The sequence below is a fragment of the Brassica napus genome, chromosome C3 (genome assembly GCF_020379485.1).
Source record: "Brassica napus cultivar Da-Ae chromosome C3, Da-Ae, whole genome shotgun sequence".
Lineage (NCBI taxonomy): Eukaryota > Viridiplantae > Streptophyta > Magnoliopsida > Brassicales > Brassicaceae > Brassica > Brassica napus.
The window spans coordinates 7,204,529-7,476,207 of NC_063446.1; the positions used below are offsets into that span (position 1 = coordinate 7,204,529).

The following is a 271,679-nucleotide window of genomic DNA, read 5'->3' on the forward strand; positions in this document are numbered from 1 at the left end:
GTTATCCGAACTCGAATCGAACCCGCAAAAATCCGAAGCGAATCCAGACTGAAATTTAGAAATATTAGAATGAGGCTGAAATCTTTGATCCCGGAAACCTGAAACCCAAAACCCAAACAGACTTGAACCGAACCCGATTAGGTACCAGATAGATAGGTTATCACAATATAATGGACTTTCAAATTTTCTTAAAAATATAAGTCCATTACTTTTTTTCTCTTAATATACTGCAATCCATGATATGCGGATATGAATTTTCAATTTTTAGTTATTTATTTTATTAAATGATGTATTTGTAAAATTCATTCATATTATATTCATTAAGTAAATATTTTTTTTTGCATCTTAAACTATCTATTTTTTTACGAATGTGTGATATCATATAAAAGAATATAAAAAATGAGTATACATAGTTAATTAGATAATTGTAAAAACATAATTTTTTCTTTCGTTTGCGATATCATATAAATAATGATCCGTCCATTTAACAAAAATCATGATTTTTTTTATGTGTAATTTTTTTATTTTGACCATTTCATTAAAACTATATTAAATTTTACATATTTTAATTAGAATATTTTTAATATCTTTACCTTTTTATTTGAAATGCAACTCAAAATTTTTTTAATAACTATAACAAAATATTTAAAAAATATTTTTAGAATTTGTTTGAAAAATATGAAAATTACATTTTAAATTTAAATTATCCTAAAATATGATAAGTTTTGATGTAAACGAAAACTCAAATTATGTCAAAAATAATGATATTCAATGATAATAACAATTTTATTTGATTATTTTTTAAAAAATACATTTACAAAAATATTGTTTGAAAGAAAATTCATTTCTCTTTCAAATATAAAATGAAAATATTATAATTAAATAATAAAAAAATATAAATAAAAACCATAAATTTAGCAAATGACAATTGAGTTATATTATGCTAAAATTTTCTTTCTAACAATGTATCAAATGACAAATGAGTTATGAGCAAATAATACCATAAAAATTTTAAAAACATAGCTATTCTTAAATATTTTTTTGAATAAATAATTATTTTTAAATTTAATCAACTAAAAATAAAACTAGAATTTGACTCACACAATTGTACGGATATTATTTTCAGTTGATTAAATTTAAAAATAATTATTTATTCAAAAAATATTTAAGGAGTTAAATTCTAGTTTTATTAATGCATGTTATATATTAGTGCTGCATGTTTTAGGTAACATTTTAATGATGCACATTTTTAAAAATCTCCACTATTAAAATTATGCACGTAAGGATAACCCATTAGTTTTTTGGTTGATTAAATGACATTATGTCCAAATTTATTTAAGGATATTTCATTAAGGTAACTGAAAAAGACAAACAATAAAATATGAAGTTTAAATTCATTTAAGCATATTTCATTAATGTAACTGAAAAGATAAGTAATAAATTAGACAGTTTTATTCGTTTTAGTATATTTCATAAATGCAACTGAAAAAGACAAGAAAAAAAGAGTTTAATTAATGAAGTAAGAACATTTTCAAATAGGTACTTCTTTTTTAATAATATAGATTGGTTGACCCAAGTGACTTGTTCTGACCGTCGGATGAGCGAACCAAAAGTCAACAACTTGAAAAAGGTAAATGACCCGACCCGACGTAAAAGACCCGCACCGACAAGTTCACGATAGGAGCCCAAGTGGCTGTAGTGGCACAACTTTCTATGAGGATTTTCAGTGCGTTGGATAGCCTGACACGAGGAAGCTGATCTTACCCGTTGCTTGTGTATGCATCGCCGTTTAAGAATCACTCATCCGTAGTAGAAAGTCCAAAACTTTAGAAGCTCTTCTCTGTCTATCTCTTTGGTAATTTTTCTTTCTTCTTCTTCCTTCGCTTGTATAGTTTTGTTGAAACCATGTTATGATTTGTTTTTTCTTTTTGAAGAACTTGAAGTGTTTGGTGTTTTTCTCTCGAGAAACGAGTCTTGTGTGCTACTCTGTTTTCTAGGAAGGATTGTTCGGAACTAGCTGTTGTGTAGTGAAATTTAGTTATATTTCCGCGGTACGAGTGTACTTGGAGCTTTCCCGCCGTATAACCACGGAGCAGTGTTCTTTGGACAAAAATAGAAATAGTTCATGTTAGTATATATTACTCAAATTAATAGCTTTCTACTGTAACCAAAAGAATTTGACTTTTGAGATTTCATTGTTTTCTTGTTTTAATATATAGTCCTTGAAGATAATCTTTTTGTTTGTTGTTGTTAATAGCCTCTTGCTCAATCCTCATAAACAATCCGCAAGGCATTTGTATTTAACATATAGTAGTATTAGACGTAAGAGTCTAACAAACAGTCATCAATTCATCTGCATGTAATGCAATTGATTATAGAAGTGTCAGTTGTTAGGAATCGTATACAGGATTGCATTTAGTAAGTTGTTTGCAGTTTGAGTCTTGCTTTATTTTCTTGAACCTGAGAATTTGATCTAAATCTTAACTACTTCCATGTCTGGTTTTAACACCATATTATATACAAAGAGTTTAACAAGAATCTTGTTTATAAACAATATATTTTGATTTTGTCTTGTTCGCTGCTGTGGCGCATTTATCTTGAACTCACAGATAAGTCTTTATGGTTAATATTGTCATCTGCTTTTTAAGTGCGTTTATCTAGTGTTAGTAATATTTTTTCTGGTAAAAAATGATACATCCTTTGAATCATTCGAGTTCATGTTAAAGAAGAAACGTCCCTTGTCTAGGCTTTCTTTGTTATACTATTGTCATCGTTCTTTCAGCTACTTACTCTAACCCCTTGTGGTTCCAATGCAGAACACACGAAACAATCTCACATGGCTGCATTTGCAACCGCAGAAGCGTGTGACAGTAACGCAGAACTAATATCAAACGGAGACCTACGAGCTCTCCACCCAGTCTTCAAGATCTATGGCCAAAGAAGATGCTTCTCCGGACCAATCGTGACACTCAAGGTCTTTGAAGACAACGTCCTGGTCAGAAACCAACTAGAGACAAAAGGAGAAGGCGCAGTCTTAGTAATAGACGGTGGTGGAAGCATGAGATGCGCGCTTGTTGGAGGAAACCTCGGACAGTTAGCTCAGAACAACGGGTGGGTGGGGATTGTGGTGAATGGATGCGTTAGAGATGTGGATGAGATCAATGACTGCGATGTTGGGGTTAGGGCATTGGGTTCTAACCCGTTGAAGTCTAGTAAGAAAGGTCATGGTGAGAAGAATGTGCCGGTTAATATTGGAGGGACTTTGATCAGGGATGGGGAATGGCTTTATGCTGATAGCGATGGTATCTTGATCTCCAAGACCGAACTCTCCGTCTGAGTCAGAGTGTTCATCTGCTAAAGTGCTAAGAGACTACTGCTGGTTTATTTAGAACTTATTTGTAATAATCGGTTTGATATTCTAAAAAAAGAAAACCATTTTTGTGAGATTTGTGAACTATATAACAATAATAACAAAATTATTATTAGTTCTTTTTCCGAAATGAGCTACAATTTTTATTTATTTTGCTACTTCTCTGCTTTATTTCATTTTAAAAAGATGTGAATCATGTAACTGAAAGGGACAAATAGTTAAGGAAAAGTTGGTATAACCGTATAGGTAATACTATTAGTTTAAATAAACACTTGGCTACTATCGATTATACCTAAAGTCCCATCTCCACTGTACCTCTCTGTGTTCGAGCCACTAGACGGACCCTGCCTTGCCGTCTCCGAGCCATTAACATCTCCACAAGCTTCTTCAGTGTTGTCCATTAGTCCAGATTCTTGAAGCTGGAGCACATGTTCGAAGTTCCACAGAACATCACCTATCGTTGGTCTATCCACACCGTAATCCGCACAGCACTTCTCCGCAGTTTCCGCAAACTTCTTCAACGAGCACGGTTTGATCTGATCAGCGATATTCGGATCAACGATTTGATCTAGCATTCCCTTCTTTTGCCACTCAACAGCCCACTCTGCTAAGTTCACTTGCTCTCTTACAAGCAACGGATCAACAGCTGGTCTAGCGCAGAGAACTTCCAATTAAACAACTCCAAACGAGTAAACATCGGACTTATCAGTGAGTTGTTAAAAAAAATAAAATAAAGACTTGAATGTAGTATACAAGTAAAACATTCTAAAATAGGTTAGTTACTATAGTCCATAATACTAACTAGAGGTTGATCCATGCGACCACACGGGTAATTTGTTTCGCTTTTGTAAATAATTTTTGTTTTATATAAATAATATAATATAAATTTATTGTTTACATATATTATATAACTATTTAATATAACATTTTGAACATAATAATTCTATTTATTACATTGAGTAAGTATATTTTATTTTTTTAAAGTCAATTGTATCACACATACTTTCTATCATATAAATTTATTGTATTTGGCTTCAGTGAACTCTTTTATTTATATGAAAATATGCTACCAATAATATATTAACGGAATAATTCATATTTTATTTATATATTATATAAATAATGAGAAATATAACTATATAGTTTTAAAATAATATTGTGTTCTAAATTTATTAAATGAATACCTAAATCAGTTTAGGTGGCTTTTAAAAGTTATTTTACGTTTATGTAAATTAATTATTGTTTTATATTTAACATTATATCATATTGTATTATTTAATGACACACTAGTTTCTATTCTAAATCAATTATACATAAATGCATGTTGGACTTTCTATAAATCTATTTGACTAAATCCGATGACACACATAACTAAATCAAAATGTCAGACATATCCATCAGTATAACAATATGAAAATTAATTTTCAGTATCAATCTAAAGATTCTATTTAAATTATGATGCGTCTGATTTATAAAAACACACGCATGACTATAATAATTCATATATATATATTTGTTAGAAATATATTTTTCTAAGAAAAAACTGAAACAAAATAAACTTTGGGAAAGTAATGATTGTAGAATATATTTGTTACTATATCTGTTAAAATTAAAATTTGGAACTTACCAAATAAGGAGATCCTAAATATATGGATCTTGAATTGTGGTATATTAATTAAATTTTAAATTTATCATGAATTTGTTATGAATTCAGTTTAGGTAACTGTCTATTAAATTAGAAAAATATAGTTAATGATAAAATTAAGTTAGTTATTACTTTAGTAGCATTAAGGTGTAAATAAATTAAAGTGTTAAGGATCAATTTATAAGTGTACTTATGTTTTAATAATATACTAGATTAAGACCCGCGCAATTGCGCGAGATGAATGTTATATATAAAAATATTTTTATATATTATTATTTATTTGTGTTCATTTACGTATTATATATATAATTAAATTAGAATAAGCACATAATTCAAAGCAATATATCTCGTTTATTTACGATACTTTTTGGTAAATAAATTAAAACAATTATTATATATATTTTATATAGTATATAACTAAATTCCATTGACATGGACATATATAGTATATTTTAATATAAATATTTATTATTGAGAATTCGTACTCATATGATAAACACAAAATTTCTAATGTTCGATTTTTTCAATGCAAATTTCAAAATTAAAATATTAAGTTTTGAATACTTTTTAAAAGAAATTTAGAAATTAACCTATTTATGTATTTTTATATGTTATATAGTTTAATTTTAAACTATATTAATATATAATATGAATGTCTATTAAATGAGACTTCATATTCATACAATTTTATGATCATTTGTATCTTGCTATTACAAAAACAATTTAAACCATTGATCACAAAATTTTAGTGTGAGACATTTAACATTTTTAGTAATATATAGTCGTTTAAAAATTCAAAATATAACATATAAGAAAAAATCTAATTATTTAATTATAATATAAAATTAAACAAAAAAAGGTAAGATACAAAAATTGTTATCAAATATTTATTATTCATAATCATTACTTGTCATATATATGTTAATCATATTATGTAATTCCGTAGCTTTTATTTAAGGGAATGCGAGAATATTCTTTTGTATACTACTTATCAATTTGATAGCTAGTTTAATAAAAAGTATAATATATGTTAAGATAGATCAACCTATTTTTTAAGAATTCTGAATTTTATTGTCATAATGACACATGACTACAAAAAAAGTTGTAATGTTTCTCGATTAATATATAAGGGATACTAGACTTTGACATGTGCGTCCGCACGGGTTTGTTTTCATTTTATATATTAATATTAGTTTTATATGATTAACGGTAAATAATGTAACATTAACCATATTATAAATTTAAAACTCAGTCATTTTCAAATACAATAATTGTATACTTTGCATTATAAATATAATATATTATTTTAAGTTGTCATTTTGTGTTTCGTCTCATAAACATAATTTCCAGTATATTTATGTATACTAATAAAAAAATCTAAAATTTATATGCTATGATTTCTCATTTTTTATGTGAGTAAAATGTTGTTTCATTTGTAAATAGCTAAATCTAGCATATATAACCAAATCTAGTATGGATCATATTTGTTTTATATGATTGTAGTATATATTGTTAGCACGTTAACTATTTGAAATAATTAAATAAATGAATATTTTCAGAAACATAAGTTGAATAGTTTTCATTCAATTATATCTATTGTAAATATTATAAGAAATAGTTTACTGAATATTGAATATTTTGTAGTATTTAGTAAATATTACCAAAACATTGTAATGTTTTCCTATGACGGTGATGGATTTTTAAATGTATACCATGCAAAATAATTAATTTTACAAATATGAATATTTGGGACAATCTCTAGAAAAGTATTATAAAAATGTTTGATGCCATTATCAATGGTTCAGACAAAAGTTTTCAATGTTATTAGATAATACTTTCTTTTAACAATTTATGATAAAATAAAATAAAATTAACTAATAAAATAATAAATTATGTCGTCATTTTACCACAAATATATTCCATATTTTAATTTTCTATTATCAATATAAATTACATAACTAAATGTATATGATATATGGTTTGTAAATAATTCTGAATCTAATTAAAAAGATTGATATGTTACAGGTTTATGTTTTGGCATTTAGTATATGAATTTTCAGACTTTTGCTTTTAGATTTTAGATTTTTTTTAAGAAATGAAAGATTGCAATCTTTTAAGTTTATTTAGCAGCTAAATATTAGCCAATTTCGTAATACACATACGATTTTTATGGGAACTGGTATTTATTTTGTCTTTTGTAAATTTATTTATTAACATATATTATGGTTAATAGTAAAAAATAGAGTGCCATTAGACGTAATAAAAATATATTTAAGGGTAAATTCATATTTGTCCTTCGCTTTTCATAGATTAGATTTGTAGCAAAAAATTCTTATCAATTTTTTTCTTATAAAGATCTGTTATAGATATCTTAGACAATAATGGATCTTAATATATTAATTTAACGTAGTATATAAATATTTTAATTGTTAAGATAGTTGTTTTAAAAACTGCATTGTCACGTATTTTTATTTTAAAAGTTTCGAATTACATGTTCTTAATTAATTTTATTAAATTGTTTTTTATGAAATTGTGTTTAATTAATGTTATAATATGTTCAAATTTACTAGAGATATGCTGAAGCTAAATTGGAAATATAAACGATTTATTAAATCTAAATACTGAAAGTAAAAATATATATTGTTGTTGACAAAGTTAATTAAACTTATTATTTATAAGTTAGCTAGTTAGTTAGTTATGAAATTGATTTAAGTGATATGTTTCAAATTTGGAAATAACATTAAATGCTTAAAGTTATGATTAGTTAGTTTTGCAGTGGTATAAGATGTAATTAAACAGTAAGTTTAAGGTAAATTTATATTTGTACATTTAATATTATAGATAGATAGATGAGAAATTGCCACAAATATCACATTCATAGTACCACTTTTCATATTTACACTAATCACTTTAACCCTCACTTTTAATGAAAAGTAAAAGATACTTATACGGCGAAATTTTTATGTTTACCACTTTCATGGTACCACTTTTCATTTTTACCACTACTAAAGAGACATTTTCAAAAATACTTTCTTCACTCAGTGGCAAAGACTCTTATACTCTTGTTTTATATATATATATATAATAAATTATTATATAAATAAATAAAAAATGATTTTTTTTAATGTTTTCGAATTATTTTTTTCCAAATTCGAACTTTTTTATAATTTTTTTAAGATTCTAATAAATATATAAATAAATACTTAAAAAATATAATTTTTAAAAAATAGTTTCAAACATAATTTTCGATTTTCAAAAAAGAATTTTGAAAAAAAATAAAAAAAAAGTTTCAAAAAAAATTCAAAAAAAAAAATTATAAAAAAGTTCGAATTTGGAAAATTATAATCGAAAACATAAAAAAAATATTTTTTATTTATTTAAATAATAATTTATTATATATATAGGTAACAAGAGTATAAGAGTCTTTTACCGTTTAATTAAGATATTTTTGAAAATGTTTTAGATATAGATTATCTTCCATTTTTAGTAATCTGTATAATTCTTTTTAACGAATAACCGTGGCAATACACTTACGCGGTTTGCCACGGTTACAAAATGTCCACTTTAACACTTTGTGAAACACTAAAAAAACACTCTTTTTTTTGTCAGCGTGAAACACTAATACATATACAAAAAATACGTGTTTAATCGAGTCCAAGTGAAATAACATTTCATTTTAACTTCTCTTTTCAATTCTTCGATTTTGAAAAGATGTGTGAATATGCAGTAAGAGAAAAGTTGCACTAAACATTAAATAATCTTATTAGGTTTCATTGAATTTAAAGAGATCAATAAGTCAAAACACATGCGTATAAGCAAGAAATTTTTTCTTTTCTTTTCTACATGATTACCTTCTTGCATAATTGCATTAACAATATCATTATGCCAATTTCGGGTACATTTTCATATTACTTGTGTAAATCACTACAGTGATTTATGGTTATTCTGAATTAAATAGACAAGCATGAATGAGACCGTACCATATACATGAATTTGAATTTATGAAACATGGAAATTTGAAAGGGTGCATATCGTGGTGGACCAACCACCTTAATGGAATTTGAACAGTTCAATGAATTTCATCTCAAAATTAAATTATTTTCATACCTAACCAAAATAGGATCAGATTTATTTGTCACGTTAATCTCGGTTCACTCATTTTTTCGACCCACATACATCGTACGGAATATCGGTGCTCCCCCGTTAATAAAAATAAAATTCGGTGTTTCCCAAAAGAGCGGTGTAAAGAATACTTCACTATAAGAAAACAGTATATTCTCGATAACAAAATATTTTGAAATTGTGTATTCATGTTCACAATAAATAAAAGCTTCATATAAAGTTATACAGACTACACCATCCCCAATCACCATACCAATTTCATAACTTAACGTATGTGGACATTTCGTATTTTCTCTTAGCGCATGACACTATTTTTTTCTCTATATTTTACACTAAATATAAATATGAAAAAATAGTGTTCCATTAGAGATGGCCTTATAATTGTTTGTTTTCTTCCTTACATGGTATATATAATAGTCGGCCCTCATTTAAAATAATACTTTTATTTATAATATGTATCTATGGAATCTTTTAAGTTTTAAATCAAACATTATACAGTAGAACCTCTACAAATTAATAATGTTGAGACTTTAAAATTTTATTAATTTATAGAGATATTAATTTACAAAAGTTTCTTTTTTAGATTTTTTTTCTATTTTTGAATATTTTTTATTGATAAAATAAGAAAATATTTTATTTTACCGTATATAAATTATTTAAATTTTAGAAATTTGACTTTCATATTATTTTATTACCTTATTTGGTGTATATTTTTATGTTTCATAGAATTGTTACGTGGTTTTCGATATAATTTTACTAAATATTATCAAAATATATTTAAATATTAAGAAAAATAGAAGTATTTTCATTGTGAATAAAAAATCAACAATATAATGTTTAGTTTGTACTTATTTAAAATATATATAGAGATAGATTATTAATTTATGATTTTAATGGGACTATATATTTACATGGAGATTTTAAAATTATTATTATCTTATTATTTTATCGTTTTGTGTCATATTTTACACCGGTTCGAGTTGGAACCGACGAAAATTATTAATTTATAGAAATTATTAATTTATCGAGTATTAATTTATAGAGGTTCTACTGTATATGTTATCAGTATTTACACGGTCAATACCTTTTAATCACAGTACAGTACAACACATACATATTGATATTTTATCAAATGCAATTATCGAGTTTCTATATTTTGGAAGGTACTCTAAACAAAACTAAATAAATTCTATACACCATATATGTTCATTTTGTTTTGATTTTTTTGCTTAACTTCATTTTGTTTTGTTGATTACTTAAATCCATTTACTTGTCAATTTAGCATTCATGAAATGGCGTGTAGCGAATAGAACGTATGGGACCTCCCCTAATAAGTCCATAGGGCATGTGGAATGTGGACTTATGAGGAAAATGATGTTTGACTAAAATCCTCATTTGCTTCGCCCTTTACGTTTCCACAAAATGACACCCTCAAACCTATTTTAGTTTTGTTGATTTTACTTAATTTCTTTAATAATGTTGATGATAAGTTGATAACGATAACTCTGGGTGCTAATTAGTGCATCCCATAACAAAGAACAACTTATGAGGTGTATATCTCATAGTTTATACCTTATGGATCATGTAAAAGTTCTACTTGTTTTCAAATTAAGAGCTTGTGTGTTTTTGGTTTTTATAAAACAATATTTTGTTAGAATCAACACATAAATTTATATGGCTATAAAAAACATTATGACATTTGACTTGGGTATGTAAACGTGACAAAAAAATGTGACAATTGTCGTCATGATTCACTTACTCAAAGATCCAGCTATTCGGGTCACCAGGCATCACGAGTCACAAGCCAAGATCATGTAATCTCTATACTGAAAATATGATGAACATTCGTTTGTTCTACATGTAATTATAGGACCGGTTTATACCTCAAATTGTAATTGTTTCAAATTTCATGAATCTTAAACCGGCTCTTCCTGTTATGTTCTCACCTTGGTATACTTTCGACTATATATCATTTGCTGGTAATACCAAGAAAAACATAGTCTGAATGTCATGTGGAGCCATCGCCTAATGATGCATGTTCAAGAATCATCATTTGTTCATGAATTGTTTCGTCAATTTAAGTTAAATTTGATAAATATTGATATTCATATTTCGTAAGTTAAATTTGAAGAAAACATTTACATTTTGTATATAAAAAATGGTAGAGAAACCAGTTACTAAAACACACAATAAATTAAATATTGGCCTCTAGTGTTTCGTTCAGTTCAAGTTCAGAAGTGGACAATTTAAAACATATAAAAAAATAGTCAGGACCAATGCTTAAAACGATTATAAAATTCAAAACGGTTTAGGAATTTACACAGCTCATTTACAGACAGACCAAAGGAAAAGAGACGAGGAAACAAACAAAAATTATTTTCATTTTTCTACTTTAACGTTTTCATTTTCTAACTTTAGATTATTTTATTAAATACTGTGTATATTTATTACTTATTAGGGAACCTGATACCACTTTGATGTGTTAGTGCGTGGTTCTTGTTCATCTCTTTCTCTCTCTCTACGAAAATATTTTCTTCTGCCAAGAAAACCATTTTTGAAATAATCAATCCTTTAAATTCTAAAGGTTCGTGTGTATTTAGTGTTTTTAAAATCTCTGAACAACTCTTTCTTCTTCAACCTCTATGTTTTGTTATTGTGCCACTGATTTACTGTTTCTTGTTCTCACTCTTTTGAATCTTTGTTGATTTTATTTCAAAGATCCAAACTTATATTCTTGGAAACATGTATGCATGTGTATGTATATATAGATCTCTATAGGTTTTGGTATTGCATGATTAACATTACTTTCTTGACAGTCTATAAAGGGTTTGGTTTTGTTTTGTTTCTTGATTTTTTTCCCCAGATTTCTTTTTAAATCTCATGTTTCTGTGTTTTCGTCTTCTTCTTTTATCCACAGGTAGTGTTCATTCTCTGGAACTGTGTTTTTAATGGTTTGATTATCTTCTTTCTGTCAACAGTTTCTAAGAAGAAAAAAATTCAATGATCTTTGGTCTATAAGATCACCCAGATGCTTGTTTAAATTCATTCTTGGGGTTATCTACAGTCTGAATCTGTTCATCTGTTGTTGCGATGTCTTGAGTTTCATGTGATTCATTGCATAAAATAACACATTCCAATCAAACTGGAAACTGATTGTTTTAGGGAAATTGAAAATTTCTAGATTAAAAATTCATTCTTTTAACTGTTCATGTTTCTTTAGACCCCCTCTAGATATTTCAAAATCTCGCCCACTAATCTTAATTTTATTCTCTGTTTTCTCTTCTTCACATGAAATAATAATAGTATTTTTTTCTTTCTAGAAATATCTTCTTAACTTTCCTCTTATGAGGTTTTCTTCAAACTCAAAGAATATATATTAAAAAAAAAAACATTCCTTTCAACACTTGCAGGTTTTATACCCCCTCAGAAATTTGACATTATAAGTGATCTGATGTTATGAGGAATAGCAGAGAGGTGAATAGTAACAGTGGAAGGATCAAATGTTCTTCTTATCCATCATTATCTACTGATGAAGGACCTCCAAATAATCCATCATCTTCTTCCCATTTCTTGCATCTCAGCAAGCCTAGTGATGAGTTAGGTCAATCACATCTTTCCACTTTCTCCATCAGGTAATCTTAAAAAGTTTTCTCTTTTTTTCTTTGATTTGTTTTATGAAGAAGAAGTCAACAGTTTCCTTCTTCACCATTGTTTTAGTTTTAGGCAAAGTCAAGTTTTCTTGATGAGTCTGATCATACTAGATAGATCTTTTCTTCCCATCCATTCAATATTCTTAATGGGTCAGATTCAATGCAAAGAAAAGAAAAAAAAATAACTTAATTTCTCTTTCACCTTCTGGGTGTTTGTGGAACTTAAATGATATTATCGAGTGTTGACTATTTCTTTTACTTTTCTTTGATCCATTGGTCCATACCATGTGAACTTTTGTTATGTCTTGTCTCTCAGAAGCTTTTCTGAACCTTTGTTTTTTCTGGTTGTTATGTACTCTACTAATTGAGACTTTGGTTTTCATGATGATTTTGCAGAGGTTATGCATTTAGTAACCGGACCAAAAACATTCAGAAAAGCTGGCCTTTCTCCTCAACAAGTCTGCAACTTTGTTTAAAACATGGCTTGAGTGATCCATTGCCACCTATTCAGCCTCTTGTTCCTATGATAAGCCATCCTCCTGAAGCTTCATCATCCAAGAAGCCAACCTTAACTCATGTTGAAGCGACAAGCTGCAAGAGAAAGTTAAAAAGACTTGCCTCCAATGATCATGCATCAGCAGAGACTAAACAAGGCTTAGAGAATGGTTCAAAATCCAAAACACAAGTCACTATCCTCAACAAGACTCCTAGAAAGAAATGTGGATTAGTAGTGAAACCTCGAGCTTGTGTGGAAAAAGAAGATCAGGGTTGTCTCTTTTCAGCTTCTGATCAATCTATGGCTTTGAGAACTTGTCCCATCTGCAAAACCTTCTCGTCTGCTTCTAACACCACCTTGAATGCGCATATCGATCAGTGCCTGTTTGTTGACTTGGGAGAGCAGCCAGTTAGTAAGCCAAACAAGCCTAGGAGTAAGCCGCGGTTAAAGGTTAAAACGATGGTTGATATCTACGCTTCTGCAAAAGGATGCACACTAGAAGATCTTGATAGAAGAAATGGAACTAAGTGGGCTGTGATCTCTAGCTACTCTAACCGTGTCATTGTCTGTGATAATAATAAGTCTGAAGTTTCCAACAAAGAGAAGAAGCTTGATGAAGATGGTGATGCTGGCATTGGACCTGTTTACATTGATGCTAAGGGCCAAAAACTGAGGATTATATCTGAGGTTAAGGAGAAAGCTGCTGATCCATCAAGAGAGCATGAGAAGAAAACTGTTAGTGAAGGTAAACGGAGTTACAAAAGCTGTAAGAAAAGACTTGAAGGCAATGCTTCAGAGGTAACTTAATAGTAATTTATGCATACATTCTTGATTCTTGAAGTAAGATAAAGATTGTTTTAAAAAGTCACTTGTGTAACAGATACAGGAGTATAGAAGAGAGTGTTCTGAAGAATGTAGAGGCATGGAGACTCCAGGGACAAGTCAGCGTAGGAGGATGCTAAGAAAACATAGTCTTTCAAGGAATGAAAGTAAGAAAGGGAGGAGCATGTGTGATCAGCCATCTGAGAATGTGCATTCATTGTCAGAAGATCCTCTTGTGTTAAGAGGTCCAAGTCATGTGAGTACTGATTTATCCGAGGCAGTTAACAGTCAAAGCTGTGGGGATAGCCAAGTCTCTGGAAAGAGTACTAACTTTGCAGCTCCTAAACCAGTGGACAAAGGAGTTATGAAGTTAAAGAAAGCATGGAGGTTTGATGTTTCAGAGAATGAAGATGAAGATTCAGGGAGATGGGAGTCTGAGATGACTCAAGAACGTGAACTGGCTGATTGGGATGAGGATGAAGAAACAGATAAGGTGTTTCTGAGCTTGAGTCCTTCAACTAGTGGTGAAGACAATGATTATGAAAGCTGGAAAGAGACTGGTAATAATAAAGGAGACTGTGATATGTTGGAGAAAACAGATGACGTGGAGGTTGAATTTGAAAGCATGGTTTTAGAGAAAAGTGGTTTTGAAACTGAAGAAAGAGGAAGCTCATTCATGGAGGTTGATCCCATTCCTATTCCAGGACCTCCTGGATCATTTCTAGAGAGTCCTTGGGACATGGAAGCTGATGCAACTGCAGCTGAAAATCATGGAAACTTTTTCCAGGTCCAAACATCCTTTGATCAGCTTGATCTCGCCGACAGAAACTTGTCTGAATCACCTGTTTCAGCAGTTTCTAACTTTGCAGCTCCTGAAACACAGACGTTTAGTCTTCATAACATCATCACAACTGACAAGAGACCTTCTGGATTCAGTGCAAATGATCAGTCATGTTTTTGCCAGAGAAAGGAGAATGCTGGTGAAGATACAACATTTAGCCAACCACCACCACACATGATCCATCAAGATCTTTTGAGTAAGTCTGTTCCTTCAAACTCCGGTCCAGTGTTGCGGCTAATGGGAAAAGATTTGATGGTTATGAATCAAAGAGAAGAGACCTCACGTGGAGATTCAAGTCTAAAACCAACCTCTCAGTTTCAAGATGTCTCAAAGACACAACAAGTGTCTCCTCATGCCCATCATCATCGTCCTTTTGGTGGAAACGGTTTGTATTTAGACGCCAGTACAAGCTTTTACATTCCATGACAATACTGATCAACTCCAGCAAACTCATATTCTTGAAAGATCTTAAAGAAGTTATCTCTTCAACCATTCAACCTCAAGATTCCCTGATTCTCTAATAAAGAGGTTGAGAAGAATCTCAAGAGGCTGCTTTGAAGAAATGGTGAGATAACCTATAGAATATTGAGAAACTCCACCAAGGTAAATGTAAGTTATTATAATGTTATGGAACCGCATTTTGAATAAAAAGTATACATAACTTAAACATCATGATTCTTTCTTTCTATATAGATATTTATATATGTGGTTGAAATCATGTGAGGTAGTCAAGATCATGGTCACTGTCATGACATGCATTATGTGTACGCAATTCATTTTCTTTCGTCTCACTAATTCCTAATTATTTTAGATATAACCTGTTGAGTGTAATTAATGTCACATAAATTAGATGGGGAAATATTTGATGTATAGTATAACAACTATTATGAGAGTTGCATTTCGTGATGATGAGCTGTTTTCTTGTTACAATCAATTTTATATAAAATAAGGAGAATATATTACTGAATAATGGATCTATAAATGTATAAAGTACAACCACAACGGCTATATATATTGCATGCGCATTTCCAAAATCATTTGTTCATTATCATATGCACTCCATGTCTTTCTTTTGTTTTAAATGTTAGTTTAGTTGATGTCCACATTTACCACATGTATGTATAATTTATGTACACATTTACGAATACGGAATATACATAATATTGCATATAGTGGCCGACCTAATATTGGAGATATGCTGAAGGCCTCAAAGAGTTTTAAAACTAACTTCTAGACGATTTTTGTCGACTCTTTACATTAACAAACTAGATATGAGATGAGATGGGCACTATTTTCTAATCTTGTTTGAAATCGGAACAACTACCTAATTGGTGACTTACAGATTTATTGCGAAGTATGAGCACTCTCTTGTGTATTCTAATGGTTACAAACAAATTAAAATTTTGCAGTTTATTTAAGTTTTTTTTTCTGAGAGATTTTCTGAGAGATCAGACTCTCACATCAAAAGAGGTATATATGTCCACTCGTACTGAAATGCAATGTTGGAAAAGCCACTAACTCCTAAATTGTTATAACATGTTTTGTGAAAACATTTGACCGTTTTGGAAAAAGTTATTATCATGATTTTTTTAAAATAGAAAGACTAGTTGAAAGTAATTTCTCTTCAAGTTCACCCTAGGTAAAACCTCTCAGGCCCATTTCCCTATGCACGCCGCTTTGATGGATCTCATCCGCTTCAACTCCGCCGTTCAGCCTTCCTCCTCCTGAAGCAGATCTTCTCTTCCGCCATGCTCCTGATGATGACTGCTCCTGCCCCGTCGCGTTTCAGGCCTCCTCCCGATCCACCACCGTGTAAGTTTCTTTGGTTTGAATCTCTCTCTCTCCCACCATTCCGCCGGACCCACCGGACCCTCCCGACGCTTCCTCTGTTCTCGCTCTGTTTCGTTTCCTCAACGCCGCCGCCAGCCTTTCATCCCATGTGTTTCCCAAAATCCAAGATCTGAAGTCGCATTCGCCAATTTTGACGAGTAAGATGAGAGGCGGAGACACTCATCACTTGTCTGTTGGTGTCTCATCTTTCGTCTCCGGGCGTCTATGTACTGCTGGATGCAGTTTGTTATACCACCGGCGCACGGTGTGGTCTCCTTTTCGATCATGTCCTGATGTTCTCTTCCAGGTTTGCCTCTGCGCTTCACTCTCGGTTCATTATTCTGTTGAATGGTATGAAACACGGGTTGTATGGGAGGCACTGGATATGTGGATCCTGGTCTTAATTTGTGATGTTCCGATGGAGTCTTTCTCCTTAGGTTCTACTCTTGTGCTCGTTAGTAGCATCTATATGGCCTCAGTGCCAATCTCTACTGCAGTATGCAGTTTGTTTCTTGTGTTCAATCTGGCTCTTTGTGCTATGTTGGTGTGTGTTTCTTCTTGGTGGCAGATTGAAGAAATACTATCTATGATATTCCTTCTGTTGAAGCCGGTTGAGACGAGTACTTTTCTCTTGGGTGTCTCCTGTCTGGAGCAGTCTATTTTCCCAATATTTCCTCATGTATGGAGCGAATTGGATGAACAATCATTGCTGGTATTGCAAGGATTTTCCTCCCAGCTAGTGCATTTCTCTGCCTTTGAGGCAGTGATTGTGACCCTTTGGGTTACACTGGATGCAATTTGTCAAAAAGCCTATGAAATTGTTGTTATGCAGTTTTTATGGTTTTCTTTTGTAAGTTGTTTTCTTAAGCTATCTCTCTATTATTCAATCAGTTTGTTTGTCTGTTTGGCTTGCTATGGCCTTGTTGTATACTCTTGTAATGAAGTTTAAACTCGTTTCAGTATAATGGAAGTATGGTTTGATCAAAAAAAAAAAGAAAGACTAGTTGAAAGTTTACTCAACATGTAAAAGCATTTATATTTGACGGAAGAAAATAACCCGTCTCTTTGTTTGATAGATTTTAATTTTTGTAGCAAGTCCAAATATAACGTCATATTAGTGCATGCCTAAACTTGACAAATTGCACATTAGTGCATGCCTTAGGCTGATTTTAGATTAGGCGCCGACAGATATTAATGAATATTAAGTTGTTATCTAACTGAGAGAAATTCGATCGACATGAGCGATAGTATGTAATAGACTATATTTTTGAACAAATGTAACAATACATTTCTAAAACGTGGTCATTTAATTAAACAAAAATAACAACTAACGAAGTAGACAGACAGCATCTAACTGTGTCAACTGTCAAGGGATTAATTAGACAATAATACGCTAAAAATTGGATTAATTGTACACAAATTGATCCTTTTCGTAATAATGGATGACTAACTATTATAGGAAATAGTTAATCACTAGTCTTACGAAATCAAAATATACAAATACAAACAATCAAATCCATAAAGTGCAAGGTTTTGAATTTTGATATTTATCTAGCTTATTTTGATAATCATCTAGCTTATTGTAATAAATTATATGCGTCTCAATATGTTTTAAAGAAAAAATAAAAAATTAATTTGTGCATAGTTAATTATAAAACCATCTACTTTTTTGTATAAACAGAAAATTCCGATATCTCTATATAATACATATATTTAAACATATCTTTTAGTTAAAGTACATTAAACATATCTATAAAAATAAATTAAGAACTAACAATCTTGTACGAATGCATCAGTCGTATAAAAAAATAATATTTCATAGTTAATACTCAATGTTACAATTGCTATAAAGAAAAGATTGCTTTATTTTTGACAAAACGGAAGGCGAGAGATATCACGGCGTATTATTTTATTTTCATTTATGTGGATGTTATTTAAAGCGGGCCTACTTAGCCAGATATTTTATTTTGGCGTGAAGATCGTAAATTAAACAACGAAATGTTGGCTTTGGTCCTTCATTAGTATCTTTACACGATTAGAAATAATTATTGTTCTAAGCATATTTAAAAGCACCACTTAATAATTAGTACAGGACTTTAGTATAATATTTGGTGCGCAATTCGTTGCCATTAAGTTAAACTTATATATTCGCATGGCCTTGTGTTAGTACTTATGTTAAGCCATTATGTTAGTAATTGACCGATTAATTAAATTGTGATAAACTTATATATTCGAATAAAAAAAAACAATAGATGAAATATAATAATACTCCTGAGGTGTCCGGAAATGCCTAAATCAAACATTGAGGTGCGACGGGGAGCTGTTACCATGTGTGGTACGGAGGTCTTAAATCCTGGCATGATGATGTTTACATATAGGTTTTGATTCATATATATGAAGTTTTGCGATCTTTTCTTTCTAGATTTCTTACACCGATGCTTGCTTAATTACTTTGTCACATGTGCATGAGACCGGATGGACTTGTTCCAAACAAAAACGGAAAATGTAATTGGTCTTCTTCGTCGCAATGGAAATAAGTTTTTTTTTTTAAACATATTTACATCGATGGCACTACAGAAGGCCATATTCTGAGATGTTATAATGCGTTTTCGTCCATGAATGAATGTGATTATCAATTCAGTAAAAAAAGAAAAGAATGTGATTATCATCATGTTCATACAATATGAAGGTACCATATGAGCTAGATACTCCTACATATATTGATTAGAACTGAATTTAAGAGCAACGTCTTCTCGCACACAACGCAGTTCTTTTATCCAACATGAACTTCAGCATAGCTAAAGAAGTATATATATTGAGATCACGCCAAGCATAGATATGGATATAGATATTGATCATACATATATATGGATTTTGGATATATGTACTGTGACAAGTCAGTCGTATACGGTATGGATGAAATAATTTGAAAGATTATGCACATGCATGCATGCATGACACTACGAATTGGTCTAATTAATCTCCTTCTGTCCACATCGTATCGACATATCAACTATTTTGTATACACCACTTTTGCATTATTCATTCTTTTAGTATATTATGCGTTTTCCCCATGTCTGCTTTAATTTTCGAATTTATCAAAATTCAAAGTTTATATTTCAGATCCGTTGAAGATGATGTATATAAATAACTAAATTAATTTGCATATCCTCCAAAAGTTTATTCGAGTTTGAAAATATAAATAGGGTTAAACAATAGAAAAACTTTGGAGGTGAAAAATAAGGGAATCAATCCCATACAAAAAAGGAATAAAGTTTTTTTTCTGTCTTGGAGTAACGTTTATTTAATAAGATCGTATATTAATGTACACGCGTGTAGAAGTGTGTCTATAAGGTTAAGTGAGGTATCTAAGCGCGCGTGTGGGCGGGCGTTTGTACATCTTTCGGAATAAGATTTCATCGACGTACAAATGAATTCGTTTTTGGTTAAAAGTAAAAATATTGAAAATAAATAAAACTAATAATTTAAAGAGAGTGGAGGAACAATAGCCCCAAGATTTTTTTTTTAAGATTGACGTGATTGCGACGTGTCGCTTGCTTGTCTGCTTGGTGGGTCCACATCCATTGTTCCTTGTAAAATTCATCTGAACCTCACATGTTTATTTACGTTATTTCTCTTTTTGATATTTTTAGTTGGATCTGTAATTTAAATTTATTTACGTAATAGCTCACATGTTTTTAACAATTTAAAGAATGTATTATGAATTTTATCTATTTACTGAAATTCCTCTCTATAAAACTATAGACTTTGGTTATCGGTATTAGAAAATCACATCAAATATTTTAATTCATAAACACAAAAGAAAAACAGAAAATTACCACAAATACAACATTCATATACCATTTTTTAAGTTTACACTAACCAATTTTACCTTAACTTTTAATGAAAGATAAAAGAAATTTATATTAATCTAGACTTAGAATTTAGAATTGAAGGGTGAGTATGGTTTTTGGAATGTGAAATTTAAGAGTCTAGTAAAAATATAAATAAATACTCTAAAAAAAACTAAAATAATTTAAAAATAGTTTCAAACATAATTTTCGATTTTCAAAAAGAAAATTTGAAGAAAAAAATTTGAAAAAAAGTTCGTAAAAAAATTCGAATTTGAAAAAGTATAATTCGAAAACATAAAAAATAAATTTTAATAATTTTATTTATTTATTTAAATAATTATTTATTAGGTTACAAGATTCTTTTGCCACTTAATGAAGAATGTATTTTTGAAAATATTTTTAATGGTACCATGAAAATAGTAAATATGAAATTCCCAAAAAAAAAATCATGTAGCAAAAGATTTGTTGTATTTCTAGTTTTCTACTAATCATCGTCTAAACAAATGAATAATTTTGGAATATATTGATTTAAGTTTATAAGACAATACATCTAATAACCAGAAACTGTAACTTCAAATACAGTCAAATTAGATAATAGAAGAAAACAAAAATATTTCCAAATTCATAACAAATAACCTTACTTTCTATTAAGGATTACCTTACTTTCTATTAAGGATTTCAAATATCAGATTTCTTATTGCATATATGATATCTATCTTTGTTTTAGTTTTTCTCTGCCTCAGATCTTAATTACAGTTTTAGGAATGTGGAGACGAGGTTATAATTTAGATGAAGTGCCTTGGTAATGCTTCTTTCACATGGAAAGCCAACACACTAAATATTTTAAAATTACATTTCTCAGAAAAAGAGAATGCATGGTTTTTTTTTAAAAATGTATAGTAATTTAATAACTTAAAATTTAGCTATACCAAATCTATACAACAGAAAATAATAAAATAAGATGGTGGAGTGTGATAATAATTGAAGTTACTGTGGACACTTTTATTTATTTATCTCCTCTTGCCCTCATTTTTTTAATAAAAAAATCCGTTTTTCAAATCTAGTGATTTTTTTTATTAAAAAAACGGATTAGTTAGACATATGTGGACTTTATATGGAACACCAAAAAAATCATTTTAGTGCTTGGTTCTTCTCTCTTTCTCCATCTCTTTCATCGATGCTATCATTCTCTCTCTAAAAAACCATTTTCTTCCTTTTGCCAAGAAAACCCATCCAAGGTTTGTAAATCGTTTCTCCAAAAATTTCATCCTTGTTCTTGGTCTAAAGTTTGTGAATCTGGTGTGTCCTTCTTTTTTTCCTTTTGATCTTCTGTTCTTCTATCCAACTTTAAGATCCCAAATCTTGAAATGTTTTAAGATGTATATGTATGTATAGATTTATGAGTAAAGATTAGATTTGTTCCTTTTACTTCAACTAGATCTATTTGTAGTCATCCTTTTTGTTTAGCTGATCAAGATACTTCCCCATGTCTTGATTTTCCTTTGATTTAATGCTCTCATAAACTTTTGTTTCATGAAAAGACCATATGAGTTCTTAACTTTGATCTAATCTATAAATTTTGGTAACTTCTTTTTTATTTGTAAAAACTTCTTCATACTATGGATGTGTTACTTCACTTTATCTTCTTATGATCGCTTCAACATACAATAAGCTCAGGAATTAGATTGGTAACTGAAACTTTTTTTCTGAGAAATAAAGAAATCAGGGTCTTTTTGCGTGCGAATAATTGTTTTTTTTTTTTGTGATTACACTTCATCAAATCGTTACATATATACACTTCAAAATATACCAACTAATCCTAACATATGTTTCACATGAAATAACGTTCACTTTTTTCCTCTTCTGGGTTTCTTGGAATCACAAATCTCAAGAACAGTACAGTTTCATAATCTTAATTTACGTGTTGTGTGTAGATCGGACATAACTGGAGATGATAAAAGAAGATCTAGTGTTATGCTGAACTATCTGGGAAGCGAAGAGGCAGATAGTAACAGTGGAAGAATCAAATGTTCTTGTCCACTGAGAACCCACCACATGACCCACTTTCATCTTCTTCTCCTCCTTCCAGTTTCTTACATCTCACCACTTCTTCACATGAGTTAGGTCAAACCCATCTCCAAAACTTCTCCATCAGGTAAATTAAAAACTTAATACTTTTTTTTTTATTCTCTGAAAGTCTATTTTGTTTTCTGGGTTTCTTCGCCAATATGGTTTTCCCCCAGACAAAAAAAAAAGTCTCTTGATTTCGTGATGGGTCAGTTTCAAATGATCAAAAGTGTAGACCTTTCTTCCTTCTTCCTTATGGTAACTAATGGGTCAGTTTCAAATGATCATAAGCTAGAGCTCATCCTCATACCTAGATCAAAAGTTTTGACTTTTCTTCCTTCTTCCTTAGCTTTTGAGACTTTGGAAGTAACTAACGTCGTTATATATATGCTTTGATGCATGCAGAGATTACGCGTATAGCAACAGGAAGAACAACATCAAGAACAACTGGCCATTTTCTCCTAAAAGTCTCCAACTTTGTTCAACTCATGGCGTAACTGATCCTTTGCCACCGTTTGAGACAACGGCTAGTTTATCGTCAGGGAAGCAGATCGTATCTCATGTCCATATAGGAAGTGGTTCGGCTAAACTTGGGCTAAAAGGAGGTTGTAGCCAATCAAGGGTCATCAAGAATGGTTATGGTACGAGCACAAGTGTTTTGAAGTCTAAGGTAGAGACGATAGTAGTAGCTGGTACAAGTAATAACAACAAGAACAGTAAAAAGTGTGGACGAGGAGGAGGAATGGTGAAATCCAAAGAAGATACTTGTGGTGGTGGCCTTGTGATGACGACAACGTGTCCTATTTGCAAAACCTTCTCGTCAGCTTCCAACACTACTTTGAATGCTCACATCGATCAGTGTCTGTCTCTTGATTCAGAACTGCCACCGGTTAGTAGTAGTAAGCCAAACAAGCCTAGAGTTGATTCAGCCGTGCCACCTGTTAGTACTAAGCAAAACAAGCTTAGAGCTAAGCCACAGATGAAAGTTAAAACGATGGTTGATATTTATGCGTCTGCTAAAAGATGCACATTAGAAGATCTTGACAAGAGAAATGGAACTACGTGGGCGTCGGTTTTGAGTCATTCGAATCAAGTTGTTGCTGATAAGAGTGAAGTGTCCAAGAAGCGGAAAGTTCCACCTGTGGGCGTTGGTCCGGTTTATATCGATGCCAAGGGTCAAAAACTGCGGATTCTAACAGAGTTCAGCGAGAAGAAGACTTGTATTACTACTCCGTTGAGAGAGCAGCATGAGGGTGGTAGTAGTGAAAAGAAGAGTTCAAGCCAAGGTAGTAAAGAAAACAGTAAAAGCTTGAGGAAGAGACGACTGGGAAAGAAACATTACAAGTATCTTAAACTAACCAATCTCAAAGCCAATAATACATCAGAGGTAATAATAACATTAGTTTCTGTATCTTTTGTTTTTGTAGTGTGGTTCATGAAATAACAGTACACTACTTTGTACAGCAGGTACCAGAGTATCAAAGAGTGTTTTGTGGAGAAGGTAACAGCAAGGGTCATCGTAGAATCTATAACCAGCGGATGTTATCAAAACGTGGTCTGGTTTCAAAGAGGCTAAATGAGAAAGGACATAAACTTTATGATTTGCGGGATCAGCCATCTGAGGATGAGGATGATGATTCATGGTCAGGAGGAGAGCGTCTTGTGTTGAGAGGTACTGATTCATCCCCTTTCAAGAAACAGAAGGAAGTATCTGGAAGGAATAAGGCTATGTTTGGGAGTAAAGGAGCTCAAAGTCGTTCATTTAGAGTTCAGATGAGTGAAAAGGAGGAGACATCACTTGCAGTAGCTCGTTTAGACACTCTCCAGTTGAAGAAGAGACTTGCTTCGATTCAAAAAGACAAGTATCCACTTGGAAAGAATGTCAGCGAGGTTTCTCATCGTGCAACTAGCATGAGAAAGGTGTCCCCACCATTCGTAGCAAATGGCTGGAGACGACTATCTCTGCCTGTGGAGCTAAAGAAAGCTCGGCAGGAAGAAGAAGAAGCTGGAAAATGGGAATCTGAAATGACAAAAGAACGTGAACTCTCAGATGACGACGAAGAAAGTAGTGATGAGGAGGATGAAGATAATAGCAACAACAACAACAGTAGAGCCAATGTGTTGGACAAAAGCAATGATGCTACACCTAGCGAGAGAGCAATGTATTATTACTCTGAAGAAGTTGAGGAAATGATTTACGAGCAAACCACTTGTGATGAAGATGTGAGGTTTGAATCTGAGGTGAGAGGAAAAGGAAGCTTGTTTGTAGAGGTTGATACCATTCCGATTCCGGGACCTCCTGGCTCATTTCTACCTAGTCCCAGGGACATGTGCTTTGATGAGAATCTTGGAAACTCGTCGGTTATCACAAGCCAGTTCCATTCTTTCGACAGAAACTCATCTGAATCACCTGTTTCAAACTTCGCAGCTGGTAAGTTGAGTTTTTGTGTTCCATCTCATCCTGAGACAAGTACTATTGACAAGACAGAACCACCTCCAAGACTTGGAAGCAACGATCACGAGTCTTGTTGTTGTTGCCAGAGAAAAGATAGAATCTCTGAGGGGATGGCTTTGAATCACCAAACATCTGATCTACTGCAGAGAAGAGGTGCTGCTTATTCGTCACGTTTGGATACAACAAATCATCCGTTTGAGGAGTCACCATACATGATCCAGCAAGACTTAGATCTTCAGAGTAAATTCTCCAGCAGAGCTGTTGTTGTGCCTCCAAGTCCTAACCCGGTTTTGCGGTTGATGGGAAAAGATTTGATGGTCATGAACCAAGGAGAAGCAGACACGGTTCGGGATAGCTTAAAACCAACCACGCAGTTTCTTGATTCTCATCCTTGCGCTGGAACCGGCTTATACTTCAACACAGGTCTCTATTTAAGAAACGGTTTCGAACCAACACATCATCAACCACAGACACCACAATCACAATCACAGACACAAACACAAGCTTCACCATTCAGAAACAGTTTTGATGATCATGTAAGGTACTTTTCTCCGAGCTAGTCAATGTAAGAGTTTCGGCCTTTGTGTAGTTATGGACCTTACGGTTTACATAAAGAAAAGCAGACACTTGAAAAGCACAAACACTCACTCTGTAGAAGATAAAAGTAACTTTAAGCTTTGAGAAGCTCAACAAATAAACTTGTAACTTTATATTTAAGGTTTGGCCATTGTGGTAAGAACAACATGATTCTTCCACAAACTTTGACTGTGAATTCAGATTTTTTTTTCAAATATAGAGGGGAAATGTCAAAGATAAAACTAATTTAAATATAAATTAAGTAAAGGCTCCTTGAGCAAAAAAAAAAAACAATACAAAGTATTCACTTTAGTTTCGGGTTTAGATAAGTATCGAGCAAAAACACTATCAAGATCCAAAAAATTCAGTTTGTCTTTCCATGTGCAGTTTTCGGACCTCGTTTGCAATCTGAATACAGTACTAGTGAGCATCTTGAGAGTCTCTGGGAGTAATAACATCTGTGATCACTCCACAGGAAGAGAAATCGTGTCTCTTGAGATCACTTTCACTCTGCATTATCTTATAGCGCATAATGCCAATGCCATACCAGCTGCAAACAAAAATAATAATTGCATATTAGTATATATCATCAACACAAGCAACAACAACAACAACATATATATATATATCTTTTGAGGAAGAAAAGTCAACTTACAATGTTTTGTCATACTTAAGTTTCTTCTATAAGAGCCAATTGCTTGGGAGTAAGCTCTGTGGATGGTCTTGTAGTTGAAACCACCTTAACAGCAAGATTCCATCCACTCAATTCACTTCCATTAAGTTGCAACGCCTTGTCTTCACCTCCATCTCCGACAATACAGATAAAAACACGGCTTGAGGTTTTTTGAATCGCAAGAGACGAGATTACGCCACATGATTTGAAGTGATCATATTGGTGTATATAGGTTTAAATAGATACCGGTTATCTCGGTTTAGTGGTTTGGTTAGATTAGTTGGTTTATTCTCAACTGTAAAGCTAACTATATTCACAAAGGGCATCGCAGATTTCAATGTCAGGAAGCCAAGTGTCGTATCCGGTAACACATATCTTAACCCTAACAGAAAGAAAGAAAGAAGACCAAATATTAAAATCAACAAAAACAATCAACAACACATCTTAAATTACAGAGAGAGAGAGAGAGCATCTGACTAACTTACCAGAGATTTTTCTTAGCATCATCCTCCGAGGCCTTCGCAGATTCCGCATGAGGCTCGCCCTGACCCTGAAATTACAAACAGATCAGATCCGATTTCAGTTTCAATTTTCAATTTCAAATTCATTCAGAAACAAGATCAAAGCTCAAACACAAGGTAGGGAGAATGAAGAAGAAGATTGCTACGTACATCTTTTTTCCATTTTTTAATTTTTTTTAGCAATATACGAAAACAAATTACATTTGTATAAAACATACTCCAAAGTATATCAGTTTTTACCGTTTTATGGGAAAGAAACATCAGCAAGTCTCCTCTATGGCATTGATACGTACACCATTACCATTATGCTCTACATTATAATTCAAACAATTGTGAGAAAAACATTTAAAAAAACATTTACTAAATACTAATGTTTTTCGAATGCTCTCTGGTCAATGCTTTCATATGAAACTTTTAAAAGAGCATTTGCATTTATAATTTATAAAATTAAGAAAAATATATAATTAAGTAATTTATTTTATTTAATAATATCATAAAATTATTTTTATATCTAGAAAATAAAATTTTGATTTCCAAAATTAATTTACAATAAAAATATTTTTTCAAAAATAGTATTTCACATTTAAAATATAATTTAATATATTTTAAATGTGACAATTTATTTTTAGAATAGATATTTTAATTATAAAATTTATTTTAAAATAATTTTGATATAAACATAATTTTTAAATTATTAAATAAAATAAATTAGTTATATATCTTTTTAGTTTTATATGTTAATATATTTATATATATATATATATATAGTAGAAATATATTCATTAAAATAAATATATTATATATTATATACTAATTTTTATTATAATTTAAAATAATATATTCATACTGCTCTACCAATCATCCTATTAAACAGTTTATACTGTTGCTGCTAATGCTAATGCTAATGCTAATGCTCTGCCAATAAAGGTTGTCAAACAAATTTGTTGGTCTTAGTGTTTAACTTGTATCAATAGCTGTAAAAAAAGATCTTCCATTGGTTATCTGAAGAAGCAAAAACCAAAGCTGAGAAATGATATACAAAACCATTGTGTAGAGATCACAGAGATCCAAGAAGTGAAAGGTTTCTAGTAGAGAGTGCTTAAAACCACTTCATGTCTTCTTCTACAGTTAGGCTTGATGTTTATGCTGTTCAATTTTCAGTTAATTTCCAGTGGAAGAGATTGTTGTACCCACATGAATTTTGTTCTTTAGTTTGATATTGCAATTACACGCAATGAGTTATACGGTTAATCATCCATTATTCACAAAATAAAAGAAACATCTGATTACACACTATTTATGGAGAGACTATCTGTTTGAAAAGAAGAAAAATAAGAAAGATGAGTAACATAGTTTACTTCATGGAACTTTGGTCAAAAAGACTCTACCAAATTACATTGAAAACCAAACACCAAGAAACTAAAATTAGAACCAAAAATTTCCCTCTATACCATTACCATATATATACGTTTCTTAGAATCCTTACTCTTCGTTAGGTGGCAGCTCATTCAAGTCAAACTCAAATTTCTTCACCTCTTGCACTGTCTCTGTTACTTGATGAGAAGAACCTGCTGCTGGAGCGGTTGGATCAGCGGTTGCAGCTTCACTAGAAACTGGTCCAGTCCAATGGCGTCTCTTATGACCTCCAAGAGCTTGACCTGTTGGGAAACTTTTGTGACAAATGTCACAAACGTGATCTCCATTATTGCTACGGCTTAAAGATGTGTTTGATGCTTGAGCACTAGCTAAACCGGTTATCATTGCTTCGGTTCCAAGTAATGAAGCTTCCCTGTTTGCCCTAGCGTGATGATTCTCCAAAATTTTGGCCTTGTTGTGACTTGCTCTATGACCTCCTAAAGCTTGATAAGAAGTAAACGACTTGTTGCAAGTCACACACACGTGCTTCTCACGTGCACCACCACCTTCCTCAGCTGCAGCAGCAACATCCCCAAGCTGATGATGATGATCATGAGTAGATGATGATGATACTTTCTCTATCTCAGGTAACCTTCTCTTCTTCTTCTTCATATCTTCGGCAGAGTGTGAATCACAAGTCTCAACAACATCGAGATTAACAGCTTCCGCAGTAGTAGCTAAGAGCATTAGATCCTTAGCATCAATATTATCTGATTCATCAATCTGATCCTTTGCATCAATGTTATCATAACCATCATCATCATCATCATGATCCGAGCTTGTAAACTCACCAACATGATGATCATCAGTAGAGAGTGTAGAAGAGGATGAATTACCAAGTGGATGAGGAGGAGAAGGAGGCAAAACTCCTTTCCATGCTCTGTCTGGATGAAACCTCATGTGTCCATATAAAGCCTTCCTTGATGTAAACTTCTTATGGCAAACACTACAATCAATTTCGGATTCACCAGACTTGTTCTGATTTTCGAGCACATGAATTCTTTTATGACCTCCTAAAGCCTTACCAGACATAAACTGTTTACCACATTCAGAACACATATGCTTCTTCTCTTCTTCTTCTTCCACATCTCCTTCTAGATCTATACTGTTAGCTCTATCATCATTATCTTCTTCTTCTTCTTCCCTTAGACTGATACTTTTAGGTTCTTTCTCATCATCTTCAGCTTGATCTTTTTCTATGTCTTTTCTCTTTTCAACTATGAATCCAAGTGAGGATCCACAGTCGTCTTTGTAACACTGTTCCATTGCTTTCGAAGCTTGAACCCACCCAAAAAAGCTAAGCTCAGAATCTCTCACAGCTCTCTTAAACTCCACAAGTCGGATGTGATTGCAAAAACGCTTGGGACCAATAAAGTTAATATTTAACCCTAATATTTGAAGACGAGTGTGTACTAATTAGAATTTAAAGATAAGTAGTGAAATACTGAAAACTTTTTTTATGTATTTTCTTATCTCTTGATAAAAACCCTTTGAATCACAGTCAAAGATTTTCTTTTGATGCAAGGATATCTCAAATTAAAAATAAAACCAAATAAATGAAAATCCAAATACAGACTTGATATAGGGTTGTTATTGCCTTATTGGTTTGTGTATTTTAATAGATTTGTAAATTCAAACCAAATTTAATGTTATTGGTTCCATAATTTTAAATATATATGTAAATTCGGTGTTAGTGATTCTATGATTTTAAAATAAATTTAAAATACAAACTAAATCTAGTGTTATTGGTTCTATAATTTTTAAAATATAATTTAAAATCATGTGTTATTCAATAATAATGATTTGTTTAAGGATTTGATTTGAAATGAGATTTTAATGGATTTATAAGATCAAAATACAAATATTGAGTTAAACCTTTTTATTCGGTTTGATTTGTATTATTAGTTCCATTCCATAATCACCATCCACATTCACCCAAACCAACTTCGATATTCTTGATTTCTATAATCACCAGTTTATATCATATGTTTCCACGTCAAAAAAAAATATTTTTCTATTTTTCCCTATTTTATAAAGAATTTCCCCAGGAATTTTTTTTATGATGAAAAAGATTTTGAAGAAAATAATAATGATAAAAACATTATTATAGCCCAAAATAAGCAAAGAGAGCATGACAATCAATTGAGAAACGACGACAACAAACATGTGGAGAGATTCTAGATGTTATGAGAATAACATATGACATATGAAAATGAAAGATAAAAATGAAAACACATGTTTTTTATATTTCTTAATTTTATTATAAACTAAAATTATTATTAATCCACTTCGTTGATTTACAATAATCCATTGATTTGATTTTGAAGTGCATCTGATTTATTTTAAAATTGACTTGTCTGATTTTAGAATCTTTGGATTTACCAAAAATTATCAAATCCAAACCAGATTTCTAAATTTTCTAAATCCAAAACCAATATCCCCACTTAATTGACATAAATTGCAATTTTTACAACAAAACGAAACTAATCAGCTATTAATATTTTCTAATTCATAAGTTCAGACAAATATGATGTTTTTGTTCCAAATAGTGAACTTAGTTTTATTGTCAAAACACTTTTTCATTTGTAAATTAGGATAACTCAATCAATCATAAATGTAACAGCCAAAAATAGGTAATATTACTGAATCAAAGTATGTAAACTTAATATGTGTTTAGTGTATTTTCACAATTAAATATGGGGTCGTGAGATTTGTTTCAGATTTGATCCTACTTGTTGAGTTTGAACAATTTCTGCATTTTTGAATAAGTGGGTCTTTTATTCACTTATATCATTACTCTTAAAGATAAGTGTTATTTAGTTTTACATTCTTTAACCGACTTAATAATTGATTTAGTGTTTCTGAAAATATATGAAAAGTTCAAATGATTTATGAAAAATAATTGTTTATTAAAAAGATGCTAAATTCACATTCGTTACTCTTAAAGATTGTTTATGAAAAATTCAAATGATTTAGTATGTATTTGTTAAATAATTTTCTTTTGCATAATTTATTTTGGTAGTTATCTAACTATCCAACTTTTATGAAAATCATAAATACTAATGAAGTTGAGAATTAGCTAACAAGAGATTAGTAAAAGTATCACTCTTACTAGTCATTCAATTTAAACTTAAAATAACTAGAACGATAAAATAAAATTGGAAGTTCTATGTCATGAAAAAATCTTCCTTACAATCAATGTTTAACAACTTGTTAAATCCATTTAAATTGCACTAGAAAAAAGGAAAAATGAAAAAAAATTGAATCTAAACAAAACACATCAAATTTAGACCTAGAGCAATCCCTAAGTGTGGATTCTCTGGAAAATGTACATTTTAAAAAGCATAACACATCAAACTAAACAAAAGAACAACTTCTAAATCGTATTGAATCTCTATTTGTCGATATGAGATTATGAAACCTAACATGTTGATATCTTGCATATTTACATTGTTTTAATTATCTTTTCTTGTGCACATTGGTCTTTTGGAATAGCATTTACACATGTTTAGGTTGCATTTCCATGCATAAGTCCTTATCAGGTGTTGGAGAGAGTTTCATGATGAACTCTGTGCCCCAAGGAGTGTTTTGATGCCCAAAGAATGTAGATGAGTCGTTGAAGGATCCTAGCGGCCAGGCGTAGCAGCAAATGCTGGTCGCTACAGAAGATATAGCAGAAAACCTGAGGCACCCAAGTACCATAGCGGGAGTGTGTAGCGGGCTAGAGAGACCGCTAGTATTGAAGCGCTTTCTACAGCGGCCAGCCATAGCGACTTCGCGAGGTCGCTATGCGTTCAAGACTTCTAAAATCTCCCAAGTATCCTAGTGGCCACACGTAGCGGGCTGGAGAGACCGCTAGAATTGAAGTGCCTTCTACAGCGGCCAGCCATAGCGACTTCACGAGGTCGTTATGCGTTCAAGAATTCTAGCGGCCACACGTAGCGGGCAAGACAAGTCGCTACAGGCGTAGCAACCTCCGGTAGCGACCTTTTCTAGTCACTACGGAGAAAAATATCTATGTTTTTGTGGGTCAAACCAGGTTTGTTGGGTTGGCCCAGCTCGAGTTTTAGTCTTCTATAAATACTTTTTAGACCAAAATTTGAGATTATCTTGTTTTCTATCTAATCAAAAGCCACTTTTGGGTGAAAGATCTAATCTTGATCATAATTTCTTATCTTTGCTTGATTATCTTGCTCTCTAATCATGTTTAACCTTGAATCATCCATGGTTTTGGGGTTATTCATGTCTATTAGTGAGTAGACTAATCTTGGATTCATGGGCTAGGGTGATTAAGGGTGATTAGAGAAGATCTAGGGTGTTTAGTGTTATATTTACTTGTTTTCTTGTTTGTTGAGGGTTCTCAATGTTATTTTAGTCTTGATCATACTAAAATAGATCTCTAGGCATTTCCTGCCCACAAGGTGTATGATGAAATGCATGAACCAACTCTTCAATGCTTTTAACTTGCTTTACCTAAGAGATTAGTTGCTAAAGGAGTTAAGATTGCTATTGGACTTGTTCTCCATGTTTGCTTTAGTAACATTCAACCTAAGAGATTAGATGCTTGAGTTGTTTTACCAAAAGAACATTCATCTAGAGATAGAGCTTGTTTAGCTTAGTCTCTAGGCATAAGGAAAGTGTTTGATTGATACCTTGCCACCCTTAGATTGGATCTACATCACCCGAGATCAAATGCCTAGCCCCATGAGTCCTCTTGCTTCATATTGAGAAAGAAAGATCATTACTTTATTGCATTAACTTATTAGTTCTTAGTTCATACCATCTTTAAAACCGGATTGCACTTAGCTTAAGCATGAACTTGCATTCCCTTTGCTTTAGAATCACATAGGATTGGTTCGACAATCTTTTATACTACATTGATTTGATCTTGGACCCTTGAAAAGTTCTGCATCAAATTGGCGCCGTTGCCAAGTTCTAGGTTGATTGTGACATTGAGATTTAGTCACTTGCTTGAGACTAAGTCACTTTTTCTTTTATTTTGTTAATGGTTCTCCTTCTTCCTCTCCCTTTGCATTTCAGGTGTATGAACTTGAGGAACAGAGGTTCATCAAGCCTAGTTTCAAGAGTTGAGAACATCAGGCTCACTTTCAAAGGTTGGAGTTTGATATGGAGAATCTGTCTCAAGATGGTGATGCCCTAGGGGGCATTGATCCAAGAGCTGATCATCTTAGACCACAGCGCCAGCCACAACATCCACCACGCCAAGCTCGTGCCATTGGAGCCTATGATGAACCTCACATTAATGGTCATAGGTTAGGAATCAGAGCACCAGCTGTGGAGAACAACAACTTTGAGATCAAGTCAGGGCTTCTTAACACCATAGAGAACAACAAGTATCATGACCTTGCTGCTGAAGATCCTTTTGATCACTTGTACAAGTTTGATAAATATTGTGGCTTGTCCAAGACCAATGGTGTTTCTGAAGATGCATTCAAGTTGAAGTTGTTCCCTTTTTCTTTGGGAGACAAAGCACATCAATGGGAGAAAGCTCTTCCAAGTGACTCTATCACAACTTGGAATGAGTGCAAGAGGGCATTCCTAGAGAAATTCTTCTCTACCTCAAGGACATCCAAGATCAGGAATGAGATCTCTAGCTTTCAGCAGAAGAACGTATAGGGATTTAGTGAAGCATGGGAGAGGTTCAAGGTCTATTGGTCTCAATGCCCACATCATGGCTTCACCAAGGAGAGTTTGCTTAGCATCTTCTATAGAGGAGCTCTACCACAGTGCAAAAACAGGCTTGATACTGCCAGCAATGGTTTCTTTTTGGGAAGAACTGAGGAAGAGGCAGAAGAACTGGTTGAGAACACGGCCAAGAGTGACTCAGTCTACAGTGAGGAGCATGATAGGGTCAACAAAAGTGATGATCAGCAGACAAAGAAAGAGATCAAGTCCTTACAAGACAAGATGGATTTGCTTCTTTCCAACCAAGCTAAACAGGAGCAGATGAACTTTGTGGGTGTTCCTAGTCAAGAGGTTCTTCCTAAGGTCAATGAGGTTGATCGTTTAGAAGGCCAATAGGAGTTGTGCTTCATCAATGCTAATGACACATGGTACAGGAAAGAGCCTAATTTTCAGTACCAAAACAACTATCAGCAAAGACCTTACTACAACAATCAAGAAGGAGGTTACCAAGCCAAGCAAAACTATCCTCAAGCCAACCAGTCTCCTCAGACTCAAGGAAGCTCTTCTAAAGCTCAAGCTCCAGATTCAAGTGTGGATTATATGTTCAAGCAACTCTTAGAATTTCAGGCCAGAAATGAGAAGACCATGATTTATGAGTTCAAGAACATCCATGCAAAGATTGATGGGAACTATTCTGACCTCAACAACAAGTACATGCAACTTGCCTCTCATCTCAAGGCTTTGGAGAGTCAAGTTGCTTATATGCCTTCATCCTCCAAGCAGCCAATGAGGTCTCTACCAGGGAAACCAAAAGAGAACCCCAAGGAGTCTTGCAATGTTGTCTTCTCCACTACTTCTCCAGAGATTGAGCTGAGTGATCGTGAGAAAGAGGAGGATGAGATTGAAAGACTGGTATTTGGAACTGAGTTTGGGGAAGTTGAGAGATTTGTTGTGGCCACAGCTGAAGCACAGATTGTGAAGGATGCTGCCAGGAAGGTTGAAGCAACAAATCTGCAAAGAGCTGAGCACAAGGCTGAGAATCAAGTTGAGAAGAGAGCTGACAACAAGCTGAAAGAGGTTAAGCTAGAGGAAGCCACTGAAGTTGAGCTATCACCCTATGATAAGCTCCTTTTCCCCCAAAGAGTTTTCACCAAAGCTCAGAAGAAGGTGCTCTCCAAGTTCAGGAAAGATCTTAGTGATGTTGGGGTCAGGCTTCCAGAAATCTCGGGTATGCGTGAAACTCATGTCCAGATGATGCTCATCAAGGACATTCTAGACCACCAAGCTGAAGTGGTCGAGCTTTTGGACATCTCCATTTTGAAGATTGATCCACCAATCCCTCCAAAATCCCTCCCTAAGCTTGAGTTTCAAGGGATGTTCACCTTGCCTTGCTACCTTGGTAAGCTCACTTTTGATGATGCTCTTGTTGATTCTGGTGCAAGTGTGAATATGATCTCAATGGAGATGATGAAGAGTCTAGGGATTCAGAGCATGGAGCCAAACACATCTTCCCTACAGTTTGGAGATTCCTCTTCTACAACCCCTATTGGTCTCATAAAGGACTTCCCTTTGAAGATTGGAGCATGCATCATTCCTATAGACCTCACTGTTCTGAAGATGTCTACTGAGAAGAGAGTCTCATTGATCCTTGGCACTCCATTCCTCACGACAGTGGGAGCTTGCATAGACTTTGCCAACAAGAAGGTCACACTCCTAAATGTGAACAAAGCTGTCTCCTATCCACTTCAATCCCCAAAGATGAAAGCTGAGTATTGTGGAACAATCATTTGTGGATCATCCTCCATTGAGAAGACCAAGGCTGAAGGGGTTGGTATTGAGAAAGAAGGTCTTGTTGGAAAGTCCTCTAAAGAGCTGTATGATGAGCACTTGGAAAGTGCTAAAAGGGAGGAGGTGAGTAGAGCGACAAAGGCTGCTCATGACAAGAAGAAGATTGTGAAAGAACCTCATCCTCCACCTCTTGATAAGACTCCTCACACTCTCACTCTCCACCCAATGAAGCTTAAGGATGGGGCCATTGAGTACAAAATCAAGTGCAAGGGAAGGTCTAAGCCATTTTCAAGTGCAAGGGCCATCATCACTCCTCAGCTCCAGAATGATCCAATCAAGCTTCAAGAGTTTCTCTCTCATATCATCACCATCACTCTTGAAAGCGGGAAAGATCCTCCTCCTCCACTCTCCGCTTGAGGTACCACTCAAACCTTTCCATTGTATATACCAGTTTATCTTTGCATATTGCTTTCCTTTGGGTATCTCTCCCTTACTCACACAGAGACTGTGTGATTTAAGTATGGGGGAGGTACCAAGTATTTGATCATGTTTGCTTTGATGAATTTGAGTCTCATGCATTGTGAATACATATATGCATAGAAAAACCAAAAAAAAAAATTGAAATTTTTGAATCATGTAGTTGCATCACTTGCATTCTTAGGATTGAGTTTAGAGCATATAGGATGTATTCACTTGCATATGGAGCAGCTGATTGATATTGCTTTGTATAGAACACTGGTTTTCACTGAATTTGACACCCTAGTTAAACATATCAAGTAGCTTAAGCATCTTTTGAAAGGCTTGCATGCTTCGAGCCTTGAAAACTCTTCTTGAAACTTGTTTGCTTGCTTGATATTGACATTGTTCTTAAGATCAGCTCCAATCTGAACTTGGCTTGAATGAACTTAATCTCTCTTGCATATGGGCATTTGCATACTTGATCATGGATCTCATACACATTTGGGTTATCTTATTCCTTTATATACCAATCTTTGTTAACCCAAATGGCACTTCATACCCTACAACCCTAGCCATTTCTTTGAGACCAAACATTGAATTGCATGAGTGAGGCTTCTTTTGATAGCTTGTTATGTGCAAAATATTGAGAGTATTGGAGGCGACATAGATTTATTCTCATCTCTTGCTAGCATAATGAGCTAGCATTTGGGGATAGTGAGAGGAGTTTATGTGTTCTAAATGTCAATATCTTGGGTTTGGAGAATGAGAAAGATGAGAGAGATGAGCAAAAGGGTATCAATAGTAAAGGAAACTCTAGGGACAAAAAGAAAGTATGAAGGTCTAGATTATGCAACAAAGAACCTTCCCCCTTATAAAAAAAAAAGAGAAAGAAACGGAAAAGAATCAAAGAAAAGTTGCGGAAGGAAATGAAAAAGAGTTAGAGCTTGTAAAAAGTGAATAAAAGTCCCTAGTTAGTTGAGTCCAAAGAAAAAGTGAGTTGTCCATTGGGTGAGTGATGTGAGGAGTTTACTTTGCTTTTGAGATGATGATAAAAGGGTGGAACTTGTTGTCACTTATAAAAGGGGTATAATGATGAGGATGGATCTATGTATGCATGAGTTGCTTCTAATCTTAGATAAATTTTGCATAATGATCAAGCTCCTTGTTTTGAGTGATAACCACCTTTAAATGAAAACATTTGAACCCTTCTCTTCATTCATATTAGACCATGCTTACCTAGCCAAATGATTGAGATCATGTGTCCATTTGTGAGAATTCACCTTGTGTGTGTGTGTGAATCAATGTGAGAGCTGGTTGAAGGAACTTGTTGGTGATAAGTATTGCAACTTGAGTAGAGGCAAAAGAGTATGGATAGGCCTAGAGAAGTTAGAGTATAATAAGGAAGATGCTCATGCTATTCGCTATGTTTCTTTAGGATGTTAAGTCGAGTGCTAGGAAGTGTTACTTTTGGCTATGAGTTCTCACCTTCAAACCTCTTTTCCTTATGAGTTCTTGCAAAGTGATTTGAGGACAAGTAAAGAACACATGTACAACACATAAAGTGAATTAAACCACTAAGACGGTCACACTCTTTATGGACCACTATGATGCATCACGACTTACTAGTGAGTAGTGATGATAGCTGGCTCAAAATTGTTATATTGGCTTAGAGGTATTGCATGTTTGCCAGGACTAGTAGGTACAGTGTGTAGTGTCCATTTTTTGTTGTCCTCCTTTTTTTAACATTAAAAGGTTATATTAATTTAAATGTCCAACGGGATAAGATGATTACAAACGGAAATATATTCGACGATAATACGATAAGCGATGAAAACTAAACCATAATGAAAACTTAAGATAGGAGTGGCCAATCCGTAGAGAAGCTTCATTTGTAATCCTAAAGCCCGCGTTCGAAGGAACGCAAACAAGTCAGATTCAAAACCGAAGTTGAAGAATCTATCCAATGGGTTTTACAGCAGTTGGAAACCGTCTCTAAAGATATCTAGATCGCTAGAGAGAGAGGAGTTGAATGATCTTCCATTAAAATTATTTGGTGTAAAAAAGTAAAGCCGATAATGCCGGTTCTAAAGAACTCACTGGAGGGGACAATAGAAAACCACTTTGAATAAGTAAGTCTTAATCTTTACGTCTACATATTGTATTTGCAATAGCTTGCTGAGACCCGTTGGTGATATATATATATATATTAATCTTTTCACTATCTCTCCAACCAGTATTTACTTCATTGGTCGATTTATATAGAAGAAGATATAATGAGACACACAAAAGTCATATGAATTATCAATTAGAAGGTTTTGAAGTTTCCTAAGATCAAAAGAATGATACAAATAAAACAAATCGTGGGCACACAAACACTCCCTTCCCGCAGGTTGTTACTGGTACATTGCATATATCTGGCTTTTTTTGGCCTCATAACAATTTAACAAAAACCAATAAAGCTGCAAAAATGGTCAGCCAAAGGGGAGAAGAAGCGGTGTTGATGGCTGCGTTTACATCTGCTGCTGAAGCAGGAGACATAGCGGGGCACTCGAGACCTTCTTTACCTCCTTTGCACTGGTTAGCGAAAAGTCCAGGCGGGTATTTACCATAGAGATTGATGTAACTGAACATAGTGGTAGCACAATCGTTACTCAGGTCGTTGAGCTGTTCAGTGTAAGGACACGCAAAGTCCAAAAAGGCGGAACAGCATTCCTTTACTGGGAATTTGGGACCTTTGCACTGGCTTGTTATGATTGTATAGTTCATAAACTTGAAGTTCACTGGACATGCTGTTACCATGAGAAAAGAGAAACCATGTCAAAAAAAACAGAACATTCTTCTAAAAAATCAGTTGCATCTCCCCAAAGCAAGAGCGTAAAGGAGTCAATAAAGAATTGTGATTAGCTGTTTGTATGTAAATGGTTTTAGACTATTGCCATGATCCAGAGGCAAACAAAGTTTTGAAGATCAATACAAAAATTTGTAGAGGTTTGAAGATCATTTATTAAGCCAAACTATACAGATATGACCAATAAGCAAATAATTTGGGTTTGACAAAAAAAAAGCAAATAATTTGAGTCAGAGAACCACGGTCACAAATTTTTACACCAACCGAAACACCCATGTCCACTCGGCTCATTGGCCTTAGACTAATTACCAAAAGTGTAATCTTCAAAGAGTTAAGTACCTCAGGGTAATAACTACAATCTACTTTAGCAATAGAGGACAGGAGATTTGCCGCTGCAGGACTAAAGTTCTTCATACCCTGAGAGTTACCACAAGAGAGATGTTAATAAATCAAGAAAAAAAAAACATTTCATGACACTTTTTAAGAGAATCTATATAGGAGTTTACATACCAGGCCATCAGCATCAAGTATTGTAGTCGTAGTAGTGACACGTCGCTTTGCTGCAATGGAACAGGCAGGGAGCTTCTGTTGAAGAGCCTTTTCGAATTCTTGGACATGGTACTTCAAGTACCGGTCAATGGTTGTAACATCCATAAGCTTACCGGGATGAGCTTTTCCTTGTCTCTCGATATAGATGGGTCTACCATTTTTATCAACTCCATGGTACCCTTGAGGATAGTACATTGTGACTTGGTCCAACTCATTGAAATTGAAATCCTGTTTTGAGCAAGCAAGAAAGCCAAAAACTTTTATTAACTTTCTTTAACAATGTAGGACCATATAATATCCCTTTACTTTACCTGTATAATTTGATCTGCTCCAAATTCATTCCTCCATTTGAGCATTTCTTCCCATGCAGTGACGGTTTTGTCGATGTTGAAATCCATTGTTTTCAGAAACAAGAAGGATCTCCTAACCCTTAGGGGATTAGATAACTACAATACATAGTTATCTTTATCTACAAGTTATGTCCTTATCTCTATACTGATACCTCTACCCTTCAAAATAAGAAGTGAAAAAAATAGACGAAGAAGGAACGGTTATACCACTAATTATAACCAACAGATCTGACTAAGAATAGAACAAAATAAAAACTCACAACACTATGAGGGACATTGAAGGGAGACATAGAGCCAGGGAGAGTTGTGGTGGGCATGGCCATGATGGAGCAGATGTCGTCGTCGGGACTAGACCACCGAGATGAAGATGGAGCAGTGAGGCAAAACCGGAAGGAAGAGTGATTTAGACAAGGAGGGAGGTAATGGTAATGAAGTAGGTTAATAGACGAAGAATGGGACATATTGAGGTATAGATTGGCTTAGGCTTCAAGATGAAGAAGAGAGAGACTGATTGTGAGGGTTTGGTGAAGGAAGACGAGAAGCAGTTTTCGTAGCTGATGCTCTTAACCGTCCTTGAGAGAGAGTGGTGGGTAGTGGGTTTTTAATTTTTAATAATAATTTCATTATTATAAAATATTTCATATTTGGGTTTCTGCTATGATTTGTTGTTTGAGTACAAGGGAGATTATGATTTTGGCTCACTAATCATTACGTAACAATTTTCATATCTAGTTGTAGGATTAATGTGTAAGCAAAAATAATATTTTAAATGGATAATCATTTAACCTTTACATACTTTTTTTTTGTTATAAACAAAAAACAATCAATACATTCTGATCTACCTTGTTCTTAAATAAATGCTTCTCCACACTGTATAGTACCAGACTAATAATGATAATTTGTATCAAATGATATCATCTCATTTGGAAATATGAAATGCTATGTGATGAAAGGAAACAAAATGTGGACAAAAAAAAGGAAAACAAATTACCATTGTTATTAACTTTTAAGCCAAGAAAGTAATGGAAGTTCTTGAAGGTTTTTCATTGGTTCTTCTATGTACTTCTACATTTTTACTGGGTGTATAAAACAGAATTGATAGCAACCCGATGATGATCTACGTTAAATCTATAAAACAAAAGAAAGATGTACAACATGAAGAATTACAGGTAAGAAAATCTTGAACTCTGGTGATGGAACTACCTATGAACAGTGTACCGTGTTATGATCTTCTGCAATAATTGTGTATTGTTTTTTCTTGTAAAACCTTTGTGGCTTCTCTATGTTCACTATTGATCCGTCCAATATAGTTTTGCATGCATAGAAGGAGCTTAAAGCTACTTCTTTTGGAAAGTTACCATACAAAAGAACGCTGCACAGCGGCTCAAGATGCCGGTTAATGTCAGGAAGATGAGGCAACGAGGGAAGTGCTTGATGTTGTAGCCATTCTCCATCAGTGATCCACAGCGAGTGATAAGCCAGACTCCTTTATATCTGAAATATTATATGGAATAGTAAACAACATGCAGAGATGTAATAGGGAGAGATTAAGTTTGCAAACCTTTGAGCGTTTGATACCACAAATGCTTCAAGAGCCCATCTCGTGTAGCACAACTCTGAGATTGACTCTACAATTTTGTTATCGTTTGTACTGGTGGCTATTAGAGTCAGAACCACAGGAAGCAACACTGACCACTGCACAAAGACTAATAATGTGAAACAAAGCTTTCTAGATTTGAGTCTTTAGTATTAGTCACTTACCAGTTGAGCAGGACCAGGTTCAAAAAGTATGGCCAGGGCATAAGCTATGCCAGTTACACAGTAGACAAGACAGATTAGGACAATGTAGTTGTCTCCAACGGACGATCTTGGATTGTTGAAGAAGTAGAACATGGAGAGATAAACGAGAGGCTTGACAATGGTATTGAAGTGATCAACTGTGTCTTTTGCTAGGAAGTAAGCTAGGCTGCTCATTCCTGCTCGGCTTTCTCTCCAGTAGTGTAGTTTATCAAGAGAGAAAGATCTCAATGCAGTAATCTTACATAAGAGAGCTGAAGAGAAAAAAAAATGATAACAAGGGTTAGAAAAAATAAGCAATGTTTGTGGTCAGAAGAGCTTGTAAAGTTTCTACTTACAGACAGCAATGACTGTATATGTATACCCCATGGCACCAAAAGTTTCATCACTCACTTTAGCAAGTGTTCCTAAGCAGATACCCGCAAGCAAAAGTATTAGGTAATCTACAGCTAGTGTCCTTGCTTCTCGCAGTCTCTGTTTACCTAACCTGCAATGCAAGGAAACTGGGTTTAAGAAAGGATTCTATGTCAACTGATTGATATTAATTTTAGTATCTGTACCCCTGCGGAATTGAACCGAACTGAACCAACCCAACCGACATTTTTCGGTTTTCGAATCATTTCTGGTTTTGAGATCGGTTCTGTTTGAAAAACTTTTGAAAGTGATTTTCAGTTCGGTTTGGTTCTCGGTTAGTTCAGTTTTCCAAAAAAAAAAACAAATTAACCAAATTATCTGAATATAACCGAATTAACTGAATTGAACTAACCGAAATAACTGAAGTTAACCAAATATACCTGAATTAGCCAACATTATCTGAGGTGTTAAGAAGTTTAAACCGGAATCTAACCGAAATAAAATTTGATTATTCTTGGTAAAATTTTGAAAACCAAAATTAAGCAAAAAACAAACCGAACCGAATTTTCCGGTAAGATTGTGCCTGAACAGAACTAATCGAAACTGAAAATACCCGACTCGAATAAACCGAAAAAAAAACGAGGTTGCAGGGCTAAGTATTTGAGGGGTTTACCTTCCTAAGAAGTATCTGAACTGCTGATACACACCAGGAACTTGTCTTTGAGACAAGTCACCAGAATTACTGAAGTTGTTCTGCAAGGTATCTTTCTTGATTTCAACATTTGCCTTGACATCTTGCCAGAACTCTCCAGCGAAAGATGTTCCATCATCTCCCACAACGCTCCCGTGAGCACTTCCACCATGAGCAGAGTTCTCAGCAGAAGCCATCCCTTCAATGCTTTTGAGCATGTCCGAAGGAACTGGATACCCATTATGAAGCATCCATCTAACCGGAAGCTGCTTATAGGTAACCCCTGAGCTTGTGCTTGGCTTCAGTATCCCTTCCAATATATCAATGTAGTAATCAGGAGGATTCACACGCTCAGGGACAACTATCCCAAGGCTTGAGAAGTATTCTTCAACTTTCTTGACTGATCCTTGGTAACATATTAATCCACCTTTTGCCAAAAGTATTAGATCATCAAACATCCTAAAGAGAGTGTAGCTGCAGAGAAAACAAAAGATAAAATAAGAACAAGATCTAATCTTCTAAGTAACCAATGGGATGAGTGTATTATGTTGAACCTTGGCTGGTGAACAACCATACAGATATTCACTCCTTCAAGAGCTTCACGGCGCAAAGCTCTAAGAAGTAACTGAGAAGATGAACTGTCAAGACCTGAAGTTGGTTCATCTAATATCAGAAGTGATGGTTCCATCACCATTTCAAGACCAACATTGACTCTTTTCCTCTGACCTCCAGAGATTCCTCTCTTTTCCACAGTACCAACCATAGAGTCTCTGACATGTTGCAGACCTAGTGACTCTATGACTCTTTCCACAACTAAAACCTTTTCAGGCTTAGGGAGATCCGCAGGGAGCCTGTATATATAGTTTCATAAGCTATGTCTAGAAGATGAACTTCATCAATGAAAATGTGGCTTACCTGCATCTTGCACTGAACCAGAGATTCTCCTCCACTGTCAAGTTCCCATGGACTATGTCATCTTGAGGCACAAAGCCAATGATTCTCTTGTAAGATTGAATTGATTCAACTTTGCCGTTTACTAGAATCATCCCAGTCATGGTGCAACCTGCTGCTTTGCCTGTCAAAGCTGTTAGGAAAGTGGTCTTCCCGGCTCCTGAAGGACCCATCACAGCTGAAACACGTCCAGGTGATAGCTTCCCAGTCACACATCTCATGAGATGTTTGTTTTTACCTTTCAGAGTAATAGTAAGATCTTTGAATGCAACTTCAATGGTTGGTCTCTTTCTTATCTCAATGTCATTAGCCATAGAGATGACTCCAGAGAATGTCAAGTTCTTGTTCTGCTCCTGCATAGCCTTCTCCTTTTCAATCTGTCCATAAGCATACCTAAACATCTGGCTCTGCGTATGCAGTGACTTGCCTTTCGGAGCATGTTTTTTAATGTTTTTATCACCAATCTCGAGTTTAAAACCTTCAGTGTCTCCAGGGTTTTGTTCAATGTCTTGTAACATCTCAGTTAGTTTGTTCTTATCCTTCTTCTTTCCCTTTTTGGTTGTGTCTGAGCTTCCTCCTGCCATTGGTGGTAAAGCAGCATCTGATCCAGGCTTTGCTTGGCTTAGACCTCTCATCAGATCAGGCTGTTTCATTGATTTTCTCCTAGAAAATGTCCTTGAAAATGATTGTTGCAGCTCGGTGGCATGCTTCTTTGCAATATCTTTGGCTGATTTCCATTTCTCTTGCGTTTGCGTCTCACGCACGCTTTGTACTGCTTTCTCCCTGGACTTTGCTTGCCTTCTTTCTCTTGTAGCAAGCACTTGATCAGAGCAGTTGTATAATATTATGAGCAAGAAACCTAGCCCAGCCTACATATATAGACATAAGCCAAAGACTCAAAACTGTTTGGAAATAAACTAAGAGGTAAATGAGGAAGATCTGTTATGTATGGCTCACAAAAAGCATGATTCCATATGCTGTGATGTTCTGATTTGTTGATCTTGGATTGCATGTTGCCAGCTTAAAACAATCTGCAAATGCATCAGAGAAAAGAAACCTTTAAGTTTTCCTATACTTCCAACTTAAAATCAATTGGCGATAAGTGGATTCATTCAAGTCCTCATGTCTCATCGAAACTCCCGTTGTAATAGTAACAAAGAGGATCACTCACTTTTTTCAGCAGTAGAACCTGTCCTGCAGAAATGTCTGGAGCAAACAGAAGATTAGTTTTATCTGATGAATCTCAAAGCAAGGTTATCAAAATAATTCTTACCCTCTAGTACAAGGAAGCTTGTCAATAGTTGAAGGACAAAAAGATCCAGCTGAACAGAAAACTTCACTGCTACTAACAATATCAGCCCATATATCAGCACCACCACAAGTATGATTTGGCTGTCCTGAAGGAAGCTGGTAATGATATCTGCAAACACAACAATCATGATTCTAGTCTTTACATACAAAACAAAACGTAGAGACATAAAAGTGAAAGAACAAGACATACGGGTCGCATAGTCCTGTTGTTCTGTTCAGCTTAGCTTCTGGACAATAAGCTCCCAAAGGACAAGCTTCATAACATTGGGAGGTAAAAACAACATTATAAAAAAAGGAAAAGATTCTTGAGAGTTTTGAATGTTCTGTAACTTACGTATCATGCAAGTAATCCCACGAGGGCAGAAGAAACCTGCGCAGCAAGGCGCACATTGCTGAGTTCTCACAGGAACGTTTTTATCGTCTTTAAGGTCAACTTTAACGTCTTTGGCAGTACGACAAGCCCATCCAGGTTCACATCCAGACATCCATGAAGATAGATTGCAGTTTTTGTTCGGTTTTAAGTAATTAGTAGCTCTCTTTGCACCTCCTAATAATCCATTGAAGTATATCCTCACTTCTGCAGCTGTACATATCCTCTGCATCATGTCACCTATTCCCATACCATAAAAAACATCAACAAAAATGTATATATTTAAATTTCTTTTATTTGTTGTACCAATGACACAGAGGACATGTACCTTTTGTGGTTTTACCACATTTATTTAAGAAGCCTGGCTTGGAAGAGAAGTTAAACGCTTCATTATAATCTTCTTTTCTGCAACACACAGGATTTTTTTTTTTTTTCATTGGTTTGTTAGTTTTTTTTTTTTTTGACAAGGAAAACAATAAGGACAAGATGTTAACTAACACATTGGTGATGCAGAAACCGAGTTCTCGTTTGATGTCATCCTCAAAAACTTCTGTGAGATTGGATATTTTGTCGAAGACGAATTGGTTATAGAGGCGATTGGCTGCTGGATTATCCAAGCTACTATCATCTTGACATATTACTCCTCGATGAAATATAAAGACAAGAGAAACGAAGAACGAAACAAATGTTTCTTGAAAACATAACTTTCTCCTTCCCATTCCAGAGTTTTCTTGAAATACAGTGATACAGATTTGAGATCAGGACGGATCAAGGGAACATTTAGATTATTGATCTGTTCTTGAGATTCGATAGAGAATTAGGGTTTGTTTTGTTTATTTTTTTTCTTTTGAGGGGAAGATTGTGTTGTTTTCTTGTGAGTCAAGAAATATGGTGGAGAGGAAGACATGGCGATAAATGAGGAAGAGGGAGAAAGACAGAGAATCGTTGGACTTTCTCTAACTCGTGTTTTGGTAATGTCAAGTTTTATCACAACTCAAAATAGCTTTGGAATGGCTTTGTGTTCATGGGAACTGATCCGATGTTTTTTCTCAACTTTGATAATATTAAATAATACCATAATCGTCAACATCTCAGTCTTTTAATAATTAAAAACAAAATTTTTTAATTGATAAGTTCAAACAAATATGATGTGTTTGGTTTCAAATCTATTCTATTAAAACACAAGTGTGACCTATTGATGTTAGTTGAGTCCAACAAATATTTTAGTTATCATATCAAAAGGTAGGTATCATGAAAAATATTTGTTGGACTCAACTAACATCAATATGTCACACTTGTGTTTTAATAGAATAGATTTTTTTTAAATTACGCAAATACGTTTGTTGATAAAAACACAAGTATGATTACAAAAAATACATATATATTACAAGGAAAGAAACAAATATATAAATTTAATTTTAAATAATATATACAAAAAAATAATATACCCGCCCTCCGAAGACGAGTCACTCTCTAGTGATTAGTAAAGTATTTGTATAATTGTATTGAATTTATTATATCGTTAAATTATACATTTGTGTCATAGCCTTTAACACGTTAATATGGTACTTTATTTTCAAACTGTTATTTTATTAAAAAATAACAAAATATTGTTACAGTTTTGTTTAGTAAAAAAATAGTAATTAAATAGATAGATTAAATAAATAAAATAAAAATAAAAATTAAACATGATTTAATTTCGTATATAATTATAATTACATTATTATTACACATAATAATTTGTATACCAATTATAAATGAATTATGTAAATCAAACTTCATGGCCCAATTTTAATGGGTTTTGTAAATTAAATGTTTATGGCCCAAATATATTGATGAAGTTAGGCTAACTGATGCGGTGGTTATCGTATAAAGTTTGTATTTTTCTTATATACAGTTATCATATCAAAAGGTAGGTATCATGGAAAATATTTGTTGGACTCAACTAACATCAATAGGTCACACTTGTGTTTTAATAGAATAGATAGACTTTGATTTACATAATTCATTTATAATTGGTATACAAATTATTATGTGTAATAATAATGTAATTATAATTATATACGAAATTAAATAATGTTTAATTTTAATTTTTATTTTATTTATTTAATCTATCTATTTAATTACTATTTTTTTACTAAACAAAACTGTAACAATATTTTGTTATTTTTTAACAAAATTTACTAAACAAAACTGTAACAATATTTTGTTATTTTTTAACAAAATAACAGTTTGAAAATAAAGTACCATATTAACGTGTTAAAGGCTATGGCACAAATGTATAATTTAACAATATAATAAATTCAATACAATTATACAAATACTTTACTAATCACTATATTATTTATTTTGTATATATTATTTAAAATTAAATTTATATATTTGTTTCTTTCCTTGTAATATATATGTATTTTTTGTAATCATACTTGTGTTTTTATCAACAAACGTATTTGCGTAATTTAAAAAAATTATTAGTAAAGTATTTGTATAATTGTATTGAATTTATTATATTGTTAAATTATACATTTGTGCCATAGCCTTTAACACGTTAATATGGTACTTTATTTTCAAACTATTATTTTTTTTTAAAATAACAAAATATTGTTACAGTTTTGTTTAGTAAAAAAATAGTAATTAAATAGATATATTAAATAAATAAAATAAAAATAAAAATTAAACATGATTTAATTTCATATATAATTATAATTACATTATTATTACACATAATAATTTGTATACCAATTATAAATGAATTATGTAAATCAAAGTCCATGGTCCAATTTTAATGGGTTTTGTAAATTAAATATTTATGGCCAAAGTATATTGATGCAGTTAGGCTAACTGATGCGGTGGTTATCGTATAAAGTTTGTATTTTTCTTATATACAATTATCATATCAAAAGGTAGGTATCATGGAAAATATTTGTTGGACTCAACTAACATCAATAGGTCACACTTGTGTTTTAATATAATAGATTTTTAAAAAATTACGCAAATACGTTTGTTGATAAAAACACAAGTATGATTACAAAAATACATATATATTACAAGGAAAAAAACACATATATAAATTTAATTTTAAATAATATAAAAAAAACAAATAATATATCCACCCTCCGCCCTCTGAGTGCGGGTCACTCTCTAGTAATGAACTTAATTTTATAGCCAAAACACTTCTTCATCTGTTAGAGTAGGATTGGTCAAGCAATCATAAATGTAACAGCCAAAAAAGTAATATTATTGAAACAAAGTATGTAAACTTAACATGTGTTTATTGTGTTTTCACAATTAAATATGGGGTGGTGAGATTTGTTTCAGATTCGATCCTACTTGTTGAGTTTGAACAATTTCTGCTTTTTTGAATAAGTGAGTCTTTTATTCACTTATATCATTACTCTTAAAGATAAGTGTTTATTTAGTTTTACATTTGTTCACCGACTTAATAATCGATTTATTTTTTATGAAAATATAAGAAAAATTTCATTTGATTTATGAAAAATAATCGCTTATGAAAAAGATGCTAAATTCAGATTCGTTACGGTAAAAGATAAGTATTTATGAAAAATTCAAATGATTTAGTATCTATTTGTTAAATAATTTTCTTTTGCATAATTCATTTTTTTAGTTATCTAATAATACAACTTTATGAAAAACATAAATACTATTGAAGTTCAGAATTAGCTAACAAGAGATTAATAGAAGGATCACTCTTACTAGTCGTTCAATTTAAACTTAAAATAACTAGAACAATAAAATAAAATTGGAAGTTCTATAAATCATGAAAAAAATCTTCCATACAATCACTGTTTAACAACTTGTTAAATCCATTTAAATTGCACTGGAAAAAGGAGAAATATAACAAACTGAATCTAAGCAAAACATATCAAATTTTGACCTAAAGCAATTCCCAAGTGTGGATTCTCTGGAAAATGTACAATTTAAAAAGCACAACACATAAAACTAAACAAAAGAACAACTTCTAAATCGTATGGAATCTCTATTTCTCGATATGAGATTATGAAATCTAATGTACAACACATAAAGTGAATCAAACCACTAAGACGGTCACACTCTTTATGGACCACTATGGTGCATCACGACTTACTAGTGATGATAGTTCGCTCAAAACTGTTGTATTGGCTAAGAGGTATTTGCATGTTTGTGAGGACTTGTAGGTATAATGAGTAGTGCTCATTATTGATTGTACTCCTCTTTTGAACATTAAAAGTTTATAGCGATGACAACTAAATCATAATGAAAATAGAAAAGCTTCACTTGTAATCTTAAAACGTGCATTCTAAAGAATGCAAAGAAGTAAAGAATGCAAAGAAGTCAGACTTAAAACCGACGTTGAAGAATCCATCCAATGAGTTTTAGAGCAGTTGAAAACCGTCTCTAAAAATGTTTAGATCACTGGAGAGATGAATGATCTTCTATTAAAATTCTTTGGTGTACAAAAGTAAAGCCGAGAATTCGGATTATAAAGAACTCACTGGAAGGGACAATAGAAAACCATTATGAATAAGTAAGTCTTAATCTTTACGTCTACATATTGTATTTGCAATAGCTTGTTGAGACCCCGTGGTGATTTACATATACTAATCCTTTCACTATCTCTCTAACCAGTATTCACTTCATTGGTCGATTTATATAGAAGAAGATACAATGAGACACACAAAAGTCGTATGAATTATCAATTAGAAGGTTTTGAAGTTTCCTAAGATCAAAAGAATGATACAAATAAAACAAATAGTGGGCACACAAACACTCCCTTCCCTCAGGTTGTTACTGGTACATTGCATATATCTGGCTTTTTTGGCCTCATAACAATTTAACAGAAACCAATAAAGCTGCAAAAATGGTCAGCCAAAGAGGAGAAGACGCGGTGTTGATGGCTGCGTTTACGTCTGCTGCTGAAGCAGGAGACATAGCGGGGCACTCGAGACCTTCTTTACCTCCTTTGCACTGGTTAGCGAAAAGTCCAGGCGGGTATTTACCATAGAGATTGATGTAACTGAACATAGTGGTAGCACAATCGTTACTCAGGTCGTTGAGCTGTTCAGTGTAAGGACACGCAAAGTCCAAAAAGGCGGAACAGCATTCCTTTACTGGGAATTTGGGACCTTTGCACTGGCTTGTTATGATTGTATAGTTCATAAACTCGAAGTTCACTGGACATGCTGTTACCATGAGAAAAGAGAAACCATGTCAAAAAAAACAGAACATTCTTCTAAAAAATCAGTTGCATCTCCCCAAAGCAAGAGCGTAAAGGAGTCAATAAAGAATTGTGATTAGCTGTTTGTATGTAAATGGTTTTAGACTATTGCCATGATCCAGAGGCAAACAAACAAAGTTTTGAAGATCAATGCAAAAATTTGTAGAGGTTTGAAGATCATTTATTAAGCCAAACTATACAGATATGACCAAAAAGCAAATAATTTGGTAAGCACCAAGAAATCAAGATTGTAACTCAAAGATTTGGGCAATGAAACTGTATAGTTTATGGATCCATATAGATGCAGGAAACGTTACTAGATACAGCAGGATTCGTTTGTATATTATTGTAATATGGAAGTTTTACTAAGATCTTATCATACTTCAAATAGAATCAATTTGAAGGATCAAAACAGAAATAAATTGAGGAAAGAGAGATTTAAAAGAGAACTTACTTTTCTTGGTCTGAAGTAGGTTTCTTCCCGTAACCAAAGCCTGAGATCCGAACACACCATCTGCAATAAAAAGACAAGAAAGTTACCAAATTAAATATTTTCATCCTAAAGATTTGAATATTCGAACAGAGATTGAAGAAATAAATCTTTTAAAAAAAAAATAAAAAAAATGTACCTGAGATGAAACTGGCGGATGAGAAAGATGGGAATATTGAGAGTAGAAGACAGAAGAAAAGAGCTCCAGAGACGAACTTGAGAGACATGATTCTTTGTAGTTACACAAGTAACGAAGAGATCTGATAAGAATCAGAAAGACGACTTGGTGGAAGACGAGATATGCCGCACCACGAAGATAGAGAGGCTGAAAACTAAAACGTATTAAAATAAATAAATATAAAAAGAGAGAGCGGTGGATGAGATATTAAATTATTTATTTTGTTGACATTAGATTACAGGCTTTACTTTACAGCCTAGAAGAACGCTGAAACTATTTGAGTGTCGGTCTCATTCTTCAAAGTCACGTTCCTAACCGGTGACGTTAAGCGTATGTATATATATACGTTTTCTCATTAATTCGTAAAACTCTAAGAGCATCTTTAACCCTAAGGTTCTGAAATTTTTTTTTTCTGATTTAAAAAAAATAAAAATTAAAACCTAACCAATTGTGGACCGTCACGTGTCAGTGGAACCCGCGAACAGTGAGCTCTTAGAGAAATGATTTAAGAACCAACTCTTAAATTTTTTGTGGATCCCACCTCTTAAGAACCCACCTAGGAACCAAGCTCTTAGAAAAGAGGTGGGCTCTTAAGAGCTGGGGATAATCATGCTCTGACAGATTGGGGTGGGAAGCTATGCAAGTAAGATTATTTGTAAATGCGCAATTAGGTGAGCAAGTTGGCCGCTTACTCAACAGTGTTTGAGCTAATGTATTCACTCTTTATCCATCCACATCTTTCACATACATGCAATGCAACGCATGCAATAATATATTTGTACATAGTCATCATAAACTGAGGTTTTTCAGCTACAAACTTAAATGTTTATATTACTTCCCGCACACACGGAATGTTTTAAAGAATTGTTTACAAGAAGAAAAAATTCCCAAATATCTGTGTATAGAATTTTTTCATTCTCTCAGTTCTGTAAATAAATATATAGTAACAATATGTATCCATAAGGTTATGTCCCAAAGCTTCAGATGCAGCATCGCTTTCTTTGCTGCAAGACATAAAAGAACAGAGTCTCAACTACCAATGAACTTGAACATGAAAAAAAAAAACAATTCAGTAATTATATCAGATTTTAACTCCTGTAACCAAAAACACAAGAACATACAATCACACAAATATGATCAGATGTTGGATATCTTTTTTAAAAAGATCAAATATGATCAGATGTTGCAAAATTTTATGCTTAAAAAGGAGAGAAAAAGAAACATTGAGTGAGCTTACTTCTTCGTAATGAGAGTCAAGCTGTTCTGTGATCTGAAGTTGTTTTGCTAACGTTAAATGTAATACCTGAAACACATACAACGTAGATATGTGTTTATATGATGATAAAAGCATTAAACCTTAATAATAGTTACAAGGTCAATATCAAGAAGTGTACGTACTGATTGGGTTTTGTCGAGATCAAGTTCTAGAGACTTGATCCTCTCGAGAGTTCCAGTTAATAGCTTCTCATTTTCGTCCGGGGTCTTTACAGGGATTCTACTAATCTCTGTGCATTCTTTCTCCAGCTTCTTAAGACGATCCAAACACTGAAGAACAATCTCTTTGTTTATGGATGAATCTGAGACATGGACACGGTTATGTCTTTGCCAGTATCCGAACAATAAGAAACTAAAGAGATCAAAATATAGCTTTAGTGGAAAGGCTATTAGTATTGTCACCAAGTGAACGATGTTCACGCCTTTGGTTTTCTCTCTAAGAACACCAAACCGTGATATCTGACCACCATAAAATGTGACAATGATACATTTGAACATGTAGTTGCGTAACACAACACTAACGAAACAAAATATGAGTGAAAAAGAAACACACCTTCTCTTCTTGATGTATTTGTTGAACAAGAGTTTTCAGAGCTCGTGTTAAGTAATTGGGGTTGAGACCATTCTCCTTGAGCCGGTTCCTGTGAATCATGATCTCTTACATGAAGAGGAGCTTTTGTAGTTTGTGGTATGGGATTCACTTCCATGTGATGTACTAGCTGCAAAACAAGACAAGATAATATTATAGCTCAACTTATTATGACAACTTCATGAATCTAATAAACAAAAAAACAGACAAACAAGAATTAGATGCCTCGGCTATTTCAGGATCATTCCATGGTCCTTTGTTAGACCTCAAGCACCCTCCTTCGTTAGCACATGTGCATACGCCTCCCAAGAAATCTGGAAGTTGACTGCACTCCAGAGTATATAAAAGCAGTAAATGATAATGTTAGTGTACTCACCAAAACTTGAATGACATTTATCTATTGGGACAACACTTAAGAAGCGACCTGAAAAAAAAAAGAATTAACCTGGAATCAATTGTTTCAAGTAACTTTGACAAGGACTTTGGCTCCAAAACCTGAGTAACACAAGCAATAAATTAGTAGCTGTTGACAATAAATAGAAGAATAAACGATAATACATTACTTGTATCTTTGCAATAGTCACAGGATCAAGAAACTTCTGTGCGGCAGGCCAAATCAAACTCCTGAATCCAAATCCTGCATTGACAATGAACATTCTATGCAAAGTCTGCAAAGAGTCAGAGACCACAATTACAAACTTTTACACAAACCGAAAACACCCATGTCCACTCGGCTTATTGGCCTTAGACTAGTTACCAAAAGTGTAATCTTCAAAGAGTTAAGTACCTCAGGGTAATAACTACAATCTACTTTAGCAATAGAGGACAGGAGATTTGCCGCTGCAGGACTAAAGTTCTTCATACCCTGAGAGTTACCACAAGAGAGATGTTAATAAATCAAGAAAAAAAAAACATTTCATGACACTTTTTAAGAGAATCTATATAGGAGTCTACCATACCAGGCCATCAGCATCAAGTATTGTAGTCGTAGTAGTGACACGTCGCTTTGCAGCGATGGAACAGGCAGGGAGCTTCTGTTGAAGAGCCTTTTCGAATTCTTGGACATGGTACTTCAAGTACCGGTCAATGGTTGTAACATCCATAAGCTTACCGGGATGAGCTTTTCCTAGTCTCTCGATATAGATGGGTCTACCATTTTTATCAACTCCATGGTACCCTTGAGGATAGTACATTGTGACTTGGTCCAACTCATTGAAATTGAAATCCTGTTTTGAGCAAGCAAGAAAGCCAAAAACTTTTATTAACTTTCTTTAACAATGTAGGACCATATAATATCCCTTTACTTTACCTGTATAATTTGATCTGCTCCAAATTCATTCCTCCATTTGAGCATTTCTTCCCATGCACTGACGGTTTTGTCGATGTTGAAATCCATTGTTTTCAGAAACCTAGCTAGTGTAAACAAAAATATTAGAGACACAGCATCAAAGACAAAAAAAAAAAAAATTCACTACTAGTTTACCTCAAAAGCATATGATAGTCATCATGCCTTGGAGGCAAAGAATGTTTGTTAAGAAGCTCTTGGCGCAATTTAAGAACAATCTTCTCATCATTCTCGTCCCTAACATCTTCAATGGAACAGCTTATGAGTTTCTTTGCCGGACTCCCAATTCTCGATCGTTCATCCTCTGAATCTGATAACTTGTCTGTTGTATGTCCACAACCTCCTGCAATATTATATGTACATAGTGCAAAAATGGTGACCATAAAGTTTCTGATGATCATATTATTTTCATTAAAAGCTCAAATGAATACCTGACATGTTTAGAATCCGTCAAAAACGTCTTGATACGCTATTGAATTCGGCTGTGCCACCGAACTAAAAAGCAAAGAAACAAATAATCCTCCGTCTCCGAGAAATGTAAATTCCTCGGAAAGGAGCAACGGAGTCCAAGTCGATCGTAAAATGAATCCCTACAAAACCCTAAACCGTTCCTTTTTAATTCAGTGTTAACCCTAAATAGTCGAACTATCGACACATTTTTATTTTAAAATTAGTAACAAAATGTGTAACATAGAACATTGCTGATACCTCTACCCTTCAAAATAAGAAGTGAAAAAAATAGACGAACAAGGAACGGTTATACCACTTTTACTATACAAAGAGCAAGAACCGGTCTTGAAAAATTTAAAGACTATTGATTAGCGCTACACTAATGAAAACTTTATGGTAATTTGTGGCCAAAAATAAAAGACCGGAAGCATGTGCTTCCTTTGCTTCGTCCAAGGACTAGGACGGGCAACCCTCGTCGTTGTGCAAATCAAATACTTGTCCTTGTATATCAAGAGCCATAATAATACTAGTATTCTATAATTTATCAGTTCTTGCAAATCGTCTCACCCACAATAACAAATTTCTTTTAATTCCTCAACCCAACCTATAGATTTAGTTCAGTTTCTTTCTAAATTTGCTTGGTATAAAAATTAAAAACTAAGCTAATAGGGTCATCAAACCATAAAAATAGGAGTACGTTTTTAAGATTTCTTTTTTGGTTAAAGTTGCAAAACTCACCGGACCGAGCTCATTTGAATGGTGGCTTAACATCGAACTCAATGTTTTCTGTTTCCATTTTTCACTTTGAAAATGAACAAATAAGCATCCTACTTCTTGAATACAAAAGTACCTAAATCATATAGAGAATTTTTTCAGAGAAAGCCGTACTTATCGCCAATATCGAAGAACAAGCTGTCTTTCACTTTACTCGGTTGTTCTACTCTCACGACTTTTCTAGCTGGACAAAAACCATAAAAGCCAATAAGAATCACACACCGTACTAAACCCTGTCAAGACTTGTATTCTTCATTCAACACTATCAAAGAAAGAGCGACTCATCATAATCATAACAGCCCTTTATTGGCTTTAAAGCAGTGCAAGCTCTCAAAATGTCTCAATATAAAAGCTCATGTACACAAACCAACACACGTCTTAAGATGATGATAAAACTAATAAAGCAACCAAGTAAACGCCACACTCTGTTTTTTTTTCAATCTTATTTCTCATATTCTTAGACAATGCGCAATGTATTGGTGCGGATTATTATTGCCAATCATCATCATCCCATTGCATACTTCTGGGTCCAGGATCGGGCAGTGCTCTCGTACTTGACTCGGTCTGTCTTGTAGGTGTGAGCTATTTCTGGAACCAGAGGATCATCAGGGTTTGGATCTGTCAGCAGTGAGCATATCGAAAGAAGGACCTGTGGAAAAGCCAACACCAACCTCTTTTAACACTTAAGCATATGCAAATTGAAGAATCTATTAGTCTATCCACGAAAATATCTTCAAGCAAGTCGCCAATGCATGATTATAAAATGGAAATCGGATGTCATGTCATCAATATATTGATTATAAAAGCCTTAACCATAAGTAACTCCTAATAAAAGAGATGGCACCTACAGAATTACTGAACTAGTACGTATCATGACTACTTAGACCATGCTCAATCATTGGTTCAAATAATCACAACAGAGGAAGTGGGCAAAGGCGTGATGGTAACTAACAGACACACGAACATAAGAGTGGAAAACAGAATGACGAGATTGAACAATCATGGAAATGAAACACAATGAAGATCACCTTGGATATGGTAAGCGCAGGGCTCCACTGCTCTTTCAGAATGTCAAGACAGATGCTGCCATTGCTGTTGATATTCGGGTGGTAAACCTTGGTGCGGAAAGAAACCTGCATCATAAACAATCATAGATGATTGAACACTACTCGCTCTAAGCAAAAGGGTGGGTGATAAACTAATTGAATGAGCTCCAGGAATAAACATAACAAGCAACTACAGGACATTTTTGGTACCTTTGGTGGCTTGAAGGGGTAATCTGGTGGGAAGTGAATGGAAACAAGAAACACACCTCCGGAGAATGGGCTATCAGTTGGACCCATGATAGTCGCTTGCCAGTGGAACATATCATCACCCACAGGACCTAAAACAACACCATCAATTTCATTATAACCTAAATAACTCATACTGTAACTTTTGAGTTTGATAAATTTAGCTACTGAATCTCTCTAGAATACAAGATCCGAACTTTAGAATCCAAAAAAAAGAAAGCTCAAAGATTACAATAAACGGTGAAAAACAACATGATACTGACCGGCACTGCATGAGACTGGAGGATCCCTTTGGAGGTCCCTAAGCTCCTTGTTGATTCTTTTTGAAGCCATCTTGAACTGTACTCGCTGCTTCCAGCTACAAAACAATCCAAACTCTCATCAAGATTTAGAATTTCAATAATATATTACATTTATAAAACCACAAACACTACACAACAGATATTCATATAAACTACTAAGGAAAATACTATTAAATAAAAATAAAAAAAAAAGACTCATGCAAGTTAGTTAATCTGGCGATGATAAACCACCTGAAGAAATCTATCGAAATCAAGTGGATGATAATGCAATCAGAATCTAAGTGAAGATGTTGTTATTAACTAAAGCCAAGCAAACAAGCAGATCAGATATGCTATTGATCAAACAGAGGTAAATCATCTAACGATTCAGGAATCTTAAACAGAAACTGCCGCATCTGCGACATGGATCGACGCAAAAGATTCCGAAAGAAAACAAATCGAGAGAGGAGAGATCTACGAAGATGATCGGTGAGCTGGGAAACGATGATCAGATCGAATCGAGATTTTTCGTTGAGAACTAAATTGTGACCTTTACCTACCTAACCTTTCGTAGGGTTTTGATTTGATCTTGGGAAATCTCAAGAGGTTGTTGATTCGAAGCATTCTTTTCGCTTTAAATAGATTCCTCTTCCGAGCGCTCAAGCTTTGCCACGTAGCGCGAGCTAGATTCCGTTACGAGCCCATTATGAGGCCCAATCTAATTGTGTAATTATTTGGATAGTTGCCTTTATTCCAGTGTCTATCATCATCATTCACATTTGTGCAGCTAAGTAGTACACACTTTATGCCAGTGCTATCATCATCATTCATCCTTTGGATACCATTTGAGGGTTCACAGTATATAATATCTTATTAGTTTTACTAACTTTTAAGAATGTTCCAGATATCTCAATAAATTGACTTTTTGAGTTTGTGAATAAATTTGGTAAACTGAAAAAGCTATCTTGCATTACAAGAAACTGATCTTGGTGTGTTTATCAATCATCAATTAGCTCCTAAAGTTTGTTGGCAATGATCTTTAAAGAAAACCAACGGTTCATCACTAAACCGGATGATTAATTTGATTGATCAACCGATTTAAGGATCCATTTAAAACCGATTGTTGACTAATCAACCCAACTAATGGACTAGTCTATCAAATTTTGAAAATAGAGTTGATATGTAACGTATAAAATGTTATTGCAGTAATAAAAGGTGAAAAATACTCGAGAACACAGAACATGATAATGAAACAAACTTCACTTTCACGTTTATGTATCCCAAAACATATTATCATTACCAGACAGACAGGCAGACAAAACTTATAAAATTCTCTTGTAAATTGGAACCCAACTTTTCTAAAGAGTAAAAACAACAAAATAAGTTGACAAAAAAAAACATTATTTTTAAAAAACAAGCACAAAGACTAGGAGAGAGATAGAGACTCATCATGCCTAGTGTTTCCTTGAAATGTTTTCATCTGATCTCTCTCCAGAACAATGATAAATAGACCCAAAAAAAAACACATTATAATCATATATACAGCAACACTATTCCAGGGAGAATGAGAACAGTACTGCGGAGTCGATAGAGGTTTGGCCTTTCTGCGTCAAACTGGATCGGTTTCATATTCCTTGAGATGTGGGAGAGATCACAACAACAAAACTGTGTTTTGAGGCATTTGTTTTCTACACTTCTCTTGTTTTGGCTCTCTTCATACAGAGGCTATTGTAAGGAGAAACAGAACCGGACATTGGAGATCCTTCTTCACGAAGAGTTCCATTGAGCAATGCTAGCTCTCTCAGCTGCTGTTTCTTGTAAAAGTCATGTGTCTCCTCCTGAAAACATAAACCAAAGTGTCAAAACTTAAATGATACTAGTATCATTAGCCGGTTTGAGACTAAAAGGTGAAGAAATAGATGAGAAAACAAACCATAGGAGTAAGAAGTTCATCTAGTACTTCACGAGCTTGCATGAGACGTGCATCGACTATTTCAATAGGTAACTCAGCTTCGACTAAGATATGCAGTGGCTCACTTAAGTGCTCAAATCCAGGCTTTCCTCTCATCATTTCCTCCTACAAGAAGACACATATTTAACGAACTGAACAAAACATTGGACTGTAAATACAAAGGAAGATGTCAAGGAAAATAACAAAAACCTTATATTGATCTTTGATACTGCCTCTTCCTCTTATAAGAAAACGGCAACCAGTACTTGCTTCAACTCTCTTTAGGGAGTTTCCTCTAGGTCCCAGGAGGCGACCAACGAAATTGAACTGTCATAACGAAACATGTAGAGTTATATTCCACCAAACAATATATATATATTTAAGTATATTCTGAGTGTAGACATGAGTGTTCATACATTTGGATATTCGTCGACTGGAATATCGATCCTGATTGTTCGCTTGGCGATCAGACCAGACGGACTACCAGGTGAGTTATGCCAGTTTGGTCCGGGAGACGATGGAACAGATTTCTGCATATGATCAACCAGCACTATTTAGAAGCCACATCAACCTTAAAGCAGAAGCACATATTAATCAACAAATAGTAGCAACATTAATATTAAAAAAACAATATCTTTGCTTCCTCTCCATAGAAAGGAGAGTCAATGCAACCTGTAGCTGCTATATCCTAATAAAATGCATAGACAGTGATCATGAAAATATTTATAGTAAGCACATCATCATTTCCACTCTGCTGGCTATCTATTATGGCTCGCGAGGATAGTGGAGTTTCTAGTTAGTGTTAATCTAAGGATATACGGTGTTAGCCCATGATACCTGTCATTATAAACTAGGACTAAAAGCAGAGTCAAATATGTCATGTCAGCAAAAATTAAGTCAACAAAACTTGTATTGAAGAGGTATGAATTAGATGTAAGAAAGTTATGTTAATGGTTAGTAGTCATACTTCTGATGGAAACTGCGAGGCCCATCCGCTCATGTCAGCTCTTGCATTCTGATATATCCCTCCAGGGTTAGTGTGGTCAAGGCCACTCTGGCTTAAAAATGTGGCATTCTCCAACAGTGTGGTTACACGCAAAATCTCTGTTCCAAAAAATGTCAATTTCCAAGAGCAAGACGCACCAGTTAGAGATTAGTCAACAAATCAGTCATCAGTACACCAATGAACGGTGTACATCACTGTTAATTGAGTTAGCAAAGAACAGTATTTTTTTCACTCTAGTTAAAAAGAATGACAGAAGTCACTCTAGTCAAATGTTAACATGTTTTAAATCTAAATTGTAGTCTCCCTGTGACTAGTAAGATATTTACAGTCTAGGATTATTCAAACATTTTGTTATATAGTTTCCAACCGCTAGCAATAATAGCAGCAGGAGTTAAGTGTTTATCAATAGTATGAGAGCTTCATAGTTATAAAGTAAGCAATGACAATGTAAGAAACAGAAATGCTCACCATGGTTCAGTAGGCGACATACATGCGGAAGCACAGGCAAGAATGGAGTAAGATTACGACGCTCTGCGAGTAACTCTGAAAGATACCTGCCAAAACAGAAGATATCCAAAATCAGTCAAGCCTCAAAGACACATCAAACTTAAGGGAAAATCCACTTTAAAAAAGTTCATCATGATCAAGAAACCAAATACACTTGTTAAATCTGAGATTCAAGTTCACACTCCTTCAGTGAGGTGGATCTAGTCATTCTTCTTACAAAAAACTGTGACTTTAATAGTTTCATAAGTCAACAACACAACTCAACAGTAAGAATAGTCAATGATCTATAAATCTATCATACCACCTGATGCGTACACGACACTAACACAAAAAAAGTCAGATTTGAGATTAACTAATGAGATCTACGGATTGACATCGGCAAAACAAAGATTAAACCATACGTCATCAGATTCATCAACCACCATAAGATTCACAAAGTAAAGAGGAAACAAACAAACAAAAGAAGAAGTGAGATTCAATTACTTCTCCGGCTCAACGAATACAGAAGACTGTGATCGGATCCCACCGGAGTAGTTAGGCGACTGAGGAACAGAAGGCGGAACCGCGAGAGACGACGAATACGTCATAAACCTCCCTCCTCCGCCGCCACCGCCACCTCCGAGCGACGACATCATCATCATCTCTAAGGCAATAACGTTCACAAGGGATCAGAGCAGAGCAGAAGGAGATCAGAAGGTGAGGCGGCGGAGTTAGAAAGATGAGAAGAAGAAGAGATGTTGTGTCTGTAACGTCGGTGGTCGTTTAATATAGACAGTGTTGGTACTGTTGAAATGATTACTTGCTTAGCTGTTTTTTCATCCTTTTTAAAAAAAATCACGTCACTTCCGCAAATTTTACCGCTCTGGTTAGTTTCTTTCAGAAGACTCTTTATCATCTAGAAGGCTTCAGTATCCGGTTTACTAAAATTCGGTTACCGAATCACTAAACGCTGCGTTTAAGAAAGCGAAGCCCTGATCGACCGTGAATCTTAAAAAGTTTACGTCCCTTGTGTACTACTAAAACGCTGCATTTAAGTGTGTGTTAACAGTACTAGTTGGGATGTTACTGTATCTAGCTGGAATGTTACAGTATCACTATTTGTATGGAAAGTTCGCCTTTCTCTTTGATCTGAATATTAGGCATGGACATTTGGGTCCTCGGATCAGGTTCGGACCGGGTCGTTGCGGGTCCGGTTCTTTCAGGTTTAAGAGTTTAGGATCCGATAGGTTAATTTGAAATTCTCGGTTCAGGGTCGGTTCGGATCTTCTCGGGTCCAGGTCGGATCGAGTCTTAGATAGTTAGACCCAATAGGGTAATTAAAGTTTGTCGATTCAGATTCAGTTCAGTTACGGATCGGGTTCGGTTCGGGTCCAACCCAAAAATACCTAAAACACACAAAAAATACCTGAATATATTTAAATACTCAAAAAATATGAGAAATTTATCTAAAATCTGATCCAAGAATATGAAAAATATCCAAAATTTTATCTGATTAAATTTTCGAAAATCTAAATTTTTATGCGAAACCCAAAACCATACCCAAAAACGAAAATTTGAAACAAAAATCATAGTAAAAATATTAAATTTGTTATGAAAATAACTGAAATTTTATTATATCGCGGGAATTTAAATAAGGGCAAAATTTTATACCCGTAAAAATTATAACACTGAAAGAAAGTGTTTATCTGAGAGAGAAGGGAAGAGTGAAGTGTGTTCTTGAAACGATCGAACTTGATCGTATATATAAAGAAAAAATCTACTGTGCAAATAGTGCAGCGGGCCCCACATCATTTATAATTTCAACTTATGCGGCGCTGTGTTCTCTGACTTTCATAACACTCCCCCTTGGGGGCCGGTGACACTATCCGCCCCCGCTTAACGTCTTTGTTGCCTCGTTAAAAACCTTTCCAGGAAAACCCAATGGGAAAAACCATAGTAAGGTAAAAAGAGTACAACCACGTAAGCTCCCCCTCGAATAAGCAGTCATAGATCCTTTTGATGACGCATTCCAATGTTATGGATGTGTTTTCTGAATACCGAGGTAGGGAGTGATTTTGTGAAGAGGTCGGCTGCATTGTCGCATGATCGAACATATCTTATTTCAATCTCTTTATTCTTCTCGAGCTATTGAGTGTATGAGAAGAACTTCGGGGGTATATGTTTGGTTCTATCGCTTTTGATATATCCTTCCTTCGTTTGAGCAACACATGCCGCGTTATCTTCATATAGAATAGTTGGCTCTGTATTTTCGTCAATCCCACTGCTTGAACAGATGTGTCGGCTTATTGATCTTAGCCATACACATTCTCTACTTGCTTCATGGAGTGCAATGATCTCAGCGTGATTTGAAGAAGTAGCAACAAGTGTCTGCTTCTGAGAACGCCAAGATATGGCGGTGCCTCCAATTGTAAAAACATATCCTGTCTGGGATCGAGCTTTGTGTGGATCTGACAAATAACCTGCATCTGCAAAACCAATCATTTGACCTTTTGAACTTTTAGGATAAAACAAGCCTAAATCAGTTGTTCCTTGAAGGTAACGAAAGACATGTTTAATTCCATTCCAATGTCTTCGTGTAGGAGACGAACTGAATCTCGCTAAAAGATTAACAGCAAAGGATATGTCAGGTCGAGTACAATTTGCAAGATACATAAGAGCTCCAATTGCACTTAAGTATGGAGTTTCAGGACCAAGTATTTCTTCATTTTCCTCAGATGGTCGAAACGGATCATTTTCAACATTAAGTGATCTAACGACCATCGGGGTGCTAAGAGGAGTTGCTTTATCCATGTTAAAGCGTTTCAATACTCGTTTGGTATATGTAGACTGGTGTACAAATATACCCTTTTGAGAATGCTCAATTTGTAATCCTAGACAATATTTTGTCTGGCCGAGATCTTTCATCTCAAATTCTCCTTTCAGATAGTTTGATGCCTTTTGGATTTCGTTTTGAGTTCCAATAATATTAAGATCATCAACGTACACCGCGATTATCACAAATCCGGATGTTGTTTTCTTTATGAAAACACAAGGACATATAGGATCATTCGTGTATCCTTCTTTTGTTAAGTGTTCGCTGAGACGATTATACCACATTCGTCCAGATTGTTTTAACCCATATAATGATCTTTGCAATTTTATTGCACATAACTCTTTAGGTTTGGAACTTAACATTTCTGGCATTTTAAATCCATCTGGGATTCTCATATAGATATCAGTATCTAATGATCCATATAAATATGCCGTAACGACATCCATGAGACGCATTTCTAAATTTTCATTGGCCGCTAGGCTCATCAGGAATCTAAATGTGATTGCGTCCATAACAGGAGAATAAGTTTCCTCATAATCAATTCCTGGCCTTTGAGAGAAACCTTGGGCTACGAGACGAGCTTTGTATCTTGTAATCTCGTTTTTCTCATTTCTTTTTCGGACAAACACCCATTTGTACCCAACTGGTTTTACATCTTTGGGTGTGAGCACAATAGGTCCGAATACATTTCGTTTGTTAAGCGAATCTAATTCGACTTGAATTGCATCTTTCCATTTTATCCAGTCATGTCTCTTTTGACATTCATATACAGACTTTGGTTCTGGATCTTCGTTTTCTTCATTTATTTCCTTTGCTAAAAGGTATGAGAAAACGTCATCAATATCATCCATCTCATTTCGTTTCCATATCTTTCCATTATGGATGTAATTGATAGAAATCTCATGATTTCCTTCAGATTCAAGATGCTTTATATTGTCATTAGATTCACAATTTTCTTCGTCCAAAATATTTTCTGTTATTTTGGGAGTATCATGCTTTTCACATTCCTTACGTTTTCTAGGAAGTTTATCCTTTGAACCAATAGGTCTACCGCGCTTTAAACGTGTTCCTGATTCACGTGTATCAACTGCCGTTCCACCATTTTGTGGTATTTCAATACGAGCAGGAGTATTTGCAGCGGGTATATGTGATTTAGTTACCATTTTGGTATCAGCAAATGCATCAGGTAGCTGATTTGCTATATTTTGTAAATGCATGATACGTCGAACTTCTAGTTCTGACTGTTTCGTAGGAGGATCAAGGTGTAATAACGATGGTACACTCCATTTGATCTCTTTTCCTACTTGTTTATTGTCTCCCCCTAGAGTTGGGAATTCTTTCTCATTGAAATGACAATCGGCAAATCGTGCCGTAAACACATCACCAGTTTGTGGTTCTAGGTATCTTATTATTGATGGAGAATCATAGCCAATATATATTCCCAACCGTCTTTGCGGTCCCATCTTTGTACGTTGTGGTGGTGCTATTGGAATATAAACCGCACAACCAAAGATTTTTAGATGAGAGATATTTGGTTCTTTTCCAAATGCTAACTGTAATGGGGAATATCTATGGTATGCACTTGGTCTTATCCGAATTAGTGCTTCTGCATGCAAAATAGCATGTCCCCATACAGAGGTTGGGAGTTTTGATCTCATGATCAATGGCCTTGCAATTAGTTGCAGCCGTTTAATTAATGATTCTGCCAAACCATTTTGTGTATGAACATGAGCAACAGAATGCTCTACTTCAATCCCTGATACCATACAATAATCATTAAAAGCTTGGGATGTGAATTCACCAGCGTTATCTAATCTAACTCTTTTAATTGGATAATCTGAGAACTGTGCTCTTAATTTGATTATCTGAGTTAGAAATCTCGCAAATGCCATATTTCGAGATGATAACAAACAAACATGTGACCATCTACTCGATGCATCGATTAATACCATAAAGTAGTAGAATGGTCCACACGGTGGATGTATTGGTCCACAAATATCACCTTGGATTCTTTCCAAAAACTTTGGTGATTCTTTGTCAACTTTGGTTGGTGATGGTCTTATGATTAATTTCCCAAGAGCACACGCATCACATGTCATTTTATTACTTTGGTATATATCTTGGGTTTTTATTGAATGACCATGTGAGCTTTCAATGATTTTTCGCATCATTGTAGTGCCTGGATGACCAAGGCGATCATGCCATAATGTAACATCTTCTGGATTTCTTTTTATCACAAGATGTGATTCTATAGCATCAATATAAGTGTGATGCAATCCAGAAGGAAGTTCTGGAAATTTTTCCAGTACAAGGCCTTTGCCTGATTTTTCAGAAGTTATATACAAATACTTCTTTCCATTCTCAGTTGCAGACTGAGTGTTATACCCTTGACGGTATATATCTTTGAAACTCAACAAATTTCTCTTAGAATTTGGAGAATATAAGGCATTATCTATGGAAAACTTTGTTCCATTAGGCAACATAAAGTTCGCCTTGCCAATTCCTTCGATCAGGTCTGTAGGACCTGATATTGTGTTTATAGTCATTTTTACTGACTTTAAAGTAGAGAAATATCTCTTATCCTTCAGTATAGTGTGCGTTGTGCCACTATCTGGTATGCAAACTTCTCTACCAATTTGTTTAGTTGTTGTTCCATTTGCTTTCTTATCCATTTCTGTAACACACAGTTAATATCAATAAAGAAAATAAACTTTCATAAGTAAACATATTATGCATCAATAACAAGTACACAATAATTATACATTAGATATTTTGAAATACAACATTATTCTGAAAGTGAAATACATAATATTTTATGGCATCACTAGGCATTATTAAGCTTGATCAGTACAAGCACTTCAAATATTTTGATGAGTGGCCTCGTCGAAATCTCCCATAAAGTCAGAGGATTCGAGGTATGTCGATGTTGTACCCACAAGGTGTTCATTGAGATTTACTTCCTTTGCCTTGCCTTTAATAGATTCTTGGTACAATTGGCATAGATGCCGAGGAGTTCGACATACTTGAGACCAGTGTCCCTTCGATCCACATCTGTAACAGACGTTCTCATTTTTATGAGTAGGGTTTTCTTGGGTTTCTTTTCCTTTTACCCGATCAGATCGATTCCATGTGTTGGATCCCCTTCCTCTTGGGTTGTTACTCCTTTCATGGTTGCGGTTAAATCGATAACCACGACCACGACCAAAACCACGATTGTGACCACGGCCACGACCACGCCCACGATAGGAATAATTTCCTTTTTCCGGATTTTTTATATCCGTTGCATTTACCTCAGGAAATGCTTTGGTTCCCGTGGGTCGGGCATTGTGGTTTTTAATGAGGAGTTCATTATTTCTCTCCGCTATTATAAGCGCCACAGCGAGTTCAGAGAACCTCGTATACCCACAATTTCTATATTGTTCTTGTAGAACATAATGATTTTTGTGGAACGTTTGGTAAGTTTTCTCGAGCATTTCTGCTTCCGAGACAGGCTTACCGCAATAATCTAATTGCGCCGCTATTCTCAATATAGCGGAATTGTACGTTTCCACTTTTTCAAAATCTTGAAATCGTAGATTTTTCCACTCATCGAGTGCATGGGGGAGAGTAATTTTCTTTTGGTTATCAAACCTCTCCTTCAGAGCTTTCCAAAGATCTAAGGGATCTTTGGTTCTCGCATAATCATGCGTAAGATTTTCATCTAGATGCCTTCTCAGAAATATCACGGCCTTAGCCTTTTCATGAGAGGTTGATATATTGCCTTCTTTTATTGTTTCGAGTATTTTCTCGGAATCTAGATGAAGCTCCATGTTTGTAACCCATGCCGTGTAGTTTGTCCCAGTTACTTCCAATGCCGGAAACTGAAGTTTCTCGATTTTTGCCATTTGTATTTCTAAAGAACATAAATAAAAATTATTAGAATATTATTCATATTAAAAGAAACCGTTTACATTAATCATGCAAGCAATTACAAGGAGAAGCGATGTAAAGAAAAGTAAACCGATATTCATCTTAAATTCTCTTGGAGTAAATTCTCCAACGAATAAACCATAAATAGAAACACAAATAAAAATGGCACATAAAAACAAAAGTGCGCGAATCATCTTTCTTGAAAAAAAAATCGGAAGAGAGCGATTTGAAATTTTTGAGAGAAGATGAAATATTTTGGATGATGAAATGGAGTGAAAATGAGTTGTATTTATAGATGAAAAACACTGTTCATAACCGTTGGAGAAAGGGGAAATTTTGAAAAAATTTCTTTGTGACCGTTGGGGTTAAATCGAGTGCACTAAAAATCAGTCTGAGAATATCGTATTAAACAGTCAATCAAATCTATAAAATTTCATAAAAGTAAAAATTATGGCAATGAAATATTTATGTTATGACAACAAATCATGCGACGGCTCAGCCGATCAATGCAGAGTAATAAATAAATTATACGGCGGCTCGGCCGACCAATTAATAATAAACAGAATATAAGGCGGCTCGGCCGACCAATAAATAATAAACAGAATATAAGGCGGCTCGGCCGACCATTAATAAATTAAATTATTAGTAAATAATATAGGCGGTATTCCGGCCATTATAACATAATATAAATAATAGTAGAGGCGGTATACCGACCATTATAACAGGGTATAAATGATACAAATAAATTTTACCGAATCGCAGAGTGATCGTGCTGATAACGTGTTATGAAAATAACTGAAATTTTATTATATCGCGGGAATTTAAATAAGGGCAAAATTTTATACCCGTAAAAATTATAACACTGAAAGAAAGTGTTTATCTGAGAGAGAAGGGAAGAGTGAAGTGTGTTCTTGAAACGATCGAACTTGATCGTATATATAAAGAAAAAATCTACTGTGCAAATAGTGCAGCGGGCCCCACATCATTTATAATTTCAACTTATGCGGCGCTGTGTTCTCTGACTTTCGTAACAAAATTATGTTATTTGTTTTAACACAAAAAAGTAGAAAATTATAAAGAAGAAGAAAATAACACATTGACCAAAAAGAAGTAAATTAGTTACACCCCAAGATTATTGGGCCCAACTTGTCTCAAACTAACAAGTTAAGCATAATGGATCTCAGAAGGATCTAGAAACCCTATAACGTTTGTGTATATATACGTAACTTGTCTCTTCACTACCTCGCATCTGCTCTCTCTATTATCGTACCTCCTTGATAAACCCTAGATCTCCCCGATTCTCAGCAACGATGGCCGACGCCGAGACTTTTGCTTTCCAGGCGGAGATCAACCAGTTGCTCTCGCTCATCATCAACACCTTTTACAGCAACAAGGAGATCTTCCTTCGTGAGCTCATCAGCAATTCCTCCGATGTACGTCTCTCTATTGCTTTCGCCTGGATCGATCTGTAGATTAGGTTTGATTAGTGTTGTTGTTGTTGTATCCGATCGAAATAGGGAACTCTTAGCTATACTGTTGCTAGAGCTGAATTGATTTTGGATAGATTCTTGCGAGATAGATTGAATTTTGTGTGCGTTCTATGCGTAATCTATACGTTGTTTTTCGTTTGTTACTTATTGGTTCTGATCTGATTTTGGTTAAACAGGCCTTGGACAAGATTAGGTTCGAGTCCTTGACCGACAAGAGCAAGCTCGATGGCCAGCCTGAGCTCTTCATTCACATCATCCCTGACAAGGCTAACAACACCTTGACTATCATCGATAGTGGTATCGGTATGACCAAGGCTGATTTGGTCAACAATCTTGGAACCATTGCGAGGTCTGGTACCAAGGAGTTCATGGAGGCGTTGGCTGCTGGAGCTGATGTTAGCATGATTGGTCAGTTTGGTGTTGGTTTCTACTCTGCTTACTTGGTTGCTGACAAGGTCATTGTAACCACCAAACACAATGATGACGAGCAGTACGTGTGGGAGTCTCAGGCTGGTGGGTCTTTCACTGTGACAAGAGACACTTCTGGGGAGAGTCTTGGTAGGGGTACCAAGATGGTCCTTCACCTTAAGGAGGACCAGTTGGAGTACCTTGAGGAGAGGAGGCTTAAGGATTTGGTCAAGAAGCACTCTGAGTTCATCAGCTACCCAATCTCTCTGTGGATCGAGAAGACTATTGAGAAGGAGATTTCTGATGACGAGGATGAGGAAGAGAAGAAGGACGAGGAAGGCAAGGTCGAGGAGGTAGATGAGGAGAAGGAAAAGGAGGAGAAGAAAAAGAAGAAGATTAAGGAGGTTTCTCACGAGTGGGACTTGGTTAACAAGCAGAAGCCTATCTGGATGAGGAAGCCTGAGGAGATCAACAAGGAGGAGTACGCTGCCTTCTACAAGAGTCTCAGCAACGATTGGGAAGAGCACTTGGCCGTGAAGCACTTCTCGGTTGAAGGACAGCTCGAGTTCAAGGCTGTTCTCTTTGTTCCCAAGAGAGCACCTTTTGATCTTTTTGACACCAAGAAGAAGCCCAACAACATCAAGCTATACGTTCGTCGTGTCTTCATCATGGACAACTGTGAGGACATCATCCCAGAGTACCTTGGCTTTGTGAAGGGTATTGTTGACTCCGAAGATCTTCCTCTCAACATCTCGAGAGAGACGTTGCAACAAAACAAGATCCTTAAGGTCATCCGCAAGAACCTCGTGAAGAAGTGCATGGAGCTCTTCTTTGAGATTGCTGAGAACAAGGAGGACTACAACAAGTTCTACGAAGCATTCTCTAAGAATTTGAAGCTCGGTATCCACGAGGACTCTCAGAACAGAACCAAGATCGCTGAGTTGCTCCGTTACCACTCGACCAAGAGCGGTGATGAGTTGACCAGCCTCAAGGATTACGTGACAAGGATGAAGGAAGGTCAGGAGGATATCTTCTACATCACTGGTGAGAGCAAGAAGGCTGTGGAGAACTCTCCATTCCTCGAGAAGCTCAAGAAGAAAGGGTATGAAGTTCTGTACATGGTTGATGCAATTGATGAGTATGCCATTGGCCAGCTCAAGGAATTTGAGGGAAAGAAGCTGGTCTCTGCAACCAAGGAGGGTCTGAAACTGGAAGAGTCAGAGGACGAGAAGAAGAAAAAGGAAGAGCTCAAGGAAAAGTTTGAGGGACTCTGCAAAGTGATCAAGGACGTTCTTGGAGACAAGGTCGAGAAGGTCATTGTCTCTGACCGTGTTGTGGACTCGCCTTGCTGTCTGGTAACAGGTGAGTACGGCTGGACTGCGAACATGGAGAGAATCATGAAAGCGCAGGCTTTGAGAGACAGCAGCATGGGTGGTTACATGTCGAGCAAGAAGACGATGGAAATCAATCCAGAGAATGCTATTATGGACGAGCTTAGGAAGAGAGCTGAAGCAGACAAGAATGACAAGTCGGTGAAAGATCTTGTTCTTCTCCTCTTTGAGACTGCCCTTCTCACTTCAGGTTTCAGCTTAGACGAGCCCAACACCTTCGGAAGCAGAATCCACAGGATGTTGAAGCTGGGATTGAGCATTGATGATGATGATGCCGTGGAAGCTGATGCAGAGATGCCTCCACTTGAGGATGATGCCGATGCTGAAGGCAGCAAGATGGAGGAGGTCGACTAAAAGCCTGCCCTGTTGCTGCAGTGAATGATTTTTCTCTTCTTATCTGCTCTTTCTTTGGCTAAAACTTTTATTTTTGGTGTTTTTTCTTTCTCAAGTACTATTAGTGGTGTAGTTTTTTTATCTGAACTATAACTATTGCTGTTAAGAGACTTCGTTTCTTCCAAGTCCAGAAATTGTTATTGCACGGTTGATGAGTATCCCACTGATATATTTTGTATCTTTATCTTTGCTTAAGACAACACAGTTAAAGTATGTTCAAGTACCTGGACTGAAGAGTGGAAAAAATGTAGTTGCTTGTTCTGTCGTTTGGAGCATCACTCTTTTCCTTTAAGAGAACATTAGTCTTCTGTGATCTGACAGACAAGTTTGAAGACATTAAAAAACTTACAGATCTCTTTTTGTCGCAACAGTTTCAAGATTCTTTGCATTGCTGCTCTACATAGTAGATTCACTGGCCATTGTTACAGTTCTGAGTGAGTTTTTGTTGGGGAAAACACACAGGTTGAAGCAAACCACTTGGGTAAAAGATCGATCAACTTCAAAACTTTACATATCATATGGACCAGTTGTATCTACAAATAGGCCTGGTCAAGATGCAAAATCGAAAAGAATTTTGCCTCGCAACAAAGCTCAGCAAGAGAAAAATAAATGAGTTCAGAGAAACAAATGAACTTCACAAGAAAGCTCAACCAGACTGTTGTGACGGACCAGATGTACTCCTGGGCCAGATGCTCTACTAGAACCAGGCCAGACGCTCAACTAGAGCAGATGTCCGTCACCAGATGTCCAATCCCTCGCACGAATTTGTTTTTGGGTCGTTACTCCCAAAAGGCCTTATACTAAAGTGGAATTGGACCAGCTATATATATTAGACTTTATTCTGTCTAATATCCGAATCGGGATTTGGATTGCCTTTTTATTTATTCTGACACAGACAAATGAACAAAAAACCCTAAAGTCTTTGCAGATTGCTCTTTTATCTTCAGGTATCTTCAACCTGAGAATGGAACACAAAGCTTGGAAACGTAGTCGTGATATCCCTGCAAGCACAGACACAACAAGGTCACCACCTTTATTGAGAAGCAATTCTGTTGTATAGATTTCAATAAGTACCGGTTACAAAAACATAAACTCACTTGAGATATTGAAGAGTCATGTTCTTGAGAAGGCTAGGATGTCTAAGAACAAGGCTTCTCCACTCTTCCTTATCAATCTTTCCATCGTGTTTCGTGTCTGCTTCTTCAAACGTCTAAAACAAATCAAAACTCAGGGGAAGTTACTCTCAACTAAAGATATTGTGCGAAGATGAGAAAAGCAACCTACCTTGTCAATTATATCCTCAATGACAGTATCCTTCAGGTTCATTCCAGATTCAGCAAGCGTAGCCACAACCATTTGTTTCACCTGGACAAAACCTCAAGGTGAGGATGATGATAAAGTGCAGTTTAATATGGTTGTTTACGAAGCTATTTGAATATACCTCTTGCCGTTCTATGAAACCTTGCTGTTTAAGATCATATAGCTGAAATGAAACTGCAACAACAACATATATAAACACCATGAGTCTGAAACCATATTAATGGGGATCTTATTTTTTCTAAGCTATAAAAACGTACAGTGGATTTTGTCATTTATAGGTGCATTTGGATGGAATACAGAGAGAGCTCGAGCAAACTCCTCAAACCCAAGTATTCCATTGTGCTTTGTGTCGAACAAATCAAAAACCTACAAACCAAATGACATATGCTTCTTAAGACTTGATCTTTTGGGAAAAAAAAAAAACACTTGTAGTAAAGAAAGAAATATTACTCGATCAGCAAACAAGCTCTCTTTCTCATTCGTCTTAAACAAAGCCAACTGAAACTCCTCCTGAACCAAAGTTTTAACAAGAGATGAGTAAACTAGACTGAGATTGTGTCAACAAAAAATGAATTGACCAAAAATATTACACAAGCTCTTTACCTTGTTTATAAGCCCATCATCAATCACAGCACTGCTGGTTTTTTTAAACAGCTCATAAAGAGCTTCTATCTCACTCACACTAACTGCACCAAAAACCAAGTTCCTTAGAATCATATAAACCGAACTACATAAAAAGAAAGAATAGAGAAGCTGATAGGCATACAAACTGTGTCTCTAGAAAGTAATTCAGGATCTCCAAGGCCACCACCAGATTGTTTAAATAAATTGAGATCAAAACACCCTAAAACAGAGGTGCATAAATGCTTAACACCGTCTATGCACTGCGTCATGATTGATACCTTATGCAAATCATAACTCTCCATGCCTGCAAAATAAAACAAAACAGTGAGAAGAAGAAGAAGAAGTAAAGCCTAAGCGAAAACTCTACAGAAACAAAACACTGCGATGGTCTGTAATGTAAAAGCAGATGAGATGTAAATATGTAATCACTTAATAATCTTTTCGCTGACAGAGTAGGCATAAGATTGAATGTAACACACACAACTTTGGAAAAGTTAAAGATAGGATTAGACAAAGATTCATAATAACAAAATAAAGGCAACAAAACATTGCTTACACACTAGAAACTGAAGTCTTGTCATTATTACCAGATGTTACTTATGTCCACATAATCAGAAACGAAAGGCTTGAATGACATCATTGCCAAATTATTTTAAAGATAAAAGAGAATAACGATGCAAAAGCCTAAAAAATTTTAATTCCCATTACAAACCAAATTTATATATCTACTTTTCTTAAACATTACAATAATGGAACATTGCTCTCTAAATCACCCCGATTCAACATTACAGTAAAACGGATTCGTGATGGAATCACACGTTATGCAACTCTTATACTATTCAGTAGTTGTGAACTGAATTGGTTTTACAGATTAAACCGAAATCAACCGAATAAAAAGTTACCGATGCTTCGACTGTATTCCTCAATCTCAAGGCGGCTCTTGGCGGTTGGAAGGTGGTGGAGATTGGTACTAAGGTGAGAGCCGATTCTGGTGTAAGCAGAATGGTTTAGAAGAACAAATATATTTTACAAAACCTGAGAAAATCTTTTAAACTATTTATATAAATAAAATAAATAAATAATCTTTTTAGCATTAACTAACTTTTGTCTACAACTTTTAAATCAATTAATTATATTGTTGATACAGCTGTTAAGCCGCGAATGAGTGAAGCTCCAACAACTACTTGTCACACGTCGCATTTTGTGGAGCCTGTGTTAACTAATGCGCTGTATTTAATTATACGACCACGTTTTACTCGGGCCTTAATTTGCACTTTATTACGGAACCGTTTAACGTTTGGTTTTGTTTTTTTTTATTTCCGGTTAATTTACGTTATAGACGGTCTGAATGGAACCTGTACCACCGGTCTCATCAGTTGTCTTTTAACGTTTTCATTTCACAATACATCAAAATAGACTTTCATCCGCACGGCGTGCGGGTGTTTATTTTTCTTTTTGTTTCGAAATAATTATTTACTTTTATAATTAGTAAATATTTATTTTAATATTTACCATATAACTAATTATATATTATTATATTTTTAAAAATTGTATTGTGAGAAGGTTTGTTGGTCAATATTGACCAAATGCTTGTGATATAGAAAATGTTTGTTGGTTGATATTGATCAAATGGTTTAATATATAATAATAATTGAAGTTATCCATGGAAAAGGTATTCAAATGATAAAAAAAAAAAATTCTTAGTTTTTATGCTCACTTTGTAATCCGGAGAGTAATGAACTAATTATATGTTCTTTGTTGAATTTTTATTGACTATATAATAATTATATGGTTTATGTTTGCCATGATTATTATTTTATAGTGGATCAGTGTAGGATAAGAAGATGCCATTGTATTTTTGGTATGATTCCAAATTTATAAGAGTTTGGATTGGTTATAGGAAGATGTGATAAATGGTTAAGATTTTTAATTAATTCTGGTTTTAGTAATGTTATTGAATTGACGTTTGTCTATGTACAGTTTGGTTAGTTATTTATATTAGATCTAAATGGTTTTATTTAAGTGTTAAATATGGTTTAAGCTAGTGGCATAGACTTGTAATATTAAAAAAAAACGGAGGGTTAATTTCAATTTGCACTCCAATTTTAATAGATTAGATACGCGTTGTAAGGATATATATATGAACATTTTTTAAAATATTCAACTCGATTCTGAAAATGAATATTTCGTGTGTTTTGAGGCATTTTGATGATTGTGAAAATGGAATTTAATTGATTAAGCGTATAATTGTACAAGAAATCAATTTTGTAAAATCTGTGATGAACAACAAAAAGTCGTCTTCAATCGGTTTAGGCCGAATTCAAACGGTTTGGTATACATTTTCAACACAAAACCGACACTTATTATACCGAATAGGGGCGAATACATACGATCAAAAGCGGTTTACTAAGCCTTGATAGAGTCACTAAACCGGCTCGACTTGGACGACAAAAGCACAGCGAGGTTCGACCCTATTGACCCGGTACATGTCATGAAATCTCAGGGCCGGCCCTGGGCTAAAGCCCGTAAAGCCAGGGCTTTAGGCGACAAAATGATAAATACTTTAGGGGCGCCAGTATTTACAAAGTTCATTGTAGTCCAGTGGTTGTATTCCCTTGAAGCCTAGAGGTATTAGGTTCGACGCTTACTTTAGTTTTTGTTTGTGATATAATTATAACTTTTTTTTTTCCTTTTCCGGGAATAATAACAAAAGAGTTTACTCATTAAAAATATACATAGGATTTCGTTACCTTTTCTAGCAACCCTTTAATTTCTTTTTCTTTCTTTTTCATCACCATTTAGTTTCTTTAATAAACATATTATATTAAATGATATATTACTAGATGAATAATGTAATTAACCAAAACCTAATTGTTTCTCCTCAGTTTCTTCCTTTTTATTTCTTTCAACGATCCTTTTTATTTTGAATGATCAATTGCTCATTATCCACTGTTTTATTGTGATTGATCTTTTAGGAATAGCTTTTTTGTAACTTTGTGTAAATTTGTTAGAAACTTTTGAAATTCAAAAGCATTAAACTATAATAGGGTTCTAATATTTTTTAAAACTTTATAAACACAGTAAAATTGGTGAATTTGATGTTAGCGTGATTTTATTATATGTTGTGCTCTACCTATAAATTATATATTTTGTTCGTGCGTTTCTTTGAATTTGTAGAAAATGCTATAAAAATAAATTAAAAATAGACTGAGTGAAACTGCAAATAAAATGAAAAAAATATGACAAGATGAACCGTAAATAATGTTTTGATGTTTTGTTTTTTATTTCTTTAGAAACAACTTAGTTTTTAATAATATTTGGTTCTTATTGATTATGCAGTTAAAATATACTACATCTATTTCTAAATGTAGGATGTTTTAAAGAATTTTGATGTTTCAATATATAAGATGCTTTCATTTTTCTAGGCAACTTTTTACTTTATTAAAAAATATGCAACCAATTATATTGATAATCTATTTTGTAATTGGTTGTATAATATTAATTTATAGTTTTAATGATATTTTATAGACAAAACAATGATTTTTTTAATATGAGTGTTTTTACCACAACATATTATATTTAGGAACAGAAAAAGTATAATTTAATTATAATTAAAGAAAAATAATTTTTTTTCAGAAAGAGGGGCAATATTTTTTTAAACCGCTTTAGTCGCCGGACAATTCCGGACCAGCACTGTGGAATCTGCACGATGGTGCCTGCACCTGAAAGAACCGGCGTGTGTCGTCGGAGCCCCAACGGCGTAAACTCGGTGAGTTTTGGTCTTGGTTCTGCTTCTTGATCGGTTCGACGGCAGAGCCTTCGAAAGGTTGGGATTTGATCTTGCCTAAATTAATGGAATACTTCTCCTCCGCCATATATTTCCTGACAACTATAATTTGAGGGTTTTCTCTCGCCGTGGTTTTGATGAAAAAAAGAACGATTTGTGTTGTTTTTGTTGTTTCATAGACATGTCTGTGGGTATTATATATGAGGACTTGTGAGACAAGGCAACTAAATTAGTCGTTGTAAGGTTGTTGACAAACTGCATTTTTAAGATTCGGGTGGTTTAGTATTCTAGAAAAGAATAAATAAGAATTAGAGGGAAATCTTTGACTTAGTGGTTATATTCTTCTTTTCCTAGTTACACATTTACACATTTGTGACTAGGACTGGACAAAATATCCGAATCCGAATAACCGAACCGAACCCGACCCGAAAAAATAGTACCGAACCCGAACCGAAATTGATCAAATATCCAAACGGGTTCAAAATTTTGATATCTAAAGAACCGGAGCCGAACCCAACCCGAACCGAAGTATTCTGGGTACCCAAATGTATCCAAAATATATTTCTATACCCCCTTATATAAATATATTTTAGATTTAATATTTATTAAAAACATCCAAAATATATAAGATATTTAAAACTTTCCAAAATACTTGAAAATATATACAAATAGTCGAAAGTAAATGTCTAAAATAACTAAAATATACTCAAAACACCAAATATATGTTTGAAATATCTATTGATTATCTATCCAAATATTCAAACCAAATCAAATTATATGTTAAGTTTAGGTATTTTGACATATGTTATTCAAATTTGTATGTAATATAATACTTTGTTTATAGATTTTGAGAAATTTAAAGTATATAATAAATTTCAAATTTTTAAAAATAATTTTATTGGGTTATCCGAACCTGAACGGAACCCGGAAAGATCCGGACTGAACCCGAACCGAAACTTAGAAATATCCAAATGAGACTGAAATCTTTGACTCCGGAAACCCGAAACCCGAATATATCCGAACCGAACCCGAATGGGCATCCGAACGCCCACCCTATTTGTGATCGTCAAATAGTTAGAGAAATACATGGATAAAACCAAAATATAATTACTGAAAATATATTGGAAAAAAAAATGTGTCTAAGCGCCAAACAAAACCCTAAAACTATTTAATTAATTTGGCGATGTTATAATAAGTTGTAACTAAACAAAAAAAAACATCCAAAAATGTTGTCTCCTATTTGTAGTATGGGGATGACCTTGAATTCAAATCTAAATTAAAGCACCTTATTGTTGAAGTCAAACTCATTAAGATGCCTTGTGAACCGAACTTTATGTCCAACATGAAAATCAGGTATTCTAACTGATCGTACACCAGTTGAATGTATATATTATTATATATACCATGAAGTTGGTAACTACAAAATTAGTTTGGAAGCTTATGTAGTTACCTCGTTTAGGTTAAATCACTGAGGGGGTAAATATGCTTTTATTAGCAAATTGAACTGAAAATACAAGGCATGATGAGAAATAACCATATGAAGTGTAAACACTATTACTATTACTTATCAAAAAAAAAAAAGTGTAAACACTATATCAAGATTTTTATAAACGTTGTGGCATTGTGATTTGTATCTCCTCACAATGTACTTTACGGTTACTGGTGAGCTCTTTCTGTACAAAACTTTTGACACTCACACAAGTAACCTACTTGCTTCAAACCAAAAATAAAAATAAAAACCTTTGAGAGAAGAAACCAAACAAACCAAAAACTATAGAACTAAAATCAGAGTCTCTTATGAGCTCTTGTCTGCTTTAGGGTTTTGTGGTTTTTCATCCGGAAAGATCTTGTTTGCAGAGAGGACAACAGGAGATGATACGAAGCCACTGATCTACACACTTAAGGTGAAACTTATGTGAACATGGAAGTTTCCTTACTTCTTCCTTGTCTTTATACTTTGCCAAACATATACAACACTCCTGCATATCAAGAATAAAGAAAATCAAAACCTACTTTTTTCTATCATATATCTAAGATTAGTAATATACAGCATTTGATGTCGGAATACTTAGTGCATCAGACAGAGTAATTACAAATGAACAAGTTCCGGTATAGCATTATTGAATATCTGATTGATTAACCATATATTCAATTTTTGCTAAACCAGGAATGGTTTACTCTGTGATGACTTTGTCTTAAGAAAAACCCTTATGGGTCTGCTTTGATATGTGAGTCAAATGATTATAACTTACAGGATCATCAGTTTTAGGAGCTGAATCAGAAGCATTGTCGTCGGCTCGTTTGTGTTTCCAGCTAGGGAGACTAGAGATTTGGTCATCAGATGCACCTCTGTCTGAAGATCCCATGTTCATGTTGTATCCAAGGAGACTACTAACGAGAGGCACAAGGCAACAGAGGAATAGGAAGAGAAGAAAGGGAAAAGAGTAGCAGAGAGCGTTCCAAGAAAGAAGAGAGACGCAGAGAACGTGAAGATTGGGAGCATGGTTGAAAGAACCGAATCTAGAATCAAACACCCAAACATTCCCAACCACAAACCAAATCGCAAAGAACAGCTCTAGAGACGTTCTGCACTTGTTCATCAAATGGGAGCTCCTGAAAGTTGCAAGATTCAAAATGTTAATACAACTTCAGGATCTTGCAAAGGTTATAAGGTTCAAAATCAAGAAAATATAATTTACCTAGTTTCATCTCTGCCTCTATGTTGCTGCTCAATATCGACAAACCAGTTTCCTTGGTTTAGTTGGCGAAACCGACCATATAATAGCATGAGACTTAGGAGACATCCCACGTCATAACCTGTGATCCATAACCTCACTGGCCAAACAGGTCTCTCTTCTTTTGAGATAGCTAGTGTGAGTGTTATCACTGTAAGCTGAACAAGCAGAGCTATAAGCTCAGACATCATCCACGTGCTGGAGTTAAAAGGATTGGAGCCGAGATCTGATCTTGATCCGTTTTGATAGTGAAACACTCTTCTCAAGAAGATAAACCATCTAGCTCTAGATACCCTCATAGCAAACCTTAAGTAGAAGGATCTCTCTTGAACAGAGGCAGGCGCATGAGTGTTGTCACCTCGTGGTGGTGTGGTACTCAAGGAAGAAGATGATGAAATAGTTATGGAGATAATATTGGAAGATGATTCATCCATTGGAAGTTTTCCAAAGCCTTCAGTATATATTTAAACCTTCAAAGAAAAAAAAGATTGAACATTAAAAGAAAAAATTCAAAACTTCTGAAAGTTTATAAGTTGTGAACACACACATGAAACTTGGAAGTATATAAACGAAAAGATCATGGGAAAAAAACACACAAGAAAAAACACAGAAACTAAAGAAAAGGAATCATGAAATTCACATGACCTAACAATAATAAAAACACATGAAAAATCTATATACCTTATTTGCAACCACCAAAAAGGCAAAACTCGGCTCCGTACACGAACTCCACGACTTCCCGAAAAGGAGGAATCTATTTCACAAAAGGAAAGTACCTCCAGTAGCCTAAGCTTTGAGTACAGAGATAAGCTTTTGTCTGAAATGAAATAGGTTTTATAGGGAGAAATTGTTTCTAATATAGGAGAAAAGATTGAGAAGACAGGAACAAGAGAAAAAGATGATTACTAAGAAAGATTAGGAAGGTGTTGTGTTTATGTCAGGGAAGGTGAAGTTGGGCGAGAGATGGCGACCAAGAATCACACCATAACAAAAGGATTGTTTATATATTAATTATAAGAGACAAACTCTTTGAAGTTTGTGGTTTGTTTTGTTTGCTTACGTTTGAAGAGAAACAAAGAAAGGGAGATGAAGAGAGGAAGAGAACCGCTGGCCTAATCTAACACCTGAGGTTTTGTTTATGAAGCAATGTTTAGATAATTAGATAGCAACTGCTTATTCCAACCGCCAAGGCAGACCCTTCTCTCTCTACTACCCTTCTCTCTCTACTCTGTTTCTCTCTCTCCAGGATCGAGAGGAAAGGGAAAGATATTTTATTTGATTTCTTTTTGTTTTGTTTTTATTTGTAGAATTTTCGTTTTAGAAAAGAAATGGATAAGAATTAAGAATATATAGATTTTTTTTTAAACCGAGTGTCATGGTCCCACCGTGGTGGTCCAGACTAGAGACCAAATTTTTAGCAGCGCGGACGCTCAACCAAGGGTGGGTCATGGCCAGGCAACGGTCTTCGGTCTCGGACGCCAAAGCAAGTCCGCATGTAAATTCCCTGGTGGCCAGTGCGAATCGAACTCGGGGCCGTATTTGCAGCTGCAAGCCGTTTAACACCGGACTAACTCGTCTTGGTTAATAATATATAGATGAAGTCATCAATTCAAAACTCACCGTATGACAAATGTTTTTGTTATAACAGAAAAATCTTTCTCGCTTTTTATTATGTTGATCATTTCCCAACTATAGTGATATTGAATTTTAATAAAAAAATATATATAATATATAAAATTACAAAATATTTTTCCTCTGCGTCCATAACTTAACCTTGTAGCAGTATGGTTCTTATTCAATTCAGTGATTTTACATATGTAATTATATTAAATCATATATATATATATACTTTTATTTGGAAATTAAATAAATAAATGATGCTTAAGATTACTAATTTTGACAAGAAGATTGTATAACTTGGCGGGAGGAAATGGGAAGGAGTGGGGGATGGTTGGCTAACTAATCTCAACCAGAAGAGTTTCTATCAATTATCATTTACGTTGTGGAGTGGAGCCCAATTCCTCGCTTTCTTTCAGTTTCCACGTTGTCTTTTGTCCCATTATTATTTTTATTTTTTGAAAAGGGCTTTTGCCCCATTATTGAGTTTTATTGGTCAGATGATAGTTGTGAAAAAGTATATGATTAAAAAGGAATAAAAGCGAATAAATTTTGAATGAAAAAACGAATTAATATTCTAGAACTTTCGCAAAGTTTTAAAGTCAATTATGTGAATACTATATACGTATATGTTGAAACCTAAAGTATTCAAAACAGAATTTAGTTATGCATCTGTGAAAATTATAAGCGCTTTAGACCACCATTATCGCATGTGCTTAGGCCATTGCTTAGAGTTAATTTTAATTAAAAAAAAAAAAAAATAGAAAACACGGCGCTTAATTAAGCCCGTGAAACAACGCCGCTTAGTGTGCACGTGTCAAGACAGGGGAGGGGGGAGCCTCGGTTACGCGTGAAACAAATCAAACTTGGTTCTCTCTCTCTCTCTCTCTCTCTCTCTCTCTCTCTCTCTCTCTCTCTCTCTCTCTCTCTCTCTCTCTCTCTCTCTCTCTCTCTCTCTCTCTCTCTCTCTCTCTCTCTCTCTCTCTCTCGAATTCTCTCTCGAATCCTCTCTCCCGAAAGGCGAATCGTAATCGTCTCGGTGGCTCTGCTATCGTCGTCTCCCTCGGTGGCTCGGCGTCGACGATCTCGATGGTGGTTCTCCTCGACGGGGACGAAACTCTCGCGACGCTGGCTCTCCTCAAATAGAAAGGTAAGCGTCTCTTGTGTTCTTCGATTTTGCATGTGTTTAGATTTTGAATCTTATTGTTCTGATAGGCTATTTTGTGTTTGTTATATGTTGGTTAGGTGTATTGCTGGTGATGGAGCCCTCTCTCGGTGGAGACGAAGCCTTTGTTCTGTCTCGTCGATTTGGTGTATCGGTGGCGACAGAGCTCTCCTCGACGGCGACAGAGCTCTCCTCGACGGCGACGTAGGTGGCGTTCGGCGAAGGTAAAGCTTCCTTCTTTCTCGTTTATTTGTTTGATGCGGTTTGTCCTGAAACGGGTGATGGTTTCATCGAACATGATTGGGTTGCAAGCTTGTTTCAATCAATATGGATGGATTAAAATAGATTTGTTTGTAAGTTTGTTTCAACTTGGATTAGTTTCAATTAAGATGGTAGGATCAAATTTGATGTTCTCTCTTCGATAAAGTCGTTTAGATATGTTTTGACTCTGTCTGTTTAGATATGTTTTGGTTGCAAGTTTGTTTCAATTAAGATGGGTGGATCAAAATCCTTTTTGATTATGTCTGTTTCAGATATGAAGCAAAGTTTATTTTTAAGAGTTTTCCCTAATTTTATTTTTGATTACTTTATGTGTGTTGTGTCTTAACATGCGGAGTACATTTGGTCGAGGGTAGAAGACGAAGGAAGCTCAAAGCATAGGAGTACATTTGGTCTTCGCAATACAGGTAAATGTTTACTTCTAATGAATTGATTGCAAGCTTTACGGTTGAGTTAGATAGTTAATGTTTTTATTTAGTGAACTAGGTTATGGTTGTGTGATAAATAGAAGTGATGGTTAGCTAGGATATTGGTTGTGTGAGTGATGAATGCGTTTATCTTTATATTCTCTATTTTAATGAATGCGTTTAACTTCATCTCTTCCATCTATCTATCTCTCTTATCTTCCATCTCTCTTATCTTCCATCTCTCTTTTCTAATACGTAAGACATATTCAAAAATGGATTCTAATCCATTTTTGAATTTAAATTTTGTTGATCTTCTCCAAAGTCAACAAGATAGTGGCATAGGTTTAGAATCTTCTCCCATTCCTTTATTCGGCACGCAATCCACAGAAGATTCAAACTTCGAGCAAGACAGTCCACTGCAGCGTAAAGAACGCAGGTCTTGGTCGCAAACAGATGATGAGGTCCTCATCAGCGCTTGGCTTAACACCAGCAAAGATGCGGTTGTTGGGACCGAGCAAAAGTCTGGGGCCTTCTGGAAGAGAGTAGCCGATTACTTTGCTGCTAGTCCGAAGCTTGCAGGCCTGGAAAAAAGAGAGCCATTGCACTGCAAGAATAGGTGGCACAAGATCAATGATCTTGTGTCCAAGTTATGCGGATCTTATGAAGCCGCAGCAAGACAGAAAACCTCAGGCCAAAATGAGAATGATATTCTCAAACAAGCTCACCTTATCTTCTTGAACAACTATAAAAAAAATTCACTCTGGAACATGCGTGGAAGGAGCTTCGCCATGACCAGAAGTGGTGTGATCTATCTACACAGAGAACCTCAAAAAAGAGAAAAGGAGAGGACAAGGCTCAATCCTCAACATCTCGCGCAACTGAGGGGGTGGCTGGTGAAACGGTTGATCGGCCCCCTGGTGTTAAGGCTGCCAAGCGTAGTGGTAAGAAGCCAATGGAAGAGGGGAAGGGGCGAGAGGAGTTTGAGCGGGTTTGGTCGTATAAGCAAGAGGATTTGTCTAGGAGAGAAAAACTCTCCAAGATAGGTCTACTTGACCGTCTACTTGCTAGAACAGAGCCACTCCCTGACTATGAAGAAACGCTAAAGAAGAAACTCATCAATGAGTTGTTCTCCAGTTAGTGTAAAGAAGAAGCTCTTCTCTGCTAGTGTCATATGTTTGTTATCTGTTTCATGCTGGTGTCATGTGTTTGTTATCTGTTTCATGTACTTGTTTTGTTTAAGTAATGAGAATGTTCTTGTTTGTGTGTTCATGTACTTGTTCTATTCTTGTGTTTCTTGTTAATGTTCTTATGTTTCATATTCTTGTTACTTTCAGGAGCAATGGGAGTGGAATAATCAGAGACGAAGAAGCTCTATTATGCTTGTGTCACGGGCGAAGAAGCTTTGGGATACTTGTGCCTAGTCGAATGAACAAGCCGTTGTTCATGCACATTGTTGATCGACTCTCCACCGAAGTTGACTTCTTTCGCCAAAAGACAGATGGTATCGGAAGGTTGGGGCTATCAGCACTCCAAAAGTGTACGGCAACCATTCGCATATTGTCATATGGTACTGCGGCGGATACGATAGACGAATACCTCCGGCTCGGTGAAACTACAAGTCGGTCATGTTTGGAGAATTTTGTGGAAGGAATTATACAATTATTTGGCGATGAGTACCTAAGAAGACCAACTCCGGCTGACCTTCAACGTCTACTTGATATTGGAGAGTACCGTGGATTTTCCGGGATGATAGGAAGCATCGATTGTATGCACTGGGAGTAGAAGAATTGTCCCACCGCTTGGAAAGGGCAATATTCTCGTGGTTCGGGTAAACCAACAATTGTTTTAGAGGCGGTTGCTTCATATGATCTCTGGATTTGGCATGCGTTTTTTGGACCTCCAGGTACCTTAAATGATATAAATGTTCTTGATCGCTCACCTATTTTTGATGACATAATAAATGGTCAAGCTCCGCAAGTCACTTACTTTGTCAATGGAAGAGAGTATCACTTGGCTTACTATCTCACCGATGGTATTTATCCGAAATGGGCAACTTTTATCCAATCTATTTCGCTACTACAAGGGCCGAAAGCAGTTTTATTTGCTCAACACCAGGAAGCTGTCCGAAAAGATGTCGAGCGTGCTTTTTGTGAGAGACAAGGTTTCACTTCTTAGATTTAGGTTAGGTCAAGAGAGATGAATGAGAATCGTGGGCTGAATCCCGTAAATAAACTTAAAGAATGAATATGATTTTATTGATGAGTTGAAAGATGATGAATACAAAGGGATGTATCTTGAGATGATTACTAAAGAATACTTAATGCTTTTAATCTAGTACAAAAGTTGATATATGGAAAAGAGATGGCTTGTCTTTTATCTTCTCCGTCTTTATATAGTCTAGGTTTCGTTGGCAACCCTTCAACTGTTCTCCGAGATATTCGGCTTCAATTACGGAACTCGCTTTAGGCTCCTCTTGACCGAGTCTCTTAAGGTGTTAGCTCACTTTCTGTCGTGACCTCTGCTATGATGTCTCCCAGGTCCAGTCGTCAGCTCGGCTTTCAGCTCCCTTTGTTATGATGGGCTTATCGCAACCCACATGCTAGCTCACGCTTATCGGTACCTCACCTGAGGGTCATATTCGGGTCCAACAGTTGCCCCCAGCTTCCGAATAAAATCCTTTGTCTCGGAAGCTAGAATCTAGCTATCGATCTTATCTTTTCGTTAAGATAATGATTAGTTCTTATCCTATTTAGATTCAGCTTACTCGATCTAACGGTCTTTATTACGTTTGGCAGAATCTACGGTTCAGATGGAGAGGGTTTGAAATGACTTTTCCGAATCTCGAGAGGTGATGGGATATAAAGCGGTGAACATTAACTGCTAGCCTCCCACTTTCTCCACGCCTCCGTTCGGTTTTCAAGGTAACTTCTCTCCTCTCTCTTTATTTTACTGCGATTTTTTTATCTTCCTCGTTACTTTTCTCTGCAAATTCTCTCCCAAACCTTGCAATCGATTTTCTCCTTAACCTTCCCATACTATGGATCATCCGAAAGAAGGTTCCGGGGAATCCGGGATGCCTCCCTCTGCTTCTGGAGCTAAACTACTGAAAGTTAAGCAAGAAGTCGGAGCCAAGATGAGGAAGGGGAAAAAGACAGCCAGGGAGGCAATCGCGACCAGAGTTTCTAAACGGAAGAAGAAAGACGATTCTAGTGGGAGCAGTCCTCACTCGCCTTCGTTGCTGAAAAATCAAGACGTGGTTAACCTCATGGTTCAAGCTCTCGGCCAAAAGGAGCTTGGCCGTGCCTGTAATTCCGACGAAACCCCCGAGACCGCTCCGGAGGGTTGGTTCTGTTGCCATGAGAAGTACATCTCCAAGTCTCACTTGAGATTTCCTCTTCCGACCCTACTGCTTGATCTACTAGATCATTATCAGTTAGCCCTTTCCCAACTCTGTCCCTCGGTTATCCGGGTGATAAACGGCTTTATCACTAGGTCCAAAGAGGAGGGGGTTAGCGTCGGTCTTACCGAACTTATGAGCCTCTTTTCCCTGAAGGAAAGCGCCTCTAAGGAGGGTGGTACCGGGACCTACTACCTCCCTAGTCGTCCCAATCATGTTATCTTCAGATTCTCTAGTAGTGATGATGACTGGAGGAAGAAGTATTTTTACGTTAAAGTTGATCCTTCGACGGTTCCTGTGGGTCGGAACCTTAGGGTCACTTGGACTAATCCATCTGGTTAGGAATTCTAGGGATATGCTTTTTCCGTTTTATTCATTTATGGCCGAGTAACCTTTTTGCTCTGATTTACTTGCAGAAATCGAAGATCCTCCGAAGCTCTCTACCAAGCTCACCAGGGCTCTATTCCGCAAGTTGCAGCAGAGTCCCTGTACCTGGGTAGCCTACACCACTTCTCGAATAAGTGCAGCCAGATTCCCAGATACCTACAACGCCTCTTTCCAAGATCCCATTCCTGCTGAGAACCTTGAGAGTAGGTTCTTGTTCGAACATTTTTAATGATTTTATCGCTTTGAAGTTTTTTAAACTTAAGGATTTCCATCGTTCCAGTTTCGGCAGGCGATTCAGTTGTATCGATCTCAACTGGTGCTAGTGCTTCGGGAACTGAAAAGTCTCAGCCAGGTGACATGACTCTGCGACCATCATTCCGTTCTAGGGGTAACCCCTCTAAAGCTGCCAGTGCTTCTCGTGGAAGCGACAGGAACCAAGGAGGATCGTTCCTTATCTCAATGAAGGAAGTTTTGGACGACGGAGGATCCAAACCTGTTGTCGAGACTACTCCAACTGAGGTTGTAGCTCAGGATGCTGCTCCTCTCCCTGAGGTCCAGGTGCCGGAGGCTGACTACCAGGCTCCGAAGGGTACCTCTGAGGTCGAGCCGTCGAGACACAAGAGGCCCAGGACCGATCAGGGCGGAGCTCCCACCCGTTCTTCTTCCTCGTCCTCTAGAGGAGGGACTGTTGGGTGGAGCTTTACCCATTCGAAGCCTGGGTCGATCCTGGACGACTCTTGGGGCCTAGCTGCGATAATGAGGCACCTGAAGAGCGTGGGATGTCCCCTTCCAGCGCTCAAGGACCTGACTAACCGAGATGAGTATCTCGATATTGCTCACTGTATGGGTCAGGTACGTGATCTCTATCTGTTCTTTGTTTACATTCTTTGGAGACGATGATATATATTTTTTTTGATTTATTGCAGTTGGCTGGGGCTGTTAACAGGGCCCAGCTCAGGTTTGAGAATGCTCTGTGTGCTGCCCCCAATGCTGGTGAACTTGCTGAGGTTACCGAGATGGTTAAGGCAGCCAAAGCCGATCTTGACCAAGCCCGGGTTCGAATTTCTGAACTCGAAGCCGAAGTGACGAGGCTAGGCTCGAAGGCCGATGCTCAGCAAGGAGAGATCGAGAGTCAAAAGCTCGATATCCAGGTGAAGAGCAGGAGGATCAATGATTTGGAGGCTGCTCGAAAGATAGCTGAGCATCAAGTACGTGAGCTCATTGCCTCATCCCAGGATAGCCAGAAGAACAAGGAAGCTGAAGTCAAGCTGGCTGTCAGGGAAGGGAAGAAAGAAGTCGCCGAAGCTTACGGCAAGATCCTGGTCTGTGTTAAGGAGAAGTTTGCTAGGAAGAAAGATGAGGTCAACGCCTTGGTGTACGCTCAGGAGCTCCAAGCTAATGCCGACCTCTTGAAGGATATGCTGAACAACAAGATCCAAAGCGTTGAAGAGGAGTACAACCAATTGGTGGCCTTATTACCAGAAGCGACAACTGCGTATGAGAAGGCTCAAGTCTCTGACTTCTCGGTCAGCAAGCTTCCTCTTCCCCAGATCTCGGAGAGTTCAGGTACTTTCGAGATTAACATGTTTAATCCATCCTTTTCTGGGGAGTATGGCTCTAATTTGGGTTTGATGGCTCCTGACTTAGCTCCAGTCGAGGCAGCAATAGGAGGTGATGGCAATGTGGTCGATGAGGGAGTTCCTGCCGGTGCTGGTGATCCGATTCAGGAAGAGAAGGAAGATTGAGAGCTACGGCTCTTTTAGCTTTATGTTTTGTGTTTTTAAGACTTCGGCCTAAGGGCTTTGTTTCGTTATGCATTATGACTTAGTGCCTGAGGAGGCCTTTAAACCTTAACACTTGCTGGATTTCAATAGCCTGGGGAGGCTTTTAAACCCTTTCTTATGTTTAAATCGTGGCTATTATTTCTGTTTTAAGTTTTTGAACTTAACCTCGTTTCATTTAATCATAGTGATTGCGAATCTCAGATGAGTTGTGTGCTGTCATCGTTGAGTCGGATTAGGACCTTTAGTCTTAATTTATGATAAGCATTTAGCTTAATGGATATTCGGTCGTGATAACCTTAAAGAGAAGTTCTTGATTTTAGCTCGGGGACCTGAGTCCGATTCGAAAGGTTCTGGGACCTGGTTGTTCAGGTTCGTAGGAACCTGGATTTAGATTCATAGGGACCTGAGTTAATTCGAAGGACTTCGAGGCCTTTGAAGTTTAACGGATGGAATTGAGGAATTTCGGGATTTTCCTGATTCTTTAGGATTTTAAGACCTTTCGATTTTGATAAGGGTTTCAAGACCTTTTGGTTTTGATTAGGATTTTAGGACCTGGTTGATTGTTAAGGATTTTAGGACCTTGCTGATTGTTAAGGATTTTAAGACCTTAGTTTATGTTAAGGATTTTAAGACCTTTGGGTGTATTAAGGATTTTAAGACCTTAGGTTCAGGTTTTCAGGGACCTGAATGTATTCGAGATTGTTGAGCTTAGGTCCCGATTTAGGGGGACCTAAATTTTCTTGGAGGGTTTTAAGACCTTTGATGTTTATGAAACTGAATCAATCGTTTTATTAATATCAGATATCAGAGAATACATGATTCAGATTATTTACACAGTAACTATTTTTAGGCTAAGTGTTCTTGGTAACACCTGCCCCTTTGGCTTAGGTGAGGAGGTTGGTGAGAAGAGGTTGGGGCTGCACTCATGACGGAGTTGCCTACGTACCCAGTCAAGGGATCAAGCCAAACGTAGTTCAGGGGTTTTAGGTACCTAATGATAGTATCTTTTGAGGTTCGTGGCATTCCACGATCGGATTTCAGGTACCCCGGTTCGTACCTTCTGGAGTTTGTAAACTCCGGGTCGTACTATGTGGATAATTCGGTAGGGTCCTTCCCAGTTGGTTCCTAACTTTCCAGCTCCCGGTTCCTTTGTTCCTTCGAACACTTTCCTAAGCACTAGGTCCCCTACGGCGAACTGTCGGGGCCTTACTTTGGAATTGTAGTGTCGTGCCATTGCTTGCTGATAATTTTGAATGCGAAGCAAGGCTTGGTCTCGTCTTTCCTCGATCAAGTCGAGGCTATCCATCAGGAGCTGGTTATTAGCTGCGGGATTTGAGGTGCAGAGCTCCCGTCTGAGGCTACCTGCGGTGGTTTCTGCTGGGACGACAGCTTCCATCCCATAAGCTAAGGAGAAGGGAGTTTCCTCTGTAGCTTTTCGTGGGGTGGTTCGGCAGGCCCATAGTACTTCGGGTAGTTTTTCCGACCAAAGCTCCTTTTGGGCTCCTAGGCGTTTCTTGAGGTTTGCTAAAACTGATTTGTTGGCAGCCTCCGCCTGTCCGTTCCCTTGAGGTCGCCGAGGTGATGAGAAGGTGAGGCGGATGTTCCATTTATCGCAGAAACTTTTGAAGTCGTGGGATATGAACTGTCCTCCATTGTCGGTTACGATTTCGTATGGGACGCCATGCCTGCATACGATGTTTTTCCAAACAAATCCTTCGACCTCGAATCTGTTTATTTGTTGGAAAGCTTCAGCTTCAATCCATTTCGTGAAGTAGTCGGTTAGGACCAGGAGGTTTAGTAACTTCTTTCCTTTCCCTGAAGGTACTAATGGACCTATAATGTCCATAGACCACCTCATGAATGGGTAGGGAGCTGATATGTTAGACAGCTTTTCCGCTGGTTGGTGTATGATCGGTGCATGCCTTTGGCATTTGTCGCACGATGAGGAGTAGACCTCACAATCTGCGATAATGGTAGGCCAGAAGTAGCCTTGTCTTTTTATTCGGATGGCTAAGGCTCTGCCTCCGGAATGGTTTCCACAGGAACCGTCGTGCATTTCCTTCATGAGTTTCATAGCTACTAGGCCGTGAACGCATTTTAGGTAAGGTCCGGAGACACTTCGTTTGTGGAGGGCTGACTCGATTATACAGTATCTTGCTGCTAAAGCTTTGAGTTTTCGAGCCTCCCACTTGTTGGGTGGAATTTTTCCCTCTAGGATGTAATCCATGATCGGTATTCTCCAGTCTTCTCTCCCTACAACTTTGTTGTGAAGAGAGGAGGGAGATTCCTGTTCGGGACCTGGTGCCGTGGTGCCCCCGGAGATATTCGTTGGAGTAGGTTCTGGGTTCTGAGGAATATCTCCAATTTCCTCGTTATCCCCTGTGGTTTGTGTAGCGTTCCTAGATGCGTTTTTAAGAGCGGTGCGGCTTCTTGTTTGGACTTTATAGACAAGTGGCTCCGAGGTCTGGATGGTGCCCCCGGAGGTACTCGTAGAGTTAGGCTCTAGGGAGTCTGAACTTCGGTGAGTACCTTCACTTTTGTCGTTGTTTTCCGGGTTCTGGGTTGCTTTCCTGGAGGTGTGCTTTCTAAAGCTGCGTGTTCTAGTTTTCGGGAACCAGAATGTCGTGAAAACTTGGGTAGCTACCGTCGGGAGGCTGTTATCCTCTATTTTTTCCTTTGGTTTGCTATCCATCTCAGCCTTGGTAGCTATGTCGATACTTGGCTTCTCGATTCCTTCCACGGGTATAATTCGTTTTACGAGAGGGTCGGATGTGGAAGCTAATGCGGCGAGCGCGTCTGCTGAGGAGTTCTCCCCTCGTGGGATCCTCGTTAGCTCGAACTTGTCAAACTGCTTTGTGAGGTTTAGGACGACCTCGAGGTATGCCCCCATTCTTTCGTCCCTTGTTTCGTATTCCCCGTGAAACTGGCTAGCTACCAGCTGCGAGTCGCTGTAGGCGTTTAGCTCCCGAATTCCGAGGCTCAGGGCGAGCTTTAATCCAGCGATTAGTGCTTCGTACTCGGCCTCGTTGTTGGAAGCGTTAAATCCAAGTCTATAGGATTGTTCGATGGTTTCTCCGGCTGAGGAGGTTAGTCTTAAACCGACACCGGAGCCTTGCCTTGACGAGGCTCCGTCCACGTATAGGCTCCATTTCGGAACCTCTGTTTCCTGGTCTAGATGTTCGGATGCTAGCTCAATAACGAAATCGGCGAGGACCTGAGCTTTTGCTGCTGCTCGGGGTCTGTACTCGATGTCGTACTCGCTGAGCTCTATAGCCCATTTGGCTAATCGTCCGGATTGGCTAGGGCTATGCAGAATCGTCCGTAATGGTTGTGAGGTCATTACGATGATCGAGTGCGATTGGAAATAAGGTCGCAGCTTCCTGGCAGCTGTCACGACTGCTAGGGCTAGTTTTTCCATGGTGGGATATCTCGTCTCGGCGTCTATTAAGCTTTTGCTAGTATAATAGACAGGTCTCTGTTCGTTTTGTTCCTCTCGTACTAGCACTCCGCTGACTGCAGCTGCCGACACGGCGAGGTACAGGTACAGTGGTTCTCCTACTACAGGTTTGGATAGTATCGGAGGTTCCGAGAGGTAAGCCTTCAGCTGTTTGAAGGCTTCTTCGCACTTTTCATCCCATAAGAACTTCTTATTATTTTTCAGAAGTTTATAGAATGGAAGGCATTTATCGGTGGACCTGGAGATGAATCGATTTAGTGCTGCGATCCGTCCGGTCAATCTTTGTACCTCTCTGGTCGTTTTAGGTGATGGCATTTCCAGGAATGTCGCTATTTGTTTCGGGTTGGCTTCGATGCCTCTTTCGGTTACGAGGTAACCTAGGAATTCGCCGGAAGGTACTCCGAAGGTACACTTAGCTGGGTTTAGCTTCATGTCGTATTTGTTGAGGATTTCGAAACATTCTCTTAGATGGGAGATGTGGTCCTCCCCCTTTGAGGATTTGACTAACATGTCGTCGATGTAGACTTCCATGGTTTTTCCGAGTTGTCCAGCGAACATTTTATTTACTAACCTTTGATAGGTAGCTCCCGCGTTTTTCAAACCAAACGGCATGACCTTGTAACAATAGGTTCCTCGTTCAGTTATGAATGCGGTTTTCTCTTGATCCTCAGGATCCATCATAATCTGGTTATATCCTGAAAAGGCATCCATAAAGGACAAGAGCTGGTGTCCAGCCGTTGCTTCGACCAAACGATCGATATGAGGTAACGGGAAGCTGTCCTTAGGACAGGCTTTGTTTAAATCGGTGAAGTCTACACAGATTCTCCATTTCCCATTCTTCTTTTTTACTACCACTGGGTTAGCTAGCCAATCGGGGTATTGTACCTCTCGGATGGACCCGGCCTTTGTTAGTCGATCGACCTCGTCGTTGACAGCTTGGGCTTTTTCTAGACCTAGCTTACGACGTTTCTGTTTGATCGGTTTAAAAGTAGGGTCTACATTGAGCTTATGAGTGGTGACATTTGCATCTATGCCTTTCATGTCGCTGGTGGTCCATGCAAAGGTTTTGATATTCTGTTTTAGGAATTCGACGAGCTCCTTTTTGGTTTCGAGAGGTAGCTCGGATCCGATGCTCACCTGTTTCTCAGGATTTGAGTCGTCGATGCTAACTTTTTCGGTGAGGTTCTTAGGGGGACCTCGGATATTTCGTTGCATTTCGCGACTCTCCTGGATCTGTAATTGCTATTGGGGGGATTCTTTTATGATCTCGAATCCTCCCAGGTAACAGATCCTTGAAATCTTTTGGCTACCGTGTATGGTAGCTATTCCGTTGGTTGTTGGAAATTTCACGCATTGGTGATAAGTTGAAGCTACTGCTTTCATCTTATGAATCCAAGGCCTTCCGAGGATTGCGTGGAAAGGGGATGGTTTGTCGACAACTATGAAGTTGGTCATTTTCATGACTCCGCCAGCTATAATTGGGAGCTTAATTGTTCCCAATGAGGTGGCTGTTTCACCTGAGAAACCTACGAGGTTGGATTTCTGGTCGACAATTTCGTAGTCGTCTATTTCCATTCCCTTTAGTGCGTTGTAGAAAATAAGATCGACGGAGCTTCCGGTGTCGATCATGAGCTTAGGTACCTCGTACCCTGCTATATTTAATGTTATGACAAGGGCATCGTCATGAGGTCTATCGAGGTCTAATGTCTCACTCTCCCAGAAAGAGATCTTAGTGTTAGACTCAGGCTTGGTCGGTTTGGACTGAGTGTTTGACACAGCTTTCCGTACGTGACTTTTAATAGAGTTAACGGAGTCTTGACACACATCGGACCCTCCAAGGATGTAATCGATCCTTGAGCCAGGGCTCGATTGGGGAGGTGGTTTACTCAAGAGGGCCTCGATTTGTAGGCTTTTTCCTTGTGGAAACTTTCCAAGGATCATATCGACTCTCTTTTTGGGAGCTGGGGGTGGTGAGTCTGTTTCTTTTTCAGGTGACCTCTCGCGTTTTGGAGAGCTATCTCTGGGACCTCTCTTCTGATAAGGTTGTGGCTTTTTGAGGTCCACATCTTTTATTTCTCCGGCTGCGAATTTAGCAGCCAGTTGTCGTTGGAGGTCCCAACATTCTTCGGTTGAATGTCCCTTTCGATCGTGGTAAGAGCAATGTTTGCTCTCGTCATAACCTTTGGACCAGGGGGCTTTAGCTGTCGCGGCGACAGGTTTTTCTTCCTTGTCTTCCTCGACTACGTAAGAATGTTCTCCCTGGGTCTGATTATTTCGGGAGCTACCTCTTTTGTGAGGTCCCTTTCCATCGGAGGCTTCGCCTTTCGGGTGACTCTGGGGTTTTCTGTGGAGCTTATCTAATGCTGCCATTTCCTCCTCCAAGGTAATGTATCTAGAGGCCTTATGGAGGGCGTCGTCGATAGTTGGAGGGGGATTTAGCGTTAGCTCCGAGAAGAAACCTGATTTATACCAGAGACCTCTCCTAAGAGCCTCAATGGCTACCTGATCGTTGGGATTCGAGAGTTTAGTTCTTACTGCTCTGAACTTTTCGATGTAGACTCGCAGTGAGTCTCCCAGTCCTTGTCTGATCTTCCAGAGGTCAGCCTCAGACGCTTGTTTCAGGATGTGAGTTGAATATTGCTTCATAAAGGCGTTAGCCAATTGATCGAAACTGTCTATAGAGTTCGGCTCGAGGCTGGAGAACCATTCGAGAGCTGTTCCGATCAGGTTTTCGGCAAATGTTCTGCAATATCCTGCATCACACTCTTCCTTTGTGAAGTGAGCTTTAACGATAGCTAATCGGAAGGTTCTTAAATAGGCCTTTGGGTCTGCGTTCCCATCGTATTCAGGAATCTTAATTTTTCGAGTATCTCTTATGTAAGAGTTGGCAATTCTATCGGTGAACGGAGTTCCACGAGTCTCCTCAATTAAGCTCTCGATTTCGGGAGCTGAGCTCGTTACCTTGTGAGCTTGAGCTCCATGTACCTGCGAATTGCGTCAGGTCCCTCGAAGGGAAGGACATTTGGGTCATTATCAGATACTCGGCGAGCAGGTTCCTGGTGAGACCGAGCTCGGTCGTCTTCCCAGCTAGCTGGTGAAATAGGTCGCTCATTGGTCCTTAGGCTCCGAGCGAGATTAGTGCGGAGAGCTGCAGGATCAGCATCCGTCCTTTGGTATTCGTCTGTGCTTGGGGTTGAAACCCTAGCTTGAAACACTGAAGCTGATGTTCTGGCCCCGGACGGTATGTTGGTTCCTGCTCCAGACCCGGAAGGAGGTGGCGGTGGAGGCAAACGGGTGCTCCCACCGGTGTTTCGATCAGGCATGGAGCTAGTTGTAGCTACATTGCTCCCCATGGTGCTGGTGATAGGAGGGGTAAACGCAGGAGCTGTCCTAGCGCGAGGCGTTTGGAAAGCAGGTTCCTGCCCTTCTGCACCTGGGCTATCAGGGGAGAAGTTCAGGCGCTCTCTAGGGAAGGAAGGGTCAGCTAACCGTTCATGGAAAGTGACTCCTCTTCCCTGGTGGACGGACGGTTGGGTCGTTGCGGATTGAGATCTGGTTATCTCTTCGAACTGTTGCTGCCGTTCGGCTAACTGTTGCACCGTTCGCTCGGTCTCTTGAGCTTTGTCCACTAACTGGAGCATCATCCGACGGATCTCAGAAAGCTGATCTTCCGTTTGGTTCGGAGCGGATTGATGCGATGGGTTATTGAGGGCTGAGGACCCAGAGTTGGTCCCTCCGGAGGCTCTCGGGTTATTTGCCCCCGGAGCAGTGCGATTCGGTGAGCTATTGCTCTGGTTCGATTGATCGGGGTTAGATGGATTCGTTCCGTCTAATGGATTCATCCTTTAAGCTTTAGAGAAAGGGATTCGATTATTTGTCCCCACAGACGGCGCCAATTGTGAGAGACAAGGTTTCACTTCTTAGATTTAGGTTAGGTCAAGAGAGATGAATGAGAATCGTGGGCTGAATCCCGTAAATAAACTTGAAGAATGAATATGATTTTATTGATGAGTTGAAAGATGATGAATACAAAGGGATGTATCTTGAGATGATTACTAAAGAATACGTAATGCTTTTAATCTAGTACAAAAGTTGATATATGGAAAAGAGATGGCTTGTCTTTTATCTTCTCCGTCTTTATATAGTCTAGGTTTCGTTGGCAACCCTTCAACTGTTCTCCGAGATATTTGGCTTCAATTACGGAACTCGCTTTAGGCTCCTTTTGATCGAGTCTCTTAAGGTGTTAGCTCACTTTCTGTCGTGACCTCTGCTATGATGTCTCCCAGGTCCAGTCGTCAGCTCGGCTTTCAGCTCCCTTTGTTATGATGGGCTAATCGCAACCCACATGCTAGTTCACGCTTATCGGTACCTCACCTGAGGGTCATATTCGGGTCCAACACTTTTGGAGTCTTGCAAGCTCGGATTGCCATCGTTAAAAATCCAGCATTTTTTTGGGATAAAGTCAAAATTGGAAAGATTATGAGATCATGTATCATACTCCATAATATGATAGTTGAAGACGAACGAGATGGATACACGCAATTTAATCTTTCCGAGTTCCAACAAGCAGAAGACAACGGAAGTTCACATGTGGATCTCAACTATTCAACATATATCCCTTCAAATATCGCCAATATGATGGGTGTTCGAACTAGAATTCGTGATAGACAAATGCATGAACAACTGAAAGTTGATTTGGTTGAACATTTGTGGAGTAAATTTGGACGTGATGAGGACAACAATTGAGCTCAGATGTTTCTTTCAAATTATTGTCGATTATTGTACTAATCTTTGTTTTTATGTTTTAATTTTAAAATGAATTTTCTAAATGTTATGATTAAATATGTTTTATATAATAAATAGATTTAATCTTATATAAAATAATGTTTAATAATTTTTTTTAAGCACCCCAAAATAAGCAACTTCCATTAGAGGTCAAAATATTAAAAATTGCTTAAAAAAATATTTAACATCTATTTAATACTAAAAAAATGTTTAAGCATCCAACAGAGTTGTTATGGTTAAAGATGGTCTTAGAACTGGTATTCTGGTTCCGCTGGTCAATCATTCTAATATGCTGACTTTTTTTCTATTGTATTTTGACACCATTCACATACAAGTTGAAATTTCCGAGATCGGAAATAGTGTATAAGCTAAATGACTATGCATGGTATATCTCTAAAAATAGTAAGTACTAACAGTTGACACTGACAACACAAGATCCAAATGAATTTTAACTTTATCTAAACGACAAAAACCATTTTAATTGTTATCTTATAACCTTACGATTCTAGATCCGTCTTATCGACTCATTACACTTTATAATTTAAAACTAAACTAGATTTTGACTCGTATTTTCAAAAAAATATTTTCTTTTGTGTTTTTTTTTTTTTAAAAATATTTTTATATTTGTGCTTTTTGTAATTATATGTGTGTTTAATAGTAATCTAATATAATTTTTGACAACTTTATTGAACAATGTCAAAATTGAACAAATATATAAGTTGTAATTAGAACTGGGTTTATGTGAAAAAACAGTTAAATGAAATAGATATGTTTTTTGTTCGTCAGAAGCAATAGACATATCATTATATGATTTGTTTTATATATATTGTTATATAAGGATACATAGATTTTGTAAAAAGAAAATGGACATATGCAAAAATATAAGATACATACAGTTTTTGATGTATAGGTCGTTCAAAAAAAAGCCGTAGAAAATAGTGGGCCTGATTATTTTGGAACTGAAGAATGATTACAAAATATATATTGAAACATACATAGTTAGTTATGTATAATAGTTTAGATGAAGTTATAAAAATAGTTGGACTTAACCTATATCAATAAGTCATGTTTCTAATTTAATAGTATTGATATTGATACTTCTAAACTCTTTGATTTACACGTCGAATGAGGATAGTTTAATTTAGTCTTCATTTCTTAAGGTTTAATCAAATTTAAAATCTTGGAACACAAAACATGTTTTTCCTCCGTTCATCGTCGACCATGTATAGATGTCGGTCTCGTCGACAATTCGGGAACCAATGGAGAAAATTAACTTAAAGAACATGATTACTTTAGCATGAGAATAGTTCATAAACATTGACCAATTATTATTTTGTTTTTGTAAGGAACAAAGGAAACTCCAAGACAGCATCAAAGCCTAACACGTGGCTTCACACGAGGATAATATCGTTAGCTAGCTTGAAAGCCCATTCATCCAGTTATCAGCTAGCACACGGCTCTTTTGTTTTTTGTGGTGATTGTAATCCCGAAATCTTTCACACATATCACCGTCCGTCAGTATAGGGTTTGACTGAGCTTTGAGTTTAAGGTTGGTGCGGATAACACAACAAACTTAAGGGCTTATCACACCAAAATCACTAGGCCTGGGCGTATGGATACCCATTCGGATTCGGATCGGGTTTTCGGATTTAAGTTTCTAGGTCTCATACTAAAATTGTATTAGTACGGATCGGGGTCGGATAATAAAACTTCAGATTCAGTTCAAAATTGTATTGCATCTTAAAATCCATAAAATAACCATATATCATTCAGATTCGGGTTATATCGGTTTGGTTCGGATATAACCGAAGTAAATTTGTTTTTTTTTAAAGCAAAGCATAAATAAAAATACCTAAATTAAATAAAAATTAATCTATCATACATGAAATTGATAAATTAACAATAAAATGTTAAATCAAACATGAAAACAAACATTATTTGTAAACAATATGCATTAACTTACAGAGAATACACTTGTTATTTCAATAAGCAAATTATAAAGTACTTATTTATAACTAATTGTGTACTTAAAGCATTTATTAAAATTTTAATATTTATTTTTATATATCATATTACCACAAATATTGAATTAATAATTGAAATACTTATATATATTTCAAAATATTTATATTGACTAGTAACTTCGGATTTTCCGGGTTACCCATTCGAGTTCCGTTAATAACACTTTGGGTTCGGATATTTTTTGTACCACCATACAAGACCCATGTAAGCATTTTTTACATTTCAGATCGGATAATAGATCGGGTTTTTCGGTTCGGGTCCGGTTCAAATTTCAGATTCTGAATTTTATGTCCAGGCCTAACTAGGACTATGCAAAATACCCGAATTCAAAGTGTAGAACCGGACTCGACCCGAAGAATTGTACAAAACTTGAAATGAAACTGAGAAAATATTCAAAAGGATTCAAAACTTTAATATCCAAAGAATCAGAACCATTATCAGACAAAGTATTCTGGATACTGAAAATATATTAATTAATTTTAGATTTAATATCTAAAATATTTTGAATTATCAAATATTTGGAAAATTATATGAAATTTGAAGAAGAAAAACTGTCAATTTACCCAAAAAGAAGTGAACTACACCTAAATATGATGACCCATGATTATTGGGCCCAAACCATTTTTGGTCAAACTGGGCCCAAATTGTTTAAAATTAACATATTAGCGTAATGGATCTCACTTAAAAGAAGGATCTAGAAATTCGGTATTATGTGGGTGTATATATATACACAACTACTCCCCACATTACCTTATACCTTCAATAACTTGGCTGCTCTCTCTTTCCCTGATAAACCCTAGATCTCCCCGATAAGCAGCAACAATGGCCGACGCCGAGACTTTTGCCTTCCAGGCCGAGATCAACCAGTTGCTCTCCCTCATCATCAACACCTTCTACAGCAACAAGGAGATCTTCCTTCGTGAGCTCATCAGCAACTCCTCCGATGTAAGTCTCTTTTGCTTTCTCCTTGATCGATCTGTAGATTAGGTTTGATTACTGTTGTTGTTGTATCCGATTTGAAAATTGAAGTAGGGAGCTCTATGATATTCAAATCGGTCTTCTTAGATTTAGTTTTGCTACCATGGTTAAGCATTAGGTGTTAAGCTTCGATTAATTTGATTCTTGTCTTTTACGAGATAAACGGATCTTCAATCTATATGCATTCGGTTTGTTTGTATAGTTGGATCTTACTCTGGTGACTTAGTTTTTGAATGAAATAAGTAACTCGGATTAATAGTTTTGGATTGATTCTACGAGATAGGTTGAGTTTCTTTCTATGCGTTTGTATACGTTCTTGCGTTTGTTACTTAATGGTTTTGAACTTGTGAAACAGGCCTTGGACAAGATTAGGTTCGAGTCCTTGACCGATAAGAGCAAGCTCGATGGCCAGCCTGAGCTCTTCATCCACATCATTCCCGACAAGACTAACAACACCTTGACCATCATCGATAGTGGTATCGGTATGACCAAGGCTGATTTGGTCAACAACCTTGGAACCATTGCGAGGTCTGGTACCAAGGAGTTCATGGAGGCGTTGGCTGCTGGAGCTGATGTTAGCATGATTGGTCAGTTTGGTGTTGGTTTCTACTCTGCTTACTTGGTTGCTGACAAGGTCATTGTAACCACCAAACACAATGATGACGAGCAGTACGTGTGGGAGTCTCAGGCTGGTGGGTCTTTCACTGTGACGAGAGACACCTCTGGCGAGAGTCTTGGTAGGGGTACGAAGATGGTCCTTCACCTCAAGGAGGACCAGTTGGAGTACCTTGAGGAGAGGAGGCTTAAGGATTTGGTCAAGAAGCACTCTGAGTTCATCAGCTACCCAATCTCCCTGTGGATTGAGAAGACTATTGAGAAGGAGATTTCTGATGACGAGGATGAGGATGAGAAGAAGGACGAGGAAGGCAAGGTCGAGGAGGTAGATGAGGAGAAGGAAAAGGAGGAGAAGAAAAAGAAGAAGATTAAGGAGGTTTCTCACGAGTGGGACTTGGTGAACAAGCAGAAGCCAATCTGGATGAGGAAGCCTGAGGAGATCAACAAGGAGGAGTACGCTGCCTTCTACAAGAGTCTCAGCAACGATTGGGAAGAGCATTTGGCCGTGAAACACTTTTCTGTTGAAGGCCAGCTCGAGTTCAAGGCTGTTCTCTTCGTCCCCAAGAGAGCTCCTTTTGATCTCTTTGACACTAAGAAGAAGCCCAACAACATCAAGCTCTACGTCCGTCGTGTCTTCATCATGGACAACTGTGAGGACATCATCCCAGAGTACCTTGGCTTTGTCAAAGGTATTGTCGACTCCGAAGATCTCCCCCTCAACATCTCGAGAGAGACGTTGCAGCAGAACAAGATCCTTAAGGTCATCCGCAAGAACCTCGTGAAGAAGTGCATGGAGCTCTTCTTTGAGATTGCTGAGAACAAGGAGGACTACAACAAGTTCTACGAAGCTTTCTCTAAGAATTTGAAGCTTGGTATCCATGAGGACTCTCAAAACAGAACCAAGATCGCTGAGTTGCTCCGTTACCACTCGACCAAGAGCGGTGATGAGTTGACCAGCCTCAAGGATTACGTGACGAGGATGAAGGAAGGTCAGGAGGATATCTTCTACATCACCGGTGAGAGCAAGAAGGCTGTGGAGAATTCTCCATTCCTTGAGAGGCTCAAGAAGAAAGGGTATGAAGTCCTTTACATGGTTGATGCCATCGATGAGTATGCCATTGGCCAGCTCAAGGAATTCGAGGGAAAGAAGCTGGTCTCTGCAACCAAGGAGGGTCTGAAACTGGAAGAGTCAGAGGACGAGAAGAAGAAAAAGGAGGAGCTGAAGGAAAAGTTTGAGGGACTCTGCAAAGTGATCAAGGACGTTCTTGGAGACAAGGTCGAGAAGGTCATTGTCTCTGACCGTGTTGTGGACTCGCCTTGCTGTCTGGTAACAGGTGAGTACGGCTGGACTGCGAACATGGAGAGAATCATGAAAGCGCAGGCCTTGAGAGACAGTAGCATGGGAGGTTACATGTCTTCCAAGAAGACAATGGAGATCAATCCGGAGAATGCGATCATGGACGAGCTGAGGAAGAGAGCTGAGGCTGACAAGAATGACAAGTCGGTGAAAGATCTTGTTCTCCTTCTCTTTGAGACTGCCCTTCTCACTTCAGGTTTCAGCTTAGACGAGCCCAACACCTTCGGAAGCAGAATCCACAGGATGTTGAAGCTGGGATTGAGCATTGATGATGATGATGCCGTGGAAGCCGATGCAGAGATGCCACCGCTTGAGGATGATGCTGATGCTGAAGGTAGCAAGATGGAGGAGGTCGACTAAAAGCCTGCCCAGTTGCTGCAGTTGATGGCTTTTCTGGACTTCTTTGATCCTTTTTATCGTTTGAACCTTTTATTTCAGTATTTTTTTCCTTCTCTTCTAGAGTATTATTTGCTTTTTATGTACGAACTATGATCTTTTGCTTTTGAGTAAGAAGAGGGGTTTTGCAGTTGATGGTTTGTTTCTAGCAAATCCAAAGTTTTTTGCGGGGTTGATAGTATCCCCACTATCCTGATCTTTGATTATTTTGTGAACTAGAAGCAATGATAGTGTTTCTGCTAGCGAAGATACTTTGTATAAGGAGTATTACTATTTTGCTTAACATTAGTCTCCTGTGATTAGGCAAGTAAGTCAGAAGACTTGAATAGATTACTATTTTGACAGACGAGTTCTTTTTGCTGCTCTCTGCTCAATAGATTAACTGCCCAATGTTCTTGCCTTGTGTGAGTTGTAGAAATGTTTGTTATCTAGGAAAGGCGACTTTGGTCTCCGGAATATCTTGATCGAGTTGTGTTATGCTATATTTAAGCTCAGTAGTGGTGCCACCTTTTTTCATTATGATGATCTGGTCCTGTTACAGCTTCTAGCATCTATTGTCTATTGTTTTGTAAAACTGATTCATGTTTTGAGCTTTGTGTTTATGCTTCAGTAAAAATGTGAACTGAGAACGTGTAAATGACAATTGATGTTTCTCGTTTATTTCTAAGTGAAGTATTAACCGTGACAGTTGTTAAAAGAAGAGTATTGCATGACTTGATATAATCAACTTTTTAGGCTCAGTATTAGCATCTAACAGTTCCTCAAATAACAAAAACACACAGGTTGAAGTAAACCCCTCTACTTGGTTTAGATCAATGAACTTAAAAACCTACCATACATTAAGATGTAAAAGTTATATCTACAAACATCTGGGTCAACCGTCGAAGTCACAACCCAGTCGACTTTTAAAATGCGACTTGGATTTGATGAGCTTATTTTTAAAATACATGGTGCGACTTGAAACTTTGATAACTTAGGGATATTGTTTGCAATTTCAGAAAATGCAACGTACTATATTGGAAATTTAAGGGAATCCGGGTATAAACTCGGGCCGAACCGGAGCCGGTTATATGGGGATCCAGCTCCACTGTCGTTAACAAACAAAAAAAAAAAGAAGCTGATCTCAGATTGCTTTGCGGCTTCATAATTTCAAGGACGGAGTCAGTGAGTCTCCGATCGAGTCAGAGATGGGAGGCAACGGCGAACTGAAGTATGAGATCTCACAGAACGCGTACATCAAGCTCGTTCTCCACTCTCTGCGTCACAAAACGGCGGCGGTCAACGGAGTCCTCGTCGGTCGAATCAGTCCCAAGGACGAAGGAGTCGTGGAGATCTCCGATTCCGTGCCCCTCTTCCACTCCAACCTAGCTCTCCTTCCTCCTCTCGAGATCTCGCTCATCATGGTCACTCTCTCGTCTCCTTCTCCTGTTGATTTTTACATATAGTCTTTGAAATTGAATAGGATCTGATTGCATTGGTCTTCGATGTTTTGAGGTGTTTAGATAGAGGAGCATTACGTGGCTCAGGGTCTGAGTATTGTTGGCTACTTTCATGCCAACGAGAGGTTCGACGATGTGGAGCTCTCTGGTGTGGCTAAGAACATTGGTGATCACATCTCTCGCTACTTCCCTCAGGCGCCTATTCTCTTGGTGTGAATCTCTTAATCCTCTGCTTTCAGTCACAGCAGTTTATTGAATCACTAGTTCTAACTACTTGTGATGTATTCTGTTTTGTAGTTGAACAACAAAAAGCTTGAAGCCTTATCAAAGGGTAAAGATCGAAGCCCTGTGATGCAGGTTTGTATTTCTTATCTTAACAAAAGTTTTGGAAGGCCATTGATATGAGACTTGAAATGTAGTCAATTAAGTAGGGAATATATATATATATATATATATATATGTGTGAAAGCCATTCTACACACATATATATATATATATGTTAGAAAATAAATATACTAACTGATTACGTTAGAAAATAACTATACTAACTGATTACGTTACCAGACAATCTACTTGAATTGTGCGAGCAACTTGTATTGTACTTTGATCAACGCTTTTCTCTCCCTTTTCGTTTGGTATTTTTTACTTTGATGCGAGTTTCTTTTGCTGCAGTTAATAGGTCAAGTTTTTTGATTTTTTTTTTTTTCCGTTTAGTAACACTTTATGTTTATTTTATATGTTAGCTTTGTGTGAAAGATGCTTCCAAGAACTGGAGAGTAGTTGGAACAGACGGAGGAAGCAAGCTACTCTTGAAAGAGCCATCGGCCAATGTAGTTTTGTCAGATTACATTTCATCTGAGAAATGGAAGGACGTCACAGATTTTGATGATCATCTTGATGATGTCACCAAGTAAGCTAGATACACACAAAGCTAACACCTCTATTGCACACGATGGTAATATCTCACTTGTTATATTCATTGTGATTGCAGGGACTGGCTAAACCCTGGACTTTTCAACTGAAGACGGGTATGTGATATAGCTAATTAGAGTTTTGCTTTCTTCATCTTCACTCGAAAACAAAACATTTCGCAGAGACCCTTGTTTACAGTTTCCCTTGAATCTTTTTGTTCAAGTATTATCTTAAACCCTAGTTTTATCATTTTAATGATATCTGTTGGGGCCTTTTCTAGTGATTCAATTTGTTTAAATCTCTTTGGTTGCACTTTGATTATATAGTTGGAATGAAAGCTTTGCTTTATTTGGTTGTTCTTTTTAGAATTTTCAGAAGTACATAGTTAAATCCTAAAGGCATGAAACCCTTTCGGGCAGCACTCTGTCTGCATCAACCTTAAAACACAGGACAACCTTTAACGACAACACCTTTGGCTGTCGGGCAATGCGCTAGATTGCAATGGTCTGAATTCTCAAGCCCCCACCAATCAGGCAAGCTTACGTCATTGTTCTGAAACACAAAGAATATCAACACTCCCATAATCGCGGTCCCTGCATCAAGCGCTGCAGAGAGGATGTAGTTGTGCCTCGCCCACCAACTCTTAAACCTCCTGAAGATGTAGTAGTTGAACACAACCCCAACGATGGTCCAGGACCAATAGTGCACAGCCTTGGCTTGTGGCATTGAGCTTACTGCAGAGAAGATCAATGGAATATGGATGTGTTTTAGCCATTTCTTCTCCGGGAACTTCTTCGATGAGTACCAGAAGGGAACTGGAGCAAAGATGCCGACGAGGAAGAACCAGTTCATCCCGGGGTAGATACCTTCTTTGGTAAACATCCTCCTTGGACCGATCACTCCCCATTTGATCGATGCATTGTAAAACACTTCGTATCCGGGACAAGTCCATGGACTACCCACTGGGAGAAAATCCGTGTTACATACGTTCTCGACGGATGTAATGAGCCACCAGGTTGTTCCGAAGCAGACGGTCGATGAAACCACAGTCGCAACAAGCTGGACGATGAACATAGACCTTGGAGGAATCTTCATGTAGTGACCAAGCTTGAAGTCTCCCACAAAGCACAAGGCTTGAGACATGCTGATGTATCCGTAGGTCTTGAAAGCCACATTGGCTAGTGGTTTCCCCGGGTATAAGTACCCGATGATCAGTTCTGTTATAACATTAAGACCCACCTGGTGGTTCGTAGTTGCTTGGATGACTCCGATAGGTAATGTGAAGAACATGGCAATGGCGCATGCGAGTATAAGTCCCCACCATGGAAGCTGAAGCTGCTTGTCAAAGCCCTCACAAGTGTAGAGTGCAAAAGCAAAGGAAGCAACTAGAACTGCGATGAACCACCACTGAGGTACTGCTTGATAGTTCTTCTTCATCAATGTTGAATGCACATCTCCGAACTTGTCCTTTGTTGCTGTCGTTGTCTTCTTCCAAATTCCCCATATAAACCTTGAGATACAACAACAAACACAAAAGAGAGTGAGACGAGATCAAATCATGTATTCAAAAAGATGTTGAAAGTTGGCTCCTTACTTTCCATCATAGAGGGCGACATGAGAGATGGTAGCAAAAAGAGAAGCAAAGCTAAGTCCGTAGAGCAAAGCAAACATCACACTCAAATAGAGCTTGCTGTAATCGTTGTAAGCATCTAGATTGATATCAAAGTCCTTCTCGTTTAGTATACGGGTAATGTTATAGGAATGTCCAGTCTGTTCAAAGGTTTGCGAAGTATAGAAAGGAAACTTCTGTGCATCATAAGCATTACTCCAGTAAAAGATAGGTAGAAGAATGTACAAGAAGATGAAGAATCCTGCAAAGAAGTTAGCTATGGCGAAAAACGGTACAGCTAGTGGACTGCCTAAGAAACCAGCAACCGTGGACCAGTCAAGACCAAACGAACCAATGCCTAAATCCTTGAGCCCTGAGCCGACTATCTGAGCGGTCACTGAGCTTTTCCAAATCAGCAAACGAATGAGATTGCGGAGATGGAAGGGAAGAGGTAGCCAGGGACTATGTAGTAAGCAAAGCTCACACCGAAGACAATGAGGAAGAATCTTAGTCTTGTTTGTTGCCCTTTTTGTAAGTCCTCCTTCTCATGCACAGCTCTGTTACACAAGTCAAAATGAAAATCAAAATGAGTGAGAGACGTAGAGATAGAACATGTAAGAGAGTTGAGAGTCATTAAACCAGTCGATAGAAACAAACCTAAAGAGTGAGACTTGAACAAGATTCCACGAGGAACTTCCTGAAGATCCCAGCCCATCCATATCCCAACAACTGCAAGAAAATGATATGTCATAGATGAGGCGGAGGTGCTCTTTTGAGAAACGTCTCTATGGATAGCAGACAAAAAAAACTGATCATGTATATATTACATGCAAAATAATTAAAATATTTATATTTTAAAATGCATGCATACGTGCGAGAAAGAAAAACATATTGCCTTTCTCCCATAAAAACAAAATCTAAGACTTAAAAGTGAAAAAAATAATGTCAAGAAATAAAAACAATCTTACAAAAAAATATTAAACTTGTAAATGTTAGCAAAATAATCAAGAATCATTAAAAAAATACTTTTTAAAACCTGAGTGGTTTGTGTGAGCAACATGGCGGCGGCGACATTGAGTTGACGGTGGTAAAAAGCTTTAACAATGGTAATAATACTGGTGGCATAAGCTCCCCCAGCTCCAGTATTAGCAAATATTGAGATAAGAACATGTTCCTTGACATTGAACGGACCAGGATTGAACGACCACGACCATTTCGTCCCTGGAAACACAAACTTCTTTGTCGGAAGCGTCGCCGCCATGAATTTCCCCAGCGGAAGAGTCAGGACCTGAGCCGCAACGGAAGACACCCAAAGCTGGTTGGACCGGAAACTAAAGAACTGGTTCACGAACGCAAGCAGTATGCAAGAGACAAGTCCGAGAAACCATGTTCGGAAAGTAAGAACCGGTAGTGATGGATCGTCAGTTGTGGGAACAGTTAACCGGACTTCTTCAACAGGACTATCATTCTCCTCCTCCTCCTCTTCTCCTACACGTCAAATTCAATTCAAAATATGTTAAAACCAAATATAACGACTAGAAAATTATTAATATACAAACTGAACCGAAACATAACGGGTATAACCCTTTCCCTTTCATTTATGGTTAGCTAGGTGGTAATGATAAGAACTGTTATTGCCTCAACGGTCAGGGCCTGATCTCAGATTTAAGGAGTTAAATATTATGTTATATTCTCACTAATGTTTTCCCCGAAATTCTATAAAATTGAAAGACAAGGGTAAATGTTTTATCCGACTGTGCCTAGAACCGCACTGCTCGCAGTTTATCATATTAATAAAGAGTTAAACTGTGAGACCAAAGAGATACATTACCGTTTATAACGATCTTGGACTCGTGAGGATTGTCGTCTGAGGGTTTGGGTTCGTCGAAAACGCTCGTCATTATTTTATCTTCAAGCTCCTTTCGCAGTGGTTTATCTCTTGTTGACCACCGTCGGAATTTAACTTATCGTGTGCTTGGAGTTCGATTTCTACTTAGCTGTATCGTGTCATTGGAGTTTAACTTGTACTTGGGATCGACTTGTATGATATACTGTATGGAGCTATCAACTTATCGTGTGCGTGGAGTTTGACTTGTAGTCACTTTATAATTTATTTCAAAATAGAATTTAATCTATAATAAAGTGAACATAAATTTATTTCATAAATAGAGTGATCTTTTTTTTATATATTATTACTACATTTTTCATTCAAAAAATGAAGAATAAAATATAATTGTAGTTACTCAACTACATTACAGAGTTACTCCGTTTTAAAAGAAATAATGAGTTTTATATTAGAAATACCATTAAGACATATCTAATCGAGATAATCAACATATTTCATGAGTTATGCTACACATGTTTTTACAACGGGAGAATCTCAAACTAAAGTGTAGACCAATATAATCATTGCAGTATGTGAAAAAAGAGAATTTGTTTTTCAGTATATAAGACTAACTAACCATAGTTGAAAATGCGATTCAAATATTTGATATTTATCGCAAACTTTTCCAATTATTAGACCATACACAAGTTCGATTTTAAGAGACAAAATTAGTTACAAATGTACGACATTTTATAGTCATAGCTTTCTCTTGAGTCCTGACAAGCGGATCTAAAAAAACTACAAGATGTTCTGATATTTGGATGTTTATCTTAAGAGTAACAAATCTTAGATAAGTTACACACTTTTTTTTTAATTACAGATATAAATGCAACGTGATAATATACAGATAATGGGAAAACCCGGATTTGTTTGATTATAATCTCTAAAATATCAGATAAGTCATGCTAACTATAAAAGTAAAAAAAGCCTACTAAAGTAAAAAAAAACTATACAAGTAATTATGACTTTTGAACTCGGAATTGTGCTAAACCCATTAAATCACTCGGAAAGTTTGTTAAAACTAAATGAAAAAACTATAAAATAAAACAAATTTCAATATTTTCTAACATATTCTTATGTACTAGAGTTGGATTATTAAAGTTTACATTATTATGAGTGTTATATCAGTACACATATATTAAATAGCTCAATAACATATCATATTCACTAATTCTACAAACCAACTATAATAGTTAATAAAGAAACGATAAAAATGAAGTGGCATATAGTCACATATACTTTTTATAATCTAACTGGTATATAGAGCTACAGATGAACAACCAAAACCCTTACCAATTATACAATTGTAAATAAAATAAAAAATTTAGAATGGTGCGTATCAGCGGACGCACTTAGTCTGGTGGTTAACTAGAATATTACTGTTTTTATATTAGGTTTGAGTCGACGTTTAGTTCGGTATGGTTTTTAAGTTATAGTCCAATACTTTTAGAGTTTCTAATATGCTGATATGCATGCAGATCACGGTTTAGATTATGCATTTACAGTAAGCATGATTAAAGATAATGTAATAGATGAAATCATGAAAGGTAAGGTATCAAATGATTGTAGTCTAGTCTTCGGATCCCATTGATAGAGTTAAACAATCAAATTTTCTCTTTAGTTATACAGGCGGTCTATAATATCCCCTATAAATTAATCGAAAAACATTACATCTTATTTTTGTAGCCACATGTCATCACTAGGTTGATTCTTAAAATCATTAGAAAAGTAGGTTGGTCCATCTAATTATATATTAAGTTTTTTATTAAACTAACTATAAATTCATTATTAATGTTCTTTATTATTTTCTTAAATAAAAATTACGAAATTTCCTAATGTGACTAAAGTATATATGACAATTAATGATTTTGAATAATAAAAGATTTGATAAAAAAATAGTGTATCTTCTATCATATTAGTTTAATTTTAAACTATTAAAATAAATTAAACAATCACAATAACCATATAATAAAAAAAATTAAATTTTCTGTATATGTTATATTTTGAATTTTTAAAAACAACTATAAATTATTAAAACTGTTAAAAGTCTCACATTCAAATTTTGTGATCCATGGTTTAAATTTTTTGTTATGATAAAATATAAATGATTACAAAATCATATAAGTAAAAAATCTAATTTAATTAATTATTAAGATTAATATATATATATAGATATATCGTTTTAAATTAAACTATAAACCCTATAAAATACATAAATATTTTAGTTTCAAAATTTATTTTGAACATTTTTTTTTTTGAAAGAATGTTAAATTTATTCAAACAAAAAAACTGTTTTACACTTTGTGTTACTTTGGGATAGAAATTTTTATAAACTCAGAAAAAACTTCGATGAACTATCTCGTTGCAAACCATAGAACTAAACCTCCCGTGTGCGCTCGAGCGCGGATGGAAGACAGCCTATTACGAACGTTTTTGTCCACCATTTTTGAATTATTTTTTTGATAAAAGCTTTGAACGAAAACTGACAATTTTTTAAAAATTATAAATTACTAAGACTATTAATCTCACAATGAAAATTTTGTTATCAGTAATTTAAAGTTTTAGCTATTTAAGATACAAATTATCAAAAACACCATATGAGTAGAAAATATCATTTAATAGACATTAATATTAAAAATATATTATGTATGTTAATATCATTTAAATTTAATTACATATCCTATCATATGAAAAAAATGTTTGGATTAATAAAATTGATTTATATGTTCGTATCAATTTAATTGTATATGTAATAGTTACTGACTTTTGATTATTCAATATATATTTATTATTTCGTAATATGTAAAAATATATAATACATTAAATATTTTTTATATATAATGTTCATTCTGCGCTAGGCACGGGTCTTAACCTAGTGGATTATGATTTATGACGAACATTAATCTCGATAGATAAACATTACATCTCGTAAGATGAATATGAGAAATTAGATAAAATATATACATTAGCCATCAACTGTCCTTAATTCACATACGTTATCATTGACTAGTATGATTGCATAGACATCGATATCAACTTAGCTTGTAATGCTGCTCTTGTCTTTCTCTCTTTTTGATTGAGCAGTCTCAATCAAAGAGATACGAACTTTAGAGAATTGTGTTTTCTCTGAATCTTTTGTGTTTTTCCTTTTAAGCTTATTCTGACTTTTTTTTAGTATAAGAGAACTTAAAGAATATATTTGAGCTATCCACGCTAGTTTGAAGGTTTCTTTATTACAGCAAATTCCATGGGAAGTTTTTCACCATCAAGTTCTCAACCCAAGTATTAGTATATGATACTATATGTAAATATGATAATTATTATTTTATTCTGTGTATTTCAAAATTATGAAAACTCTTAACTTAAAATATTTCAAATGAGATTGGATTTCCAATAATTTTGAAATACCAAATCCATTAATTTATAATATATCTTCTAATATTGTAAGAATTTTTGGTTAGATACCCCCAATAAAGAAAGATATTCTTAATTAGCAGCATATATTAGGCAAAATCCATTTTTATAATAGATTTTTCTCATATAATTTACTAACATAACTAAATACAAAATAATTGAATAATAAATGATTACAGTTCGGTGAAAAAAATAACTTAATTTGTGTTTGTTAACTTTTCCCAAAATTTGTGGTGGATAAACAAATGCTGTTCATTCGTTTATCCACCACAAATTTTGGGAAAAGTTAACACACACAAATTAAGTTATTTTTTTCACCTGGTTTTTCACAAATTTTGGGAAAAGTTAACAAACACAAATTAAACACAAATGGTACCTAGTGGTTTCTTTTAATGTCATTGATGTGTTACCACCTGCATTAAGACCCATATACATTGCATATGATAATGTTCCAAAATGTTACAGCTAACAAAAAAAGAAGTGAGAAGCAATCTAAGGTTTCTAAAAATTCTAAATACCTTCTTGACAAACTGAAAAACATGGACTCACATTTAACCCTTAACTAGATTTGAACCCGCCCAGTCGGGCGGATATTTATTAATTATTTTGATTTGTATTTTCAAATGTAAAATTATTTTTATCAACTAAATTGATAAATTTTGTTTAAATATATAAAAATTGATTTGAACAAATTTATTAAATTGATTTGTACACACAGAATTCATAAGTTTTATACTATAAGGTTTTCATAAATTTGTGTAAATTATTTACTTTACTTGTTTTTATTTTTGTTCAATACATTTTTTGGTGGTATAATTTTTTTTTTAACTGTGCAACAAATAATGCAATTATATTATAAGCTTTGCATAAAAGTTTTGTAATAATTTTTAGATTAATTATATATTTATATATTTATATATTTTGAATTTTCATATGTTTAATACCAACATATATAATGTACATATAATTATGTAATATAGTCAATATTTGATGTGTATAATTTTTAGTCTAAAATATAGAGTTTAAAATGATTATAGTTGTGCCAAATAATTTAGGATGTTAATTTTCAATTTCCTTGTGCACCTTTTTGTTGCTCTATTTAAAGTCAAAAATATAATATGCATAATTACCTATCTCTCTAATTAAAACAAAAAAAAAACATAAAATAATTTCGAAATGTTGAATTAAGGCCCATGATTTCATAAAATTATGCCAGTTTGAATTCTCTGTATTTATGAACTTCAAAGTATATACTGAAAATCACATCTTCCTAAATAGGTTTGGGTGTTCGGGTCTTTGGATCGCGTTCGGACCAGTTTCTTTTGGTTTCGGACCGGTTCTTTTCGGGTTCGAGTTCTTCATGTCTTAATCTTTTGAGTTGTCTTAATCTTTTGAGTCCTATACCCTTGGTCCCAATATATACTTGTAAAATTTCGGTCAATTATTTTCGGTCTGTATTTATTTGGATCGGTTCTTTTTGGATCCGAATCTATTCGAGTCGATTCTTTTCGTTCCGATTAGAAGAATTTTTGTACCCTATAATATGAAACATATATATGTATTAAATACATATGAATTTTTTTATCGAGTAACTTTATAATTAAATACTTTTCAAATTCATTTTACATTCTGCAACCAAACACATAAGTATTTTTTATCGTTACATTCAGTATATTTTCAGAATGATGTATAAAATATATGATGTGGGTAAGAGAAAGGTATAAATCAACTTAGAACAAAGTTTCATCTATGGTAAAAGAGGTCCAAATAAGAGTTATTGTATTACTAATATAATTGTATATACAATCGGTCTATTTTAATTTTAGTGGAACATAATTCGTTTGGTTTACTTAAAATAGAGTAGATTATTGGTTTAATCTAAGTTGTCCGATTTTAATGTAGCAGTAGCGTTTAATATAAATATATTGTAAGTAACTTGATATGATCCATAAATTAAGTATTATACTAACAAACTTGAAAGTGTCCAAAACATAAATAACAACTTCAATAGTAGATAAATTTAGGATTCTATTTTAATAGAGTAGATATAAAAATGAGGCCAAACTATTAAAGTAGGCTTTTCTATTATATGAATCAAGGCCCATTAATATATGCTCTATTCAAGCTGATTTGTACTAATGCTTATAATTATTATTTTGGTTTTAAGTATAATTATGATATAATGATGCTATCACCAGGCTTAATATATGCGAATGAGATCAAAGTACCTAGGCTCAAGTCGCTAACTGCCAATCTGCATCCATGGGGGTTTGCAATTTTAATGGAGGAGAGGTTAGCTTCTTGAAAATTCCGTATTTCATTAATTATATAGAAAGTTGAGATCGTTGAATCTGCGATACCTCTTCATAAAACCCATAATATCTACATTACTGGCATGACTGAAATTGTTAAAATTTTATCTGCTTAAGTTTGTTCAGTATGCATTAACGTAGTTTTTGTTTTTTCCTTGCACTTTGTTTATTTTTCCTTGCATTAGAGTATTGTTGGATATGCACCTTGCAGTGGGACTGGGGTCAGTAACTTCGAACTTAATTTCTGTTAAACCATAGTTAAGCTCAGGGGCAAAGCTAGAAATTTTATACTATGGGTGCATTATTTATAAAAAGAAGCATAAAGGAGAACTGAACTTGGGAAACTATGAGTGCATAACTTTTTAGCTAACAAATTTTAAATGTCTTAGCCTAAATTTTTGAATCTTACTATTTGTATGGGGGAACTTGCACCCTTTACCATCGTGCCTTCGCCCTGCCCCTGGTTAAGCCCTGGGTCTTTATAACTACATTTTTTTTTTTTTGTAAATGGTTTATAACTAAATGTTCTGTGCTCCGAACGGGTTATATCAAAAGATAAATTAGTTAAAGTTTCCAAAATTCTTGAGGAAATAAAGAACTTTGCTCAGCCTGTACCTTCTTAGAAAAGTCAAATATATCTGAGCAAACAAAATTAACATTCGCAGTCAGATAAGAGCGATTATAACACTTTGTTATAAATATGCAGCAACTTTTACTTGCCGCTATTGATATGGAGGATGCCACTTCCAAAACTGGTAGATATATTGTTTACTCAAGATGTCCACTTATGGTTGCGGAGGTTAATTTAACTGATATGTCCCTCCCCCATATTTCTCACCCTTGTTCTTTATATATGCATCCTTAATTTTTCCTTTTGTATGAAAAAATTGCGCAGAACAAAGCTGTCATTTTGTTTGGTAAAAAGAAATGGTTTCTCCTCTTTTTCGGGAATCCAAACAATATAAATAGGTAATCCCAACGAGAATTGAATCCAAGTGGCGGAGTGCCTACCAGAAACTTCTTTACCATGGACCAACAGCTCGTTGGTGAATCTGTCATTGATTATGTTCAACTTGTTAAAACTGGACTCGATTTTGGCCAAGACGGGTAATGTACACAGTTCTATCTGTTGGGATATGTAAATGAACATCACAATGATACTGTCTTTAACGTCTCCAAATCTTTGTCTTGGTTTTATCAGATTTACAAAGTTTAGAGAACACCGATTCCATCTATCTTTAAAGAAGACTAAACGTTTTTACCCTCATGTACACAACATGGAAACGGATTCTTTGTGGTTACTCTAGTAGCTGTATAACCGAAATACATTAACCTACAGGAAACTGTAGAGGAAGATGATGATGATGAAGCTGAGGGCCTGATGCTATTGAAGAGATGGAGAAGCCTCCTGTTCCAATAAGAAACCAAAGGAAACTAAAGAAAACAAGGAGAGACTTGCAAAATCAAAGGAGGATAAAAGAGGCATTAAAGATAAGAAATCAAAATCTGGAAATGCTGAGGATCCATCTAAGGAAAGGAAGAGCAAAAGAAGAAGAGATCTGAATGGAAGATGGAAATTGCTCAAGCTAGGTAAGAAAATTTCTCACCTCATCAAAAACCATGAACTGAAAGAAGGAAATCCTTTGGGCTGTCTTATATTTTTTTGACTTGACAATGCTTTGAATGAACACATATGCAGGGAAGAGGAAAGAAGAGCCATTAGAGAGAAGTCGAAGGAGAAGCAATGATTGAGTGATTTTTGCATCAGACACTCTCTCATCTATGCTCATGGGGAAGTTGAATGTGCCATACATTGGCTTCTTGTTTTAATTATTCAATCACGAACTATTTGTGTAACATTAAAAATATCTTTTAAGAATGTGATGTTGAGTAGGGTTCTTGACCCAGTCACTAATAAGCCCTTGTCATCTTTCACATACAAACTGTATTGTTTAGTTTTAATATCTGTAAGACCAAACTAAAATCAAATGTATAATCGTCGACAACAATGTGTGTATATTGAAAGTTGAAAGGCTATGAATTTTTTCAGCTTTTCTTTTGGAAATGATGATTAAAAGTTAGGGAATTGTCAGTGAGCTGTTGATTGGTTGTAAGTAGTTAGTTAGAGACTAGAGATCTCTCTCAGAAGTGGGACTTGTGTTGGTGAACATGACAACCCATTCTTCATCTATCTCTGTCAGATCTTGTTTTGCGACCTCTCAATATTTAATTATTTGATTATTATTTATCCTTTTTTGTAACTGAATTATTTATCCTTTTTGTGCCTTTTAAAAACAATTTGCATTATTTAGAATTTATTTTCTTATATAAAAATATTTCAAATATTCTAAAATCATTAAAGAGATCCAACCGGTCGATTATATGAGTCAATCAATCAATTCCTGTATTATGATGGTATGAATAATTCAATACAATTTGTTTACTTTTCCGTGATTTTATAATTATTCGAAAGAACATTTATATGTCTTTTTTTTGTAAACTAAGAACATTTATATGTCTGTTCTTCAAAAGAACATTTTTTCTAGCAAAAAAGATTATCTCGTAGCAAAAGAAGATGTAATTAAATCAGGTGGGCTATCATTTTTATTTTATACGTCAGACAAAATCATGTGGACTGTGTTCTGACATTTGGGTTGTACGTACTAAAGTTTAAAGCGGAGTGGATATAAACTATAATTAAACAGTGATTAATTCACCATAAGTTTACACTACCTACCACATAAGTAAATCAGAAAATGGAAAAAAGAATTTACATGTAACTTTATAAAAGCATGCCCATCATCAAGAATTATTTTGATCGACTCTAGAGAAAAACAAAGTTAAAGAAAACTAGAGAGTTAGCAGCTGTATTAATAAGGTGTTGATCATTTGAAGACATTAATATTTTCGTTTTAATAACGAAATTTTGCTTCAAAATGCTAAACCGAAACTCAAGCTAACTAATGAAATGTATTGAAAATTTAGTATCTTAATTTATAAATCTTTTAACAATTAGGTAGTGGAAACAAATTAATAATAATTTGTTATAATTGGATTATTATTTTATTCTACAAATGGAATTGTCACGCTCGTTTCACGTCCCAAGCGGATCGTGTAGCAGTGGTCGTTATTGGATTTAAGAGCATGATGTTAAAGTGAATTATTGAGATAACTAAACGGACAAACTATACCTACTTGTGTTTTTAATGCTCAACAATCTTGTGTTTTGTTTAAAAAAAAAAACAATCTTGTGTGTTTGTCAACTTCCATTTGAACCTTTTCTACAGAAAAAAAAACATTATTTCTGCTCGATTCAATGGGAAAACAATAGGAAATGTTATCTTACAATATAAGGAAACTTAATATATATTGAAACAAATCAGAAATTGCTTTAACCCTTTGTAGACATCTTTGGAACTCCAAAGTTTCCAACTTTATAAAGCTACGATGGTGAAATTTAATAACAACTAGACACCTGGTCTGCATGTTTCTTTATGTATTTAAATAATACATTTAAAAATACCTCAACTAAATTACGTTAACATTTTTAATACCCAAACTTGTTTGCTACTTAGTTTAATACCTAAACAAATTAATTTACTTATTTGCTACTTAGTTTAATACCTAAACAAATTAATTTACTTATTTTAATATACTTACTTTTAAAATTATGCTCATTTTAATACCCAAAATATGCTAATTTTAATAATTTCAAACAAAATTTGGAAAATCTCCAAAACTCAAAAATAAATCTTAAAACTCAAAAATAAGTTTCAAACACAATAATCCCTATATATTTCCTTAATAATACACAATAATCTTTATCAAAAAAAAATTATTTTCTAATTTTAATTTTTATCTTTAAAAAAGCCTAAACTGTTACAGCTCAAGCTCAAGACGGCATCCTTGATGTAAACCTTTGTCTTCCATTTTGGAGAAAGCGAAAATACATTGAAATAATTGAATCCCTCAAAAAAATAAAAAAATATTAAACTTTTTATTTGACCCAACTCTCTCTCTTACTTCCCTCTTTTCATGGTGTAGACCCAACTCTCTCTCTCTCTCTCTCTCCATTTCCATGGTAGAAGCAAGGGGATGTGTTCATTTCTCTACAGCCTTACATGAACAGTGAAGCTTCTCTCTCCTCTCCTTTATCTTTTCTTCTTCCCTTTGCTTAATCCTTCTCTGAGCAAAGCGGGTAGCTCGTGATCTTCATCGGTCAAAAATCTCGACTTTAAGGTAACGATTAAATGGCTTCTCTCTCCTCCCTCTCTCTCTCCCTCTGTAAAGCTCTGCTCTTTTTCTTCTTTCCTGGGTTCTATTCTCTGATTCTTGTTAGATCCAAAAGCTTACTTTATGGAGATCTGTGTAACCCCCCATAGAGATAAATAGAAAAAATAAAAAACTCCATCTTTTTGCATTGTAAAAGTTTCGATTCTGTTTTTGCTTATTTTGATTCAATTGATTGGTGCATCATTAGTAAGATCCATTTTAATTGGATCTCTCGATTTTCAATCTTCTCATAGTTACTGATGCTATTCTTTTTGTTTTGATGACTAGATCAAGTCACTAGATGATGGAATCTGTGGCAATATAGTCTCAGGGAAGAAAGAATAATCACAAATCAAGCTTTGCTCTGATTAGTGTTTTTTAGTTACTCCATGGCCTCTAAAACTCCAGAAGGATCACTCACCAGTTCCAGTAACACTATCTCAGTCAACACTTTAGCAGATCAAGTGTCTTCCACTCTGTCTCTAGCCGATCCAACTAACAAAAAGACCAGCGAGCAAGGCGAGAGCGGGAAGAGCAGCACCTGCAGACCGAGCACAAGCAGCGACATAAGCGACGAGAGCACTTGCAGCAGCTTCAGCAGCAGCGTCAACAAGCCTCACAAGGCCAACGACGTGAGGTGGGAAGCCATCCAAGCCGTTAGAACCAAGCACGGCGGTTTGGGGTTGAACCATTTCAGGCTCTTGAAGAGGTTAGGATGTGGGGATATAGGAACGGTTCATCTCGCCGAGTTGAACGGGACGAGGTGTTATTTCGCGATGAAGGTTATGGATAAGACAGCTTTGGCTAGCAGGAAGAAGCTTCTTAGAGCTCAGACGGAGAGGGAGATACTGCAGTGTCTTGATCACCCGTTTCTCCCGACGTTGTATAGTCATTTTGAGACGGAGAAGTTCTCTTGTTTGGTTATGGAGTTTTGTCCTGGTGGTGACTTGCATACGCTGAGACAGAGACAGCCTGGGAAACGCTTCACCGAGCAAGCAGCAAAGTAAGAACTAAGTTTCAAACTTTCTTTATTCTTAGTAGGCCTGGGCGCTCGGGGGCCGTCGGATTTTTCGATTCGGATTTTCGGTATTATGTTCATAAGTTCAGTCGGGTTTTACTAATTTTCGGGTTGGGTTCCTTCCCGGTTCAGTTGAGGTTTATAAAAAAAACTAAAAATTTGAAAAAAAAAATACTCAGAATATATAAATTATTCAGAAATTTAATTATAACTAGTTAAACTACCTAAACTAACAAAAAAATATCAAAATAATAATTAAAACAAACTACAATTTAAAAAAAAACTTTAAAACATCTAAATTAGTTACATATATAAAAACATTAACATATTTAACTAATTTTGGATATTCTCGTATCCTAATTCAGTTTTCGGTTCAGTTTGGGTTGTACACAAACCCCAAAGTACCAAACTCTTAACTCTCATTCGGATATTTTTGTATAACGGTTCGGATAGAATTTCCGTTTTCCGTTCGGGTTTAGGTAGGTTTGGGGTAAAAACGCTCAGGCCTAATTCTAGGAAACCGCTTTTGTGTATTGACTTATGTTACTGTTGTCAGGTTCTATGTAGCGGAAGTGCTTCTTGCAATGGAGTATCTACACATGCTTGGGATCATCTACCGTGATCTGAAGCCAGAGAACGTTCTTGTGAGAGATGACGGACACGTGATGCTTTCGGATTTCGATCTCTCCTTGAGATGCACCGTTAGCCTCTCTATAGTCAGATCATCAACCAATCTTTCAGGTTCCGAAGGTTTGTCAAAGAGTTCAGTTTCTTGCTCGCAACAACCAGCTTGCATCCAGCAACCATCTTGCATCTCAATGGCTCCAACATCCTGCTTCGGTCCACGGTTCTTCTCCAAATCCAAGAAAGACAAGAAACCGAAAACAGACAACGGCAACCACCAAGTGACTCCTTTGCCAGAGCTCGTTGCAGAGCCAACAAGCGCACGTTCGATGTCCTTTGTGGGGACGCACGAGTACTTAGCTCCGGAGATCATCAAAGGTGAAGGACATGGAAGCGCGGTTGATTGGTGGACTTTTGGGATCTTTCTTTATGAGCTGTTGTTTGGTAAAACACCGTTTAAAGGGTCTGGGAATAGAGCTACGCTCTTCAATGTGGTTGGTCAGCCTTTGAGGTTCCCTGACTCTCCGGTTGTTAGCTTTGCAGCTAGAGACTTGATAAGGAGTTTGCTTGTGAAGGAGCCGCAGCATAGGTTAGCTTATAAGCGTGGAGCAACGGAGATTAAGCAGCATCCTTTCTTTGAAGGAGTGAACTGGGCTTTGGTTCGGTGTGCTAGTCCACCTGAGATTCCTAAACCGGTTGAGATTGAACCGGTGAATTGTACTCCGCCTGCTGTACCGGCTGCTGCATCTACAAGCGTGAGATCTGATCAGAGCAATTATCTTGAGTTTGATTTCTTCTGAAGGTTCTTTTGCAAGAAACTGTGTCTCAGATTTGATGATTCTCCTATTGTTTCTTTGCAGAATCTGTTTAGTGTTTCTCCTTTTTTGTCTGTTTTTTTTCTTTTCACGTCTTGAACAAGTTATGAGATTTGTATCATTCTTCAACAATCTCTGTACCATCTTCTGAAGTTAAATACTTAAATGTTATTACAAGCCATATAGAATCCAAAAACCACATTATACACCGTAGCTGCAACTGCTTCTGATCTCAAGCCACAAAACCTTCTTTACCACACACAGCTTTCTCATTGTTCACAACAATAAAAGTTCCCAAATCATGAAACGAAAGCATACATCAAATGGGTTTCTCTCCAGGGAGATAAGAAGGAGAACCCCACTCCATTTGATTCTTCTTTCTATTAAAGAACCCACTTAGTTTCGGCAATAGCACTTTCTTTGACACCACCACAGAGGTTTTAGTCTTCTCCAGTTTGTTGATGATAGGCTTCTGTTTAGTAGCTTTGTAATGATGTTGCGGTGATGATGACTCAGCGGACATCTTGGCCTCAGCCTCTGCGAGAATCCTCGACGCCACTTCCTCTGCTTTCTTCTGATCTCTTTCACGCCACCTCCTGAGTTCTCCTTCAACCGCTTTCTTAGCAGCATCAGCCATAGCTGCTTTCTTCAACGCTTCTTCTGTTGAAGTCTTTATCTTCTCAATCTCCTCTTGCGTCGTCTCTAACTTCTTAACTGTCTCGTTTTCGCTAGCTCTAACTGCTTCCACCTGAGCCACCGCAGCCGCCACTTTCATATCCGCCAACTTATCAACTACCTCAGCTCTCTTCCTCAGTGAGTTAAGCTCCTCCTGAGACAGTGTGATGCTCTGAGCTCCTCCAGACTCGGATGATGTTGACTTACGGACAGCGTCGGTTTTTTCAGACATTGACTTTATCTCTTCAAGCGCCTTCGACTCAGCAGCTTTTGCTTCTTCGGCTTCATCTAGAGCAACCCTCAAGTTTAGCTCTATCTCTTCAAGCGAGAGATACGCAGTTTCAGCATCCTTAACCAACCTCTCAGCTTTGTTTCTCATCTCCTCAGCTTCTCCTCGAGCAGCTTCCGTCTCAGAAGAGATCTGATTCAAAGTTAACATCATATCTTCCAAAGCAGCCTTTGCTTTAGTTTCCTCTCCAACACATTCTTCTAGCTCACTCTTCCCTTTGCTAAGCTTCAGGTTAAGATCTCCAGCAACGGCTTCGATCTCAGCCTCTTTCGCTTCAACTTCACTTCGCTCCGTCTTCACATTCTTCAGCTCTTCTTTAAGAGACTCCACTGACTCTTGCAAAGACTTCTCTTCTTCCACAAACTTCTCGAGTAAACCCTTTGCTTCGTTCAACTCCAAGCTCACACCATTAACAGAATCCACATCAGATGATGCTTTCGTATCCTCCATTTGCTTCTGCAACTCATCGATCTCGTTGTAAGTCTCACTCAGCTGCGCTTCAAGCTTTTTAGCAAACTCAGGGTCGAACTCTTTCTTCAAAGCGAGGAGCTTCTTGGCAGATTCTTCCATTCCAGCTTTATGCAATTGCTGCTGAATCTCCTTCTCTGAGAAAATCTCAGACTGTTCTTTACGAGCTTGAGAACACGCAAGCTTAGTCTGTTCAACTGATTCATTAACAGCTGTGATCTCCTCTCTAAGCAACTGAATCTTGTCGGAATAAACTTTAGTCACTTCCTTAGCTTCCTCTACTTTGGTTAACGCAACAGTCTTTGTATCCGCAACCTCGTTAGAGACCTGACGGATCTTCCTCAGCTCTTGCTTCGCTGCATCAAGCTCCTTACACACCGTCACATACTCATCATCACTACTAGGCACAGGAACAGTCTCTGGTTTGGCTTCTTTGATCTGACTCTTGGCAGCTTCAGTCACTTTATTAGCAGAATCTCTCGACTCGTTAACAGCTTCGAGCTTACGAGTAAGCTCGTCGACGGTTCTTTTAGCCCAATCCAGCTCACTCAACGCTTGCTCTCTGACTGATTCAGCGTTCTGAACTTGTTCCTTTAGCTTGTTCAGCTCTTTCTGCGCCAAGTGAAGCTCCGTTTGCTTAACCAAAACTTTCTGTATAAACTCAGAAACTCAACTTAAAGTGTTTGTGAATTAAAAATCAAAAAGAGTGTTTTTATTTTACCTCAGCGGATTGAGGAGTGGGTTTGCGAATGAGAGGGTGCTTATCAGCAGAAAGGGCAGCTTCACCGAAGAGGTTAACAGCATGTTTAACGGATTGAAAAGGAGCGCTTGTGTCAATCTCCCCAACCTCCACAGAAGGAGAAGAATCTTGACGTCCTTTCTTAGCAACCATTTTGCATTTTCTTTCTTTCATACACAAGAGCGAGAGAGAGAGAGAGAGAGAGAGAGAGGTTATTATTAAGGGAATGATTAATTAAAGCCTAATCACTAAGAATCCGCACAGATCGTATCAATTAATTATCAAAAAACGTGAAGCGTCTATTCAACCTTTAAAGGCATGACCAAGAACTATCGAATTCGTTACCTGATCTTTCCGGAGTGAAGTTTTAAGGACAGAATCTTTTTTATATTATTTCTCTGGGAGAGAGACAAGAAGACGATCGATACCAAACGATTAAAAACACGTTAATCAGAAAAAGTACTCTCTCGACGCCTACTAAAGAGATGAAAAAGATTAGAGAGCTTTGGGAAAGAGATGAAGTTTGAATTTCTGCGAAGTCAGTGCCCATGAGAGAGAAAGAGACAGAGAGGAGAGAGGGGAAGTGTGTTTGGTTGACAAATGGCGGCCTTTGATTGGTCTCCGGTGAAGCTTTATCGGACATCCGCTTCCCGCTTCGAAATCGGAATCTTATGGAAGCTTGCGGAATCTCGCTTCCAAAACGTTTCTAAAATATTTTCTTTAAAAACATGTTGGAAGCTTACAATTCCGTTTTGGAATCACGCTTCCGTTTTAAAAAAAAATGCAATGCATATCAATAAAATATAAAACCATAGTTTTAATCTATATAAAATATAAAAAAATAATAGTAATGAATATTGAGTTATAAATATACAAAAAATAATACTATAAATTATCTTTATGCATTGAGATTTTTTATTAAAGATATAGCACATATTGAAATATATTGTGTCAATTATTTATGAAGTATTAAAAATAATTAATATAATATTTTTTGGTAAACTTAATTTATGTGTATTTTTACAGTTTTAATATAAAATCATTTCAAAATTATTATAAATGAATAAATGTTTTATTTCAAATTTAAATCATATAATTTTTAGTCCTAATTTTTTTTAAAAAATTATATATATATATAGATATACGTTTTCAACACGTACACGCTTTCTATATTTTAAAAAATATTGCTTCTGCGTTTTTTTACGCTTCCGCTTCCACATATCCGCTTCCGTTTCCATGAGCATAGATTACCATAAGATCCATAACACTTTTAGTACGTACTGCCTCTCGAGAGTTAATGTTCCTTATGGACCAGACTTAATTTGTTATGAAGTGATTAGCTAGCTGTAAAGTGTGCCAAAAAGAACTGTTACTCGTTAATAAATCCAAAAAAAAAGTTCAATCGTTTTATTGTCTCATCATTCATACTCTATGGCCCAACTCCATATAATTAAGAGAAAATTCGTAGATTCCAGAAGAAAAAGAAATTGCGTGGAGGTTAATGGGAAAATTCATAGAACTATTTCCCACGTGAGCTAGAAGACATGTAAGGCAAAAAAAAAATAGAGCTAATTATATAATATATTGTTGACTAGTCAGAATTGGGGCCAAGTCCTCCTCCTCCAAGGATGATCATCTTGACAATGCTTTTGCTCTTTCTACTTTGGCCCCTACTTGGTGTTTGCATTTCACATTTTAATTGGAGACTTTATTTTATTTTTTTTAAACACCAATTGGAGAATATAAAATAATCCACCTCTCTTTGATAGTTTTGATCATCACAGAATAGTATGCGCCTATTTTCTTACACTTTGACCAAAAAGAAGCAAAACTCAAAGTTTATTGTGAATCCGATGGACTGAAAGCGAGATAAGAAGATCTTTACTAGTATAATATCTACATTTTACAAAACGTTGCACATTTTTTATTTAAGATCCAGAGGAGCACATAATTAAAGGTATCTAGTATCGATTAAGAGGCTTAGTTAGAATCCAACATAAAAGCCCCCCAGTAAAGCTCATCAATATAACCAACTTCCTCCCATGTGTTTGGTGGATTCATCATGTTTGTGTTTTCTCCTGTATGCCATTGTGTAACAACAGAGCAGGCAGCAATTAAGAGCCACTTGAACAAAGGGGTTTTCAAATTTTTATTCAATGGAATTTTATATATTTTCGTGACGGAGAACATAAAATAATTTGTTTGATGTAATAAGAGGCAAACCAAAAGGAATAACACTACAACACAATAAATATTTTAATTTTTTTGTTGGTTCAACAGTGTAAATAAATTGATAAAATCAAGGAAAAAGACACCAATAAATTTAAAAAACCAAAAACGACCCATATGAGAAGCATTACATAATAGATACAGTGGCAACACGATTTTACAGCAATTTTTTTAAGAAGAACAAACAACTTCAAAGATGGAATCATAATCGTGATATGGCTCCAACTCATCTTAGGAACTTTTTCTGTTGTATGGGTACTTTCAAGAAAGACATTAAAACATAAAATAACATTGCTGTAGAATCTCTAAGCAATGCGACTTCTTTTTTCTTTGGGGCAGCAAGAAGAATCCATGTTTGTGTCTTTCAAGAGTCCACAGCTGGAGACTGCATGCAGCAGAGCCATTTTTTCTGAAACGCCAAAAGAGACAGTATTGTGTGACGATAGATGGAAAGAGAGTAGACAGAGAAGATAGAAAAGACGAAGAAGAAACTTACAGGCTGGGGTTTACTAGGATCTCCTCCTCCTCCTCCGGACTTAGCATGACCATCAGTGGATTTACCAGGTGAACCTGGTTTGCCACCGGTCTTTTTCTCATCCCTAGCTTTGTTGAATATGACTGTGAAGCCTTCAGCTGATGCTGGGTCGTTCACATCCCATTCACCAAACTTGGGCAAGGGACGACCTTTGTCCTGTTCATGTGGTGTGAAACACACAAAATGGTGAAACCAAATACAGCAACAGTTCAATCTCAAAACAGGAAAACATTCATACAATCAAGTACTATCAGGGAAAAAGGTTTGTACAATAGCCCAAACTAATCAACTTATCCATTTTCCTAGCAAACAGTATATAACACCACAAGTCAAAAAGAGAGTACCAAAACTAATCATAAAGAGAAATTCAAAAGTTTCTATCCACCTTCTTATCCTTTTTGTTAGGTAAGAAGAAAAATGAAGTTTGAAAACTAGTAGTGGAAACCAAATCTTTGTCTCTTAAATAAGCAAACAAACTCACAAGGCAGAAAAGATCCTTTGCTTGTCTCTAAACACAATATTTGTATGCCTCTTCACTATCAAATGAATCAAGAACAATCTGTCCCTCCTAAACTTGTCTGTGTTCAAAAAAAATTCTATCTTAAATCCAAAATCAGAACCCTTAAAAGAGCTTTACAAGTCGATATTTTCATAAATCTAAGTTGAATCAAATCAAATTCAGGTTGAATAAAAGCCAAAGATCGAAACTTTAAAAGCTAAAAAAAAAACAGAGATCCAGGAAAACGATTAACCAGCAACAAGACAATAATATAGCTCATCAGAATCACAAAACAGATTGCGACAAAATTGTTCATCAGAATCACAATATCGAATTCGAAGGTTTATGCTCTAGCATACATCGGGAATCAACAAAAAAAAAAAAAAAAAAAAGAAGATCTTAATAAAGATTTGATTTTTGAACGTACCGACATGAGGGTCTGAAGAAAGGAGGAAGATTTAATCCCAAGAAATGGAGAAGAACGATTCGGAGAATAAGGAGATGAGAAGCCGCCCGAGAAAACCAAGGGGAAATTGAGAGAACACAATTGATCGCAGATGAGAGAGACAGACTTTTCCTATTTTTAATTTTTTTCTCAATTAATTCCTTTTTTGCTTCCTCTCTTTTATTTGCATTCTCGGTGCGATGTCTGTAACGGTTTATATAAACGGAGTTAATCTCATTCGACCTGACGCCTTTTGTTTTTTAAACGGATAGCTGAGCTGGCTATAACGGCTGTTAATTGAGCGCATCCATGTTGGTTCGGACCGATGCAAAGCAAGTGACTTTGCTGGCTTTGTTTTGTCTTGTTTCATTATTTTTGATACTTTTTTTAATAATAATTCTCATTACATTGATTTTTTCTTTCTCAAAATAATAAGCATTTGTTGACAAAAATATAATAATATAAGCATTTTGCTAAAGAACAAAAGAAAAAAATCAATTGGCTAACCTTTTTTTATATTTTGAAAGATGTCTTAAACGGTGTTTTGTCAAAATCATGACACAAGTTAGGTGATCTCTGTAATTATAATTCATCTAGTGGCCTATTTGTTTAATGAAATATGAATACTTTTCCCTAACAATTCGCAAAACTATAATCTAAAACGTCATCAGCCGCCATCACTCATCATCTACCCAATATTACCAAACTATAATCTTAATCCACTAGCTGTTTTAGTTCTATTGTACATCTCTAGTTACATAAAGCTTATTATACAAATTTGGCAAATTTCATAATTATTTGTTCAGTAATAGTTGCCACATGCATGTATTTCTTTTAAATTCCTGATGCGTGCTACCAATTTTTGTAAGCGCAAATTAGTATAAACGGGATAAAAATTTGTTAGAAGGCTAACAGACAATCTACACATTGACAATGCATATATATAATAATATTTGTGTTACAGGCTCACGAGTGGTACTGCAGGATTCTGTCTGCATCAAGCAAGATCCATCAGACACCATCCCAACACAACAAACCAGTTTGTCTCCATTCTGACAATGTTTACATCAAAAGATTCCTCAAAAACATACAGAGAAGAAGGACCTCTTGCATCTTCCATGGCTCTGCATTTCATTACCCATTTTCCCTGTCTAATTAATCTGAATGAGTCCTGACTGATTTACAGGTGAAGTTAGCACAAGAATTGCCAACATAGCTCCAGCTATTACTCAGAGTTTGTTCCTCTTCTCGCTCTGTCTCTGTAAAGAGAAAGAACAAACAAACAAAGATCTTTTAACACAAGTGGAGTAAGACAGCAGTTATAACACACCTGGAGTATACCGAAACTCAACTAATACAGATGTTTTTGGCATGTTTTTGAGTTGTATTTGTCAGAGAAAAGAGCCAACGCATCACTGTCTTACTTGTCATGTTCTGCATAACAGCACAAGTTCAGATGCTTAAGCTTATGGAACTGGTTGGCACTCGCATCAAGAACTGCCAACGAAAACAAAAGTATAACTATGAATGCATACTTAATTGCTAATCAGAGAAGCAAAGAGAGATAGTAAGATGCATACTGTGAATCAGACAAATTTCAAGGAGTCTTTTTAGCTGGTTCCCCTGTACATCCAGCTCGTCACGGTGGTGAACTGCAACTGCACACCTACTAAGCAGAAAACACAATTCTCGAGATATGTGTTAACGCTAGCTTAGGGAAAGGATTTCATATGATTAACGCTTGTTATCCCTTCTTGTGACTTTACAAGGCCTTCAGCTTCTCCATGACCATTGTCAATGTTTTCTGTGAATTTTGAGACGAACTCAAGGATGTTATGACTCCTCTTTAAATCTACTACTTCCCATTCTTTATCAACTTGGAACTAAGGTTTGTATGTTGATCATGACATTAACATTCTGAAATAGGGTTTATATGAATTCGAAAAACCTAATTGTTCAATATATAAACTCACTGAACCAAAGGGCCACAAGTTGTTATAAAAATCAAATGAAATTCAAGCGTTAGGCTGAATGTGAATGCCAATGGGATGAAATTAATTATTACAATAGGTTAAGCACAAAGAGAGTGTATCCACAGACTTTGAAGCTGAAGCTACTAAGGAACTTGAAACACAGTTTTACTGTCTCCATTTACTAATCCTTACAAAAGCAAATAGGATCATTTGCTACAATAGGTTAAGCACAAAGAGAGAGTGTATTCACAGACTTTGAAGCTGAAGCTAAGGAACTTGAAAGTTGAAACACAGTTTTACTGTCTCGGAGAATCTGAGTTTGGCTCCTCGTAGTTTATGCTACTGGCTTCGGAACTTTCGCGGCAAAAGAACTGCAAATATCGAAAAGAAACTATGGGTAAAACTATGAAACTTATCTTTATATGTTGAAGTGTAGTCGAGAGATTTTACCTTTGGTTATACTGCGGAAGCGTTTTGCAGGGAAAGCAACATCGGGATCACGATTTTCTTGGGAAATGACGCTGAGAAGTACATTGCTCTTGCTGTATAAATAAAGACGCTTTAGTAGCTAATGAGAGCTGAACCTATTAAAGAATGATAGAAGCAACTAAGAAACAAAACCTGGCCCAAGAAGGAACGAATTTGTGGTTTGACATGTCGTCATCGTCGTCTTCCTCTTCATCTTCGTCGTCTGAGCATTTGTATGGAGAGATGTCGTAGGACTCTTCAGACATTTTCCCTATGTTGCTTATCACCTATAAGCACAAGTATTGTTATGTATCTGAGATTGGTCTCATCTCTAAAGAACTCCAAATCTCTATAGGATGAGAAAGAAGAAACTCGTACCTTGAGATCATCCTCTCTCGAGGATCTTGATGCATTGGTATCGTCGCTGGAATTACTCTTTGATCTTACTTCACGGATCCTAGCATTACCTTGTTCTTCTTTAAGTTCCTTCAGTGCTTTTATCTTCGCATCCTGAAAATGTCACTTTCTTTTATTCAGCAAAACTCGTGCATCACATTAGTCAAACAAAGATCAAAACAAGAAGAGGGTTCTTAGTCTTACCATAGCCTTTCTTTTCAGTTCTTTTTCAGCTTGTAGTTTCTCATCAGCCTCTTTTTGTTGTCTCTGCATTTCTGCAACTCGCTGTCTTTTAGCTTCCTTCAGCTTCTTGTCTTCTTCCCTCTGCCTCTTTTTATCGGCCATTTCAAACTCTTTTCTCTTCCGCTCTTCTTCTTTCTTTTTCCTTTCCATCTCCTGCTTCCATGCAATTTCAGCTTCCTTTTTCTTTCGCTCTTCTTCTTTCTTTTTCCTCTCAATCTCTTGCTTTCTCAGGTTTTCTTGTTCCAGCCTTGCCCGCTCAACCTTCATAGCTTCTTTCTTCATCTTGCGTTCATTTTCTTTCTGTTCAGCAATCCTTCTTGAAGCCTCAGCTGCTTCTAGGGCCTTTACTTTGACATCCCTCTTGCCTAGAGGAAACATAGATAGGGTAAGTTCAGACAAATAAGTAATTCGAAATATCAAATGCTTTCTACTAGACTAAGAGATATATTACCTGTAATGATTGCTGCAGCTGCTTTTTGCTGCTGCACAAGTGGAACGAACGAAGTGATGTTTGAGACAATGTTGTTGTGCCTAGGTTGTTTATCTGGTAATCGCGGCCCTACAGATGTCAAAGTCGAGTTGCAAGACAACTTAGTCTTACTGAACCTGCTACTAGGCGGTCTAACATTTCTTCCAGCGCCTGCTCCACCTTGATTCTCTTTACCTTTACTCGTGAATCTTCGGCTACCACCCAGCTTCCTTTCTGGTTTACTTTTGACACTGTTGTTGCACGTAGCAGAAAAGCTAAATGCGGTATTGACAGAATCTAGGCTCTGTCTATCAACAGGGATCTTAGCGTTAGAGTCAGATGGAAGAAATTTCATAGATTCTTCATCAACATCAGCAAAAGGCTTCTTTTCAGCAGAGGCATTCCCACTTTTGGAATCATCAGATACTTGACTGACAGCTTCTAATATCTCATCTTCTTTCTCATTCTCTTCAGCTATGCTAGGAAGGTCTGGAATTGAACTTCCTCGATTCTCTGACCTCGTCGACTTTGGAGTGTTAGCGCATAGGTTTTCAGGCTCCTCATCCACGTTCTCATTCTCTTCGCTAATGCAAGGTAGGTCTGGTGTCTGAATGCCCTGCTTCTCTGAACTGGAAGACTTTTGCAAACTTCTATACCACAGCTTCCCATTTGGAGACGTAAGAAGGTTCCTAGCATCAGCAGATGAGCCAGCACCAGAAAAGGGCAGACAGCTAGTGTACAAATTTCCTGTATAGTCATTGTTAACCCCCAAGTTATCAAAGACAGAGCTACCCTCCAAATTCTGACTGAAAAACATGCCATCAAGGAGTTCAGTTGAAACGGACTGATCCAAATCCAGTTTCTCATTGAACTTGAATATTTTAGCTGGATCTAATGAGGGAGTGATCCTGCAAGCAGACTTGCGAATCTGCTCTATGATGGTTGCACTTTCTGCTGTAGTTCCTGGAAATTCGAAGCTGTCATGTTTTATCTTGTTTTTGGAACCGCTTTGACTTTCATCATCCGTTTGGACTATAAAGCCCTCCAAAACAGGGGGGCTTCCATCGTCTGCGCCTGTCAAACCCAAGGGTGACAAACAAGGAGAACAATCTGAACTACGTACAACGCCACTAGCAAATGGGTGAGATGTTTCTCCAGCAAATGGCAGAAAGTCAATATTTTCTGTTTCATGTCCCTGATTTGGAGCAATAAGACTCCTGTCTACACTCTGTTCTGGTCTGAAGGAAAGCGAGGCAGGACTCATCAATCCAGCTTCCTTGAATAAGTAATCCTGTAAATATCCGTTTTGAGTTAATGTTATGCAAACTCTCAGCTTAATATTTGTGTCGTTTAATATTGGCAATGGAGTCATACCAACAAAGACATGCAAATACGAGCACAGAAAAGCTGATAATATTGAATAGGAGGATTTCAGATTTTTGCCGATAATTTTTATGGTTAATAGCTTTATATACACATGTGCAGCTTGTGAGGTGCTTGATTCTATGACACTTAAATCTAGATTGAGATATTCAGGTGAAGAATAACTGCTATTTCCTTTAGAGTAGGTAATGATATAGTTCTAAACTGAGCGGCTACACTTATTTTCAAGAGAGAAATGCTACTAATTACAAGACAAACTTAAGAAGAATGAGAAATACAGCACATACCTCTCCAAATCGTAACTCAGCTGACGATGCAGATCCAATCATCTTTTGTAACTCAACTTCATAGTGATCTGAAGATGCAGATCCAATTATCTTTTGTAACTCTACATCGTATTGATTGAGGTTGTGACTTGCGGCTTCCTCACTATGATGTACTGTTTCCCTAACAGAATCTGAGTCGAGAATGTCTCCCTGCAATATATAAAAACCATGATTCAAAAAGCATTTTAGTTACATTTGGAAGCACGAACTAGTTTAAAACTCTCATATAATGAACTATCCTAAGACATAGAAAAGAACATTCACCACTGGGTTTGACGAAGGCTCTCTACTAGTTACTTTGTACAGGGTTCTTCTCCGCTTATTCTGCAGTTGTGAACCCTCCATAAGGGAGCTAGAGCAGAAAAGATTCTGTATAGAGCCCTCTAGACCATGAGATTCACCTGTCTCTGTGCATGCTATATTTCTATTAAACTGGGGAACACCTTTGTCCGAGGATATTCCAAGTTGAGGTCTCTTTTTCAATGCATCTATCTGACCAGAGGATGTATTTGACTCTGGAGGTTCATTTTCTGCCCCTCTTAAGCCAGTATGGCTTGCAGGTGATTCCGTTTCTGATAGCATTTCTTTCTCCAAGCCATTATGATCTTCAGTGTCGTTCATTTCGTTGTCTGCCGAAAGATTTACCTCAGAATCAGTGAGAGATGGAAAATCTGACACCCTTGCGGCAGATGCTGGTGCTAGGGCCTTCTCCATTGTAGACTTTTCTCGACTATTCATTGGAATGTCATCGAAGCTGCGTTCTCCAGTATCATCAAAACAGTGTGATTCAGGCTTCATAAAGTCAGGGAGATCATGCGTTCTCAGTGATGCGTTTCCTGCTCTAACTTTAAGCTGTTCCTCAGTTGATTTACGATCAGAGTCAATAGAAAGATCCTTACATTCATTTGCTGATTTCTCTTCAGTTGCTAAGCTTCTTGGCCTACTTAATATCCCATGGCACTGGTTACTCCCTGCTTTGGTCAATGAACCCTGTGACTGCTCTTCCTTGGACACACAACCAGTATCCCATTTTTTAGAATGGTCAGTCATGTCTTCTGGGGTACCACTTTCTTGAAGAATAGATTCAACCACCACTTGCTCAACTACCGTGATGTCAGTTTGGCTTAAACTTCTAGATTTTGAGATACCATTAACTTCAGTTGATTCCCCAGCCTTATCTTCCTCCATTAATAAAGCTTCACCAGTATCAGTAACGGGCTTCAACAATACACTTTCATCGTCTGATTGCATTACTGAGTGTCTCCACTGCAGTTCAGCTGAAGAGGAATCAACAAAGCCCAAAAGCTCGGTCTTGGGTATAGAGTTTTCAATTGCACTCGCAAGTGTCGTCTCATCTGTGGATACGCCAGTTTGGCTGATCCTTCCAGCACTTGAACATATGTTAGTGTCAACACATTCATCCTTTCTTTTTAATTGATTGCCCCTGGTGAAATCTTCGACTGCTAAACCTTCAACATCAATAGTCGAGGGAATCATTGACTCCTTTACACATTCACCCTTTTCTTTTGATTGATCATTGCTGGTCATATCTTCATTTACTAATCTTTCAACATCAATAAAAGAGGGAATGAGCGATTCCTTTACTTCTCGGCCTTGCAGTAATGAAACTGAATGTCTTGGTTCCACGTCAACTGAAGAAGACTCAAGAGAGCCTGAATGCTCGGTCTTAGATCTAATTCCTCCAGAATTACCACCTTCAACATCGACTATAGAGGGAACCAGTGACTCTTTCACAATTTCACCCTTTTCTTTTGCTTGATCGTCGCTGGTAATATTTACAACTACCAAACCTTCAACATCAATAGTCGAGGGAATCAGTGACTCCTTTGCATCTCCACCTTGCAGTGATGAAATCGAATGTCTTGGCTCCAGGTCAACTGAAGAAGACTTAACAGAGCCTGAATGCCCAGTCTTGGATTTATTTCTCCATGCATAGCTGCTGGATCTTGTTTTAATTTCAGACTGAAAGAGTCTCGTTCCAGCATCTGTCAGCCTAGAATCTTCATTAGTGAGAGGTATTACCTGGGGTAATTCTACTCCATCATCTGCCCTGTGAGAGGGATCTGAATTTCTTGACGAAATGCTACCCGAAACAGAGTTGCTAGACTTTTGATTTTCCCTCTTGGATCTATCATGGCTTGAGCTTTTAGATCTTGTACCTCCATCGAGATAAGCTGTTTCATTGCAACTTCTGCTGTGGGGATCATCCACTTGCTCATCTACTTTAACAGGTACTTCATCAATTGTCTCAATGGTCTGTAATACATCCATTTCATTCACATGACCAGACTCGCTTAGAGATTTTGGTACAATAGAAGCAGAAGTATCTCCACTGGTAGCTGTTTGCAAAGGAACCACTTTCTGATGTGGGGTTGAAGACTCTGTAGATAAGCTAAACTTAATACACTGATCCCCTCCTTTACCTTGAGAATTGCTGTCCTCTACTTCATCGGGACAACCTTCATCATTCTCATCATGCTCAAATAAATTTATTTCCCTAACACTGTCGGACCTTAACGAAGCAATCTCAGGGCCTATATTTCCACCTGGAGAAGGTTTGAGCTCATTTCTATAGTTTGAACGGCTTCTGGAAGTTTTGGCACTACTCCGACGCTCGAAATCTTTTTGACGTGACTTCGATCTCTGAATCTTATCAAGCGGTACTGGTAGTCCAGGGTCAAAGCAAGTGTCTGGTTCAGTTTCATCTTGACAGTATCCAAGAGATGACGGTTTCCGCTCACAACCAGTAGTTGAGACACTTTTAGGAACCATTTTCCCTTGGCTACGTCCAGGAGATGTAGCACCAAGGCTATTTCCAACTCTCTGATTCTGACTGTGTTCACGAGACGGACAGCTTTCATTCTCTCTGCAACCAATTGAGACACCTTCTGGCAATGGTTCCTCCTCATGGACATCTCTAGGAAATGCAGTACCAGCATCCTGTTCTTGAGAATGATCTGAAACGCGTCTGACGAAGTTGTGTGAGAGGTGGTGGTGTTGTTGTTCTTCTTCAAACAACTGCTCTTCTAAAGTGTTATTCACCACAGATGTCAGGTCTTGTCTTGCTACACTGTCAGCTAGAAAACTGACGGGCGGCTGATACGGAAAGAGACGGCCGCTAGGACAAATGAAGGAAGGTCTTGATTGAGGAAAGAGGAGTCCAGAGATGATCTCCTCCTTATTCAACTCTGTGCACATAAGAACAAACATCAAAATAAGAACAGAGAACAGAAACTCTTCCCTTCAACCGTCACTGAAACACATATATAACCGATGGAAATTGATACTGGTTTCAACAAGATAATGCTTTTGAGTGTACCTAAAACCTATCATAGTATATTCAACATCAAAATATCAAATGATGCTTGGGGACCCTAACACCGTTTAATATCTCACTAAACCCTTCCTATCACAGTAATTCAACATCAAGTTACGCTAATTAGCCTTTCAAACATTCAATCCTTTTCGATTTTAAGTACCAAAACAACTTCGCAGCATCAATCCCACACTAACCAGTACTAAAAACAATGAAATTGACATTGCTGGAGAGAAATTGAGCAGGAAGGAAGTACTACCGGAAGTTTCGGAAGGCATAGACGGAGGCCAGAGCCACGACGGAGGGGAGACTCCGGCGAGTAGGCACTTGGAGGCTAAATGGTGGTCGAAGAGATCTACTTGTTGCTTGACCTGCTCGACGATTCGCCTCTTCCTCTCGAAGATCTGAACGAAAAGATTCTGCATATTTACATTCGCCGTCGGGTTCTCTCTGGCGGAAAACATCGCCGACGACCTAGCCCTCGAGATCGAGTGAGAGACCACTAGCGCGGATTCGAATTTCAAAATTTTGGGGATAATGATTCCATTTCCCCCTTTAAAAGATTAATTTTAACCACAACGAAAAAATAAAAATACTAATGCGAAACGGTGCGTTTTAACTCAAGTAAAACGTCGTCGTATATAAGACGACGCCGTTTTGGATCTATCCTTTATTCATCGTTGTCTTCTATTCGCCGGAGTGATCGTTACAGGCTAAGATTCATTCGATCAACATATCAGTTCTAATGGATGTCTCCCTACCAGTGGATAAACTAACTATCGGATCACAATCTAAGTAAATTTCAAAGCTTTTTTATTGATTTCACCCTCCCTTTTTTGTCATTTCAATTTTCTCTCAGTTAAAATTAACTGATCCATTTAGTTACTAGCTTATGTTGATGAGATTGTCACCAAATTCACTGTAAATTTCGATCGTTTTGTCTGTAACAGGGATAAAACTTGTGTAGTGCTTGTGGCAACTGGGAGTTTCAATCCTCCTACGTTCATGCATTTTACGCATGTTTGGTGAGTTCTTACAAGAACAGCTCTAGAGAGTTCAAATTTTAGCAATGAGTTTCAAATTTTAGCAATGTGAAAATTCGAACATTTGTTAGGCATTATGAACAGTGGTTTCACTGGGACACTGTTTATTAGTTTAAAGTAGGTTAGATTATTATGCCCTTGTCCTGTACCTGTTCAGTGAAACAATCCTACATTATCTGACTCTGTTTTGTTCTATTAGCTTTGTGTTTTAGAGGCTTCTGGAAATATTCATGTTGATGCTTGTCTGGTCGAATGATCTTTCTGCGACCGTTTCTCCTTTGAACTGATAAGTTATTTGTTTCGTGTTTAGAGCTGGCGAGAGATGCATTACACTCTGAGGGATTTCATGTTCTTGGAGGCTATATGTCTCCTGTAAATGATGCATACAAGAAGGAGGTATGATTTTGGCAAACTTTAGAATCTTAGCTTCTTTCAATTATGACTCATGGTTTTTTCTAAAGTAATGCTAATTAACAAATTACGTTTGATGGAGCGTGGAGCTAACAACTTCTCTTTTAACTCCCAAGGTTCTTCTGTTTACGGTTAAATCTCCTCTAACCTTTCATCAGGATTGTGTAGGGACTTATCTGCAGAGCATCGTTTAGAGATGTGTAATCTAGCCTGCAAAAGCTCCGACTTCATAATGGTTGATCCGTGGGAGGTACTCTATCTTTCCCTCTCTCGCCCTCAAAAGCTTTTGATAAGTTCTTTTCGAGAAACAAAGCGTTGTGTCCTTACAAAGCCGTGAAAGCTTATTCTACAGGCATCCCAAGACAGCTACCAACGGAGTTTGGTGGTTTTATCAAGGGTCAAGACTTTCCTTACAAACAATCGCCTTGTACCCAAGGGTAAGATAAACCGCAATAATATCATCCTATATGGTCTTTAGTCTGTATCATTTACATTTTTGGGTAATTGCTAGTTACTAAGCAACTTTCAAGCTAAAATCTATAGTGTGTGGTTTCTAATGCTAGAATCTCTCAAAGTCATGCTACTATGTGGCTCGGATCTACTGGAATCTTTCTGCTCTCCCGGTGTTTGGATCCCTGAACAGGTAAAACCAAGGCAGTATAACCAAAGCAGCATGTTTTATCGATTCTACTCGCATATATGCTTCATTATCAACATTGTGTGTTTTGAAGGTAAGGAGTATTTGTAAAGACTATGGGATTGTCTGCATCCGTAGAGAAGGACAAGATGTTGAAAACATGATCTTTGGTGACAGAGTCTTATACGAAACCCGTGTAAGTATTACCAAGTTTCTTGTTTCGCTGTATCAATCAGTCAAATGATATAATACGGTTTCCTTTGCAGGATAACATCAGAATCGTCAACAACTTTGTTCCTAACCAGATTAGCTCAAGTAGATTAAGGTAGTGTGATGTTTATATATCCTCTTCAAGAACATTCCATTTCACCCAAAATAAAAAAAATTGGCTTCTCTTGCTCATATCTCATCTTCTTACAGGCAATGCATTTCGCGAGGGTTATCGGTTAAGTACTTGACTGAAGATGGAGTGATAGATTACATCAGACAACACCAGCTTTACACTGAGGTCACATGACAAAAGCTGAGAGGATTATTTACTTCACCAGATCAGTATTATTACTACACAAACCATTCAAATAATGTGATAAAACAGATGTAATCATATTAAATTTTTCTCATTAGATTCATTTGAGTTCAAGATTAACAAGAATGAATACGTATCCACCAAGGCAACACCACAATAACACACCAAGCAACAAGTACAACAAAGTGACTCTACTAATCTTTTGATCTGATTCTCAAGGTTAGTCACAAGCCACGTTAGCAGCGGCGAACTTCTGTGCTTGCCGGCGAGCAGCCGGCTCGGAGATCATGGCCTGAATGAGCATAGTCTTCACCTCCCAAGGCGCATAAGAAAAGCTTCTTCTCGCGTAAGAGTTGAGCAGAGCAGCGATCCCCTGCTTCAGCAACGCACCGTACGCATTCCCTTCCTCGTCGTTCCTAGACGTCGATTCCACCAGCGTCAGATCAGATCTCCAACGCTCTTTGGCCACCATCACTCCGAACATTTTCTCCACCGTCGATCTCTCGGGCACCATCCTCGGCCATGCCTCCCTCCTGCTGCTCCAATACCTGCAAACACGTACCAACCGAGATGTCAGAAAAGTAGTCTTTTTACCGGAGGGAAAAGGGTTTTGATTAGTTACTGCGGCGTGCATCGTCCTTTGTGTCTTGTGTAGAAGAAACCAGACCTCGTCGCTGATGAATCTCCGGCGAAGAGGCAGAGGAAGCAGAAGGCGACTAGAACGAGTCGACTAGGTGAGCAATGTGAGTCCATTGATAGACGAAAGAAAACAGCATTGATCACCCAACTCTTTTGTGTCTTCGACTTCTTTATTACCACAGAATCTGAGCTTGCTTGAGAGATTGGGTCTGGTTTTGTCTGTTGCTGCCTCGGGAAAAGAGACTGACGTTGAACATTGACAATGTTACCCCTGGATTTCAAATTAAAGGAGACATCCCTCGGCGAATAACAGGGAGATAAACGTCATTATAAAAAGTGCACATGACATGAACCATGGAGGTATCTAAAAATACATTTAGTTGATATTTCGGTCATGTGCATGTCGTCAGTCATCACGTGACTTGCTCTCGCTAGCTAGTACAGTCATTGATCAACTAACTTGAGACTATCTTTGAAGTAACTGTGTTTTGTTTTGTTTTTCTTGTGTTGATGTCTGAATGATCTTTGTAATCGTTGTTTAAGTTAACATCCGTTTGTTATGGTTCAGTTGATAGAGAGAGTAAGCATGTTTCAAGATGTTGTTTCCATGAGTGATTGTTGCTTACAATCATCTTCAGGAATAAGGAAGAGAAAGACAAACCAAATGAACAAGATCTCATACAAAACTAAGAAAGGTAAATCCTAATTATGCATCTTAGGCCATCTGCATTGGCCAGTCTCTTACCAAAATTTCTTACTAGTTATATTACTATTTAATTAAAAAGTTTGTAAAAAAAAAGGTTCAAATGTGAAATCCATAAGACGTTTTTATTAAATACTTAAATATTATTAATACAGTTGTAGAGAGATTGGTGAAAAACTCACCAATGCGGATGCCCTTAGGTGACTTGCTAAAGTTTTGAGAATTCTTTTATAATATCTACAACACACAAAAAAAGGGGCAATTTCTAGATTATCTTGTAACTTTGGTAATAATTTACATCCGAACAAATCGAATGCATTATACATTCAAAGTTACAATAGCTACTTAAACAAAGTTTAGCCTAAAACCCTGGCTAATTCCGGTTTAAGAGAACCGAGTGTGGGTAAAAAGCACACAAAATTCACTCAGCCCTTAAAACGCTGATTAACTTCCATATTCCCAATAATTCCTATTAGACTTAGAGGTTGTTTATATACAAAAGAAGAGAGCTCTCTTTGTTCTTCTTCCTATGCCCTCGGTTTTCGTTTCCCGGTTCTAGAACGTTTACGAGACGTTGTTCCAGATCCTTCCATCTTCCACCTGAGGTCACCATTAGCAAGCACAGATTGTTGACAATGGAACGTCCTGAGATTGGTCACAGTCGCATACACAATGGTTTCACTTCTCGGCTCAGAAACAAATCTTCTCTCGACCACACCGCTTTGCCCGCAGCTAGATTCTTCAACCGCTTTCTCTCTCAGGCTTTGCAGCACAGCCTCCTTGTCAATAGTCTCCTCCTCATGCTCTTCCGTTGAAACCTACACAAGTTATTCGAAAAATGCTGATAAATCAAAATATAACAAAGAGCTTTATCGAATAGTATGTGTCTTAACTAACCTCATATTTGAAGGGAATGGTAATTTTGGTGGAGAGACAGTCACAACCCTCACTGTAGTTGATTTTCAAGAATATGTCAAATGTCTCGGTTTCCGTTGTTCTCCTGTATGAAAGAAGACATGTTATAAATGAGACATAAGACAAGAAAATGGACTCTGAAGAAAGGTGTTTGTTACCTTTTTATGATAAACGGCTGCTCATCGAGAACTGCATCTTTGAAGTTATGGTTGTCCGAGAAGGAGACCTGGTTCACAAATGAAACGAATCAGAAACGCTCACACTATACCATTTTGGTTTTGGTTTAGGAGATAATAGTTAGTTTTCTATATGTTTACCTCAACTGATCCAATGAATGGTAGCTGAGAAGTTAATCCATGAACACTTGCAACACGAAGTGTCCAGTTAATGTACCTTTCATCTGTAAACAGAAATGAAAACTATGTGAAGTGAAAATTATGAAAACGAGTTAGAGAGTAAGATTCAGGATCAAATTTTGGTAGCTGTTAGACCTCTGCTTAAGGATTGGTTTAGTATTATCTGGAAAAGATCTATTCTGACATATGGAGGAATCTGCATGTTGAGAGTTTCCATGACCCCTGCAACCACCTGCACATCAAAAGAATAATGAAGGGAAAAAAGATCAATAAAACAAACTTTGAGCACAGTTTTGAGGGTAATCTACTATACTTCCCTTAGGTTTTGGCTACAATTTTAGAAAATATCTATACATATAAAGAGGTGAAATCTTACCTTATCAACAAAACCGTGAATCACTACGTCTGCTTTCTTGTCCTTTGGGGTTTTCTGTAATGACGAATATAATTAGTCTAAAGTTTCAGATGAAACACTACACAGTCCTCCATATACATTCCAAAGACAATATCAAGGCTTATAGTGAACACTGTCCAGAGAACCCATCATGCAAATGAAGAAAAGAAAGATGATTTACCTGAAGATTAACAATCACAATCTTGCCTCCACCCCTGAGACACTTGAGAGGCAAGTTGCAAGCTGGGGTTATCTGCAAACTGCAAAAAGAAGTAAGGCTCATAAAGCAAGCAAAACACAGGATAATCAAGATTAGGGTGTTTAGTTACTTGGCTAAATGATCTAAACATGAGAGTTCTTATGAGTCATTAATTACCTGGTACCCAAACAGAGTACAAGATCAGCAATTTTGCAATGTTTCTCTGCAGGATCAATCTCTTTTGGAGGCAAAGCATCCTGCCATAAAAGGAAAGAAGCTTAACAGACAAATAAAGATTGATTTTTTAGCTTTTTAAATGTCTTAGACTACAAGGTTAAAGACAAAGCGTTTGTATTAGAAGGGAAAAGAGAACTCACCTCCCAATCTAAGACCGTATCTTTGAGTTTAGCACCACACTTTGCATTAGAGCATTTTCTCGAGGTCTCTTTTAATCCAATAGTTTCCACCTCGAAATCACGCAGGTACCTTCAGACAAAGGTCAGAAAGGCTGTTACCATCTGTGGTCCAGTGACACTGTAAGAACACAAATTTTTGTCTTACTCAGCTCCACATGATGGGCACATCTCCATAAAAGAGTCTCCATGCAGTTCAGAGAGCTTCTCTCTTGGTATCCCAGATCGAAGATGCAAGCCATCCACATTCTAACAATTTTATGAAAACAAGATCCTTTCAGTTATCAGTCATTAAGTAAAGACGAAAGAAGAAGGATCTACCTGACTGATGACAAATTTTAAAATGCCAGCTCTTTCCAATTCAACCAAAGCCATATGGGTCATGCTCGGCATTGCACGATGAAACGGCAGAGATGCTTTTGGTAGATCTTTGCCCTCGCGCTGAAAACCAATGAACATGAATCACAAAGTGTAAGTTACTAGAGAGATGATACTTCTAAGCAATGATGGTGAATAAAACATAACTGACCTGCAATGTCCAAATGCCTTTGGGGCCCCTGAAATCAGGTATACCACAAGAAGTTGAGATGCCTGCACCTGTAAACACCACTAGATGCTTACTCTGCAAACATTAAACCACCTTCTTGAATATACTTAAGAGACAACAAAGAGAAACATGCAAAAAGCAACCAATAGTAGTATGAAAGAGGAGTCCATAGATCCAAACCTTTTGAATCATCTTAGCAAGTTCTTCGATCTGCAAACAAAATCATACAGTAAATAACCAAATTTAAAGCTAAAATCTAGCAACCATATCCTATATCACATCCCAAACTATTAATGCAAATTCTCCATACAAATCTTGTTTCAGAAAAAAACATATCTAACATAATCAATAAACACAAATCAGCCACATTATACCCTAATTCATCTTAACATGCTTGTTCTTACCCAATTTCAATTCTTCAATTAAATTAATGCAAGTCCACAAAAAAAAAAAACATGTACCCTAAAACCCAAACTATAGCCATGAAATCATTAACAAACTCTTCAATAACCCTCACGAAGACGAAGATAAAAGCGTAAATCAAAGACTAGGACAGAAAGGAACAAACTGTTCCGAAACCAAAAATCTAGGGTTGCTAGAACGATCAATCATCGTATTAAACCCAGGAGGAGGACTGGAGAGACCTTGCATTGCAGAACATGAGATGGGTCGAAGAACTCAGCCATGCCCACTTGACCAACATCTTCGATGAAAGATAGTTTCTCTGCGTAACCTAAAGACATTTGAGATTTTCCTTACAAAAAAAAGATCTTCTCTTTTTCTCTCGTACGACAAGAACACCTTCGCTTCCCTGTCTGCCTCTCCCATGTAATTAAAAAAAGCAGAGGGGATCTCTCTTAAAGACTTGGACTGTGTGTTTTAGGAGAATAAATATTTCATTAAAAAGAAACAAATTATTAATACGGAATATTTTTATAGGTCAATTGACTCAATTCTCAATATACCTTATTTTATTTTATTTGATTTCTTTCTTAATATATTCGTTTTCCTCATAAGATTCCAAAAATATCGGACTTTAACTCGAAATGCCCCTCCCTCTCCGTTAGAAATGCTGAATTCACCCTGTAATAAAAAAGAATATATTTTTTATTTTTTTTTAAATATAAAATCGGGTAAAACGTGGTTAAAGACGCTAGGGACCTTAATGAAACCAACTTATTACCAACCCGACCTGCTCTACCCGACCCAACCAAACTGAACCGGATCCTATTCTCTAAACGAAGCGTTTTGTCTCTCTCCCTCTCCACCTAAATCTAAATCCCGTCTCGTTCCTCTCCGGCTTCTCTCTTGCGATTGCGACGAAACCCTAGCCTCCGTGCATTGTGGCTTTCGTCGTCGTCCTCCTTCGTCTAAATCAAGAATCCATTAATCTCTCCGTAGACGTCCTCTCTCCCTCTTATTTCTCGGGTCTCAACTCTCTAGAATCGAGAACCGCTTCGTTTCTTCTTCTTTCTCCGACGAAATTCTAGTCTCCATCTTCGTTCCTTTCGTAAGTGAGTAGTTTCCTCTGAGTATTGCATTGTTGAGATGTAATAATTGATGTTTGCTATGCGGTTTGCATTTGGAGTAATTGACGGTGACTTGTTGTGTTCTTAACAGCGTTTCTAACTTCTTGTACAGGAAATGAAGGGCCGAAAAAGAAAGAATCCATCTACTACGTGCGTTGGAGTCTCCAGTAGAACTAGAGCTAGAAAGGCGGTCTCAGCTGGGAATGAGCCGGCAAGAGAAACGCCTGTAGTTTCTCTCTCTGTTGATTCAGAAAGTGATGACATGTCTGCTGTATCATCTAAGGTAGTTTTTGCACTCGTTTCATTGTCAGTGTGAAAGTATACTAGTTTTAGTAGTAACAAATGACTAATACATATATATTATGATTGCAGGCAAGGCAACCACCACAGCCCCTTGAATTATACTTCAAGAGCACAGAGTTCACGAAGACTTGCAAGATTCAAACCAAGTGCTTTGTGAAGAATACAGTGGACGTGATTAAGAAGCTTAAGGAGGAGGTTAAATGGTTCACAACCCATCCTCAATTTCGTCACTTCTTCCACATGCCTGATGAACAATACCTGAAGCTCCAAGGAATGTGGATGTTACTCTTGCGCACCATTTCGACTGAAGAAGAAGATGTTGCATGGTTTAGTCTGAATGGTGTTCCCATCCGCTATTCTATGAGGGAGCATGCCCTCATCTCGGGCTTAGACTGCCATGAGTATCCAAGGAAATATTTGAAGCTCGGGAGTACGAAGTTTGTGGATTATTACTTCGGTGGACTAAAGAAGATCACCATAACAGATGTGGAGCAGAAGCTGTTGTCTATGAAGACGCCATGCAATGATAGATTGAAGATGGCTGTCTTGTTCTTCCTTGGTCGGGTTATCAGAGGACAGGCAAAGGATTCCGGACCAGTAGACCCGTTCATCTTAAGGATCGTGGAAGATTTGGATGTTTGCAGAACATTTCCATGGGGTCGTTTGACATTTGAAGATGCAATAAAGAACATTAAGCATATGATGGAGCTTCTGAAGGGTGAAGTGCACCCGGCATGCGGCTTTCCTGGATTCATAATTCCATTAGAGGTAAAGCATACAATCTAGTCAAATATGAGTTGTTTTATAACCATAAATCTGACAGCGCTACAATATTTGTGTAGATTTTGGCTTTTGAGTGTATTCCTAAGCTGGGGAAAACATTTCGACTATCTGCAGACACACCTTCTGAAGATTGTCCTAGGATGTGCAAGAGCCGCTTTACAAAGAGTAGCATGAAGGGCTATCCTTTGGAAGATATATATGCTGCACTTGGACACACAAAGGTATATGTATATATACTTTGTAGTAAAAACTAGAAGAATATAATAAAATTTAAACTGATTTTCCTTTTCTGTTTTTTTTTTCAGGTTATTAACAGTGTGTTGGTTCCAACTGTGGGTGAGGAAATCATGTTGGCTCGTATAATTGATGAGGAGCGAGAGTATCATTGTGAGGGAAGCACAAGTGATACTTGGAACCACTGGCTAAATGTGAAGCAGAAGAAGATATTTTGGAAAGAGCTATACGACTTGGATGTTGCTGCACGAGTGTTTAAAAAGAAGAAGGACAAAGAAAAGGTGACGTTTTTAGAAGATTCGTCTTCTAAATCTGGGTTGGAGAGCTTGAAAGCTCTGGAAGAAAAGATTTTGGGGGCCATGAGTGAAGGGTTTTCTGGTCTTAAATCAGTGGTGGAGGCAAAGCTGGGTGATATGGATGTGAGGATGAGTAAATTTGAAAAGAACCAGCGCCAACTTAGAAGAAGGGCTAAGAAAATAGAAGAAAAGCTGACTTCTATTGAGAGCAACAAAAATGAGGAGAGGAACTATGGTGAAGATATGGATTTTGGATGGGATGATAGAGATTATGGTAGAGCTGAAGGGAAGGAAAACAGTGAGAAGGCTAAGGAAGACAAGGAAAACAGTGAGTCTGGCGAGGAAAAGGATGTGGTCTCGGGTGGGGAAAACAGTAAGGATGGTGAGAAAGAAAACAATGAGAAGGGTGAAGAAGAGAAAGACCAAGAACCTGAAAAAGACAAAGAAAACAGTGATTCTGTTGAGAAAAGCGAAGAATACGTGGAGGAATCAGATGGAGAAAGTTCTCTGTTAAGGCTTCAGGAAAGAGTGAGAGTGCAAGCAGAAGAATTTTGGAGGACAATTGATGATGAGTCTGAGGCTGAGGAAGAGGTTGAGAAAGAGGGTGAGGAAGAGGCTGAGGAAGAGGTTCAAGAAGAGAAAGAGGGTGAGAAAGAGGCTGAGAAAGAGGTTCAAGAAGAGAAAGAGGCTGAGGAAGAGGTTGAGAAAGAGGGTGAGGAAGAGGCTGAGGAAGAGGTTCAAGAAGAGAAAGAGGGTGAGAAAGAGGCTGAGAAAGAGGTTCAAGAAGAGAAAGAGGGTGAGGAAGAGGGTGAGAAAGAGGCTGAGAAAGAGGCTGAGAAAGAGGTTCAAGAAGAGAAAGAGGCTGAGAAAGTAGAATCCAAGGGAACTCCTACCTCTACCGGAGTAATAGTCATTACACCACGTGGTAGAACTAAGGCAGCAGCTGCGAGGAAAGCAATCTCTATATCACCAGAGATTGTTGTGGTAACAGGGATTGCTGAGCTAGCTGAGAAAGAGGTTGAGGTAGAAGCTACTCAGAAAGAGCAAGAAGCTATTCAGACTGAGATTGTTGAGAAAGAGGCTGAGGTTACTGAGAAAGATGCTGAGTTAGCTGAGAAAGAGGATCAAGATGTGGATGAAGAGGAGGAAAAAGCAGAGGAAAGTGAAGATAATCATGTGGAGAGTCCCTCTGAGAAACATGCTGAGCTAGCTGAGAAGTCAGTTGAATCTGATGTCGATCTAGATGTAGAGGAAGAGGAGGAAAAAGCTGAGGAAATTAAAGATAATCTTGTGGAGAGTCCCGCTAAGAAACAGACTGAGCTAGCTGAGAAGTCAGTTGAGGTAGAATTAAAGACTAAGCGCAAGCCTAAGGTCAAGGTCATAGCAGTGCCGTATGGCATTCCCAGAGCTGAGAGACTAGCAAAAATGAGAGCTGAAGCTGAAAAAAAGAAAGCTAGAGCTGAAAAAAAGAAAGCTAAAGCTGATGGTGCACCTAAGAAGAAAGGCAGGCCGAAGAAGACTGAGGCTACATTGAAGCCATGTACGCCGCTGCTGGAGAAGAGAAAAAGTGAACCATCACGGTGGGTGCAGTCTCCTTTCACTGAGGGAAAGACTGATGAGCTAGAAGTGCCAAAGAAGAAGCTTAAAACAAAAACCTAAAATGCTTAGCTTATGGATGTTATGTTTCTGCCTAAAATGCTTCTCTTGAACTTGTTAGGATGTTATGTTTCTGCTTCTGGATATTATGTTAAGTTTCTGGATGTTTTATGCTTTTTAAACAGGTGTGGTAACTCAAAATTACAGGGGAAACTCTGGTCAAAATTTTGGAAAAATACTTCATAATTTTGAAAAAAATTACTTTTTAAATTTTGGAAAATACTTCATAATTTTGAAAAAATTACTTTTTAAATTTTGGAAAAATACTCAATTTTATAAAATAATTAAAAACAGTTTACATGTAAAATGCAAACCACATGTAAAACGTGCATGGATAAAAAATGCACATGTAAAACGTGCAGCCGTCATATATTTTGATATTATATTTTGATTACACTTAGTAATTCTTGGTAAGTTTCAAGGACTTAGTAATACTACCTTACACATAGTAATCTTTTGGCAATTTTTAGGTTTATCTAGTAAAACCCTGAGAAAATGAGCTTTTTTGTAGTAAAACTGATGCTTTTACACTATAATAATTATTAAAGAAGACATTTTCAGGAAGCATTTGCCAGGAATACGTATTTTTTTAGATTTTCCTTACTATGGTCTAACCATTCATACAATAACAATGAAAGTTAAGAGAGTTTTTTGAAAAAATGAAAAGATTTTTCTTAAACTGCTGAAATAATCATAAAAAATAGTCTTAATATATATTTAGTAAGTAACTAGTCTACAAATTGATAATAATCATAAAATATATATCGATTATACATACTAAACATAAATACTCATACTAATATATATGTGGTCCAAATAACACATAGTAAACCCAGTATTCCTAGTAGTTCAAATAACACATAGTAATTCCAGTAGTTCTAGTAGTCCAAATAACATATAGTAATTCCAGTAGTCCTAGTAGTCGGAATAGCACAATGAAACAAATTTCAACAATCAAACACCTGAACCTAAACCACTTCCACATTCAAAATACGCTGCCATACCTCTTCCTCTGGCTCTCCCTGTGTCTGTGCTTGTGGCTCTCCCTCTTCCACTCCCTCTGCCTCTTTTTCCTCTTCCACGCGCTTCTCCTGCTGATGGTTTCCTTGTTTGTTGTGGTTTTCCTTTCTTGACTTCAAATTCTGGAGGAAGTACTTTCTTTGCTCTAATTTCTTCTGGTATAACCCAATCAGACATATGAGGAACATGATATATTGTCCGGTGATAAGCCAAAGCCCATTGCTCTACCAAATAGTACTTAGAACAATACTCAGATAGATGGAGTTCCTTTCCCGCTTTCTCAGTCATGAATGTGGCAGCAGCTACTGCATGAACACATGGATATTTGTCTTTATCAAATTGCCCACAGGTGCACGTGTTCATAGCCATGTCCACGGTATAACGCTTCCCGTCACTACCATGCACACTGTACTCGAGATGGAAGCTGTTTAACTCATCAACCCGAAGAAACCCTGCATCAACACATCTTTTAGTCATTTCTTCCTCCACTATAGGCACAAGCTTCAGTGCGGGTGGCATTTCAGCTGCCTCTTTCCTGTGCTTGTTAAACCATTCAGCAATTTTTCCAATGATAAAATCAAACATTGGAAGTAAGGTGAACTTTCTTGCGTCCTTAATAACACCGTTAAAAGATTCTGCTGAATTGGTGGTGTCAACATTGTACCTAACTCCTTCAAAGTAACATCTAGCCCATTTCTTTTGTTCACAACTTCTGTCAAGATACTCCGCTGCACTAGGATATTTTCTGCCAAAAGCGTCATAAAGGACCAAGAACTCCGCCTCTGTATAAGCGTGTGCGCACTCCATAAACTTAAATGCACATGTTTCTCTGTTGTTACGGACGTAGCCTTTAACATTTTGAGACAGATGCCATATACAATAACCATGAGCGGCCTGAGGGAACACTTGATGTACTGCCTTGATCAAGCCTTTGTTTCTGTCCGAAAGAAACACCAATCCAGGGAGATCCGATATCACTGATTTCAACTGTTCCATAAACCATAGCCAACTCTCATATTTCTCACCATCAGCAACACCAAACGCAATTGGGTAGTGGTGATGATTGGGATCCTGAGCAGTCGCAACAAATAACACTCCACCATAAACAGTCTTCAGGTGTGTTGCATCCACAACAAGGACTTTTCTCATCGCGCGGAATCCTTCTATGCTAGCTCCCAAAGCCCAAAACAGATACTTAAATTTTTTGCCCTCATCCACAACCACACGAGTTATTGTGTCAGGATTCACTTGCTCCAGCATGTGCATATAACAAGATAATAAAGAATAACTCTCTTCAGGAGTTCCGCGCACTTTATTAGCAGCTAGTCTTCTTCCTCTATATGCCGTTGTGTATGATACTTCCACAGCAACTCTCTGATGAACCAAATCGATCAGAGCATTGGGACGTGGTGTGTCAAAACTTCCAGGATAATCTTGGGCCAGGATAGATGCAACGATTTGTTGTGTGCCTCTCCTTCTATTAGGCAGTGTTCTTGTGGTAACAACAGAACATCTATGCTGCTTGATGTAACTTCTAACTGACCAAAGATCTGAATTCGTTAATTTTGCAACACGCACAAACCACTTGCAGCCTTCTTTGGCTCCTCGGCATTTTATCACATATCTCTTAGTATCCGACTTAATTACCTCATACTCAAAACACTTCACATGTGACGCCGCCTGAATATGAGTTTGCGCTTCCTCCTTGGTTCTAAATTCTTGATCTAAAACCAAATCCATACCATCATCCCACTCCTTATAGACAACTGGTGTGACTTCAACTGAGGGTCCTGCTTCTCTTTCGGTGGCATTCTCATGCATCTCAATGTCTTCGTAAAGTGTAAGCACACCACCAGTACCTTCATTATCAGTTGCATCCTTCTCAGTACCTTCTTCATCACCACCCTCTGTCTCAATAGCCTCTGTATCAATAGCTTCTGTATCAGTAGCCTCTCTATCAGTAGCCCCTCTTTCAGTAGCCTCTCTATCAGTGGCCTCTCTATCAGTAGCCCCTCTTTCAGTAGCCTCTCTATCCGATAGACTGCCATAGAAATCAGTGTCATCATCCCTTTTGTTGAACTCCACATGTAGAACACTTCTACAATTCTCTTGATTTACTTGCATTAGATAACAAAAAACGTCTTCATCTTCCCAGATATATGATGGCTTGTTCGAATACATTACCATTGGAAAGTAACTAATCTTCGCTTCCATCTTATAGTCATCTACCTTTATCTTTCTGCAAATACGCTCAACCAAAACAGAGCGTGTGATCTCATCCACTGATTTCTTCAACACAATAGTGTGAATTTCATCTTTCCCGTCACCATCTCCCGAAATCCATTTCATTTCAACCCCATCTTTAATATAATATCCTCCATAATCAAAACAAATGATTGTACAATGCGGATTTTGCATTTTCCTGAAATAAAATGAATTATAATTAGAATTAGCATTATTAAGAAGTTTAAATTTAATTCTCACGTAATATTTTACTGTTAGCATTCTTACTAATACTAATTTTTTCAATACTATATATATAGTAAAACCAGTAATACTAGTAATATTTGTAAACATAGTAATACCAGTAGTATCAGTAATACCACGTTGCCTTAGTAAAACGGGTTATCTTAGTAATACCCAGAAATTATTCTTGCACTAATTAATCAAGTTTTTAGTCCGATTTTGTTCGGATTTTGCATTACCCATGTTATATAATTCATATTAATGAAATTACACCGAAGAAATCATCAAAACGGGCTCAAAACGTACATAAAATATACCCTAAAACCAATAAATACAGTTTACAAAATCCTTTTAAATCTCTTAAAATTTGCATTCAACCTTTCTTTTGTTACACTAGCCGATATATACACTTATTTTTATAAGTATTCCAGCAAAAATTTAATCAAAAACGGACATAAATTAAACCCGAAATTCATATACACAGTTTTTAAATTCATTTTTTCTCTTTCAAATTTTCATCAATTCTTACTTTTTTAGGTTACCCATGGTTTACACAAACATTTAAAGATATTTCACACAAAATTTCATGAAAAACGGACAAGAATTACCTGATGTTAAAGCTTCAAAATCGGCAATGAAGGATGAGGAAGAAGAGCTCTTCACGCTGACAGAGGAGAGAGGAGAGGGAACATGAAGACATGTGGGCCAAGGTAAATCTGATTGGTTAAGGTTGTTTGTGGACCCCATTTGGTTGTTGTGTTTGGTTGAGTGTATTTAATTGAAAAATTAAATGAATTAATGAGGTGTAGAAGAAATATATTAAAGAAAGAAAGGTTAGTATAGGGAATTCAAAGACAAAGGGGTAATGGGAAAAGAGAAGGGACAAGAAGAATGAATTTTTTTCCATAAGGGCATTTGGAGTTAGTCCCCCAGCCTTAATGTATAAGAAATGTTACTAAAGGTTTCGTAAAATTACTAATAAATTATCAATTTTTACTAATTTTTCTTTCTCGTTGTTTTTCAGATAATAAACTTTTATAAACTAAACTTAAAGTTAGCAATGTTAAAAAAGTGTTACAGTTAGGAAATATAAACTTGTTTTATGATATTTTTTTAATAAATATGTTACAGTGTACTAAAAATCAATCGCAAATTGAATTTCGCCGTAAAGATGTTTCTAAAATGATTTAAAACAAAATTAAATATATAGAAAACTGGTCTAGACATCCGCCTAAACAATAATCTTATATAAGGTGATTACTTATCATTTAGCGGTTTTTAACATTTATATTTTATCATTTGCTCACAGTTATTGCTAGTGGCTGAACACAATATTTGACCTGGATATACATAATACATTAATTTATTACAGACTAACTAATTAGTTGGATAATATCTCAATGAGATGTTTTTTTCTTCATTTCACCAAACTTTTATTTGTTTCTATAATCAATTTTCTTATTATATTCGTTTTCTTGATAAGTTTACCATATAATGGATTGATATATGTTGACTCTCGGGTGAATGTTGATACAGACTTTGTTTGAAATTTGGTAAATCCGGTTCAAAACTTACCGGTTAAACCAGCTTCATGTCAGTTTATATATATATTTGCAGGTCGCCTTGGTTTGAAATTTGGTACAAAACTTACAAGATATGTGCAATGTACGTATTAGTTATCACTAATTTATAAGACCTCATTTATCACTAATTGTTAAAAATGATAAATGAAATGCCAGCTGAAAAATATTTGTTAAAAATGTCAAACTAGGTTGACGATATATTGATCCACTTTAACCCATTTGTTTCGATGGCCACTTTTCAACACGTTCAGTAAATGCGATGATGGGAAGGAGTTTTCTTTTTGCCATTTGATGCATGTGATGATGTGAATCTGTGAACATATAGACTTTCTTCTTTTTAAGTACACATTAAATATTAATGTTATCATTTGTTATTTAAAATATAAAATACGAGATTTCAACAATCAATAAATAAAAAATTAGTAAACAAATTGTACAAATGGAAAATAATTAGATTTACACAAATACACAATAATCAATATCAAAACTTTAATATTTTAACATATTGGAATACTTTGATTAGGCTCACACATTAAGTAACCAGATTTTTGTAGACCGAAGAACTTCTGGAGCTGATATTGCTTTTAAGCCAGAGGCTATCTCATATGTGGCGAACAATAAATAACGGGGGACATGGCGAAGCAGCAACAACACAATCTCAACTCGTTAAGAGGGTTGAGAAGAACTTCGGAAGTTGACTAACGTCAATCACAATCAAAGGATTAAGTTAAGAAGACTTTCTAAGACTCAAAACCAATGCAATCAGTTATATAAAACTCATTCAGATATCTATATTTTCTATTGATCACAAATTTTACGTTCTTTAGAAATGTATCTATTAATTATGAGATGACATGTGTGTTTAGTTAACGCCGTGTACGAACTACGAACGAATGACTTTTAAGAGATCAAGCTCATTTTTATGCGCTTGATAATGGGACGAATCCCATGAGACACAACATGAGCTCGAGACTATATAAAGTCGGCTAATCTAAAACGATTGCATACTAGCCGAGCCAGAAATAACCTACTATGGCTCTTGTAAAAGACAAGGTGAAGTAGACAGTCAAGTCACCGCATAACTCGGTAACCTCTGATATTCGAATCAGGATTGAGATAACTATTGACTATAAATATTTCACTCAACATCTCATGTAAAGAGGATCCAAAATATTTCCAAGACACATAAGTATATTCTCAACCACCATCTTAAAACACTCAAGGATAATAAATACGTAAATTATTTTATCTGGTTGCTCATAATTAACCTAAACCTTTTTCGAGGCCATTCTGACTTGAATACACTATGGCATGTCTTCAGTGAAGTTAACTGTTTTTCTGTGATGCAAGTTTAATTACTCTCTAGTGGTTTTCTCCCCAAGATGTACAAGAACAATCACAAAGAAAAACAAATTTATGCACAAAGGAAGTACAAAATTGGTATTATTTTTCAAAAACCATATAAATAGTATTTCAATTAAAGTTTTTGGGGTATAAATGTTAAGTATTTCAATTAAAGTTGTATAGTGTCGGTTTTGGTTGGTAGATTCTTGAGGATAATGAATATATATCTACTCGGATTCAATGACTCTTATACTCCCGTTGAAATACTCCCGTTCGATATATATCTACTCGGATTCGATAAGAGCAGGTCCAACGGGAGTTTTATAACGGGGTTCTAAAAACAAAAAAAATTATTAAAATAACAATAAAGCAGCAGAAAAAGGTAAGATACAATTCTGAAAACAAAACATTTCAGAAACTCTCCTAATACTCCTTTGCCATTTGTCAGTTCTTGAATGGTTTGTTTTTCTAAAAAAAATAATTCAACTAAAACATTATGTGTGGTTAAATTATTATTATTTTTATGATTAGAAACTGTCTTCGAAATATAGTTATTATTCGTTGAGTGTGCTCTAAGTCACTAACCGAACATTTAACCTATTCATTGTAGTGTTTAGAATATCATCAACAAATAAAGGAAACAAAATATAAATTAATATAATTGTAAATAAATATAGATTATGAAAAATAATTAAATATTATTTATAAAGAATTATATATTGTTAATGCTATTATATTTTTTCTATGAAATGAAAATTTTAAATTCGTCAAATAGAGCTAAATATATTATATATATATATATATTACTAATATACCAGATAAAATTATAAAACTGAAGAGCCCTAATATATATATTACCAATATACCAAATGTCTTACTTTAGACCATGTTTATCGGGGTGGATTTAGGAGTTTCTTAGAGGGAAAATCCACAAAACACACAAAAATCGGTGATAGAAGTCACCAAACAATAGTTTGACTTTACTTGGGTTCTTGTACTGTTCGCGAATTTTACTGACACGTGGCGGTCCGCGATTGGTTCGTTTTTAATTTTTTTTAATAAGACAAAAAGAAAAAAAAAACATTTAAGAAACCCAAAACCCAAATCACTGATAATCATGCTCTTACCCATTGGGCACAGTCAGAACCTATTCATAGACTGTTAAACCTAGAGAAAATAAAGAAAAAAAAACAATTAAGACCTTGATATATAAAAAACAGTTAAGACCTTAAAACAGTAAAATTAGGTCTTCTTTAGTGACTACCCGAAGTCCATAGTTCGTCTTTCCCATAAAAAAAGATTCAAACTTTTTTTTTGACAAACAAAAAAAGATTCAAACTTTCCACACTCATCTTGAAATTCACGATACCCATGACACATCTTTTTCTTTTGGTGAATTTGGTACAAGCGTGCAGTCAGCTATAAATTCCACAGTAATAAAAAGCCGTTTTAACTTGTCAATTAGTCATAACATGACAACATTTTGTCTACATCCATTAAAAAGATGCAAACGTACGTTTTCTTCAGAAATTCTCCAACACTTACGACAAGTGTTATGCCATGCGGCAGATAAAACGAATTAAACTGGAAAAGTTCAGCTAATTTTAGTTCTCAAAACAAGATTCAGCTATTTGGTTACAAGTCTCAACTCTCAGTCATATATATATATATTGATATCATCTTGGAACCCAAAGACCAAAATCATCTTGTCTAGCTTAGCTTAAGTCATCATGTTGTCATTCAAGCTTCTTTCTCTGTACCTCTTATAACCTGTCACTCAGCTTGGGATTCAAACTCTGGTCTCTGCACTCCTTACCTTTGTAAGCAAACGCCTCAACCGTCTTCCTCTACAGGCTACTCTCTATGCATTAATCCTCCTCCACCGCCTTCAACATCTTCACCGCCTCCACCGTCACGTTCTCACTGCCCTTCTGTTCCTCCAACAGGCTGTTGTAACCAACCGCCAGCTTCTACGTATTATTCTCCTCCGTATCCTTACTTTTTCGCTCCTCCTCATCCTTGCGGTACTCTCGGAGGAGAAAACGGTGGCGGCCAAGGAGGAGGAGGAGCTGGAGGCGGCGAAACTGGAGCAGCGGTGGCTTACTATTCTTCTTCTTCCGTGCCGGTTTTTGTTTTGATACTTAATTTTGTTATCTTGTATTATTTATTTTTGTCTCTTTTTTTGGTTGCCGCGACATTTTTGATAAGAAAAAAAATTAGATATATAATACTTAGTTTTATTCGTTTCATATATTTTTTTAGTGTTTTGTATTGCATGTGTTACTCCATACCATTTAAATCAATAACGCAAATGAATGACATATTATTTCATATATTTTCCCGAAGGTTTGATTTCTATTGCATGTGTTACTCCAATAATCTATTTAAAATCAGGGGCGAAGCTAGATTTTTTCTTAACTGGGTGCACAATAACTGATAAAAATAGCGTAGGAGTATCTAACATAGATTATTAGGAAGTTATGGGTGCAAACTTACGGCATATGCTTCGGAGACTTTTAACAGTTTCCTAAGAGGGGACCACAAAAACATAAAAATCGGTAACCAAAAAAGCTAGTTAAGGATCGATGTTTGAGTGATTCTTGTACTGTTTTGCGGGCCCCACGATATGTGGCGGCCCGCGATTGGTTCCGGTTTTTTTCTTTTTCTTTTTATAAATCAGATAAGACAGCAAAAAAAAAAAAAAAAATTAGAAACCCATTTTAGATTTCACCCGATAATCATGGTCTTAATCTTAACCAAATAGCCACTTCCTTCTTATAAGTCATATGTAAAAAATCAAATATCTAAAATATACTGGGTGCTCTTGCACCCATAGTGCAAAGTGGCTTCGCCACTGTTTAAAATCAATAACTCAAATTATTTCATATTTTTTTTAGTGAATGTTTTTTTTTATTGCTTGTGTTACTCCATACTATTTAAAATCAATAACTCAAATGAATAATAAATTATTTGATGTGTTATACCATAATATTTAAAATCAATAACTCAAATGAATAATAGTGAGTGTTCGTTTTCTATTGTTTGTGTTCTAGAAAAAGGTTTTCAATATTTAATACTCCCCATGTTCCCGAAAATAAGATTTTTTAGAATATGCACGCTTATTAAGAATTTAATAAATGTTTATAATTTAATTTATTTTTTACTTTATTATACACTTTCCGATAACTTTTCACCAATGAAATTTAATCAATTCAAATATTCTCAATTAATGTTTCTCAAAAGTATAAAAAGTACTTTAAGAATATATAAAATATATCTTTAGGGAACAAGCAAAAAATCTAAAAAATCTTACTTTCGAGAACAGAGAGAGTATCTATCTTACTAAAATAGAAACACTATATGGAATTAATATTTATTTGACTTGTTATTTAAAAAATATGATGTTGATTTGTTTTTGAATTTTTTGAGTTTCTTTAAAGATAATAATCTCAAATCTACTTCTAATCAATTTACTTATAATAATTTTAATATTTAATATTTTGAAATAAAATATATTTTTCTATTGTAACAAAGTCTTAATTTATTTTTAAATAATTAAAGAAATTCGAGATTATTATTAAATCTATTAAAATGAATATGATATCCTATTTTTTAGAAAAATACTATCAAAAGATATAATAATTACATAATCGTATGCATAGCAAAATATCATTTTTCATTCAAAAATCATTTTGTTAAGTTCAAATAAATAAATATTGTAATACGCTAACAAATGAACATATTTTCTTTTATATACTTCAATAATTTTAGGTTCAATAAAGCTAAAAATGGTTATTGCCAAAACAACTTAAGTCCAAACTGATCTACATATATACACCAAAAAATAAAATATTACACTAAAAATTGTATAGAATAGGGAAAGCATGGTCACAATTCATAAACTTGCAAGCCCATAAGCTTAAATTTGTTATAAATATTAAAAATAATATAAAAAATTTCCAATAAAAATATTAAATAAATACTCAATGGCACAATATTTGAATCACATTCCAAGTCCCATATAAATAAGCGATCTTCGTTTTCCCTTTAGTTCTAAACGCAGAGCTCACTGTCTGAAAAAACACTCAGTTTCCACTCATCACATTCTCTCAACAACGGCCAAGAAGATGAGACAAGTAATCACCTCCTACATTCTCCCTATCCTCCTCCTCCTCGCCGTCCAAACTCACTCGCACAACGTCACGCTCCTCTTAGCAAACCACCCAATTCTTTATCCTCCTTCAACCACTTCCTAACCCAAACTCACCTCGCCGAAGAAATCAACCAGAGAAACACCATAACCGTCTGCGCCGTAGACAACGGCGCCATGTACGACTTAACCTCAAAAGGCTACACAATCTCCACTCTCAAAAACATCCTCTCCCTCCACGTCCTCCTCGATTACTTCGACGCCCAAAAACTCCACAAGCTCCCTGACGGCTCAGCTCTCACTACAACTCTCTTCCAAGCCACCGGTGCTGCTCCGGAAAACACCGGGTTCGTCAAGATAACGAATATGAGAGGCGGCAATGTCAGGTTTGACAGCGGAGATATATCTTCCTCCTACGTCAAGTCCATCGAAGCAGTTCCTTACGATATCTCCATTATCCAGATAAGCAGTCTCTTACTGTTGGATACTGCGTCGGCTCCTACTCCAGCTCCTACCGAGAAGAGTTTCACCGAAATAATGTCGGCTCATGGATGAAGCTTGCGCGGTTAGGATCGTAGGAGGAGCTAAGGCTGGTTTGGCGATGATCTTGCTCCGCTCGTTTGCTTTCTTTTGGCTTCTATAGTTCACTTCTTGCTGTTTTCTCTTACTCGCTTTTGATTTGAATAATTGATGTTTTACTTTTAACATTTGTCTTTTAAAGTTGATGTTGTCAAGTGTGTTTAATGCCTTTTACTATAAAAATAAAACATAAGCTAAGATATTAAAATGTGAGTTGTTAAAACTTTACAACATCAACCTTTCAAATACAGGGGGAGTATTTGTTTTCGTACAATCTTGAATGTGGCTTTGAAGGAATTTTCTGTCTAGATCCATTTTTAAAATCATTACTTCTCCTATTACAGAGGTTTTCTTATTTAATGATTGGGCGTCAAAATAATTAGTCGGCATTTTTTTTTGTTCTTCAGTGTTCTTGTTCACGTGTTGTTTAGTTGATATGATGTAATGAATAGTGTTGAGATTGAGCACTAGTTTCTAGTATATAGTTACCTCAGTGGCATACCATCCTAACATATATCTTGATCAATACCTTGGGTCAACCAGTTCCTCCCATCGATTAATCATAGCTTTTCAAGGAACAATTTTTTTTTTTGTCGATTTTTCAAGGAACAAATAAAATGTTCTTTTTACAATATTTTTTAAACAAATTACAACTCGAACTATGATTCTAATTAATCACTGACAGAGAAGAAGATTGTGAACTTGTGAAACAGTCTTAATATTTATCACTATTGGAGTAACGAGTTTCAGATGGCTTAATTAATGAAGAATGATACGCTTTCCACGTGGCATTTTTTTCGTTGCCCTGACATTTGGATAAAAGAAAAAATTTAGATACATAATACATTTTTATTCGTTTGTTACACCAAATTATTTAAAATCAATAACTCAAACGAATAATAAATTATTTCATAATATTTTTTAGTGAAGATTTATTTTATATTGCATGTGTTACTCCATGCTACTATTTAAAAGCAATATGTCAAATGAATAATAGATTATTTCGTTGTAGTGAAAGGTTTGTTTTCTATTGCATGCGTTACTCGATAATACTTAAAATCAATAAGTCAAATGAATAAAAAATGATTTCATATATATTAAGGATAATAATATGATTTAATATATATTAAGGTTTCATTTTTATTGTATGTATGTACTAGATGTTTTCAATAATTTAATATATATCATATTAAAACAAAATATTATATACGTTCAAAAAAAAATTATATGGAATTAACTTTTATCTGGAATGTTATTTACAAAATATAACATAAGAGTTTTAACAAAATATTTTCTAAAATAATTAATTAAATTTTATTATTAAAATTAATTATTTACAGATAATGTCTCCTAATATATTTATATTTTAATAATAAAACATTTGTATTGTAACAAAATATTTTATAAAATAAGTAATAAAATTTGATTTAAAAAAAATATATTTAAATTAATTATATTTGACCAATAAATGAATCCAATGCAATGAATATATTTTATTTTTAAAACTTAATAATTGTAACTATAATAAAGCTTAAATGTTTATTTTAAGACCAAACTGATATACAAACTAAAATTAAAATAGAATTTTGTTCAGAAAACTAAAGTTTTGTAAAGAATAGTACTGAAAGCATGGTGACAATTCATAAACTTGCAATCCCACAAGCTTAAATTCGTCAATATAGGCGTCGAGGTCGGGTTCGGTAGCGAAGACAACGGAGGTCTAATTGATTCCTCCTTCGTCACGTCCCTCGAAGTAGTTCCTAACAAGATATCCATTATCCAGATAAGCAGTATCTAACTGTCGGGATAATGTCGGCTCATGGATGAAGCTTGTGCGGTTAGGATCGTGAAAATCTGGTTTGGTGATGACCTTGCTCTGCTTGTTTGCTTTCTTTCGGTTCTATAGTTCACTTTCTCTTACTCACTTTGTATTTGAATAATTGATGTTTTACTATTAATTTAATTTTATTGTATTTAAAAAGTTGATGTTGTAAAGTGTGCTGTGCTTAATGCATTTTGTTATTAAAAGCTAAGATATTAAAAATCTGAGTTGTTCAAACTTTACAACATCATCAACCTTTCAAATATAGAGGGAGTATTTGTTTTCGTACAATCTTTGTTTGTGGGTTTGAGGGGAAGTAACTGGTGTTTATTACTGAGGTTTTCTTATTTAATGTTTGGCGTCAAATTAATTAGTCGGCAATTTTTTTGTTCTTCTTGGTGTTCTTGTTCACGTGTTTGTTTAGTTGATACTGATGTGATGAATGGTGTTGAGATTGAGCATTGGTTTCTAGCTAGTATATTATTCTATAGTTGCTTCAGTATTTGCCGTAGATATCCAAACTTCTATAATGGCATATAGTTAGAAGCATTGAAATACAATTGTATGTTTGTATGTTTGCAACCAGAGCAAGCTCTTGGGGTTGGACCTCAAGTTGCTGAGCAAGAAGCTGTCTCTAATGTTGAGACAATTGCCTTGGGAGGTTGGCGGTTTGGAAACGCAGACGCTAACGCATAAGATGCGTTTAAAAGAAACAAGACAGAAAATGTTAAATAAAATGCCTTCTCTCAAATAAATAAAAAAAGACAGAAAATGTTACTTCCCTCCAAAAAAACTACGAGCCGTTTTGAAAGGTGTTTAACATGTCGTGTAGTTTTAGTTCCAGACAACCCACTGTTTTTACTAAAATTTTACAAACAACGTGGAGTGTATGTAGTTACATTATCCTTTCATCGTGGTGTGTGAGCGAGCAAAGCTCTCTTCCGTTCAGTCTGAAGTGGAAAAGCAGAGCAATGGCAATATCTCATCTTCTTTCTCCATTACCATCTCTCACCTTCTTCCAAACCAAAAACCTAACCCTAACCGGTCGTTTTTCTTCTTCTCTCCCTCTAAACTCTAATCCCCACTTCCCAAAACCAAGTCCTGCAAGGGAAAGAGCAGCCTCCACACTCGTCCTCCGATCCAAGGGAGACGACTCCGTGGACGCATCCGATCGTCTCATCTCAGCCGTCTGTTACTTCTACCCGTTCTTCGATGGCATCCAGTACGGTAAATTCATCATCACGCAATACCAACCATTCCAGATTCTCATCCAACCCCTGTTTCCGGCCATCAAGGCCTTCAAGAGCTTCCCTTTCAATGGCTTCCTCATCTTCATCACTCTCTACTTCGTCGTCGTCAGGAACCAGAACTTCAGCAGGTACGTTAGGTTCAACACGATGCAGGCCATTGTGCTCGACGTGCTGTTGATCTTCCCGGATTTGCTTGAGAGGAGCTTCAATCCCACAGATGGGTTTGGTTTGGATGTGGTTATGAGTTTGGACAGCACGGTGTTCCTCTTCTTGCTTGTCTCCTTGATCTATGGTTTCTCTGCTTGCTTGTTTGGTCTGGTCCCTAGGTTGCCCATTGTTGCTGATGCAGCTGATAGGCAAGTACTTTGAACCAATAACTTGTATGTATCGGATCTGATCAATTGAAACACAATGTAACTTTTTGATGATCAATGAAATGTTTCTTTGCAAGACCTTGTCTCTTCCATGGAACTAGAAACGATATAATATAACAATTTTGATTTGATTTATTTATCCTCATCACATATCTGAAAAAGCAATATGGTGAGGAAAGATCAATTCTGTAACAAAAGAAAAATACACAAGCCAATGGCTACTGCTGTTTTACACATCTGCACTCATCTGCCTAACGAAAGGGACAAAGTTGTTCCAGTTCTCCACCCTAAAGATCTTCTCATTCATTCTGAAAAATGTAAACGATCTTACAGTTTCCCCATTCGGCGGCTGCATACAGTTCTCTCGTATTTGCCTTAGTCCCATCTGTTGCACAATGCATCATAAATAAACGGTTAGTAACCACCACTTTTTGACCTCATCGTCTCGGATTATAGATTGTACAAATCTCTCACCACATCATATCTTTCGCTTGTGTTTCTACCAGTCACTTGTATTGTCCTCTTCTTTGAAACATCGTGTATCTAGCAGAAAAAGAGACAATGTTGGTTTGTTCACGTTCTCAACGCATGCTTTGATTGTAGCAACGCAGCAAGAAAAGAGAGACTAGACCATTTTCATGAGTGTCAATGACAGTAAGCAGTGTGCTGACACCTACCGGTCTAAATACAAGAAACTCTTCATATGAGCAGAGTTGAATTCTAGATGAAACATTAGGAAATGAAAGTACCTGTCTAAGCAATCCTTCAGGGCTGCAAAGATACTTCTCAGGCGTTTCACTGTCCGCCATATCCAAGCACCTGGAAAAAAATATGAGAGACGCATCTCCTTAATAACACTAAACTCATGCAGCTTCTATGAAATAAAGAGAACTTCAGAAGAAGGGTCTTACGGGATATGCAGTGCGGCACCATGGCGGGACAAGACAGAAGCGAGAGGATCATAGCCATCCCTGAATGCGGTATTGTAATAACCTGCAGTTAGTTCAGCAGGGTGTGAAGATGTCTTATACCACCAATAGATTCCACCAATTTTTGCAACCAACATTACAGAGCTTTTCTCCTCTTCCTGACGTCTCCGCAAAACATCGGCAGCCTTTGCAAGAATAGCATCGGCATGACAAATCAACTTCCCACTGTACCATTCCTACAACGTAAAGCAGTTCACTGTGTCATTTATAATCTAACCTACTAGTCCCTTGTGATGAACACTACTCAGGATCATAATATTGCGGATACGCGAGAACATACTAGAAAGAAACGACCATAGTCAGAGAGAAAACTGTCATGGCCCTCCTCAAAGAAAGGAACCCCAGATGGAAAGCTATTATAGCAGCCTGCATTTGGAAGGTCTCTGCTTCCCCATTGAGGTTTGCCTTCTTGAGAAGCCACAGCCATTAAGTCTTCCATCCTAAACCAAGCAATATAGCTCACAATCTGTAAATGTGATTCCAAGGACAGTAAAGACTTTAAATCAAGAACTACTCACATGTATTTGTCATGGCATTGGAATTCACCGATACCAGGGAATGTCCATCTCCCATCTCCCAAAGGATGTGCCGGATATCTGAAAGAGATAAGGAACTTCAGTTGTAGCGATTATGGCTTTGTGATCGGTAATCTACAGAAAATCACAAGTACCTAAGCTCCCCCGAAGGACCAAGACCGATGCTTATTTCTTCAATCAAGTTTCCAAAATATGGTTCAAAGTTTTTAGAAAAGCTGAGCATAAAATCTTCATAGCATTGGACAGCAGTGCGACCACCAAACAAAGGGAGTTGATCGACTCCAAGTGTCAAATAGTCATTATTGGAGAATCCGTTCTTGTCTCGATAGTATATATCCTTATTGACGTCTCCAATCTGGAAACAATTGTACCATAAATCAGCTGAGTGAAGCTAATTACTGGAGAAACAGATAGACCTATAAGTTCCTACCAAAAACATTACTCCCAAAGCAATAAAATCAAGCAAGCATCCCAGATTATGTACCATAAATCTAAATTTCTCCAAGGTTTTGGCAGGAAAAAAAAAGGCTATCAGATTTGTCACCTTTTCAAAAACCTATCAAGGTAAGCAATATCCAAATTACCAAAGACTTTGCTATGTCTACAACGTACAAATAGCTAAATACCTAGCAATACAAACCTCTCGGATCCAGAGTGGAAGACTGACGCCTCCTTTTCCACGAAACAAGTGCATGTTTGAATGAAAACAAAGAGCAACGTGCAACTTCAACCCTGCCTCAGAAATCAACCTGAAGAGCTCATCGTAGAGCGACCATTTAAACTCAAGAGGACAGAAACGCTCCACAATCCCCCACCAAACCTCAACCGCGACTCCATGAACACCAGCTAACTTGAGTGCCTTTAGAGAAACAGTCAAAGCCTTGAGCCTGGAAACGATAACAGATATAAACTTCATCATTATCTGAATGCAAAAAAAAAAAAAAAAACAATTAAGAAGCCACAGTAGTCTTGTTTATATAGTCTACATTTTTGAGAAAGATTAACCTTTTAATGATAGGGCAACCAGAAGAATCGATTCCAAACGTGTCAATAGGCATCATCACGTAAACAGGGACTTTCTTGTGCCTTGATGATACCAACACAAATGATCTTGATTTCTCCCGAGCATCCATACTTCAATCAACAAATCGATTAGTCAAATTCACCTAAAATTCAATCTTCGGGAAACGAATTATCCCCAAATTGATTCTTAGTAGCAGCGAGCGAGAAAGTATAATACCTAAAGATTGGGCTATTCGCAGCGACGGAGCTCCATTTCGTGATTAAACGACCGCGTTTGAAAGAAGGAACGATAGATACGTTTCGGAAGAAGTTTCGATTCCGCCTCGTTCTCTGCTGCTCGAGGAAGCAAGATTTCAGAGAGAATCCTCCGGGGTGGAAGAAGTTGCCGCCGGGAACTCCGCGACAGCCACATCTGATTCCCCCAATCTCCGCCATTTTCGTGTTTCTCTTCTCCTTCGTCGGAGATTTTTTTTCTGATGCGGAGGAAAAGAGACGGAGATGGAGTTCCTGAAACGCAACATTTATTTATTTTACCTTTTCTTTTTAACGACGCTGATTTTATTTTTACTTTTCCTTTTTTTCTAATTGAACTTTAAAACATAATTTACCTTTAGCCCTCTTCTTTTTCTTTACTAGTTTCTTTCATACATATGTTTCGAAGCTTCTATAATTGACCCCTTTATTTTACCTTCGCTTTATACTCCTCTATAGTTGTTGATTGTATGAAACTACCTTAAGTGAAATAACATTTTACTTGGTACAAATTTTCGTTTAATTGATGATTGAAATAACATAATTAGATTTTAAACTCGTGAAAATGAATGTTTTATATCCAATATGTATAACATAACATGAAACTAAACTAAATGGTCTGAAGCCTATTATGCATTTTATAAATAATAAATATATTCGAGGACTTGAATAGCATTTACTATAACTACCTTTTAACAGAATTTTTTGTTGAACGAATATATTGAATGTAGATATTTGCTGACGTGGAACCATCTCGTCCCGTAGTGGATAAGCATGCAAATTATCCATTCAAAACAGATCCCATGCTACTCGCCGTCTCGCTCCCATCACCAGCTCCGCTTGCCAACTTTAGACTGTTACGGAGTGTTTTGGAACAATAAGTAATCAGTGCTTTTTAATACAATAAAATGTGTCACGTATAGTAATTATGTAAACCTATTATCCCCCGGTCTGGGCGTTCGGGTACCCGTTGGCATTCGGGTTGGATTTTTCGGATTTTGGTTTTTTTATAATACTTCATAGATCCAATTCTAGCAAATTTGCAAGTACAGGTCGGGTTCGGATATAACACATCAGGTTCATGTCGTTTTATATGACATCATAGAACTCATAAAGTAATCATATATCATTCGGATTCGGTTATATTGGATCGGTTCCGATATACCCGAAATAAAATCTAAAATCTAAAGGTAAAACATAAGAAATATATAATTAAGTACTTAAGGTAGTTATTTATATTTTAAATACTTATTGTAACATAATATATCAAAATAAATGTGAAATTGAATATTGGAGTATATATTCATGTTTCATATAATTATATGGGCAATTTTCCTAAATAGATCATTTTCAAGTTTTAGTCACAAAAATAGACCACAAGAAAAAAAATGACGAAAATGTTTAATTTAATAGGTAAAAGGACCCTAATACCCTAGATATATATAAAAATTAAAAATAATAAAATAATAAAAGAAAAATGATGACAAAAAATAATTAAAAAATAAAATAAAAATAAAAATTGTTTTTATAGTTTTAGATTATATGTTTTCAAATTCGAACTTTTTTATAAATTTTTTTTTTGTAATTTGTTTTTTCAAATTTTATTTTTTCAAATTTTTTTTTGTAATTCGAAAATACTTTTTGAAACTATTTTAAAATTTTTTTTTCAAATTTTAATATTTATTTTTTATTTTATAAAATTTTAAACCCCAATCCCAAATCTCCACCCCTTAATTCTAAACTCTAATGTTTGGATTAGTTAACCCTAGGGGTATAAATGTATATTTACCTCTTTAATGAAACATTTTGGTCATTTTGATCCTTAGAGTCTATATTTGTGACCAAATTTTTTTTAGTGATATCCTAGGGTATTTTTCTAATTATATTATATATAATTTTTGGACATTCGGATCGGTTTCTTCGGATATTTTTTTTTTGGATTTTTAGGTTTTTTTTTGTTTTTCGGGTTACTCGTTCGTGTTCGGTTAATAACACTTCGGGTTCGGATTTGTTTTGTACCACCTTACAAGACCCATTCAGATATTTTTTACATTTCAGACCGGATACGGATCGGGTTTTCCGGTTCGGGTTCAGTTCGGATTTCGGGTTACGAAGCCCCCCCCCCTTTTTTTTGAGAACTACCTACTATTATTTCCGTATTCATATTTTCATATCAATTTAAATCATGGATCCACGATATGTCACGTTTTTTTCTGGTGCAAACTATATGTCACGTTTCAGTCTCGTAGTCATCAAATTGCAAAACTCTACTTCGATATATTCGAATATAATGAAGATGACAAGATTTTCGGTTAAAAAATTACCACGCGTGGTCGAATCTCGCTGTTGGAGAAGGGATCAATAAACCTCTAAAGACTAGAAACTACGATTGACGAAGATAAAGCTTGAAATCATAACTTTTTTTTTGAAATCATAACTTTCACTCCATATAAAAAGATTGATTAAACCTAGCAACATCACACTTAGGTACGAGACAAATGAATGAGATAGACATGTAAAAGAAAAAAAATCATTTTGAGAGGAACGTAAGAGTGAAAGTGGACTGCGTTCCGATTGATGAATGCATACGAGTTACCGTTGAAATCTCCACAAGTGTCACAATATGGATCGTTGGTACCAATCATACATCGCTCACTACCAATCATACATCGCTCACTACCGGCCAATTTGACTCCGAATAGTACTCATTCATGTCGAAAGCAAGAAACCAGTAATTGAAGCAAAATCGACGGCCTGGTGGTGATTATTATTTATGATATTTATTTTGTGGTATCTAATGAAGTGTTTGTAGTTTCTCATTTTAGACTCTTTCTTGTTTTTATCCTATTTCTTATATTTTTAATTGCTAAATATTTCCATGAAAAACTGGCAATGAACATGCTCTTGTGGACTTTAAATGTTGCTTCTGCTTTTTTGGCCCTTTCTGATTATAGCCTTTTCATAGGTATTGAGATTTTCATATTGTTACATAATTATATTATTCAATGTTTAGGAAAATAAGAATCATGTAAGAAGATAACGAAGATTATTATTTTTTTTTTGACAGAACAATGATTTAGCCAATGTAAGCAAAAACAGAAAAGGAAATGGACTTCAGAAATGGAAACTTTGGGGAAATCAATTGATTCAATCACAAACGAATCTTTTTATCATGATCATGGCACTGCTAATTATATGGGGTTTCCTTGATTTAGTGGCTTAATATGATCATTTAGTCATTAAACTCAACTTCATCATTAATACTTGCTTGGAAAGAAGTAAAATATCTGCATGGTTTCCATATTAGAGTAGGAGATAATATTTGAGAGTATATTTTCTTGCGTGTGCGATATATATAAACACAAAAAGAGGAACTCCATTGTTAAATCAAGAAAGAAACTTCAGAAACTAAGAGCTATCAACGTTCCACAAGGTATTTTTACCTTCTTTACTTTATATGAATATATCTGTTATTTTCCATTATTGATTTCCATTTCATTATATATATGGCGTAGTTGGATTTGGAATTATGTACAGACAGGATTTTAGGGTTTTGATTATGTATGATGATGTTACATTGTTAGGACTACAAATCTCATTGATCTAGCTCCACCATTGTCTCTATTTAAGAAACATATAATTCACTTTGTGTTTGAAGATGATGATGATGATTAGTTCATTACGGATACTAAAGAAACTCCCTTCTATCTATCAAAACCTAGTGTTGATGGGAGTCTTGATATGTTACATGCCTCGTAATCAAAATAAATATTGTGTATAGAACCACAATGAAATGTTTAGTTGCAAGTTTTATATTTTTGTTTCGTTTACGTACTTTCTCTTTCAGTATTTGAATGGGTCGAAAAATGGTGAAGATGGCAAGGATAATGAACGAGAAGACGAGGATAACGACTTACAGGAAGAGGAAAGAATGTTTATTCAAGAAAGCCAATGAGTTCTCAACACTCTGTGGCGTCAACACATGTCTCATCGTGTATGGCCCGACCAGAGCAGGGGACGAGAGAATCGACCACCCCGAGTTATGGCCCAAGGATGAGAGAAAAGTCAGAGAGATCATAACCAAGTACAGAGACACCGCCTCGAGCAGCTGCATCAAAACCTACTCTGTACAAGAATGCTTGGAGAAAGGCAAGATCAAGTTGGAGAAAGAGAAGTATTGTCCGTGGGACAACAAGCTCGAAAAGTGTTCTTTAAACGAGCTATATGCAACTTTCGTGACAGTCTGTAACAAGATTCAAGAAGCTGCTAATAGGAAGCAGACATTTCCCGATGCTTCTTGGTCTACTCATCGTGACCAACTTGGTTTGATAGGTTACAACCAGCCATGTCTCGAGCAACACCAGTTGTTTCCTATGTCTTCAATGGAGCAGAACGGTTTCGCATTTCTCCCGTTTCTTAACCAAATGACCTCGACCTCGAACACCGGGGAAGTTGCGTCTTTCTCGAACGTGACAGAACCGGAGATGACTCAAGCCATGTTTTACGGAAGCTGTTCGGATGGTCAGTACGCTCCGATGGTACAGAAGACAGACTATATGGAACCAGTGCAGTGGGGTTTAGGGAACAGTATGTTCAGCAACGTGAAGCCTTTCGCAGACTATCCCATGAGGTTTGGACAAGTTAATGACTTGGAGAGTTCTGGTAAGACTCCTATGTGAAACGTTTGTTTCTTTCCTTTGATTGTTTATTGAACTTCAAGAGCTTTAAAACTTAATTTTATTCTCAAGTTTCTGTTAAGTCTGTGGATTTGTTATAATAAATCTCGTTCAGTTAGAAAGTTGTTTTTATTATTGTTCAATTTTTTTTAACATTAGTTACCCTATTACTTACTATAGTTGTTAGAATTATTACATGACCACCTAACAATTTTAACTTTTTATGAGAATTTCTGTCCAACAAATCTAATTCTCTGTAAAAAGAAATTCCTGTACTAAAATCTAAGGCTGTTCAATATGGCAAAACCGAACCGTTCCGAACCGAACCGAACCGAAATAGATAATATGGTTTGGATTTGGTATATACCATACAAACCGAATGAATATGATTTTAAAAAAACCGTAGGATTTGGATATGGTTCGGTATATAACCGATAAAACCGAATAAACCGAATAAAACCGATACAAAAATAGAAACATGTAAATATGTATATATTTTATAACAACGTATGAAAATCATAAGTTAATTTTTTTGCTAATAACTATTACCATATTTTTACAGTAATAAAATAGTCATGATTTGTAAAACACTTGAACTATAATTAAATAACAATTCATCGCAAACATGCTTCTTATTTTCTTAGTCTTGTTTTGATCCTTTTGCTTTAATTTAGCATTGACTAAATTGAAATAAAGATTATAAATTTGATGATAACAATTAGTGGAAATTCTTCACAATTTTTTTTATCTATAAACGAATAGAGTTTCGTGTTTAATAGAAGAAACATGACTTTGATGAACGTTAAATATGAAAGAATATAATAACTTATTTTTTGTGCTTCGTGCTTTTGTTTTATTTTTTGTTTTTTATTTTTATTATCAAAATTTTGAGCTTTGATTTTAATTATAGATTTGATTATTTTATTAGATGATAAAAATATTTTTTATTTTTGTTCTTTTATTTAAACTTATAATATTTTTTTAATAAATGAATGTGTTGACAACAAGAGTCTAAAATTCATATAATATGATCCTAAAATAAAGAATTATGTTTTTTGGTATAAAACCAAATAAACCGAAAACCGACGGTATATAAACCGAACCGAACCGAAGTAAATATGGATTTAGAATGGTAATTATATTTTACTAACCGAAATACCGAAAAACCGAAAAAACCGAACCGAAACCGAACTGATATCCGGATTGAATACCCCTAAAATCCCTAACTTTACGTTGCTTCAAAAAGTAATTCATGTTTGCTTACTTTTAGTCCGGAAAGGAAAAGAGTTTGAAAGTAGAATTTGCAAGAGCATGATTATTGGGGGTTCTTAGTAGAATATAACTAAAACCTGTTTTTAAATATCTTATTTAATTTGTTCCTAATTACCGGATTTTTAATTTGTTCTGTTTTACCTCATGTCCTCCAAGTAAGCCCATTTATACAATTAGAGTTTTACGTGTAGGCCCATGAAACAACCGAATGTTGTTGGATCGTTTAGTTACCCTCGTAAGCCACGTGTTATCTTTCATTTGGAAAGACTTTATAATGCGCCGCGCGCACGGTTGAAGTTAGCAATATTTGTAGGATTTCACCCGCGAGAAGAAAAAAAAATTAATTGTAAAGTTAATAATCAATTAAGAAAAATAGGTTGTGAATGAAGAGGGAACTTGTGTATATTATTAAGTCGACTAACTGGTCTTTATATACATATGGTAATGACGGTCTAAGTACTGAATCGACATGAGATCGTACTTATCTTTAACTAGATAATGACTAGCAATACGTAAGATAAACACCAACTATAATGTGGATAAACACAAGAGTAGATAGGCGCCAGTATGATCCTGCGGATGGGCTTGGCCCGTCTTGCTACACGGGCTGATAAATGAGTCGATCACTAAATGGTTTATAACACTCCCCCTTGATCGACACATCCGGTCAAGGTTCATTCATGCTTTGGATGTTGCCTCATTAAAACATCTCTTGACAAACCCAAAACCCAATGTGGTAAAAAGGGAAAACAAGACAGGAAAAAGAGTACAACACATGAACTCCCCCTGATGAATGCATCACTGTAGTAGACGCATTCCCATCTGGTATCCGAGTCTTCTTGAACGTTGAAGTTGCCTATGACTTGGTCAAGATGATCAGCTGGATTCTCCTTGAATGAACTTGTAAGTCTTGGACGTTGGTATGTCTTTTGGAACTCCATTAAGATGTGGTCAGGATGTACATCTTTGCTGCTGATCACTCCATGTCTTGGTTGAACTGATGGTGCTTCAAACGGTGCTCGGATGGACTTTATAATCTGCAATAAAACTTTACTTGCAGGTCCTATTTCATGTCCCACGAATTCTCTTTGGTTATATGGCTTTCCCAAAATGTGGACATTCAATATATATTGAGTCATAGACCCAGAACACATACGAACAACTTTACTTCATATCTTTCGTTCATTCGGACTTATATCTCTTCGTACGTGCCAATGGCTTTATCCATTGTAACCAATCATTCTTTATTTTCTTTTGTCGATCCATGTTGAGCTATAGACCTTGTCTATATTTGTTCATAATCATGAGTGTCTAAGGTCATACCATCAATAATTATTTGCTGCAATGAAACTCATCACACAATGAATTCGCAGTCATACACTCATGTCCTTTGTACATGGTTATCGATCTTTTCTTGCTTTAGCAATGCTTATAATCATTAAGCCACGACCAGACATCCTTCTGGTCACTATCCTGGTTTATGGTTCTCACTTAGGCGTGCTGACTTAATCATACACACACACACACGGCTATGATTTTTCTACAGACTTTCCATATGTAAAACATAGCCTGTTTAATCAATCGATAACTTGTATCATTGAACCTTTGAACCATTAAACCTTTTTCTCTCAGTTGGTCTTTATTATGATCACAAGGAATTATAATATTTTCTGTATGGACTGACTGCACTAAATACTTAGTCTTTCATATTACTTACAGCTGCTGTATATTACAATCCATAAACAACTTAGGAACAAAGCTTGTTCTATGAGAATTTCTTTCTCATATTTCTATGGTACGTTGATACCTTTATCCAGTGATCCATTTGCTGCTTACTACACCATTATTTCTTTAGTAAATATCCAGACAAAATCAAACTTGATTTTCTGTAGTAGCATCCACCATATAGGAGCATATCTCTTTATAAATTGTTCCTTGGTCCTTGTGAGTATCCTTGTGTAATCAAGCTATACTTGAACGTTATTTAGAAGGAACATGGACACACTATACCATGTGGTCATGTCCTTTAATCTCACGGAATTTCTTATCTCACAAGATCCATTCACTGGTTTCTTTCTTAGATGGCTTTTCTGTATGTACATGGTTACTACGCCCATCTGTCTTATAATTACTTTGAATTCTTTGAACACCCCACGTCCCTATATAGGTTTTATGAGTACTCTACGTGGGTTCATGATCCTCAGGTTATATCCTTCAAATCCCAAGTACTACAATCTTTTATGAGCTCTTATGTATGTAAATACATCTTTGGTGTTAACACTCTTTATCTTCAGTTTCATACTGTTCCAGACATGATCTAATTAGATTTTGAGATCTTATTATCCAAGACCTTTATACCTTGCAGTTTGGCGTCCCAAACTACATGGTCTGGTACCTTAGATGTGTGGTTGCGCAACCTTATTTCTCTGTCTGAACTGGTTTCTCTTATGAACTCGGATTTGTACGATTCTGAGCACCTTTCATTACTTTCCGAGGTTCCTTATTATTTGGAACTTATTTGTCTATCTCTAATAGACATTGTAGCAACTTGATTGTGTCTCTTAGACATCAAATTCGTGGTGCTTAAGCTGGTATGACATAGTCATTTTTTCTTTTCGGGTCAGTGTGTCTGGCATATATTTCTGCTAGCTTTTATATCTTTTGATCATATTCTTTTAGAACGTCTAGATCATAATCTTTGGTCTGAGGATCTTGCCAAGACAACTATGGTTGATACCATTATATTTCTCTTTTACTCTTTACTCTTTATCAGCCTGATAACTTTCTCCTTTCAAAGTTGGATAATCAGATTACTATCTTTTGTAATTTGTGTTCTTGGCCACTTGATTAAATCATCCATGTTTGGCACAAGATACATTATAGTTTCGTGGAGGAAGTCTTATTTATCTAATATATATTCCCAATCCTCATCTGAGGTTCCATCTTAAATGGCACACATATATGTGGTGGAATATTCGTATTTTCTTAAGATGGTTTGTGTATATGTCTGGTTTATGACCCTTAATCATTCAGAGGTGGGAATGTCTATGCTTACATGTATGGCCTGATGTAAATCAATATTTATATACATAATGTCCTTAAGCTTTAGGCTGGACGTGGGTGATGTACCATTAGTGAGAGCTTTAAAGCTTTCCAGCCGTGTATATTATGGTTGTAAACCATGGAATCCGAATTTATGATATGATCATGGACTGTGGGTTTTAGTCCTCTCTCCCCCTCATGAACATACTCATAATTTCGTAGTGTTTAGGACAGTGGAGCCTTAATTATTTTAGTGATTTTCCCTTTTGTGTACTTATAACACATTGTGAGATTTTATGAGATCAGTTTTGTGCCTTAATTAATTTTTTATCATGTTTTGGATCAAGATGGCTAATCTGGTCATGCCATAAGTGTTTATTTCTTGGTGAACCATACTGGTTACCATGGCTTTATGCCTCTTTCATACTGATCCTTAGCATAGAATAAATCAGTAGAAAATATGGGTACAGACATTAATTGATTTCTTTATAACTCAATGGGTCTGAATAATGTCGTGTCTTTTGCCATTTGCCAGTACCAATTAATTGATTTCAAGTGATTGTAGGAAGGTAAAGTTGAACCTATACAATCAAGATGAAGTTAAATCTATGCGAGAAATCAATCTATCAGTGAACTGACTCATTAGTCTACATCCAACAATTGATTTTATGTGATTGCAGGAAGGTAAAGTTAAACCTATACAATCAAGGTAAAGTTAAACCATGCATGAAATCAACTATCAGTGGACTGATTATCCTTTTATTAAGGTTTTATTTGTTATTTAATCAAGAATCATCAAGCAAGACCAAGCAAGATAATATATAAAAACAAAATCGTGAATCATCAAGTAGGTCAAAAGCAAATCACAAAATCATAGACTTAAAATAAAATTATCATGTCGAGATCTTTCTTTTAGTCAATGTATAAGCCGGCCTCACAATCTATATTACTCCACACGGCTTTCTTGGATTCATCCTGATCCAATGCCTCAGGATATCTCATCTCACTGTTTTGTTCCTCAATGCATCTTTTCTGAAGTTTCTCAAATCTGTCAATGGTATCTTTAATTTTCTGCTTTCTTTGCTCAGTTGCCAATAGGTATGACAATAGGTCATTATAGGTTGTGAAACCTTTAGCTGTATATGATAGCAACCGATCCTTTGGATTGAATGTGGAATATGTTTTATACAGTAGATCATTATCTGTAACCACTTCATCACATAGTTCAAGACTATGGGCGATTTTCATTAGAGCAGAATCGGATTCTTCCACGGATTTAAAATCCTGGAACCTGAGTATCTTCCAATCATTCATGGCCTTTCGCCATAATTCCATTGAGTATATGGATTTTAGTTTTATCCAAAGATCATAAGGATCCTCAATACTTTCGTACTTATTTCTCAGTTCCTCAGTGAGATGATAGCGCATAATTGTTATGGCTCTATGCTTTTCACTTTCAACTTCATCATTTCTTTCAATGATACATTTCCCGAGTCCTCTAGACTTCAGGGCAATTGAAGTGTTCATTTCCCATTCTGGATACTTATCTCCAGAAATATCTAGGGCAGAATAATCCGAAGGCTCAAATCTCGACATCTGAAATCATTAATAAATTCATGATTTAAAATTTTTGCAACCAATTCAAATAATTAGTGCATATGATTTCATAAGTCTATCTATAATACTTTAGGCTACACGGCTCATGTTTTGTGATGCTTAGGCCTTACGGCTTTAATCTCAATCAAGGGCACAAGGCCTCATGTATGAACCAATGCATTATGCCTCACGGCCATTCAGTATGATTGATAACAAAAACACAATGCCACACGATTCATATCAATCAAATAATCTAGCAACCTAACTCTCATTCAATATGTAAATTCTTTAAATCAATCTTTCAGGTTTTAAGTAATGAGAGATTTAAGGTTTCAAGGCCTTTAAGAATATCAATCAAGATTAAGGGTTTCAAGGCCTTTAGGATTTCGAATCTTGAGATTAGATCTATTAATCAATTTATCAATCCTAACATCTCAGATCATCAATCATCAAACAAAGACATTTTAAAACCGATTTAAACTTTTAGGGTTTTAGTTTGAGTGATTTAGATTCGAATTTGAACAATCTTATCAATAGCTCTAGGTGATCAAACAATCAAAGTTTAAATCAAACAATTTAAAACCGATTTTCCAAAATTAGGGTTTTTAGGAGATTTTGAAAAACTTTGATCTTTGATCAAGGGGATTTGATTTGAGATTCAAAATCATTAAGACTTTGATATTAATTGATCAATGGATCAATCTCGAATTATGGTTTAGGGGATCTGACCTATTTGAGCTCCGATTTACTCTTTAGGGTTTGATCTATTTTCCCTATGGCTTTCATCTTTAGAGTTCTGATTTTAGGGTTTCAATCTTTACAAAACAACCATGTTGAATTCATGTTCTCAGAATTAGGATTACCTTCGTTTTGCAGATTGTAGAAACCGGACCACCAAGATGAACCTCGAACGGACGCGAGCTGGCTGCTTCGGGATCGCGAGCTGAGAGGATGCGATCGGGTTAAGTTTGTTAGGTCGCGATCGCCTTGGTTGTCTCTCGCGAACGGGTTGAGGCTGATCGTCGGATCGAGTTGAGGTAGTGACGGGAACGCGAGACGGGATTGAGTTCAAAGGTTCGTCTGAGCTGAGATCGGGATGAAGCTGAGACGGTAATGCTTGCTGGAACGGAATCAAGAACGAATTAGGGTTCTTCGGGATTAGGGTTCCAAAAGACCAAGGCGGCACCGTCTATTGTTTCTGCGAGTGTGGGCGCGTCTGAGATCGGATTGACGAACGGTTTTCGCTGATAGATTCGTCTTGTCCAGAACTTCAATTTGATATGTGGCTAGTCGTCTGGTTCCTCGGGGTTTGAGAGATAGATTGATTTTAAGTTACGCCTGGATTAGGGTTTATGTGTGACGGATTTTAGGTTAGTTTTTGTCCCAGGTTTTGGAGTCTATCGTGCTGATAACTTGTTGTGAATGAAGAGGGGAACTTGTGTATATTATTAGGTGGACCAACTGGCCTTTATATACATATATGGTAATGACGGTCTAAGTACTGGATCGACATGAGATCGTATTTATCCTTAACTAGATAATGACTAGTAATACGTAAGATAAACACCAACTATAATGTGGATAAACACAAGAGTAGATAGGCGCTTTATCCTGCGGATGAGCTTGACCCGTCTTAATACACGGGCGGGCTGATAAATGGGTCGATCAGGTTTAGAACAAAATCGTAGAAATTCCACAAATCTCCAAGATTAGGGTTTCTGGCTAGCGAGACACTCCTTTCTCTGTTTCTAGCTTCCGGCGACGAAAAATTCTGCAATCTCTTGTGCTCTTGAGACTGTTCATGTTCGAGTTGGATTAATAAGCTTTGCGGTCTTCCGATTTGAGATTGTAGTTTAAGATGGATGAGAGAGATCAGTTCCATCGGAACGAGGCGATCTCTGCCGTCGCCGACGAGGGTTTTATGGGTGAGGAAGAAGACGACGACTTTGATGATCTTTACAACGACGTTAATGTCGGAGGAGGGTTTCTTCAGTCTGTGAGAAAGAACGAGGAAGCGGGATCAAGAAACGAGGAGAAGGAGAAGGTCAAAATCGAGGAAGAAGAAGCTGAGGAGGTCTCGATACCTGGTTTGGTCGGTGAGAGCGTTGCTATCAAAACAGAAGCAGGAGGTGGAGGGGCACGTGGTAGTGGTAGTGGTAGTGGCGTGGCAGTTGCTTCTAGTGGATATGAAGCTCAAGAGCTTAAGGTTAACGAGGTTAGCCAGCAGATTCCTAGTGGAGTTGTAGGAGGTGGGATTAAAGTTGAGCTACGGCAAGCTCCCAATAGGGCAGATGATGGTGAGGCTCCTAGAGTAAATAACGTTTCTCAGGGTCTCTTGCCACCGCCACCACCTCCTCCCACCTTGGGAAATAACGAGAATTTGATGAGACCTGTTAATGGCATTATGGGGAACGGAGCTGCTATCCATATGCCTGGTGGTGGTGGTGGTGGTGGTGGAACTTTTCTTTTCGTTGGGGATTTGCATTGGTGGACAACTGATGCTGAAATCGAGGCAGAGCTCTGCAAGTACGGTGCAGTGAAGGAGGTTAGGTTCTTCGACGAGAAAGCTACTGGTAAGTCCAAAGGGTATTGTCAAGTGGAGTTCTATGATCCCATGGCAGCTACAGCTTGCAAAGAGGGGATGAATGGGTATGAATTCAACGGTAGGCCTTGTGTTGTTGCCTTTGGCAATCCTCATTCCATTAAGAGGATGGGGGAGGCACAGGTGAATAGGAACCAACAGGCGCAAGCTGCACTTGCACAAGCTAAGAGAGGAGGAGGCCCTGCTGATCCTCCTCCGAGTAATAAACCCGTCGTGGCCTCCACCAACAATAACTTCAACAGCCACGCCGTTGGCGGGAATTTCCAAGGTGAGGAGAATAGAGGATTTGGGAGAGGTAATTGGGGTAGAGGAAACGGTCAAGGAATGGGTGGTGGGAGAGGACCAGGTGGTCAGATGAGGAATAGGCCTGGTGGGATGGGTGGAAGAGGTTTCATGGGTAATGGTGGAGGTGGGTTTGGTCCTATGAATATGATGCATCCTCAATCAATGGGGTTTGAACAAGCTTTTGGTGGAGGACCCATGGCGAGAATGGGAGGCTATGGAGGCTTCCCTGGGGCTCCAGGTCCACCGTTTCCTGGGATTTTACCCTCGTTCCCTCCTGTAGGAGGAGTTGGCTTACCTGGAGTGGCACCTCACGTGAATCCAGCGTTTTTTGGAAGAGGGATGCCGATGGGAATGATGCCTAACGCTGGTGTTGATATGGGAATGTGGGATCCTAATAGTGGAGGATGGGGTGGTGGTGGTGAGGATTTGGGTGGTGGAAGAGCTGCGGAATCGAGTTATGGGGAGGAAGCTGCATCGGAGCACCAGTACGGGGAGGTTAATCACGATAGAGGGGGTCGTCAGAATCATGTGAAGGAAAAAGAGAGAGCTTCGGAAAGGGAATGGTCTGGTTCATCTGATAGAAGGAATCGTGAGGATAAAGATGCTGGTTATGAAAGGGACATGCCTAGGGAGAAAGATGGTGTTCATGGCTATGATTTGCCAGAGAGAAGGCATCGTGATGATAGAGAAACTGGTCGTGAGCGTGAGAGGGAACATCATCATAAGGAGCGTGAGCGTTCCAGGGATCGTGACAGAGAAAGGGACAGGGAGAGGGATCGTCATAGAGAAGAACGAGAAAGATATGGTGGTGATCATCGTAGTAAACACAGGGACGAACCTGAGCATGAGGATGAGTGGAACAGAGGTCGATCGTCTAGAGGACACAGCAAATCACGGTTGTCTCGGGAGGAGAACCATCGCTCAAGATCAAGGGATGCTGATTATGGGAAAAGAAGGCGGCTTACAGCTGAATAATTATCATGTAAGTAGTTGAATCTAATGGTTCTTTCCTTCCTCATGTATCTTAAATTGTGCCACTCTTTTCAACGTTTTCCTTTAAGACATGGCTAATTGCTTGTATGTTAGTTTTTTGACTAAAAAGTAGCTTTCGTCATGGACATGTTATTGTCTCATTGTCTGAATCTAGAGTATGCTCTCTTAGAACAACGCTTTTTTCGAGTTTGTAGTAATCATTCTGGTGGCTAAGGTTTATGTTGTCTTCTTAAATTTATAGTGTTATGGGTAGACTTGACTTTGAGAGCTCCTACAAAATTCTGAAGCCCTTGTGGAAGAAGAAGAAGAAGAAAGAAGACCTCAGAGAAAGTCAGACTCTTGTCGCAGAAGAAAGTCTCTCACTGGTGAAATCTCTACTTCAACTCAGCTTACTTAAGTAGATGTGGAAAGAAACTTGGCAAACGTTTGCCTTGTTTAAGTTTTTAAGACACCTTTTACCATTTTTATGTGAAAACTATAAAGACCAGTGTGTTGTGGCGATGTTACTTTCGGGTTATCCATCCATTTGTGTTTAGATGTTCTTATTTTACCTGTTTCTGGATTTGTTGTTCGGTAGACTGTAGTTGTATTAGATGAAGCCAAATAGTTGGCTTGACCAGTGTTACCGATTTTGTTTCTCCATGTTCTGTATGTATTCACTGTATTTGTAAGTTCTCATCTGCATTAGGATCATGGATGCATAACAAATGTAATAGCATGGCATCCTTTGGGGAACGTGTTTTTGTGATCTCCAAATGTGATGTAAGTAGATCATCCTTTTTTTCTATTGTTGTAGAGGAAAACCGACAGCTCTTTGTTCAAGTGTGTTCTTGGTCTTTTAGCTATATGAACACACCTTCATCATTGGCATTACTTATACCTATTTTCCTTCATTACACTCTGTATGTTGTCAACATCTCTAATGTTCCTTTTCTTTTCTTGTTGTCTCCACTTTGTAAACGTTTCATATCAACCATCATCACTAGTCATTTGAGTGAATACGTCTTGAATTCTTGGTCAAGAGTAAATGAAAACAAACAATAATTAATGACTTTTAGTTTGGTCTGAAGGAGCATAACAACATCAATGGAAAAACAGAGCTCCATAACAGATTAATAGCAACGTTCAACTTTATTAAACAAAGTGTTCATGCCAGTCCAAATATAAACAAAACATTCAAAGAGGGAGAGAATGTGGCATTAAAAAACAGAATCAAACAATATTTCCAAAAAAAAAAACTGTTCACTTCCTTTGCTTTTTGTGTTTTGTGTGTAGGTATAAGTTAACAAAGATTCGGATTCATCTTCCAAAGATGATGCTAGCTTACCTTTGGATATGGGAAGTAGTCTGAGCTAGAGTGATGTCAGAAGTCGTCAGAGTTCCGGATTCATCATAATCCAATTGCTCAAACTCTTCCATAATCCCAGATATATCTTTCTCATCAATCTTCCCCATCTCTTTCAGCTTATACACTATAAACTCTGCAGCTCTGCAACACACAAAACACAAAACCATAAGAAGGAAGGAAACAAAAGAAAGAAACTAGTCTCAGTGTCTCACCCAACAACACCATCTTCATCAAGATCAGCAGCTTCAAGATCATTATTAGTAATCCTCCTAGTCAAAACCCACTTCACCAACTCCCTCTGCTTAGTCTCCGCATTCAACTCAGCCACATAAAGAAAAAACTGAGCCAAACACACAGTACTCGTCAAGATCCAAAACACAGCGAAAAGCCTCCCAGTCCCCGAGTTAAAGCTCTTGTCCCCATACCCCAACGTAGTAACCGTGGAGCACACGCAATAGAAAGCCTCAATAACCGGCATCTTCTCATACGCCACAAGAAAAACCGTACCGGTTAAGAGGAGCACCACAAGTACAAGGAACGTCACATAACATTTGTATCTCAGCTTGTTGGTATGCAACTCCTTGAGAATCTCCGTCGGACCAAAGCTCTGACGCAGATGAAAAGCTCTAACGAGGAGAGTCTCCTGCTTCTCGACAAGATAATCCGCCGCTCGGCTTAGGAGATGGCCCACGAGGACCATCCCCGAGAAGACGAAGGCGCACGCGAGGAGCCGCGACGTGGAGCTATTGGGAACGAGGTCGCCGTATCCAACCGTCGTCATCGTGACGATACAGAAGTAGACGGCGTCAAGCACGCCGTTGGTTTTGTGACCGGAGATTTGGTTTCTGACGAGGTAGAAGCAGAGAGTGCCGACGGTGAGATACAAAGCGAGGAGGAGGATGACTCGTCTGAGATTCGGGTTTAGGTCTCTGAACATTGGGATCTTGCTTGGATGAGGATGAGGCTCGTCGAGTTTGACGTCGTTATCGTTGTACGTGAAGTCGCCGCGAGGAGCGCTTCTGGAGCGGCGGAGTCTTCTTTTTCTCGAGGAGGTTCTTGAGTTTATGCTGAAGTCTTGTGCCATGGGAGCTGAGTGGTCCTTTGGTAGCAATGGGTTACGAGCTGTGTCGTTAGACATTGTAGAACCAAAGACCTGTCTGAAAAACTGCAGATAAATCAAATCTATTGTCAGGTCTCGATTTTAGACAAAAGATTGAGACTTTCGGATATGATCTTCGCATTGGTTAGGAACAGAAACAGAGTTACAGCTAAAGATTAAGACTTTATCAACAAAAAGGAAAAGATCAGTTGTTTTGGGTGGGGGGGGGGGGGGAAGAGAGAAGACGACAGTGAACAGAAGAATGTTCAGAGACACAGAATTCGAAACTAGTGTAAAGATGAAGAATTGAGACTTACCCAGAACTCAGGAAATCAAAATCGCGATAAGCGGTTTGTTCGGATCTCGCAATTGTTCTTCATTTGATGATTTCTCGTTGTTGGCCACTTCTCTTCGGTGCTTACTCTGTTTTATTTATTCTGTTTTATTTTCCTCCTCTTCAATTTAATTAATTTATAGTTATCATCTTCTAATTTTTAACCTTTTCTTCAAACGCAATCTCCTAATTATAAAACTCTCCATTTTCTGAATACTTCTTATTTATTTTTTTAAATGCTTCTTATTTTTTACAATTATCGATTGTAAAAAGCTTGCAGTTGATAATAATATTTGTAATAAAAAAATTCACTATGAATTTGTTTCTTTATTTTTTTGTTCATGCTCTAGTTGTTCACTTACAAGTACAACCAAATAGTTACAAGCACTTCTATTGGAATTAAGATTTTCAATATTAAAATATTTATGTGATAAAACAATATCTCTTTTTATCTAAGATAAACATTATGAAAAGGATGTGCTCTTACATGCCGTCATGTCTAATCTAGACAATAGTATACATTCCACTATCTCGTAATCACATAATTTAACTAACCATTTTCAATTATTAATTTGTCATTTAATAGGTGATGTAGCACAACTTAGCCAACTCTATTCCGTCCATGTCAAAATGTATAATTTAATATAATTTTGTATCGAAAGAGACTTCAAATTTTATATATTATCCGAAGTTAAGTAAAACAAGAGGTTAAGGTTAGAGTTTAATGTTTCGTTACTAAAACTTGTTGACCGTTGTAAATTCTAATAACTAGTATGAATAAAATAAACTAAAACAACAAGAATATGTCGCTTGTGTTCTTTAGTTGATTAGGGGTTACACACTGTACGTATACAATATTTTGTGGTAAAACAATGATCGAGTCTAGTAATCATGTGATAATTTGATAATCATAAGTCCATAGATCACATGTTTAGAATATAATACATGAAAGATGTTATTAATGCACTCATGGTGGTTACATATGTGTACATTACATGCTTCAAAACTTCTCCATACCACATACATACATATAACACACAAACGTGATTACTGATTACTACTAATTGATTGATACATATTATATGGTGATTTATTATTCTGAAACATTTTAATTATATGAGACTACTTGATACGATCGGACGTTTGTGGGGAGAGAGATTTGGATATTCAGACACCAAACATACAAAAACCCTAAAGCTGATCAGGCCAGAGAAATGACTCCATTGCAAAGACCCTCTTGTCTTCAAGAGATCCTTCGAAGGAGATTCCATATTGTTTGAGGAGCAAGTCAAGGCTGAGATCGTCCATGGCTTCATAATCAGACTTGGAGTATTTAGGATAGTGAAGAGGAACTTGAAACCCTCTTGGGTATTCCTCTTTCTTCATCATCTTTATTTTGTTGCGGGTGCTTAGGCTGTTGCTGGTTTGACTGATTTGGTTTGAGTAGCCAAACATTTGAGTGAAAGCCGAGGTTAATAGCCATTTCATTTCCATTGTCTTTGGTTGTTTTTAAGAATTTACCAAAAGAAAGAGGTTTTGGAATGATCAAGAGAAAGAGTAAAGGCGAAGAAGGAGAAGGAGAAGAAGAAGCTCAAACCCAAAGGCAAGCTTGGAGTATTGGTAAAGGCAGCCAAAGGCTCGTATTTATATAGAGTGAGGCAGGTAAGACAAACTGATTTATTTTCCAAACAATATATTTTAATATTTATATATACATAAATATCATACTTGTCATTTAAATCTTATCATCAACATATTTAGTAAGTACGTACTTATATATTTTTTTATTTTTATCAAATATAATTTTATATGACATCAGATTTTATATATATGAGTATTTAGTTGGCAAAGTAATGGTTGTAGAATAGGATTATAACGAGTTTTTTTTTTTTTGTAACAATACAAGTATCAAATTACTTGCTTGGGAAAAGTTGCTTTTGTAGAGATTTTTAATGGAAAATTTGGACTCTTTCAATATTCAGATTCAGCGACTAATTATACCATGTTGAAAGCTTAAATCACCCTTTATATGGAGTGAATTGGTGATGAACCGAGCTAAAATATATTGACGCAATTTTCTACAAATGAATACAATATATTTTTAATAGAGACCTAACGAAAAGCTATCCTAACACTCTAGTACGAAAACCATGAACCAAGTATTGAAAAGCCATTTATTTCTCTTATCGTGAGATCATACGCACCAAATCTTAGAAACTCCGTCACAAAATGGGAGAAGAACAGTTGGCTGCACCAGCATCGACCATGATGGTTCATGCACTGATTTTCTATGTGGGACCAAAATTAAAACGGGTGGAGTATATTGTGACTTGGTGTGCATGCAAGGAGGAGGAAGAAGTAGGTGAAAGTATTTAATGTATACATATTTAAGAGGGTGGCCCCTTTATCAACTAAGACAATCGAATTATTTGGAGCCATTCATATGATTTTCGTGTTTGTGTGGTGGTGGTGATGATGTGTCTCGATGCTTTACATAGTCTATACATTAGTTGAAAATATCTCTCCTCGGAATGATCATGGAGTTTTTCGATTTTTAGGTTTTGACTGATTTGGCATAATGTTAATACGAGGTGTAGATATTATAGAATAAGGGATCCTAATATTCTAGATTAGCACTATAAGAAATAACCTGATTTGCTATGAAAAAAAACTAACAAATATCTTGCAAATCTCGCAGTATAGGGTGACGGCTAAGAACGGACCATGCTCTAGAAATTGTCCTCCCAGTGGTAATTTTTGTGATATGTTAAAGCATCTCCGACTTGTTCCACGTTTAGCTTCAAAATAAAGTTTGAAATAAAAATAAAGTAGACTTGGAATCATGTCTGCTTAGATTAATTGTGGGCCATGTGCTCAAAATCAAATAATTTTTTCCCCAAAACTATAGTTGTATTTCTTTCAATTTACAGATTGGGACCCTAATATATGTTTTCAGAAATTAAGACCCTGCCTTTTTAAAGAAAAAATTCTTAAAAAAAGAGACTTGGTGCATTTGCACCTTGGACACTCTCCAAGAGCTTGCACTGGTCCAAGAGCTTGCACTGGTTTTTCATGAAGTTTTATATTAGATATGCTCTTAGCGATTAGATAATTTTGTAGTTAATATTTTAGTGAAATTGCAGCGTTAAATTTTCTTCACCATTTTTATTCCTGTTTCTTAGTAAGTTAGTCTCTTTCCAAAATAAAACAATTTGAAAGAGCTTTTTTATATATAAAAAAAAAGTAGGTGATGATCCGATCACGAGTTGTTTTTGTATACACGTTTTTGTTAAACAACCTCTAAGGACCTCAGCCTTTGTTTTGTATAGTTGTTCGGGTGTCATGCTTTGATTTTGTTCTATTGGCATGGAGTGCTTGACTTTAGGCCTAACACCTTTATATTTTTCAGTAGAGTAATAAACCTTTTCGGTGACAAAAGAAAAAAAAAAAGAAGTAATAAACCTTTTCAGATTTATTTCCTCTTTCAGTAAAGACTATCTCATCGAGTTTTTCCCCTTCAAAATACTATGATTCTGAATGTTTATTAACTTCTGAATTTATCGGTAGCCATAGAGAGAGAAGACCGAAAGAGATAAAAGTAAAACATAGTTCAGTTGACTTTTGATCCAAAAAATAAAGTTCATTTGATTTTGACGTGCTTTCGTTTTATCACGGTCGACCCATTAAAGGCCCACGCATAGCTAAACCATCCAACCCACTAAAGGCCCGTGTAAATGCACATGTTGGTTCCTTCAATTTCTTCAACAAGCAGCTGCTTTTACCAAACCCCTGCAACTTGAGAGAGAAAGAGAAAGAGAAAGAGAGAGAGAGAGAGATCATCCATGGGAACGCCTTACTTTCTTCAGGTTCACCTTAATCAGAACTCGTTTCCTTCCTCTTCATCTCCCCTTCCCAGATTCTCCTTCTCCCGACCCTCGAAATCGATCGTCGATTTCGTGTTCTCGCTGCTACTCTAAGCTTTCTGATTCACAGTTTCTTCTTCTCCTCTTCTGAATCATTTGTTCTGCGACCACCTAAAACGCAAATTCTGAGATGCCCATTTCGTCATCGTCATGCTTCAGCTGATTCCCGCAGTCAAAATCGCATCTTGGTGTTTTGCGGCGCTCTGGAGCTTCTATAACTGTTTCCACGGCTTCGTCTCCGATCGCCCTGCAGATCTTCGTAACTTTCCCCTCACTGGGCTCTTCTCCGCTTTCTCCAATCCCAACTTCTTCTTCGTCAGGATTATTTGATCTCCCCCCAAAGCTGCAAACTTTACAAAGACTTCAAAGATTTAGTGCATTAGAGAGCGTTTAAAGAGTCTGCTTTTAGGGTTTCCACGCCACAGAAGGTTTAGGGTTAATTGGTTTTAGAGGTTATCATTGGTATATATGAAGATTATTTAACAACTGGGTAGCTACTATGCATTGACGCGCCCTGTTATCATTCAGTAGTTAGCTCTTTATCTGACACGTCAAGAAGGGTTGGGAGCAATTGAGAAAATGTGCGAGGATGATCATCAGTTTGTGGAGTGGAAAGAGCATTTTGTCTCACAGGAGCGAGGGAACCGTGTTGTTCATTACTTCCTCAAGGACTCTTCCGGTGAATCCATCCTAGCTGTGGTTGGAACCGAGAGAAGTGTTAGACACATGTTCTATGTCGTCTCTGAGGATTTTGTGCGTCTTTATGGTTCCGAGAATTCGATCCATTCTGGTTTCAAATGGAGGTCGAGAAGAGAAGTTGTGGACTGGCTCACTTCGATGCTTTCTAAACAAAACACTCAAGGAAACTGGTCGAGTACGTATTTATCTTTTATGTTACTCTGTGAGGGACTCTCTGCTTATCTTTATAACCGATTATTTATAGAACTTGTTTACTCTCATTGATTCTACAGAGTCACCAAAATGTGATTCGGGGGAATCTAATGGATCTCCTGAATTTCCAGGCTATGGTTTTGCTGCTCAGCGAGCTCAAGCAACTGAAGAGGTGATGTCTAGCTGCTTAATCCTTTAGACAATAGCCACTGCACTTTTTCTCTTGTGGTACTGATGGAGAAATCTTTTTTTTCACAGGTGCGGTTTCCTATAAACTTGAGGGTTCACAGTTGGGAGATTATGTGGTCAGGAACGTCCTGGATGTGTGGTAAGCAGCTCAAACATTACCCATCGTTTTGCAGGAATGGGATAACTATAGGGGTAAGTTTTAAAACTTGGCATCAGAGAATTTTGAGTATATGTTGGTTTGGATCTGTTATCATGGATGGGACTCTGTACTCACTTGAAGGTGTATTTCTTCTTTTGAATTTTCAGGTTCAATCTTTTGTCTTTGTAATGAGCAAAGCGGACGACCTGTACGTTGCGTATCTGGAAGATATGTATGAGGACAAGCGTGGCCTAAAAAAGGTCAGAGTGAGGTGGTTTCACCACACAAAAGAAGTGAAGGGTGCAGTCGCTCTCAGAAACCCACACCCAAAAGAGGTTTTCATCACCCCTCACTCTCAGGTCATCAGTGCAGAATGTGTCGATGGTCCCGCCACTGTCTTGACCCGTGAGCATTACGAGGAGTGTATAGCTTCTTTTCCTAATTCTTTATTGGCGAGGGTTCACATGTGCTATCGGCAGCTCAAGAAGAACAAAATCAAACCTTTTGACATGAGTAAACTGCGTGGATATCTGGACCAACCGATAATGTCTTGCTTAAGTTCTATGGAGGCTGATCCTGTAGTCTGTGGGATGAATAAAGAGGAAGATGAACCGTGGAGTGAGGGTGAGAATGGCGCTGAGAGGAGCAAGAAGAAACAAGCACATCTGTTAACAAGATATGAATCTTCATGTAAAAGACTCAAACTTGATGCCTTAGGGAAAAGCGTTCCTTCCCTAGTCGATGCTCATAAAAATCCTTGTTATAATGAAGTGATTAAGCCTGATGCAAAAATAGAGTTTCTGTGTCAAGATAGCGGCATTAGAGGTTGCTGGTTTAGGTGCACTGTCCTGGAAGTATCAAGAAAACAGGTAAAACTCCAGTATGATGATATAGAGGACGAAGATGGATATGGAAACCTTGAGGTACATAACTGCTTCCACAGCTAATGGCTCTTTAAATTTTGTTTTTGGAAATTGTCTTTTTTTTTTTTTTTACAATCTTTTGTTTGTAGCCTAATTGTTTTTCTTTGGTTTCCCCATAGGAATGGGTGCCGGCTTTGAAATCTGTTATGCCTGATAAGCTTGGTATGAGGTTGTCCAACCGCCCAACAATCCGCCCTGCTCCTCCTGATGCTAAAATAGCAGACTTTGACCTTACAATTGGTGAAGCTGTTGATGCATGGTGGAATGATGGTTGGTGGGAAGGTGTTGTAGTTGCCACTGGCAAACCAAACGCTGAGGACTTACAAATATATATCCCTGGTATGATTTTAGTGTTTTCCTATTTTCATCTCTCACTTACTAGTTGCCTCCATCTTTCTCTTATGGCTGGCTGACTGACATGTGTTTTGTTGTGATGATGTTAGGGGAGAACTTATACCTAACAGTGCACAGGAAGGATGTTCGGATTTCCAGAGACTGGGTGGGAGACAGCTGGGTTGATATCGATCCTAAACCTGAAATACTCTCTCTTGTAGCTTCTGATACTAGCCCGGAAGCCAAGCTTTCCATGTCCTCCACTCTTGCAAATGATGCCAAGGCAAAGCCCATTGCAATGGCAGATATTGTTGAGGTGGCAAAACTTAGAGGCGATGAACTGGACCTTTTAGGAGAACAGAACCAAGAGCATAAAGATGATGGGGCTGTTAAGGAGAGTGATGAAAGCAGACAAGAGGATAAAGAGATTGGAAATAACCAAACTAATGCCTATGTCAACAATGACTGTGCAAGACCACAACGAGGATGATGTTACCGTTAATGATGAGAAGGTACGCAAATCAGAATCAGACTTCACCCTAACAGACGCTACTACCACGCTGGTGACAACGTAACGATGCTTTCTTGAGGTCTATATAATGTTGGTTACACTGGTACGTGCCACATCTCTGGAAACTTTGGTGTTTCTTTATGTATATAGATTGACATAGTTTGCAGACAAAAAAAAAGAAGTAATTCTTGGTTTGGCTTGGTGGATGCTGAGGAGAGAAGAGTAGGTAAAGGTTGTATAGAAAATTGAAGAGGCATGATTTGGTAGGATTATTTAGGACTTTGGTTATTTTAGGTTCAAGCAATGTTGTTAGGGAAAAAGACACTTCTGCACTTGATATGTATTTTGCCTTTCATTAGAGTTATGTATTTACTGGTCAAGGGTCTTTACGACCGATAAAGCTTGAACGTATCGACTTTCATGGGAGTAAATAGACTATTTAACAAAGCAGTTATGGAAGATTCAAAATACATAGAAGTAACAAGAGCATAATGAAACACAAATTGTCAAATCTCCATAACTTGAATCTTTACTTCAACCTCTGTTTGCACAAGGACCAACATAACAACACTTTATAGATGTTCATAGTATTATTAACAAGGCCAAAAAAAAAAATACTACACAGAGATAGAGTTTCCCTTCTCCATTATATTTACTAAAAGGAAAAATGATAAGCTTTACCACAGAACATTGCAGACAACTGCAGAACTTGAAGTTTACACAATAACTCTCATCTGGTAAACAAAAATGAATTGCGTCTGTTGCCAAGCCGTTTTCTCTAGATTTTCTTTTCCTGTAAATGTCTGTATCTTGCAGAAACTGTGTATGGTGTTTCACCAGAAGTTAATGGTCATTCACAGTCCTGCTCATGAACCTCTTTCACCGGGTGTTTGAAGCAACAAAGAAACAAAACTGCTGACTTCCATTTCTCCACCATCATCATCATCCTCTCTTTTCATACTTGTTTGCAAAATCCTTGAGTAATAGCCTCTGACGAAAAGCGAGATACTTATCTACACTAGTTCCAGCCCACTGTTGACAAAAGCTCTCATCGTTTGGAACCAGTGAGCTAAGAGGGAACGGCCCTTTCCGCACTTTTTTTAACTCAACCAAGAACCGGTGCCGCGGGCGTATCCTTTGGTCCAAGGACAAGCTTAGGTACATCGGATATTTAGTCAAAATATGCACTTCGTTCTTCAGCTCATTGACCAAATACATGTACTTTGGCTTCAGATTATCCTCCAGTGAGAGAGACAAAACCTATCAAGACCCATTTGAGATGTTATCATGAGAGCAAATCTTCTAAAGAGATTTAATCAAGAAACCTACTAACCTGTGTAAGGCTAGTTAAGACTTTCAATATATCAGAGTTGCACATCCCAATGCTTCTAAGGAAATTGATCCTAGGCAAGAACCCGTCATCAATACTGTAGTGAAGAATCTGCGGATGTCTCTTGACCATCTTCACCACACTGTCCCTAGGCGCTCCCAACTCCTTGGAGAGGAACATGTAACGAGTGTTCCACGTTATATCAAGCCTCTGAACCAGAATCTGAGGGCTAAGCTGCACAACTTTGCCAACATCGTTCTCGTTTATCCCAACCTCTTCGATCAAATACCTTATCGTGGGCCTCAGGGAGTTTTCGACGCTGTAAGAGAACAGAGACGGAGTTACGGCAACTATCTGTCCTATTTTGGAATTGGGAATCCCAAGTCCCATCAGAAAGGAAATGTGGGCTTTGAGATTGTTCTCAACCGTGTACTGAAGTATCTGCGGCTGTCTCAGCAGCATCCTCTTGATGTCTCTGTGTTTAACACCGACGCTCAGCAAGTAATCAAGTCTCTCTTGCGCTGATAAGACATTGATCTGGAGAGATGGCATGTGGCGCTCGTACATTTGAACAAAGTGTGATTCTTTCAGACCGAATGTGCTCAAGTAGTCCAGGAGAGGTACCCATTTAGGGTCTATATCGATCTCTTCTGAGAGACGAGGGTATAGTTTGGCGACGTGTTTCCTTGTGCTCACCTAATGAAACACAGCAAAAAAAAAAAAACAAACAAGTTGCTTTCTCTGTCTCCAGTAGAGAAATGTATTCAATATTTTTACCTTTCCACGGCCATCTAAACGCCAAGAATCCTTCTCCACCTTCTTCTTCTTCTTGTCAGAGGCATTATCTAAGTCGTCTTCATCAGTTTCCCAAGTTTTCACGGCCTCCTTCTTGACACCTTCACAACCAAATCAACATCTTAAGCAACGTTACATTCAAGTTTTTTTTTCTTTAGAAGAACATTCAAGTGCTATTGCAAACCTTTCTTAGCAATGGTTGTCTTCTGTGACTTTGGTTTCTTATTTTCATACTCTGTCACCTCTGCGAAGTCATCCTAAACAAAACAAAAAAACCAAACTTCACTTTCTTTAACAAGTTTGATTAATCACACATCCTTAAAGAACCCAAAAACACACAGAATCCAAGATAAATTCCCCAACCACAATGCTCAAATCACACATCTTTGACATCATGTAAGCTCAAAGCTCGAATCTTTAGCTAAAATCACGAATATTTGACAACATTTAAGCTCAAAGGCCAAATCTTTGATATCATGTAAGCTCGAATTTTCAGGAACAAAAGATAGATGAAGAGAACTGACGTTGAGTAACCAGTCGTCATCATCGTCGTCGCTCTCATCATCAAGCTCTGCCTCTTCATCACTGTCATACGGAGACAAAGTCTGCCCATACCTTGACTTCTTCTTCGGGTTTATAATCTTCGGGTTAGAGTGCGCGTTCGACACGACGAGCTCACCAATCTTTCCGCCTCTCCGTCTCGTCGCCGGTAAAAGAAAGAGAGGTGATTCCGAGGGAAGAGAGAAGAGAATTGGTGGGTTTATAAGGCACCAGCAGCAGCAGGAGAATGAGAACCCCGCCATTTTTGGGCAGGGGAGTGAGAGGATAATGTAACACAGAGAGAGAGAGAGAGAGAGAGAGAGAGAGAGAGAGAGATTATCCAATAAGAGATATTATCGAATATATTCTCTAAAACCCTAATTCCATTATATTTCAAAATATAGTAAACAAAAAAACAAAACAAAACAAAAAAATTGAGCTTCAACGAGAACATTAAAACTCGTTCCGACAGCGTTTGAAGAAGATAAAACGATCTGACAAAACGACACCGTTTCGATTACTGTTTTTCAAACCACAAACATGTTGTCGACGTGGCGTGATTTAAAGCAGTGGTTACCGAAATATATTTACAGGCTGATGATGTTTCTCTCCCATGATATAAATATGAAAAGCAAGAGAGGACAGATATTTGAGGAGATTCGTGATTACAATTGTAACATTTTGTGTATTTTTACAAACGCGTTTTGGAATTATTAAAAAAACAAACGAACAAAGAAATATGTTGGGAGACGGTTCAAAATAGCCATCTCTCTCTCTCTCTCTTTCTCTGTCTATCTTAGTGTGTCTGTCATGATATACATGTATGTATAGATAGATCATAGATTACATAGAACAAAGTTTTGTTTCATTCCTAACCTAAGAAGAATCAAGATAAAGAGTGGAAGCAAAGAGCCTTTTGTTTTCTTTTTCCTTTTTGTTGTTGTTGTGTTACTTTGGTTGGCTTGTTGAGACCCACCCTCTTCTAGGGACCAGATTGTATTCTCCTTATGTTATGTGGATGCGAGTGAGAGGACGAGATGTCACCTGTTTGAGCCTCGTTTGAGTTTTTTCAAGAGCCGTTGTTATATTGATGATTCATACCAAGATCCCATGGGAGGCCCGTGAACAAACATGAATCCATTAGCTCCATTGGTTTGAATTTGATGTACAAACTCGGAACGAATATTTGTTTCTTGTTGTTGCTGATGCTCATTTGATGTATGGTCAGGACCGCCAGATGCAATTCCAACACCCAAGTCGAGGATGACTGCGTCGGCGCTCTCCTCTGGTCTGAACCTAGGTGCTGACAACTCATGGTGGCTGTTGTTGTTAGACCTTGCCATTGGTACATCATGATTGTGTTTGCCTTCGTATGTGGTGATAACAGCTTTAGGATCGTGTGACGCTCTTTCCACATGTTTTCTCACTGGGCATCCAGTAGCCGTGCATTTATAATAGCTCCTGCGTCAACCCAATCAAAAAGATAACAAATGAAAACTCCAATCATCATACACGTCAACACATTTGAACAGAATCAGCTAGATCATTGCGATAGATGAGCAGATTTGACTTTCATGTTCTAACCAAAACTGGCATTATTTCTAACTAAAAGAGATAAGACTCAACTAGTCTTGCACTAGTTCTTAGTTTATAAGTTTTTATTGGGTTCTTTTGAAAGTGTGGTTAGTACAAAAAAACCTGGGATTAGGGTTGCCTCTAACAACTTTCTGACCGTATTTACGCCACCTATACCCATCATCCAATATGTCAACTTCACTCAGAGTTTGAACAACAACCCTAGGCTCTCTTATCGGTTTCACTAGTGCAGTTACTTCCATCCCCCCATCCACCTTCCTGCACAATATTGTCACAATAAAGCATTGTGTCACAACACATTTCTAAAGCAGCAATTAAACTGAAAGCTTTGGTTAACCTCTTAATACCTTCGTTTTGAGAATGGATCATTCTCGTCCACGTCATCGTTGTTCTTATTTGACATTCCAAGGTCTCCACCATCATCATTTCCAATTTGCTCCACAGGAGGAGACATGTTGTATAAGCTAGATCCTTTCTCTGTAAAGCAGAAGGAACTAAATGAATGTTTTGAAAGAAAATAGTACAAACACTACTATAGTTTACCATCTCGGCCATTAAGAGGAGAATTCTTATCCAGTCTTTCTTCCTGTGCAGGCATAACAAGACCGCCTGAGTTCCGGCGACTAGGCTGAGGTTTAGGATGGTCATGTGTCCCCTTGTATACAATCTCAGTGATCTGCCCTTCGTGTGACCTTTCGAAAACCTTTTTAACCTCACAGTTAGGATGCGTGCATTTATAATAGCTCCGTGGAAACTCGCTTCCTTTGACGTGCTTTTGACCGTATTTTCTCCAATTGTATCCATCGTCAGCCAAGATCGTCGGTGCACTTCCTCTGGACTCATCTTGATCAGCAGTTTGTGGGCTTATCTCGTTTGAAGAAGCTGCAGCGTCGGTGGCTGAAGATGGTGAGTGTTTGAAACTGTGCGCTTCACTTCTCTGCTTGTCTACTAGCTCTGCATAGAACTTGAAATCAACAAAGCTTCTTCAGACAAAGTACACCAAAGAATGAACAAAAGATATATATCTATGATGATGGCAAATCTATTTTACCATAGTGGATGCAGGAGGAGGTCTAAACTCAAAAGATTCGTTGGAGTTTTTCTCGTCTAAGATATTCTGATGGATTGTTCTTGCTGTATAGGAGCTGGAGTTAGCGTGAACTGCCTGAGGTGGTTTGAACAATGAACCAGTAGTAGGAGAAGGTTCTGCCTGAAAATATAAATAATGTAAAACATTATCAAAACTTCATGAGCAACATGAGAACATTATTACCAAACCCGAATCAGCTTACTGTATGTTAACTCCTAAGGCTCTAAGAAAAGAATCTGAATCTAAGCGACCAAAGAACCAAACCACAGACACGGTGTCTTAAGGACACAGACACTCACTAAGACTAACCTTGATGTTGGAGAGAAGAACAGGAGACTCGAGAAACGACGTCGGACTCAAACCAGGAGGAATGGTGGTGATGCAAGTGGACCTCGAGATCGGGAGTTTCGCCGGAGACATGAGCTTATACCTCGCCCCACCACCGGATGAATCGCGTCTAGATTCAGAACAATCGACCCGGTTAGAAACATCCGGGTCCATTTTTCAGACTAGACAAAGAGAATCAAGAATGTGATAAGAAGACTATGTGTTAGTGAAGATTGCGAGTGAGAGGAGAGAAGAAGAAGCAGAAGAAGAAGTTGACTTCACATCTGATCCTCTCTCTCTGTCTCTTCTCATTTCATCATTTGTCTTTCTTTTTTTTCTTTCATTTTGTTGTGAAAAGTCATAAAAAGAAACACCGTATATGTTGATAATATAAAAGACGTGGGCCTGTTGCACTATTTGCACAGTGAATTTCTCTTCTATATAAACGATCGAAAACCATTCTTTCTCCTTCTAATAACACATCCTCTCTTATTATCAGTGTTATCTTCTCATACGGATATAAAATTTTGCCCTTATTTAAATTTTCTCGATACAATAAAATTCTAGTTTTTTTATAACACGTTATCAGCACGATCACTCTGCGATTCGGTAAAATTTATTTGTATCATTTATACCCTGTTATAATGGTCGGTATACCGCCTCTACTATTATTTATATCATGTTATAATGGCCGGAATACCGCCTATATTATTTATTAGTAATTTAATTAATTTAATGGTCGGCCGAGCCGCCTTATATCCTGTTTATTATTTATTGGTCGGCCGAGCCGCCTCATATTCTGTTTATTATTAATTGGTCGGCTGAGCCGCCTTATATTCTGTTTATTATTAATTGGTCGGCCGAGCCGCCGTATAATTTATTTATTACTCTGCATTGATCGGCTGAGCCGTCGCATGATTTGTTGTCATAACATAAATATTTTATTGTCATAATTTTTTACTTTTATGAAATTTTATAGATTTGATTGACCGTTTAATACGATATTTTCAGACTAATTTTTGGTACACTCGATTTAGCCCCAACGGTCACAAAGAAATTTTTTCAAAATTTCCCCTTTCTCCAACGGTTATGAACAGTGTTTTTCATCTATAAATACAACTCATTTTCACTCCATTTCATCATCCAAAACATTTCATCTTCTCTCAAAAATTTCAAATCGCTCTCCTCCGATTTTTCATTTCAAGAAAGATGATTCGCGCACTTTTGTTTTTATGTGCAATTTTTATTTGTGTTTCTATTTATGGTTTATTCGTTGGAGAATTTACTCCGAGTGAATTTAAGATGAATATCGGTTTGCTTTTCTTTACATCGCTTCTCTTTGTAATTGCTTGTATGATTAATGTAAACGGTTTTTAAATTATGAAGTTCTAATAAAATTATTATTTTGTGTTTTAGAAATACAAATGGCAAACATCGAGAAACTCCAGTTCCCGGCTCTGAAAGTAACCGGCGAAAACTATGTCAGATGGGTCACAAATGTGAAACCCTATCTTGTAATAAAAAAGATAACCGAAGCGATAAAAGTCGGTAACAAATCGCCACCCGAGCATATAGCCGAAGCGATAATCTTCCTGAAGAAGCACTTAGATGAGAATCTAACTCACGACTATGGAGACGTTAAGGACCCAGCCGTACTATGGCAAGCCTTGAAAGACAGATTCGATAATCAAAAGGAAATCAATCTCCCTCACGCTCTTGAAGAGTGGAAAACCCTCAGGTTTCAGGATTTCCAAAGGGTTAGAGATTACAATTCCACTATCTTAAGGATAGTTGCACAATTAAAATATTGTGGTAACCCTGTCACCGAAGCAGAAATGCTTGACAAGACATACAATACTTTCCACAAAGAACACAACGTCTTATCCCGAATTTACAGAAAATGTGGGTACACCAAATTTTCTGAATTGATGGTAACACTCATGTTGGCTGAAAAGAACGATGAGTTACTAATCAAAAACCATAATTCCCGACCTACGGGAGCCAAGGCATTTCCCGAAGTGAATGCTACGGCGGTAGAATATTCGGGAAGGAGAAACCAGACCAACCGAGGTCGTGGTCGGCGTTTCAACAACAAACGTGGAAAGCCTTACTATCCTAAAAGTATTAGATCTAACAAATGGGTTAGATCTGAACAACCTCCTAAAGGCAAAGAAACCGAAGAGGATACCACAAAGAAAAGTGAGACTGTATGTTACAGATGTGGATGTAAAGGACATTGGTCCCGTACCTGTCGTACTCCCCCACATTTGTGCAAGTTATATCAAGAGTCCATAAAAGGAAAGGCTAAAGAGGTGAACCTCACGGAAAATGTTGAAGGGACCTCATACCTTGAATCCTCCGACTTCGCTAATGAGCTGGACTAGATTACTCCTGAAGAGAATCGAAATGCCTATGATAAGAGTATTGAATAGTTTTCAGTATTACCATGTATAATTATTATATTTCATGTTTTAAACAAATAATGACGTTTTTAACGTCATCTTATTGTATAATATTATGTGTTTCCTTATATGAATGAATTTTATGTTTTTCTTTTATTAATATTTATGACAGTTTCAGAAATGGATCAGAATGGTAATGAAGCAAAATCCAAGAAACGGATTCGTGAAATATGCATACCAGATAGTGGAACAACGCACACTATTCTGAGACAAAAGAGATATTTCTCTGATATAAAACCGACAAGAATTGTCGTCAATACAATATCAGGTCCTGCAGACGTGATTGAAGGAACTGGTAAAGCAAATTTTACTTTACCGAATGGAACAAAATTTTCCATAAATAATGCTCTATATTCTCCAAGTTCTAAAAGGAATTTATTAAGTTTTAAAGATATATATCTTCACGGATATGATACTCAGTCTGCAACTGAGGATGGAAAGAAATACATGTATGTAACTTCTGAGAAATGTGGCAGAAAACACATATTGGAAAAGTTTCCAGAACTTCCTTCGGGGTTACATCATACTTATATCGATGAGATCGAATCAAATCTTTTAGTAAAACAGAACCCAGAAGAGTTCACATTATGGCATGATCGCCTTGGCCATCCAGGCACTACAATGATGCGTAAAATCATAGAAAGTTCACATGGTCATTCACTGAAAATCCAGGAGATTTCTCAAGGGAATAAAATGACATGTGTTGCATGTTCTCTAGGAAAATTGATCGTAAGACCATCGCCAACCAAAATCGATAAAGAATCACCAAAGTTCCTTGAAAGAATTCAAGGTGATATATGTGGACCGATACATCCACCATGTGGACCATTCCACTATTTTATGGTATTAATTGACGCATCCAGTAGATGGTCACACGTTTGTCTATTATCATCTCGAAACATGGCATTTGCGAGATTTCTAACTCAGATAATCAAACTGCGGACACAGTTCCCTGATTATAATATTAAAAAGGTTAGATTAGACAACGCTGGTGAATTCACATCCCAAGCATTCAATGATTATTGTATGGTAACGGGAATTGAAGTTGAACATTCTGTGGCTCATGTTCATACGCAAAATGGTTTGGCTGAATCGTTAATTAAGCGTCTGCAACTGATTGCAAGACCATTGATCATGAAATCAAAACTTCCAACCTCTGTATGGGGACATGCTATTTTGCATGCAGAAGCACTCATTCGAATCAGACCGAGTGCATACCACAAGTATTCCCCACTACAATTAGCGTTTGGTCGAGAACCAAATATTTCCCATTTAAGAATCTTTGGTTGTGCAGTATATGTGCCTGTAGCACCACCACAACGAACAAAGATGGGACCACAAAGAAGGTTGGGAATATATGTTGGTTGTGACTCTCCATCGATTATAAGATACCTAGAACCACAGACTGGTGACGTCTTTACAGCACGTTTTGCTGATTGTCATTTTGACGAAAATGTATTCCCAGTTCTAGGGGGAGAAAACAAAAATGTTGGAAGTGATATAAAATGGAGTGTACCATCATTGTTATATCTTGATCCTCCCACTAAAGAGTCAGAACTAGAAGTTCGACGAATTATGCATTTACAGAGTATAGCTAACCAGCTACCTGATGCATTTGTAGATACCAAGACGGTAACTAAATCTCATATACCAGCTGCAAATGCTCCTGCTCGTATCAAAATGCCAAATGAACAAGAAAAGGAGGATGACACACGAGAGCCAAAAACACGCCTGAAGCGTGGTAGACCTGTTGGTTCTAAGGATAAGAATCCTAGGAAACAGAAGAAAGCTGAAATATATGATGCACCCAAAATAGCAGAAAATATTTTGGAGGAAATAAATGATAAGGATTCTGATGAATCAGAGCATCATGAATCAAAGCATCATGAATCGAAAGATAATCATGAGATTTCTATTAATTACATCCATAATAAAAGGATATGGAATAGAAATGAACAAAATGACCTTGATGATGCTTTCTCATATATTGTGTCAAGTGAAATAAATGAAGAAATCGATGATCCAGAACCAAAATCTGTCTATGAATGTCAAAAGAGACATGATTGGGAACAATGGAAAATTGCAATACAAGCTGAACTTGATTCGCTTAATAAACGAAAAGTATTTGGATCTATTGTGCTCACACCTGCAGATGTGAGACCAGTTGGGTACAAATGGGTTTTCGTTCGAAAGCGAAATGAGAAAAATGAGATTACGAGATACAAAGCTCGTCTAGTGGCTCAAGGTTTTTCTCAAAGACCTGGAATCGATTATGAAGAAACGTATTCTCCAGTTATGGATGCCATTACATTTAGATTCCTGATGAGTCTAGCAGCTGATAAAAATCTAGAGATGCGTCTCATGGATGTTGTTACAGCTTATCTATACGGATCATTAGATACTGATATCTACATGAAAATCCCTGATGGATTTAAAATGCCAGAAGCATTAAGTTCCAAACCTAAAGAGTTATGTGCAATAAAATTGCAAAGATCATTATATGGGTTAAAACAATCTGGACGTATGTGGTACAATCGTCTCAGTGAACATTTAACAAAAGAAGGATATGTGAATGATCCTATATGTCCATGTGTTTTCATCAAGAAAACAATATCCGGATTTGTAATAATCGCGGTATATGTTGATGATCTTAACATTATCGGAACTCAAAAGGAAATACAAAAGGCATCAGACTATCTCAAAGGAGAATTTGAGATGAAAGATCTAGGACAGACACAGTACTGTCTTGGCCTACAAATAGAACATTCACAAAATGGTATATTTGTGCATCAATCCACATACACTAAAAGAGTGTTGAAACGATTTAACATGGATAAATCAACTCCTCTTAGCACCCCGATGGTCGTTAGGTCACTTAATATTGAAAGTGATCCATTTCGACCACCTGAGGAGAAAGAAGAGATACTTGGTCCGGAAGTACCATATCTAAGTGCAATTGGAGCGCTGATGTACCTTGCAAATTGTACACGGCCTGATATATCATTTGCTGTGAATCTTTTGGCAAGATTCAGCTCATCTCCAACCCGAAGACATTGGAATGGGATCAAACATGTTTTTCGTTACCTCCAAGGGACCATTGATTTAGGCTTATTTTATCCTAAAAGTTCAAAAGGTCAAATGGTTGGTTTTGCAGATGCAGGATATCTTTCAGATCCACACAAAGCCCGATCGCAAACAGGATACGTTTTTACGATCGGAGGCACTGCTATATCTTGGCGTTCCCAGAAACAAACGCTCGTGGCTACTTCTTCAAATCATGCTGAGATCATTGCACTCCATGAAGCAAGTAGAGAATGTGTATGGCTGAGATCAATGAGCCGACACATCTGTTCAAGCAGCGGGATTGGCGAAAATACGGAGCCAACTATTTTATATGAAGATAATGCAGCATGTGTTGCTCAAACAAAGGACGGATATATCAAAAGCGATAGAACGAAGCATATTCATCCGAAGTTCATCTCATACACTCAAGAGCTCGTGAAGAAGAAAGAGATTGAAGTAAGATATGTCCAATCATGCGACAATGCAGCTGACCTCTTCACAAAATCACTTCCGACTTCGATATTCAGAAAACATGTTCGTAACATTGGAATGTATCATCAGAAGGATTTATGACTGCTTATTCGAGGGGGAGCTTACGTAGTTGTACTCTTTTTACCTTACTATGGTTTTTCCCATTGGGTTTTCCTAGAAAGGTTTTTAACGAGGCAACAAAGACGTTAAGCGAGAGTGGATAGTGACACCGGTCCCCAAGGGGGAGTGTTGTGAAAAGTCAGAAAAAGAAACGCCGTATATGTTGATAATATAAAAGATGTGGGGCCCGTTGCACTATTTGCACAGTGAATTTCTCTTCTATATAAACGATCATTTCGATCGTTTATAAACACACCATTCCTTCTCCTTCTAATAACACATCCTCTCTTATTATCAGTGTTATCTTCTCATACGGGTATAAAATTTTGCCCTTATTTAAATTTTCTCGATACAATAAAATTCTAGTTTTTTTATAACACATTTCACTTTTTTTTTCTATTTTGTCATGATTTGTTTTATTTTAAATTATATAAAAAAGGAAATTTAGGACCTCCATCGCAAACGACAAAAGTTACTAATTGTCGCTTTATTATATACTAGACCCTGAAATATTAATTTTCAGTTTTTAATTATTTATTTTATTAAATGATGTATTTATAATATTCATTCATATTATATTCATTAAATAATTTTTTTTTGCATCTTAAACTATCTATTTTTTTACGAATGTGTGATATCATATAAAAAATAAAAAAAATGAGTATAGAATTAATTTGATAATTTAAAAAAAAAAAATTTCTTTCGTGTGCGATATCATATAAATAATGATCTGCCCAGTTAAAAAAAATCATGATTATTTTAAGTGTAATTTTTTTTATTTTGACCATTTTCTTAAAACTATATTAAATTTTACATATTTTAATTAGAATATTTTTAATATCTTTACTTTTTTATTTGAAATGCAACTCAATATTTTTTTAACAATTATAAAAAAATATTTAAAAAATATTTTTAGAATTTGTTTGAAAAATATGAAAATTACATTTTAAATTAAAATTATCCTAAAATATGATCAGTTTTGATGTAAACGAAAACTCAAATTATGTAAAAAATAATGATATTCAATGGCAACAATAATTTTAATTGTTTATTTAAAAAAAATAAAATTTACAAAAATATTGTTTGAAAGAAAATTCATTTATCTTTCAAATATAAAATGAAAATATTATAGTTAAATAATAAAAAATATAAATAAAAACAATAAATTTAGCAAATGACAACTGAGTTATATTATGCTAAAATTTTCTTTCTAACAATTTATCAAATGACAAATGAGTTATGAGCAAATAATACCATATAATTTTTAAAAACATAGCCATTCTTAAATATTTTTTGAATAAATAATTATTTTTAAATTTAATCAACTGAAAATAATATCCGTACAATTGTGTGAGTCAAATTCTAGTTTTATTGATGCATGTTATATATTAGTGCTGCATGTTTTATGTAACATTTTAATGAAGTTTTTAAAAATCTCCATTATTAAAATTATGCACGTAAGGATAACTCATGAGTTTTTTTTAGTTGATTAAATGACATTATGTCCAAATTTATTTAAGGATATTTCATTAAGGTAACTGAAAAAGACAAACAATAAAATAGGAAGTTTAAATTCATTTAAGCATATTTCATTAATGTAACTGAAAAACAAATAATAAATTAGACAGTTTTATTCGTTTTATGATATTTCATAAATCCAACTGAAAAAAAAACAAGAAAAAAAGGGAATTTAATTATTAAATTAAGAACATTTTCAAATGAGTACTTCTCTTTTAATAATAACAAATGGACGGAGATTATTATGGTATTAGACTATTGGTATAAAAAGGACAAAGCAAAAATGTCAAAAGAAAACAAAAAGACTGGTAAAAATTATTGAGCAGCTAATGATTTTAAAGATTCGGGAATGATTTAACTTGGAACTATAAAAGGATTCAGATTTTCTTAGGAGATTTGTCAGACAGTTTCCGACGACGTTTTTCTTCTGCCGGGGGACGAGAACATAACAAATATCTACTACTAGTTTCATCAAGTTCGATTCCATTAATAATAATATCCATCACCCTATGTTAGTGAGTGAATTTTGGATGGATTCATGGATACATACAGTCAAATTCAAATTTTCATAATTTGATAAAAAGTATACATGTCCTTGATTCATCCTTTTGAAATTTAAAACTTGATAACCAAACTAAATTATTATAGTAGTATCATAAAATCAGATATTCTTTAAAGAATTTATGCTGATAATGATGTTTTTAGATACTCTATGAGCATCTAGCTAACTAGCTTATATCTTATGGCAAACTAGTTTATAGTTTATAGTATTTCTCAAAAAAAAAACTAGTTTATAGTAGTAGATAAATACATAGATGCGTCATGGGGAGACTTTCTCTCTCCTAAAAAGTTTTTTCCCCCTTCTCTCTAGCCTAACTCTCCGTTAACGCCACATCTCTCTGCTCCGGTGCTGGTGGTCCCTTAGACCGGCGTCGGAGGCTCCCGTTAGCTTCTTCCTCTTTTTGTTTGCTCCATCGACTCCTCTCTTCTCCCGTTCGGTCCTGCCTTAGCCCTGGTTTTGTCACGCTGCCTCAGGTCCTTCATCTACTCGCGATAGATCCAGCGGCTAGGGCGTTAGCGTAGGCAGATCTGGTGTGACGGCGACGATTGGTGTGAGGGACTGTTGGTTGGGGTCGGATTCGTGGGTGGTCGGCGCCGTTTGTATCTTCGCTGGAGCTCTCTCAGTTGATTTGACTTGGTACCATGGCGAGGAAGAGGAGAGCGTCTGGACCGGCGTCGATCTTCTCTCACGCTTGTTCAAATCGCTGGAGATCCCTCTTAGTTTTTCCCAGATCTAGGGTTTCGACCTCGAGAGTGATGGCGCGTGGAGTCAAGGTGCGACTTCTTCCCGGCGGATCTTCATTGTTGGGTCTCCTGTTAGGTTTGTGCCTTATGGCTGGGTTTAGGTCTCAGTTTCTTGGCTTCGGCCATTTCCACTTTGCTTTCGGAAGATCCTACTACTGGTTTTCAGATGTGGGTGCGTGTGAGGAGCCTCTGTTCTCGGAGTTGTCGCCCGAGTTTAGTTGGTTTCTGTGGCAGCACGTGAAGAGTCACGAGACAGCATCTGCGTCTCTTTGTTGGTCTCTGTCTTCCGGAGGAAGGTTCTTGACTGTGGCAACTCGTCAATCTCTCTCTCTCCACAATAAAGCGTCATCTGTAGAAGGTAATGCTTCTTTGGAAGTGTTGGTCTGTTGAGTATGGATAGGAGTTAGTTTGGCAATCGGTCCTCTTGCTAGTTTAAAGGTCGTTTTCTCCGGAGGAGGTGTGCCCGATGTGTCCCATTGCTCTATACGTACGGTGGGTTAAATGGGTGTATACGGTCCCGGGTTTGGAGGATTGGAGGCAGCAATCTCCACTTCACCATCCCGAACGACGGCACCGCCGGTTTGTGGACTCCTCCTCGTGCTGCTGGTGATGCGATTTTAAACGGACTTGAGGTTCCGTGATGGGTTTCTTTGTGTTGGTGTTGATGATTGAGTCTCTTGGAAGTTGTAGGCCTTTGCCCGGTGCTTCAAGGTTTAGGGGTGCCTTTCTCTCCGGGAGCTCGCGGCAACCGGGAGCTTAGTCCGCTCATACCTCTACTTTGGACCATCGACACTACGCTACTTCGGATCCTTCTCTTTCATCTATCTTCTTCCATTTAGAATCAAAATTTCTTATAGGTGCTCTGTTTAGTTTAATTATTGTTCTTCTGCTACTTGTCTTCTTCGTTCTTCTGTAAAAAATTAAAAATTTGGTATACTAAATTTAACATTTTACCAAAAAAAAAAAAAAAAAAAAAAAGATGCGTCATGGTGAGCAAGTCTTTGGACTCTAGAAACAAGCACTGGCGAGACTGGAGAGAGCTTATTTGGGAGAGAGATGTAATTTGTTTGGGTTTTGCACTTTAGGCCCAACTGAATGTTTTGATTTTTTTCTCTCCAAAGGCACACACAATAAAAGTTTATTTTGCATGTTTGATTCTTTCGCTCCAAAGGCACAAATTTGTTTGGGTTTTGCACTTTAGGCCCAACTGAATGTTTTGATTTTTTCTCTCCAAAGGCACACACAATAAAAGTTTATTTTGAATGTTTGATTCTCTCTCTCCAAAGGCACACACAATTAACAAAAGTAAAGAAAAGTGGCCCTTCGAAAATCGAACTCGGGACCTATAATAACAACACTAGACCAAAGACATAACCATTGCAAAAATGATAATATTTTTTAAAATATCATATCAACAAGAATTGCTTTCATAAATAAAGGAGCGCCTACATTCACTTTTGTTCTCTCAATAGCCAACATTAATAGTAGATGACATCCTGATATTAGATTCATCTAGATGCCTGAAACGCGTTTCATTATTCATATATAAAATTTGCTTATCTTTAATCGTAATACTCGTTTTTAAATACTATAAAACTTTGAAAGGCATCAGTACTGAGCACTTAGAAGTCATGATTTGCACGCTCCAAAATGCATATGTGGGCCGCTTCAACTTTCATATTTGAAGTTTTTTAGACCAAAAAATATTTGAAGTTTTTTCATGTCCTGCTGCATAAAAAAGGAAACTGTATATAATAAAATACCAACAAAATCAATGTAATAATAAAAAGATATTTAATTCAAGATTTTTTTCGAAATAGTGTGGTTTTATTAAGTGTCATTTATGGGTTCAGTTAATATACACATTGCCATTAGCGAATATATCAAGGAGTCAGCAAAGCAAGATTTCCATCAAGATATATATGTAGTCACAAACTTTATGCTGGACTAGATGAATGAAATCTTGTTAGGCTCCAATTCATATTGTAGCTACCGATAGCTTTAGGCTCCATGCCACTTACATCGCATTGATCAGTACATAAATGATGTTGTTTTGCCTAGTTTGAGGGTCCCTAGGAACCTAACATTTCTAAACGCCAGATGAGTCTCAAATAATTCAACTTCTATAATCCCGATGTCAGAGCATGATTATTGGAAGGTTCTTAGGGTGAAGTTCTTAACTGAATATAAGAATCTGTCTCTTAAACTTTAATTAAAAAAGTTAAAAAAATTAAGAATCAGTTCTTAAATAAGAGTTTTAAGAACCGGTTCTTAATTTTTTTAGTTAAAAGTTAAAAGACGGATTCTTATATTCCGCTAAAAACCTCACTCTAAGAACCCCCTAATAATCATGCTCTTAGTGGTGAGTAGGATGTATCCTAGTTACATTTAACCCAATCCTTTATCACTTAGACTATTACTGTGTGAACAATAGAAGTTTGGTACCTCGTCCAATGTGTCTCAACATGTTTTTAACCATGATTTTCTTGAGTATGCACGTTTATTAAGAATTTAATAAATATTTATAATTTAATTTATTTTACTTTATTATACACTTTCTAATAACTTTCAACCAATGAAATTTAATCAATTCAAATATTCACAATTAATGTTCCTTAAAAATATAAAAAAATACCTTAACAATATAGAAAATCTATCTTTATGGAACAAAAGTAAATCTAAAAAATCTTATTTTCGGGAACGGAGAGAATATAGCGTAACTAACTATAAGAGAGTTTTTTTTTTCGCTATAAGAGAGCGGTATAGAAAAACCTAACTTAATTCAATTCAAGCAGTCGACTAAGCTAGGCATGGGCATTCGGGGTCCCAATCGGGTTTCGGTTTTATCCATTCGGGTTTTGGTTTTTCGGGTTTATCAAAATCAACCCCATTCGGGTTATATAAAAGTTCGGTTCGGGACCGGTTCGGGTTCGGATCGGGGTTAGTAAATCTTCAAAAAATCGGTATAACCCATTGTACTTTCGGGTTCGGGTCCCAATCGGTTCTTCGGTTTAAAAATACCTGATTTGAACCTATTTTGTAACTAAAACATAAATGAAATCGGTTCTTCGGATTTAAAATACATGATTTGTACATATTTTAATAGCCAAAACATAACTAAAATCGATTCAAAAATAAGAAAAAACATCAAACGTGATCATTCAAAATCAAGCGAAAGATAAACATAGTTAGTGATAGAAAAAAAAACCAGATAAATAAAATCATAAAACAAAAACTAAGTTCTCATGAAATGAAAAACATTATTCAATGAAAACAAAACCAAAATCTAAAAACTTCAGGCTTCAACCGCCACATTCCACCATCAACCTTCGTGTAACAGATAATTATTTTAGAAGTTCAATAATATCTTAAAATATTTTGGATACATATTAAGAATTAAGATCATATTTGGTAGAAGTTCTTTTTGTGATTTTAAATGTTTTGGGTTCTATCGGATATCCATTTAGGCCTGGGTTCGGTTCGGATAATACCCATAACCCAAAATACCAAAAAACAGGATCCATTCGGTATTTATGTCGGGTTTGGATCGGTTCGGATTCATTTTTATCGGATCGGGTTCGGTTCGGATTTTCGGGTTCGGTTTATTTGCCCAGCCCTAGACTAAGCATAGAAAAAAATAACACATTTGAAATAAATGACTTGTCTTAAAAAATAACTTGGTTAACTTTCCCGTTTACTTGTGTCGTTGTGTAATCTACGATTTTATACTGGCAATTCGAATATTTCGGTTCATGATGTGTCAACTAATGATATTAACATCATATACATCATGTAAGAGTACCTGCTGAGTGGGTCAATAAATTAAATGAACAATTTGCGTGGCCCTTCCTAAAAATCATAGCGATTGCTTACTTTCTTTGGTACATTTAATATCTCTTATATTTTATATTCAATTAATCTACAATGTTCCTGGGCGTTGTTGGAATCAGCTTTCTTGCCACTTTTTAGTTGTCACGAATTTGAAGAAAGGTAGAAAGGAGAAAAATAAATGCAAACATCATCATTCCATTCCACTTCTCATTCAATCACCGTTCCTAACTGATTATCTACAAGAAGGTGTAATCGTGCTAAATATGACCTGGTGTTCATTACTTAAAGTTATATACAAGTATAAATAATTTTTTAGATATCTATCTTACGATTCAAATAAGTTATAAAATCTAGGCCTGGGACGGATCGGATATCCGGGCAATTTTAAGGTATCCGGATCCGGATCCTTATCCGGCGGATCCATAATTTTACTATCCTTATCCGGATCCGAGGTTCTCGGATATCCGGGTGTCGGATATCCTCCTAAAAATTGTAATATCCGACGGATATCCGGATCCGGATTTGGATCCTTAAAATAAATAAAAAATAATATTAATATATATATATATAAAATATTAACAATAATTTAAAATATATATATATATAACATCTTTAATTATTTCTATGTACAATATTACAAAATTTACATAAAATTTATATATATTATTATAAAAATGAAAATATATTAAATAAAATTAATTTTTATATATAGATATTACTATTTTTGAAATATTTATTAATAAAACTTACGGATCCGGATATCCGAACTTAAAAATTAAGATATCCGGATCCGGATCCGGCTTTGACGAATCCAACATTTTACTATCCGGATCCAGATTCGGCCCCTCCGGATATCCGGATTTTCGGATCGGATCCGGATCGAATCTCGGATCGAATCCAGATCTCGGATAAAAGTCTCAGGCCTAATAAAATCTCTAGTATCTTGAACATAGTTTAATAATAATTTTTTTTGTAGCGTTTATGTGTTACCTACTCCATTATATATATTGTATGTATATATTTTCATACATATAAACAAAAGGGGAAGTAAATAATCTATTATGTCTTTTCTCGTTCCAATCTCTACAAAGACTACAATCCTTTCTCTAATTAGTATTAGTTGGTATCAAATGGGAAAACCATTAAAATCGGAGATTCCATTATGGTATGCAGAAGTCGATATCGAAACTGCAAATGATGCTTCTTAGTGAAACCAAAAACACTTAATTTAATTATTATTTTAAATGATATTGGACTTTTCTGTAACTGCAGGTACCTAACCAAGGATAGTTTCCCATAACCCTGATATAAAACAAATTAAGGAAATTATATGTATATATGTAATAAACATCAATATACATATTAAAAGTATAAAATATTTGGTAAGAAGATGTTAAATAATCTGGTTTGTTCACATGCACACAAATAAATACATGCACTTGAAATAATTATAACCAAGACAACAAGTTGGACAAAACCTTTAATATGAGCTTAACGTGAACAAGGAAGATAACAGGTTCAAAGTTCACATGCAGCTTTGCTCCTTTTATAAACTATGTTCACGTCACTTATGCTATAAGCTAATAGGCCAGATACCACGTTTTTCAGCCAAAGTTCGAATTAAATGTACATTGCTACCAGAATACAAAATGTATAAGCTACAAACTATTTTTTTCATATATTTTCTCTTTTTATTACAAAAATATAATTAGTTACTTATTCAAATTAATTTTTGGAGAAAATGAAATTCAAATTCATATTATAAGTTGGTCTTTAACATAATTGGGAAATTGGCAAAAAGTACCATAAATATGAGTAGATTTTACTTAAAAATATTATTGATTGTTGTTATAACAGTATAGATCACATTTAAAACATCACGGATCATATATATATGAAAACTGAAAAGTGGAATCCAGTTTTATAAAAATATCCACAGATTGATGAGATTTATATATTCAATAAAAATAAAATATCTGAAACTTTGTGGAAAAATATTAAACCGATTAATGTTTATCTAAAACAGTGTCTTATACAAAAAATCTGGAAAGGATTTTAGAGCATTTTTTGGGAATACAACTTCATATACATAGATAGATTTACGGCAATCCTTTTGAAAATATCTAATCCATATATCATAAATATCCATTTTGACCAGATTATTAGTGAAATAAAAGGAAAAACCTTTTTTAAAAAATAACTGAGAATAAAGAAAAAAAAAATCCTAACCAGATATTAAAGAATATGTTACCAAATAAACGAGTTAAATTTCCTCTTTCTAAATTCAAAACTTAATATGAAAGTCAAACCAGTTGACTCAACAGCCGCCTTCATTCTTTGAATTCCAAGAAACCTCCACAATTCTCTGAATTCATCCTGATCACCCAAGTGACAAACTAAAACACTCCAGATAAATCGGACGGTCTAGATCATTTATTTTTCTCTCTTTCACGCATCTAAAATTTGACTTTCATTCTTCAAAGTCTACAAAATATGAACTCTCTCTTTTAAATTTTTAAAATTTGACCCAAGAAGAAAGTTTTTAACAAAATTGTATTCCAATAAGGAATAAAAATTAGGTATTAATATTCTCCTTTATCGTCCATTAAAAACTTAAAATAAATGGAGATTTAACTATATAATTTGGAATTTCCTTTTTGTTTTTTCAAACGTATCAAATTTTATTTATTTTCATTTTCCCTGATAAATTATGTGTCAACTCAATTATTATAAAAAAGGAAAAACCCTAAACCGATATTGAATATCTTCAGGAGTCCAATTCCAGATACGCTAAAAACAAAATAAATAATAATAAATATTTAAAAATCCGCGCTATATAAACGAAACTCCCCCACCTTCTCTTCCGCTTCTTTCGTCTTCTACAGCTTCTCTCTAAAATCTCAGCTACGTTTGCTTCCCTTTCACTAAGCGATTCCGATTCAATCCATCTTAATGGTAATCCTCTTCAATCTCTCTACATAGTTCTCACTCTTTCGTCTCTGCGAGAGGTTTCGATTTGAGATTTCTCTGTATTCTAGGGTTCTTACGATTCGATTAAGTTTCCTTCGATGCTGCTAACAAACCGAATCTCTCGATTTCGAAATGATTTATCGATTAGTCTTTGCTTGCCGTTTTGTGAATACTGATTTGTCGTTTTGAATCAGATGCCTTCTTCCGATCCATCAGATAAGGACTCCGAGCCGTTCGTGGAAACGGATCCCACCGGCAGATACGGCCGTTACGACGAGCTATTAGGCTCAGGCGCCGTCAAAAAAGTCTACAGAGCCTTCGACCAAGAGGAAGGCATCGAAGTCGCGTGGAACCAAGTCAAGCTCAGCTGCTTCTCCGACGACCCCGCCATGACCGAGAGGCTCTACTCGGAGGTGAGGCTGCTCAAGAGCCTCAAGAACAGCAGCATCATCGCCTTGTACAAGGTGTGGAGAGACGAGAGGAGTAATACTTTGAACTTCATCACTGAGATTTGTACATCGGGAAACTTGAGAGAGTATAGGAAGAAGCATAGACACGTGTCAATGAGAGCTTTGAAGAAGTGGTCTAAGCAGATACTTAAAGGATTGGTTTATCTCCACACGCATGATCCTTGCATCATCCATAGAGATCTTAACTGCAGCAACGTTTTCGTCAATGGAAACATCGGTCAGGTAATTTTAAAAAAAAAACATGAAGTCACTGTCTTTTTTGTTGTTTGGGTTTTAATGATTGTGTGTGTCTTGACAGGTTAAGATTGGCGATCTTGGATTGGCTGCAATCGTGGGGAAGAACCATTCAGCTCACTCGATCCTCGGCACACCAGAGTTTATGGCGCCTGAGCTGTACGACGAGTATTACACTGAGATGATTGACATTTACTCGTACGGGATGTGCGTTTTGGAGCTTGTGTCGCTCGAGATTCCCTACAGCGAATGCGATAGCGTGGCGAAGATATACAGAAAGGTGACCAGTGGAGTCAAGCCAGAGGCTCTGAAGAAAGTGAAGGATGTGGAAGCGAAGGCCTTTATTGAGAAGTGCATCAATGCGAAACCCAAGGCGAGACCTTCTGCAGCTGAGCTTCTTCGTGACCCGTTTTTTGATGGAATTGTAGATGATGATGATGATGAAAACAATGATGATAATAACGGAACTAGTCGTGTTGTTTCTTGATGATGGATGAATACATACATTGACTAGTTTATTCGGAATCTTTGAGAAAGTTTTGTAAATTGTATTTTGTTTTATGCTCTACCTGACGCACACGGTTAGGGCTGGGCAAATAAACCGAACCCGATCCGATAGAACCCGAACCGATCCCGAACCAAATTTTCATATAATCCGAATGTGACTGATTTTGATAAACCCGAAAAACCGAAACCCGATTGGACTGAACCGAAATCCGATTGGGACCCCGAATGCCCAGGCCTACACATGGTAGTGACATATCTTGCAAACAAAATTTAAATTGTTATGCTTTCCTTCACGTATTTCTTTTTTTTTTGTTATATGATTTGTTCAGTAGTAATGATGGCAAAACAATAGTGCATCAGTTGAACCAAAAAAAAACCAATAGTGTATCAATGTTTTTTTTTTTTTGATAATCCAGGTATCCGGACCTAAGTCCGACTATCCCACCGCGTCCAACCGGAACCGGAGGGTCCTGGTGGCCAAACGGAAACCATGTTAAATCCGCTGTATCAATGTTATATGTTACTTGATTAGCAAATAATGTTTGGATTTAGAATTTATTGAAACCAGAGAACTAGTGGTACTCGATTAACAAAAAAAAAATGTTTGGATTTAGAAATTATCGAAATGAAAAAACTAGTGTATTACATAATGATAAATATTGATTTTATTTAGAATATTTACGAACTCGAAAAAAGTACACCATACCACTTAATTTTCTGTACTTACCCGTCATATAATGCTCATTCTACCAAATACCAACCATTCCTTATTTTTTCAGCAGCTATGCATGTTTTCTTCTTTCACACGTCGATAAATTTTAATTAAGTTTCTGGCCGGTTATGTACGTCAACGTAAGCTTATAATATTTTTTATGTTCTGTAATTTGGCAATTTGGTTAATCTCATGAAAAGGTTATCTCCTAATAAGTGCGACTTAGTTAATATTCATTCAATATTAATAATGGTTAGTAAATGAATATCGATTTGGTTAGAAAAACTTTGAAAAAAAACTTTAAAATTGTAATTAATTAGTTTAAATTGATTTTAAATGCAATGGTAGAATCTGTAAATAAAAAAAATACAAAAAAACTTAATTTATTGTAAATGCAATTGCTAAATGTATAAATAAAAAGAAGTACTCAAAATATTGATATCTACGTTTCCAAACAATTCTCATTTAAACTGATATTCATATTTCTAAATAGTAACAAAAGATACTTCAATTTATAGGTTTGAATAGGTGACGATACAAGGGTAACACTAAAACAAACCATTGTATTATATACATGTCATGGTTATAATATGTTATTTTGTTAAAAGCTTTCATATTGCAATTAAATATGTTTAGATATTGATCTTAGTATGTTACATAATGTTCTATTGGTTCGATAATCTTAAACTAAACCTAAAGTTTTTTGGGGTTCATAATTGTACATATATTCATCAAATGCTTTCACACCACGTTAAACATAACAATTCAAACGAATTGTCTTCAACTTTGATTGCTGATGAAATAGTATTATGTAAGACATTCTTTAGAACACCCACGTGCACAAAATTCAAATATACCCCAAAATGTTCGGAGTTCTTCATCAACAACCGTTCTTGTGGGTTATGCCCTCCGATTTGGATAACTATTTTAAAATAATCGAGGTCATTTGTTTCAAGAAAAAAATTGTTTTAATTGCGTAACAAATCAGGAACCTCGTGTCAGTAACTTAACTGGTGTTTTCATTAGCTAGACACCCCAAAAGAAAAAAGTGATCAAGTTCACAAGTTCGAATATGTCAATATGGACACTAAATAGACTTGACCTGTTCTACAAACCCCACAAAGATTATGGGCCTAAGCTGAGTCCATAACTTTCTTGGTTACCTAACAAGATAAAAAGGAGTTATTGAACACCAAAAATGTTACCTAACAAGATAAAAAGGAGTTATTGAACACCAAAAATGTTACCTACTTGTACTTGGTGCAACTGCAATCTATAGGCGGAAAACATCTTAGTAAAAACTAAAAAGAAGTCTTTTTTTTTATCAACACAAAAAAGAAGTCTAAAAATCATTATCCCGACACCAAGAAAAAGAAAACAATATTCGAAAGAAAAGAAAAATGAGAGGTAGAATATGTGGCTATGTGAGTCATCAAAACACGTTCTTCTACGGCTTGAGAGAGAAAAGCAGATCGGGTTGAGGGTTCCGACGTCCGGCCGGCGCGTGAGCGCGCATGCCGTCGCCGGAGCCCCTCGATCTTCCACCGAGTGATTTTCTACGGCTTCTCTTACTCGTCATCTCCCTATCGCCTTGTCGGAGCTCTGGTCCGGGCCTTATCCGCTGTCGTCTTCTCGGGGGGTGATCAATCACCAGTGGAGGCGCTGTGTTTGGAGTAACGACACGAGTGGGTGGAGGATGGGAGTAGTGGAGCCGGCAGTTTCGAGTAGTCTTAGTTTTCCGGGAGGTGGAGGCTTCTAGAGCTCCATCGACGCCGTCCTTGTTACCGGGAGGCGGAGGCTTCCTCTGCTCCGCTTTCGCCGGCTCTTGCCTCTGGGGTGTGAAGGTGGTTCTGTGCCTTGTGCCGCCAGTTAGTGGTCTTCTACTTCCGTTTTTTAGGTTTCTATCTTAGGTTTCTAGCGATGTCGGGTTGGTTTGGCCGGAGGAGCTCTCGTCGGAGGATGATTGACGCTCACCGGTGGTAACTGGGTGATGGTTTGCGTTAAGCCTCTCGTCGGTGGTGGTGTTTAATAGTGACGGATTAGCTCTCCTTCTGCGATTGATGCTTTCCGATATTAGAAACTCCGTCTTGAGGGCGTTAGCGGTGATGATGTTGTGGAGCTTTTGAGCTTGGGTTTGTACCGGTGGATCGATCGTTGGAGATGGCACCGGGGTTTCGATTGTTGCGAGGTTCCGTCGTGGATCGAAGCGGTGGAGCGCGTGAGCGGCGCTTTCGTTTGGGTAGCTAGGGTTTTAGGTTTTTTGGGCTTATGGGCCTATGTTTGTGTGGAGTAGGATTGCCCTTGTTGGCTGGGCTTTGTAATATTTGGGCTTGCCCCACCTTTAAATAGAATATATAATATCTCAATTTGGGAAAAAAAAAAGAATATGTGGCTATGTGAAAGTGTTGTCACGCTCAAAGTTGTTGGAAAAAAAAAAGGCGATTAGTATCGTTCGTTGCACCAAAAAAGAACGATTGTCACCGTCCAAATTTGGCATATATTTTTGGGTTTTTTACAAACATGACTCAAAATTGAAGTCAAACATAAAACTAACTCATGTTTTTTTTGGAACTTTGACTTGTCTCTTTCATTCTCAAAGTTTAGATTATTCACGAAAATGTCACCATTTTTTTTTATTTTTTTCGAAAATGCATATTTTACTCTACCACCCTCATCTTCCTCAAGTATTCACAATATTGCCATTGCCATTAATACACCAACCACCATGAACAACCAATTTGGAACTCTTAATGCACCCAGAAATCGATTTACACTCTTTTTTTTCTCAATTCTTATGAACTAAAAACAACATCTCTTTACTTTCTCTCCATATTAATCCAAAAAAATCCAAAATTTTGATTCTAAAATTTTTATGGTTCATAGAGCCATTTAGGCTTACGATTCTTGGTGGGTCACTTTTGTTTAAGATTCTGGATGTTTGGAGAAGACTTTTGTGTGCTAAACATATTATCTCACTGGTTGAAACTATGAAATTAGTTTTTTTTTTCAGATCTGTTCGTCCAGACGACTTCTGGGTAAGTCGTCTGGCTGTAGACGACTTACATAGAAGTCTTCTGGTCAATGCAGAGGTTAGTTTTGCAATTGAATTTTAAATGTGTTTTTCTAGACAACTACATGAAAGTCGTCCACATTTGTTTGATAAAAAAATCGAGTCGTCTAGGGAAAACGAGTTAGTTTTGCATTTGACCGGAATGTGTCAGAAATTTGACTTTTTCTGGACGACTAACGACTTACAAGTTAGTCGTCCAGTAGAAAATTAAAAAAATAATATTTTTTTTCTAGACTACTTACACGGAAGTCGTCCGTCCGACTACTTACATGTAAGTCGTCCAGGATTTTATTCCTAGATTCTGGTCAAACCTTGCTTATCTTGGACGACTTATAGGTTAGTCGTCTAGGAAAAAAACTCGAGACGACTAACGTGTAAGTCGTCTAGAAATTTTTTTTTTGTTTAATAATTCAATTGCAAAACTAACCTGAGACGACTTACAAGTTAGTCGGCTAAAAAAAACAAAATATTATTTTTTTTAATTTTCTACTGGACGACTAAATTGTAAGTCGTCCAAGAAAAGTTAAATTTCGGACACATTCCGGCAAAACTAATCTGTTTTCCCTAAGTCGTCTCGATTTTTTTTATCAAACAAAGGTGGACGACTAACCTGTAAGTCGTCTAGGTTAAAAATCAATTGCAAAACTAACCTAAATGGACGACTTCCTAGAAGTCATCCAGACGACCTCTGTGGAAGGCGTCTGCGTCAATGTTTAATAAACTTTCATTTTTTCTAAACCTATAAAGACTTTTTAATATTTTTTTGTTAATTCATGTATATAAGCAATATTAGGGCTACTGAATGAAATTTATAACTTAATTGGTGATATTTCTGAGGTTACAAACATTCATGTTAATTAAAGTTTCTAACTGATCCGAGAAGACTTTCATGGAAGTTTTCTACGCTAGTTTTTGAATAACTTGTACATTTAAGAGTGATAAGTAACTTCAAGATATGTAAAGCTCATATTTTTAAAATATGTTTTATCCCTTAGTTTTACTAAATCTGACTAAGTTTTTCAACACAAACTTGTAAAAAATGTGAGATTATTTGACTAGTTAATATTGTTTGTTTCCATCTCTTAAGTATTATTGTTATAGACACCAATGATGATTATTGTTATGAGTTGGAAGAAGGGTTAAAATGCTTCTTAAAGTGTTGTATCAATTTGAGACTACCAACATTCTTGTTTATTAAGATGAGAAGAAGGCCATTGGAGTTTATTGTTGCATATGGGAGATCCAAAGATAAGAAAAGGCTATTGAAGTATATTATTTCATTGATTTGTAAATGTGTAAACACATTTTTAGCACATATATTACATTTTGGAAAACATTATTACTGATTTTACAAAAAATTCACAACTAAAAGAGTAGACATGCAAATCACAAAATAGACCACAAACAAAACTATTATAGATCATTCCTTTACAAAGACAAGCTTGGACTCCACTTGATATGGAAGAAAACTTCGTCAGAAGACTTCCTGGAAGTCGTCTAACGCATTATATTTTAGACGACTAACAAGTAAGTCATCCAACAAGTCTTCAAGATCTGAAAAACCTGCATATCAAATCCAAATCTGAAAAACCTGCATATCAAAGACCGTTCAAAGGCTTAAAAACAGAGAGAATGAGCGGAATATTAGATAAATCTACCTTTATAGAACACCCAAAAATACATATATAAAATTAATAGATCTACCTTTAAATGAGTGGAAGATGAGAACCATCTGATTAAAAACCTGTAAAAAAAGGATAGATTAGTGAGAAAGATATGAGACAAAATTGAAAAATTCATATAAAGTTTGGTGTTTTCAAGTCAAAGAGATCAAAGTGGGTTTGGAGAGTTTTAGTTTGAGGAAAAAGTAAGAACTTTATACAACAGAAAGTTACGAAATAAAGAAAAATCAGACATAAAAACTTACCAAAATGCTCAGATCTGTTATGAAAGGGAATGACATGGGAGAAGACTCCGTGAGACGACTTCCAGAAAGTCCAATCGTCTAGCGCATTATATTTTAGATGACTAACAGGTAAGTCGTCCCAGACGTCTTCCAGATCTGAAAAACCTGCTAAGTTCAAAGAGATTAGAGAGAAGTTGAAGAGTTTTAGAATGATAAACATTACATTTTTGTTGCAGCTATTTGAGAGAAGGAGAGAGAATGTGTAAATTTTTCTTTATATAGGGAGACAAAAATCCAGTTAGGTTAAATATTTTTGATTCATACGACTTTCTAAACGACTTACTTGTACGTCACCCAAAAGACTTTAATATTTTTAGCGGAAAACTAAATTATTTTTAGCGGAAAACTAAAATAGAAGACCTCCTAGACGACTTACAAGGTTTAAATTATTTAAGCGGGAAAATACTTTTTTCAAAAAATTTAGGCGGGAATATTTTGACGACTTACATGTAAGTCATCTGGTTTAAATTATCCACCAGATGACTTAGTAGTCTAGACCCTAAACATAATCCCTAAACTTAATTAACTATCTAAACACTTCATAAAATCAAATTAAACTTCAAAAGTGTTTACTATACACAAAAATAAACACTTATAGGTAAAAGTTTAATTTTTCAAAAAAAAAACATTCAAGCTTTCCAAAATCTAACCCTAAGAATGCGTACAATACTACAACATATGTTGTCAAACCATAAAACCAAAGAATATCATGATTAACTATTTTCACTCATCTATGCTGAAAACTATTCAATTTTATTATATCTTAATTTACATTATTTAAAACTATTTATAATTACATGATTTTAATTTTTCACTTGTCAAAATATTTTTTAAAATTTTTATAAATTATTTTTAAGATCAACTACACTAGACAAGTAAGTCTTCTAGATGATTTCCAGCATCTCAGACGACTCAGAAGACTTACTCGGGCTATATTCGTAAAAATGGCTTATGTTTTTTTGTTTGGTCACAAGTGGCTGGCTGTAATTTCACAAGACTTTTACGTTAGTTTTACATTTGATTCAAGTTTAGATATACTTTTGCGATCAAAGTCGAGTTTTGTGGCATATTTGGCAAATCCCCCATTATTTTTTTATTTATTATATAATTATTGTATTCTGCTTATTTTTGTTTCTGATTTCTAACATGGGTAGTAGAAAATCGGAATTATATGACCAATAAAGTCAGAATTATAACAATAAAGCTTGAGCTATGATTTTCTATTTCCTTTTTATGATTTAGGCTATAAATAGAAAAAAAATGGATCAAACATTACCTATCGAATTGATCAAAGGAATCAAATGAAACAAAAATGTATCTAACGGTATAAATATAATTTAAGCGGATCTAACGGTTAAAAATATATATTTGAAAGGTGAAATTGATACAATGGGTCTAAATATTATACAAAATTATAATTTATATATGCAATAAATGATTTTTAATCAAAATATATATTGACTTAAAATTAGTTATATATATATTGATATTTAATATTAAATATATCTAATTATAAATGACTTAAAATAATTATAATTCTGGGTAAAAAAGTATGACATATTAAGCTTTAATATGAACTAACACATCAGTTTTAAAATATTTAAAGTTTTGACTAATTGTTAAATATCTAAATTTTTATTAGAATATATTTTTATATTAGTTTTAAATTCATACAATTATTTTTATTCACATAGCTTAAACTGAATTGACATATTAAAGTTAGTTAAATAAATCATATATACCAGTTAAACTTGAATTAAAAAATAAATTTAATATATATTAAATATAAATTGAATTAGTTAATTCAAAACAAAACTGTGGAATGGTTATTGTACTTAAAAGAAACTCTAAGACAGAAAATTAACAATTAGACTGTACAAATAAAATCAAATTAGTAATGAAAGTAAAAGAAACACCAAAAACATTCTATAAATGTTGTGTAGTTACTGTGTAAAGTGCAAACATCAAAGAAAATTAAACAACAATTATTATTGATTATATTTTTCTTAATTTTTACTTATTTTCGTTTATGTTTTGCTTGATTTTATTTATATTTTACTTATTTTGTTCACATATTATGATTTTTGTTGTGAACTAACTGATATCAAATAATTAAACTAGTAGTACTATTACTCTATTAAATATACACCGTAAGAATATTATTATTATTTTTTTTTTTTGATGACTCTGGTGTCCGGATGACCCGTAGGACTCCGACTAGCGCCCAAAGACCGTCCGGTGAACCCCCGTAGGAGCCGCCGGAGCCCGCTGAGGGTCATCCAGAGGTGCTGGCCAGCCACATGTAATTGGACCAGTGGCCGCGCGCGTGTGAAGTGTCCGTATTGGGCCCGAAGACCCTCAAGAGCAACATCTGCCAGCGGTGGCCCTCGAACCCGTGACCTCCCGAAGAAGGGGTAGAGAGCGAGATAGTTCAACCACCACTGGACCACTAACGCGCGGTTTGAATATTATTATTTTACCTTCAGCATGACTGTGTTTTCCAACCAACAAAACATAGAAAGTACCTAAGAAAATAAAATTAGTTGCGTGAATTTTTTATCAATTTTCTTTTACCTAAAGAACATCCACATACTTCAAAAAATATCTACGACCACATAACCATGACTATAAGTGTTTTTTTTTAAATCAAAACACTGATAAAAGATTCATTTTCTAATTTTGTTAGTTATAACGTTTTTACAATTATGAGATACAATTTGTCTTTTTGAACGAGGGGTGATAAAACAAATATGGCTTCCCTCAATACGATAGAAGTTGGATGGCAGGTATAATAATTAATATAATTATTACGTTCTCATTCATTAAATCTGATCTCATTATATATACTAGGTATGTATTCATGTTAGGTCGTAGATATATATTGTCTATTGTGAACTCTAACGAGAATGTTTTCATAGGTTATATATTTTCGTTTCTACTCTGCTTTGCGCCAATTTAAGGCATTCTCATCCTCTTATATAAATAAGGTTGTGAATTTTAGACTTTAAAAATCTTCTTGTCTGTTTATAGACCAACGTTCCTTAATATTTACAAAAGGAGGTCGTCCAAAGGATTCCAAACAATCCCGTATTTGGTTGCGCTGGCCAGTGCAATGATTTACTACGCAAGCAAGACGAACGAAGTGTTGAAATTGACGTACAATGCCTCTTCCGTTGTCTTTCAGATGGTGTACGTACATCACCATTTCCATGGTTTTGAGTATGTGAACGTAAGAATAATTTTATGTAAATTTATTTTAGAAATCAATTTTTTTTCTGGATATAAAAATAATTTTATGATATTATTAAATAAAATAAATTAATTGTATATTTTTCTTAGTTTTATAAATTATAAATGTAAATGCTCTTTTAAAAGCTTCATATGAGAGCACTGACCATAGAGTTTTTGGAGAGCATTAACATTTAACAAATGTTTTTTTAAATGTTTTTCAAACAAATGTTGATTGGATAATGTAGAGCATAATGCTAATGCTCTACCAATCAAGGTCTAACTCTTATGTAGTGAAACACTCAACAACTTTCTTGATGACCAAGTTTAGTGATGGCTCAGCTGTTGCTTGTCGTAAGAAAATTTTCATGTTTACCACTTTGTTGATACCACTATTTATGTTTACCATCACTAAAGTGACATTTTCAAAATATTTTTCATTAAGAAGCCAAAAACTCTTACACCCTTGATTTATATATATATATAATAAATAATTATTTAAATAAATAAAAAATAGTAATAATTTTTTTATGTTTTCGTATTATACTTTTTCAAATTTGAACATCTTACAAATTTTATTTGAATTTTTTTTTCGAATTTTTTTTCAAAATTTCTTTTTGAAATCCAAAAATTTCTTTTTGAAACTATTTTCAAAAAATTTTAAAATTTTTTTGAGTGTTTATTTATATATTTTGTTGAAATCCTAAATTTCACATTTCAAAATTTTTATCCTACCCCTCAACTCTAAACCCTAAGTCTAGATTAGTTAACCATATGATTATAATTATATATATTTTTTAATGAGGGTAAAATAGTTAGCGTAAATATAAAAAGTGTTATTATGAATGTTTTGGCAATTTCTTTTCTGTAATAAACTTATCTCTGAACCATACATTTATGTTATTGATAACTGTGGGTCACGAGTGATCACTGATCGGAAACAACGATACAATACACTAAATCTAAGTAGAGAAATGCTGATTTTATTTAAATCTTACATGACAATATCATGTGAAAGTAAAAAAAAATGATGAAACAAGAAAATGTCTATTGGAACAAATGGGAAATCAAACTTGCCATGAGTAGTTGAGTTGGTTATGTTGATGATATATGGGACCTATATAAGCTAGAGAAAAACAAAAGAAGAGTCATTCTTATTTATATATATGCTTAAATCTATATAGTTACTGGCTCCTTTTTTTTTTGAACTAATTTTTAGTTACTGGCTCCTTGTATCAATGAATTTGAGTCTGTGTTTAGTTTTGAGTGTTGAAGAATGAAGATTATCTGATGTATTTCTCGTCTTTTGATTCCTTCTTGCAGGGACATCATTTCAATGCTGAATAATTAAATTCTTTTATGTTGCCTCACAATCATAAAACGATCAAAGACGGTGCGAAAATGTGTGGTGTTACTGGTGTATCATAAAAAAATTAGGTAGAAAGAAAATGTTAAACAAATCTAAAAAGGTTGTTCTCGCAAGTTGATAAAGCTTACAACAATTTTAAAAGGAGAAAGGAATCAAAAAGAGAAACGTTACTATAATATTATTTTTTTGTCGTAAACGTTACTATAATATTTAAAACGACAACTTTGCATGAAAAATTAAAATTCCAAAAAGTTGTTGTCCTTCGCATAATCACACACCACCACCATCATGTTACACCAAGAAAACAGTTGTTTCAATCTAGCATAACTATATAAAAATTATACTTTTAATAGATATCTAGTAACCACGAATTACACTTAGTTGTTTCCTATTTATTTATAATTTAATATATACAATAATATTATTATTTAATGGAAATGCACTGTCATCTTACGAACCAATATTATTTTGAACAGTTCTGATTTATTGACAACATATAATGATAATTTTAAAAATATTAAGGCATCACTAAATGTGAGTTGTCTATAAGACTAGTATCAAGAACTCCACAATGTTGCAAGAGGTGATAATTGTTTGTTTATAATGCGTCCCTTATTAGATACTCAATAAACATCATTATACCAGAAAGATCCTTTTGGCTAGTCTTTGCCTACACACAAGACAAGTTGTACATGTATTAAGGTACCTTTATTCTCCATCCAATGAACGATGGTTATTTTATATCATGATACCATTCTCACAGTTTTTGTTGTCTACACAAAAAGTTCGTTTCAGTTGCAATAAAGTTCTGAATTCGAGATGTCAGGATTCGAGTCAGAACTCTGACACCGCTTATATATATAGAATCAAGGTACCTAAACATTACTATACATATGGCTGACTCACAATTATGGTTACTCAGATTATAAACCATTTTTCTAGGGAATGACATTGAATGTAGTGTTAGAAAAACATTGTTTAGGAAAAATTATAAAAATGAAAACAAACAAGTTATCGTGCTTTTAAAGTTTGTAATGAAAAATGACATTAACTGAAAAATGTTGAATAACAACTTAGTCTTCTTTAACAATATTGTAAAGTATTTAAAAAAGCTAATTAAATAAAAAATCTCAAAATTTTCTATATTTTATTTGGAAAAGTTAGGTCACATATACATGATATTATGGGTCTCCATGATAGTAATATTTTAGTCATATTTGAGAAATATATTTAATACTATCAACTATCTCATCAGTTGCATTCAATTTAAGCTTAAACATGCCTTTGTTTTATTTATTTATTTTAAAATTCAGTTATATTTTCTTTTTGGGACAAATAATTCAGTTATACTTATAAATATTAGACTATTTAATCTCTACTATTAATTAATTACCAAAGAAATCTTCCTAATGGAGTATTTAGGAAAACCATTTACAGGTATCAAAAGGAAAGGTTTTTAATAACTTTGAAAGAGAGAGAGAGAGAAGAGATGTTCTTAAAAGGATGAATGAACAAAACATCCTCTGTTTCTCTCTATTCACATTTCCTCATCTGGGTCTTCTCCATCAATGGTGATTCTTTCTTCTTTTTCTAAAAGTTTAAATTCTTTCTTTCTGGGTTTTTTGGTTTTATGATTCTGATGAGATGATGCATTTTTTTTTTTCAGATTTCAAGAACATCCAATTTCACCATTTGATCAGGACAAGAACAAATACAACAAGATCAGGTTCCGTCTTAGATTTTCAGACAACAAAAGTATGTTCCACGTCTTTGCTTTTTTTTTTTTTTTTTTTTTTCAGTTTCATCTGAGACGACTCTTGCGATTGAAGTTGTTGTTTGGATTGTGTATAGGCAGGAGGAGCTAAGAGATGGAGTCGGATCTAGGGAAGCTCTTCATTGGTGGGATATCATGGGACACAGATGAAGAAAGGCTAAGAGAGTATTTCACCAACTATGGAGATGTCGTTGAAGCTGTGATCATGAGAGACCGTGCCACGGGACGTGCACGTGGCTTTGGATTCATCGTCTTTGCTGATCCCAGCGTTGCAGAGAGAGTCATCTTGGAGAAACACATCATCGATGGCCGCACGGTACCTTCTTTTTAACTTTCTTGTCCATAGAAAAAGCTCAGATCTTAGCAGAATCTTCTATGAAATGCACAGTAGACTGTACGAAGTGTAGGAACTCAAATTCTACGATAGGTCAAACTGAATAATTGTAAAGCATTTGCATAAATAAATCCATAAATATATAAATACTGATAGACACTATTTCCTTAATTCTGTAAACGTCCGGCGTTTGTTTTTCCCAGGTTGAGGCGAAGAAGGCTGTGCCACGAGATGATCATCAACAGGTGATGAAACGACACGCTAGTCCTATACACCTTATGTCACCTCTCCATGGTGGTGGCAACAGGACAAAGAAGATCTTTGTAGGAGGTTTACCGTCTAGCATTACAGAAACGGAGTTCAAGAACTACTTTGATCAGTTTGGTACAATTGCTGATGTTGTGGTGATGTATGACCACAACACGCAGAGGCCAAGAGGGTTTGGCTTCATTACATTTGACTCTGATGATGCTGTTGATAGAGTTCTCCACAAGACCTTCCATGAGCTCAATGGGAAGCTAGTTGAGGTCAAAAGAGCTGTTCCTAAGGAGGTTTCGCTGGTTTCGAACATCCGAAGCCCGCTTCATGGTGCTGGTTATGGTGGCATCTATGGAGGTGGGTCTAATAGGATGTCTGTTAATAATAGCTACTTCAACAACTTTGCTCCTGCTTCTGGTTATTACAACAATCTAGGAGGCTCTGTTGGTGGTCGGTTTAGTCCTGTTATTGGTAGTGGTAGATTGAATCATGAGTTGAACTTGAACTTGAATCCAAGCTATGATGGAATAACGTTTAACCGGTTCCCTAACAACCCTTACTTCAACAACGCTTCTCCAAGCCGTTACACCTCTCCAATTGGACAGAACAGAACCGAGTCTCACTACAGTTCTAGCAACATAGACTTGTGGGGGAACAGAACTGACAATGCAGAACCCGGATGGAACTTGAATGTGTCTAGTGGAAACAACAGAGGGAACTGGGGACTTCCTTCTTCTGCTGTTGGTAATGATAACAATGGTTATGGAAGAAACTTTGAGACAGGCTCTGGACTTTCTGCTTCCCCTTTTGAAGGTTCTATAGGAAACTTGTACAGAGGCGGTTCTGTTTACAGTGACTCAATGTGGCGGCAACAGCAGCAGCAGCTACCACCACAGTCTTCTCAAGAGATAGACGCTTTCTCTTACGGTTATGACATTGACAATGTGGGCTCAGACCCATCTGCAAATGACTCAGAAAGTTACAATGTTGGAAATAGACAAACTAATAGAGGTAAACAACACTAATAAGTTTCCTGGTTCTCATAAGACTTTCTTTTGTTGACTTTGATTACATTTGATCGAGATTTTAATGGTTCTGATCTGTGTTTTCTTTAGGTATTGAGGCATAGGTTATCAAAACTGAAAGAAACAGCTATACATTGCAGTTTGAAGAGGTTCTTGTGACAAAGGAAACCAACTTTGTTGATAACAGTTTTTGTGTTCTTATATAAAGATAAGATTGTAGCAGCAGTAAAAGATACAACAACATGAATGAGTGAAGATTTGCTTTCAATGTTCTTCTCAAAAGCCTTTTTTTTTAATAGGAATAACCAAACAAAGATCGTGGACTTTTCGATCAAGATTCTTCAGTGCTCTGTTTTGTAATTTTACTTTTTGTTTTCTCCTTATTTTCCAATGGAATTGTTCATGAATATTTCGTTTACATTTAGTGTGGGAAAAATATGACTATTTTGTTGCATATTCCATCAATGAGATATATTTACTTTGGTTTATTTTCTATTAATTTTTTTGTCAACTTTTAAATGTATTATTTGTGGAAGAAAATTTATGAAAACTCTTTTTACTTTTAGATATTTTTTTCAGGTAAATAAACTGTAGTTTTCCATACTCGATTAGGAAATAAACTAAAGATAGAAAGGGTCAGATAAACAGAATAGACGAATTTTTCTAAGAAAAAAGTTGATAAACCAATAAAAAGTTTGAGAACATGCAGTAGACACTAGATACACACTGACACACAGGTCCCAGTAACAAAGAGTCTGTCAAATGTTATTTAAATGCTATATACATGTGCAAACGGCATATGATCACCAAAGCCAATGAAGTTATCCAAGTTCCCCTCCGATGCTTGCTACTTTGCTAGCTAGCTACAAAACACAAAGAAAATGTTAGAGAAAGTAGTTAGTGAAAACCATTTTCATTCACTGTTACCCCTGTGATAATCTTTAAATCCTTACCAATATTACAGTTGGATCCCTTTATTATTTTTACCACAATAGTGCAAAGACAAAAAAAAAAGCATCTTTTAAAAATCCTATGAAAGAGACACTTCAACTAACCAAAGAACATGCAACCATTTGTTTTCAGAAAGCTGAATCATTGGACCATTTGCCTCTCTCCCCACCTATGGGACCTCCTCTTGATGGTCACACAGAAAAAAAATGGGTCCAGAGAGTGACAATCACAACACATGATGATTGTCCTAATAATTAAGCAATCTTAGCATTACTCACTAAGCTTCAGAGATTCTTGTGGATGTTAAAAAATAAGCATTTCAGGAAGAGAAAAACAAACATGATTAGGCAACATACGTTTCTAAATAGTACAAAGGCTAGTGATGCATAATAATAACTTCACATCAACTAAAGCATGGGAGGTTCAACATCAAATAGTAACCTTATAAAAATTACATTATTAGGAGATTAGTCTTTCTTGCCTCTGAACTTGGTAAAAGAGATGCTCAGAAGAAAGCCCTGCTCCCATAAAACACACGGGATCCTTTGTTGCTCTTTGGTGTTGGCAGCTTCTGAGAAACATCAGAGCTTGAATCATCTGACTTTGTTGGGCTATCAATGTCCAGAGGAAGCTTCATCTTAGCCAGTGAATCAGTAAACTGTTGCATGCTTTTCATGTACATGTCCACTATATCCTGCTGCACCACCTTTGACTCTGTCTCAACCTTCCTCACACTGATGATGGGTTTCACAGTCTTCTCCTCAGATGTCTCAGCTGAAGCCTCACTCCCTGTCTCTTCCTGAGAATCCGCTTTGGAGTTCACCTGAGAGAGATGCTCATGGTTTGGTGTTTCTGTGGCTGAGTGAGCTGAAGCGTGAGGAGAAGCGTCTCCATTTGTTGCATTGCTGCTCTCAGGTGAATCTTGCTTCATTACATGTTTCTCAGTATCAGAAGTAACCAAGCTGTCTGAAGTTTCTGACTCAATAGTGGAAGAGGACATCTCAAAATACTCAGAAACCATCTTCTCGTTTTCATTTGCAACATTAGGATCCGGAAACTCTATCTTCTCCAACTCATCCGGAACTGATTCAGACCCTTCTTGATTCTTTCCACTTTGATCATCACCAGAAACAGCTGGAAAAGCCATCACTTCAGGGTAGGATCCATTGTAGGAGAGAGACAACTGAACAAAACCAGCAGGAGAATGGTACAGATCAGTGGAAGAAAGAGAGAACTCTTTCTCTAGTTTCCCATTCTTGAAGAGAAGTTCGGACATAGGAACCAGAGTAAAACCAAGAAGCTGGTCTTCAAGATAGTTCTTCACCCTACTCATCATGTAAATCTCACACTTGAGGGAAGCGTCCAAAGCCCTGACGTCAAGCTTGACTTTGTCGTCAAAAACAGGATTCCTCCCACCTCCGTTGATGATTTTGGTGGAGACAGACTTTGCAGGATCACTTGTGAGGCAAAGCTTGGCGTACACGTCTTGCTTGTGGTAGATACAGATGTTCTGGATGTCTCTTGCATGATGCACATAAACCTCAAGAGTACCACCAACAAGTTCTTGTTGGCCGCAGCTGATGGAATCTTTTCCATTGGGTTTGATGCTGTTTGATTGGTTTTTACAGCTCTGCACGGAAGTTGATTTCTCATTCTCGGACTCACCAGTCTTGAATGGTGAAACAACAGATTGTGGGGAGTCCATAAGAAACGATCCTGCAAAAACATAAAAGGCCAAAAAAAGTTGTGATTTGCTTAACTGTGTCTAACAGACTCAACGGCTATAAGAACTGAACACAGAGAGTAAGTGTTTATAGGAGGTTATGAAAACAAATCACAAATGTAATGTAACTGAAGGATCAATTCTTAAGATAGAGATTTGGAAAAGAAAAAAACCAGAGACTGAAAGATCAAACACCAACCAAAAGGACAGTTAGATGTCAAAATCAGAGTTGAAAACTTGGAAGAGTTTCTGTCTTTCATGCTTTTAGCCCAAGCTAAGCTCAGCAGAGCTAGTAGCTATACATGAGAGTTTCTAACTCATAATAAAATCGCTCGAAATTCAATAAACAATCAACATAGCCAAAATCCACAGATCAAGTTGAGACAACAACGTAAGACCTAACTAGAGATATGTTTTAAGTACGAGTCTTAATTTCAATTCAAACTCTAAACCAAGTCAAATAATCCATGAGAGGGTTCAATAAATAAAGGAATAGACTTTTATCTTAGTGACAACAACCGACGACCTAACTGAAAGTTTCAAACTTTCTTGCTTGTTCCAATCAGACCAGAGAGCAAAAATTCAAAACTATGTCACAGCTCCCACTCAACTCAACACAAACAAAGAAGGTGTGATTACTTCAAAAAAAAAAAAAAAACTTGCCTTGAAATCCAGAACCAAGCTCTGATCCGCAACTAGAAGAGAAGACAAACTTAAAACAGAGAAAAAGAAGAGTAAAAAGGACAAACTCGTAGTTGTACTCGTGTAAGAAGATGAACAACAAGCAAGCATGTGAGTTACACAAGAAAGTTAGAAACAAACAGAACAGTTTTCAAAACAGAGACTTTAAATGCAAAACCGTTGAAAAAGAAAGATTGGAACTTTAGGGGTCGTCGGCTGCGAGAAATATATATATATATAGAGAGAGAGAGAAGGTTAGGGTTTTAGCACATTCACTTCTATGGCGGACCACTAAAGAAAGTAGTGGGGTCATAGTCACAAAATTCAACTGTTTCGGCTGTGAATAAAAAGTAGATTGAAAGTTTAAAAGCTTTTCTATGAGACCGTTCAATAAAAAAAAAGGAAGATCGTAAAAGCTTACAATGATACTTCACGCGGATGAATTCACTTACAGGAGCTGTTTGGAAGAAGGAAAGCTGTGAGCTTTTGGCTGGCAAAAGCGTTAATGGAGGAGTCTTTGCTGTGTTGCTGCTGGTTTTGTAATTTGGCAAATATTATCCGCCAAAGTTAAATTATTAAAAAGAATAAAAGCTAGCAGAGAGCGTTTTCATTTCTTTTTAATGGGCTCTTTTGGGCCCACTCGTGAGTTTCTAGCACGGCATATCAATTATCAAGTCATTCTCAATCACATGATCTCTCTCTAATAATGTTTTTTCTTCTTCTCTAAATACAAATTGCAAACAAATACCGATATGATTATCTTAAATAATTATGGAATTTCTGAAGTAAAGAAGCGGACGAAAACTTTAATTATACCTTTCTGCAACTCTATATATATATAGACACAAATATCGTTTTTGTCTTTGATAAATGAGTGGATATGAATGCATGACTACACAGGTTAAAGTTGGATATGATATTAAAAAGAAATGATTTTTTGAAGATATGTAGAACCCACAAGAATGATATAAAAAGATCCGAAAGTGCTGTTTCTTTTTTAACTTTGTATATTGTCATCATTCATGAGTTAAATATCATTTTTTTTTCCTTTTCTTTTTACAATTATTGGTTCTACTTCTATATGTTTTTGATGCCACATTTTTCAAAATGTAATTGCTAACATTATAAAATAAAAATGTCACCATCATCTGGATGCCTACTCTTTCCTTTTAGTTGCTTAAAATCTTAAATTCAATTTTATTAACTCAGAAATCAACTTTTCCCCTAACTCCAAATTATTGTTAAATTATTCTCCATCCTCACATATTTATATCTATCATAAGGAAAAAAAATAAACTAGTCACTTGCAATGAACTAAACCTGAAAGACTGAAATTGATTTGTGCAGGGACGGTGACTTTTTGGGTTAACATGGACGGTGCAGCTATTCCCCGGTTTATATATTTATTGGTTAATGAAATCAATTTCTTAAATAAAACAAATTTGGAAAAAAAATATTTGAAAATTTGGAATACCGAAATAATTCGAAAATAAAGAAAGCCTTGTAAGCTACAACAATAACACATTGTTAATTTCTTTTCTATAACGAGCCTAAAAAACAAATTTCAGAAATACTAAAATCTAAAATTTGAAATGGAACCGGATTGAAACCAGAAAGTATAGGGTAAAAAAAATCAAAAATCTAAGAAATGGACAGTCTACTGTGTACTGTCCAGTTCTAGTGGGCTCTTCCTAGAGACCCGATAGCTTTATTTGAGGCCTAACAAAGGCCCATAAATACTGTTTGCCTACAGGTGGAAAAGTAAATTCAGATAGAAAGCGAAAACTATCTTCAGCTTTTTCAGCTATGGCCGCCGAGGATTCCCCAGACGTCGATACGAGTCTCGATTCCGATTCAAACCTTAACGCCAACTCTAATGCTGATGTGACGACGGTGACCATTCACGACTCTTCCAATGCGTTGGCAATCCCTTCTCCCGCCGTTTGTCTCGTCCGTTTCGCCGGAGACGCTGCTGGCGGCGCCGTCATGGGGTCTGTATTCGGATATGGTGATACTTCTAATTCGTTGCTTCATACTGTGTCTTCTTGTATGTGCTGGTTGTGGATGATTCTCTGCTTCGTCTTGCTCGAGAGTGAGATGTATTTGAACTCGAACAGAGTACTTGAGCTAGAGGTTTAGTGATCGTAGGTTTTCGAATGGACTTTATCCGTATGCTTTCATTAATTGTTGGGATCTAATGACTGGAGGCACAACCACATTGCTTGAGTTAGGGACAAACATGGTCTATGTAGACTTCATTGGTGTAGCTTGAGCTTTGTTTATGATTTGCAGTTAGTTTAGCTAAGATTTCTGTGTTGACTTGGATTAAGTGACTGGAGAGGATCTGTTTATGTGTTTGTTGAAACCATGAATCTCACGGAAATAAGTTGGGGTTTCAAGGTTCCGGATTGTTTAAGAAGAAAGGGTTTAAGGGATCTTTTGCGGATGCGGGTCAGTCTGCTAAGGTGACTAAGTTTTGAGTCTTTATGAATTGAGTATGTTCATTGGAACTTCACAGAGTAACTGTGTCTTTTTCCTTGTTAGACTTTTGCGGTTTTATCAGGAGTACACACTTTGGTTGTTTGCCTTCTGAAGAAACTGCGAGGGAAAGATGATGGTGAGACTCTTTAGTCTTTAAGACGCTTCTTCTTCTTGTCCCTTCTCACTTCTACGATATAATATCGATGCATAGTCACTTCTTCGTTTTATATGATCTTTAATTTGCAGCGATTAACGTTGGAGTTGCTGGTTGCTGCACTGGACTTGCTCTTAGTTTCCCCGGTAAGAACTAGTATAACATTTCTAAACTCATATCCCGGCATTTGCAAGTGTTTTATCTGCTCTTTTCCTTTGCAATTAAGATGATAAACTCTCTGACCTATTTACGTTTTATAGAGATCTAATTATTATCAGGCTATGACTTAAAAAAAAAAAGTAGCAGAGAGATATAACTTCGTGTTGAACTAAAGAACAAAGATGCATTGCCGAGCTAACAACGAGTTTTGATGATCGTGTGTGTTGCAGGTGCACCACAAGCAATGCTACAGAGCTGTCTCACTTTCGGTGCCTTTTCTTTCATCCTTGAAGGACTCAACAAAAGACAAACAGCTTTGGCTCACTCTGTCTCGCTGAGGCATGATCAAAGCACAAGTCTCAAAGATGAGTTACCGCTCTCTTTGGCTCTCCCAATCCATGAAGAAATCAAAGGAGCTTTCTCTTCTTTCTGCGACTCTTTAACAAAACCCAAGAAGCTCGCATTTCCCCGCGCACGTTGAGTTTTTTGTATCTTGCCAACCTCTTGTAATGACTTTTTGTAGATGTTGAAAACAGATGAAAATGGATTTGCGGCTTTGAGCCAATGAGAAATAGAGATGTATGTCTTTTTCAGACTATATAACAAATAGTGCTCGGATACCATTGATTATTTTACCATAATGAATGACAAAGAAACAGTCCTTTGCTTGTAAGTTGTAACCAAAAAGCGTTTTGGAACAGTATTTAACGACCATTGTAAAAAGCAAAGGTCATAATGGATCCTCTCCAAGGGTGTCTCTTCATCATCTAATCATCATCATCAGGGCAGACATTATAATTTATTGAACTACAAGCATACGGGGATGTAGCTCAGATGGTAGAGCGCTCGCTTAGCATGCGAGAGGTACGGGGATCGATACCCCGCATCTCCAATTACTCATTTTTTTTTTCTCTCTCTTCTGTTCACAATATCTATTTACATGTACTCATGTACTGACAAGTTGAGTTACAATTCGAACAGTTACTCTGAATTCAATTCATCCTTTTGCTCCGCTATAAATCTTCTGCTACATTCAAGTTATCAACAAATACCTGATATATATGCACAAAAAGGCCATCTCGAACTTCAGCCACTACAATGAATGCAATTTGAAAACATACAAGAAGCGGCAATGCAAAGATGAACAAGTAATTTTAAATTTTATGGTTACAGAAAAAGATAAAACCTTAACTGATTTGGTTGTTCCGTGCCACATACGTAACAAGTAAAACATACAGAGAATATCCACTGTCAGCAGTTTTACATCTAATAAATAATGTACTGGAAAATCTAAAAGAAAAGTAAGACTGTATAATAATTATCCCGTGGTTGCCAAGGCTCGAACACACGAGTCAAAAAGCATGTTTGGTACAAAGAGCAAACGCAAATCTACAACACTTGACATCATTAACCCACCTAAAAATCAAGAAAAGATAATAATACAGAAACATCCCGTGACCACTAAGGTTCGAACTCACGGGCCACCGGAGAATTTTTGTCAGCAGCCAAGATTTTTCATTATCTCTTTGAGCTTCTCAATCACAGCCGTTGGAACCGCCCGTGAATTAGCCAGATGCATCGGATGATACTCCAAACCTTTCCACTTAGCTATAAGCTCGAAATGCGGCCTCCGAAACTCGACGCTTATAATCTCAAAGATCGTTGTGTTTGGTGTCGCAGACACAATGTGTGTCAGTCCCGCTCCGTGAGCTCCTATAATCACCGACGCGTCTTGGATGGCTCGGACTTGATCTTTCATCGACATGTGCGCAAACAACCCATTCACAAGGTTAATCCCGCATTTCGTCAGACCCGTAGAGCCAGAAGCAACCCACTGGCGCAATGACTCGAACACTTCTTCCTCGTTGATGAGACGAGACTGGACTTTACCTCCGTGACGAGGGTGTGCTAAGTAATCTTCACGGCGGACAAAGAGAACGTTGTGGACAGGGGATGATGATGAGGACGACAGCGGTTTTTCTGTTGACCGGTGTCTGTTCACAGGGAACCCGAAAGATGATCTGATCATTTCGCCAAACTCCGAGAGCCTCGCGGTTTTTTTGTTGTCAGGGCTTTGCCAGAGGTTGTGAGCTGATTCTCCGTTGCAGTCAATCTCTCCGGACAAGCCCTTGAATAGAGCGGTCTCGTATCCCAACGGTGAGAGAATGGCGTGACGAAAACAAACCGGTTTGGTGAAGTTCTTTGCGTATTTGATTCCGGAAAACAAAGCGTTCCATGTTTCTTCTAGCTGCGTCTGCACAAAAAAAGGTTTCACAACATGGACATGAAACTCCTGCTAGATTCATCTAACTACCAAGAAGAGGAGAGTACCGTGCAGTGTCCATCGATGAAAACAACGTGGGGACGATTAGGCAAACCGGTGACTCTAGAGGAAACGTAAGCGCTGTACCAATCTGTAACGGTATGGAACATATTCGCGTACTCGAATCGAGTAACGAGCAGAGTTGGTTCCTCCACCCACTAGAGCCAATCAAAACCAAAACATCAATCAACAAGAACATTACAAATGTTTCAAGAATCTAATAAAAGATTACAATGTCAATGATTCATTAATGTATATCTTGAACTGGATTTGATCTTCCAAAACTGTTTTTGCTCCAAGATAAAACTTTCTTATTATGCATATCTATTGACTATCTATGTTCATATGTAATCATCACTCAGATCAATTAACGAACCTCTTCACAAACGAAATCATCGGTGGCAACAGCACGAATCGAACCAACCAAACCTCTCATTGTATGCCTACCAATGCCGCCTTCTTGAATATACTCATTCAACATCTCATCACTCACCAACCGCCGCGAAACACCGCCGCCACCTCCACCAATGCGGCGGTTTCTCTTATCTTCGGCCACCTCAAACGCGCCTTCGCGAAACTCCGGAAGCTCAACCTCCTCATTCCTCCCCATGACTTCCTCCAGCTTCTCGCCTCCCTTCGACATCGCGATCCGATCCGGGACCATCCTCAGATTCCTCCCCTCGCAAATCGAGCTCTCCAGCGTCTCGCTGTAGAAGCATCGGAACCAGCTCCCTTCGGAAACCGTCGTCGTCGGTTTGAGGAAGTCAACTCTCTTGGTGAATCCGTTCCCGAAGTAGCCTTCGCAGGAGCGAGTTGGTAGATCCTTCTGCGGCGGCGTCCAGGGGAGGTAGGAAGGCAGGATCGGCCACGGCTTCTGGATCGATGATTGGTTGTTGGTGACGGAGACGCGGAATCGCGACGGGAGGTGAGGATGATGCGGTGGCGGCTCGGGAGAGGAGGAAGAGTGGAAAGCGAAGTAGATGCAGAGGAAGAGAGAGTTGAGGAGTAGCATGTACAGGATTATCTTCAGGATCCGTGGATTTCGCTTACTCATCATCTCTCTCGTTTCCTTGATTTGCGCTTTTCGAGAATTGATTGAACTGGACTTTCTATTTTTAGATTTTCATGAGTTTCTCTCTCGATGCTGAAGTCAAATCAAACGCTGGTGAAGGATTTAGTGGAGATCTTCATCGGAATTTTCGCCGGGAAGTTCGTCAAGGTGACAGAGGTGAGAAAGAAGAAGAAGAAGAAGAAGAAGAAGAAGAAGAAGAATCTCGGGATTTTTGCGAAGGTGCCGATTTAGTCAAGGTGACAGAAAGTTCCACGGACTCTCTTCGCTTTTTCTTTGATTGTTTTACTGAACCAGACCGAAATAAACCGAACCGGAATAAATTAAATTTGATATCGGAAATCGATTCAAACCGGAGTAAACCAAACTTTTCGCGGAACGTTTCCTTCTCTTTTTGTCAAACGCGTTCAGTTACTTTTTAAATTCTTGTCACTCTCCCCTCTTGAAGATCACACACTTTCTCCTGAACGCCGGCTCAAAAGTCTTCGATCTCTCTGTTCTGTAAGTGTTGCTTTTACTTGTTTTACTACTTAGTCTAATCCTTAGTTAATCTCCAAAAATTGTAGTCCGTGTTTATTTTTGTACTTGATCTGTTTTGCCACTCTGTAAAACATAAACGTAGAGACTTGTCTCTGATTCAAAGTATTAGATAACTATTTTTAGATGGTTTTTTAATCTTCCAACATTGTCTGTATTCCAACCTCTTCATGTATGTAATTTTCTTGTTCGATTGACAACAGAATTGATAGTAGTGTTTCCTATGTGTTTTTAACGTCATCGATACTACTTAAAATGCATGTATTAGTCTAAAAAAACGATATAGAAAGTGGACGCAGCGAAACGAACATGGCCAAAGACGTCTCTAAACTAAACCCTGGAAGAGGAAAGGAAATATTTAATGAGTTTGATTTATATCCTTTTTAATCTGCAAATTATTTGTTAATAATCCTCTTTATTTGTTAACTTCATTAATGACGGTTTCACGAAAAAAAAAAACAAAAAAAACCGACATGGGGTTTCTTCTGCTTGCGCTCTAAGTTTTGCATATTATCTATATACAATTTTCAGAACGTAACAATCTGATCTTTTTTGGTTGTAGGGTAAATCAATCACACATCTACCGGAGAAGAAGAGGATTCAACACAAAGGAGAAAGAAAAACCTTTTAAAAATGGATCTTTTTAACAGAAAATTTCTTCTGTTTCTATTCATTATACTTTTAGATTCTTCAATATTATCCCACAGCTGGGGATGGTTCTCTTCTTCTGAACAAAACACAGACTCTTCCTTCTCACGGCCCATCAAATCCAACCCCGAGTTCTCCATAGAAGTTTTCAACGATCAGAAGGCGGTCCAAATCCTTGAAAACGCTAAAAACCAGCTTGTAGGTCCAAGCAGCTGCTGGCAAACTGCATATAGTTACCTTATCTCTGGCTGCAAGGACATGGTTGCTACAGAAGAACAGAGGAAGAGATTTGCTTGGCATCTGAGCGATTGCTTCCAGAAGGAATCAGGAAGACCGGAGTTCCCCACGTGCAATGATAGATCAACAATGATAAGTTGCCTCAAGAAGTTAGATGATCATGAGCACAAGATCTATCTTGAGTTTATGCTTGAAACCAACACCATCTGTCAACAGTTACAGTAAGGTTTTTCAGTTTTGTCTTTTTTCGAGCTTGTGTAATGGATTCTGAATTTAACTTCTGTGTGTGGTAGGAGTCATGCATTGAAGAATGAGATAGAGAGGCTTGTGAATGATTTAAAGAGAACAGCTCAAAGAACAGAAGAGAAACTTGATATCTTGGAGAGTAAATCAGATGATTTACTGCAGAGTTCTAGCAAGATTCATGAATCTTTAGGGTCAGTAGATGTTGTGGTTAAGAACGTGGCTCATACCACAACTGCAATAGGAACTCAAGTGAGTGGCTTGTCTCAGCAAACCAAAGATATCTATCAAGAACAAAAGGGAATCACAGAGTCACAGTTAGAGTTGAGGAAAGGTCAAGAGAAGATGGGAGAAGCCATGAAGATTGGAATGGAGATGTTTAACGATACTGTTACTGACGTCAAAGAAGGTGTTGACAAGTTAAAGAACGACACAAAACAAATAGGTGGTGAGATAAACGTTCTTGGAGAGAAAATGACGTCCAAAATGTCTGCTCTGGAGAATCAAACCAGTGCCATTGGGACTATCACGAACACTACGTTGGATAAACAGCAGAAGCTTTTAGACGGTCAATCCGTAGCCATCGAGAGTATTCAGTCTCTTAACCAGTTTCAGAGCGAGGCGTTGCAAGAGAGCAGGAGTACACTGCAACGTTTTGTGGAGTTTAGCCAAGAGCAACAGGAGGATCTTGCGAAGCGGCAAGAGGAGCTTCAACAGGTTCATGATCACTTGTTTGAGAATTCGAAATCGATGCTTGCGGCTCAGGAAGCGTTTGAGGCGAAGCAGGCGAGCATGTTTGTGGCGTTGGATAAGCTGTTTGCTTTGCACAATGCGATGCTTGTTGAGTCTAGGGTGATCAAAGCTTTCTTCATCTACTTCTTGTCGATCTTTGTTATCTACATGTTTACGAGTACGAAGCAAACTTACATCATAAGGCCAAGGCTTTACATTGGTAAGTACCATACTCCATCTCTCTTATAAAGTTATTAATACATTAGTTTCTTAACAGAACTTTTTCATTTTACTGATGCAGGTTTGTGCGTTACCTTAGCATTAGAAGTGGCAAGTTTGCGTTACGTGAATGATGCAGAACACAGAGCATGGATTATAAACGTTATCAGGTCTATATACGCTGCTCTTGCTTCAGCTCAGCTTCTTCATGCTGCTTTTACATACAGGTAAGTCTCAAATGCTCTTTTTGAAACAAACCAGAAACATAGAAGCTGATTTTTATACTAACTGACTGAAAACGCAGGGATTATGAAGTACTAAACCACGATATACTCTTAAGACTAGTAGATAAGGTTAACAGCATGCAAAGCAAGAGAGATCTCTCGTGGGATGAAGATAGTGAGAGCGAGGTTGATTGGAATACATGGATTGATACAGATATAATTGATGACGGTGACAGTCTCAGAGATCCAGATTACAAGATTCCAGAACAGATCATGGATAGTTCGGTGTTCACCTCATCATCAAGATTGTACAATCTCCGTGCTCGATAAAGCCAGCAATCAAGTCAAAGCATTCATCACATATGATGTAATGTCTAGGGAGAGTTTCAACATCGTCAACACAATGGCGAGTACACAGCCACTGGATCCAAACTGTAATTTTATGCTACTTCATAATCTTAGCCAGTAGAAGGCGTTTATTCCAGAACCTCATTCTTTGTTTTTTGAATAAAATGAGGTTTTAAGCTTAAAAGGAGTTCTTAGGGTGAGGGTTCTCAGCGGCCTAAACACCCCCCCCCCCCCCCCAATAATCACGTTCTAAGCTTTTGTTTTCTAGTTGAGTTAACGACATTTAATTCAAAACGTTCCCTCTTGCATATTTATCATCAAATGGATTGCACAAGCCCTAATTTTGTAGTAATCACCCAAGAAATTGAACAATCTAATTTCATCTGAATACATCAAAACACTCTAGAAGAATGCATATATCAGGCGAGAGAGTGAAATTAAAAATCACAAATCCTAATGGGATGTATATCAGGCGTGCTTGAAGAGCTTCATGCTTAGCCAATGAAAGTAGACGGCAACCGTTATAACTGGTATAGTCAAGGGGACCAAGAAGCAGTAGTAGTACCTATCATTCTTCAGACCTTGGTTTAACGGATTTTGAGAGAGCGGAAACAAAGTCGAAGCGATGATTGCGAAGACGAATCCGAAGAAGGAGACGGAACCAATTGTCACGAAGAAGTATCCCCAGAATAACTCTCCCGTCGTCGTCGTTGTTCGCGGAAGCTTCATCGGAGGATCTGGAGTAATCCGTCGTGATTCAGATGTAATCAGTCTGTTTCCTTTTTTCCCGTTCACAAAAACGTGTTTAAGCCTATTTTCTGTTTATTTGGGCTTTTCAGTTTGGATCCGAATTATTATACCAAAACTAAACCGATTTATGTTGAAATTGGACCGATGTTAACCATAATCAATTAAACTTAACTAATAGAACCGAATTCAATCGAAAATACCCGATTTAAACCGTATTTTCAATTTAAAAAAAAACAGATTTCGGTTAATCTCGGTTTCAACCGATAACCGAACCAAACCAAAAGAGTTGTCGGTTAATCTCTGAATTATTTTTAGTTTTTTTCGTTAACAGAAAATCAAAAATTTGGTTCAGTTTCGGAAAACCGAAATCACATAGATAATATACTTGTCATTTGTGAACAATCTAAAAATCATGTTCGGCGCTAGAGCAAATATCCAAAGTAACATATACAGTTACAATTGATATACAATTGTCATTGTGAAAATTCAGATGCAAACAAAGAGTAATAAAGATAGAATATTAAATTTGTCCAAAAAAAAGGAGAGAGAATATTAAACAAGAAGAAGAATGTGGAGAGATGAAAAATTGTTCTTTTGCTTAGTCGCTGGAATTAGTAGCCTGAGAAGGTAAGCATGGCCTCCACACAGTTTCTTTGCCGACAACATCCATTAAAGCTATTCCTTTAGCTGCCAGTTCTGCTCTAATCACATCACTTTTCTCAAACTCTTTCTTCTTCCGCGCCATTATCCTTTCTTGAATTAGTTGTGAAAGGTCGTCTTCGCTCAATCCTGCTCTTGTGAGTGTTTTTTGTTTCATCTCTTTCAGAATCTCGGCATAGCTCAGGGTAGTGAGCAAACCAAGCACTTCAAGAACTTTCCTGGCTCCTCTCTCGATCTCAACAAGTGACACAAGCAGTGACATCCTCTGTTTCTCCTGCATTTTCTCGAGCTTGCCGATGGAATCGTTGATGAATTTCAATGCAACTTGGTAATAACCCGTTAGTATATGGGGAGTATTCAAATCGTCTGACATCTTTTTATCAAACTCACTTTTGAGTTTGATAATGATGTCTTTGGCTTCTGAAGTCGGTTCAGCTTCTTCAGACATTGCCTCTCGATATGGCAAGAGAGCGTCATCAAGATCTTGCAATGTCTAGTAAAACAAAGATCACAGGTTTTAGAGATAGAAACTGAATAAATAAAATCACGGCTAATAAAAACTGTTGAGTAGCTTCAAAACTGCACCTGATAAACATAATACAAAAGTTCTGAGGAACTGTCTAGCTTTGACGCTGAGTAGCTCAGAGGAGACCGGTAGTGTACACTTATCAAAAAGTGCCTCAGAGCCAATGGATGGTAACGTTCTGTCACCTACACAGATTGTAACAAAATAAATATATAAAAAAAAACCATTCATGTTATAATGATTGGAACAAATATGATGAAACATACTTCTCTGATTGGTTTGAAGTCGCCCTTTGATTTTGACATCTTCTCGTTATTGATAGTGAGATGGCCATTATGCAGCCAGTAATTAACACCACCATGCTCACCACATGCAGCACATGTCTGAGCAAGCTCATTTTCATGGTGTGGGAATATCAAATCAGCACCACCACCATGAATGTCAAATCTCGGGGATAGATAGTGAGCACTCATGGCACTGCACTCGATGTGCCATCCCGGTCTTCCTGGACCCCATGGGCTCTCCCAGCTCGGCTCATCAGGTTTTACAGCCTACAACAATATTACACACAAAATTTAGCAAAAGAAAATTTTTTTACACTTCATCATCAATCATCAATTTTGCTGATTCATAGATGGAAAGTTAAAAAACGATTTTTTGAATCACTCCAACCTTCCATAAGGCAAAATCAGCAGGGTTACGCTTCCTCGAATCAACCGCAACTCGCTCACCAGCCCGTGTATGTTCCAGCAGCTGACCAGACAACTTACCATAGTTTTGTGATTTGTCGACAGAGAAGAACACATCGCCCCCTTCCACAGCATACCCGCAACCATTCTCAATGATCTGTAACCAGGAGATTGATTAATCATATGGATCATCATCATCATCATACACATCAACATATGGATCATCATCGTACACAAATGTGAGCCTACCTTTTGAATCATATTAATAATGTGATCCATATGGTCGCTGACACGAGGCTGGTGGGTGGGAAGGAGGCACTGAAGAGCACCCATATCAACCAAATACTCGTGGCAAAAGCGATTACTCAACTCTAACGGTTTCTCTCCATTCTTCTTAGCACGTTCGATTATCTGCGGAGATTGTTAATTAGACCAACGTTCATTACAGACACACAGACAAAAGTTCATTGAATGGAGTAAAAACACGCATAAAGACAAATAACATTTTCTTGTCATGTAAATGTTCATGATCATGTGTCAGATTAAGACAAGAAAAGAACAAAATAACAATACCTTGTTATCAACATCTGTGAAATTTCTGACGTAAGTAACTTCATAACCCAAATACATCAAGAATCTGCATAACCAAACAACACTCTTTGATGCTTTCTTGAGATCGGTCGGATATACCCAAAATCATCAACCTAACAGATTCAATTCAATTTAAAACCCCTAACTAAGAAGATACCTGTAGAGAACGTCGAAGGGAACGGCAGCGCGAGCATGGCCGATGTGGCTGAAATCGTAAGCTGTGATTCCACAGACGTACAATCCGACTTTCCCGGGATTGATCGGTCTGAACACTTCCTTCTGCTGCGTGTACGTGTTGTACAGCTTCAACTCCATTTCTCTTGTTGAGACTTAGTAAAGAAAATCATGAAGAAGATAGAAGAAGAAGAAGACGTGAAGAAGAAGTATCAATGTATCTTGGACAAGACCACGTGAGTTTCTCTTTGCAGGACCACAAAGACTAGCCGTTTGCCGCAGCTCATAAAAGCAAAAGCAAACTGCTGTTTGTCGGGTACTGAACAAGAAGATAAGAGAGAGTAGACAGCCTGGTTCCGTACATGGAGCGTGCTTGTGATGGAATCAAAACGGCATCACAGAAGCAACTAGGTCATCAAGTCTTTTCATATAAATAGGTACATTGCATAGAGATAAAGTAAGACAAGAAGTTAGAACAAAATACACAGCATAAACTTGTATCTTTGTTCTTGGGAAGTGGGTAGAGAGTGATTCCGAGAGAAGCTTTGTAAGGGGCTTGTGGGGTGTCTGATACTCTCTTGTAACCTTTGATCTAGTGGATTCCGGGAGACAGTTCCCGGCCCAGACTAACACCCTATTTAACGGGTGTAACTGGGTTAACAATCTGGTGTCTTGTTCTTGCTCTAAAGTGTTCTGTTCTTTGCTTTCCCTTTTAAGTGTTGAGTGTTCATCAACTTGTTCAGTGAGTTCTTGAGTGTGTGAGCATATTATCACGAAAGGAGACGTCTTTGAGTAGGATGCTTCTTCACATATTGGTATCAGAGCACAGGTTGGAGTAACTTGTGGAGGTTCCTGAAGATCTAACGGTCAGAACGGAACCATGTCGTCGTCGTCGTCAAGAATAGAGCTTGAGAAGTTTGATGGTCATGGGGACTACACACTGTGGAAAGACAAACTGTTGGCTCAGATTGATCTTCAGGGTTTGAGCAAAGCTTTGGAAGAATCTGGTAAACCAACAGAGAAAGTCACAGATCTGGGTGAAACAAGTGAAGAAAAGAAAGAAGCTTTAGAAAAGGCGGAAGCTTTAGCTGAGAAAGTGAAGAAAGCTAGAAGCACTATCATCTTGAGCGTTACTGATAGAGTTCTGAGGAAGATAAGGAAGGAAGAAACAGCAGCTGGGATGATTAGAGCACTGGACCAGCTCTATCTTGCTAAAGCGCTTCCAAACCGGTTCTACCTGAAGCAGAAGCTCTATGGGTACAAGATGTCTGAAAGCTTGTCTATTGAACACAACATTGATGAGTACCTACATCTCATAACGGATCTAGAGAACATTGGTGTTATGGTTTCTGATGAAGACCAAGCTATCTTGTTGCTTATGTCTCTACCTAAACATTTTGATCAACTACGTGACACGCTAAGATATGGCTCAGGAAGAACAACATTGACGCTTGATGAAGTTGTTGCAGCCATTTACGCTAAGGAACTTGAGACAGGTTCAAACTCACGTGGGTCTAAAGGGCAAGCAGAAAGTCTGTATGTCAGGGACAGAGGTGATCAACGTGGAAGGTCAGAGGGGAAAGACAGATCTTCTAGACAGTCAAAGTCAAGATCAAAGTCTAAGAACAAGAAGGTGTGCTGGACTTGCGGAGAAGAAGGACACTTCAGGAATACTTGTTCAAACAAGAACAAATTTCAGACCAAGTCCAAGCAACAAGGAAGTAGCAGCAGAGGAGAAGCTGCCATGGTTAAAGATAACAAGAATGATGCTGCAGGCTTATATGTGTCAGAAGCACTGTTGTTAACAGACATAAATCTGGAACACGAGTGGGTAATGGATACTGGATGCAGCTATCATATGACTCATAAGAAAGAATGGTTCGAGACTCTAAGAGAAGATGTTGGAGGATCAGTACGTATGGGAAACAAGACTACGTCTAAGGTGAAAGGAGTTGGTAATGTCAGAATCAAAAATGAAGATGGCTCAACCTTTCTACTAACATGTGTAAGGTATATCCCTGAGATGGATAGAAATCTTCTATCTATGGGAACACTAGAAGAACTTGGATGCAGTTTTGAATCAAAGAACGGGATTCTCAGTGTCAAAGATGGAACCAAGACTCTTATGAGTGGAAAGAGGTGTGAGAAACTCTACATACTGCAGGGAAAGCCAGAGGTTGGTCAGATGTATGCAACAGAGAGAAAGAGCGATGATACTGTCTTATGGCACAGAAGGCTGGGTCACATGAGTCAGAAGAACCTTGATCTGCTGGTTAGAAAAGGTCTTCTAGACAGAAAGAAGGTCTCTGTAATGGAGATGTGTGAAGACTGTGTGTATGGCAAGGCAAAGAGAGTCAGTTTCTCAGTAGCTACACATGACACTAAAGATCGGTTAGACTACATTCATTCAGACTTATGGGGTGCTCCAAGTGTGCCATTGTCTCTAGGAAAATGCCAATACTTCATCTCGTTTATTGATGACTACACTAGGAAGACGTGGGTGTACTTCTTGAAGCACAAAGATGAAGCTTATGGTAAGTTTGTGGAATGGAGTATCATGATTGAGAACCAGACAGAGAGAAAGGTGAAGATATTTAGAACTGACAACGGGCTTGAGTTCTGCAACACGAGGTTCAATGATTTCTGTAAAGAAAAAAGGGATCGTGAGGCATAGAACGTGTGCATACACCCCTCAGCAAAATGGCATTGCTGAGAGGATGAACCGTACTATCATGGAGAAGGTAAGAAGTATGTTGAGTGACTCTGGTCTACCTCAGACGTTTTGGGCTGAAGCAACTCAAACAGCTGTAACATTGATAAACAAAACACCATCTTCTGCAATTAACTTTGAGATTCCAGACAAGAAATGGTCAGGAAAGTCGCCGGGTTACAGTTACTTGAGAAGATTCGGGTGTGTCTATTTTGCACATTCAGACGATGGAAAGCTTACTCCACGAGCCAAGAAGGGAGTAATGCTTGGGTATCCACCAGGAGTTAAAGGTTACAAGGTTTGGTTGCTAGAAGAGAAGAAGTGTATGATCAGTAGAAATGTGATGTTCCAAGAGAATGTTGTGTACAAGGATGTATTCAACGGGGAAAACAGATTCAGGGCAGTGAATATGAGACTTCAGAGATAATTTTTCAACATTGATCCAGAAGGAACTGGAGATTCAGGTTCAGGTGGAGATCTCTCGGAAGAGATAGGATCCCTGGGAGATTCTACACCTGATGGTAATGCTCAAAATGAAGATACAGAAGCTGCAGAGGAAGGACATGATCATCTTGAGCAATCAGATGAACAAGTCCAAAACGAGAATCAAGAAGCTGTTGAGTCACCAGTGAGTTATCATCTCGTCAGAGACAGAGCTAGAAGAGAAGTAAGGGCTCCAAGAAGATTTGATGTGGAGGGGTACTTCAGTGAGGATACTGATGATGAAGATGATCACTTTGACGCAGAAGCACTCATTACCACTGTCGATGGAGATATAAAAGAACCTGGAAGTTATCAAGAAGCGAGGCTTAGTGATGATTGGGAGTTCTGGAAAGAAGGAATGGGTGAGGAGATGGAATCACAAAAAAAGAATCATACATGGACTGTTGTCGAGAGACCAAAAGGACAACGTGTTATTGGTTGCCGTTGGATTTTCAAACATAAATCTGGAATTCCAGGGGTTGAATCACCAAGGTTTAAGGGAAGGCTTGTTGCCAAAGGGTATGCTCAGAGAGAAGGAGTTGATTATACTGAGATATTCTCCCCTGTAGTGAGACATGTATCTATAAGGATACTACTGTCTATTGTTGTTGAAGAGAACTTGGAGCTTGAACAGCTGGATGTCAAGACAGCCTTCTTACACGGAGAGTTAGATAAAAAGATATACATGGAAGCTCCTGAGGGTTGTGAAGATCAGTTCAAGCCTAATCAAGTGTGTCTCTTGAACAAGGCTCTATATGGTCTTAAGCAAGCACCAAGGATGTGGAACGAGAAGTTTGATGGATATATGTCTGAGATTGGGTTTACACAAAGTCTCAGAGATAGTTGTGTTTACATCAAAGCACACGAGAACGGATCAAAGGCGTATCTACTCATCTATGTAGATGACATGTTGGTTGCAGCTAAAGAGAAGAGCGTTATTGCAGAACTGAAACATAAGCTGAGTGATAAATTTGATATGAAAGACCTTGGACCAGCCAAGAAGATTCTTGGTATGGAAATCAGAAGAGATCGTGTTGCAGGGAAGCTGTGGATGGGTCAGGAAAGCTATCTCAAAAAGGTGTTAGAGCTGTATAAAATGGAAAACTCGAACAAAGTGTCAACACCTTTAGGTGCACACCTGAAGTTGCGGGCAGCTACACCAGAGCAGTTAAGAGATGAAGAAGAGTACATGAAGTCAGTGCCTTATGCCAATGCAGTCGGAAGCATTATGTACTCTATGATTGGCACACGACCTGATCTAGCTTATCCAGTTGGGATGATCTGCAGGTTCATGGGGAATCCCATCAAAGAACACTGGTTGGGAGTCAAGTGGGTGTTGAGATACATTCGTGGTACCATGGAAACGAAGCTCTGCTACAAAAAGGGTTCAGAATTTGTTCTCAGAGGCTACTGTGATTCAGATTATGCAGCTGATATTGATGGAAGAAGATCAATCAGTGGTGTTGTGTTCACGCTTGGAGGAAATACTATCAGCTGGAAATCATCTCTACAAGATGTTGTGGCTTTATCTACCACTGAAGCTGAGTATATGGCGTTGAATGAGGCTGTTAAGGAAGCGTTGTGGCTCAAGGCATCCTGAAGGAGTTTGGTTATGAACAGAGAGCTGTTGAGGTGTTCTGTGATTCTCAAAGCGCCATTGCTTTATCAAAGAACAATGTTCATCATGAACGAACCAAACATATAGACACCAAGTTTCACAAGATCAGACAAGTCATTGCTCATGGTCATGTGAACGTTCTGAAGATTTCTACGCTGCACAATCCAGCAGATATCTTCACAAAGATCTTGCCAGTCAGTAAGTTCCAGTCAGCATTGGACTTACTGAGGGTCAAGTCTGAGTAATCAACTCAGACGCCGGGAAGGGAATCCTGTTAACTAGATCAGATTACTATCAATATCTCTATAGTTCTGTGACGTCTGTGACTATCTTTGATCTGTCTTTGCTAGGTGGAGAATTGTTGAGACTTAGTAAAGAAGATCATGAAGAAGATAGAAGAAGATGAAGACGTGAAGAAGAAGTATCAATGTATCTTGGACAAGACCACGTGAGTTTCTCTTTGCAGGACCACAAAGACTAGCCGTTTGCCGCAGCTCATAAAAGCAAAAGCAAACTGCTGTTTGTCGGGTACTGAACAAGAAGATAAGAGAGAGTAGACAGCCTGGTTCCGTACATGGAGCGTGCTTGTGATGGAATCAAAACGGCATCACAGAAGCAACTAGGTCATCAAGTCTTTTCATATAAATAGGTACATTGCATAGAGATAAAGTAAGACAAGAAGTTAGAACAAAATACACAGCATAAACTTGTATCTTTGTTCTTGGGAAGTGGGTAGAGAGTGATTCCGAGAGAAGCTTTGTAAGGGGCTTGTGGGGTGTCTGATACTCTCTTGTAACCTTTGATCTAGTGGATTCCGGGAGACAGTTCCCGGCCCAGACTAACACCCTATTTAACGGGTGTAACTGGGTTAACAATCTGGTGTCTTGTTCTTGCTCTAAAGTGTTCTGTTCTTTGCTTTCCCTTCTAAGTGTTGAGTGTTCATCAACTTGTTCAGTGAGTTCTTGAGTGTGTGAGCATATTATCACGAAAGGAGACGTCTTTGAGTGGGATGCTTCTTCACATCTCTCAACAGGATTTCAATCTTCTTGTCGTTGAAGATCTTGAGCTCAACAGGAGTTCAAGAGGTTGTCAGTCGAGCAATCCTATTTATAAGACTTGTAAACCCTAAAGAAAACACCTACTAATTAACCTATCCCCCACGCCAAAGTCGTGGTGCAAAAGGAAACTTAACAAAAACTTAATTTGTTTCATATGGGCTATTGTTTACATTGTTGAATTGTGGATTTGTTCGAATTAAGAGGTCTCTATAATTGAGTGAAAATCTTTCAAAAGACTAACTAAAATATTTATTAAAAATAATATATATATATATATATATATATGAAAAGAAAATTCAGAAAAATTCAAATATACATTCATCTTTTCATCTAAAAGCTGTTTTCAAAGTTTAATGAAGATTTTTATGAATATAACTTCGTTAATTGCCAAGTGATTTTTTTGGCTTCAAACTATTATGTTAGAAGTTAAACTAGTTAAGGTTTTATCATCCTTAATAAATAACTAGGTGATTTTCCATGCTTATGCATGAATATAAAAATTTACAAAGTAAATATATTTTTAATGCTTTATTAGTACTTTTTATAATTTATAATTATTTTGTAATATAACGGTAATTTATTTTATTTTAAACAATATTATGTTATTTTAAACAGATTTATGATTGGTATACATAATATCTCGCTTGTTTGGTTATTATTTGAATATATACTTGAAATATCTATTTTCTGATTGAACCATAATATTTGTGCTCTATAGATTTAAATTTTGATTAATTATGTTATTTACATTTAATTTGATTTCAGTCTTAGATTTGTAAATATATTTTAGTAAGATTATCTATAATTTTTTATATGTTGTTTTGAAAATCAAATAGTAAAAAATAAACTAAATTTTTGATTGATTTAAAGTTATACAAATGAATATAACAATGATAATCATTTGAAACCTCATGCATATATATAAATTCTATAAAATATTTTTTAAAAATCTGATTTATGTGATTGAAATCGGTTTAGACCAATTTAAATCGGTTAGAATTGGTTTAAATACATCTAAATGAGTCTAAATTTGTTTAATCAAGCAATAGTGTTAGTCCAAATCCATAAATTTGTCTAATATTTTGCATATATAGCTTTTATAGTTCATCAAAATAATTTTATAATTAGATCCAAAAACTAAGACACCTAATATAAATATAGTATATATAAAAACATGTCAATATTTGTTAATGCTTAGGCCTCGTCTAGGATCGAATAATTTTCCTAATTGCTAATCCTCTATAAAGCTCATAGTTCTCACCTAGAAATTTCTTGTACAACGGATTCAGTTATTCATTTTGTGGATATATTGTGTTACATATATTCATTCAAATTAAAGTACAACTATTTTCAATCTAATTTAACCAAATTGAATTAGTTGTATTCATTGTATTAGTTGGGTTCTTCACCTTAGATGTATAAGTTTATTTTAAGTTTTAATAATTTGATGTTTGTTGATTTTCAAAAATAAAATTAGAAAAATAAAATGATGATCGGTAGAAAGTTTCATAAAACATAATATAAAAATCTCATTATATGTAAAACATATTTTCGTTTTAAATTTATAAAATTCTAATATTTATTCAACTAAAGTTTTTTTCAAAAAATAATATTTTACCTACTTTTTATAGATATAAATTATACAATGTCTTCACAATTCCAAACAAGTCGTTAATCAATCAATATGCTTTAGTTATTTTTATAAATATTCATATGTGTGCATGTATTTTTAAAATATTGTATTTTTTTATTAATGGAACTCCAAAATTATATTTGTGTTTCCAAGTTTTTTAAAATAAAAAATATACAATTTTACAAGATTTATAAAATATATTTAGAACTCTAAGAGCATCCGCATTGGTGCTTTTATGATAGAGTCTCTAGATAGAAAAAGTAATAAACAATTAAAAAAAAAGAGAGAGGAACACCAAAAAGAAAGAATCCTCCCTGAAAGAAGATACTCTCTCCACTATATTTTAGAAACTATGAAACACATGTATTCTCTTAGTTCACATAATTTTATTTTGCATTTTTAAATTAATTACTTAATCAAATTATTAATATAATATTATAAGAGACTCAGTTTAAAGAAACTGACCAATGCTGATGCTATAAGAAGATGAACTGAATTAAATGGAATAAAAAATTGTAATTTAATTTTAATTTTATTAAAATAAAATTGAAAAACTGTTGTTCAATTTGAAATAATAGATGCAATTCAACATACCCAAAAATAAACACTTGAACTGATCCAAAATATTATACTTGAAACCAAATATCAATTTAAGTTGAGGAAATACATATATCTTCATAATTTTTGGGTATAATTAATTTATGGAATCGTGGATGAAGTTTTGAAATATTTTTGATTTGATTTGCTTATGCAACTCTCAATCCCTCAAAAATGAAACTTTTTATAATTTTATCCAAAATAACATAGACTAAATTTAAAATATTACAATTATCTATTAATGAAATTATGGCTTTATATTTTTCTAAAAACAAATCTCAAACTATAAAAACTTGTATAAAAATATTTTAAAATATAATAAAATGAACTAAACTAAATGAAATTAAGAATAATGATTCCATTTTAACTTAATTTGAAAATAAAAATTAATTAAAAAAATATAATGCGGAACTCAAAATACTATACATGAACCGATCCAAATTATTATACTTGAAATCACATATCTGATTAAGATGAGATCACAATTATACTTAAGGTTTGATTGGTAAGAACTACAATTTTATTTTATTTTACTGTAAAAATATAGCTGTGATTTTTTTTTGCTTTGGTTCAAGATTTTTTTTTTTTAAATTTTTAGATTGGACTGTAGGTATTTATCTGTACACAATAATTATAACCACATGAATCTAAAAAGTGTTGTAGATATAAAAAAAGGGCAACTTTAATAAAATACAAATAAAGAATAGTGTAAATTTAGGGTTGTATGTATATCAATAGGCAATCACACCTTTCATGTATTATCTTTCATAATATAAATCAAAACTACTTAACCTTTATTAACAAACGTATAGATATTTATATCTTTGCATGAACATAGTGATACTACTAGAAATTATTAGCTCAACTGAAAATGTTATGGTCAGTTTGCCAGTTCGAATGATCGCTAGGACGAAGAGAACATAATGATACTTTATATAACTTTTTATTTACCAGAAATATAAATTGTAAGATTACTTAAAAGTTAAAAACGAAAAGTGAATATCTAACAATTATTAGAATTTGATTATTTTGTAAAAGCTTATTTCTATGCATAAGTATGAGAGAGTCAGTCATCTACTTATAAATAATTTTGTAATGAAACAAACACTACACATTTCATTGCATAGCCTAATTTTTTTTTTTACATAAATCAATCAAAAAGCCTGATCGGATTAGTCCGTTTAGATCGTTGACAAACAAGGCCTCGTTAGCAAGTCTCTCGATCATACCCTTCCTTATAAGTAGAGGGAAAAACAGCCAACCACCAGTCACAACCACAAACCCCACCGTAAGCACCCGCGACAACAACGGACTCATCCTCCAGAGCCGCCGCTCAAACTTCTTCTTAACCACCACCTCAGCCGCAGTACAAACTCCATTTAAAACGAAGAACATAGTAACTTCTCCTGTCGGCAACTCACGTGTTAAACAGAACAACATAAGCTCATGAACTGCGCCGGACACTACAAACGTGACCAAGAACCCTAGAAACAGTGACAACACTGAGTTCAGTTTCCGCTTAGAGACCTGGCGTATCGGAGTGTAAACAGCCTGTCGGAGAATCCCGGGAACCATGAGGTTCCACCGGCGACCCCAGAAGTCTTGAAGAGACGTGGCTAAGTATGGTTCGTTGGAATGTGGCTCGAGGTCGCAACCAAAAATGACGAAGACAGCAACTTTGACGACCATTAAAACGATCTCGATCTCTAAGTAAATATGCAGAGAGTGTAGACACCATAGCACAACCGAAGGCGGCATCTTGTTGTAATAATGACAGTAAAAATATAACAACCCATCAAAGATCACAACTTTAAAGGCGAACGCCCATTTGGGCAAATGATTCTTATATTTAGGGTTTTCTCGAGTGTTGTTGCTTGGGAAGCAAGTCACCAATGTGTTTTGACTTCAGTTGTATTAGTATAATACTTTCCATATACAAAAGATGGGCCATGTGATTTTACAGCTACAAATTGATTTTTATATCTTCTGGTTCCAACAACTTAAATATATAAAATGTAAGACTCAATTCATATTTTCATCTCATCTCCATAGATTAAAATCTTACATATTATAAAAACATACACTAAGATTTATATACTAACAATGATATAATCTCATAAATACTACAAAGCACACCAGAGTCTTAAAGAACACTACAGTGAATTATGCTACACAACAAATCCACATGATAACTAAGAATATGAACAAACCAAAACCCCAATAGAAATCAAGAATCTCAAGAACCGTTAGGAGGTAACAAGTTTCTGAGGACTCAGTCAATAGTGATCACATAAGTAGAAGAGAGGCAAGAACCGTAGTGAATGCAGAAAGGATTAAAGAAAGAGTGACTCTGGTTTGTCCGTTAGGAACTTTTTGACCTGTTGATAAAGGTCCAGGGCTGGTGGTTGGAGCTTTGGCTGTGACCGGAGGTAGTGGTGGTTCAGTGATATCAGCATCAGTGAAAACCGGGTTTGGTGCTTCAGCTGGGGGTAAAAAAGTAGGACTCACAATTTCTAACAAGCCAGCTGGCCGAACCGGGATCATGTAAACAGGCGTGTCTTTCCGGGCTACACACCTGTTCCCTGAGAAAGAAAACATAAACACAATCAAACATCAACAGAGTTTTGACTTGAGACACTCTTTCAGTTATCAACTTACTTTTGTATCTCGCGGCAGTGAGAGGGAACTCAGTGATGGTTCCACTGACACCAGCTCCAGTAACATGCGTGTTTATCTCCACAGTCGCATCAGAGAAGAAGTCATACGCCTGAGAGACAAACTCGTTCCGGAACGTTTCAACGTAAACCGGAAGCTTAAACTTCTGTAGCCTCTCCACCAGATTAGTCTGACCGGTGATGAAGCTAGCGCTGACCGGGTAGAGCGAATATCTTCCAACGACAACAGCGTCAGCGAACTTCTTGATGTCTTGGATAGCAGAGTCTTGGATGTCGCGGATTGTTTCTTCCACTTGGTACACTGTCTCGTACCGGCTCTGTTTCTTGATGTCGACCAAGACTGAGCTGTTAGACGACTGAATCATAACCCTTTTGGTCGCGTTGCTGTAACCAGATTCTTTGAGTGTGTCTAGAACTGCTTTAACGACGTCGAGTCCTTGCTTCTCTCTCAGGTACGCTGCATGCTGAATTAAACCAAAACATAGTCCTTTGTAACCATTAAGAACATCTCTTTCATGCTTATGTTAGATTTGAAGTCTTGGTTTAAAGCAATGTTCTAAAAATCTTTGTAGGCGGCATCTGCCTAGGCGGTCAATCGGCCATAGGCGAAACAATTTTCTTAGAATCCGATTTATGTGATTCAAATCAGTTTAAATCAATCTACATCGAGAAATAATGTTAGTGAAAATCCATAAATTTGTCTAATTTCTTTTTTTGTACATCTTATTTTTATAATTCATTAAAATAATTTTATAATTAAACTAAAAACTATCAGCCTAGTAGCCTAATGATTTCTTGAACATTGGTTTAAAGTGATTACCTCAACGTTGATCAAAACACCAACTAGTGAGCTGGAGTTATTCGCCAAGTTCAGGAACTCGGAGAGTGAAACAAGCTTCCCTGAACTTCTCTCCCTCGGATTCCTAAACATGTGAAAATTCCTGCTGTAGGGGTTTGAAATAGCAGCTGCAAACAGAAATGATGTAAGAAACAAAGACAAGAAGCTTACTAAAATGGCTTGGAAAATTATATGGGAAAACTTACGTGTCAAGGTCTGAATCTCAGACCATGCCAAATTAAAGCTGTATAGTCCAGCAAGTGAGTTAAACTCAGGAACAGTTGTTGAGCGGTTTCTGAAAGGAGTTTGGAAAATGTTCATGCTCTCTCCAAGATTGGTTGAGTTTAAGCAAAAAGGGATCCCGTCAGATGACATTTGAACCGCACAATCGATGATATCAGCACCGTCTTTGATAGCCTTTGTATAGGCCAAGTCAGTGCTGCCAGGGTAGTCACCATTTGCTCCATTTTTCGATATAACAAGAAAATCCACTGCATCATGAACCATATAGAAGATGAAATACCATTAGTTACTTTGACATGACATTAACAATAAGTCAATAACATACCTTGTGTTGAAGCATTACTTCCAAGATGGGAGAAACAGTCTGAGGAATAAGAAAAGTTTAATGAAAATTAGTTTCACTTGTAGATGATATGCAAGTAGACATGTACTCCATCTGTTTCATATTACATGATGTTTTATCTCAATGTACAGATATTAAAAAAACTATTTTTTTTTATCAAAAGTATCAATAAAATATAGTTTAAAACTAATTTATTTAATTACAAATAGAATTAATAAAAATATAATTGGATACACAGTTTTGATAAAGTTAAATTTATCTTAGATTTGTGCAGACATCTTATATTGTAAAACAAAGAAACCTCCTCAAAACATCATCTACATTGAAACAGAGGGAGTACTTACCAACAGCTGACGATGCGGTTAAGGGAAAATCAGATAGAAAACCATCCACAGAGAAGTCCCCATTGTCCATGAATGATAAGTACTCAGTTAACGGATCATAACTGTAGTTGTATGCAATATCAAAATCATTTGCAAAACCTGATGCATATACTTCTAACCCTGCTTTGTGAGCGTCTCGGACAAACGATGTATGGGGAAGCAAGTACTGATCTTTCACCGGCCATATGTAAGACTTGGGAACAAGAACACCTGAAGCAAACGTCTTGATGAATGTTAGGTTTCTCATGAGAGCTCCATACGTCTGGTTAGTTGACACCTCAACGTCATCTTTGTCTAGAAACCGGAACACAAACTTTGGTCCGGTTTTACCAAACCGGGCACCGATGTTCCGGAAGAAAGACACCTCAGGGGAAGATAGGTAGTCAATGATCACAGTTTTGGATACTGATAGCAGAAAGCTGCTCATGCTAAGGTTGTGTTGCGTGTAGAAAGCGTCGTGCTGAGTTGAAAGAGTAATCGTGTTAGAGTGATCTGAGACATTTCATTACAAAAACAACAACAAACTTGCTGTCATAAAGATTACCTGAACATTCAACCAAAACCCCGCAGGTTTGAACTCTGTAGCTACGTCTTGAACCGTCGAAATCACGTTTTGGTTGTTATCAAATGCATTTGACCGTGATAATACTCCTCGGGTCACTGCCACAGTTTGAAAAGATTTGTAAAGAAAAATACAAGCAAGTGAGTACTGGATGAAACAGGAAATTGAGGTTAAGCTTACAGAAGACAGTGTTCAGATCCTTGGAGGTGAAATCAACGGTGAACCAGTCCTGAGTAAGGACTCCATTAAGAAGGTAAGAGTTTTTATTTTTAGGGTAAGCATCTCGGACGTTAGAATCATTGTACATGGTCACATAAGGGAAGCAAATCCCAACTCCATCCTTTGTGAGCTGCACATCACACCACAAGACAGCGTCGGGAGCACTCGTCGACGCTACGAAACTGTAAGCATTGAAGCTTGAATCTGGAAACATCCCAGAAAACCCACCACGTGCAATGATGAGAGGAGCCTCTCCTACCACAAAAAAAAAAAAAAAAAAATCAAGAAAAAGGATCAAACTTTGAAACAAAAATAGTCTCTTTGGTTCTGTTTTCTCAACTTCACAGTGGAAAGGTATCGAGATAAGGAGTTTACCAGTGAGTGTCTGCCATGGAGATTTGGATCTTTGAGCAAGGAGTTGAGTAGGGAGAAGCTGGATCAAGACGAGAACAGAGAGTATGAACTTGGAAGCTCGAAACCCAAACATTGATGGGTTATCTTGCATGTATGATGTGATCATCGGTGAAACTGAGTTTTCTCGGCGGCGACTTTCACCTACTTCGTTCTTCTCTGAGACAGATTCGGTGTGAGTGAGTGAGAAGAGAGAAAGAGGAAGAAAAAGAGCTTTTATGGGGTTTGTGGAATTCTTCTTGTAATTTATATGATCGTTGATTTATGATTTATTTAAATGTGAAAACATAAACTCTTTTTTTTTTAACACGCTTTCCACTTAAAACACAAAATTCCACTAAATAAATGTATAATTAGTTAGCACGCAAAACAAAACAAAAAACTCTGTTTCTTACACACAAATCTCTGTTTATATGTATGTCTTCACATAATTTAGGCTTGGTAAAAGCAGTTCAAGCAGTGGAGATCAAGCGGATCATGCAGATCAAACAAAACAAGTGCAGATCAAGCAGATCATGCAGGAGAGATGCAGATCACAGATCATGCAGGAGAGATTTATATCAAACGAATGATGCGTGAGAAATACAGATCAAAGCAGATCAAGTAAATATCAAAACATATCAAATAATTTATTATAATTATGAATGACAAAAACAATTCAAAATATATAATATATATTTAAATAATAAAATTACACTAAAATACATAATGTATAAAAAAATATAAACAATATCGAAAAATATTGTGTGTTTGTCAGTTATTAGACATAATATCTATAAATTAAAAACAACATAAATAATATTAGCATGAGATAACCATTAACAAATTAGTGAAAATTATATTATTAAGTATGTTATAACAATTTTATCATATTATGTATTTACAATTTTTAATGTCAAACTTTGTGAACTATATTTATATGAATAAAGTGAAAGAAACAAAATCTATATATGTATAGTTTATGAATATATTTATTAGAATAATTATTATATATAAGGTAAAACTACATCTATAAAAATTAGATTTATTACTTTAGTTGACTAATACAAAATCATATTAATTTTTAATTAATGATATATATTTTATTAATATTTATTGTATATTTTTTCTTAAATAAGTATTCTCATATATATATATATATATTTTATTCTAATTTAATACATACATATATTAAATACGAACATATAAAGATGAGAAATGGATCCCTTTAAAAAAATAGATTCTTTTTATCATTTTGATTGACACATATTATAAGAGAAGGTGTGACAAACAACTTCAACGTGGAGTGTGCGAGAGTGAATATATTTTTAATAGTTGGTGTTATTTAATTAAAGAGTTTCAATTAAGTTAATTTAGAAAAAATCAAGTAATGGTAAGAAAAAATAAAAATAGTTGAACAGCTACAAAAGTGGAGTAAACTGCAGGACACGCAGGACAACTGCTTTTTAGCAGAAAAGGACAAAAAAAATTAGATATGTGCAGTTCTCCTGTCCTGCTATTTAAATTGTTATAAAAAAGGTGATTGACAATAAATTACAGAGAAAATACAGATGCAATGATCTGCTTTTATCATGCCTTCCCATTCACACTCTTAATGTTGGGAGTAACATTACTGGCTACTGAAATTTAATTTTCTAGTAAATTTTAATTTAAAACATATAAAATTTATTCAATAAAGAATTATTATTACTAATGTTATGGTTTTTGAAATTGTGATTGTTTTATTGTAAAACATCTCTAATAAGGTTTCCAACCCAAATTTCTCAAATGCAATTATACAGAATATTTATGTTTTATTAGGGGTATTGAAATTCTGAAAGTTTTTTAGCTTAAAATATCTTTTATAATTTATATTATTTTAATTTTTATGAAAATTCTTTAAATATATAGTTTTGTTATTGAGTATTGAAATTTGAAAGTTTGAAACAAGCTTTACCGATTGTGAATGTTTTTATCTGAAATTAAAGTTAAAATTCCCGTGATTAGTTTTTTCAAAACAAAAAAAATAATCATGAAAAACTTAGTTAAACTACTTGGATATCTTAAATAGTAAAGATATTTGGTTGTTCTATAGGTTTGGTAATTGGTAAACATTTTTGTGTGTTTAGCATAGTTATTGCGTTCTACATTTACTACCACCTACTTGTTAGTTATTACTACGAGTCTACGACCTACCTGTTTCCAAAATCAGCTAAACTATAGGCATGCACTAGTGTATAGTAGTGTGCATGAAACTGGAAGTCTGGAATTTTACTTGTACTTTCAACAGTTTTGGTGGATGTCCAAAACCAATTATTTCATATCCGTATCCGTGTAATGCTGGCTGAATATATGATCTAAAAAATTAACTAAAACTCAATACATTTTGATTGTTTTTCTGTAAACTTCCGATTATTAGAAAAATTGATTAAAATGGATAATAGTCACTCGGCCATTGGCCCGTTGCTATAAACTCTCTGAACTATGTTTTCTCTTGGTTAAGATGGCGGTGGATGATTGATTGATCAATGATACTGGCAGGTCCCACATGGTCTTCATGATCCCACGTGACGTATTGGTCACTGAGTCATCATGGCTCTTGACATCATCATCCAATGACGAGCAAAATAAACGGTCACGTTCCGTGTGCATGAACCCGTTCGTGGCTGTAGCAATCCAGACCAAACACTTTTGTAATGAACGTTGGCTTTTTATTTCTTATTCTTGCAATTGGTTGGTTCGATTCTCTAATAGTTAATGACTCCTCTGAGTTTTGTAAAAGAACGATTTAATTGACTGTAACTATTTGTAGGTCAATTGATCTGTTATCTTCAGATTAAGTAATGGTTGTTGAAATACCATGAATAATTCAAACAAATTGCAAACCTTACTTTAAACATGATTTATTTGAAACAAATTCAAAAGGACGCAGATAATTTGATCTAACATTATATTAAAAAGGACGACTGAAAATAAGTGCAAACTTGGACAATTTATTTAAATCACAACGCCAAAATACATAATCATAACTTATTAGACTTCTCAAGTCGAGACACAAACTCTGCAGCTGTGTCCAGCTCAGTTCTTGAATCTGCGTGTTAAGGAAAGAACAAACATAATAAACGTATAAGACTTTCTCTCTTTACTCAACCAGTTTCCAATATTTTTAATGGTACTTTTGGTTCTTACCATGACAAACAGGAGGGATTGCCCACGCCACAACTGGCCAGAACAGACTTGATTTTTGAAGGGTCAATCCCGGACAGGGAGAGGTACCGGCAGAGACATTCAAGATCAGCGGACATAGCCACTGCGCAGCAGTCGGGTCCCGGAGCTGGCGGGCTGTTTCCAGTTACAGCTGGAGAACATTTCTGCAAGTCGTTTGTGTCGGTGTTGCATATAGGATAACTCTTAGCTTCTTCCATAATCATCGCCGTGGTTAAAACCATCGCAATGATGAGGATTGTGGTATTGTTCTTACCCATTTGTTTTTTTTAATTCACTCTCTATCTCAACTCTATGGTGAAACCCTTAAATCTAATGAGCTTCTTATAATGCTACGTGAAAAGTTGGTAAAACGTGAGTTACAAAAGTTGGTAAAACGTACGAGTCATGTCACGTTCTATTTAGTGAAGACTCAGTGCCATAGACGTCGAGAACTTGTACGCAAATGGACAAATGTGGGAGACCTCTGTTGCATGAACATGTCTCCCGATGGTCTTTGTATTTTGTTTTATCCTTTACAAGTCATATAGATTTTAAAACTAAAAAAGAAAAGTCAGAGATTATTGTATAAAGATCAAAATATTGTCTTGTCGTATGTAACAACAGGTCTCTGTCTTTGTGAACTATTTGCTTCCTAAAGTTTCAAGTCAGAAGTCACAACACTAGAAACAGAGAAAGTTGCCTAACTTCAGTTTCCTATGATTCATGAAAAGAACTAAACAGTTTTTACGTTTGGGATCTCCTCAGGAAAAGCCGTGATGAGTGGATAGTCAAGAAAAGAAAAGTACTGATTTATCATTTTCATTAATATATTGCACATGGTTTTTCTATATACACAAGGTATATCGAAAAATCATCACAAATTTGTGATTTATTTGGATCAGAATACTAAAAAAACATAACAAATTCAGATGCAGGACAAGATCCAGTCAATTCTTTGACAGCACCATAGAGACCTGTCTCATTGTCTCAATCTCGTTCTTCAAGCTGCGCAAAGACAAAACGTAAAAACACTTTATTTTCGAGATCTTAATAATTCACTAACCATGTGAAACCATACAATTAAATATATGTGTTTATACCACGGCAATTACGAGGGATTGTTGTAACGCCACATTTGGCTACAAGAGCCGCGACTTTAGATGGGTCAATTCCTAAAATTGGGAGATAAAACTTGTATCTGCAAAAGCATGCAAGATCAGCGGATTTGACCACTACGCAGCACTCGTTGACTGGAGGCGGCGGGTTGTTTCCAGTGACGGCTGGACGACATTTCTGCATATCGTCTGTGTCGATTTTACAAAGGGTAAGGCTTGTAACTTCTTTCACCGTTATTGCAGCGGTTAGAACCATTGTAAGAACTGCAAATCTCATAAGGACTCTGGTATCGTTCTTACCCATTTTCTCTCTTGTCCTCTCCCTATAGACTTTACTCGTGAAATCTTTAAATCTTCTACCATGGGCTTGTTATAGAGCAAAGTTTCTTATGCTAACTGAAAGGTGGTAGTAATTAAGAGCGTTACGTAAAATATGCGTGGGTGATGTAATCATAAGAAGTCATTCGAGTTGAGATGTGTGAAGAAAACGGACACATTCGTGTAGGCTTTGTTGCATTGCATGCATGCCTAGTATCCGGGGCGGTGAATGACCGAAGATTATTATTAAATTTCGTTGCATGACCAGTCATCTTTTGTTTTCTTCCTATTTACGAGTAATAAAAATGTTTTCTATATGATTTTAGTAAAATTCATATTGATGATTTTATATTTATAGGTACGATAGGTCGGTTACAAAATTTTTAGATCTGAGGGAAGAACTCTAGACCAAAAACATTCTCTATCAAATTTGAGAAAGAAAAATATTCCTTTTTATTATTTTATTTTTTTAGCCTTTTCATTTTTTTTTGTATTGTTCTTTTAATGGTTACCATTTAAAAGTCTACACTCACTCATTCAGTTATCATGATTTAAAACCTTTATTAATCTTAATTTAAAGCTTGTCATGATTTTTGTAAAAGGTTGTGAAGTTGTTAACAGTAAAAACCAATATGTACTCATTTTGTTAATCTTAAACTAAAACCTTTGTATGTATTTTAAAGACTATTCTTTTTTTTTTGTATCCTTCTAGATGCATCTGGTTTTTAAAAATTTCTATTTATAAATATTGAGGGTTGTACTTCTGTTAAAAAAACCACTGTTGCTATTATGCTAAACCTGAAGTACAAAATAATATGTGTTCGACGTTTTTTTGTCTTGTATATTGTAGATTCTGTTAAACTTGAAGTATAAAATAATATGGGTTTGACGTTTTTTTGTCTTGTATATTGTAGATTCTGTTAAACCTGAAATACAAAGTAAAGTGATTTCTTACGTCTTCTTGTTTTTTTTAACTAACTTAAACCATTTTATTTATTATTTTTTACAAATAATTTGATTTCATTTATTACATAGTATAAAATACAACTAACATATTTTAAAATTTTTTATTACATCTTTTATATTCATTTTCTCTCTTCCTAATTATTTGATTAATTATATTTACCATAATAATTCGATAACATTTATTTTATGTGTTAGCCAAATAATTTCACGTGTCAATAAAATTGATTCATTTTGACAAGAATTCAACCGGTTAATTTTATTTTTTTTGTTTACAAAATCAGTTACACATGATCATCCATGTACCTGTTCAGGTACGTATTGGTTTTTTGGATATCAAATTTTTAGGTTTAAATTAAACTTTGTTCGGATATTATAAATGTTTAAACGGAGTTCGGACTCGGAATCCTTCGGGATCTGGATAGGTTTGTAGGAACCTAAAAATATCCAAATAACTTATATATTTAGAAATGTAATTAAACAATTTATAAAAAAAAGTAAAAATTAACACATACACGGATGTACGGGTCAAACTCTAATTCTTTTATTGAAAACGTAAAACATACTATTAGTTTTTTTTGTAACAACATACTATTAATCACAAACACAAATATAAATATTACCAGTAGATTTTTGAGAAATACCCTATGATAGCACTAAAAAGACCATTGTCACAAATATAGACTCTAAGGATCAAAATGACCAAAATATTTCATTAAGAAGGTAAATATTCACTTATATCCTTAGGGTTAACTAATCCAAACCTAAAATTTTATAAAATAAAAAATAAATATTAAAAATTTGAAAATAAAAATTTGATTTTTTTAAAGTATTTCGAATTACAAAAAAAGAAAATTTGAAAAAGAAAATATTTAAAAAGAAAAAATTATAAAAAAAATTCGAATTTGAAAACATAAAATCTGAAACTATAAAAAAATTATTTATTTTATTTTTATTTATTTATTTGTATTTATATATCAGATATTAAGATTTTTTTACCTATTAAATAAATATTTTGGTCATTTTTTTCTTTAAAGTCTATTTTGTGATAAAACCTTGAAAATGGTGAGAGAATTTCCCTAGATTTTTTCTTTACTTTTCTTTTGAAAATTTTATTGCATTTAGATTTACTTGTAGGAAAAGAGATTGCGATTACCCATCATTAGAAACCCCATAAGTTAGAGCCCACAACGTAGATCGAAGCCCATCAAAAGTCTAAAACAGTAAATCAGAAGATAAATAAAGAAAATAGTTTAAGTCAATATCACATAAGACTTCCGAATGCGTCTTTCTGATTATATAATGGGGGTAATTTATTGTAGACCGTCGTGCATAGCACACATGGGTCTGCAAATCTACAATATACAAGACAAAAAAACGTCGGTGGAGAAGAGATCTTGTTTGTTTTGTATTCATCACAAATCTAATATCCTTACAAAAATAAATGTTCCAAACTAACAAAACTGGTTAGTTAGTATTTGCCATAACTTTTTTGGTCAAATTAGCATTTTGTTTTTGAAACTAATCGAGCGGTAACAAAGTAAATAACCTATGGTTAAATGACATAAATTATTTTTTTGGTCAAAACTGGTAAATGGCATTTAGTTAAGCAACGAAAACAAGATAATTAATTAGTGGTCAGATTCGGAAACGACACCTAAACAAGTCGTTATAGCGTGAGGTCCACCGTTTTCTCCAAACGTCGTCGTCACACAGGCCGTATATAAATAAAAAAAAATAAAAAAAAATAAACAAAAACCCTACTCACGATTCTGAAGAAGACGCATTCAATTCCTCCTTCGCAAAATTGCTCTACAAAACAACTCGTTTTCCCTCTCTCTCTCTCTCTCTCTCTCTCTCTCTCTCTCATCGCTTTGCTCTCAGACGAAGCAAATAAACGATCCCCTCTCTCTTCTCTCTCTAACTTCATCGTCTTCAACATTGGTATCGATCCTCGCGATCTCGTCGTCTTCTGCACGTTCACATTACGATTTTAACTCCACACCTATTGAAAGCAAACACAAAAAAAATAATAATACACACAAAAAAAACTTGGATTGATTCAATTAGACGCTGATCTCGATACATAGGGTTCGCTATCTAAACTCCTCCTCCTCCTCCTAGATTTCTGGATTTTTGCGAAATCTATCTGGAAAACTGTTGATTTTTTTTGCTATTTTAAGTATGAAATCTTCGGATCAATTAAAATCTATTTCTCTTTGCAGTGATCCTTAGATTCGAACGCGCGAGAGAGAGAAAGAGGTTTGTTCAGATTATCTTCCCCTGAGTACTACTGGGGGAGAGATGTCTGGCGTGGGAGTAATCGTTTCGGATCCATTGCTTCAAAGCCAGCTCACGCAAGTAGAGCTTCGTTCTCTCAATTCCAAGGTTCATACTCCTCTCTCTCTTTCATTATCTCGATTTGAATCTGTACATTAAACTTCCGGATTCGTGTTTTAGTTTGCGTCGTTGAAGACTCTGAGAGATAAAGTCACGTTAGAGGATCTTCCGCCTGTGCTGGTGAAGGTGAAGTCACTCACCTCTGCTTTCAAGGAGAAAGAAATCAGAGAAACCTTGCCAGATTTGGCTTCCGATTACGCAGCCGACGATGATCTTGATTTCGAATCGTTCCTCAGGGTTAGTTTTTCATCTTTTGTTGAATGAATCTCTTTCGATTGTGTAATAAATTTGGTTTTTGGATTTGATTGGCAGATATATTTAATCTTGCGAGATAAAGCTGCTGATAAATCTGGTGGTCTTAAGCACTCTGCTTCGTTTCTTAAAGCCAACTCAACCACTCTTCACACTATCAACCAGTCGGAGAAGGGCTCTTTTGTTCATCATATCAACAGATATCTTGGGGATGACCCGTTTTTGAGGCAGTTTCTTCCTTTAGACCCGGATTCTGATGATTTGTACGAGCTTGTGAAAGATGGTGTGCTTCTATGGTAAATGCAGAGACATTTTTGTGTTTGGATTGAGCTTGGTTTCTGGGGGGGGGTTTGACTTGATTCTCTCTGTTTTCCCTTTTTTTTGGCGCAGTAAGTTTATTAATATAGCAGTTCCTGGGACAATTGATGAACGGGCGATCAACACGAAAAGAGTACTTAACCCGTGGGAGAGAAATGAGAATCACACGCTCTGTCTCAACTCTGCTAGAGCTGTTGGCTGCAGCGTGGTTAATATTGGGACACAGGACCTGGCTGAAGGACGAGTATGCTTTGCTTTGCTTGGTTTTTTTAATATTATTGATGTTTATACTGTTGTATAAGATTGTGACCATTGAATGCTTTTCTTGTTTTGCTCAGCCTCATCTGGTGCTTGGATTGATCTCACAACTCATAAAGGTCCACACTTGTTTTTCTATATTCATCTTCCTCCTTTGTATTTGTGCTTTTGATGATTTACTAACTAATGTTGGGAACTGCAGATTCAGCTCCTCGCTGATCTCAGTTTGAAGAAGATGCCTCAGCTTATTGAGTTGGTGGAGGACAACGACGTAATGATCAAGCTTATCTCTTTGCAAATTTCTGACCAATGTATATGTGTGATGTAAATAAAAATAACGATTCTGCTGTCTGTTGCAGGATATAGAAGAGTTTCTGAGATTACCCCCAGAGAAAGTCTTACTCAAATGGTTGAACTTCCATCTCAAGAAAGGTGGCTACAAGAAAACCGTTGGAAACTTTTCTTCGGATCTGAAGGTATTTGGAGCAATTAGAGGAACTAGCATGCCTTTTTTTATCCCTTCAAAAGCTTCATTCAATAGATTATAGATACCAAGCGTTTCCAACACATAACTCTCTCCAACACGCTGAAGCAATATCAGTTTGAATAGGAAAAGACAAGTTCACCCATAAGTTATGAAATTATTTGGTACTTTTACTTATTCTTAACGGCCGCTATTGTTTATTGAATATCCAGGATGCAAAAGCCTATGCGTTCCTTCTCAATGTTCTTGCACCTGAGCACTGCGATCCAGCTACCCTAAACGCCGAGGATGATCTTGAAAGAGCTAACATGGTCCTTGAACACGCAGAGAGAATGAACTGCAAACGGTACTTGACTGCGGAAGAGATTGTTGAAGGGTCTTCGTATTTGAATCTCGCATTTGTGGCACAGATTTTTCACGAAAGGTCGGTAAAAGATCACAGAAGATAATAGTTTTTTTTCTTAACGCACTGGATTTTTACACTAGCTTCCCTGTACCTGCTGCAGGAATGGCCTTAGCACTGATGGTAGGTTCTCATTTGCGGAGATGATGACTGAGGATATACAGAGCTGTAGAGATGAAAGATGCTACCGGCTGTGGATTAACAGCCTGGGGATTGATAGTTATGTCAATAATGTGTTTGAAGATGTTAGAAACGGGTAAGCTTTCTGTGAAGACAAGAGTGATGTTCTGGTTCGGAAAATATTAAAAAGCTTTTTGGTCCTGAAATTTATAGGGTATGAAAAGTTTCTTAAGTATTTTTTTTTTATGCAGATGGATTCTTCTTGAAGTTCTTGACAAGGTCTATCCAGGCTCAGTTAACTGGAAACATGCTTCAAAACCACCTATTAAGATGCCGTTTAAAAAAATAGTGAACTGCAATCAAGTTGTGAAGATTGGGAAAGAGATGAGATTCTCTCTCGTAAATGTAGCAGGAAGTGACATAGTTGAAGGGAATAAGAAGCTTATCCTTGGTAATAACTCCTAGTTTTTCTTTTAATTTGAGAAGATGCCATGTAGCATTAGAAATTTTATAACAGTGTAGGTGTATATATTTGTCTCAGGCTTCTTATGGCAGTTAATGAGAACTCATATGCTCCAACTTCTCAAGAGTCTTCGATCTCGGACGCGAGGCAAAGACATGACCGACTCAGAAATCCTGAGCTGGGCAAACAGGAAAGTAAAAATCATGGGACGTAAATCACAGATTGAAAGCTTCAAGGTTCCATATTATTTTTTTACTTTCATCAAATCTATAAAAAAAAACAACTGAAGAAGCTTATGTTGAATCAAATCTCTCTTTCTAAACTTTAACAGGATAAGAGTCTATCTAGCGGATTGTTCTTTCTCGATCTTCTATGGGCGGTTGAGCCAAGAGTTGTTAACTGGAATCTTGTCACTAAGGGTGAAGCAGGTCCATACTCTCTTTAACTAAACTTACCTCTCCACTCTTGTCTCTTCTCTGTTTTACTTAACCGTTCTTTTTGGCTATTGAAACTTTTTACAGAGGACGAGAAGAGATTGAATGCTACATACATCGTCAGTGTAGCAAGAAAGCTCGGTTGCTCTGTTTTCTTGTTACCAGAAGATATCGTGGACGTAAGAAACATTCATCTAAACCTTATGGAACATCATGTGAATCTCTCTGGTTTTCTTATGTCTCTAATTTTGTGGGGACTCGTTGTTGCAATGCAGGTTAATCAGAAGATGATGTTGATCTTAACGGCAAGTATAATGTATTGGAGTCTTCAGCAAAAGTCAGAGAGTTCGAGTTCTGATACTTCATCGACTCATAGCACAACCACGACGTGCACAAGCACTGATGCTTCACCAGCTCCATCTGTCACTGGAGATGACGATGTCTCTTCCTTAAACGAAGAAGTCTCGAGCCTAACCATCGAAGAAGACAATGACGCAGACATCTTGTCTGATGTCACCTCCGTCTCAGAGGAAGCAGCCATTGAATAGAACGACATGGCTGAAATATCTTTGCCGGAACAGAGTTGCTTTGTCATTATTTCTCACAGCTTCTCTGTCTGTGTGTTAATAATAACATTTATATTTATTACCACCACTATAAAAAGTAAACATTTAAAATAAAAAAAAGGAAAACGTTTTGTGAAGTTTATTAAAATGTTTTCAATTTCTTTTTTTAGAGATATCATTTTAAAGTATTACTAGGTTAAGATGCGTGGAGTGAACATTATTATATATACATTAATTTATGTATTATATGTTTTTATATAATATAAAATAATAAATATATATTAAATAATTTAAAAAATTATTAACATTAAATATTTAATTAAATTGGTGTGAACATATAACAAATTTTATTAATCCAGATAATATTTTTTTCTACTTGATAGGATATATAATTGAATTTACAAAATATTAACATATATAGTATATTTTTAATATTAATATCTATTAAATGATGTTTTCTATTCTTTTTTATCAATTATATCTTTTATAGAAAAAATTTTAAACTATTGATAACAAAATTTCCATTATAAAATTAATAATTTTAGTAATTTATAATTAAAAAAAAATTAAGTTGTCAATGTTTGTTTAAAGCTTTTATAAAAAAAATGTTCAAAATAAAATTCAAAATTAAAATATTTATGTACTTTAGTTTAATTTAAAACGATTTATGTATAGATATATGTATATGTCTTTTAATCTTAATAATTATTAAATGACACTTTCTACTTAAATGATTTTGTAATCATTTGTATTTTGTCATAACAAAAAAATTAAACCATGAATCACAAAATTTGAATTTGAGAGTTTTAACAGTTTTAGTAATTTATAGTCGTTTTTAAAAATTCAAAATAAAACATATACAGAAAAATCTAAATCTTTATTATATGGTTAATGTTGTTGTTTAATTTATTTTAATAGTTTAAAAACAAACAAACATGTTAGAAGATATACTAATTTTAACAAATCTTCATTATTAAAAATCAATAATTATCATAAATACATTTAACCACATTAGATAATTTCGTAATTTTTATTTAAGAAAATAATAAAAAAACATTAATAATGAATTTCTGGTTAATTTAATAAAATTTTTATTCCATGTTTAAATAGACCAACATATTTCTTTAAAAATTCTTAGAATCATTCTAATGATGGCACGTGGTTACAAAAAAAATGTTGTAATGTTTTTCAATTAATATATAAGGGATCGAAAAAGAAATATATGAGGTTTTATAATGGGTTTTTACAATTAAATTTCTAGATTTTTGAAACTTTTTTTTTATAAACCTAACAGCTATCCTATCGATTTTGGAGGACCAAACTTAGGGGTAAAGTTACAAAACCTAAAAGGTATGGGCTCGTCGAACTCGAGCTGATAACTAATACGAATTTCACTTAAGCACTTTTCATTCCCGGAAGTTATAGAGATTTCTTTCTCAAAAAACAAAGTTATAGAGATTTTACAAAATAAATGTTTGTAGGAAAGTTTAGGATTTTTTTTGTGGAATTATAGGTCTTTAGTGGTACTACGAAGTGTTACATCGGCAAAGCAGAAGCGAAGCGCGACTGTTACGGATCACTTGATAGATTCAGTCAGGACCGGATCTCAGATTTTGTGGACTTAGAAACATTCCTTAAGAATTCTAAAAAATTTGGGGGTTAAAGTTAATGTTTAGAGACGTATTCTTATGTCAAAAAACTCTAAAATTTTTGGGAGCCAAGACCAATGTTTCATTCAGCTATGTCCAGATCTGGTCCTGATTCAGTAATGAAGCCGATAGAGATTGTCAGAAAACAAGCCATAACTTTCATAAATTTACGTAAGCCCAGTATAAATGACATGGCTTCACTATATATTAGTTTTGTCCAGTTTAGAGTTCAGTCCTTAAACTGTTTTGGGATTACTGAGCTGAAGAGGAGAGAGAAAACCTAATCGCATTTCAATCACCTTCCAATCCCTTTTTTAAAGAAAATATGTCATTTTGGAAAATATAATTTGAGCTGACGGTAAAAAGAAATGCTATTGAGCTTGCCAAAATGTTTATTGAAAAAAAGAGATATTTTAGAATACCTCATATGATGACCTAACGCTTGTTGATGTTTCTTGTGTTGTTCTCTCTCTATCTCTCTCTCTCTGCTGTGCCTTGCTCGAGCATCGAACAGCCATCGTGTTGCAGTTTAAAGTGCCATCACAGACCGGGCGAGCCACATGAGCAAGGCGGTCTAAGCTGCGCGCAATTTATTTTTAATACATCTTCTTTATTTGGTACTAAAAGAGGCTCTTTATTAACATCTACCTTATGTTTTCCCCAACATTTATTGTAACGCAATATATATCCATATTATACTTTGGGAAATTGGACCGTATGACAAGGAAAAAATACATAATTCACTGCATAACCATTTTCTGTAACGTTTCTATATACGGCGTTAACTTTATAAATTAATACTATACTGCCCTTTCCTGAAACCGGCGAAACCTGAAACAAAAAAAATTAATATTCTTAATTATTATATCCAAAAAGTAAATTATGGCCTTACTAACTTCACATCTTTCCTTTTTACTTCCTTGGTACCTTCGTAGTCTTAAATTCTCTCAGGTACGGCTTCGCTTCACATCGTCATCTCCACTGGATTTGTTTTGAATTGTTGACTTCTTCTTCATTCTTTGTAAACGTGTCATCTTCTTCTCGTCGGAGATCATCGACCACACGACGGCGTTAAAGTTTCAGCGGCGAGTAGTACCAAACCGTTCCTATTCTACTTCACACCGTCGATTCTTGTCAGATCTCTGGAACTACCGCAAGTTCTCGGGTGTTTATATGTTGTTATTTTCTTTTCTATTTGGGCTATTTCGAAATTAGGGTACTATAATTGGTAAATCTACAACCTCGTTACCATTGCATCTCGGATCTGATTTTCCGCATCGAAGTTCGCCAATTGATTTAGGATTTGGGTTTCCCCGGTTGTTCTTATGCCTATTTTATCACCGTCTGGAAATGACATGATCTCCGTTAGGTATATTCCATTTGACTTGGAATAGAATAAAATATAGACGTTTATATTCTATTTGACTTGGAATGAAATAAATTCGAACGTTTAATATCATTTTCTTTAGCTTCTGAATTTATACTTGTATTTAATATTTACGTATTTTTATACTTGTATTAGGGTTTATATTTCCGTGTAGGGTTTAGTGATGATTGGAGAAGGGTTAGTTTATAGAATATTGAGTTCGTCACTGCAAGATTAGGGTTGACATTGGATTAAGTGTCATATTTCCGTGTAGGGATTCGTGATTAGTTGATAGGGTTTTCGTATATATTCCCATGTGTGGTTTAAGATCGTGAGCTATGTATATCATTACGTCTTACATGGTTTCCATTCCACATTATTGTTATACTATACAATTTATTTTACATTTACTTTGTTATATGGATCCTAACATTTTTATCTTTCCCTTTTGTTTCTCAGGTTACAAATGAAAGATTTAGGCTGCCAAGTAGATTGTTCGAAACTAGATTTGGGCCATCTGGTGAATATATTCTCATTTATATGTAATGATGCAATGTGTATATAAGCGGAATAGATCGTGTGTACGTAAAATGGAAAGACCATTCATGTGAAATGAATTATATAATCTTTACTATTTGTTGTATTCTATTTTATTTGCAGAACATAGAATATAAATATGATTGTATAGTGCATAAGCATAAATTATGTTTTGTTGTTGTATCGTTGCTATCAAAACTAAGAATTTAAAACTCAATTTTATCATTTTGTTAACCAGATCCACATAAGTGTAAACTTCACACAAATTTCATTAACCACAGCTACATTTGGGCCATAATCTTATAATACTTCGGCCATATGAAAAAAAACATTCAGTGCACATATATGTGGTCAATAGTATATACTATTTCAGATTTTAATTTTATTCAAAATATTATAACTATATTTTATAGTTTACATTTGAGTTTGGGTTTAGTGATTGGAATTTAAGGTTTAGTATTTAGGAGTTGGGGTAATGTTTAATATTTAGGAGTTGTGAATGAAGTCATAATCCTATACTATTTCAGCCATGTGGAATAGAGCATTTGATGCATATGTATGTGGTCAAATAGTATATACTACTAGGATAAGACATGCGTCTTGTGCATGGTTAATTTATATGAAAATTATTTAAGAAATATCGTATGGAAAAAAATATATTATTGATCGAATTAATATATTTGGCTCTTAAACAATTTTTTAATTTTTTTTTTGTTAATTACATAATTTGTTTACCAATGAACTGATCTCATTTTTTAAAATATAATAGGTCAAAAAAGTATTTATCGCATAAAAACCTAACATTTAGGCCGAAGAATCTCATGCCTACTATTTGGTTACAATGAAACTATGTCAGCTCGGTTTTATATCATGATTTAGCAATTTAAAAGTTAATTATGAGAAGTTTACGTTCACGTGCCAATCATATCTATCTTCGATATTTTTCTCTTTTTTGTGTCATTTTGGTTATTGCTCGATATAAATATTGATTTTTGAGTTTATTCTCATTTCTTTCTTTTACTTTGGCCTGAGATTTAGAAAATGTTTATGATTCAAAATTATTAAAGAGATACATACTTAGGTTAAGATCTGAGCTCTGTGTAGAATAAATACTTATTTTATATTTTTTTGCATATTATGAAATAATAAAATAATAATTGTATATTAAATAACTAAGAAATCAGTTACTATTATGTAATAAATTGGCTTGCACATATAAATTAAATGATCGATCTTATTTATTCGCAATCATTTTAGAATAAATAAATCAAAACAATCAATCTTATCTATCGTATATGATATATAATTAAATTTAAACGATATGAAGTATATATATATATTAACATAAAAACCTATTATAATAAAATTATTTATTTATATGATTTTATTATCATTGTATCTTATTATAGGAAAAAAATTAAACATTGATCACAAAAGTTTATGTGAGACTACTAACAGTTTTAGTAATTTATAGTCGTTTTAAAAAATTCAAAATACAACATATACAAAAAAATCTAAAATTTTAATATATGATTAATGTAATTGTGTAATTTATTTTAATAGTAAATAATTAAACAAAAATGATAGAAAGCATACAGATTATTAGCAAATCTTCATTATTTAAAATTATTAATTACTATATATCATAATGACATTAGGTAATTCTGTAGGTTTTATTTAAGGAAATAATATATAATAAATAACCACCTTGCTTTAGTTAATATCATATGATATCATATAGTTGGTATTAAATGTTTCTAGTGAGATATAAAAATCGAATTGGACCAACATGTTTTTCAATTTCAATGTGAGGCTGACACGTATGACTAATTAACTACCTAATTGATTGACACATAAGCAATGAGTCTTTTTTAATTATTACAAAGTTGAGGTTACATCTTTTCAAATGTTTCTCAATTAATATATTTAGAGGATTTCATATTTTAATTTTATTCAAAATATTATAACTATATATTATAGTTTACATTTGAGTTTGAGTTTAGTGATTGGAGTTTAGGGTTTAGTATATAGGAGTTGTGGTAATATTTAATATTTAAGAGTTGTGTATGGAGTTATAATCCTATACTACTTCGACCATGTTGGAATAAAACATTCAGTGCATATGTATATGGTCAATAAACATGTGACGTGGATGATTCTTTCCTTTTCGTGTGGAATAGTTTCTAGGCACACTTAACCATATATTTATTGATTACATGGATACATAGACCACATTTTTACCGGGTAATGGCAAAGAGAAAAAGTATAACCGGATGAATTAGGATGTAAATGTTAGTTTTTTCATTATGTCAAAATCATCGCTATTTACCTTATTTATCTTCAAAATATGTCTAGTAAACAAATAAGC

General features: G+C 36.1%; 49 protein-coding genes, 2 long non-coding RNA genes and 2 other non-coding genes across 74 annotated transcripts; 21 read left to right on the top strand and 32 right to left on the bottom strand.

Annotated features, from left to right (window-relative positions):
• The first annotated feature begins 1,583 nt into the window (after positions 1–1,583).
• LOC125584208 (putative 4-hydroxy-4-methyl-2-oxoglutarate aldolase 3) lies at positions 1,584–3,500 on the top strand. 2 transcript variants are annotated; one of them, XM_048752306.1, is made up of 2 exons: positions 1,584–1,855; positions 2,817–3,500. In XM_048752306.1, the coding sequence occupies exon 2, from the start codon at positions 2,837–2,839 to the stop codon at positions 3,335–3,337; it is 501 nt and encodes a 166-aa protein (XP_048608263.1). In that variant the 5' UTR covers positions 1,584–1,855; positions 2,817–2,836; the 3' UTR covers positions 3,338–3,500. The 2 variants fall into 2 exon arrangements, with proteins under 2 accessions (XP_048608263.1, XP_048608264.1); XM_048752307.1 differs by lacking the exon at positions 1,584–1,855 and adding an exon at positions 1,888–2,127.
• Positions 3,501–3,630: 130 nt separating this feature from the next.
• On the bottom strand, positions 3,631–4,163 carry LOC106383691 (probable receptor-like protein kinase At5g24010). The gene is made up of 2 exons (XM_013823763.2): positions 4,154–4,163; positions 3,631–4,034 (listed from the first exon to the last, which is right to left on the bottom strand). The coding sequence occupies exons 1-2, from the start codon at positions 4,161–4,163 to the stop codon at positions 3,631–3,633; spliced, it is 414 nt and encodes a 137-aa protein (XP_013679217.2).
• Positions 4,164–11,584: 7,421 nt separating this feature from the next.
• LOC111198016 lies at positions 11,585–15,664 on the top strand. 2 transcript variants are annotated; one of them, XM_048752308.1, is made up of 4 exons: positions 11,585–11,721; positions 12,548–12,769; positions 13,184–14,081; positions 14,164–15,664. In XM_048752308.1, exons 2-4 carry the CDS (start codon positions 12,594–12,596, stop codon positions 15,370–15,372), a joined length of 2,283 nt encoding a protein of 760 aa, XP_048608265.1. In that variant the 5' UTR covers positions 11,585–11,721; positions 12,548–12,593; the 3' UTR covers positions 15,373–15,664. The 2 variants fall into 2 exon arrangements, with proteins under 2 accessions (XP_048608265.1, XP_048608266.1); XM_048752309.1 differs by lacking the exon at positions 11,585–11,721 and adding an exon at positions 11,740–12,054.
• A 6,071-nt stretch (positions 15,665–21,735) lies between these two features.
• Positions 21,736–25,947, top strand: BNAC03G13770D. Of its 3 annotated transcripts, none has more exons than XM_013827283.3 (4): positions 21,736–21,868; positions 22,565–22,785; positions 23,103–24,084; positions 24,162–25,947. In XM_013827283.3, the coding sequence occupies exons 2-4, from the start codon at positions 22,658–22,660 to the stop codon at positions 25,710–25,712; spliced, it is 2,661 nt and encodes an 886-aa protein (XP_013682737.2). In that variant the 5' UTR covers positions 21,736–21,868; positions 22,565–22,657; the 3' UTR covers positions 25,713–25,947. The 3 variants fall into 3 exon arrangements, with proteins under 3 accessions (XP_013682737.2, XP_013682739.2, XP_048608267.1); XM_013827285.3 differs by having other exon boundaries at positions 24,165–25,947; XM_048752310.1 differs by having other exon boundaries at positions 21,801–21,929.
• A 130-nt stretch (positions 25,948–26,077) lies between these two features.
• LOC106387425 lies at positions 26,078–27,194 on the bottom strand. The gene is made up of 4 exons (XR_007321189.1): positions 26,887–27,194; positions 26,648–26,783; positions 26,384–26,535; positions 26,078–26,278 (listed from the first exon to the last, which is right to left on the bottom strand). It is a non-coding gene; the product is annotated as an uncharacterized LOC106387425 (long non-coding RNA).
• Positions 27,195–27,933: 739 nt separating this feature from the next.
• On the bottom strand, positions 27,934–30,129 carry LOC106383690 (zinc finger protein ZAT1-like). The gene has a single exon (XM_013823762.3). It carries the CDS (start codon positions 29,602–29,604, stop codon positions 28,405–28,407), a length of 1,200 nt encoding a protein of 399 aa, XP_013679216.2. The 5' UTR covers positions 29,605–30,129; the 3' UTR covers positions 27,934–28,404.
• A 3,801-nt stretch (positions 30,130–33,930) lies between these two features.
• LOC125584617 lies at positions 33,931–34,037 on the bottom strand. Its single transcript, XR_007321529.1, has one exon. It is a non-coding gene; the product is annotated as a small nucleolar RNA R71 (small nucleolar RNA).
• Positions 34,038–38,505: 4,468 nt separating this feature from the next.
• On the bottom strand, positions 38,506–40,710 carry LOC106387422 (GPI-anchored protein LLG1). Of its 3 annotated transcripts, XM_048752311.1 has the most exons (4): positions 39,940–40,705; positions 39,590–39,856; positions 39,419–39,496; positions 38,506–39,020 (listed from the first exon to the last, which is right to left on the bottom strand). In XM_048752311.1, exons 1-4 carry the CDS (start codon positions 40,024–40,026, stop codon positions 39,009–39,011), a joined length of 444 nt encoding a protein of 147 aa, XP_048608268.1. In that variant the 5' UTR covers positions 40,027–40,705; the 3' UTR covers positions 38,506–39,008. The 3 variants fall into 3 exon arrangements, with proteins under 3 accessions (XP_048608268.1, XP_048608269.1, XP_022554589.2); XM_048752312.1 differs by having other exon boundaries at positions 38,506–39,496; positions 39,940–40,090; XM_022698868.2 differs by lacking the exon at positions 38,506–39,020 and having other exon boundaries at positions 39,215–39,496; positions 39,940–40,710.
• A 328-nt stretch (positions 40,711–41,038) lies between these two features.
• On the bottom strand, positions 41,039–46,405 carry LOC106385382 (ABC transporter G family member 28). The gene is made up of 14 exons (XM_013825307.3): positions 45,951–46,405; positions 45,781–45,857; positions 45,417–45,692; positions 45,273–45,336; positions 45,045–45,191; positions 44,943–44,977; positions 44,729–44,802; positions 43,736–44,640; positions 43,375–43,671; positions 42,803–43,294; positions 42,114–42,262; positions 41,740–42,029; positions 41,540–41,673; positions 41,039–41,472 (listed from the first exon to the last, which is right to left on the bottom strand). The coding sequence occupies exons 1-14, from the start codon at positions 46,169–46,171 to the stop codon at positions 41,316–41,318; spliced, it is 3,318 nt and encodes a 1,105-aa protein (XP_013680761.1). The 5' UTR covers positions 46,172–46,405; the 3' UTR covers positions 41,039–41,315.
• Positions 46,406–50,118: 3,713 nt separating this feature from the next.
• LOC106387421 (GPI-anchored protein LLG1) lies at positions 50,119–51,581 on the bottom strand. The gene is made up of 3 exons (XM_013827279.3): positions 51,297–51,581; positions 51,122–51,181; positions 50,119–50,632 (listed from the first exon to the last, which is right to left on the bottom strand). Exons 1-3 carry the CDS (start codon positions 51,382–51,384, stop codon positions 50,274–50,276), a joined length of 507 nt encoding a protein of 168 aa, XP_013682733.2. The 5' UTR covers positions 51,385–51,581; the 3' UTR covers positions 50,119–50,273.
• A 552-nt stretch (positions 51,582–52,133) lies between these two features.
• LOC106383689 (phosphatidylinositol/phosphatidylcholine transfer protein SFH14-like) lies at positions 52,134–55,319 on the bottom strand. Its single transcript, XM_048752314.1, has 12 exons — positions 54,976–55,319; positions 54,683–54,887; positions 54,509–54,608; positions 54,159–54,425; positions 53,987–54,064; positions 53,763–53,867; positions 53,645–53,694; positions 53,425–53,524; positions 53,164–53,329; positions 52,734–52,912; positions 52,573–52,638; positions 52,134–52,339 (listed from the first exon to the last, which is right to left on the bottom strand). The coding sequence occupies exons 1-12, from the start codon at positions 54,980–54,982 to the stop codon at positions 52,316–52,318; spliced, it is 1,347 nt and encodes a 448-aa protein (XP_048608271.1). The 5' UTR covers positions 54,983–55,319; the 3' UTR covers positions 52,134–52,315.
• Positions 55,320–56,055: 736 nt separating this feature from the next.
• LOC106387419 (ubiquitin-conjugating enzyme E2 30) lies at positions 56,056–57,993 on the bottom strand. Of its 4 annotated transcripts, none has more exons than XM_013827277.3 (5): positions 57,898–57,993; positions 57,324–57,418; positions 57,025–57,152; positions 56,797–56,901; positions 56,056–56,417 (listed from the first exon to the last, which is right to left on the bottom strand). In XM_013827277.3, exons 1-5 carry the CDS (start codon positions 57,963–57,965, stop codon positions 56,274–56,276), a joined length of 540 nt encoding a protein of 179 aa, XP_013682731.2. In that variant the 5' UTR covers positions 57,966–57,993; the 3' UTR covers positions 56,056–56,273. The 4 variants fall into 4 exon arrangements, with proteins under 4 accessions (XP_013682731.2, XP_013682729.1, XP_013682732.2 ...); XM_013827275.3 differs by having other exon boundaries at positions 57,902–57,983; XM_013827278.3 differs by having other exon boundaries at positions 57,907–57,980.
• A 590-nt stretch (positions 57,994–58,583) lies between these two features.
• LOC106387418 (KH domain-containing protein At5g56140) lies at positions 58,584–61,573 on the bottom strand. The gene is made up of 7 exons (XM_013827273.3): positions 61,289–61,573; positions 60,767–60,852; positions 60,260–60,396; positions 59,709–59,822; positions 59,503–59,619; positions 59,275–59,418; positions 58,584–59,179 (listed from the first exon to the last, which is right to left on the bottom strand). The coding sequence occupies exons 1-7, from the start codon at positions 61,444–61,446 to the stop codon at positions 59,030–59,032; spliced, it is 906 nt and encodes a 301-aa protein (XP_013682727.2). The 5' UTR covers positions 61,447–61,573; the 3' UTR covers positions 58,584–59,029.
• A 7,140-nt stretch (positions 61,574–68,713) lies between these two features.
• On the top strand, positions 68,714–71,388 carry LOC125584210 (heat shock protein 90-2-like). Its single transcript, XM_048752315.1, has 2 exons — positions 68,714–68,959; positions 69,193–71,388. The coding sequence occupies exons 1-2, from the start codon at positions 68,837–68,839 to the stop codon at positions 71,167–71,169; spliced, it is 2,100 nt and encodes a 699-aa protein (XP_048608272.1). The 5' UTR covers positions 68,714–68,836; the 3' UTR covers positions 71,170–71,388.
• Positions 71,389–71,671: 283 nt separating this feature from the next.
• On the bottom strand, positions 71,672–74,224 carry LOC106387417 (calcineurin B-like protein 2). Of its 3 annotated transcripts, none has more exons than XR_007321190.1 (10): positions 73,582–73,707; positions 73,295–73,456; positions 73,132–73,214; positions 72,979–73,038; positions 72,786–72,894; positions 72,650–72,702; positions 72,493–72,573; positions 72,306–72,402; positions 72,107–72,209; positions 71,672–71,865 (listed from the first exon to the last, which is right to left on the bottom strand). XR_007321190.1 is itself a non-coding variant. In XM_048752317.1 (10 exons), the coding sequence occupies exons 2-9, from the start codon at positions 73,452–73,454 to the stop codon at positions 72,152–72,154; spliced, it is 717 nt and encodes a 238-aa protein (XP_048608274.1). In that variant the 5' UTR covers positions 73,455–73,456; positions 74,055–74,224; the 3' UTR covers positions 71,672–71,865; positions 72,107–72,151. The 3 variants fall into 3 exon arrangements, 2 of the variants coding, with proteins under 2 accessions (XP_048608274.1, XP_048608273.1); XM_048752317.1 differs by lacking the exon at positions 73,582–73,707 and adding an exon at positions 74,055–74,224 and having other exon boundaries at positions 72,306–72,418; XM_048752316.1 differs by having other exon boundaries at positions 72,306–72,418; positions 73,582–73,700.
• Positions 74,225–78,518: 4,294 nt separating this feature from the next.
• Positions 78,519–80,942, bottom strand: LOC106372044 (E3 ubiquitin-protein ligase At4g11680). Its single transcript, XM_048752318.1, has 4 exons — positions 80,356–80,942; positions 79,639–80,144; positions 79,192–79,552; positions 78,519–78,918 (listed from the first exon to the last, which is right to left on the bottom strand). Exons 2-4 carry the CDS (start codon positions 80,106–80,108, stop codon positions 78,772–78,774), a joined length of 978 nt encoding a protein of 325 aa, XP_048608275.1. The 5' UTR covers positions 80,109–80,144; positions 80,356–80,942; the 3' UTR covers positions 78,519–78,771.
• A 662-nt stretch (positions 80,943–81,604) lies between these two features.
• LOC125582904 lies at positions 81,605–84,924 on the top strand. Its single transcript, XM_048749353.1, has 6 exons — positions 81,605–81,624; positions 82,537–82,680; positions 83,465–83,813; positions 83,921–84,275; positions 84,383–84,398; positions 84,477–84,924. Exons 1-6 carry the CDS (start codon positions 81,605–81,607, stop codon positions 84,922–84,924), a joined length of 1,332 nt encoding a protein of 443 aa, XP_048605310.1.
• Positions 84,925–86,179: 1,255 nt separating this feature from the next.
• On the top strand, positions 86,180–88,860 carry LOC111209587 (uncharacterized protein At3g60930, chloroplastic-like). The gene is made up of 5 exons (XM_022709574.2): positions 86,180–86,876; positions 86,956–87,129; positions 87,207–87,778; positions 87,853–88,492; positions 88,574–88,860. Exons 1-5 carry the CDS (start codon positions 86,180–86,182, stop codon positions 88,669–88,671), a joined length of 2,181 nt encoding a protein of 726 aa, XP_022565295.2. The 3' UTR covers positions 88,672–88,860.
• Positions 88,861–88,937: 77 nt separating this feature from the next.
• On the bottom strand, positions 88,938–93,398 carry LOC106403108. Its single transcript, XM_013843959.3, has one exon. It carries the CDS (start codon positions 93,380–93,382, stop codon positions 89,702–89,704), a length of 3,681 nt encoding a protein of 1,226 aa, XP_013699413.2. The 5' UTR covers positions 93,383–93,398; the 3' UTR covers positions 88,938–89,701.
• Positions 93,399–99,667: 6,269 nt separating this feature from the next.
• Positions 99,668–102,450, top strand: LOC106387414 (heat shock protein 90-2). Its single transcript, XM_013827266.3, has 2 exons — positions 99,668–99,919; positions 100,308–102,450. The coding sequence occupies exons 1-2, from the start codon at positions 99,797–99,799 to the stop codon at positions 102,282–102,284; spliced, it is 2,100 nt and encodes a 699-aa protein (XP_013682720.2). The 5' UTR covers positions 99,668–99,796; the 3' UTR covers positions 102,285–102,450.
• A 947-nt stretch (positions 102,451–103,397) lies between these two features.
• Positions 103,398–105,019, top strand: LOC125584212 (ER membrane protein complex subunit 8/9 homolog). The gene is made up of 5 exons (XM_048752320.1): positions 103,398–103,723; positions 103,823–103,969; positions 104,057–104,116; positions 104,503–104,669; positions 104,751–105,019. Exons 1-5 carry the CDS (start codon positions 103,508–103,510, stop codon positions 104,779–104,781), a joined length of 621 nt encoding a protein of 206 aa, XP_048608277.1. The 5' UTR covers positions 103,398–103,507; the 3' UTR covers positions 104,782–105,019.
• On the bottom strand, positions 104,998–108,322 carry LOC106387409 (oligopeptide transporter 1). Its single transcript, XM_022698871.2, is given in 7 exon segments — positions 104,998–106,181; positions 106,266–106,695; positions 106,698–106,837; positions 106,938–106,964; positions 106,966–107,009; positions 107,317–107,768; positions 108,112–108,322. Coding segments are annotated over 7 exon segments (2,235 nt in total). The 5' UTR covers positions 108,182–108,322; the 3' UTR covers positions 104,998–105,109.
• A 6,423-nt stretch (positions 108,323–114,745) lies between these two features.
• LOC106387413 lies at positions 114,746–117,152 on the bottom strand. Its single transcript, XR_001277701.3, has 2 exons — positions 115,499–117,152; positions 114,746–115,299 (listed from the first exon to the last, which is right to left on the bottom strand). It is a non-coding gene; the product is annotated as an uncharacterized LOC106387413 (long non-coding RNA).
• A 676-nt stretch (positions 117,153–117,828) lies between these two features.
• On the top strand, positions 117,829–120,801 carry LOC125584214 (serine/threonine-protein kinase D6PK-like). The gene is made up of 3 exons (XM_048752323.1): positions 117,829–118,130; positions 118,452–119,166; positions 119,738–120,801. Exons 2-3 carry the CDS (start codon positions 118,553–118,555, stop codon positions 120,603–120,605), a joined length of 1,482 nt encoding a protein of 493 aa, XP_048608280.1. The 5' UTR covers positions 117,829–118,130; positions 118,452–118,552; the 3' UTR covers positions 120,606–120,801.
• LOC106387410 (WEB family protein At5g55860) lies at positions 120,742–123,370 on the bottom strand. Of its 2 annotated transcripts, none has more exons than XM_013827263.3 (3): positions 123,137–123,370; positions 122,774–122,958; positions 120,742–122,664 (listed from the first exon to the last, which is right to left on the bottom strand). In XM_013827263.3, exons 2-3 carry the CDS (start codon positions 122,942–122,944, stop codon positions 120,940–120,942), a joined length of 1,896 nt encoding a protein of 631 aa, XP_013682717.2. In that variant the 5' UTR covers positions 122,945–122,958; positions 123,137–123,370; the 3' UTR covers positions 120,742–120,939. The 2 variants fall into 2 exon arrangements, with proteins under 2 accessions (XP_013682717.2, XP_013682716.2); XM_013827262.3 differs by having other exon boundaries at positions 120,742–122,703.
• A 1,743-nt stretch (positions 123,371–125,113) lies between these two features.
• On the bottom strand, positions 125,114–126,734 carry LOC111204363 (protein NOI4). The gene is made up of 3 exons (XM_022698874.2): positions 126,482–126,734; positions 125,517–125,711; positions 125,114–125,429 (listed from the first exon to the last, which is right to left on the bottom strand). Exons 1-3 carry the CDS (start codon positions 126,485–126,487, stop codon positions 125,385–125,387), a joined length of 246 nt encoding a protein of 81 aa, XP_022554595.1. The 5' UTR covers positions 126,488–126,734; the 3' UTR covers positions 125,114–125,384.
• Positions 126,735–128,527: 1,793 nt separating this feature from the next.
• Positions 128,528–135,645, bottom strand: LOC111198013. Its single transcript, XM_048752321.1, has 9 exons — positions 135,354–135,645; positions 132,022–134,966; positions 131,719–131,907; positions 130,031–131,339; positions 129,541–129,944; positions 129,319–129,450; positions 129,094–129,227; positions 128,923–129,014; positions 128,528–128,843 (listed from the first exon to the last, which is right to left on the bottom strand). The coding sequence occupies exons 1-9, from the start codon at positions 135,556–135,558 to the stop codon at positions 128,812–128,814; spliced, it is 5,442 nt and encodes a 1,813-aa protein (XP_048608278.1). The 5' UTR covers positions 135,559–135,645; the 3' UTR covers positions 128,528–128,811.
• Positions 135,646–135,824: 179 nt separating this feature from the next.
• On the top strand, positions 135,825–137,831 carry LOC111204365 (nicotinamide/nicotinic acid mononucleotide adenylyltransferase). Its single transcript, XM_048752324.1, is given in 10 exon segments — positions 135,825–135,889; positions 136,045–136,105; positions 136,107–136,119; positions 136,448–136,534; positions 136,716–136,798; positions 136,901–136,985; positions 137,112–137,191; positions 137,280–137,381; positions 137,452–137,510; positions 137,606–137,831. Coding segments are annotated over 10 exon segments (717 nt in total). The 5' UTR covers positions 135,825–135,839; the 3' UTR covers positions 137,703–137,831.
• On the bottom strand, positions 137,787–138,590 carry BNAC03G14050D. The gene is made up of 2 exons (XM_013827255.3): positions 138,334–138,590; positions 137,787–138,259 (listed from the first exon to the last, which is right to left on the bottom strand). Exons 1-2 carry the CDS (start codon positions 138,462–138,464, stop codon positions 137,932–137,934), a joined length of 459 nt encoding a protein of 152 aa, XP_013682709.1. The 5' UTR covers positions 138,465–138,590; the 3' UTR covers positions 137,787–137,931.
• Positions 138,591–139,306: 716 nt separating this feature from the next.
• On the bottom strand, positions 139,307–142,766 carry LOC106387403 (NAD-dependent protein deacetylase SRT1). Its single transcript, XM_013827253.3, has 14 exons — positions 142,522–142,766; positions 142,058–142,087; positions 141,860–141,952; positions 141,652–141,771; positions 141,479–141,579; positions 141,295–141,403; positions 141,095–141,174; positions 140,900–140,978; positions 140,701–140,754; positions 140,460–140,556; positions 140,286–140,368; positions 140,127–140,194; positions 139,951–140,053; positions 139,307–139,871 (listed from the first exon to the last, which is right to left on the bottom strand). Exons 1-14 carry the CDS (start codon positions 142,618–142,620, stop codon positions 139,581–139,583), a joined length of 1,407 nt encoding a protein of 468 aa, XP_013682707.1. The 5' UTR covers positions 142,621–142,766; the 3' UTR covers positions 139,307–139,580.
• A 1,579-nt stretch (positions 142,767–144,345) lies between these two features.
• LOC125584213 (DNA ligase 1-like) lies at positions 144,346–146,862 on the top strand. The gene is made up of 2 exons (XM_048752322.1): positions 144,346–144,477; positions 144,552–146,862. The coding sequence occupies exon 2, from the start codon at positions 144,840–144,842 to the stop codon at positions 146,679–146,681; it is 1,842 nt and encodes a 613-aa protein (XP_048608279.1). The 5' UTR covers positions 144,346–144,477; positions 144,552–144,839; the 3' UTR covers positions 146,682–146,862.
• A 13,751-nt stretch (positions 146,863–160,613) lies between these two features.
• On the top strand, positions 160,614–161,346 carry LOC125584215 (protein TIC 20-v, chloroplastic-like). Its single transcript, XM_048752329.1, has one exon. The coding sequence runs from the start codon at positions 160,614–160,616 to the stop codon at positions 161,259–161,261; it is 648 nt and encodes a 215-aa protein (XP_048608286.1). The 3' UTR covers positions 161,262–161,346.
• A 29-nt stretch (positions 161,347–161,375) lies between these two features.
• On the bottom strand, positions 161,376–164,341 carry LOC125575096 (inactive beta-amylase 4, chloroplastic-like). Of its 4 annotated transcripts, none has more exons than XM_048752326.1 (10): positions 164,032–164,341; positions 163,797–163,925; positions 163,432–163,678; positions 162,926–163,146; positions 162,774–162,851; positions 162,536–162,695; positions 162,178–162,431; positions 161,898–162,085; positions 161,741–161,809; positions 161,376–161,651 (listed from the first exon to the last, which is right to left on the bottom strand). In XM_048752326.1, the coding sequence occupies exons 1-9, from the start codon at positions 164,247–164,249 to the stop codon at positions 161,766–161,768; spliced, it is 1,539 nt and encodes a 512-aa protein (XP_048608283.1). In that variant the 5' UTR covers positions 164,250–164,341; the 3' UTR covers positions 161,376–161,651; positions 161,741–161,765. The 4 variants fall into 4 exon arrangements, with proteins under 4 accessions (XP_048608283.1, XP_048608282.1, XP_048608285.1 ...); XM_048752325.1 differs by having other exon boundaries at positions 162,016–162,085; positions 164,032–164,340; XM_048752327.1 differs by lacking the exon at positions 161,376–161,651 and having other exon boundaries at positions 161,763–161,809; positions 161,898–161,947; positions 162,016–162,085; positions 164,032–164,340.
• Positions 164,342–166,027: 1,686 nt separating this feature from the next.
• LOC125584216 (agamous-like MADS-box protein AGL82) lies at positions 166,028–169,068 on the top strand. Its single transcript, XM_048752330.1, has one exon. The coding sequence runs from the start codon at positions 167,921–167,923 to the stop codon at positions 168,743–168,745; it is 825 nt and encodes a 274-aa protein (XP_048608287.1). The 5' UTR covers positions 166,028–167,920; the 3' UTR covers positions 168,746–169,068.
• Positions 169,069–176,320: 7,252 nt separating this feature from the next.
• LOC106345977 (cleavage and polyadenylation specificity factor subunit 6) lies at positions 176,321–179,206 on the top strand. Its single transcript, XM_013785210.3, has 2 exons — positions 176,321–178,521; positions 178,774–179,206. Exon 1 carries the CDS (start codon positions 176,511–176,513, stop codon positions 178,512–178,514), a length of 2,004 nt encoding a protein of 667 aa, XP_013640664.2. The 5' UTR covers positions 176,321–176,510; the 3' UTR covers positions 178,515–178,521; positions 178,774–179,206.
• Positions 179,207–179,644: 438 nt separating this feature from the next.
• On the bottom strand, positions 179,645–181,480 carry LOC106345978 (two-pore potassium channel 1). The gene is made up of 3 exons (XM_013785211.3): positions 181,297–181,480; positions 180,093–181,045; positions 179,645–180,021 (listed from the first exon to the last, which is right to left on the bottom strand). Exons 2-3 carry the CDS (start codon positions 181,016–181,018, stop codon positions 179,856–179,858), a joined length of 1,092 nt encoding a protein of 363 aa, XP_013640665.2. The 5' UTR covers positions 181,019–181,045; positions 181,297–181,480; the 3' UTR covers positions 179,645–179,855.
• A 763-nt stretch (positions 181,481–182,243) lies between these two features.
• BNAC03G71690D lies at positions 182,244–182,940 on the bottom strand. The gene has a single exon (XM_013785212.3). It carries the CDS (start codon positions 182,805–182,807, stop codon positions 182,505–182,507), a length of 303 nt encoding a protein of 100 aa, XP_013640666.1. The 5' UTR covers positions 182,808–182,940; the 3' UTR covers positions 182,244–182,504.
• A 2,146-nt stretch (positions 182,941–185,086) lies between these two features.
• LOC106345980 lies at positions 185,087–188,672 on the top strand. 2 transcript variants are annotated; one of them, XM_022698885.2, is made up of 6 exons: positions 185,087–186,110; positions 186,259–186,299; positions 186,386–186,508; positions 186,623–187,378; positions 187,498–187,717; positions 187,822–188,672. In XM_022698885.2, exons 1-6 carry the CDS (start codon positions 185,816–185,818, stop codon positions 188,199–188,201), a joined length of 1,815 nt encoding a protein of 604 aa, XP_022554606.2. In that variant the 5' UTR covers positions 185,087–185,815; the 3' UTR covers positions 188,202–188,672. The 2 variants fall into 2 exon arrangements, with proteins under 2 accessions (XP_022554606.2, XP_013640667.2); XM_013785213.3 differs by having other exon boundaries at positions 185,089–186,110; positions 186,208–186,299.
• Positions 188,673–188,733: 61 nt separating this feature from the next.
• LOC106345981 (transcription termination factor MTERF9, chloroplastic) lies at positions 188,734–191,352 on the bottom strand. Its single transcript, XM_013785214.3, has 5 exons — positions 190,872–191,352; positions 190,532–190,604; positions 190,330–190,448; positions 189,556–190,248; positions 188,734–189,482 (listed from the first exon to the last, which is right to left on the bottom strand). Exons 1-5 carry the CDS (start codon positions 191,148–191,150, stop codon positions 189,165–189,167), a joined length of 1,482 nt encoding a protein of 493 aa, XP_013640668.2. The 5' UTR covers positions 191,151–191,352; the 3' UTR covers positions 188,734–189,164.
• Positions 191,353–191,535: 183 nt separating this feature from the next.
• Positions 191,536–194,258, bottom strand: LOC106345982 (probable WRKY transcription factor 20). Its single transcript, XM_013785215.3, has 6 exons — positions 193,883–194,258; positions 193,535–193,693; positions 193,027–193,447; positions 192,831–192,960; positions 192,586–192,741; positions 191,536–192,348 (listed from the first exon to the last, which is right to left on the bottom strand). The coding sequence occupies exons 1-6, from the start codon at positions 194,072–194,074 to the stop codon at positions 191,970–191,972; spliced, it is 1,437 nt and encodes a 478-aa protein (XP_013640669.2). The 5' UTR covers positions 194,075–194,258; the 3' UTR covers positions 191,536–191,969.
• A 15,208-nt stretch (positions 194,259–209,466) lies between these two features.
• On the top strand, positions 209,467–211,144 carry LOC106345984 (probable serine/threonine-protein kinase WNK11). The gene is made up of 4 exons (XM_048752332.1): positions 209,467–209,625; positions 209,835–210,332; positions 210,409–210,925; positions 211,096–211,144. Exons 1-3 carry the CDS (start codon positions 209,623–209,625, stop codon positions 210,829–210,831), a joined length of 924 nt encoding a protein of 307 aa, XP_048608289.1. The 5' UTR covers positions 209,467–209,622; the 3' UTR covers positions 210,832–210,925; positions 211,096–211,144.
• An 11,391-nt stretch (positions 211,145–222,535) lies between these two features.
• Positions 222,536–225,075, top strand: LOC111204368 (heterogeneous nuclear ribonucleoprotein 1-like). Its single transcript, XM_022698886.2, has 5 exons — positions 222,536–222,767; positions 222,863–222,951; positions 223,048–223,286; positions 223,508–224,573; positions 224,678–225,075. Exons 3-5 carry the CDS (start codon positions 223,065–223,067, stop codon positions 224,689–224,691), a joined length of 1,302 nt encoding a protein of 433 aa, XP_022554607.2. The 5' UTR covers positions 222,536–222,767; positions 222,863–222,951; positions 223,048–223,064; the 3' UTR covers positions 224,692–225,075.
• Positions 225,076–225,228: 153 nt separating this feature from the next.
• On the bottom strand, positions 225,229–228,609 carry BNAC03G14160D. Of its 5 annotated transcripts, XM_048752333.1 has the most exons (3): positions 227,461–227,914; positions 226,020–227,254; positions 225,229–225,450 (listed from the first exon to the last, which is right to left on the bottom strand). In XM_048752333.1, exons 1-2 carry the CDS (start codon positions 227,519–227,521, stop codon positions 226,044–226,046), a joined length of 1,272 nt encoding a protein of 423 aa, XP_048608290.1. In that variant the 5' UTR covers positions 227,522–227,914; the 3' UTR covers positions 225,229–225,450; positions 226,020–226,043. The 5 variants fall into 5 exon arrangements, with proteins under 5 accessions (XP_048608290.1, XP_013640677.2, XP_013640676.2 ...); XM_013785223.3 differs by lacking the exons at positions 225,229–225,450; positions 227,461–227,914 and adding an exon at positions 228,395–228,609 and having other exon boundaries at positions 225,863–227,254; XM_013785222.3 differs by lacking the exons at positions 225,229–225,450; positions 227,461–227,914 and adding an exon at positions 228,364–228,546 and having other exon boundaries at positions 225,863–227,254.
• A 1,107-nt stretch (positions 228,610–229,716) lies between these two features.
• LOC106345987 (mitochondrial import inner membrane translocase subunit TIM22-3) lies at positions 229,717–231,334 on the top strand. The gene is made up of 5 exons (XM_013785224.3): positions 229,717–229,950; positions 230,343–230,407; positions 230,487–230,559; positions 230,670–230,723; positions 230,967–231,334. Exons 1-5 carry the CDS (start codon positions 229,749–229,751, stop codon positions 231,215–231,217), a joined length of 645 nt encoding a protein of 214 aa, XP_013640678.2. The 5' UTR covers positions 229,717–229,748; the 3' UTR covers positions 231,218–231,334.
• A 221-nt stretch (positions 231,335–231,555) lies between these two features.
• Positions 231,556–231,628, top strand: TRNAA-AGC. The gene has a single exon. It is a non-coding gene; the product is annotated as a tRNA-Ala (tRNA).
• Positions 231,629–232,027: 399 nt separating this feature from the next.
• Positions 232,028–234,367, bottom strand: LOC106345988 (beta-1,2-xylosyltransferase). The gene is made up of 3 exons (XM_013785225.2): positions 233,436–234,367; positions 233,068–233,217; positions 232,028–232,990 (listed from the first exon to the last, which is right to left on the bottom strand). The coding sequence occupies exons 1-3, from the start codon at positions 234,114–234,116 to the stop codon at positions 232,235–232,237; spliced, it is 1,587 nt and encodes a 528-aa protein (XP_013640679.2). The 5' UTR covers positions 234,117–234,367; the 3' UTR covers positions 232,028–232,234.
• A 134-nt stretch (positions 234,368–234,501) lies between these two features.
• On the top strand, positions 234,502–237,304 carry LOC106351062 (protein GAMETE EXPRESSED 1). Its single transcript, XM_013790879.3, has 5 exons — positions 234,502–234,629; positions 235,228–235,771; positions 235,844–236,745; positions 236,827–236,971; positions 237,049–237,304. Exons 2-5 carry the CDS (start codon positions 235,299–235,301, stop codon positions 237,296–237,298), a joined length of 1,770 nt encoding a protein of 589 aa, XP_013646333.2. The 5' UTR covers positions 234,502–234,629; positions 235,228–235,298; the 3' UTR covers positions 237,299–237,304.
• A 294-nt stretch (positions 237,305–237,598) lies between these two features.
• LOC111211565 (cysteine--tRNA ligase 2, cytoplasmic-like) lies at positions 237,599–241,419 on the bottom strand. Its single transcript, XM_048752334.1, has 7 exons — positions 240,690–241,419; positions 240,515–240,578; positions 240,191–240,352; positions 239,925–240,098; positions 239,519–239,803; positions 239,312–239,437; positions 237,599–239,219 (listed from the first exon to the last, which is right to left on the bottom strand). Exons 1-7 carry the CDS (start codon positions 240,845–240,847, stop codon positions 238,665–238,667), a joined length of 1,524 nt encoding a protein of 507 aa, XP_048608291.1. The 5' UTR covers positions 240,848–241,419; the 3' UTR covers positions 237,599–238,664.
• Positions 241,420–245,564: 4,145 nt separating this feature from the next.
• On the bottom strand, positions 245,565–250,563 carry LOC125582905 (probable long-chain-alcohol O-fatty-acyltransferase 3). The gene is made up of 2 exons (XM_048749354.1): positions 249,951–250,563; positions 245,565–245,692 (listed from the first exon to the last, which is right to left on the bottom strand). Exons 1-2 carry the CDS (start codon positions 250,561–250,563, stop codon positions 245,565–245,567), a joined length of 741 nt encoding a protein of 246 aa, XP_048605311.1.
• Positions 250,564–250,894: 331 nt separating this feature from the next.
• LOC106345989 (glycerophosphodiester phosphodiesterase GDPDL4) lies at positions 250,895–254,708 on the bottom strand. Its single transcript, XM_013785226.3, has 9 exons — positions 254,444–254,708; positions 254,030–254,323; positions 253,832–253,947; positions 253,249–253,747; positions 252,887–252,925; positions 252,525–252,809; positions 252,301–252,446; positions 251,464–251,944; positions 250,895–251,387 (listed from the first exon to the last, which is right to left on the bottom strand). Exons 1-9 carry the CDS (start codon positions 254,586–254,588, stop codon positions 251,092–251,094), a joined length of 2,301 nt encoding a protein of 766 aa, XP_013640680.2. The 5' UTR covers positions 254,589–254,708; the 3' UTR covers positions 250,895–251,091.
• Positions 254,709–257,345: 2,637 nt separating this feature from the next.
• Positions 257,346–257,985, bottom strand: LOC111211588 (putative lipid-transfer protein DIR1). Its single transcript, XM_022712790.2, has 2 exons — positions 257,648–257,985; positions 257,346–257,549 (listed from the first exon to the last, which is right to left on the bottom strand). Coding segments are annotated over exons 1-2 (297 nt in total). The 5' UTR covers positions 257,944–257,985; the 3' UTR covers positions 257,346–257,548.
• A 478-nt stretch (positions 257,986–258,463) lies between these two features.
• LOC111211567 (putative lipid-transfer protein DIR1) lies at positions 258,464–259,229 on the bottom strand. The gene is made up of 2 exons (XM_022712754.2): positions 258,766–259,229; positions 258,464–258,670 (listed from the first exon to the last, which is right to left on the bottom strand). Exons 1-2 carry the CDS (start codon positions 259,082–259,084, stop codon positions 258,666–258,668), a joined length of 324 nt encoding a protein of 107 aa, XP_022568475.1. The 5' UTR covers positions 259,085–259,229; the 3' UTR covers positions 258,464–258,665.
• Positions 259,230–261,819: 2,590 nt separating this feature from the next.
• Positions 261,820–265,937, top strand: LOC111211583 (fimbrin-3-like). 2 transcript variants are annotated; one of them, XM_022712776.2, is made up of 15 exons: positions 261,820–262,005; positions 262,287–262,449; positions 262,522–262,698; positions 262,774–263,009; positions 263,104–263,275; positions 263,370–263,408; positions 263,492–263,560; positions 263,649–263,765; positions 263,986–264,197; positions 264,280–264,432; positions 264,548–264,747; positions 264,838–264,995; positions 265,091–265,187; positions 265,281–265,372; positions 265,469–265,937. In XM_022712776.2, the coding sequence occupies exons 2-15, from the start codon at positions 262,366–262,368 to the stop codon at positions 265,739–265,741; spliced, it is 2,079 nt and encodes a 692-aa protein (XP_022568497.2). In that variant the 5' UTR covers positions 261,820–262,005; positions 262,287–262,365; the 3' UTR covers positions 265,742–265,937. The 2 variants fall into 2 exon arrangements, with proteins under 2 accessions (XP_022568497.2, XP_022568496.2); XM_022712775.2 differs by having other exon boundaries at positions 261,850–262,152.
• Positions 265,938–271,679: the final 5,742 nt, after the last annotated feature.

Coding starts and splice junctions, on each gene's coding strand:
- LOC125582905 (XM_048749354.1), bottom strand. CDS start 250,563: ATGCCGCCTTCGGTTGTGCTATGGTGTCTACACTCTCTGCATATTTAC. Junction 245,693..249,950: donor AGGCTTTTTGATTGATTTAT/GTAAAAAAAAAA, acceptor ATCTTTGTGAAG/ATATCTGCTGGATTGTGCAG.
- LOC125584212 (XM_048752320.1), top strand. CDS start 103,508: ATGGGAGGCAACGGCGAACTGAAGTATGAGATCTCACAGAACGCGTAC. Junction 103,724..103,822: donor TCGAGATCTCGCTCATCATG/GTCACTCTCTCG, acceptor TGAGGTGTTTAG/ATAGAGGAGCATTACGTGGC. Junction 103,970..104,056: donor CTCAGGCGCCTATTCTCTTG/GTGTGAATCTCT, acceptor TCTGTTTTGTAG/TTGAACAACAAAAAGCTTGA.
- LOC106387417 (XM_048752316.1), bottom strand. CDS start 73,612: ATGCCTACTCTGTCAGCGAAAAGATTATTAA. Junction 73,457..73,581: donor GTCAGCGAAAAGATTATTAA/GTGATTACATAT, acceptor TTTATTTTGCAG/GCATGGAGAGTTATGATTTG. Junction 72,574..72,649: donor GTTTCATAGAACGGCAAGAG/GTATATTCAAAT, acceptor GGTTTTGTCCAG/GTGAAACAAATGGTTGTGGC.
- LOC106345984 (XM_048752332.1), top strand. Junction 210,333..210,408: donor TCAATGGAAACATCGGTCAG/GTAATTTTAAAA, acceptor GTGTCTTGACAG/GTTAAGATTGGCGATCTTGG.
- LOC106385382 (XM_013825307.3), bottom strand. CDS start 46,171: ATGGGAAGGAGAAAGTTATGTTTTCAAGAAACATTTGTTTCGTTCTTC. Junction 44,803..44,942: donor AGGTTCTACTGCTGAAAAAA/GTGAGTGATCCT, acceptor ATGCATTTGCAG/ATTGTTTTAAGCTGGCAACA. Junction 41,473..41,539: donor GTGGTATCAAACGCTCAAAG/GTTTGCAAACTT, acceptor ATAATATTTCAG/ATATAAAGGAGTCTGGCTTA.
- LOC106345978 (XM_013785211.3), bottom strand. CDS start 181,018: ATGTCTAACGACACAGCTCGTAACCCATTGCTACCAAAGGACCACTCA. Junction 180,022..180,092: donor GATGAAGATGGTGTTGTTGG/GTGAGACACTGA, acceptor TGTGTGTTGCAG/AGCTGCAGAGTTTATAGTGT.
- LOC125584216 (XM_048752330.1), top strand. CDS start 167,921: ATGGGTCGAAAAATGGTGAAGATGGCAAGGATAATGAACGAGAAGACG.
- LOC106387419 (XM_013827277.3), bottom strand. CDS start 57,965: ATGCTTCGAATCAACAACCTCTTGAGATTTCCCAAGATCAAATCAAAA. Junction 57,419..57,897: donor CCCTACGAAAGGTTAGGTAG/GTAAAGGTCACA, acceptor ATTGTTTTGTAG/CTGGAAGCAGCGAGTACAGT. Junction 56,902..57,024: donor ACCCCTTCAAGCCACCAAAG/GTACCAAAAATG, acceptor TTTATGATGCAG/GTTTCTTTCCGCACCAAGGT.
- LOC106387422 (XM_022698868.2), bottom strand. CDS start 40,026: ATGGATTTCAACATCGACAAAACCGTCACTGCATGGGAAGAAATGCTC. Junction 39,857..39,939: donor GAGCAGATCAAATTATACAG/GTAAAGTAAAGG, acceptor TGCTCAAAACAG/GATTTCAATTTCAATGAGTT. Junction 39,497..39,589: donor TACTTGATGCTGATGGCCTG/GTATGTAAACTC, acceptor GGTAACTCTCAG/GGTATGAAGAACTTTAGTCC.
- LOC106345989 (XM_013785226.3), bottom strand. CDS start 254,588: ATGATCACATCATACATGCAAGATAACCCATCAATGTTTGGGTTTCGA. Junction 251,945..252,300: donor GTGTTTTGATCAACGTTGAG/GTAATCACTTTA, acceptor GGTTTAATTCAG/CATGCAGCGTACCTGAGAGA. Junction 251,388..251,463: donor CACTGCCGCGAGATACAAAA/GTAAGTTGATAA, acceptor TTTCTTTCTCAG/GGAACAGGTGTGTAGCCCGG.
- LOC106387421 (XM_013827279.3), bottom strand. CDS start 51,384: ATGTCTCTCAAGTTCGTCTCTGGAGCTCTTTTCTTCTGTCTTCTACTC. Junction 51,182..51,296: donor ATCCGCCAGTTTCATCTCAG/GTACATTTTTTT, acceptor TTTTTATTGCAG/ATGGTGTGTTCGGATCTCAG. Junction 50,633..51,121: donor CCTACTTCAGACCAAGAAAA/GTAAGTTCTCTT, acceptor TCATGGTAACAG/CATGTCCAGTGAACTTCGAG.
- LOC111198016 (XM_048752308.1), top strand. CDS start 12,594: ATGAGGAATAGCAGAGAGGTGAATAGTAACAGTGGAAGGATCAAATGT. Junction 12,770..13,183: donor CTTTCCACTTTCTCCATCAG/GTAATCTTAAAA, acceptor ATGATTTTGCAG/AGGTTATGCATTTAGTAACC. Junction 14,082..14,163: donor TTGAAGGCAATGCTTCAGAG/GTAACTTAATAG, acceptor CTTGTGTAACAG/ATACAGGAGTATAGAAGAGA.
- LOC125584210 (XM_048752315.1), top strand. CDS start 68,837: ATGGCCGACGCCGAGACTTTTGCTTTCCAGGCGGAGATCAACCAGTTG. Junction 68,960..69,192: donor TCATCAGCAATTCCTCCGAT/GTACGTCTCTCT, acceptor TTGGTTAAACAG/GCCTTGGACAAGATTAGGTT.
- LOC106345987 (XM_013785224.3), top strand. CDS start 229,749: ATGGCCGCCGAGGATTCCCCAGACGTCGATACGAGTCTCGATTCCGAT. Junction 230,560..230,669: donor ACTGCGAGGGAAAGATGATG/GTGAGACTCTTT, acceptor TTTAATTTGCAG/CGATTAACGTTGGAGTTGCT. Junction 230,724..230,966: donor ACTTGCTCTTAGTTTCCCCG/GTAAGAACTAGT, acceptor TGTGTGTTGCAG/GTGCACCACAAGCAATGCTA.
- LOC125575096 (XM_048752325.1), bottom strand. CDS start 164,249: ATGGCGGAGATTGGGGGAATCAGATGTGGCTGTCGCGGAGTTCCCGGC. Junction 162,696..162,773: donor CAATGCCATGACAAATACAT/GTGAGTAGTTCT, acceptor TGCTTGGTTTAG/GATGGAAGACTTAATGGCTG. Junction 162,086..162,177: donor GGTGCCGCACTGCATATCCC/GTAAGACCCTTC, acceptor ATTTTTTTCCAG/GTGCTTGGATATGGCGGACA.
- LOC106345988 (XM_013785225.2), bottom strand. CDS start 234,116: ATGATGAGTAAGCGAAATCCACGGATCCTGAAGATAATCCTGTACATG. Junction 233,218..233,435: donor ATGATTTCGTTTGTGAAGAG/GTTCGTTAATTG, acceptor GATTGGCTCTAG/TGGGTGGAGGAACCAACTCT. Junction 232,991..233,067: donor TCATCGATGGACACTGCACG/GTACTCTCCTCT, acceptor TTTTTTGTGCAG/ACGCAGCTAGAAGAAACATG.
- LOC106383689 (XM_048752314.1), bottom strand. Junction 54,609..54,682: donor GACTATCATATGCTTTTGAG/GTAAACTAGTAG, acceptor TACACTAGCTAG/GTTTCTGAAAACAATGGATT. Junction 54,065..54,158: donor TACTTGATGCTGATGGCCTG/GTATGGTAGACT, acceptor GGTAACTCTCAG/GGTATGAAGAACTTTAGTCC.
- BNAC03G14160D (XM_048752333.1), bottom strand. CDS start 227,521: ATGAAAGACAGAAACTCTTCCAAGTTTTCAACTCTGATTTTGACATCT. Junction 227,255..227,460: donor GACATCTAACTGTCCTTTTG/GTTGGTGTTTGA, acceptor ATGTTTTTGCAG/GATCGTTTCTTATGGACTCC.
- LOC106387403 (XM_013827253.3), bottom strand. CDS start 142,620: ATGTCTTTAGGTTACGCAGAGAAACTATCTTTCATCGAAGATGTTGGT. Junction 142,088..142,521: donor CTCATGTTCTGCAATGCAAG/GTCTCTCCAGTC, acceptor TTTTGTTTGCAG/ATCGAAGAACTTGCTAAGAT. Junction 141,772..141,859: donor AAGGCATTTGGACATTGCAG/GTCAGTTATGTT, acceptor ATTGGTTTTCAG/CGCGAGGGCAAAGATCTACC.
- LOC111211583 (XM_022712776.2), top strand. CDS start 262,366: ATGTCTGGCGTGGGAGTAATCGTTTCGGATCCATTGCTTCAAAGCCAG. Junction 262,450..262,521: donor TTCGTTCTCTCAATTCCAAG/GTTCATACTCCT, acceptor TTCGTGTTTTAG/TTTGCGTCGTTGAAGACTCT. Junction 262,699..262,773: donor ATTTCGAATCGTTCCTCAGG/GTTAGTTTTTCA, acceptor TTTGATTGGCAG/ATATATTTAATCTTGCGAGA.
- LOC111211588 (XM_022712790.2), bottom strand. CDS start 257,943: ATGGGTAAGAACAATACCACAATCCTCATCATTGCGATGGTTTTAACC.
- BNAC03G71690D (XM_013785212.3), bottom strand. CDS start 182,807: ATGGAAATGAAATGGCTATTAACCTCGGCTTTCACTCAAATGTTTGGC.
- LOC106387418 (XM_013827273.3), bottom strand. CDS start 61,446: ATGATGATGATGTCGTCGCTCGGAGGTGGCGGTGGCGGCGGAGGAGGG. Junction 59,620..59,708: donor CAGTCGACGAATATCCAAAT/GTATGAACACTC, acceptor TCGTTATGACAG/TTCAATTTCGTTGGTCGCCT. Junction 59,419..59,502: donor GTATCAAAGATCAATATAAG/GTTTTTGTTATT, acceptor GTCTTCTTGTAG/GAGGAAATGATGAGAGGAAA.
- LOC106387414 (XM_013827266.3), top strand. CDS start 99,797: ATGGCCGACGCCGAGACTTTTGCCTTCCAGGCCGAGATCAACCAGTTG. Junction 99,920..100,307: donor TCATCAGCAACTCCTCCGAT/GTAAGTCTCTTT, acceptor CTTGTGAAACAG/GCCTTGGACAAGATTAGGTT.
- LOC125584214 (XM_048752323.1), top strand. CDS start 118,553: ATGGCCTCTAAAACTCCAGAAGGATCACTCACCAGTTCCAGTAACACT. Junction 119,167..119,737: donor TTCACCGAGCAAGCAGCAAA/GTAAGAACTAAG, acceptor TACTGTTGTCAG/GTTCTATGTAGCGGAAGTGC.
- LOC125584215 (XM_048752329.1), top strand. CDS start 160,614: ATGGCAATATCTCATCTTCTTTCTCCATTACCATCTCTCACCTTCTTC.
- LOC106403108 (XM_013843959.3), bottom strand. CDS start 93,382: ATGCAACGAAATATCCGAGGTCCCCCTAAGAACCTCACCGAAAAAGTT.
- BNAC03G14050D (XM_013827255.3), bottom strand. CDS start 138,464: ATGGACTCACATTGCTCACCTAGTCGACTCGTTCTAGTCGCCTTCTGC. Junction 138,260..138,333: donor AAAGGACGATGCACGCCGCA/GTAACTAATCAA, acceptor ACGTGTTTGCAG/GTATTGGAGCAGCAGGAGGG.
- LOC111198013 (XM_048752321.1), bottom strand. CDS start 135,558: ATGTTTTCCGCCAGAGAGAACCCGACGGCGAATGTAAATATGCAGAAT. Junction 129,015..129,093: donor TTCGTTCCTTCTTGGGCCAG/GTTTTGTTTCTT, acceptor TTATTTATACAG/CAAGAGCAATGTACTTCTCA. Junction 128,844..128,922: donor CTTCCGCAGTATAACCAAAG/GTAAAATCTCTC, acceptor CGATATTTGCAG/TTCTTTTGCCGCGAAAGTTC.
- LOC111204363 (XM_022698874.2), bottom strand. Junction 125,430..125,516: donor ATCCTAGTAAACCCCAGCCT/GTAAGTTTCTTC, acceptor TTGGCGTTTCAG/AAAAAATGGCTCTGCTGCAT.
- LOC125582904 (XM_048749353.1), top strand. CDS start 81,605: ATGGGAAGGAGTGGGGGATG. Junction 82,681..83,464: donor GTAGGTGGCGTTCGGCGAAG/GTAAAGCTTCCT, acceptor TCTTCTCCAAAG/TCAACAAGATAGTGGCATAG. Junction 83,814..83,920: donor GCGGATCTTATGAAGCCGCA/GCAAGACAGAAA, acceptor CATGCGTGGAAG/GAGCTTCGCCATGACCAGAA.
- LOC106345980 (XM_013785213.3), top strand. CDS start 185,816: ATGTGCGAGGATGATCATCAGTTTGTGGAGTGGAAAGAGCATTTTGTC. Junction 186,509..186,622: donor GGAATGGGATAACTATAGGG/GTAAGTTTTAAA, acceptor TTGAATTTTCAG/GTTCAATCTTTTGTCTTTGT. Junction 187,379..187,497: donor ATGGATATGGAAACCTTGAG/GTACATAACTGC, acceptor GTTTCCCCATAG/GAATGGGTGCCGGCTTTGAA.
- LOC106351062 (XM_013790879.3), top strand. CDS start 235,299: ATGGATCTTTTTAACAGAAAATTTCTTCTGTTTCTATTCATTATACTT. Junction 236,746..236,826: donor AAGGCCAAGGCTTTACATTG/GTAAGTACCATA, acceptor TTACTGATGCAG/GTTTGTGCGTTACCTTAGCA. Junction 236,972..237,048: donor CATGCTGCTTTTACATACAG/GTAAGTCTCAAA, acceptor CTGAAAACGCAG/GGATTATGAAGTACTAAACC.
- BNAC03G13770D (XM_013827283.3), top strand. CDS start 22,658: ATGTTCTTGTCCACTGAGAACCCACCACATGACCCACTTTCATCTTCT. Junction 22,786..23,102: donor CTCCAAAACTTCTCCATCAG/GTAAATTAAAAA, acceptor TGATGCATGCAG/AGATTACGCGTATAGCAACA. Junction 24,085..24,161: donor AAGCCAATAATACATCAGAG/GTAATAATAACA, acceptor TACTTTGTACAG/CAGGTACCAGAGTATCAAAG.
- LOC111204368 (XM_022698886.2), top strand. CDS start 223,065: ATGGAGTCGGATCTAGGGAAGCTCTTCATTGGTGGGATATCATGGGAC. Junction 223,287..223,507: donor ACATCATCGATGGCCGCACG/GTACCTTCTTTT, acceptor TGTTTTTCCCAG/GTTGAGGCGAAGAAGGCTGT.
- LOC111211565 (XM_048752334.1), bottom strand. CDS start 240,847: ATGGAGTTGAAGCTGTACAACACGTACACGCAGCAGAAGGAAGTGTTC. Junction 240,579..240,689: donor CCCTTCGACGTTCTCTACAG/GTATCTTCTTAG, acceptor TTGGTTATGCAG/ATTCTTGATGTATTTGGGTT. Junction 239,804..239,924: donor CTGATTTTGCCTTATGGAAG/GTTGGAGTGATT, acceptor ATATTGTTGTAG/GCTGTAAAACCTGATGAGCC.
- LOC111209587 (XM_022709574.2), top strand. CDS start 86,180: ATGGATCATCCGAAAGAAGGTTCCGGGGAATCCGGGATGCCTCCCTCT. Junction 87,130..87,206: donor TCCTGCTGAGAACCTTGAGA/GTAGGTTCTTGT, acceptor CCATCGTTCCAG/TTTCGGCAGGCGATTCAGTT. Junction 87,779..87,852: donor TTGCTCACTGTATGGGTCAG/GTACGTGATCTC, acceptor GATTTATTGCAG/TTGGCTGGGGCTGTTAACAG.
- LOC106345982 (XM_013785215.3), bottom strand. CDS start 194,074: ATGGACCCGGATGTTTCTAACCGGGTCGATTGTTCTGAATCTAGACGC. Junction 193,694..193,882: donor TTCTTCTCTCCAACATCAAG/GTTAGTCTTAGT, acceptor TTATATTTTCAG/GCAGAACCTTCTCCTACTAC. Junction 192,742..192,830: donor GATCCATTCTCAAAACGAAG/GTATTAAGAGGT, acceptor AATATTGTGCAG/GAAGGTGGATGGGGGGATGG.
- LOC125584213 (XM_048752322.1), top strand. CDS start 144,840: ATGTTGGCTCGTATAATTGATGAGGAGCGAGAGTATCATTGTGAGGGA.
- LOC106345981 (XM_013785214.3), bottom strand. CDS start 191,150: ATGGCGGGGTTCTCATTCTCCTGCTGCTGCTGGTGCCTTATAAACCCA. Junction 190,605..190,871: donor ATGACGACTGGTTACTCAAC/GTCAGTTCTCTT, acceptor TGTTTTGTTTAG/GATGACTTCGCAGAGGTGAC. Junction 190,249..190,329: donor GTTTAGATGGCCGTGGAAAG/GTAAAAATATTG, acceptor GTGTTTCATTAG/GTGAGCACAAGGAAACACGT.
- LOC106387410 (XM_013827262.3), bottom strand. CDS start 122,944: ATGGTTGCTAAGAAAGGACGTCAAGATTCTTCTCCTTCTGTGGAGGTT. Junction 122,704..122,773: donor CCACTCCTCAATCCGCTGAG/GTAAAATAAAAA, acceptor GAGTTTATACAG/AAAGTTTTGGTTAAGCAAAC.
- LOC106372044 (XM_048752318.1), bottom strand. CDS start 80,108: ATGGATGAATCATCTTCCAATATTATCTCCATAACTATTTCATCATCT. Junction 79,553..79,638: donor AGAGGCAGAGATGAAACTAG/GTAAATTATATT, acceptor TGCAACTTTCAG/GAGCTCCCATTTGATGAACA. Junction 78,919..79,191: donor CTCCTAAAACTGATGATCCT/GTAAGTTATAAT, acceptor CTTGATATGCAG/GAGTGTTGTATATGTTTGGC.
- LOC106345977 (XM_013785210.3), top strand. CDS start 176,511: ATGGATGAGAGAGATCAGTTCCATCGGAACGAGGCGATCTCTGCCGTC.
- LOC125584208 (XM_048752306.1), top strand. CDS start 2,837: ATGGCTGCATTTGCAACCGCAGAAGCGTGTGACAGTAACGCAGAACTA.
- LOC106383690 (XM_013823762.3), bottom strand. CDS start 29,604: ATGGAACAGTGTTACAAAGACGACTGTGGATCCTCACTTGGATTCATA.
- LOC111211567 (XM_022712754.2), bottom strand. CDS start 259,084: ATGGGTAAGAACGATACCAGAGTCCTTATGAGATTTGCAGTTCTTACA.